This window comes from Marmota flaviventris, chromosome 16, assembly GCF_047511675.1.
Source record: "Marmota flaviventris isolate mMarFla1 chromosome 16, mMarFla1.hap1, whole genome shotgun sequence".
Lineage (NCBI taxonomy): Eukaryota > Metazoa > Chordata > Mammalia > Rodentia > Sciuridae > Marmota > Marmota flaviventris.
The window spans coordinates 70,088,347-70,360,557 of record NC_092513.1 but is presented as its reverse complement, the minus strand read 5'-3'; the positions used below and the strand labels follow the sequence as shown (position 1 = coordinate 70,360,557).

General features: G+C 44.0%; 1 protein-coding gene and 1 non-coding gene across 12 annotated transcripts; one reads left to right on the top strand and one right to left on the bottom strand.

Moving 5' to 3' along the window:
• Positions 1-27,230: 27,230 nt before the first annotated feature.
• LOC114108213 (U6 spliceosomal RNA) lies at positions 27,231-27,336 on the bottom strand. Its single transcript, XR_003585438.1, has one exon. It is a non-coding gene; the product is annotated as a U6 spliceosomal RNA (small nuclear RNA).
• Positions 27,337-85,116: 57,780 nt separating this feature from the next.
• Positions 85,117-264,374, top strand: Fancc (FA complementation group C). Of its 11 annotated transcripts, none has more exons than XM_071602509.1 (19): positions 85,122-85,202; positions 97,630-97,797; positions 98,245-98,453; positions 124,409-124,532; positions 125,172-125,241; positions 151,566-151,801; positions 154,167-154,251; positions 158,491-158,585; positions 205,779-205,892; positions 206,848-206,912; positions 225,692-225,856; positions 237,220-237,376; positions 246,162-246,214; positions 247,501-247,600; positions 252,637-252,712; positions 254,479-254,560; positions 256,090-256,264; positions 259,939-260,142; positions 262,920-264,374. In XM_071602509.1, exons 5-19 carry the CDS (start codon positions 125,235-125,237, stop codon positions 263,061-263,063), a joined length of 1,758 nt encoding a protein of 585 aa, XP_071458610.1. In that variant the 5' UTR covers positions 85,122-85,202; positions 97,630-97,797; positions 98,245-98,453; positions 124,409-124,532; positions 125,172-125,234; the 3' UTR covers positions 263,064-264,374. The 11 variants fall into 11 exon arrangements, with proteins under 11 accessions (XP_071458611.1, XP_071458610.1, XP_071458609.1 ...); XM_071602508.1 differs by having other exon boundaries at positions 124,403-124,532; XM_071602510.1 differs by lacking the exon at positions 97,630-97,797 and having other exon boundaries at positions 85,117-85,202; positions 124,403-124,532.
• The last annotated feature ends 7,837 nt before the right edge of the window (positions 264,375-272,211 follow it).

The following is a 272,211-nucleotide window of genomic DNA, read 5'->3' as shown; positions in this document are numbered from 1 at the left end:
AGTCCGGGGAGGGCGATTCCCTTTTTAGAGCTCTGCCGCAGCTGGGAGGAAAGACCTCAGGAGAGGGCTGCGGGCTCCCCACCTCGCAGGCAGGGCTAGGAGGTCCACCCGGCCAGGCCCTGCTCTGCCCTTCCTGCCAGAGGGCTTCCCGACGTCCAGCTGGCCAGCTCTGACACGGCCAGTCACTTGAAACCGCAGGAGCCTGTGTCCTCGGTAAGGGCATGAATGTCCCTGCTGATGGTGCAGGTGGGGAGCACGAGGCTAAGGGAGGATAGGGGCAGCCTCACCCAGAGATGCCACATGGGTTCCCCTCTGGGCACCTCCTCTGGACCTCTTGGCCCTGATTCCCCATCTCTAAGGTGACAAGGGCCCTCGAACAGAAGCATGAGGGTTGCGGAGGGTAGATTTTATACTTGCACTCCTCTGTGGAAGCATTTGAGGTCATCATAGCAAACCACCCGAGGAATCAGGTTTGGCTGACAAAAGGTCCTTGAAGGACCGTTTACCTGGGGAAAAAATAGCAATAAATTGTTTTGTCTTAGATTCCTCTTCCTACCTCCTGATGTAATTGTCGACCTCTTCTTGAGACCCTGAGGGGTGAATTCACACATAATGCTGACTTGGTTCATCAGAATCACGGGGTCATGTACTCCCAGAATTTGAGTATGGAAAATACCGATTGCATTCATTGGAATTGCATTCATTGAATGGGGAGAAGGTTTCTTTGAGATGTGCTTTATGTCATCAAGATGATCAATCACCTGTCACCATCAGTTTTATATGAATTTTTAAAAAGATATTTTTAAAAAGGTTTTTTAGTTGTATATAGACCCAATGCCTTTACTTTATTTTTTTTTTAATTTATTTATTTTTATGGAGTACTGAGGATTCCTCCCAGTGCCTCCCATGTGCTAGGCAAGCCCTCTACCACTGAGCCACAACCCCAGCCCAGTTTTATATTTTGTATAAGTGACATATAGCTAATTTAGTAAGATAGCTAATTTAGTAATGGAAGAACGAGTCTTTAATCATGTTGGCCTGGGGAAAGTTTTTAATTGGATTTGAGTTCTAAGATCTTCCATATTCAGTCAGGACCTAGGTAAATCAATGCCCCATTTTTCGGGCAAGACAGACATTCGTCCCAACTCTGGGCAAGCTGCCTACAGCCCCGTTCCAGGCTGGTTGATGTGAAGGCAGGTGTTTTGTTTTGGTAACTAGTAACTGACCTCCCAAAAGGAGAAGTGGAAATGGGTCTCTTAATCACCTGAAAAATATATTTGCCAAGTTTTAGTTACTTTTAATGAAGGCTGCACACAATGAGAACATGCCGCACCCACGAACCGGATTCGTTCCCGTTGCCCGGATAGAGGGTGAGTGGGGCCCCATTCTCTGTGTACGTTTCCTGCCAGGAAATTACAACAGTTGCCATCACAGGGACCTTGAAGGAATACTCAGGCCTGTTAGGAATATGGTGGAACTCAAGGAAACAGAGAAGCCAGGCACGGGGGCACACACCTGTCATCCCAGTGGCTTCAGAGGCTGAGACAGGAGGATAGAGAGTTCCAAGCCAGCCTCAGTAAAAGCGAGGCACTAAGCAATTCAGTGAGACCCTGTCTCTAAATAAAATACAAAATAGGGCTGGGGATGTGGCTCAGTGGTCAAGTGCCCCTGAGTCCAATCCCCAGTACCAAAAAATAAAAATAAAAAAATGTGAACAGTACAGATGACCCAAATCATGCTTTCTACCTGGCAGGTTAGTTTTTATTATGATTGATTCTTGCCTTCTCTGTAGGATGCTGTTTCCCAGGGCAAAGGGAACAAGGTCCTTTGGCTGAAATGCCAGGTAGAGATGGTACTCGCCATGAGACTGAGTCAGAGCTCAGCAAGTGGCAACCTCCCCGGGGAGAGGCCACCACCGCCCTGGGCCCCTTCCATTTTCCTGGAGAGCGTTATCTTGATCTATCTGCCTCCTATCCACAGGACTTGTGCTTAAGGGTCCAGGAGTGTGATGTAAGTCACCAACAAGAAAGTCAAATAAGTTGTCCCTAAGAAAGCAAGCACAGGGAATACCTCTATCAGCAGCACCGTCTCCATATACAACTGTTTGGATCCTCGTGGAAAGGGGTGGTGGTGGATAATAACCTGTTTTATTTTTATAAAGGAAAAACACCCATGTGGACGGGGGTGGAGAGGACGAGCGAGTTCTGACTGGCGAGTTATTATATAATAATGAGGATTGCAGCATTAAGCCCGAGTCAAGTTGCCAAAAGCATCATCTTTGTAATTACAGAGTTCAGTCAACAGCAGTGGTAGGTGGACTCGGGTGGGAGCCTCTCGCAGCCGGGGAGGAGCCCGACAGGGCAGGAATGGAGAAAGCAGAGGCCCTCTGCAGTGAAGGAGGAACGACACCCCAGCAGGGTCCCGGTCAGAAGAGAGGCTGGTACCGTGCAGGGGACTGGCTCACCCCCAAACCAAAGAAGGCCACTGGCGGAGGGACAGCCATGGGAAAGAGCAGAATGGTGTCCAGATGGCCGAAGACCTTCTCCTTCACCAAACCCAGGGCTGCGGGAGCCATCGGGCACGCTTCCTCCTTGAACCCTTACCCACGCTCCTGCCTTGACATCAGGGGAGGCCCCCGCCTTGCACGGTCATCAGAAACCATGAAAGTTGGTCATGAGTCGTGGGAAGTGAAAGCTGTGAGAGATCTCTGCTGTCTTGTGACCCAGAGAAGTGACAGGACGTGCTCAGCATCCGTCAACGCCCTCAGCCACCGAGTCAGCCCAGGACCTGGGTCTGGAGCTGGGGATGTTCTTATTCTCTCTTATCATCCTCAACCCCACCCCCACCCCCACCATTTGTTTTATGCGTTAGTTTCCAAGGCAGGGTGGCTGCTCTCTGCACGGCGACGACAGCTTCTCAGCCTGTCACACGCACCCTCGTGTGGGCACCGTGTATGTCGGTGCTGCAGGCCAACGGCAGCCACAGGGGAAGCAATTAGCAAACCTCTGGATTCTCCTTCTGATTACACCTAAATTCCAAGAGCTAATTGGCTGAAATGTTCCTCCTTAATGAGAAGCAATTAATATGTGAAACTAGGTTTGCATTTCACAAGAGAGCTTCCACTTCACGATTGAGATCTCGTCGCTCATGCGCTAATGGTGTCTAATGGTCTGTGATCATAAGGCACACACAACTCAGGTGGGGTTTTCAGAGTGCGAGGAACGAAGGATGTCTGGCTTTAGGAACTCGTCTTGCACTGCGAGAGCAAAGCCAGTACCTTTCTTGGGCTGGGAAAGCACAAGTGCACATCCCAAGCTGCCTGACACACCCACATGCCCAAGAAGTCTTGACCTGTCACCTTTGGCCCCTTCTGCATGTCCTACTCCCTACAATCCTCCCTCCATGTCCCTCAGATACCCAAGTCCCTTCTATAAAATGGCACAGCACCTGCACAAAACCTATGCACATCCTCCCATCCACCGCAATTGTCCCTAGATTATTTATAATGTCCAATGCAATACAAAAGCTATGTAAATCATCGTTATATTGTATTGTTCAGGAAATAATGACAAAAAAAAATTTTCTGTACTTGTTCAGGACACATTCTGTGGATTAAACCCAGGGTTGCTTAACCACTCAGCCACATCCCCAGCCCTTTTTTGTATTTTATTTACAGATAGCATCTCACCGAGGTGCTTAGGGCCTCACTAAGTTGCTGAGGCTGGCTTTGAACTCACGATCCTCCTGCCTCAGCCTCCCAAGCCGCTGGGATGACAGGTGTGCTCCACTGCAACTGGCACATGCAATCTTTTTGCCCAAATATTTTCAACCTGAAGAACCAGGTGTTCCCTCATTCCCTTTCTCCCAAGGCTGGGCCTCTCTCTTCCTCCATCAAGTCACCCCCAACATGATGCAAGCAGAAACCCAGGCATAATAAAATGCGATGGTCAAGCCCCATTCTGGGCAACAGTGGTAACAGTACTGTGGTCCCATTTCTTGCTCAGCATGTGCTGGCCATAGGTCATCTCCCTGAGGGAACCTGATAAACCACACACCTGCAGAGACTCAGGATGAGCAGGAGCCAGCAGGAACAGGCAGGAGGAGACAGCAAAGACCAAGAGTGGCAGAGGCAGGGCCATGAAGAAGAGGAAAAATCAGGTGGGCAAGAAGGGATCTGGGAGGTAAAGTCAGAAGTCTCCTAGGGAAAGGCCGAATTGGAGTGCGAAGAAGGCCTCGGCAGAGGTGAGGCCTTGACAGAAATTCCCCAGCACACGCCGGGGTCCTTTTGGGAAGATGGTGGTGGTCGGAAACTTCAGTGGGGAGAAGAGGATGAAAAAGCAGCACCTTCATTTTCTGTGTTTTGCTTCTGGTTTCGTTTGTGCTTTTATTCACCATCCTGTGCTTCTTATTTTCTAAATTCATAGTGTGAACAATGTATTTAGAGGGTCAGCGAGTTGCAGTCCACAGGCCAAATCCAGACAGACCAGCCCTTGTATTTGTCAACAGGTTGCATGAGTGCAGACACACCTGCTCATCTGGGTGTCCTCTGGGGCTGCTGTTGTGCTACCATGGCAGAGCCGAGAAGCTGTGACAGAAGCCATGTGGCCTACAAAGCCTCCAGCATTTCCCCGAGGTTACTCTACAGAAAGTTTGCAGCCCTGCCTCCAGGCCCAGGAGTGCTCTCCTTCAGGCACTGTGGAGGCATCTCGGTCCTCACACACAAGGCCTGTTCTGCCTCCATCTGCAAAGTGTATCTCCCAGTTAGTCACCTGGGTCGTGCCCTCATTGAACCCAGATCTGCGTTAAATGTCAGCTTCTCAGAGGACCCTGCTGACTTACAGTTTAAAATTGCAAATCCAACTGCTACCTTGACCCACACAGCCTATCTTCCTTTTCTATTTAGTTCTCTCCAAAGCATCTGGTATTACCTATGGTATCACCTAACACCCTCTGCATTTGGCCACCTTCACCGTTTATGGTCTTTCTTACTCTTCTAGAAGGATGTCAATCTTCAAAGGGATGGATTTTTTTTTTCTTTTTACTACCCTATTCTGAAAGTGCTACTGATGGGAAGTGTGTTAGTCAATTTTTTTCACTGAGACCAAAATATCTGACAGAACAACTTAGGGGAGGAAGAGTTTGAGTTTGGTCCATGGTGGGCCGATTCCTTTACTCTGGGCCCAAAGTGAGGCAGAACATCATGGCGGCAAGACCAGAGTGGATACATTCCGAGAGCCCCTGAAAACATTAACAGATGGGCACAGATCCATTCATGAAATCCAGGAAGCAGAGAGAGAGAGGAAAGGGCTGCAAGGGAGATGTACCCCTCCAGAACTCCCCCAGTGACCCACTTCCTCCAGCCACACCCCACCTGCCTTTAGTTAGCACCGGTCAGTCCATTCATACTAGGATGCACTGAGTGGGTCTCAGCTCTCACAATCCAGTCATGTCACCTCTGCATATTTCTACATCAACACAGGCATTCTGGCGGGGAACACCTCACATCCAACCAGTATCAGGAAGACTCCATGACTACTGGTGGCTTCTGTGGTCACTCATGCAGCAGCTGCCCATGCAGCTGAGTGCCCCCTGAGATCCAGGCAGTGTGCTAGTCCCATGTCAGATGAAAAGAGCTACAATGTCCCCAGCAGGAAGAACTGTAAAGCCAACCTCTCTCTGTCTGTATCTATGTTATATATAAATGATAAAAAGTAAGAATGTGTGCATTTGTGTGAGTTTTTTCTTCTTTATTATGAAAAAACCTTTAAGCCCACAAACCTAGAGTAGAATAATGACCACTCAAGTCCTCCTCCGAGTTGTGACCCTTCACGTTTTCCTAATTTCATTTCGTTGGTCCTCCTCTAATTTCTGGTTGTTTGCTGGAATATTTTAATGTCCATCCCAGGCATCATGTCACGTCACCTGCCCACACTCTGGTGCTGTGGGGCCTCCCATGTCATAGGTGGACACGTTCCGAGAGCCCATGAAAATATGAACAGTACTGAACATGATGAAATGGGACAAGTATATAAATAGACTACCAAAAAAGTGATTTAAAAGTTGTGTGATGTTGATTTCTGGGCTTTTCCATGTACTATTTTCTGCTCATGGTTCACCAGGAGTAACAGCAGTAGCAGAAAATGAGACTGTAGGTAAGGGGGCTACCGTCCGTACCTCTGAGAGGGGTTTCTTAAACACCTAGGCACCCTGTTGATAGTACATCAAACAAAATGGCAATTCCTTCCTATCACACGGTATCTAATTCATACTCAGGTCCCCCTCAGTGGTCCCAAAGATGTCTTTGCATGTTTGCTTTTATTTCACTCTATTTTTCAAAGCAAATAGTTCTGTCATGAACATATTTTGCTTCATTTTGAAGCAAAAAAGTAATAAAATCATTTTATATAGATCTTAAAGAATGGGTTAGGTATATTAAGGTAAAGGTTCAATTAACTATTATAGAATACAATGTATCATTTCAAAAAGGGGGGGAAAGTGAAGCAAAATAAGGCTCAAAGGAATAAATCGATCAGACAAATGAAGGAGATGGCATTTGAATTTGGCCTTGAAGGACGGGATCCCAGAAGATGAGATTGTAGGAAGGACACGGTCGGTTGAAGGAAGAGCCTGATCTAAGTCCCAGGGTGAGCCTTGAGGGGCTATTTTGCGGGAGCGGATGCCACCCAGGGGCTGTGGTTCTCAGAGTGGGATCTGGGGCTGGCAGCTTTAGGGTCAACTGAGAAATTGCCAGAAATGCAAACTCGCAGGCCCCGCCCCATCCCCATAGAGCTGGGATCTCCTGGTTTGCAGGCCAGGAACCCGTGCTGTAACGAGCCCTCTGAGAGGGTCCTAAGCTCCCAGAAGTTAAGTAGTGCCACATGTGGGATGCATGGGCACCTTGACTGCCAGGTGAAAGTCAGTGCCCTTTATCTGTCTGCAGAACAGTGAAGCCTCGGGGGACTGTTGAACAGATAGACCCCTGTTGTCCTGTGTTCCCGAGCTCTGAAGGAGGGATCAAAGGTGCAGGAAGAACCCGAACACAGGAGGGTCACAGGAAGCTCTTCAGGAGTTGCAATATGGAGCCAGAGGCGAACTCTTCTTTCCATCAACAGGTTTCCCAACATGCATCACTGTTCAGGTCCCCGAACCTAATTTTCTTCTAGAAAAACCATCCCTTTCCCCATCCTCAGGATATTTGTTTGGGGTAGAGCTACCTTCATCCCAGGGCTGACTCCGGGGTGGCTCATGTTCCTTGGATTGTCCAATAAGAGCATCGAATTCTTCCAACCACAGTGATTGGTTCAAGGGTGGAGCAGGAGCCAATCAGAACCCGTAAGCCTTTGTCTGAAACTTAGCAGAGGTGCAATTTGCCATCATCTTGTACATCTAGGGTAGAAAACTAGGAGCTAACACAGCAGAAAGAAGAAGAGGGAGAAATCAAGCCTGTGTACATCATTTGAGTGCTGGACCAAGCTGGACCTAATGCTCAATCTATTCCTGAAAGTGTCAGTCCTCGGAGCCTTTGTGGTCAGGCCTTTTGAAAATTCATTCAGTTTTTTGTTTCCTTTTCCTTTTGTCTTCATTGGCCTAAGCTCAGCCACAGCAGTGGACCTGATGAGGAGAGTCATAGAATTAGGACCATTGGCAGGCTTTGGACTGTCCCTGAGAAGAGAGGAGATTGGGGAAGTCAAAGGTGTTGGACTTTTGGCTTCTCCCATGAGAAACAGATTCTGGGAAAGAGACTCAGGTGCAGAAGTTTACTGGGGACAGTTGCCAGGGTCAATACCCAGGAGAAAACAAGGGCACTGCCAGGGCATTGAACTGAGAGGCAACAGATCCCATGCGGGAGGGTAAAGACGCCTGGCAGAGTTGGCTCCATCAGGGCAGGGACAGCAGAGCTTCTCTCTCACATGGACTGTCCCTGGATGCAGGTGGCCTCCAGGAGACAAGATACTGGACCAGGTGTCTCTCTTCCATTAAGTACAGCTCCAAAGATGGCTCAAATAAGCCACAGCCGCCAACCCCCACCCCCCGCAGCTGGGGAGAAGGGCCCTGAGTTAGGGTGTGGCTAGAGCAGCACAGCACTCCCACAGCTGGGGTCCCAGCCTGCTGAGCAGCTGGGAGGACCCAGGCCTGCAGTGGAAAGGAGAGAGTAGGGAGAAGGAGACAGAATCAGGGAGAGGACGCATTTGATCTTGAACCTTGGCATTGAAACACTTGAGAAAATACTTAGAGAGTTCCAGAAAGACGGGGATCTGGAAACCACCACAGAGGCCGCAGCTGATGAGCTCCTGCAAGAGAGAGGGTGACAAGGAGCATGGGACAGGGAGCAGCCATGGACACAGTTGAGGGCCGCAGGACCAGGCAGGGTTGCAAAAGATGACAATTTGAATAGCAAGACTGACCCGACTGCTGAAGGTGAACGCTGTTCTGTGTTCTTAACTGAAATAAAATTATTTCTGGAGAGGGGCCTTCAAGTGACAGTCAGGGGGTCTGGTGGGGGTAATCAGTTGATGGGCGGTTCAATTAGGGGAAGAGTCTAGAATCTGGGCATAAGACAGATCCGTTTGAAGAACACATGGATTTGGTGACTAAAACGTAAGCCACCCAACAGTGTGTAACCCCACTCTGTTTCTATTCTTTTAACAGCTTTATTGGAGTATAATTCACATACCGTACCATTCTCCCATTGATGGTATAAAATTTGGTGAGTTTTCTGAATTTTTCCACATATTTTAATTTTTGATCACATCATAGTAATTACACATATTTATGGCACAGTGTGACATTAGGATACTTGTCCACACGGTGATGATCAAATCCTGACTTGATTAGCGTATCTATCACATCAGATGTGCAACATGTCTGTGTTGGGAACATGCAAAATCCACTCAGCCAGCTATTTTGAAAGTTCAACTAATTGTTGCACCCAGAGTTATGGTGCCATGCTATCAAACATTAGAAGTTCTTCCTCTTATTCACCCACATCTCTGTACTCATTAACCATCCTAGGTCTATTTCTCCTCCCCCAAGCCCCACTCTGGTTAACCACTAGGTACCAACTATTCTGTTGTCTACATCTTTGAGATCAGCTTTTTAACTTCCACATTTAAGTGAGAACATGTATATTTTGTCTTTATGTCCCTGATTTATTTCACGTAATTTAACGTCCTCCATTTCCATCCATGTTGCTGCAAATAGCAGAATTTCATTCTTTCAATGATAGAAGAGTATTTTGTTGTGCACATATAGACCACATTTTCTTTATCCATTCATCCATCAGTGGACATATCAGTTGATTCTCTGTCTTGGCTATTGTGGATGATGTTGCAATGAACATGAGCACAGACGTCTCTTTGACATATCAATTTAACTTCCTTTGGATAAATACCCAGTAGTGCAATTCTGGATCATGTGTGGCTCCATTTCTACTTTTTTGAGGAATCTCCATCCTGTTTTCCATAATGGCTGTCCCAATTTACATTCCTATAATGAATGATATGACCTCCAGCGAGAACATACATTGGAGAAAAGCAAGACTTCAATAAATGGCATTGGGTAAACTGGAAATCTATATGTGAAAAAAGAAACTGGACCCCTCTCTCACCATTTCCCAAAATCAACTAGAATGGATCAAAGATTTATGTGTAAGAACTGAAACTTTGAAACTACCAAAAGAAAACATAAGAGATATGCTTCAGGACACTGGCCTATGCAAAGATCCTCACCAGCATTTGATTTTTTTTTTTTTTTTTTTTTTTTTTTGTCTTTTTGATAATACTCATTCTAGCTGAGGTGAAATATCTTATTATGGTTTTGATTTGCCTTTCTCTGATTAGTGATACTGAATATTTTTTCAAATACTCGTTCACCAAAATTTGTATATTCTCTTTCAAATGTTGTCTTCCATTTGGTTCATCTGCCCTTTTAAAATTAGATTATTTCTTTTTTTTTTAGTGTTAAGTTGTGGACTTCTTTATATTTTCTGGAAATTCATCCCTTGGAAGATGAAAAGTTTGCAATAATTTCCTTCAGTTCTGAAGGCTGTCTCTTCATCCTGTTGGATTGTTTTCTTTGCCATATAAAAGCTTTTTAGTTTGATGTGATTTTATTTGTTTTGCTTTTGTTGCCTGTGCAAAATATCTTTGCCCAGGCCAATGTCCTCAAGCATTTTTCCTGTGTTTTCAACACCTCCAGCTTTGTTCTTTTAGCTCATGATTGCTTTAGCTATTCAGGATCTTTTATGCTCCTATACAAATTTTAGGAGTGTTTTTTTTCTATTTCTATAAAGAATGTCATTGATATTTTGATAGGAATTGCATTGAATCTGTACATTGTTGGGTAGTCTGGACATTCTAACAATATTATTTCTTCTAATCCATGAACGTGGAATGTCTTTCTATTGTGTGTGTGTGGGGGGGGTCCTCTTCAATTTCTTTCATCTCTGTTTTGTTTTGTCTGGTTTTTAATTTTAATTGAGGAATCATTCTTCCTTAGTCAAATTTATTTCTAAGTGTTTTGTTTCATTTTGGTTTTGCAGGAATTGAGAATGAGATTATTTTCTTGATTTCTCTCTCAGCAATTTTGTTACTAGTATATAGAAAATTTACCGATTTTTTTTTTTGTTTTCTTTTAATCTTGCAAACTTAACTGAATTCATTTATCAGTTCTAACACTTTTTTTAGGATTTTCTATATATAAAATCATGTCATCTGCAAATAGGGATATGTTTTTTCTTGTATTTAATTTAGAGACAGGGTCTCACTGAGTTGCTTAGCACCTCACTGTTGCTGAGGCTGCCTTTGAATGTGCGACCCTTCTGCCTCAGCCTCCCAAGCCTCTGGTTTAGAGCCATGTGCCACTGTGCCTGGCCAAACAGGGATAATTTGATGCCCTCCTTTCCTATTTGGATGTTCTTTATTTCTCTTTCTTGTCTTATTGCTCTTGTTAAGATTTCTAATACTCTATTGAATAAGAGTAGTGAAAGTAGACATTCTTACACTATTTCAGCTTTTCCCCATTCAGCATGATGAAGGCTGTGCACTTGTCATATATAATCTTTATTGTTTTTAGGTACATTCCTTCTACATCTAATTTTTTGAGTGTTTTGGTGATGAAAGGGTGTTGAATTTTATCAAATGCTTTTTATGCCTCTATTGAGATGATCATGTTTTTCAACCTTCAGTGTGTTGACTCAATGTACTGTATTTATCAGTTTGTGTATGTTGAATCATCCTTGTATCCTGGAATAAATCCCACTTGATCATGATTAATCCCACTTCATCACACTCTTTTGGATGTACTGTTGCATTGAATACACCAGTACTTTTTGCATCTATGTGAATCCAGGATATTGGTTCGCAGTTTTTCTTTTCTTTTTTTTTTTTTAACCTTTTTCTTTGGGGTCGCTATGACGGCTCCTCTGACCTTAAGGGTCCGCAGAAAGAGAGAGAGCGAGAGCACGCACTGACCCCTTTTATTGAGGAGAAGCTATTCAAATGAGGCAAGGGGTCAGGTTTCAGGGGGCTGAGTCAATCTTCTTTTTTTTTTTAATTTTTTTTAGGCAGTTTTTATTTTCTAAATGGCTATATCCTTGTCTTGTTTCGGTGTCAGACAAAGCTGGCCACATAGAATGAATTTGGAAGGATTCCTTCCTTTCAACTCTGGAATTGTTTGAGAAGAATTGATATTGGTTCTTCAAAATTTTCATAAAAATCAGCAGCATAGCCATCAGCCTTGTTCTTTCTATTTTTCGGGGGGAAAATTTCTTATCACTAATTTAATCTCATGACTTATTATTGGTCTATTCAGGTCCTCTACATCCTTGTGGTTGAATTTTGGTGGGTTATATGTGTCCAGAAATTTATCCATTCCTTCTAGCATTTTTGGATTGTTGGCACATAGTTGTTCATAATATTCCCAAATAATGTTTTGTAATGTCTCCTGTTTTATCTTTGATTTTATTTACTTGAGTCTTCTTTTTCTCTTGGTTAGTTTAGATCAAGGTTTGTCAAGTTGGACTGTCTTTTCAAAAAACCAACTCTTTGTATGTTTTGTTGATCTTTCTTTTGCTTTTTTTTTTTTTTGCCTCCATTTCATGTATTTCTATTCTGATCATTGTTGCTTCTTTCCTTCTAATTTTGTGTTTGGTTTGTTCTCACTTTGGTTTATCCCTTAAGTTGCATCATTGGGTTTATTTATTTGAAATCTATTTTTTTTGGGGGGGGGCGGTTACCAGGGATTGAGCTCAGGGGCACTTGACCCTTGAGCCACATCCCCAGCCCTATTTTGTATTTTATTTAGAGACTGGGACTCACTGAGTTGCTTAGCACCTCACTGTTGCTGAGGCTGGCTTTGAACTCACAATCATCCTGTCTCAGCCTCATGAGCCACTGGGATTACAGGCGTGCACCACTGCACCCAGCTCTATTTTTTGATGTAGGCACTTTTTACGAAAACTCCCTCCCCAGTACTCTTTTGCTGTCTCCCATAGATATGGGTATATTATGTTTTCATTTTCATTTGTTTCAAGAATTTTTTAAATTCCCTTTTGATTTATTCATTGATCCAGGTTCATTCAGGAGAATACCATTAATTTCCATGTAATTGTATAATTTCTAAAATTTCTCTTGTTGATTTTTAGTCATATTCCATTGTGATCAAAGAAACTAGGTGCTCTGATTTCAGTTTTTTTAGTTTTTTGAGATTTGGTTTTGACCTAACATATGTTCTGACCTGTATAACGTCCCAGTGACTGATACAAAGATAGTGTTTCCTGTACCTGTTGGATGAATGTCCTGTAAATGTCTGTGGGGTCCATTTGGTCTGTGTTAAAGTTAAACTCTGATGTTTCTTGGTTGAATTTTTACCTGGATGATCTTTCTATTGATGAAAGTGGAGTACTGAAGTCCCCAATTAATTTTGTATTAGGGTCTCTCTCTCTCTTTTTAGCTATAATGTTTGCTTTATATAATTTTACTGCCTTGGGTGCACATATATTTAGAATCCTTATTTACTCTTGTTGGATCGATCCCTTTATCATCATATTGAGATACTTTTTTTTGTCTCTTCTTACAATTTTTTATTTAAAGTCTATTTTATCAGATGTGAGTGGAGCTCCTCCCTCTTGCTTTGGTTTCTGTTTATATTTTTCTGCCTCATCACTTTCAGTCTGTGTGTCTTTCCTGATAGGATGAATTTCTTAAAGGATGCGTATCATTGTTTTGGTTTCTTATCCACTCGCCAGACTGTCTTTTAATTGGGGGAATCTCATCCACTTACATTCAAGGTTACTGTTGAAAAGTAGAGACTACTCCTGTCATTCTGCTCATTTTTCCCCTGGTTGTTTGGATATCCTTTGTTTCTCTCTTTCTTTCTTGTTTTTCTTTGTGGTTTGGTGGTTTTCTGTATTGATATGGTTTGATTCTCTTCTCTTTATCTTTTTCATATCTGCTCTGCTGTTGTGCTTTGTATTTCACATGTTTTTAAAATTCAAACCTATTTTTATGTTTATATAAAAGCACAAAATATGTACATATTTATGAGGCACTATGTGATATTTCAGTTTCATGTGTTTTCTTCTTTAAAAATATTTTTAGATGGACAACACCATACCTTTATTTTATTTACTTATTTTTATGTGGTTCATAGGATTGAACCCAGTGTCTCATGCATGCCAGGCAAGTGCTACAGCCCCTGAGCCACAACCCCAGCCCCTTTCCATGGTGGTAGTTAGCATCCTTCCATTTTTAGTTTGGAACTCCCGTAAGCACTTATTTTCAGGCCAGTATGGTGATGAATTCTCCCAATTTTTTAAAAAAATATTTTTATTTATTTATTTTTATGTGGTTCTGAGGATCGATCCCAGGGCCTCACGCATGCGAGGCAAGCACTCTACCACTGAGCCCCAACCCCCAGCCCCAATTCTGCCAATTTTTACTCAGAAAGTTTTTCTCTAATTCCTGAAGGACAGCTTTGCTGGGTACACTATTCTTTATTGGTAATTTTTTTCATTTAGGATTTTGAATACATCATTCCATCTCTCCTCACCTATAAGTTCCTATTAAGAAGTCTGTTGTTAGTCTAATGGAGACTCTGTGATAGTTGTTTTGATGCTTTCTTTTTTTTGTAGAATTTTCTCTTGTACTTTTGACTATTTGATTATAATAATCTTAGATGATAATCTTTTTGAGTGAATCTATTTGGAGTCCTTTGCACTTCCTGGACTGGAATGTCTGTATCTTTCCCATGATCTGAAGTGTTCAGCATTTTATTCATTGAATAGGTTTTTCTACACCTATTCCCTTTTCTTTTCTTTCTGGAACTGTTGGGAGTCGCCCCAGCTCCAAAGACTAACTTCCTCATCCCCCAAGAAGAGCCGTCCAATGGTGAGCCAGCAGGGCTTACCCACCAATACCCACCAATCAGACTAGCCCTGCTGGCTCACCTGATCCTTACCCACCAATCAGACTAGCTCTGCTGCTCACCTGATCCTTACCCACCAATAAAAAAGCACCCCATGCCAACTGTCAAACCACCCCTGGCTCTATAAATATGCAGAGCTGTTCCTCAATAAACGAGCATTTGCTCCCTCGACAAGCCTTGTTCGTTCTTTCAGGAACACCCATAATGTGAATATTTGCCCACTTAGTGATATTCCATAAGTCTCCAAGCCTTTCTTTTTCTTTTTCTTTCTTTAAAATATTTTTGTAGTTGTAGATGGACAGAATGCCTTTATTTTATTTGTTTACTTTTATGTCGTGCTGAGGATCGAACCCAGTGCCTCACTCATGCTAGGCAAGTTCTCTACCACTGAGCCCCAGCCCCAGATCCTCCTTTTTCTTTTTTATAGTTTCTTTTATTTTTTAAAAAAAATCTCACTGTATTATTTCAAAAGATCTGTTTTCAAGCTCAGGAATTCCTTTTCCTCATCAACTCATCTGTTGAGGTTCTCAATCATATTGTTTTTAATTTAATTTATTGAGTTCTTTAGCGTCAGGAATTCTGATTGGTTCTTTTCTATGATCCCTATCTCTGTGAATTTCTTGTTCTTAATCTCAATAAGTCATCTGTCTGTATTCTTTCATAACTCATTAAGAGTCCTTAAAAAGCATTCTTTTAAATTCTTTGTCAGGCAATTTACCAGTTTACTTTTCTCAGGGGTCTGTTGCCAGAGGCCTGTTATTGTGCTCCTTTGGAGGAATCATGGTACTTTATTTTCTCATGCTTCTTATCCCTATATTGTTATTTGTGGGTCTGATGGAACCGTTGCCCCTACAAATTTTATGCAGTGGCTTTTGCAGTTGAGGATTCTCTGCTCATGCTCCTGGGTAGTTAGTGGGCTATGCTGTGTTGGCCTTGGCTCCAGGTGGGCTCTTTAGCGTGACATCTGCGAAGCTTCTTCAGTTGTACTTACTGTGATGTCGGTGGCAGATGTGGAGGCCTGGGATGCAAGGGCTATGCCATTGCTTGGTGACAAGGACACATCTCCCTTGAGATACAGGTGTGCTGGCAGCTTTGGGCACACTGCAGCTGGCTGTGGGCGTAGGACACCGTCAGTTTCTCCAGTTGTGTGAGGGTAAGGCCACCCAGTGTGCCCAGTAGCAGGGTGGGGTGCCTTCAGTGTCTCAGGTCTCCATGGAGGCTGGGCCACACAGGTGGGTCCAGAAGAGGCACCTCTCAGTGTCTGAGGACTGTGTAGGTGACTTTGCAATGCTTCTGAGCAGGGTGCCAACCTGCTCAAAGAAATCTGCCCAGCTGCTTCCTGGTGCTAAATTGGGTGGGTGATCTGAGCATTTGCTTCTCGTGGCCTCCATGGGCCTACCTTCTGAGAACAGACTGCTCAACTGCTTCTAGGAGCCACAGGAGGATGGACAGGGCCACCTAGTTGCTTCCTGGTGGCCTTGGCAGATGAGCCAATCAGGAAAGGCTACTCCGATGCTTACCAAGGTCCTGGATGAGTGTGTGTTTGGGGGCGAGGGGTGGCGGTGTTTGTCTGCTTCGTTGGCCTCTGTGGGCCCAATCACTAGGGAAGTGTCCTGGATGCTTCCAGGTCTTCTGGACAGTGGGAGGATGGGCAGGGTCACCTGGTTACTTTCTGGGGATGCTCAGGGTGGGCTGCTGCTGGGTGAGTGTGGTCTCAAAATGGCTCTGTACATCAAGAGCCCGGGTGGAGCTCTTTCCTGGCACCATAACCAGGCGGTCACTTGGCAGATACCAACACTGGGCCCAGCCTTGTGAGATCACTGTCCTGTGAGATCAGCCATGTTCTCTAGCAGCAGGTACCCAGGTCTCTGTGATGTACGTGGGGACAGCTGGGCCTCCTGCCCACCTCTTCCCTCCTGAGAAGAACCCCTCTTGGCTCAGGGTGGACTCAGAAAATGGACCACCTCGTGCTGTGTGTTGAGTCTCTCTTCTACATGGCCATCGTATCTCCCTGCTCTACCACAACACTACCTCATCCCCACAGCCTCCCAACGCTCCGCCCTAAGCAGTTCAGACATTTGCTGTTTCCCTCATTCTGGCTGTCAGTCAGGGGAGGCTGCTCCCCAGGCTCCGCTAGTCAACCATCCTGATCTAGAAAGAAAATCTCAAAGGTTTTCACTGTCCACACAGAGTGGTGTGACCATCATCACAGCCAATGTTAGGACAACTCCATCACTTCAAAGAGAAGCCCACACTTTTTCTTGCTCACTCCCATACTCTCCCACCTGTCTACTTTCTGGCCTGTTCTAGATATTTCATATTAATCGGCAGAGCATGTGGTCTTTGGTGTCTGGATTCTTTTACTTAGCCTGTATTTTAAGGTTCTTCCATGGTGTAACACAAATCAGCATTTCATTCCTTTTTATGGCCAAATAATATTCCTTTGCATAGCTCTTCCACATTTTATTTGTCACTCATCTGTTGATAGACAGGGAGATTGCTTTTGCCTTTCAACTATTCTGAATAATTGCACCGTGAAAGTTGGTGCACAAGTCTTTGTTTGACCACTTGTTTTCCATTTTCTTGGATGTGTATTCCTAGGAGTAGAATTGTTGAGTTACCTGGTAATCTGAGGTTGACTTTTTAAGTAACCACCAAACTGTTTTCCAGAGTGGCAGCTCCATTCATTCTGTATGAAGGCTCTCATTTCTCTGTGTCCTGATAGAATGGCCACTGCTTCCCTTCTTCCCTCCAGTTCTTGAACATAAATATTCCTCCCAGCCCACCCTAACCAGCAGCATATGGGAAAGAGAAAGCTGGAGTCTGCAGCTGGCCCCAGCCAAGGCAAAACATCCCAGGCTGTCACAGGGAAGTAAAGTCACCCTCTGGCTGGCCAGGGTGCCATTCCAAGAACAGAACCCACTCTAGCTGGTTTAAGCAAAAAAGATACTTTAGAAGGTAATGAGTGGGTTGCAGGATCATCAAGCAGGCTGGAGGAAACACTGCAGGCTGAGCATTCAGAAGCAAAGCGAGGCCACAAAAGCAGACCCCAGGAGGGTTTCTGCCTCTTTGAAAGACCACCAGTCAAGCTGGAACGTTCCCGACAGTTCCTGAGCCAGGCCATTAAAATGATCCCAGAGAGACCAGAAACAACACCAAAACCAGCCCAGTACTCATCTCCACGTTCCGCTTTCTCTGCACCAATAAGTAGGGTGCAGAGACCCAGCTGCAAGGGAGTCTGGGAAATGGTTTTTGCTCCTCATCTCTGAGGTGCAAAATGAATGGACACTGGGCACCAATCCAACACAGGAAGATGCTCAAGGTCCTTCAGTTGGAAAGAAGAGAGTCAAGAGCCAAACTCGGGTCCTACTCTTGATCTTACAGTAACTGTCTCCTGTGATTCGGAAGGGTCTTCCTTACCTCTCCAGGTTTGGGGCTTGCCTTAGTTTGTTTGAGCTACTATAACAAATACCTTAAGCTGGGTGGCTTGTGAACAACACACATATATTCTTCACAGTTCTGGAGACTGGAGGTCCACAGTCAAGGTGCCAGACTGTTGTGTGGTGAGGACCCTCTGTCTTCCTGGTTCATAGGTACTGTGGTCTCACATGGTGGAAAAAGTAAGGCAGTTTTCTGAGGCCTCTTTTATAAGGGACTCCAATTCATAGGGACTCCGTCCTCATAATCTAAGTACCACTCAAAGGTCAGGCCTCTGCCTACCATCACACTGGTATGAATTTGGTGTGGGGCAGGAGAGACACACACATTCACATCATTCCCTGATCACAACTTAAAAAGAAACATTAGTGGTCTCTACTATCAAAGTTCACATTTACCTATCATAATTGGCCCTCTGTAATGTGGGCTCCATATCTGTCCATTCAACCAACATTGGATCAAAAATATTTGGAAAAAAAAAAAATGTCAGATTGCCACTGACATGTATTATGTAGTTAGGCCTATGATGGCTGCATCTGAACATGTACAGACCTTTTTTATCATTATTTCCTAAACAATGCAGTATAGCAACTCTTTATGTAGCATTTACGTTATATCAGGTCATATAGTCAGCTTCCCATCAGTATAACAGATTATCTGAAATAAATCAACTTATGAAGAGAAAAGGTTTGTTTTGGCTCCCAGTTTGGAGGTCCCAGTCCATGAGTAACTGGCCACATTGCCTTGGCCCGTGGCAAGGCAACACATCATGGCGGGAGCATCTGGTGATATGGGGGAACAAAGCCACTCACCTCGTGGCAGGAGAGTAAAAGGAGAGAAGGGGGAGTTTGTTTCCACTGTCCCCTTCACGGGCACACGGCCAGTGACCCAGACTTCTCACTAGGCTCTGCCTCTGAAAGTCCCCCACCCTCCCAGTAGCACCAAGCTGGGGACAAGCCTCTAACACACAGGCCTTCAGGGGGCACCTGAGACACAGACTATATATAGCACAGGTAATACTGGTGATCTAGAGGCCATATACATGGAAAGATCACATAGATTATACGAAAATACAATGCCATATTGTGTAAGAAACCTGTGCATCCTCAGATACGGGCATCTGTAGGGACCCTTGAAACAATTGCCCAAGGAAACCGAGGAACATTTTTTTCCCCTTTTACAGCACTGGGGATTGAACCCAGGACCTTAGGCATGCTAGGTAAGAACTCTACCACCGAGCCTCATCTCCAGCCCTCACCAGGGGACAATGTTTTATCCACAGTTTCCTTTCTTGTCCCCAATGGTCCATTGTTCTGATACAGTCTGTATCATAATGAGGAACCAGACACAGTCAACTGGGTTTCTAGCCTGCGGATCTCTATCTCCACAGACTTTGGGAAGGCTGCACCTTCTTTCCTGAGCCAATCGTGTCAAAACGCTTCTGTTTATAGGCATTAGCAAAGCAGTTTCTGGGCACTTAAACCCAGTTGTCTAAGGGATGCTTGGAAATGTAAGAAGCATTTGAAAAACAAACAAACTTCTGGCAATAATCCCTGGAATTATTTGCAGTGAGAAACCAGTCTGCCTCCAGTCTTTTCCTTGTGTCCTAGTTACATCAGCCCTACACCCCAAAGTTCCTAAGTAAATCCCAGAGAGCAGACGGCACGGTTGTGCACAGACGCACCGGGTACAGCGGCAGGGCTCTCTGGGGAACCACTGTGGTCACTGAGAGGGCAGCTCACAGGGAGAGACAGAGTCACCCTGGAGTCATCACCACTGGGAACCTGGAAGTAGACACTTTAAAGTCTCTATAGGGAGCCACCCAAGCATTTCCTAGCAAATGTCCCCAACATCAAAGTTCCAGGTAAATGACATGGAATTCCAATATTTATCAAGCCAAGCAAATGGGTTTTTCTGACACAATTGTCAGCTTCTTTCTAGGGAAGAAGCACCCAGGAAACTTTTGTTTAAGAGCACATGTGCATCTAGCTGCATATGTCTAAGGACAGCAGAGCAAAACCTAGCAATATATTTATTTAGAGCAATTTGATTATCTGGAAAATCAGAAAAATCCACTTAGGCTGGCACAGACTATATGTTTACTGGCATTCAAAAATGTTTTATGGAGCCACTAAAAAGCAAATTGCCGAACAAAAAAAGTGGGTACATTGTAATCTTGTTTCTAAAAACATATATAGAGAGAGTAATAAAAAAGCAAAGGCAAGAGTCAGAAAGGTGTACATTTTCATTACATTATGTTATGCACACAGCTGCATTTAACATTAATATTTATTTATTAAATAATAATATTTAGTATTATTTAAGTTAATAAATAATGTATGAATGATTATTCATTTAATGCTGAATAACTATTATCTATTATTAAATGTGGTAAATTATTCGTTATATTATTATATTTTGTTATTATTTGGAGTGGTTTATACTTTGTGCCCGTGAGTGTTTTTGAGTCCCTCTGCCTCAAACAGTCTTGACTCACAAGACGATCTGCAGTCCTCCTGCCCCCTGTCCCCACCAGTCCCTCTGTCCTCTCCTCACCTCAAGCAGCCTTTCTTTAGGACGCCTGCCCTCAGCCTGGAATCCTGGCAGAGGCAAGGTGCCCCTGCCAGCCGGGGACATCCTGCAACCTGCCCAGCCCTTGAGCTCGCCCCCGTGAGAAACCGAGTCGCCAGCAGCCCCACGAGAGGCCTGGGCGAGGCAGGGCCGGGCTGGCGTCGCCCCCATACAAAGGGCCCGCTGCACATGGCAGGCGAGCAGATGCCAACAGACAGCTTTTGTGAGTCCTTCATGTTAATTAACTTTTGTGAGAACCTTCATGTTAATTAACTTTGCTTCAGCTTTCCCTCGACTTGAAAGCTTTGGAGTGGTTTGTTTTTGTAAAATGCTTTGACTCCGGGGAGAGCCGCTTCAAGGGAGGAAAAAGGAGAAACAAAAAGAAAGAAAGGGAAAATTTTTAAGTGGGGCTTTGCTTACCAGGAAACCTCTTCCCTGCTCTCCATCCCTCCCCTCCCTCCCTCCCCAAGTCCTGACTCAACCGGCAGAGAGAATTTTAATGGCCCTTTTCATACTCAAAAAAATAAACCAGAAGCAGACCCCCATGACAATGAGCTGGCTCTGCCTCTCCCAGGGGACACAGGTGGGTGTCTGGGTGTGTGTGTGTGTGTGTGTGTGCGCATGCATTCACACGCACAGGCACATGCCTGTAAGAGGAAGCACATTCACAGTCTGAACAGCCGTGGTCTGATTTCTTCTGATAGAGAGAGAGAGGACAATGTAGCTAGGTTCTGGGGACCCGTTCTCTCTATTAACAAATGTGCTCATCTACAGAGTCTGGGGACCAGGGTGAGATCCAGGAGGGGGTCCTCCCGACCTGATGCACCAGTACTGGTTGTTCAAGTCTAACCAGAAGTGCAGAGAGAAGGCACTGGAAGGTAGAAATTCTCATCAGCTATGTAGTTATTTCTGAAGCCTACACAGCATGGAATCACTCACTGACTTTTTCCTTCCCCAACATAGTACAATGAAAACTTTCAAACATGCAGAAAAAGTTGAGAGAATCATGCAATTAACACCCCATACCCACTGCCTAGATTCCGTAATGAACACTTTGCCATAATTGCTCAAATTGCCAATGCAGTCACCTAGCCATCCCTCGTACCTGTCCATCAAGTCATTTTACTTTGGAAGCATTTTTAAGTTGCTGGCACGAGTGTTTTTCATTCTTAAACACTTCAGCACCCATGCATTTACTATAGTGTAATATTTTTTTATGGCGTATGGATTTTTGAAGGCAAAATTTTCACGTAATGAAGCTGGGCTGAGTGGTGTCCATCTGTAATCCCAGCTACTCAGGAGGTCGGGGCAGGAGGAGCCCAAGTTTGAGGCCAGCAGGGGCAACAGCAAGACCCTGTTTCAAAAAACAAAATAAAATAAAATTATAATACAGTGAAATACTCCAATCTTAAGTAAACCTTTGATGACTTTTTAAAAATCCAGAAAATTTGATTTTTTTTCTTTTTATTTTGAAATGATTTCAAACTTACAAAAAGTTTCAAGAATAATACAAAGATCCCTCATTTGCCTTTAACCCAAATTCATTTCTTTTCTACCAGTTTTAAGTTGCATATATCCTGTACTTTTCTTTGTGAGTAGTTCTGTTTGTATTTCCCAAGAAAAAGGCTAATCTCTTATTCAGGGAATTTGATTTGATATAACACTTTTATTTAAACTCCAGTGTTATCTCAGTTTGGAAAACTGTAGCAATAATTTTTCTTATAGCATTTTCCTCTCCAATACAGCTTCCAGTCCCTTGTGAATTATGGTTTTAGCTTACTAAGTGTCTTCCTTTTTGGTTGAAATCCTACTCTGCCCTATATCATGATAACAGTCCCTAAATTCTTCTTTCCATTTGTCTGATCTGTTTTCATCCATCTTCTTTTTATTCATTTGAATCACTGTGTTTAGATGTATCTTTTGATCATATTATAGATGGGTTTTGTTATGTGAGTCAATTTGAAAATCTTCTCATAAATGAGTTAAACCTATTCACATTTAATAATGTAGTGTGTGCTTGGTCTGGAATCTTATATCATTTTACAATTATACTGTATCTTCTATTGCATTTACTGTGTTTCTTACCAGTACACCATATATTAATTTCTCGTGTTTCTTTGGTATTTAAAAACGTTTCTGTTCTAGCTCTTACCTCTGAATTTATGTGTTTTATACCCCCACCCACAATTGTTTTTTGTGCTTCATCATTTACTATGTATTCCTTCGGTGGTAACTTCTGACTCCCACCACAGGCAGCCATCTTACTCTGCTTTCCCCTTTCTTCTGTCACCTGTCATTTCTAGTTGTAGTCTTTCTACTTTGTCAGAACATACAATATTAATTGGTTAGTTGGTTGAAGTTTCCTCTTTTATCACTTTTTTGGGGGAACTTCCCTATTCTCTAGCAAATCCCCCAGGAAGGGCATTAGTACAGTCTGCCAAGGCCTGGATAGTTTAGGTGGGTATAAAATCCTTGACCAGAGCTTTCTTTCTTGTAGTTTCACTCTTGCCCAACTTTTTGTGTGGCTTACTTTTCATGCAGAGCATGAGAAACCTGAGGCCAGGTCTGGTTTTATTATCTATAAATAGCTGGATCTTTTTGCCTGGAGGCTCTGAGGACTTCTTTCCTTTGCCTTTAAAGTCTAATAGTTAGTTTTAATAGAATGTGCCTTGGAGATGGTGTCTCTTTTGATTTTCCCAGTTGTACACTAGACCTGTTGTATATGTGGAATGACATTTTTTTTATTTCCAGAAATTCTGGAATATAAATTTAAATATTAGTTCCATTCCAATATTTTGTTTGCTTCTTTAGGGAACTCCATTTTTCATATGTTGGACCTTCTCTGTTTGCCTTTCATTTTGGCCACTGTCTCTTTAACCTTTGTAACTTCTTTTTCATTTTGATTCCCTTTTATTTTTTAATCAAACTTGATAAAAATAGTATTTCAAACTCAACTCAAGATACATACCAACAATAGAGGGGCCAATGCCTTTGTGTCTACAACACCATCCGCTTTCTGCACCTGCTCTGTTTTGGCATCTCCACTTTCTGCCGTGTTATTCCCACCCTTGCCAGAGTCAGCATCCCCCTTTTTCCATTGGTACCTCACTCTCTTCTTTTCAGGGCCTTTTTAGGCCTGGGCTCTGACTGTGCAGAGCAGGGTTAGCAGATGATCTTGCAGGTGTTCTCTGTGCCTTGTCCTTCACCTTAGCTTTACCTCCCTCAGCAGCCTCTTCAACCTTCCTCCTGGCAGGGTGGAACCCACAGCAGGACTGATGGGGATGAGTGGTGAGCAGTTTTGGTTGTTCTGGGGTCGTTCTCAGCTCTTCTTCCTAACTCCCTTTTTATTGGCAAATAGTGATTGTTACGAGTTACCGTGTGACATTTCAATATGTTTATACATTTTGTATCGATCAACTCAGAATATTAGTTATCCATCTTCTCAAACATTTATTATGTCTTTATGATAATAAAATCCAAAGTCCTCTCTTTCATCTATCTAGAATTATATAGTATTTAGTTTAATTCTTTTGGTTGTTTTGCCTTATTAGTGTCTCTCTGCCGCAGTCTGGCTGGGCACAAATCACGAGCCACTGAAGCAGGAACAAACTTTATTTCCGAACTCCCCCGAACGCCACCCATGCGGTCCTTCCAGTGACCACACACCAACCGGGACTCCCTCCACCGGAACTCCACCAACCAACGCGAACTCTTCAGGAATCCCTGCGAGAGCTCCACCAGAACTCTACTGGAACTCCACGAGAACTCAAAAGTCATCATCTTAATGGATCGCTGGCGTCACCTCTCAACCACTACTTCTGGCAAAATGCCAGGGGCCATTCCGACTCGGCTCCAGCTCTCAACATCTCTCGTTACATTTTCATTAAACTCTATCCTCCATTGGGGCTATAATGTATTCTTTATCTTTATTGTCTTCCTTGAGTTTAATCAATGCATATTGCATTTGCCTCAGTTTCATGTCCATTTCTATTGTTAATTTCTTAAAAATTGATTCTAGGATTTGAAAAATCTATGCCGCATATTTGTTTTAGGACACTTAATATAGTCTGAGGTGCTGTGCTTTCTTCTGTTTTATTTTTGGGAAGAATTTTCATTAATCAAACATTATGATAACATTTTCATTTTCTTCATATAATTTATTTACAGTCAGTTTAAATTTTTCCCTATCTCAGTATTTTCTTGGGAAGATTCCTAACTAAAGTGCCATGTTTATTGAAGTGCAAGCACTGGCAGTTTGGGTGGTAATGGCGGAGAAGGGAAATTGAATCATTCAATGACATGCTGAGCTCCAGAGGGAAAAGCAGCCTGATTTGTAAAGTTTGTTGATTTCTGTAGGATTTATTCTTCCACCATGGCTTATTTTAAGTTGTGAAAAGATATCCCTGAACCCAGAGTTGGGGAAAGATGCTAGTGCTCAGTCCCACAGGTCATTTTGTGTCCCACACGTCTCTGCTCTTGTCTTTTTGCTTGACCTTCCACTGGCCAACTCATTTCCCTCTTGTCACTCATGGTGCCATCTTCAAGGACACAACCACTTCTCCACCTGACCTCTCCCCAGAGCACTGCTTCTTCAAGGCTGCTGCTTGTCTTAAGTCCTTCTGCTGCAGCCGGTGCTCTGAACTGCTAGGGCCTAGACGTGCACCCAGCATTCTGACAATTCTCGTTGGGCCTTTGCTGGGGTGAGTTGCGTATGTGGCCTTTGTATCCTTCACTCCTCTTTTTAATTTCATAGGTATCTTAAGCTTCTCTCTCTCCAATGATCAGTACCCACAGGCTTGCAGTGGTTGGGGGAACTCCTGGCGTTTGGCATTTATTTCTCTATTTATAGGTGATTTGAGATCAGTGGTATTCTCTGTCCACTAGTTATCCTGAAGGCATGGGTCATTTTATTGGAACTTCTTGGTGATTTTATGGTTTGGCCATGGATGTATGAGAATGTAGAGAGACATTTGGATCCAGACAGCCACCAGTATCATCTAGTCACAAAGATCCTTCTGGCTTTAGTTCTAATTATCAAGTTCATTGATAAATTCAATTTCCTGTTGGCCTAGAATGAGAGCTTTTCACAGAAGCCCACTACAAGTGAGACTTAGCCATGCAGGCTATGCCTGTGTGTCCCCATAAGGAACTGGGGACACACACGCATAACCTACTCCAGTTTGTCTAACCCACATGATGAGGGTAGATATCATGTCTCCAGTTCTGGGTCACATCTCATCCAGAGGTTCAGGTCAGCCTGAGCCCAGTGTATTCTCATCAGGCAGAAATGTTTGACTTTGGTGGCATTGGGGAAAAGACACAGAAAAGACCATGTCAAAACAATAGTAATTTGAAGCTGTTGTTAATTTTGGTGTACAGTAAGGTAGGTCAATTCTCAATGAAGAGCTATTGGGTTTCCACAGCTCTTGATATTCACAAATGCTTTAATGTTTACTTATTAGTTAATCTCATCCCAACATATCCTGCAGATGAGCCTTTACCCATCTGTGTCTTCATGACGACTATCATAGAGTCATGAGTCAAATTGTTCATTTACTGTTTTATTTTGATTTTTATTGCAAAATCTCTCTTTTTTTTTTCCACAAGCGCCAACAGACATAAAATCATTGACTCAGCACAAAAGGTTGGCAAGACACAATCTACAGTACAAGCTGTAAGTCCACATGCTCACACTCATTCATTCAGTCAGTCAACAAACTTTTTTATTTTTAGTTTTAATTTTAGGTGGACACAATATCTTTATTTCATTTTTATGTGTTGCTGAGGATGGAACCCAGTGCCTCACACGTGCTAGGCAAGTGCTCTGCCACTGAGCTACAACCCTAGCCCTCAACAAGCATTTTGAACACAAGCTCCAGGGACTCTCCTGAGGATTCTCGGCTGTGGCATGGTGGTGGAATGCTTGCCTAGCATGTGCAAGGTCCCGAGTTTCATCCTCAGCGCCATAAATAAATAAATAGGAGAGAATTTGTCATAGACCTGCTTTGAGGGTTCCTTGCTGCTTTTCTGCCTCCAATTTCTACTTTAATTCAGGGCACCAACTGTCCTATACAACACCCAAGCAAGTGAGTGAGAGGTGACAATCCAAGTTACAGTCTTCATCTGCATCTTTTGTCTATATCTTTGGATTTTTTTTTTTTTATGGAGACATTGAAGTTACTATTTTTTTTTTTACTTTCAAACATTTTTAATATCAGATTTTCAACACTTTAATGAAAATAAAATGAATTTATGAGGTTGTAAAGAAACATCTTTTTATTTTAATGAATATGATTTACTAAACACAAAATACAACTCTATTCTTTATTGGTTCATTCATCATTCAATACATACTCATTGAATGTCTGGTATATGCCGGGTACCAATCTAGGTGCATGAGGATATAGCTTTGAACAAAAAAGAAAATGTCTCTACCTTCATAGAATGTACAGAGAAGGGGAAGCTAGATAATAAGTAAAATAGCTAACTAGCAAAACAGTATGATATCTTTACTTGATAGATTATTGTCACATTTCAGACAGAATTTTATGCGTGAGAAAGGCTGTTAACAAATGTGTCTGTGAAGTTGTACCTAGACAGAGAAGCCTATGTGTCCTACTCTATTCTTCTTCTGAGTTTTCTTATTCTAATTTGTTATATATGAGAGTAAAATGCATTACAATTCATATTGCACACATAGAGCACAATTTTTCATATCTCTGTATAGAAAGTATATTCACACCATTTGTGTCTTCATACATGTACTTAGGATAATGATGTCCATCTCATTCCACCAAAAAAATATGGAACACTTATGAATTTGCATGTCATCCTGGCTCGGGCTCCATGCCAATCTTCTCTGTATCATTCCAATTTTAGTATATGTGCTGCCAAAGTGAGCACGAAGTTACTATTTTTATGTATCTCTCTCATGATGGTAAAACACTCAGGTTTAATTTAATTTTTACTTTTCATTTCTCTGTTTTGATAAATCATGAACACAACCACAGTTTCATAGACATGGAGAAAAATTCCATCTCCTATGTAACTTAGCCTAGGATATTGTCCATGGAATACCTAAACACAGATAGAATTTTAAATTTCAAAATCTTAAGGATCCTGAATTTTTTTTCAAAATGCTTTTCAAAAATTTGAAAGAATTTGTCATAAACTTTAGTATGTTGTTTCGATGGAATAAGATAAGTATGTCTGCAGACAGACTATAATATTTTTAAAGATTTCAGTCCACAATTGCCTTCTGGTAATGGAAAAAAAAATTAGTCTTCAAATTAACTGGACTTAGGGTCGTTTGGTTTGGTGAGGGAACATTCCAGACGGAAACTCTGAACTACAAGAGGGTAATGCAAATCAGATGTTCAAACCAAGGGGTTTTTAATGTATGTATACATGCAAATATAGCCCTTGGCTTGTCAGCAATCTGATTTTCTCCTAGTGATTCTAACATGCTTTAGACCTGCCTCCTAAGCAACCTGCTCTGAAGCCATCCCTCATGCTTGGCTCCTTAGATCCTGTTACTTTTCTTTGCTCATGATACATTGACCACCATATGTACCCCTTAATTATATATGCACTGCAGACCCGGATTATGTGGCTTTGGCTGCCTTAGTTGACAGGGTGAGGGCGACCCTGTTTGATTTCACAGCTTTACTGCTTCTCTGCTCCTCATCTGAAATGTGCAGCTACAGCTGCCTTGCTCGGGTTAGATAGAAGCTCATAAAAAAGCAAGAAGGATTGGGCACAGTGGTGCACGCCTATAATCCAGCAGCTTGGGAGGCTGAGGCAGGAGGACTGTGAGTTCAAAGCTAGCCTTAGCAATTTAGTGAGGCCCTAAGCAACTAAGCAAGACCCCATCTCTAAATAAAGTATTTTAAAAGGGCTGGGGATGTGGCTCAGTGGTTAAATGCCCCTGGGTTCAATCCCTCGTACCAAAAAAAAAAAAAAAAAAAAAAGGTGAGATGATTAAAGATGGAAGGACCCCCTTGGTTATTGAGATGATAGATGATTTTTTTTTATATTTCTCTATGTTTTACAATTTTGTTCAGGTCCTCTATTTTTCCAAAGCCGCAAGATCAACATTTGTTTTAAAACATACATACACACACACACTCAAAAGCAAATGTACTAAGATGATTCAATTGTGGGAGTTGGAGTGATTTTTATATTCTCACATTTCCATGCATTTCCCAAATACTGCTTTTCTAAAAACAAATTATTCGCAAAAATAACCCATGAACTACCAAAATAAAAGTATTTTTCTTATGGAAATGATTAAGTATTATAAAGCAGGCTTTAAAGTATCTGATCTCTCAGGATCTAGATTCCCATTGCTTTTGAACTCTACTTCAAAAAAATATTTTGGTGGTGGGGCAGGGACAAGGGGTTGAACCCAGGGGCACTTAACCACTGAGCCACAACCCCAGCCCTTTTTTGGTATTCTTTTTAGAGGTAGGATGTCCCTGAGTTGATTAGGGCCTTGCTAAGTTGCTGAGGCTGGCTTTGAACTCTCGATCTTCCTGCCTCAGTCGCCCAAGACACTGGGATTACAGGTATAATAATATTTCTTGATAGAGATTTAACGTTTTAGACTTTTCAGCCTTCTTGTCTATTTTAATATTTTCAACATTCCTGACTATTCACTCCACACTGGTGAGGTTCTGAACAGCAAGGCTCTCCCCTTCTCTCTAAAACACAATAATATTTATTTTCTCTTTTTCTTTTTTCTGTGTGTGCATGTGTGTGCACATATGTGTGCTGGGAACTGAAGCCAGGGCCTCTGCATGCTAGGCACGGGCTCCCGCACTCCACCACCAAACTTCATCCCCAGTCCTTTCTTTTGTTTCATTTGTCTTTGCGGAGCTATGTGTTCTAATTTTCTTCAGGGGACTGTACTGCCTTTGGGATGATGAACTGTTTGTTTTGACAGTAAACTGAACATCTAAATAGCTACTTCCCAGGTTAATAAATAAAAGCCTGTTCAATATTTCTTACCAACAAAAGGTTTTATCAGAAGTCTCCAATTCTGGATGCTGGGTATACAGCACCATCCAGCTGGGTGTTACTTTGAACTTCTTGATTAATGAAATAGCCATTGGTGTTTTTGTCCAGCTCTGCACCAATCTTACACCATTTTAATTATCAAATTTTTAAAAAAGTAATAAATCTAGATATCCAGTACTTCTCTGAACTTTTTCTAAATCCACACCATCCAATGTAGTTATTCCTTGCTAGAAAGGTAAAATGCACACCAGATTTTGAAGACTTAGTACCAACACGAATATAAAATATTTGTTGATGATTTTTATGTTGTTTACATGTTAAATTGATAATGCTTTGAATGTACATATTAAATAAAATATAGTACTAAAATTAATTATACTGGTTAATTATTAATTATACTTTTAATGTAGCTTCTAGAAAATCTTAAATTATGTGTGTAGGTCACACCTTTGGCTTGGGCTGTACTTCTCTCAGATGTTGCTGTACTAGAACTATCTGGTTTTTCAATTTCTTCTTTAGTAAAAAAATTTAAGCTGTATTTTTTCTAAAGCTTTTCCATTTTGTCTAAGTTTTCAAGTGTATTAGCATAATGGGGATCATCATGTTATCTTATGACCATTTCAGTGTTCATAGCATTGGTAGTGATGCCTCCTTTTTAAAACCAAAATTTTTGTCTGAGTTATCTGTGTCTTCTCAAGGCCTACATCAGTGCTTTTTCCTTTTTTTCTTGATCAGTCATGCTAGAGATTTGTCAATTATTAATCTTTTATATTTGGTGGAGGGGTACTGGGGATTGAAAGGTGCTCTATAACTGAGCTGTGTGCCCAGTCCTTTTTATTTTATTTTATTTTGAGAAAGAGTCTCACTATATTACTAAACTTGTGATCCTCCTGCCTCAGCCTCCTAAATCACTGAGATTATAGCTGTGGCCACTCCCCAGCAATTATTCCCCTTTTTAGGAACCAACTTTAACCTTGTTACTCCTTGTTTTATATGTTTGCTATGTATTTCACAAATTTCTCCTGTATTGACTACTTTCCTTTTTCAGTACTCTTTGTGGTTTTAGCCTAGCACAGTGGGGCACACCTGTAATCTCAGAAACTTAGGACACTCAAGCAGGAGGATCACAAGTTTGAGGCCCTCTGTAATTTAGTGAGACTCTGTTTCAAAATAAAATAAAAAGGGGTGGCGACGTAGCTCAGTGTTCAAGCACCCTGGGTTCAATCTCTAGTACCACCAAAGGAAAAAAAAAAAAACTTCCAGTGTTTTCTTTTTCTTTCTTTCTTTCTTTCTTTTTCTTTCTTTCTTTCTTTCTTTCTTCCTTCCTTCCTTCCTTCCTTTCTTTTCCTTTTTCTCCCCACTAATTATTGAATAGTATGCTTGAATTATTGATTTTTAAACATTTTTATCTTCGTACTTTATATTCCACATGTCTAATATATATCATTTTATTTAGTTTAGTCTAAGTATTTTTTAGTTTCCATTGTGATTTCTTATTTGACCCATAATATATTTCAAAATATCTTTCATCATTTCCAACCAAGTAAAAATGTTTTCTTTTAATTATTGGCTCAGTAATTGACTTCTAACAATTTCACTGTGGTCAGAGAAGATTCCTCTGTAAAATTGGTGGAGACTTACTTTTATGGCCCAGAATATTGTGAGTTTCTGTGTGTTCCTTGTTTGTTTGAAAGGACTGTATTCTGCAGGTGTTGGGGGGCAGTGTCTACGCAGCATTTAGTTTAAGTTGTTAATTATGTCATGTCAGCTTTTTGTTGCTATGACCAACATACCTGACAGTAACAACTTAGAGGAGAGAAGATTTGTTTGGGCTCGTGGTTTAAGAGATTCAGTCCATGGTCTGTCTGCTCTGTTGCTCTGGGCCTGAGATAAGGCAGAACATCATGGCGGAAGGCTGTGGCAGAGGAAATCTGCTCAGCCATGGCAGCCAGGAAGCAGAGGGAGAAAGAAGGTGGTGCAGGAAAGGGCCAGAGAGAAGACAATCCCTACCAGGTACACTCCAGTGACCTACATCCTCCAGTTAAGTCTCACCTCCCAATAACCCATTCAGCCATCAGTGGGTCAATCTACTGATTAGGTCAGAGCATCATGATCCAATCACTCACCCACACCCTCACCCCTGAGCACATGAGACTAGGGGCATTTCCGATCCAACCCATTATATTCTTCTCCTAACCCCAAACCCTGACATTAATCATGCTCAAATCTTCTACATCATCAGCTTTTCTTTCAACTACTGAAATGTTTTAGATTTCCTTCCTATGATTATGCGTTTATTTCTTATTTTAGCTGTCAGTTTTTTTATTTAAATATATTGAGGTTATACTCGTAGGTGCATATAGATTTAAAATGATCATTCTTGTGAATTTAGGCTTGGATCATTATGAATACTCTTGAAAAATACATAAGTAATCATGAACAGAATTTTCAGAGCAATATGGAGATAAAGGCCATTCTGTTGGGGCCTCAGAAGGAAATGAGGAGCATGTTTATTTTGCATGATGGAGGAAAGGCGGTCCTCATTATAGGGTGGTAAAGAACTTGGCTGAATCAAGCTCATGTTCTAGTGTTTTGCAGAAGGAACCAGTTGCGAATGATGAAAGTAGATATTTAGCTGAGATTTCTAAGCAGCGTTTTGAGAGAGCATCTTGGTTTCTCCCAAGTCTTACAGTAAATGTGAGAAGAGCCTGACCCCAGCCTAGCTCAACTCCTGGCCTGCAGAGCTGCGGGCACAGGACCTCCAGCCCGGGGACACTGGAAGACAGGGCTCCAAACCACAGGGGTTTATTCTTGAGCCTTAAGAGATCATGGAGTTCTCGTCGTTTGGACTTCCTTGGGAATTGTCGCCCCTTCCTTGTTTCTCTTTCTCTTGGAATGGGGATGCCCACCCTGTGCCTGGCATATTTGCTTGGTTTCACAGGTTCAGAGCTGGAGAAGAATTTTACCCCCGGATGAATCCTACCTCCTATCTCATCTCCCATATCCGGCTGAGGTGATATTTAAATGAGCACTTAGGTTTTAGACTTCAGAGTTGATGCTGGAACTTAGGGGATGGAATGAAGGTATTTGTCATACGAGAAACACATGAATTGGGGGGTGTGGAGGGGTGCATATATGTCCCAAACAGATTCCTTTGTCAAAGCCCCATCTCTCAATGTGACCGGCCACCCAGCCCGGGGTACTATGACAGGCCTTAATAAAATAGAGTTGTTCTGAATAAAAAGGAACAAATTACATGCAACAAGAAGAATTTCAAATCGTAAAAATACTGTGCCAAGTGGAAAAAGCCAGACCCCTCAAAATATATTCTACATTATTCCATTTATATGAAGTCCTGTAATTGGCAAAACAAATCTAATTTCTGTGATTGAAATCAGATCGGTGGTTGCTTTAGGGGTGGGTAGAATGGGATTAACTGAGAAGGGCACAGGGGATGTTTTGGGGACAAAAATATCCTATATCTTTCTGAGAATATTCATTTGTTAAACCCCACTGACTAGTATAAATAGACCTTTGCATTTCAGTGTAATAAATAGTACCTCAGGAAACTGAAAGTAGTTGGGCCTCCTTATCCACAGGTTCCTCATCCACAGATTCAACCAACTGAGGACTGAAAATGTTTTCGTTAAAGATAACAATAACAAACATCAATAAAACAATAAGAATTAAAAATACAGCCAGGCATGGTGGCGCACACCTGTAATCCCAGCAACCCCTGGGGCTGCAGCAGAAGAATCACAAGTTCAAGGCCAACCTGAGCGACTTAGCCAGGCCCTGTCTCAAAATAAAATAAAAAGCACTGGGAATACAACCCAGTAGTAGAGCATCCTGGGTTAAATCTCCAGCACCAACACAGCAAGACTTTAAAACTAAAAATCACCAATTTTAGCTGAGCTCAGTGGTGCATACCTGTCATTTCAGCTACTTGGGAGGCTGAGGCAGGAGGATGACAAGTTTGAGACCAGCCTGGCAACTTAGAGTTGCCCAGTCTTAGAGTTGCTTAGTCTTGCTAGACCCTGTCTCAAAATAAAAATATTTTTAAAAGGACTGGGAGTGTATCTCAGTGGTGGGACACTCCCAAGTTCAATCCCTGGTGCCAAAAATGAAAATTTAAAAAATTTAAAAATCAAAGATTTAGAGAGATAAATAATGCCCCTGACACGCAGGTGCTGATGGTGACAGCTGATTAGGGTGGATGGCACATGCACAGACCATTCACTCAGCCCATAAGTATTCCCAAAGCCTGTCCCTGGAGAGGTGGGTAGGGACTCGCTCCTCTGTCTCCAGAGTGTACATAGTCATAGGCAACCCAAGTGAGCAAACCTTCTCCTTTGCAGAACTCATTTCAGTGATGGGCATGTGGTGTGGCACGTGTGTCCCAGTCCCCATTCTTTGCGCCACCCCTTTCTATTTCCTTCTTGAGAAGATAGAAGATCTAGGAGCTGGGGAATCCATTCCAGTGCTGGGGCTACTGCAATTCCTAGGGTGGCAGAAGAAGCCCAGGGAGAATCAGAGGTCCTCTGGAGACTGGTCTCCACTGTCCTGGGACGGTAGGTGACTCCATGAGAATGCCTGAGGGTTTTCCCTGTGGAATATTATACTACAGGGTTATTTTGAAGGGTGAGAAAGAGCCAGGTGTGGTGGCGCAAGCCTGTAATCCCAGCGGCTCAGGAGGCTGAGGCAGGAGGATCGCACGTTCAAAGCCAGCCTCGGCAATGGCAAGGCGCTAAGCAACTCAGTGAGACCCTGTCTCTAAATAAAATACAAAATAGGGCTGGGGATGTGGCTCAGGGGCTGAGTGCCCCTGAGATCAATCCCTGGTACAAAAAAAAAAAAAAACATTGTGTGAGAAAGAACACCAAGCAGAAGAAGAGCAATCATTAACATCGGGAGCCAAAGGTAAGGAAAGAAGCATGATGGCTCTTCTCTCTGGTGTTGGGATGAGACTATGTACACTCTCCATGCTATTTCATCCTGAAATCCCTAGTACAGTTCATCTGGGGTGACTGTGGAGGCTGAGCGGCCCTCCCTGATTGTAGCATGAAGTCAGAGATAAAGTGATGAATCGAAAGATCAGGGTACCCTGAGGAAAGGGGGATGGAAAGCCAAGAGAAGAGAAGAAGGGGTCACGTAGTTTGGCCGAGCCGTTGAACCCTATTTTAACTTTAAGAATATGTACAGGCTGAACTGGCAAAGCAAAAATCCCTTTAAAATTGCCGTGGGCTCCAAATTCTGTGCACAGGATAATGTTCATTTTTTTCCAACGGTGGATTTGGGCTCTTTAGGGAGATTTCTAGGGTAATTTAAAAAAACCCAAAGTCCCTGAGGTGATCCATCAATTGAAGGTACATACCAGGGGTAGCACAGTATGCTCCACTGTCCCGTGTCTCCATGTTTTCCCAAGTTCATGCTAAAACCAAGTGAACAAAAGCCATTAAAAGCAGCCCAGAAACAAGGAAGCAAGACTGGGGATGGAGGGGAATCCCTCTCTCTAAGCCATTTACAGACCCACAGTCAGTTTACCCCTCAGTCCTAATTGTTAACCCAATTCCCTCAGGTCTGAGGTCTCCATTCTAAACCCACCATCGACTTCCGGCCAGCTCTGGGGCTGTCCTGACTTGCACTGGGAAATGCAGCCCATGGAAAATATTAACAAGATGGGGGACAAAACTCTGTGACTCTCAATGGAGGCTGCATTAAAGACCTGTTTTCTGGACTCGCCTGCACCCCTCCCCCTCCTGGCCTGCAGTCCTAGCCACTCCCCATGGCAGGGCAGGGCAGGCAGAGCTCTGCAGGGCTCAGGCCCCACTTCCTGAGCCGGCTCAGTGCTGGCTGCCAAGACAACTCAACTGAGACCCTCTATGATCTGCCTTCTTGAAAGAGCCACTGTCCCATTCACGCAGCCCTCCTGGGACGGCTTGCATGCCGTGAGAAGCCAGCAGGGCCCTCTGAGGGCTGCTCAGTCCAGAGCTGCCCATGGTGCTGCGGGGCCTTCATGGAGACCGTCTTGCTGCCCAGCTTCTCGCTCTGCCCAACCCTGCTTCCTTCCCTTCCAGAAAGTTCTCCTCAAAGACAGCTTCCAGGGATCCCATTCCCCTCTCCCTTCACGCTGAAGGTATTCGTGGAGCTCAGGCCTGGGGAGACCATGCACTGTCCACCTGGAAATGAAACTATCAAGCCTGGGGCCTCGACATACCTCCGAAGGCCTTAGTAGGTGCACGTCTAGGCCAAGTCCATCCAGAGCCTTTTGCTTAACTCCTGGCGTCACATTTGACCTCCACAAACTGCTTTCTGTCCCTGAGCCTGTTCATCCTCATCTGCCAGATGGGAGGGTTAGGCCAGAGAAGCACTGCAGGTCCTTTGGCACTGGCCTGGCCCTGTCCCCTCCCACACCCTCTCCTGCACCCACTCCTGCTGCATGCCGGTCCTCCACCCTGCCTTCTCCCTGAAGGTCCTGGGTAACAGGGCCCACTGCACTTGGCCCAGAGCACCTCACCTGGGGCCCACAGCGAGAGGAGGAAGCTTCTAGCCCCGTGGGGCTTTCCAAGGTGCAACAGGCCCCTAGGGTTGGGCCCAGGGATACCCTCCCACCCCAGGGAAGAGGCCCAGGCCTGCATTCACTGGACCCAGGGGCCCCGAGGGGAGAGCGCCCAAGCTGCCTCTGGTTCCCTTGGGAACTGGAGGGGGTGTCAGGGTGTGTTCCCTTTCTGCTCTCAGCTGGGAACAGAGCTGGTGGAGAATTTTCCCCTCTGAGCAGAGAGAAGCCTCTCCCCTCCCCCGCCCCGCCCCCATCACTCCCACAGCCCACCAGCTCTCCGGGCTGGGCCAGCAGTTGGGCCTTTCTTTCTGCACACAATTGACTGGAGGGCCGGAGTCTGGTCCATTCAGACACCACATGGAACACTGGGCTCTCAGCTTCTGGACTCATCATCTCTTCCAGCAGATCCCAAATCTAACAGGCCTGAACTCTCCCAGAGACAGACTTGCTGCTCTCTGCAGCTTTAAGATTTAAGATCGCACCTTATTTTTCCTGGGGGTTCCTGTGGACATTGAGTTCTGGCTACTTTCCCCCCCTCTGAAGCTGAAAGGTTCAATTCTTCCATCTATCCATCAACAAATGGCATTGAATGACGGTGCTCAGTGACCCAGGATGCCACAGGAGACAAAACACACTATACATATTTTCTGGTCTCCCTGGAAAATTAGTGCAAACACTTTCATCACTGCAGAGAAGGAAAATATGCGCGGAGCAGTGAAGATCTGCTTTGTTTTTGTTTTGTTTTTCTAAAGGAGGCCCCCCTCCTTCAAACAGTGAGGTTTGTATTGTTCTTTGACTGCAAATTAACCAGTTAAGTAGAATTCCTGTGTGCGTCCCCCTGTCTGCAAGCCTAGGCCCTCACTCCCTCCCTGTGCCTCTGACATGCCCCAGGACTGCTGCCTTGGCCCCTCCGGTGTGGTGGTGGTGGAAATCAGGCCATTTTTGCCCTGGCTTGTTCAAAGTAGCACTTGAAATGTTTTAATTCCAATTCACACCCTACTTGGCCTCCATTTTAAGCTCCATTTTAAAGAATTCTCTCCTCTAGGTGAATCCAATACCAAATATGTGTTGGATTCAGTAGAAAACCGGTCAGGTGGCTCCAGCTTTTTGTCTCTCCTGTTAAATTTTTGCTTTTATGAAGAGATATGATCTCGCCCCCTGGAAATAAAGGCGGAGGAGAACCCGAGGCTCAGGGCCCTCCCTGCAGCCCTCCCGTCCTGCTCTGGGTGAAGTCCCTCCCTCTGCTTGGTGGGGAGGACAGTTAATCTCCTAAGACACAGAAGTGGGGCCTGACCGCTGTAGGATGGACATGCCTGTCGTGCACAGGGTGGTCTGTTTAAAACAGTTCCCATATGATGCAATACAACTTGAAAAGGAAACTCTTTCAGATGACTCATCGTTTAACAATAATAATTAGCATTTGGGAATCTTGCTGAGAACACCCAGCAGAAGAGTATTTTATTGATTTCTTAAGAGTTTCCACACTCTGGCTGGGACCTCAGTCAAGACATTGTATTAAAGACTGACATCCAAATTCATTTGCACAAATTTGGGAGAGGGAAGATTAACTATAACAATGCTTCAAGGGGAAAGGCCTTAAGGACCTTCGAAGACCTTGAATTCAGATAAGCCATCAGTGGAATCTAGCTGTTCAAAAAGCCAATAAAATCTCGGGATGCATCAATAAAAGCCTAAAATCTTGGGCTGGGGCTGGGGCTCAGTGTTAGAGCGCTTACCTAGGATGCGTGAGGCACTGGGTTTAATCCTCAGCACCACATAAAATTAAACAAATAAAATAAAGGCATGCTGTCCATCTACAACTACAAAAAAAAAAAAAGCCTAAGATCTTGAACAAAGGAGGTGATGCCCCCACTGATGGTCTGGCCACATAGAGAATGTGTTTTAGTTATAGGTGGTACAATTTTAAAAACAGATATTAACAAGCCAGGCACAGTGGTGTATGCCTGTAATCCCAGTGACTCATGAGGCTGAGACAGGAGGATGGAGAGTTCAAACCCAGTCTCAGCAACTTAGCAACTCATTAAGTCCTTAAGCAACTCAGTGAGACCCTGTCTCTATTAAAATATAAAAAGGGCTGGGGTGGTGACTTGGTGGTTAAGCACCCCTGGATTCAATCCCTAGTATCAAAAAAAGCAAAAATAGATGTCAACAAATCAGTGACAACCTAAATAATGAAGACTCTGGAAATCCTGCAAAATAATCACAACTAGATTCACTAGAAGAACAGGATTCTCAGTTAGAATCTGGTCACAGTCCCAGCTCTGTAACTTATAAACTGTGATCCTAGTAAATTACTTAATCTTGCCTCCATGTCCTCATCTACAAAAATGGTGATAACAGTACTACCCATATCATGGGTTTATTGAGGATTAAATATATAACACCTATGTAGCTTATGGCAAAGTGTCTGGCACACAGCATGCGTCAATAAATATGAAATACTATTATCAACAATATGAATAGTCATTACAAGGCTATCTTACGTTCGTTTGGCATTTTCAGTTTATTAACTGACTATGTCATTAGGCTAATCATTGTTCTAATGTTCACATTTAATGTGAATTAGTCACTGAGCATCCTAAATCTGAAAATCTGAAATTCACAATCTTCCAGAATATGAAATTTGGAGCCCCAACATGATGCCGCAGTGGAAAATTTAATACCCTGAAACTTTGTTTCATGAACAGAATTATTTTAAAATATTACACTAAATGACCTTCAGGCTGTGCGTTTGAGATACATGCGAAATATAAATGGATTTCATGTTTAGACTTGAGTCCCTTCCCTAAGATACCTCACAATGTATGTACAAATATGCCAAAATCTGAAAAACATTCAAAAGACTGTCATTTTGAATAAGGGATACTCGATCTGTATCATTCTCATTTTGCAGAAGAAAAGAACTTCCAGGTCATCTGCCCAGAGAGGCCTTTGCTTTCTGTTCAGTTGGCCAAGCAACAGTTGCCCCGACCACTGTAAGTCCTGCCACCCAAGCAGCATCTTAGCACCTGGCAGCTGCTGGGTAAGGCACTGGATTTGATCCTCAGCACCACATAAAAATAAATAAAATAAAGGCATGCTGTCCATCTACAACTACATATATATATATATATATATATATATATATATATATAGAGAGAGAGAGAGAGAGAGAGAGAGAGAGAGAGCAGTTGGGCCTTTCTTTCTGCACACAATCTTTTCTCTCAAGTACGCGGAGGTGGTGGGTAGTGAGGCAGGAACCCAGGGCCTTGCACGCACACCCCCAGGCCTGCATTTTCTAATTTTTGTTTTTAATTTACAATGCCTTTATGCTGCCTGCAATAAAGAGCTAAAAAGCCTTACAACAGTCCAGAGCTGCTGTTTCCGGTACACAGCAACCAGCCCTACGACACCTCCAGTTTCCAAAAGGTAAGAGTTGGCAGAACCTTCTCATGTCCACCCACGTCCACTCAACTCTCTCCTTCTTCTCCACCACCAGATTTTGTCTGGGTAGAACCAGGCCCATGAAGACTCACTTTCATTCAGAGTCAGGGGTGGCCAGATGGCCCAGTTCTCATCCAATGAGAAGTCGATGTTATTGATTCATTACTGTTACAGTTTTCTTCTATTAAATGCCTGTGGCAAATAGGAAAAGTTTGTATGATGCATGAATTCCAGCTTTGGTTTTTTCCTACCTAAAAAAATGTCAGCACTGAAGATGGCAAGAGCCAGGTGGGCAAAGCCCACATTCAGCATATGGGAGGATCCTTGGTAAGGTCTAAAACCCTTTGCCTTGTCACAAAAGTCTGGGATTGTGGTTAGACTCCAAACTGGGGGATCTTTTTAATTGCTCTGGACAAAGCCAGGGGAAGGGGGCAGGTGAGGTGTGTCTTTTCCTCTTCTAAGTTTGGCAGTTCCGAATGGCACAAAGGTCCTTTGTTTAAGCATACTGCACGGTGTAAGCAATTCCTGGGATTTTTTAAATGGCTTCCATTTTCCTAGAGGAGAAGCTGGTGATGATGTGCCTGGCTCTCTGCCTCGACAGCCCTCTGCTGAAGTCACTTACCCCCCGGGGTTTGGAGGTTTGGTTCTCCTCCCAACCCAAGGTGACCCCTGTCCCCAGGCAGGGGGAAGAAAAGTGCCACAGTCTCTCCTGCCTTGTCTTCCCTGCTCATCTGGCTCAGCTACAAGGAGGAAGGGACTTTATGTCATTAGGCTAATTATCACTCCTGTCTGAGAGCGATGGACATTTGTACAAGTCGCGGAAGTAAAAACACCAAAGATGTGTTTTGTAAAATCAGCTTGTAAATATAAACCAAGGTGAACTCTTTCAAAGCAAAGTATTCCAAAAACACTTGACCTCCATGGTCCAAGTGTTGAACACAGACCTTCAGCTTCTGAGTGGTCACAAGGAGGCATAAGGGACCCTCTAGGACTTATTCTTATTTTCCAGGAAACACCCCCACTTAAAGGAAAGAGAAGAAAAAAACACTTAAAAATTCCCATGAAGCTTCCACTACACGACCCTTAGCATCGAGCCTCTTCCATGAAAGGCTTGCACATTTCCATACAGCCCCATTATTATTCAGACTGGTCAAAACTCTGCTATTTTTTTTTAACTTAAGGAAAGTAATTTGATGAAATTTAACGGCCCTAATGAATTAAGCAGAGGAAAATGCAGAAGGCTTTAATAACAGCAAACCTATTGAAATGAAAGAGTCTATACATTGTTCTACTGACACTTACGAGCAGAGCAAACCAGATGTAGGTTGCCAAGGAAAGTTCGGCTTGTAAATGGTAAGAAAAGCCTATACTGCCAGGCTCCGCTGGGCTCTGCTTTTTCTTCATTAAAATGCACTGTCAATCAGGTTGAAAAGAAATGTCTAATTAACACCATAGGGCACCAAAAAATTTAGCGTCAGAACTCAGCTGCCATCCCTTTTTACAACTGTATCTCTCTAAGCAACTCCATGCCTCTCTTTCCACCCTTCCCCCACACCACGGCCCCTCCCCCATATTCTTTGCTTATGATCAAAAGCATCTGAGAAATTGCAAAATGCATTGCATTACACAACTCCCTCTTTATAGCTGTGAACCGGCTAGAACTCAAGTTTCCAGCAACTTCCCTCCTTTTCATGCCCTGTATTCATGGGAGGATCCAGATACAATAGAAACTAACAAAAACCAACAGGTTCCATCTTGAAATCTCCCTTTTCAAGATGTTGGAAGAAGAGAGAGAGTTCTAGCCTGGCATCATCTCCTCTGGCTTCACCACTGAGCAACTGTGTCATAGGAAGATGCTCCTTCATGCTGCTGAGTCTTGGCTTCATTGCTCAAAAGTTGGGACTAAGTAAGAAGGTCTTGGCAGACTGTTTCAAGAACCAGTGGAGACCAGGTGGGTGATATAGGAGGGTTCTGTAATACTCAATGCTCTCTCACTGTTACCCACGCATTCTCTCAAGTCTCTTCTTTCAGGACCCCAGGCTGGAATTTCCACTGATCTTTAAGCCACTCTCCCCTCCCTTCCCCTCCTTTCTGCACTTGGCTACCTGATTAGTCCTAGTTGAACCCCATTTAGTCAGTCTCACTGCTGGAGGAGCCCCACAGTTCCAAGACCCATGCTGTTCACTGGGCATTGAAGACCCCACAGTAATGCCACTATCTGCTTTCGGACTGTCTCCCTTGATCTGATTCTGCCTATTAGTTGTGAAGTCTCTTATTTTTTAAGCCAGGTTTTCATAGCCTCTTTTATTTCTTCAACTGCGCTCACTCACATGGTCATGGTACAGCTCGCATGTGATCTCCCTGATGCCACCCTCGCTCGATGGTTCCATGTTGTGGCTTTGCTGATTCTGTCTCTCGTGAGACCTTGTTTTTCATACATTCTCTGGTTGCATTTTTGTATTGTGATTCGTACCCTCTGTAACGTTATCTAAAGGAATTTCTTGAAGCCTCCGTGTAAGGTCCGTTCCCCCAGAAAGAATCCTAGTTTGCCATTCGCCAAATGCATTCTCAGTTTTATTCATTTGGACAAATTCTAAAAATTTCTCAGACCACACAGGTGGTGTGGATTTGGGCCACACTTGTGCATAAAGGTCTGGCCTGTGGCTATTCATTCTCAGGGTTATTTTCCATCTTGAGTAAATGCCAAAGGGGGGCAGATTTTCTTCCAGTGTTTTCCTTTGAAGGAGCAGGCTTATGTCACCCTTTGAAGGTGTGTTTACATAGGTCTCAAGTGTATGTGGGGGTCTCTTGTCCCCCCATTACCATCAGGCAGCCCTTTCAGATCAACACTCCAGGCAACTGGGGGTTGACTGGACCCCAGGGCAGCTGCTGGCTTCAGCACTCGTCACTCCTGAATCCATACTTTTTCATAATTTTGAAATTTGAAGATTTCCTTTACTTTCTAGAAAAAAATAGTTATGAAATGTATAACATGTACACCTATGATCCCAGCGGCTCGGGAGACGGAGGCAGCAGGATCCCAAGTTCAAAGCCATCCTCAGCAACTTAGTGAGGCCCTAAGCAACTCAGTGAGACCCTGTCTGTAAATAAAATATAAAAAAAAGGCTAGGGATATGGCTCAGGGGTTGAGTGCCACTGAGTTCAATTCCCGGGAAAGAAAGGAAGGAAGGAAGGAAGGAAGGAGGGAGGGAGGGAGGGAGGGAGGGAGGGAAGGAAGGAAGGAAGAAAGAAATTTATAACATGCAGCTGTACATTTTTAAAAGACATTTTAAAGAATCAAGCATTTTGGGGCTGGGATTGTGGCTCAGTGGTAGAACTCTTGTCTAGCATGTGTGAGGCCCTGGGTTCAATCCTCAGCACCACATAAAAAAATAAATAAACAAAATAAAGGTATTGTGTCCAACTATTTCTAAAAAAAATAAATATTAAAAAAAAAGAATCAAGCATTTTTAGGGATTTTGTAGGGGAATGGTTTTCAGGACATTTAGTTTACTATTATCACTTCTTTGCAAGACTTCCTAGATCATCCAAATAATCTTTTTGTTTTTCAAGCCTGCTGTGCACATTGCAGACTCCTCACATAACTCATAATATCTTGTCTCTCTGTGTGTGCATGTCTGTCTGTCTCTCTCTCTCTCTCTCTCTCTCTCTCTCTCTTTCTTCTCCTCTTCCTCCTCCTCCTCCTCCTTCTGCTCTTCGTTCTTCTTCTTCTTGAAGGGGGTACTGGAGATTGAACCCAGGGGTACTTTACCACTGAGTCACACTCCTAGCCCTTTTTACTTTTTTAGTTTGAGACAGGTCCTCACTAAGATGCTGAAGCTGGCCTTGAACTTGTGATTTTCCTGCCTCGGCCTCCCAAATGGCTGAAATTACAGGTGTGGACCACTGCACCCATCTGATGTCTTGTCCTTTAATACAGCCATCCTGTGTTAGTCAGCTTTTCAGTGCTATAACAAAATACCTGAAGTAACTAACTTATACAGAGAAAAGATTTTTTGGCTTATGACTCACGACAGCAGCATGACTGAAGGTAGAGAGCCCTGCCTGAACAGAGCCATGGCAACCTCAAGCCCTCTGGCAGGCATCTGGGGAGACCACAGGTGTTATGAGGCTACAGTCCCTGATGGAAACAGAACAGGAAATGAGGCTGAAGGGACAGGCAGCAGCCCTGCGCATTAGGCTATGTTTATACGCAACGGAACAGACCAAGTGACATTGACTCATCAACCTGCTCCAATTGCCTCAAATAAATCACCACAACCATGTTTATGTCATATGTGGTGCTGTTCCGTGCACAGTGGCACATTGGTAGCTTTTGATCAATGTAGTGGCACGGTCCGAACCATGCTTTGGACACGTGATAGTTTAGAGGGAAGAAAACTGGAGTCAGTAAGATCCGCTGTGACAGTGTTTCTGGATGAGGAGGAATCACCTGGGGACCTGGTTGACACAGACTCCCAGGTCCCAGCCCTGGAGATGCCAATTCAGTAGCTCCTGCAGCACTCTGTAAGCACTGCTGCTGCTGCTGCTGCGGGGGCCGCAGGTCTCGGGTGCTCAGGAATCCTGAGGTAGGAGGCCTTGGCATGAGTGCAGCAATCTGCAGCACCTGCCCTTGCAAGCCTCTTGACCATGGGAACAGGAGGGCAGGCTCCATAGAGAACTCTACTCTGCTTTCGTGATTCGGGATGGTTTGTGTGTTTTCTGGTGTCTGTGTATGGAGGTCGGACTATGAGCTCTTGGGGACAGGACCAAGTGTGACTCCCGGTTACCTCTCTGCCTGGTACAGATAGCGTGCTTCACAAAGAGTTGTTGGCTAAACATGTGGCATGACTGAGTGGCTGAGGGCGGGAAGTCACTACAGGTTCCATGTGGACGTCCTCTCCAAAATTCATGTGTTGAAACTTCATTGCCAATGTGACCACATTCAGAGATGGGGCATTTAAGAGGTGACCAAGTCATGAGGATGAAGCTCTGGTGAGTGGGGTTAAGGTCTTTACAAAAAAGGCTTCCACCTTTTTCTGCCTGCCCTTCCGCTTTCTGCCATGTGAGGACACAGCAGTTAAGGCACCATCTTGGAAGCAGAGAGCAGAGAGCAGCCTTTCACTGTATCTGCCCGTGCCTTGATCTTGGACTTGCCAGCCTCCAGAACTCTGAGAAAATTAATTTCTGTTCTTTATAAATTGCCCAGGATATGGTATTTGGTTACAGCAACACAAATGAACCAAGACAGGAGTGAAAGTCACAAGTTGTGTTCTGGTGGTAGAGAATCCATGGTATCAAGGAAAGTAATAGAAATGAAAGAGAAGCTATGGGGATATAGCTCAGTGGTGGCACCCTTGCCTAGCATGCATGAGGCCCTATGTTTGATCCCCTATACTTTAAAAAAAGAATCAAAAACAACAAGAAGCACACAAAGCAAAATATAAGAACTGCAGGATTCTTATTTTCAACGACTAAAATTTACTCCATCCACTTTAGGTGAGGAGCAAGTTCATTGACAAGATATAGGGTGACTGGGGTCACAACCCAGTAGTAGAGCATTTGCCTAGCCCGTGGGAGGCACTGGGTTCAATCCTCAGCACCATGTAAAAATAAATAAAGGTACTGTGTCCATCTACAACTAAAAAATTTCTTAAAAAAAAAAAAAGATATAGGGTGTCTCATGGAGGGAGTCCAGAGGGTTCAAGCCACACCAGGAATCTTCGTGGGTAGGGTTAAGTCATCATTGCCCTACAGAGCTACCCAGGAGGACAAACATGTTGCTGGTGCAAGAGAGACTGGTCCCCTTACTCTGTCTTTACCTTCCCTGGGCACCAGGTGCCATCTTGTCCTGCCCCTGTGGCCCCTGCCATTGATGGCACTCCAGTGTCACTCCCAGGTAACTTCTAATGAACAAGCCTTTGCCAAGTGTGTAAGGAGACTTGGCAAGAAAACTAGTGTACAGAGGTCAGACTCTGAGCTCCTGGGTGCAGGGGTGTGACTCACTTACCTGTCGCCTGATACAATTGGCATGCTCCACAAAGAGCTGTTGGCTAAACATGAGTATCCCCCAAGTGTGGAAAAAGGGCTCAAACAGGCAAGTGTCAGTCATCACGGAATGGTTACGAACACTCAGTTGACTGGCAGAAATGGGGACAATGGCATTAACTTTCAACTAGCGTTCCCAGGGGGTGCCTAAGCCCCCAGAAAGAATCATCCAAGAGCAAGACTGTTGAAGAAGTCAATTTAGCTTAAATGAAGCAGTTGCCAACTATCTAGTAAAATAAATTTGCTGGTACAGAATTAGGGAATTTGAATGGTAACTTCTGAATTGTATTATTTTGTTGATGAAAAATTTTTCCTCACATAATTGGGAAAAATAAATGGGTCAATGCTCTCCTGGGAGATTCAGTGATGCAAAGAGGTTTCTACAATAGTGTATTTATTATAGCAGGATTTTGTCTCTGCCAAGGTGGCAGTGACATGAAAGGAATCTAACCAATCTGTTTTCCCCGAACTCTTCCAACGGGAGGTCTGAGGTTCCAGAACCGTAGTCATCACTTTGAAATGCAGGTTGATCCAAAGATGGGATTAAGATAAGCAAATGAGCTTAATACCCACATTGGAATGTGAGTCCTGCAAACAGTAAATAGTTCAGTGCTTACTGTTATCTCATCATCTCATTTTCTAGAAGGAATTAATCTGCCTACCAAAGAGCCCTGCTGACCACCGGGGTTACTGGAGATAAATTTTTAACCACAAAATCTAATGATACTCCAAAGCCAATTCATGAGACTCCCCTGAGCATAGCCTCATAGCCTCGTTTCTATAAATAAAGGGAATTTTTTCGCTGTGAGGTGTAAAAATCTGCAAATGATTCCATCAACTTTGACAACATCTATCAAGAACAAAAGTCTGAAGCTGGGGAGGGTGCGGAGAGCCACTTCAAACCCACACAAGGCTGAGCTGTGCTTTCCAGCATTGCTCGGTTACTTTGAGCAAGGGTCTCAGTTCACTTGAGATTCTTTTCCCTCTTTCACCACTTTTATTCAACATTGTCCTTTTCATTTATTTTTAGGCCTCAGGTTGAAACTCAGAGTTTCTATCAAAGTCAGTTGGCCCTAGAAAAGTTGAAAGGAGATCCCACTTGTCTCTGTCCTCCATCCCGTCTTCCAACAGTTGGATTTCTTCCTCTCCCTCTTGCTGAGCACCCAGTATTCCTGAGCTGCCTCCAACACCTACCTGTCCACTCCTGTAAGTCTGAGTTTGGCATGTTGCCAGCCAGATGGGGCCAGAGGGTCTGAAATGGAATCAAGTTGTAGATGAGTTTTTCTTTTAAATCAACTTGGAGAAAAGACCAAAAGCAAACTTGAGGATCTGGAGAGATAATGACTTTGGTGGCTATTTGATGATCCATTTGTAGGATGTTTCCCAATTTGTTCAATAGTATGTGGTGAGCTTCGAATACACAGACAATACACATTAAGCACCTTCCACGTGCTACAGGCTGTCCTGGTTACTGGGAGCTACAAGATGAGATATCCCATGGTTCTGGTAGCTCAAGGTCGATGCAGAATGCAGGGATCTACAGAAATAATTGCAACATGCTGATTGGCTATTCCACCTTTGAGTTTCCATTGCATTGGGCATGAACATCTTTTGGCACTTGCCTTAAACCTTGGTTTCCCCAGATCCTGACCCAGGGCCAGGGGTCGAGCAGGCTTTCAAACAAACAATAATGAGCGAATAAACAAATAACATATTGTGGAATTACTAACAAAGTATGTCAGGAAAAATCACCTCTGGCTAGAGGAAAAAGGAAGTCTTACAAGAAATTGTGATTTAAGCTGAGGTTGGAAGCATGTCTAGCACAGTGTGTGACCTTGAATGAGCCTGTAATGAGAGTCAGATGGTTTCGACTGAGTGGAGGCTCAGGTGAGAAGAGGGGGCGCTGGAGGCAAAGGGATTGGAGACAGAAGTAGCTCAGCACCTCACACAGCACCTGGCATATGGTAGGAACACAGAGTACTTCCTGAATGAATGAATAATGAAAGAATAGATGGACAATCAGGGGTAAAACTGGTTAACTGAAGTACTTATAAAAATAAATGCATAGGGGCTCCAGTTGTAGCTCTGTGGTGGAGCGCTTGCCTAGCACGCGTGAGGCACTGGGTCCCATCCTCAGCACCACATAAAAATAAAGAAATAAAATAAATGTGCTGTGTCCATCCACAACTAAAAGAATTCTTAAATAAATAAATAAATGCACAGATGAATGTGACAAATAGCATATACATAGTCACCAGTATTGTGGAAAGGTGGACCCATTTAGAGAGGGGCCTATCTGGAAAATTATATAATGATAACAAAGAAATGAAGGAGACAGAGAACAGAGCGGCTTGGAATCACATCTGGTGGCTGTGAGGATCAAGTGTCACCAGTAGTCGTGGGACTCCTGTTTCGAATGCAGTATGGCAAATTATGGAGGAAAGACAGTGACTCCAAGGACTGTGGTCTCAAAGGAGCTGACCCACAGGAGATCACCTGTAAACTACAGCAAATCTGAGTGAGCTCTTTGCACCAAGTACCTCAAAACAAATTACCCCAAGACTGGGTGGCTTTATACAGCAGGGAGCCTTCATTGCCTCTCAGGGTTTCTGTGAGTCTGGATCCAGGGGCACTCCGTCTGGTGGCGCTGGCTCAGGGTGTCTTGTGAGATGCAGTGAGTCTTTGGCTGGGCCTACAGTCCCTGAGGCTCGATGGGGCTGAAGAGCAGCTGAACACGTGGTGGATGGCTCTGTCCCACCCCACGTGGAACTTTCCATAAGCCACCTGCTGTTGTTATGACAGGCAGCTGGCTTCCCTAGAGATGGATTCCTAGAGATGGCAAAACGGAAGCCACAACATCTTTTACGACTTTGGAAATCACACTCTGCCATCTCTGCAATACCCTATCACCTACACAGATCAGTCCTACTCAAAATTAGAAAATTAGAGGTGGCGGGGGTGGGGGGGGTTCCTCCATGAGGAGTACCTGGTGGCAGGAGTCACTAGGGGGAAATCTTGGGACTATGTTGGAGGCTGTTTATCACAAACTGCATCCCCTAACTACCCAATGTGACGTGCTTCTCTGGATTTCTCTGACGGGTTTGAAAACAGGAGGCAAAGCAGGTTTCCATGGCTCCAGGCTGAGGACATGGAAAACACTGCCTCCTGGTTGTTCCAGCCAGTCTCCCAAAGATGAGGCTTACTGACCTGATGTGGGTCCACTAAGCAACCACGACCCATCATTGCAGCAAGGTGGGTTTTATCCATCTGAAGTGCACGGACTGAGCAGGAGAGATCCACAAGCCATAAGGCAAGAGCAATTAACTCTGGCAGGTCCTGGTACCGGCTTTGTTCCCCAAAAAGAAGAGCTGCAGGGCAAATAACAGAAAAGGTGGCAAATGCTCTCTTTGGCCCCATTGTAAAAAAACTGCCCACTCTGCCCAAATCTAAGCTCTCCCTTGACTTTTATAGCATCACACTTTACATTCACTCATCATTTTTTAATCAATGATTTCTTGAATCATTATTTGAATGTATTGCAAATATGGATACATCACCAGACAAAAGATGTGTAAAACCTGTAGTCTTAAAAGGATGAAATATTGTGGAAAAGAATGAAAGAAAAAAATGAATAAATACAGAGATATACTATGTTCATAGATTGGAACTTCTGTGAAAGATGTCAGTTATCCCCAAATTGATGTATAGATTCAATGCAATCCAAATCAAATCCCAGGTCTCTGTTTTTGTTGTTGTTCAAATTGATGAGGGGAATTATAAAATTCATATGGAAATGCAAAATACCTTGAATAACCAAAACAACATTGAAAAAGAACAAAAGAGAACTTGTATTACCTAACTTCATAAAGCTACAGCAATGAAGACAATGTATTACAAGTATAAAGGTAGACAAATAGATTAATGGGAGAAACAAACAGAAACAAACCCAGATGTGTATGGTCAGTTGACTTTTAATAAAACAGTAAAGTAGTTTCATAAAAGAGGATTGTCTTTTCAAGAAATGGTGCTGAAACAATTAGAAATGTATATGTGGGGAAATAAAAACACAGTCCAGTTCCTGTCTCATCCAATACATAAAGATAAGTTCAAGGGCTAGGGTTGTAGCTCAGTGGTAGAGCACTTGCGTAGCACGTATGAGGGCACTGGATTTGATCCTCAGCACCACATAAAAATAAATAAACAAAATAAAGGTATTGTGTCTATCTATGACTAAAAACAAAATTTAAAGGAAAAAAAGATGAATTCAAAGTGAATTACAGACCTGAATATAAATCCTAATACTATAAATCTTCCTGGAGAAGACATAGAAGAAAATCTTTGAAACTTTGGATTATTCAAATACTTTTAGAACAGCAAAAGCACAATTCTGTTTTTAAAGTTAATACGTTAGACCTCATCAATTTTCTAAATTCTTCTCCTCTTTAAATAACATTGTTAGGGCTGGGGATGTGGCTCAAGCAGTAGCACGCTCGCCTGGCATGCGTGTGGCCCGGGTTCGATCCTCAGCACCACATACAAACAAAGATGTTGTGTCCGCCGAAAACTAAAATAAATAAATAAATAAATATTTAAAGATTCTCTCTCTCTCTCTCTCTCTCTCTCTCTCTCTCTCTCTCTCTCTCTTTAAAATAAATAAATAAATAAACAAATAAATAAATAAATAACATTGTTAAAGAGAATGAAAAAGAGAAAGCCGCAAGCTAGGAGCAGATATTTGTGAATTACATATCTGATAAAAGACTCAAATCCAGAATAGATAAAAAATTCTCTTGAAACCAAATAATAAGAAAACACAGAGCCCATATTTTTTATTTATTTATTTATTTATTTGGGGTTCTTCAGATTTAACCCAGGGGCAATTTTATCACTGAGCCACATCCCTAACCCTTTTGATTTTTTATTTTCAGACAGGGCCTCACTAAGTTGCTGAGTCTGGCCTTGAACTTGGGATTTTCCTGTTTCAGCCTCCCCAGCCACTGAGATTAAAGGCATGTGCCACTGCACTTAGCTCAACCCATATATTTTTACACTAATAAAATTATTAAAATATTTATTAAATTCAATATATAAAATGTAAGAAAACGTAATATATCATTTATCAAATAATAGCATGTATTTAAGAAAATCTTTTTCTACAAAATGTTTTATTTACTATCTCTACTTTTAAGATATTTGTGCACTTCTAAACATTTAGAAAGTCTAGATGTTTCAAATAAGGGCTTAAGCTTGTCCACTATGTCTGGAGTAGTGGAATAAACAACACACAGGGTAACAATGGATTGTATATGAAAATGTCTCCTAGAATCCTTCATTTCTTTCATTTCCTTCTCTCCTGTGTCACATGTGATATAAGCATGTGTCACTCAGAAAGGATGTTATAGTTTCACTTCCAAAAGTCACCTTCAGAAGACTGCCTTTCTATGAACTTCAACACAAAATATACAAAATGTGTTAGTTTACTATTTTTTAATGTTTATTTTTTAGATATAGGTGAATACAATGTCTTTATTTTACTTTATGTGGTGCTGAGGATTGAACCCAGTGCCTCACACATGCTATGCAAGCACTCTACCTCTAAGCCACAACCCCAGACCATTAGTTTACTATTTTTAAAGACACCAAAGATGCAAACACAACAATTAAAATGTTTTTATTTATTTATTTTTATGCGGAGCTGAGGATTGAACCCAGAGCCTCACAAGCACTAGGCAAGTACTCTACCGCTGAGCCACAACCCAGCCCCCAGAACAATTAAAATGTTTAAACAGCAAATAAGTTATGAAAAATTATTCAACATCATTAGTCACTAGGAAAATGCAAATTTAAATCATAATGAGATATGAATGCACATTCATTAGAGTGACTAAGATTAAAAAGAGCCACAATACCAAGTGATGGCGAAGATATGCAAAAGCTGACACTCTCTCCCCTCATGATGGAAATGCAAGAATGACACAACCACTCTGAAAACTAGCAGTTTCTTCACACGTTAAGCACATGCCCCATGTACAGCCAGCCATTTGACTTCGAGGGATCATAGGCCTACATTTCTTGGGACTTACCCAAAAGAAATGAAAACATCTATATATAAAAGGAATTGTATATGAATGTTCACAGCAGCTTTATCTGTAAGAGCCCCACACTGGAAATACCTGTACTTGTCAAAGTTCTCCAAAGAAACAGAACCACTGGGTGTGTGTGTGTGTGTGTGTGTGTGTATGTGTGTGATAGACATATGAAGTATGTTATGTTATCTGTAATATATATTATAACATATCTATCTTAGGTACATAATTGTTTTTTTCCTTGGGAAACAACGGAAAATCCTGTTACATTTGTATTTTTTAATATTTATGTAATTTATTATGGGAATTAGCTCGTGCAATAATGGAGGCCCAAAGTCCCACAATCTGCTGTCTGCCAACTGAAAAGGCATGAACTATTGATATTCCATAACAAAACTGAAGAGCAAAATATTTATGGTGAGTGTTTATGCTCTACGACTCCATTTACACAAAATTCTAGGGAATTCAGACTAATGTACAGCGTCAGAAAGGCCTCAGTGGTTACCTGAGGAGAGGAAGCGTCAATGTGTCCTAATATGTTGAGAGGAAATTTACTCAACCTGAAAGAAGTCTGGGGCTTTGTGAGTGAGAGTCACATGGGAAAAGGCAGAGGCACTAATAAGGGACCCCGTGCAAAACCAGACATTCTGCAAGAAAAGAAATGCAGCGTCTCCTGCATGTCTGCTCTAAATTGTGTTTCCATCAAATCCATCACCACAAAACCATCCACAATGCACATCCATCTGGCTGAAATTACTGTAGGAGGATGGGTGGGTAGGAGGACAGGAGAAACAAAAGACAATTTCTGAAATTGAAGAATTAAAAAAAAAATAACACAGTCAGATATACAGAGAGATAGCTACGGAAAGAACAGTTAAAAGAAATAGAAGTGGTTGTCCCAGGGGAGGCAGGGATGAGAGATGGGGAGTGGAGAGGCTGAGAATTGTTGGTATAGGGAGCGAGTCTTACTGGGACACTTTCCTCAAAAAACCCTGTGTACATATAATTATACACACACACACACACACACACACACACACTAAAAATACCTTATTTAGTATTCTGGTGGTGATTTCATAACAATGTGAATGTACTTGATGGTATTGAATCATATACTCGAAAATGGTAAAAATGGCCAAATCTATACTATGTACATTTACCATGATAAAAAAATACTCATCATAAAAAAGTGTGACATTATCGAAGAATTTTCAATAAACACTGAATGACAAAGGCCACATGGGGCGAAAGGTGAGGGAGTGGAATGGAGAAGAGAGGAGAAGTGAGGAGTGCAGAGGAATGAAGTATAGCAGAGAGGAGGGGAGGGGAGGGGAGGGGAGAGTAGAGAGGAGAAGAGTGGAGGGAAGAGGAGGAGTGGAGAGGAAAGAGGAGGAGAGGAGGAGAGAGGAGAAGAGCAGAGGGGAGAGTAAAGGAGGGGAGAGAGAAGAGGAGACAGGAGGAGAGGAGAGAAGAGGGGAGAGGAAGAGTGGAATGGAGTGGAGAGGAGAGGAGAGGAGGGAGGAGAGAGGAGGAGAGGGGAGAGGGGAGTAGAGTAGAGAGGAGGAGAGAGGAGGAGAGGGGAGGAGGGGAGTAGAGTGGAGAGGAGGGGAGGGGAGGAGAGAGGAGGAGGGGAGGGGAGGAGAGAGGAGGAGAGGGGAGGAGAGAGGAGGAGAGGGGAGGAGGAGAAGGGGGGAGGAGAGTGGAGAGAAGAAGAGGGGAGGGGAGGGGAGAGGAGGAGAGGGGAGGAGAGGGGAGGAGGGGAGTAGAGTGGAGAGGAGGGGAGGGGAGGAGAGAGGAGGAGGGGAGGGGAGGAGAGAGGAGGAGAGGGGAGGAGAGAGGAGGAGAGAGGAGGAGAGGGGAGGAGGAGAAGGGGGGAGGAGAGTGGAGAGAAGAAGAGGGGAGGGGAGGGGAGAGGAGAAATTGGAGAGGAGAGGAGGAGAGGGGAGGAGAGGAGAGAGGGGAGCAAGGAGGAGTCGAGTGGAATGGAGTAGAAGGGAGGGGAGGAGAGGAGAGAGGAGAGGGGAGGAGGGGAGTGGAGGGGTGAGAAGGGGTGGGAAGGGGAGGGGAGGAGAGGAGCAGGGCCAGCTGGTGGAAGAGAGGAGCGCGGGGTGTGGCAGAGCAGGGCCGAGGCCGCAGCCTGGGGATCTGGCGCATGGAGTTGAACTGGTGGAACTGTACCCCTGACAGTTTTCTGGTGAGTGGGAAGACACAGCCCTCCTGGGAGGAAACAGACTGTCCTTTTCCTGATGGGCGAAGTCACACACCCACCGCTGGAGTCTGCTCTCCACAACTCCAGCTCTCAGACCAACCAACACTGGTTCCCCAGATTGTGACCGCCCGGGGTCGTTCAGTCTCTTGTCCCCCACTTTTCATCCTGCCTCCCCTTATTCGTGGGTTGATTCAACTTAAATATCAACAGCAGACCTCCGGGGGAAGGTGGTTCAGACTTTGCTGCCTAGGCAAGTGACCTACAGCTGGCCGGTGAAGCCACCAAGGGTCCCGTCTATTTCCCGTCCCCACAGTGGTCTTCCCCAACCATCCCAGCTTGAAGAGCTCATTCTGTTCCGCTTGGCTCACACTTATTACAATCCAGAACGTTCTCTTGGTTCTTCTGAGGCACGGACATCTTTTGGTTTAATCATTGACATTTGTTCCCAGCCCCTGCCATATTGTGCTATACGAGGGTCTGCAGTGACACCTGCTGTCACCTGCTGTGGGGAGATGCCTGGAGCAAGCATCGGGGTTCAGAGGGACAGTGCTGAGAAGTCCAGGAGAAGGGTGGGGGCCAGAGGAGGGTCAAGACAGGGAGTTTGGAGCTGATTCTTGAAGGGTGAATATGGGTTTATTTTTTTCCCTAAAAATAGTGCAATCTTTTATCTTCAGTTAAATTGTAAGTGACTCAAGATAGGTTCCATACCTTATTCTCCTCAGCTGCCCCCATATCTGATAGCCTGGAGTGAGAATAAATACTGAGCATGCATTTATTAACTGGTTTGTATTAGTCAGCTCTTCATCACTACAACAAATACCTGAAATAATCAACTTATAAAGAGAAAAGGTTTCAATTGGTTCACAGATTGGAGGCTCCAGTCCATAAACAGTTTCTCTTGTTACTTTGTTACTTTGGGCCCATGTCGAGGTAACAGGTCATACCAAGCGTGTGACACAATGAAACAACTCCTCTCATGGTTAGGAAGTGACAGAGAGCTACAGGGGGTTGTGGAACCCCCTGTGTCCTCTTCCAGGACACACTCCCAATGACCTAAAGACCGCTCACTAGGCCCCACCTCTTAAAGGACTCACCAACTCCAAATCGTACCACCCTGAGGAGCAAGCCTTTAACACGGGGCCATTCACGACCCAAATAGCGCTGATTAATACGTTCATTCAGATAAACAGAAGCCTGGACTTCTCACCTCAGGAGTTCCATTTTCACCAAGAAATTCCCACAGATGTCATTCGGCTTTACAAACTTGTGTTCCATGGCTGGCACAGAGGTATAAAATGGGAACATTTTGGGCCCTCTGGAGATTAGCCATTGCCCCTCTGCTGCTCTGTAAAAGTTTGAATCTTGCCTCCTTGAAACATTTTCAATTTGGGGACAGAAAGCTTTCATTGGAATGTGGTCACCTGCCACAGAGATGTGAAATATTTCAGCTTCACCTTTCTAAATTAAAGTCCACAATGACCCTGTGGGGCAGGTCATTCATGTTACAAGTAACTTGTGGGTGTCCGTCACTGCACCCCACAGGCATGGCTCAACTGGGAACCCTGCGAGTTTTATATTACATGCTGGTGAGCCCGTCAGGTATCAAGTCAAAGGAAGAAAGACGTGTCAGCAGGACCGTTGGCAAGTCTCTAAGACACAAGTCGTAAATTCTGCTTCTTTGGGTGGGTGTGTGCCCCACACACCTACCTGCTGTTTTTACCTCTGGGTGTTTCATGAATCAAGGGGGGAAAAAGAAATATAGGGATCCAGGGTGTTTCATGTTGAAATGGTAACACGGCGCCCCTAAGCTGCCCCAGGTGGTGGGCAGGAAAGGTTTCTGGCTTGGGTGTAAAAACCTGGTCGATACTAGTCATTTCACTATGCTTTTAACTGGAACGGTGGTAAATCATGTAAATTATTAGCAGCACTTTGTCCCAGATGAAGTGGGTTCTGGGAAGCTATACCACAGTAAATCCCATCTGAAATATGGGATGGGCCCAGCCCCCTTTGAGGTTATTCAGTAGTTTTAGAATCAATATCACTTTAAGAAATGAAGCAGACACATTTCCTCCTTCCGTGTTTAGGAACTTACTGAATTCAGTTTTAAACTATTAAAATCTGTCTGACTTCTACCTACTCCAGTCAGTTCAAGTAAGGGTTTTTTCCTGCTCCCGCCCTGGCCTGCAAACATATTAAGCACAAAATCATTCTCCCCGCTTGGTCTCCCTGCAGATGTGTTGAGTTCTCCTTCTTTGCTCTAGAGACATACAAGAAGTGAAATAAGCAAAACTGGTGTGACTGTCACAAAGCAGCCCTCCAGGAAGACTCTTGCCAGATGGAGATACACGGTTGTCACTGGGGAGAGACGCTTCCCAGCATTTGCCTGGTAGCCATAAAGAATTTCTTTCTCAGGTTCTCAGCAAAATCCTTTCTTCCCAGGTGATTTCAGTCCTGAAGTGAAACTGCTCCAAGAGTGAGGCCCACAGATTTCGAAGCAGATCTTCCCCGAGCAATGCCGAATTTCCACAATCACTTGAAATCCCAAGTCACATGACTAAATGCATCTTGTTTACATAGGACATGGGTGTGTTACGTAGGACTCTATTAAATGCACAATTGGCCAGCCTGGCTCATTGCCTAGGTGCATCTTCTTGGAATTTTCCAGAGGAATTTGGCGGGGGCTGATGCAGGGTTAGGTATATTCACATGAGTCCAGGTGAGATAGGAAGGATACCAGAAAAGGCCATCAAGCCTTAGAAGTTTGTATTACATGCTAGTGAGCACACAAGGTATCAAGTTCTGGTGGAGACACTAGGGTCTGCAGAAGATGGGGAGAGTAGGTTTTTGTTTGGCAACATGTACTGACTACTGGCTGAGCCAGAAACTAAGCAAGGTATTAGGAACACAAAAATGTTCTTCTTTGGGCAACAGTTAGGTACAAAATGACTCAGGAAACACTAATGGGCATACAAGTGAGTAATATGGATTTTGTATCAGCAAGGATGCTTCTGGCTGGAGATAAGAGAAAGGCTGACTCAAAGAAGCTTACGTGACCCCAGGGCTCTGCTGCCTCCTGAACTGTAGAGTCTAGAAGCAAGCATCTATCAAGACCTGATCTACAAACAACACCTTGTTACCAAGGCCTCAATCTCTTTCCAATCCCCAGAGCTGCTTTCTGCAATACTGGCTTCATTCTGAGATCAGCTCCTCTCCATGCCCAATGATGGCAGCCACCAGATTCCAGGGCTCCAGAGTTTCGTCCACACGCAATGGGAAAGAAAGAGTGGTCTGTTGCCCCATGACCATCAATGTCCTGAGAATAATGCTGACTGAGGCAGGGTGGGCAGCATTCCCCACTTGAAGCCATCAGGTGGTCAGAAGATGGAATGTTCTTTGAATTAACCTCCAGGTTACATGCCAACCAGAAGGATAGTTCAATCTATTAACAAAGGTGTTTAGGGGGCAAAGATGAGGGGTGTTATGGTTTAGGTGTGGTGTCCTCCAAAAGCTCATGGATGAGACAATGCAAAAAGGTTTGGAGGAGAAATGATTGGGCTATAGCCTTAACCTAATCAGCAAATTAATCTCTGATGGGATTAACTGAGTGGGAACTGGAGGCAGGTGGGGTGTGGCTGGAGGAGGCGGGAATTGAGGGTATGGCTTTGGGATATATATTTTGTATCTGGAGGGTGGAGCCTCTGCTTCCCGATCACCATGTGAGCTGTTTTCCTCTGCCACACTCTTCTGCCATGATATTCTGCCTCACCTCAAGCCCCGAAGAGTAGAGCTTCTGTGGATTTCTATGGACTAAGATCTCTGAAACTGTGAGCCCTCAAATAAACTTCTCCTTCTCTATGATTGTTCCGGTGGTTATTTTAGTCACAGCAGTGAGAAAGCTGACTCAAACAAGGGGATACTCTAGAGCTTCTAAGGTAAAGGCACCTTAAAAAAAAAAAGGTTAGAATAGCATTACTAGGTTAGATAGAAGACTAAGTGATGCGATTCAGAGCGATGAAATATGACTTTTGGAGCTGTCTTCTCTGCCTGAGATACATCATTTGCATTTCCACTGGTCATAAATCTATAAGTGGATATTTCATTGCATAGAGTCTAAGTCTTCAATTAATAGTAACAAGCAAAATAAAACAATAGTATGACTTCGCTAGGGTCTGAATGTGATTTGTCCCTCAAAGCCTCATTTGCTGGTGGCTTGATGTGGAGGTGGTAGGTAGGTCCTCCTTCAAGAGGTAGGTAATTGGTCACTGGGGTGCTACCTTCAGAAGGGATTAGTGCTGGCCTCTCAGCATTAGTTACCAGGAGGGTGGGTTATTATAAAATGAGCTCCTTACTCACCTTTAGTCTCTTCTGCAGGCAGCTGTTTCCACTCTCATTTCTGTACCATGTTATAATGTAGCCCAGGGGCCCCGCACCAGAGGCTAAACAAAAGAGGCTGCCCAATCTTGGACTTCGAGCCTCCCAAACCGTGAGCTAAATAAACATCTTTTCTTTATAAGTACCCAGCTTCCAGTCTTGTGCCATAGCAACAGAAAACGACTAAGATGAACTTCCTACACCTAGAGAGAGACCTATTAAACGATGCTTCAGTTTGACATTAAAAAGGTAGTCATCCTCTTGGCTACATTTTTAAGTTTTCAATGATTTTTCTTAACACAGGAGTGATATATTTAAGGCATTTTTAAAAAGCAGACTTAAGAATTGTAGTATTTGCAAAGGAGTGAATACCAATCATTGTAATCAGTTTCAATACCATCATTAAGGGAGGTCCCGAGGAGGTTTACGTGAGGAAAGAGACATTTCAACTGCTTCCTGGAGTCATGGGTAGAGGAAATCCACTGGCTTTTGCCAGGAAGAGGGACCACTGCTACCATCAGATGAGGGAAGAATGGAGCAGGAGAAAGGCTTCAGTGCCCAGAGAGATGACTTCTCCAAGCAAGGATGTAGAAAGGCACTTGGGTGGGAATCAGGGCCGCTTAGCACCATCAGGCAAGAAGACATCAATTCTGAACCCATCCTGGGCTGTGAGAGTCCCATTTCCTGGCCCCTCTCTCAGCCCTGAAGTGTTTTGGTTAAAGGAGGAAGACATTCTATACACTCAGTAACCAGGTACAGCCAAGCTGAGCCCTGTGGAGACCCACATTTTTGGATAGCAGCTTTATTAATGGGTTGGTTGAAAGAATTGAACCATTTGGTGTTTGGGAAAAACTGGAAATGTTTAAAATAAATCCTTGGCATCCTTCCTCCCTGACTGCTGCAGTATGTTCAGTTATTCTTTGGGGCCCGTGTTGAAGATTAATTGAATGGAAATTGCTTAGCAGCTTTTCTCTTAAATGACACTATGGAATATTCAAAGGCTAGGGTCAGTTTTCACTAATGGGAAATTTTTTTATTTCAACCGGACCTCACCAGTCCAAATACAAATCTTTGTTTATTGCTGAAGTCTTGGGTGTAATAGTCATAAGAGAATACGCCCCAGCCACACCTCCTAAAATGAGGCTTGCCAAATTTGGCAAATAAAAATAATGGTGTGCCCAACTAAATTTAAATGTCAGGAAAAACAATGAATGATTTTTCAGCATAACTATGTCTCAGTCAATATGTGGGACATACTTATAGTAGGCAGGAAAAAGACCCAGAAAAATGTCCATCCTGGGGCTGGATAGTTGGCTCAATGGTATTTGCCTAACATGCAGAAAGCCTTGAGTACAATCCTTGGTACCAAGAAAGAAGTCCATGTCCCTGGAAAGAGGTCCAAGGAAGTTGTCCAGGGAGAGGGGACCTCAACTCAGCCCTGGAAGGTTCTTGATTTACTCCACAGACATGAATTCCAGGATGCCTCCAAAGAGGCACAAAGATTTATTTAAGAAGGCAACGAGATTTACTCAGGAAAGCCAATCACAGAGCAGAAAATACCCTCAGAGGGGAACAGAGTGTGGGTTCTGGAGAGTAAGACGGTCTGTGGGGTCTTCTTTATAAAGGAAACTTGGTAAATAGCAATCGGGGGAGTGTGTCGGAGTGATGTCGGCCCTGGTGCTTAGTTCTCACAATCGTGGAGCACAGGGCAGGTCCCGGTGGTCTGGTTCTTTCAGGTTGATGTCATCCAGTCAATAGTAATGTTTGGAGTATGTTCCCGTCATAAGTCTCTAACAGTATTTTCCCTGGGCCTTAAAAGAAACCGTGCTGTGTAAGCTAGCAATGAGTGCAGGCTTCATTCGCCCACCTCCACAGGACTCGGAGACGCAGGGCTTTTATGAATCCAGGCCCGGAGCATTTTGTTTTGTTTTGTTTTGTTTTGTTTTTTTGGTACCTGGATTGAACCCAGGGGCACTTAACCACTGAGCCACATCCCCAGCCCTTTTCATTTTTTATTTTGAGACAGGGTCTTGCTAAATTGCTGAGGCTGGCCTTGAACTTGCAATCCTCCTGCCTCAGCCTCCCGAGCCACTGAGATTAGAGGCATGTGCCCCTGTGCCCCAGTGGAGCTTCTTGAAGTAACAGATTCTTTCCCTTCCCTATTTGTCCCTTTTCTGCCTATCCTGATTTCTTCTGTCCTAACTCACTAACACCTGGAACTTGTGAGTAAATTCCCTTACATGGCAAAAGAGATTTTGCAGATGTGATTACATTAGTTTTTTGAGTAGTTTTTTTTTTTTTTTTTTCTGCATTGGGAGATTATCTTGGTGAGCCCAATATTCCCACCAGCTGGCCAGGCTGACGAGATGAGCTGGATTCAAGGGAGCTGGCTGCAACAACAAACTAAGAAAACAGCGAAGAAACCACACAACACAGGAACATGGGTTTCAAGGGTGGGACTTCTCTGTGACCCCAAGGGTCAGCTCCATGCTGAGCAGCGCTGGAAGGAGCAGAGAGAGAGTGAACCCAGAACCCCTCTATTTATTGGGGTAAAGACATTTGATAGAACATTTCACCCAAATAAGGCAAGGGATAGGGTATCGAAGGGTGGAGTCTTGCTTGGTGATGTCTTGTGGTCAGCAGATTGATTGACATCTTGGCAAGTCACACTCATCTCAGGTGCTGTGTGGGATCACAGGCAGTACGAGAGGAAAGGCACACTTGCGTCCCACAGCCCAATCAGTGCGCAATGCCAGACCAGTCCCCTCATCTGCTCAAATGCGCCTAGCTCACACACACAGCCCATGGATGGCTCGCAACATAATATATTCAAAAAGGTCCTGATAAGAGGGAGGTTAAGAGGGTCAAAGTCAGGGAGAAATTGAAGGGTCCACCAGGCCTTGAATGCAACTGGTTTTTAGAAGCTGGAATATGCAAGGAAGTGAATTCTCTAGAATCTTCAGAAGGAACACCTTCCTGCCACGCACCTTGATCAAAGTGAGACTCAGAGGGGTTCCTGACATTGTAAGGTGAAACAAATTTGTGTTGCCTTAAACCACTGTAATTGGTTGTCGGATCAATGGGAAAGTCAAACAATATTTACACTAGAAAATGATTTATTGTTCATCTGGAAGCTAAATTCAGTTTGGACCTCCTAGATTTTATCTGGCAACCCTTCCTAAAACTTCTAAGCAGGAAGCAGAGTACTATGGTAGAAGACACTCTAAAGCAAGGTCCTGGACATTACTGTTCTCAGCCTTGGGGAAAACACCCTCAGGCCTGAGATTGCTTCAGTGTAATCTGAACAGGACTTCAGGGTGGATAATCACTATGTTCCTGGCAGTCCATGATTCCATCTAAGAAATAAAGTTGCTAGCATCACGACTCTTAAAGTTTGAGGCCATTATTAAGTAAAATAAGGGTTACGTGAACACAATCACTGTGATACCAAGGTAGATAATCTGATAATTGAGACATCAACTAAGTGACTAATGGTTGGGTAGCATATACAACATGGATACTCTGGGGAAAAGGACGATTCATATCCCAAGCAGGGTAGAGTAGGATGTTATGATATCTCATCATGCTACTCAGAATGGCTGGCATATGATTTAAAAGTTATGACTTATTTACCTCTGGAATTTTTCACTTCATATTTCCAGATCGCTGTTGAGAGGTAACTGAAACCACACAAAGTAAAACTGCAGAGAAAGGGAAACTACGATATCTTTCCTTGGCTGAGTGTGTTTGTGTTCTATTTTCTCAGCAGTCCTCCTTCAGCCACTCCTTCTAGGAGGAGGGACTCCACATGCACTACTTTTTCCCTCTGGGTTGTTAGAAATAACAACCAAGGGCAAACCATAGGCAAAACCTTGCTGAAGGGTGTGCTATAGACCTGGTTAGCAAGCACACCTAGGTGGGCTGTCCACCTGCTTATATCTGGAACCTAATGTAGCCCTGCCCTTCAGTGTGGAGGAGTTCTGGGTTACAATCTACAGGATTTTACACTGATCTACAATTAGTGATTGGTTAATTTTAGAATTAGGGTGAGCAAGAAGGAAGTGCTACAAATGGATCCAGTAACGCTAAATACTAGATTTTGAAAACCACCCACCAGACTTTCTACGTCTTACATGGGTGACCCAAAGTGCTACATCATCCTACTTTTTTTCTCCTCCACAATTTTATCGATCCTCCTACTTTCTTCTCTCTCCTCTTTGCTCACCTTATCATATCTCCTCCTAGTTCAAATTTTGTGACGAACAACGCCAGCTGCTGTTTTAGTTTCCTGTTGATGCAGCAACAAATCCACAAACACAGTGGCTTAAACCAGCACCCACTTGAGCTGGGTGCAGTAGTGCACACCCATAATCCCAGCGACTCAGGAGGCTGAGGCAGGAGAATTGTAAGTTCAAAGCCAGCCTCAGCAATTTAGCAAGACCCTGTCTCAAAAAAAAAATAAAAATAAAAAGTGCTGATGATGTGGCTCAGTGGTACAGCACCCCTGGGTTATAATCTTGGTACCAAACAAAACTCAAAATGGCAAAACTTATTTTACAGTTTGGAGGAAGAAGTTCGGTCAGAGTTCAAAGTAGGATTCCACTGGGCTGCGTGTCTTCCATAGGCTCCGGGGAAGGTGCACTCCTTTGCCTTCTGGGGCTCCTACATGCAGTGTTCCTGGCTCCCGTCCCCCTCTGCTTCACCACCTTCCCTGGCTCTGAATTGCCTGTCTCCTAAGGGCTCTTGTGATTTCATGGGCTGCCCAGATAATTCAGGACAATCCTCCCATCTCTAGAGCTTTGGCCTAGGCACATCTGCAAAGGTCCCAGTGATTAGAACATGCACGTCCTTGGGGGGAATTATCCTGCCGACAGCACCTACCTGTCACCTGCTCTCCTCTTCTTCCTAACAGAAACTTTATTTGGCACAGGGTGACAACCGAGATGCTCCCCAATTTATGATGGTGCTGGGTCCCAAGAAACCCATCATAAATTAAAAATATCATGGGTTGAAAATACATTTAATATTCCTAACCTACCAAACACCACAGCTCAGAGTGGCCGACCTTCCATGTGCTCAGAACACTTACGTGAGCCTATGGCTAGGCAAAATCATCCAACACAGGGCTGCTTTATTATAAAGTGATGGAGATCTCATGGACACATATACATGGGTGCTTCACAGACAAGATAGGATGCAGAACACAAGACATAATAATAATAATGATCAGCTGACAGCATAGCGCACCGGAGAGTGCAGGCAGTTCCCAGACGGGGTCTTTCTGAGTTGCTTAAGGTCTTGCTAAGTTGCTGAGGCTGGCTTTGAACTCTCAGTCCTCCTGCCTCAGCCTCCCGAGACACTGGGATTACAGATGTTCCCCACCATGCCCAGCCTTTAAATTTATTTTTAAAATAAATATACCTAAAAGATATAAAAGCATATATGTACAATCAGCCTGGGCTGCAGCTTACCTGGGAGAACACCTCAAGCACAAGTCCCTGGGTTCAACTTCTAGCCACACACACACACACACACACACACACACTCTTCCCCCAGCCACCAGGTTCCCTCCCTCCAGGCAGGCACTGTTCCCAGTTCCTTGGGAATGCCACCTCCTAGGAACTCTGCATGTTGGAAGATGCTAAAAAATGTGGCTGAAAAACAAGAGCATAGATGGCTTTGAGGGCAGGCGTTCAAATTAATCTTTCTCATCATCCAATTGCTTTCGGTTAAGATCTTTCTGCCTGCCTTTAATTTCCCTCTATCATAGATAAAATAGCTGTCAGGTGAAGATCAGAAGCCCTGCCACCCACTCACCCCAGAGGATTAAGGAGATAACATTTTATAAAAGGCTCCCAGAGTCTCCTCGAGGAAGGCTCTGCAGAGGCATTCCTGGCCTGTGCTCTGTAATTTGCATCCTGCAGCTCTGCCCTCACCCCAAAGCCTAACCACTACTTCCTCCTCACCCCCAGCACCATCTGAGGGTGAGAGGTTAATGAGAAGGGGTGATTGATGGAAGGCCAGGCTAAGGAGAGCGCTTTGAGGATTTCTGTTTGCTTTGCCTAAAGCTTCCTAACTCATCTGCTCTGTAAGGAACCTGGAATTGTTGTTGTTGTTGTTTTTCTTAAAAAAAAAAAAAAAGCATCTGATTTCATTGTTTCATAGTTCCATGACTTTATTTAATAACTTTAAGTATTTAAAAAATATTTCCTTTCCCTTTTTTTTTTTAAAAAAAAGTCTATTCTTTAGACTTTCTTCTTTCATTTGCGAATGATACGAGGCATCGCAGTTTTGAATAATTACACTGCCATAACATGATTATTTGAAAATAAAAAGTGCTACTGTGTTTAAAGAGGCCCATAAGGGACTTTTTCCTCATTTACACAATAAGTCAATATAGACATTGGGAGTGCCTACTGTGTGCTAAAAGCAAGTGGATGCCACAGAGAGACACTCAGATGCTGTCCACACAAAGCCTCTAGTGATATGTGTGAAATGGAAGCATTCAGAGGGTCCTTTCTCTGGGGCCTGAGAACGTGGTGGTTGCTTACATTGCATTAGTTGGGGAAGACTTCTTGATTCTCTCCTTGACCATTTTGATTTTTCCAGTGAATTTACACACAATGGATACACTCTCTTAAGAGATGCCTCTTTGCGAAGATTCTAGGAAAAACTAACCATCTGTGGCAAGAGATATAAAAATTATAAATAACTGAAACAGATAGAAATGAATAGACGTCATTTCCTTTTAAAATGTGAGACCTTTAATGATCCTGCAGTTGAGCAGAAGGCTGAACAACGGTCGAAGCCGCCTGATTGGCCAGTCTACAAAGCAATCATCGCCACAAACATTCCAAATTAAAGGGCAATACTTATAAAGGCAAAGTTAAGAGTTTACATTTCCTCCTTAATTGTTTACAAAACCTAGTCTCCTAGACTCAAGACATTTCTAAGCAATTAATGATTAGTTGACATTAACAGTTTTGACAAAGCCCTGGCCATTGATCCTCCTTTTAGCTGGTCATTAACCTCTAGAATCTGGTCATTAACCTCTAGAAATGGCTAAAGAGGATGCAAAAAAAAGCATTTTCAGTGTTATTAAAAGGCCTTATCAAGGTTTCATACATATATTTCAAATGTAAGAACATGTTGCTCTTTATAATGTGCATGTATGTGCAAGGTACTTTAAAGTCTTTAGGTTTTTACTTCCAGAACAGTCTCCTAATACAAAAGAGTAATTTGATGTAAACATGCTATGCTTGAAGGGAAAACTATGACTAAGATATGACACATTAAAATGTTTTTTTTTTTTGGCCCAAAGAAAAGGGGGTGTGAAATTAACTTTAAAATATTAATGTCATGAATTTATTAGAAGTTCAAATGAGAGTGAGAATCAAATTGTAGGTGAGCCTCCCCTGGAAAACCGTAGGGAATGGTTCCCGTGCTCTTGAAAGAACTGACCATAAGTGTAGTCAAGACGTCACAAACACGGGCCGGTTTGTTATTGTAACCACAAATCATATTTTCACAGTAATTTGTTCTGATTTAGGAATTTTCAGAAGGAAAGATATGAAGTCTCAGTGGATCTTTAGGTTACCAGCTCTGTTCAGCGTTTAATAGGCTTTACTCTGATTTTACATCCTGCGTCCGCAAAGCTTATTCAATGACATTTCACAATTTCTCTCGATGGGGGAAGCTTTGGTTAAGTGAAAAGGCCTGTAGGGTTTTCCCCTGTAGTTTCCTAATTGCATCACAAACATTAATCATCGCATTATCCAGTAACAGATCAGACTTACCCTATCTTTCAGATCCTCATTAATCTACTAGTAAAGTTATGAGCTCCACTAATATGGTTACATTTAGAAAGTCTCCCTGAAGCAAAGCACACCCAGTATCCGGGCCCAATAACCGAAAGACATGTGTCTTGTCCAGGCCAAAGATGTTTCTGAAATGTCCACTTTGACAGAAAAGGCTTCACTGAACTCCTGCATAGAATTCCTACAGAATATCTGTTGTATTTACTGCTTTCTGTACTATTTTAGCAGGAGAAAAATTCAGCAAGCAAGATCAAGTTTGCATCTTGCAGAGACAGAGCCATCTGTTCCTGTCCAGAGCTTGGCTGTTTTCCATCTGGAATTTGAGGTCAGTCCTGGTTAGGAAAGAACGTGCGATCTTCCGAGTGTGGTCGCCTGTCAAGCAGGAGTGCTGCAGGGTCCCTGCAATCCTAAACCAGTGAGCGTGTCCTGAGCACCTCCCTGAACACAAGTTCTCCTTGGGGGAAGTGACAGTGAAAACAGCAAAGTACGGGTCACCCTGGCCATGTCTGCATCCCCGAACTTGGCCAGGTCAGGTGCAGAGCCCAATGTGATCCTGCAGGAGCGCTCTTGTGGAGAGTAGAGGAGCTCAGCAGCTCCACTGTGTCTTCCAATCGCTCAGAAAAGCCTATCTCTATGTGCATTTAAGGAGGGTAGAATATTCTTTCAGCACATTTAGAGTGTTTTAGTTTACCTTGGAGTCAAATATAAATGCATTCATGATTGAAATGCAATTCCTTTTCGCCTTCTGTCCTTTATAGAGTAGTATGTAGATTTAAATTTGCCATTTCCTACTAGAGGAAGTAAAATAAATAGTTATGATATATACTATATTTTTGGTTTTTATCATAAGATTTAAAATAATAATAATAATTATTATTATTATTATCATCATCATCATCATCATTATTATTTTGGTGGTTCTAGGGATTGAACCCAGTGCCTAGCACATTCTAGGCAGGTGTTCTATCACTGAGCTACAGCCCCAGCCCTTTTTATTTTATTTTGAGACCCAGTCTTGCTAAGTTGTCCAGGTTTACCTTGAACTGGAGATCTTCCTGCTTCAGCCTCCTGAAGAGCTGGGATTACAGGTATGTGACACCTCAGCAGGTTATAAGACTCATTTAGGAGAACCTAAATATAGTCTTAAGCAATCTTAGAACTTGAGAAAATATTTGCCTGACGAGAGAAAATTGAAGTTAATGAATATTTTGTCCAAAATGATAAACAGATAAGAAAGAATCCAAAGAGATAGAACTGGACAAGGCAGCATATGCTTATAGTTCCAGTTTTGGGGGAGGCTGAAGCGGGAGGATCCCTTAAGTGTAAGAGTTCGAGACTAGCTTGGGCAACATAGTGAGACCATGTCTAAAAACGAAAAAACACAAAAGGTAGACAATGTAGAAGAGTGGAATATTAATAAAGAAGTTCTGTTATATTAGCTCACCAGACAATTTTTTAAAAGACCACGTTCTAAAGATTAGAAATTATTGATTTGTGAGCAGAGTAAAGTGGATATCAATTTTTTTCTGCACAACAGTCCAGTCTGAGCATTTGGTGGTGTTTCATTTTGAAATCAAAGCAACCTTATATTATTTAGCAAGCTGACGTAAAAGCCATGGAAACATGAAATGGGTCTGAAAATAAATGAAGTTTTCTGGTTTCTAATGGGACACTTCTCAGAATCTTCCATGGTATTCCTGTAGAGTGCAGGGAGAACCGACGCCTGCATAATGGGGTAGCTCTGTGGATTTATAGTCAATTGAACCAAAAAGGTCAAAGAGGTAATGCATCAATGTTCTGTGGGAAGGAAGGTCTTAAAGGAGAGTTCTGGAATTCTATATTTGACTTTGCAACAGAGAGATGTGCTTCTCCTCTCCGTATGGTACATAAGACTCAATTCTAAAAGATCCCTAAAGACTGTATACAGATGGACAGAGACCCACAAAATGAAATTTAATGCAAATAAAAATTAAAACCTGCATTGAAGTTCAAAAATTCCACTGACACAGGTTTAGATGAAAAACTAGATACGCACATAAAGACGCCTTAGGTGTTTCAGTTGACTTCAAGGGGGGAAAATGAGTCAAGAGTGTCAGCCAGAGAAGGAGCTAACTAATGAGATCTTAGTTTATATGGTGTCCAGATCAAGGGGAACAGTCCTCCCAGTAGATGCTTCCCTGGTCAGTCCACATCTGGAGTTGCAATTCTGTGCGCCACCCTGGGGAGGCCAGGCTGGGCCGGAGGGTAATAGAGAACAGGCCGGGGTCAGCAATGAGGGAGGTCGGTGGGGGTGGGGATGCCTGGCGGGGATGCCGAGGGAAGCTGGCTAATGAGAATCTAAGTCTTTGAAACCTCACAATTCCCCTAACAAGGGGCTCAGACTCATGTCTTCCAGGCTAAAGGTGGACCGTTAAAGGAGCTAAGAGAACGTTTAAAATAAAAGAAATGCACCATTACAGACTCCTACAACTCCCGGACAAGTCAAACTGGGACCTGCTGTAGCAATTAAGGCTTCCACAAATAAGTGGCACGAGGAAGAGAAGAGGAAACCAGGATGGATTTTAAAAGAAACCCATCAACCAATTCGTTTGGTGGAACTCATCAGTTCTTGATTCCAATAGCTACCTGATAAAACAAACCTCCATGTGAGATAATCGGGCAAATTCTCTTGAAATAATAGCTTTATTTTGAGATATGGAATGCAAATGCTATAAAAATCCACCCTTGAAAAGCGTACAAGGCAGTGGTGGTTTTTATTAGGTATTCATGGTACTGCGCATTGTTCACTGCTACTTAATTCCAGAACATTTTTATTGCCCCCCAAAGATACCCATAGCCACTACCAGCCACTGCCCCTTCGCCTCACTCCAGCCCCTAGTAAGCATTCATCTATTTTCTCACTGTAGTTCCTATTTGCATTTCCCCAATGACTAATGATGTTGAGAATCTTTTCGTGTGCTTATGGCCATTGGTATATCTTTTTTAGTGAAGTCTCTTCAAATAATTTGCTGATTTTGATATTGGACTATTTGTCTTTTTATGATTGAGTGGTAAGAGGTTTTTATACAAATTCCTCATCAGACAGTTTGCAAACATTTTGTCCCATTCTACAGTTTGTCTTTTCGCTTTTAAAAATTTTAATTTAATTTAATTTTGGGACAGAGTCTCACTGATTTGCTTCACTAAGATGCTGAGGCTGGCTTTGAATCTGCGATCCTCCTGATTCAGTTCTCCTTAGCTGCTGGGATTATAGTCGAGAGCCCAACTCTTTTCACTTTTTTGATGGACCATTTCAAACGTAAGAGTTTTTAATTTTGATGAAGCCTAATTTATTCAATTTTTCCTTTTTTTTTGTGCTTTTATCTACATTTCTATAATTGGAGTCTTAAAATAACTTTTCCATCTATCAATTCAACATGGTTAAATATAGATTGTTAAAACTGGAAATAATAACATCTCCCCCACTGCCATATTGTGGCAGTGGAGGAGAAGTTAAGATACAGTACACTTAACTTTACTAAGGCAACTCAGAACCACCTCCTGTGGTAAAGACATCTAACTAGTCAGCTTCAATTTCTAAATACATGTTATACCAGCATTTCAAATCATGATGATTTAGTCAAGTTCAGAAAGGAATGAACCTCTCTGGAAATCACTATGTAAATAATCAAATGGCCCATTTGAAAATTCTTTCCCTTGCCTAAAATTTTATAGAACACAGTTATGCTCCTAAATGGGGGAGGGGGAGCAGGGCTTCTGGATTCTTCCTCATCTCAGTACCAAGGTCCCCAACTCCTCCTGCAGCCCCAGAAGGGTGGCTGATTAGAATTTGGAGAGGTGAGAAAACATGCTTTGAAAAACAAAGTGTAACACTTTATATTTGAAAATAAAAGCAAAGCCTTCTGTTTCTTTATTCTGCTGGGATGCAACCCCCATGCAGGCCAGGGAAGCACTCTACCCTCTAGCACTCAGCTACATCCCTACTCCTAAAACCTTGTTTTTGTAATTCAAGATACAAAAAAATAAAGCTTAACAAATACTTTTGAGGTTTCTAAGAATTTTTGGGGGGTGGGGGGAGAAATGGCAAGGTCTGGGGGAAGTGGTGAGTTTTATGTTTGTGCAGAAGGGACATGAGTTTGAAAGTCTTAAGCAACAGTTTCCCCATGGGACAGGTGGTCAACTGCATAGGGGGTCAAGTCCCAATCCTTTACCCATCATTTAAAAATGTTTAAATGTCTGTAACAACAAATCCCACTAGTATGTAGAATTGTAATGCACCAATAAAAATATGAGAAAAATAAAATAATGTTTAAATGTCTTCAAAGACTAGAAACTTTTAGGTTATACTGTACACATAAGTATTTATGGAATAAACTTGGTCCCATTTGAAAATCAGTGTCCTCATATAAACTCAATTCCATAATCCCTGGGTCATTATATATAACTATTTACTAAAAATTACATAATAATTTAAATACATCCATTACTCTTAATTAAACGAGTGATTCATCTTCATACAAGTAGCTTTTTATAATTACTATAACTAACTACTCTACCTTAACTTTGTTCTGTGGGTGTTTTATTTTTACCAAATTGAAATTCACATGGATCAAAATTTTATGATTATTCATATTTGTGATTTCCAAAACTTTCTCTGTTGTTCTAGAAGTAATGTAAACTCTAAATAGTAATTAGTTTAGAAAAGAGTATGGAAAAATTCAAGAAATGACCTTCAAGAGAAAAATGGAAGTGAAAAAAAATCTTTTATTTTTACATCCATTTTTCTCCTGAGGGTCATTATGGATATAACATAAATCAATCCCTATTCAATATGGCCCTTAGTACGTTTTGATTTTTGTTCCCACTTGAAACCTCACTGAAATAGGATAAAATAAGTTACATGTGAATAAACCCAGAAGGAGGAAAAAGAAAGCCAAAGAAACAGCAGAGGAGTGATCTCAACAAAACTTTGGAAGTTGGCAAGCAAATCAGGGATGGAAGCTGTCTTAGCACGTCAGAAGCAGTGGATTTTGGGTCTGATGGAAAGATCTGGAGAAGGGAGCAGATTTATCCTACTGAGCCCTGCGATGGCTCAGAATGGGAGGTACTGGGTAATTAGAAAGCACAGCTGCAGGGAAGCTGGAGGAAAGATGATGGCATCTGCAATAAATAATCAACCCCTGAGGCTACATCCTCCCCCATCCCCTGAAACCAGAGAAAACTACCCAGCTACTCCTTTGCCTGCAGAAGACAGGAAGAGTTGCACTATATGACTCTGATCTTCAGGATGCCTGGTCCAATTTAGGGCAAGAGAAGTTCTGTGCTGAAAAACTTCAGTTCGATTCAACACACTGAACCAGGCAGCAGCTGGAAGCCCTGCTTCCCCAACCCAACCACGTGTTCTGGTTCCAGCCCATGACATTGGCAGCCAGGTATAGACTTCCAAGCAGGAGCTCAGAGGATTTACTTTGTCTGAGGAACTAACCATTCCCCTCCTGCTGACTCTAGCTACCGATATTTGGGTTCCCCTGCAAAAATGTCAGGAACATCTGTTACCACCCAGACAGGCCCCTCCATTGACAGGTTCCACTTAGGTAGGCAAAGGAGCCTCCTTCCTAGGTATGAATGGACAGTTGTCAGAATCTTGAAATGGAAAACAAAAAAGGAACTTAGAGGAAACAGACAATTCAAGGGAAGAGGCCAATCGTAATGATTTAGAGATAAAAGTAAAATAGTGCATCCACAAAACCAAAGGAGATTCTGAACATAAACACTCAGTAAACAAAAAAGAGCTTTAAGAAATTAGTATGACTGCAGAAATTAAAAACTCAACACTAGGTTCAGAAAGCAAAGATGAAGGAATTTGCAAAACAAAAAGGAAAAAGTCAATGAGACAAAAAATTGGGACACAAATTTTAAGAAAAGTAGAGCTTCATTCATCCATCCATTCATTCATTTGAATGCCTGCTATGTGCCAGACACTCGTGTGGGCATTCAGCAAACCAATAGAAGATTCTGTTCTCAGGGAATTTACATCTGAATTGCAGAAATCAGAAAATAAAGATCAGGCATAATAAATAAGTCGATTATGGGCTGAGGCTGTGGCTCAGTGACAAAGCGCTTGCCTAGCATGTGTGAGGCACTGGGTTCAATCATTAGCACCACATAAAAAATAAATAAATACATTCTGGCCATCAACAAACACAAAAAAATAAATAAATACATTCTTTCCATCTACAACTACAAAAAAGATAAAAATAAGTCAATTACAGAGTTGGCTAGGAGATGATCATGCTTTGTTCAAAAAGAAGAGAAATAATTTCATGCTTCTTTATGGCTGCATATACATACCACAATTTCTTAATCCATTTGTCTATTGATGGACATCTAGGATAGTTTCATAGCTTGGTTATTGTGAATTAGACTGCTATAAACATTGAAAGGCATATATCATTGTAATATGCTGATTTTAGTTCTTTTGGATAAATACCAAGGAGTGGAATACCTGGGTCAAACTGTGGTTCAATTTATAGTCCTTTAAGGACCTCCATACTGCTTTCCAAAGTGGTTGTACCAATTTGCAGCCCCATCAACAATGTTTAAGTATACATTTTCTCTCATATCCTTGACAGCAATTATTTGTTATTTGTATTCTTGATGATTGCTATTCTAACTGGAGTGAGATGAAATCTCAGGGTAGTTTTGATTTGCATTCCTCTGTTGCTAAAGATATTGAACATTTTTTTTTCATGTATGTGTTGTATTTCTCTTTTGAGAAATGTCCATTTATATCTTTTGCCCATTTATTGCTTGGGTTATATATTTTTTCATGTTAAGTTTTTTATATCATTTGCTGGCAAATGAATGGAACTGGAAAACATTAGGCTAAGTCAAGTCAGACTCAGAAAGCCAAAGATCGAATGTTTTCTCTCATATGTGAAAGCTAGAAAGACAGAGGGATAAAAAAAGAAATAACTAAAAACAAAAATGGATCTCACAAAAATAGAAGGGAGGGCTGGGGTTGTAGCTCAGTGGTGGAACACTTGCCTGGCATGTATGAGGCACTGGGTTTGATTCTCAGCACCGCATATAAATAAATAAAATAAAATTCTAATGACAACTAAAAAGATATTTAAAAAATAAAAGGGAGACCAATAGAGTAAAGGAAAGGGATCAAGAGGGAGGGAAGAAGAGAGGGCAAGGAGAGGTACTGAGGTATGAAATCTACCAAATTATGCTATGTCCATAATACAATGAATCCTGATTTTATATATGTGTATGTATGTGTGTGTGTGTGTGTGTATACTAACTAAAATAAATAATAATAATAACTAGAAGGGAGATCAGTGGAGTAGAGCAAGTGGTCAGGGGAGGGAAGAGAGAAGGTAAAGGGAATATTCTGGAGAATGAGACTGACCAGATTGCTCCATACATATGCGATAAGGCATAACAAATCCCACTACTGTGTATAGTTAAAATGCACAAACAAAAAACATTTTTAAAAGGAAGAGAAATCGTGCAAAGGGATGAGTAATACTGGGAGAGGTTGTGATTTTGCCACCCTCATTTTCAATAGAGTAATTAGGGTTTACCTCTTTTCACAAGTAACATTTTAGCAGAGACTTGAAAGAGGTGAGAGGAACAAGAACATTCCAGAAGCACTAGCGAACCTGAAGGCTCTAAGGTGGGAACTTCTGTGGTATGTTTGAGGCAGAGCAAAACAGATACTGAGGCTGGTGCCCAGCGAGCAGAGGGGAGCTTCCGAGGGAAGGATACCAGAGCATTTACAAGAATTCAGACGGGGTGAGTCCTGGGGGTCAAGCTATGACCTTAATTTATAACCTTAATTTCCCCCCGACCCAGGGTGGTGGTGGGGGCCCTGGAGGATGTTCAGCAGGGTGCTCAAACTCTGGCTTTTAAAAGGACTATGTGGCTACAAGGTGGAAGTGAGGGGTCCTGGAGCAAGGCATTGCAGTAATCCAGGTGACTGTGACCCCTGGGACCAAGTAGGAGCCACTGAGTAATGAGAAAGGGTCGACTCTGCATGGGTATGAAACTAGGACCCATTGATTTACTGAAGAACTGGATGAGGAAGGTGAGGGAGCGAGTCCAACATGGCTCCTGAGTTTTTGGGGGAACCAAGCTGCCATCGATGATCTTGGGAAAGACTGGGTTGAGTACATTTTGGTGTGTGGCAAGTGGATCAGGAGACCCATTTTGGAAGTGTCCAGATTGAGATGTCTAGTAGATAGATATTTAAGACAGGAATCTAGCATCTGAGTAAAGTAAGTTCCAGAGGGAGAAAGCTGAGGAACAAGGGAGAGACAGTGGAATCATCCAAGGAAACTTCCCAGATCGGAAGTTCAGGAGTTTTAGAATGCACAAAGCCCTGGGTTTGAACACCACCCACAAAAGAAAAACAGCCCAGGAGTTTTAAGATAGGACTGAAGGTATACTGTGTGGCTCGGCTGTGAATGGTATTTCCAGAGCTACAGAAGTGGAAACCCTGACTTTAACTTAAAAATGTTCTATAACTATACTGGGAGGACATGCTGTTATGGTTTGGATATGAGGTGCCCCCCAAAACTCCTGTGAATGCAGGGACATTCTGAGGTGAAACATCTAGATCATGAGAGCTGTGAATCAGCCCATCCTAGTTTGAATGGACTAACTGGGTGGTAACTGCAGGCAGGTGGGACGTGGGCCACTGTGTCCTAGAAGGGTGCATCTGTCCTGCGGTCCTCCTCCTACCCTCTTGCTCTCTGATTCCTGGCTGCCTTGAGGGGAGCAGCTTCCCTCCACCAAGGTCTTCCCCCATGATGTGCTGACTTAACTTGGTGCAGAGCAATGGGGTCAGCCAAAATAAATGTTTCCTCCTCTAAGTTGTTCTTGCTGAGTACTTGTGTCACAGTGACCAAAAAGCTGACTAAAATTCAGCATAGTTTGATACAGAACAAACAGGTATTGTGTGTGTAAGAGCAAGAGAGAATACAAGCTTGCTTAAGAGGATGTTCGAGTCAGTGGCTAATGTCTTGCATAGAAAAATTAAGAAAGAATATAGCTGGGTGTGGTGGCGCACGCCTGTGATCCCCATGGCTGGGGAGGCTGAGGCAGGAGGATCCAGAGTTCAAAGTCAGCCTCAGCAAATTAGCAAGGCCCTAAGCAGCTCAGCAAGACCCTGTCTCTAAATAAAATACAAAAAAAGGGAAAAAGGGCCAGGGATGTGGCTGAGTGGTTAAGTGCCCCTGGGTTCAATCCACATTACAAAAGGTGGGTGGGGAGGGGAGGAAGAAAGACAGCATAAACCTAATGTTTCTAAATATGGTAAAAATTCCAGAAGAAACAGCTAAAAAGTTTGAATATTTTCGAATATTGAGCAGAAGATAGCTGTTTTAATAGGATTTCTTATGTTGTTTGATGTTTTAAATACTTAGCATACATTACTTCAAACAACCTTAAAATTGTAAGAAATAGGGGCTGGGAGCATGGCTCAGTGGTAGAGCACTTGCCTAATATGCAGCAAGGGCCCGAGTTCAATTCCCAGTACCACTAAATAAATACATTAAAAACCAAATAGGTGGGCTCAGTGGTGGACTGCTTGCCTCAGTACCACATTAAAAATAAATAAGTAAAAATAAGGATATTATGTCCATCTACAGCTAAAAAAATTTAAAAAAACAAATAGGTTTATTTCATAAAATATGGTAAAGAATAAAACCAACAAATTCAGTTTTTCTATTACACATCCCACATACATTTTTTTCTGCTTTCCATTGGATATTTTGAAATTTCTTCTGCTGAGCTAAATTATATGGCACTTTTGATTACATAGTGGTTGTACTCATATTTATCTATACCTACTGATTTCTTAAATTTATCAACATCTGTATCTTTCCCTAAAACACCAGTATTCTATCTGGACCTCTACTCCCTCTGGCCTCCCACATCCCTGCTCCTCATTACGTTGATATCACCCAGATATTTACTTGTGTGTTCTTTGGTCTTATATTTTCCTGAAAGCCACAAGAACCTGAACTGGGCATGGTTCCACACACCTGTAATCTCTTTCTTATTGGATACTGTGATACCTTTTGGGACCCCCTGGGAAGATCCAGGATCATCTCCCACTCTCAAGATCATCAACTTAATCATCTGCAAAGACCATTTTTCCAAATATGGTACACTTCACAGATTCTAGGAACAGGACCTGATGTCTTTACCCCATTCAATAATCTGAAAAACATTTTTCCGAAGTGGAATTTTTGGAGCACAGGGAATATAAAATATAAATATGTTTAATATAAAAATATAAATACGTTTAATAGATAGCACAATTTATTTAAAAAAAAAAGTGAAGCAAGAGCAAGAGAGCATGAAGAAGAATCAAGTAAAATATTGAATAGAAAGTAAAATAGTGACGAAAGAATACAACGTAGAGAATCTATTGCAGAGTGGATGTAGCTGAAGAAAGGCAGGAACATTCCAGAAGAAAGCAAGAAAAGGGAAAGAGAAAAACGTAACAGAAGAATGAACAAATATGGAGGGTAAAATCTAGGTGAGAGCGTCTGAGACAGCAGGAAAGGAGTTCATGAAGAAATAGTATCCATAAATTTCCCAGACTGAAAGGCTTTTGGGACGTCAGAGCTGTAAGACACAAAGTGAATATTAGAATAAAATTTTAAAACATTAAAAAAAACTAGAAGACAATCCTAAAGACATCTTGGGATAATAAATAGAACAATAATCAAAATAGCAATACAGGATGCAACAAAGTCATGGAGTTGCATTTTAAAGTATTATAGGAAAGAACTTTGAATCCAAAATTTCAGACCAGCCAAACTCAAAACTTGAAGGTGTGAAGAAACATTCCCATGCTTACAGAATCTGAAAGATTTTTCACACAAAGGCCCATACTGAAAGTTCTCTTTAAACTGACTTAAGTAAGATGGTAAGGACATCCCAAAAAACACCGCAAAAGAGTTGGAATGAAATGGGGATCAAATATTTTGATACAGGTTCTTGTATTTTCTTTTTCTTTTTTTTTTTTTTTTTGGTACGAGGGATTGAACCCAGGGGTGCTTAACCACTGAGCCACAACCCCAGCCCTTTTCATTTTTTTTTTTTTTTATTTTGAGAGAGGGTCTCACTAAATTGCTGAAGACCTTGCTAAATTGCTGAGGCCAGCTTTGAACGTGGTCCTCGTGCCTCAGCCTCCTGAGCCACTGGGATTACAGGTGAGAGCCACTGCACCAGGCTTGTATACATATTTCAAAACAACATGTTATACAAGATAAATATGTGTAATTTTTTCTCAAAATAAGTAAAAGTCTTTAAAAGGAGACAATATTGAATCATTTTCCATGATTTGGAGAACTAAAACAGTCACTCACCTTAGAGTCACAAGATATGGTTCCAGACCTGATTTAGCCGCAGTGGCTGCGATGGTGTAATGTTTAAGTCACCCCCTGCCCCCTGCAAATTCATATTTTGAAATCTTCAACCCTAAGGAGAGGTGATCAGGTCATGGGGACAGAGCTCTTATGAGAGAGGCCTGAGAAAAACCTCTCACCCCTTCCACCAGGAGATTAGAATGAGAAAATAGCCGTCTATGAGAAAGCCGTTCCTCACCAGGCACATTGAATCTGCCAGTGTCTCAGTCTTGTCCTCACCAGCCTATACAACTGTCACAAATCAATTCTCTTTCTTTTAAGCCAGAAGAAAAAAAAAAAAGTAAATTCAGCGAGGTAGGTTTTCCTATTTCCAACCTGGAGGAATTACCTCATATTTCCCCCTTTGGATATTCTTTTGTATTTTTAATCTCTTCCCACTCATTCAAAAAGGTGCCTTGACTACATTCAGAAAGACCAAAAAGAGAAAGTCATGTTAATAATTTTTAAAGCATTATTTCCATGACACATAAATGATTGAAGCAGGCCTGGTCTTATTGGTGAATGAGTGAGTGTGTGTGTGTGTGTGTGTGTGTGTGTGTGAGAGAGAGAGAGACAGAGAGAGAGAGAGAGAGAGAGAGAGAGAGAGAGAGAGATGAGGGGAGAGGGAAAGAGGGTGTTTTAGTCAGCTTTTTTATTGCTGAGACCAAAAGACCTGACAAGAACAATTACAGGAGGAAACGTTTATTTGGGGGCTCACGGTTTCAGAGGTCTCAGTCCATAGAAGGCCAGCTCTATTTCTCAGGGCTCAAGGTCGGGCAGAACATCATGACTGAAGAGTGAGGCAGAGGGGAGCAGCTGGGATCGCGGCACCAGGAAGCAGAGAGAGGCTCCACTCGCCAGGGATAAAATATATAGACCCCAAAGGCACATCCCCAATGACCCACCTCCTCCAGCCACACTCACCTGCCTTCAGTTACTGCTCAGTTAATCTCCATAGGGGATCAATTCACTGATTGGGTTAAGGCTTTCATCACGTAATCATTTTATGTCTGAACCTCCTGAGGTTTTGAGGATGCCTCATATCTAAACCATAACAGAGGGAGGGAGAGGGAGGTGGGGGTAGAGAGTTAACTGTGAGCTTTGTCCGCAGCAGTCATTTTCAAATTTTAGCATAGTTCCACATCAGCTGGGAATGTTGCTAAAATGCAAATTCTGGCTCAGTAGAGTTTTTATGCTTCTCCCAGTTGATGCCAATGCTGCTGGTCCATGAATTATACTTTCATTAGCAAAGTCCTCGAAGACAATTACACATTAAAAACATTTTATGAAGATGCTTTCAAACGGTTCCTGGATAAAATTTGGGTTTAGCAAGCAGTCACCACCCTTGGAAAATAAAAGATAATATTAGGATGCCACTAAGGATTTCTAGAAGGTGTCTAGCACAGTAATCTTTAGCTCAAATTCTCTTAGGGGCTGATCTAGGGCTGGATGGGCAGCATCAAGCTGGAGGCCCCCTGCCTGCCCAAAGGCAGTCCTCCTACTGCCCTTTGGCTCATGGGTGCCAGACAGAAAGGCTGGCAGAAGTGCCATTAACGTTCAAGTTTTCAAGAGAAGAGAAATGAGAATTTTATGTGAAATTCTCTGTTTTTTAAACGTTTTCAATTAACTTTTTTTCTTCAAAAACTCTTCAAGCTAAACAAAACAAGTCTGTTGACCAGATGCAAACTTCAGGGTGCTTTGTGGTCTAATATTTTTCTAGAGTCTTAAGAGATGTAAGAGAAAAGAACCTGGGTTCAGCTCTTCAGATGGGTGTGCACTTTTTGGGAGCTAAGATAAGTGCACAGGAAAGAGCCAGGGAGCAATGCAAAGATAAGTGACTGCAGGGGCTGCAAATCCAAGCTTTGAGGAGACACATGATTCCACCCCTGAGCTGAATTTTGTGATTTGTAAGAAGTGCCCCATGTGTGGGAAAATCCCCTGTTCACTTTGTCTTGATGAGTTAGTGCTGGTGGGCAAACAGTGGAGTGAGTCACTAATCTCAGTGCCAACCCTGATCCTTAAGCAGGTAATGGTGACTGGAAGCAAATCTGTTTCAAGAAATAGATTAATCAAATATTAGTGGAATCTGTCATTAAACACAAGAAATAGTCCTTGCAAAAGGAAAAGGGTTTTCTGAAATGTATAGGAGATGAAACTGTCTTCAATACTATGGAAACAACATACCAAGGGTATTCTGCAGCATTATCTGAAATTGGAGTCGTGGCAATTCATTAGAATAAAGGGATGGGATGTGGTAAACTGAACAATGGCCCCAGAAAGGTGTCCATGTCCTAATCCCTGGAATTTAGAAATGTTACCATATATGACAAAAGGGACTCTATAGATGTGATTTAAGTTAAAGATTTGAGATGGAGAGATTATTCTGTATTATTTTGGCAGCTGCTATAAGAGGGAAACAGGAGGGTCAGAGTCCAAGAGAAAGAGACTGGGGGTGGGACCACGAGCCAAGGAATGCAGAGAACCTCCAGAAGTTAACAAAGGCAGAAGGCAAGGAAACTGATTCTTTCCCAGGTCTTCCAGGAAAAACAAAATCCTGTCGACATCCTGAGTCAAGTTCATGGGGCCTCATTTGGGCCTACTTACCTATTGAAGTATAAAATAATAAATTTATTTCATTTTAAACCACTAAATTTGTGGTAATTTGTTATAGCAGCAACAGGAAACTAAGACAGAAGGCAAAAAAAAAAAAAAAAAAAAAAAATCACAGAAGGCCAGCATCATGAAAACACTTGTGAAATTTTGATAGTCCCAAACATACACAAAGGGAAGTAGTTTTTCTACCAATGATACCGTGTCACTTGCTGTTCAAAGCTTTTTTATATAGTTAAATTGATTTCTTCTGATAACATTAAATCTTTACTGATATGTATGTAAAATAAGAGTGACACTTTCTGTTAAGTTCTGTAAACAAGTCAAGATGGCTCCTGACATTTTGCCAGCGAGCCATTAAGTGTGGAGATTCCTTATTGGTTGACTGCTGTATCTAGTTTATGTTAATTAAGATAAGCTGTGTGGAATGTATATATACCCCTCCTGTCCTACAATAAATGGCTCCCACTCCTGCTGTATCAATCTACACAAGTTGCTTGTCACCCTCCGGTTATTTTGCTGCAGCCAGACTGCGGCAACTTTCGTTACACTTGTGTTGTGAAATTATGTCTGAGAAACTCAATCAAATGAGATAATAACCATGAAGTGCTTGGCAAATGCCTGACACATGGTAGGTGGTCATTAAATGTTAGTTTCCTCAACATTCCCTTGTAGATCTTGTATATCAAAGAATCAAGGTACAGTACAACACACAAACACACACACACACACATTGGTGTTACATTTTAAATTTGTTCTCTTATGTAGGAGTTGTCTTATTGTATGGAAACCAGTTTAGCACAATAATAAAAAGATGTAATTAACTAGTCTTATTGGGATACATTAGGCAATTAAAGGGTCAATCTGAAACAGACACAAGAAAGGGATGAAGTTTATTTTTGAGTTAATGGTTGCCAGAATTAATCAAGTCACAAATGTGCACCATTTTTTTTTCAATTGGTATTTTTAAATGCTTATTCTTAGCATTCTTTAATATTAATTTCATGCTAAATGAGTCATTATTAAATACTTATGAGGAAAACTATTTTAAAGCCATGTGCTCACTTAAAAATGTTAACTTATTACTTTCTGCAGGCAATAAAAATGTGCTATATTAGTTACAACACACCATGATTGTGGGATATATGCTCTGAGAATGCTTTTTTCACTGAACTAAAGATAATTGGACTAAAACTGGCTTAGTATTCTCTTTTTTTTTTTTAATTTATCTTTTAGTTGTAGTTGGACACAACACTTTTTAGTTTTGCTTATTTATTTTTATTTGGTGCTGAGGATCAAACCCAGGGCCTCACATGTGCTAGGCGAGCACTCTACCGCTGAGCCACAACCCAGCCCTTAGTGTTCTCTTGTATGCATCCTAGCTCGGAGGAAGGACAGATTTTTGTTTTCTGGGAATTCTATGACAGAGATTTTGCAATGATAGGGTTGTTTCTCTTTCTACAACAGTCACAGAATTTTCCTTAAGTAGATAAAAGAGTTTCCTGTCTTGTCTCCTGCTAGGGTTTACATCCCCCCCACACCTATTTTTTTCAATGAAACTTGCTACTCTCTTGAGTTTGTCTCATTTTAACAACTGAGTATGTATTAATCTATGGTGTAGTAAGAGCAGATGTTGATTAATTAAAGGAAGAATCCCTTCATTATACTTAGCTGCAAAAGGACAGAGAACATTTTTTTTTCCCCCACTATAGGAACACCAGATCCTACTATGGTGCCTCAGCTTAGTTCTGTGGTCAACAACTTGAAATAACACAAGTTTAACAGATTTATTTTTCCTTATTGTAAAAGAATTCCAGAGTTAGCTAATCTAGAAAATTCCCAGGATTGTTGGGGACCTGGTGTGCTTCTCATTGGTTTTGCCCTGCCTTCTTCATTCCACCACTACTATTCTTAAGGGTACCTTAGGGTCTAAGAGGGCTGGAGTTCCAGTCAACTGAGTTACATGGCCTCAGGTATTAGTCAGCTGTCTGTTGCCATCACAAAGTACCTGAGAATCAACTTTAAAAGAGGAAAGGCATATTTTGGTGTATAGTTTTGGAGGTTTCAATCTATGGTCAGTTGGCCCATTGCTTTGAGGCAGGTACAGCACAGCAAATCATGGGTCAAGAACATCAGCACTTAACAAAAGAAGCCCTTCACCTCGTGGTCTGGAATTAAAGAGAGTCCTACAATCCCCTTTGAGGGCACATTCCTAATGACCTAAAACCTCCCACTAGGTCTCACCTCTAAAGTTTTCACCATCGCTTAGGTTTCAGTACCATGGCCTTTGGGGGAACATTCAAGATCTGAACTTTAGAATACCCCTCGTTGGAAAGGAGTCTGGGAAAGGATTTGAAGCCAGGTTCCAACACCTAACAGAAGAGATGGCTCTGTGCATCTGGTTCTGTATCTGTGAAACTGAAATGTTACCTACCACAGAGGATCACTATGAGGATTAAAGTAAATAAAGCAGGCAAAAGAATCAGTCCAGTGCCGGACTTAATAAACATGAATTAAATATTCACAGCCAAAGCAACAAAGGCACCTATCAAAGCCACAGACAAGATAATTTTCAGTGTTGGGGTGCCAAAAGGAAGACAGGAAACCAGGTGAGGGGACTCATTCTGGAAGGAGAAGTCTTACTAAAAGGGCTTCCACAATGTGGAATCCAAGACAGGTGATTCTATTTGTTGACTTCAACAGTCTGCAGGAAGGTTTGACAAAAATCAGGGAATTCTGACAACAGTTTTAATAATAACAGTTTTATATTAGCCTACTTAATATAAAGGATATAATAATCTCCCAGATATGCCATTTTTTTAATATCTATTTTTTAGTTGTAGCTGGACACAATACCTTTGCTTTATTTATTTTTATGTGGTGCTGTGGCTCGAACTGGGGCCTTGCACACGCTAGGCGAGCACTCTACCGCTGAGCCACAACCCCAGCCCATATGATATGCCATTTTCATTTCTGCAGTTTTTTTTTTCTTGGTACCAGGGATTGATCCCGGGGCACTTAACCTCTGAGCCACATTTCCAGCCCTTTTTTGTATTTTATTTACAGATAGGGCTTCACTGAGTTCCTTAGGGCTTTGCTAAGTTGCTGAGGCTGGCTTTGAACTCTCCATCCTCCTGCCTCAGCCTTCCAAGCTGCTGGGATTGCAGGAGCCACTGCTCAGCTCTGCTACATTTTTAGGTGTGAGTAGGCAGCTACATTATAACCACAACTGTCTCCAGAGGCACACATTCTCAGATTTATGACCCAATTAAAAATAGATTTATACAAACTGATCATCTCTTTACTGCTTAAAATATTTATAAGGACAGTTCCATACATATGGATGCCAGATAAAATGAATAACTATAAATCCCAGAAATTGAAATTTGGATCTTTATATATTATATATGCTTCCCATTTAGCCCAAATTAGGCCTAAACATGGTGTCATTTCATTAACTGCAAAACTGCATAAGCCTAGCAATTCTTTATTAACCCTTGAACTAAAAAGATAAATCTCTACTACTGTAAGTCCTCAATTATTAGCACTACAAACACTAAAAATGATTTTTTGGCAAATAGGTAAAAGGACCTCATTAATGAAATAGATAGTTAAATTGCTTTCTTTGCTAGTAAAGGAAGGACTGAAACATTGATTTACTGTTTGTCACTACACTGTATGTTTTTGTTTGTTTGTTTGTTTTGTTTTTCTCTGAGGTACTGGGGATTGCTTTACCATTGAGCCACACCACCAGCCCTTTTTTATTTTTATTATGAAATAAGAGTCTAAGTTGCCCAGGCTGACCTTGAACTTAAACATGCTCCTGTTGCAGCTTCCTGAGTTGCTGGGATTACACGTGCACACCTCCTTGCCAGATTCTTAATAGATTCTTCTCTTTTTGGGGTGAGGGAGCCAGTGCTGGGGACACAACACTACTTTATTACAGCCAAGGTGTTAGGTTGAGAGCCATTCAAGTGTGTATGTCCCTACATCGGCTCTGCTTTGGACTCACACACATCGGAAAATGCTTGTATCAAAGAAGCACAGACCCCCTTTAAGGTGGGATTTAAACAGTTTATTCCACTACACAGTCGCAAATCTTGCCCATTTTGTCTCCATTCTTGGATAGGGTTCCTTCTGTGTCCCCTTGTAATTTCTAAAACGTTACTACCACCATCCTACATGCTCATTTTATTACTTACAAGCTTTATGACCTTGGTCAATTACTTAATCTTTCATGGATTTATTCTTTGGCAAAATGAAGATTCCTTCATCATAAGAATAGTTGGAAGTGTTTAAATAAATAAGACCTATTTTTATTACATGCATGATTGCCTTGTAAGCTTTTCGTTTTTTTTTTTAAGCACACGTGTAGTTTTAAGATGCAATTATGAAACACTAATTTAAAAATTCTGAAAAGATTAATAAGACTAGACTTCTCAGGTTATTATATGTACAAATATATTTTACAATTTAAACACCGATGAAAAACGCTCAAGCATTACTAAATTCTGGAATAAAACGTAATCCAGCACAAGCTAAGACCACAGACATGAACGGAACTTTGTAGAAAATACTCTTTCCATTGATTTACACGGACCAGGTCTGGTGTGGCGTGCTTGTAGGGGGGGAGGGGAATCATTAACCTAAGAAAGGTGCCTTTTTGCTGCGGAGGACACAGCTAGGAAGTCTTACTCCAGACCCTGTTTAGAAGTTTCGCTCCCTTGATAAAGTGTCCTAATTTCCATTTTACCTCCTTTGCACTGTGAACAGAATCTTAAAGCAATGGGGCAAATATCGGTGGGAAGCTGCGTGCACCCAAGACTCTCACCCTAGCCCTTCCACAACGGCAGCCCAACCCTGCACTCGCCGCGGGGCCACTTCCGCCCGGCCAGGCCACTTCCGCCAGGCCCTGAGCGCCCGCCCCGCCCCCAGACCCGCCAGTCTTTCCCGCGAGGCCGCGGGCGCACGGGGCGGCTTGCTAGCCCAGAGTGCACCGCGGGCACGTGTGCGCGCGCAGCTCCGCTGCTGAGGCCGCGGGAAAATTCCAAAAAAAGTCAAAACAAAACAAAAAGCCAAGACGAGGCCAAGCCAAGTTTTCAAGCCACAGAACCCGGGCGGTGGCTTCCTTTCCGCCACAGCCCAAACTGCTGAAGCAGCTCTGGCGAGGACCACCCGGTAAGAAAGAGGCCGCAGAATGGAGGGAAGGCAGCTGCTTCCCTCAGGGTCTGGCCGATGCGTCAGCTGGGGCAGGGGGTGAGGAGGAGGGGAAGGGAGGGAAGACTCGCGAGAGCGTCCGCCTCGCCCGCGCTCTGGGTGGGTGAGCGGGTTCCCGCCAGGCTCAGGGTGTGAGGAGGACGGGGGAAGCGTTGCGGGGGCGGTGCCAGCCCGCGGAAAGGCAGGGCCGTGCTGGGGAGGATGGCGAAGCCAGGGGTGGAGCCGGAGGCGGGGCCTGGCCGGCGAGGGCGTGGTCTCGGGCGGTGAAGACGCTGGGGAGGGGCGTGGTCGCAGGCGGGGCGAACTGAGCGGTGGAGCCGCGGGGCGCGGGGGGGGGGGGGGTCACGCGGCAGGGCTCCCCAGAGAGGCGGGAGGGGGAGCCGGTGTTTTGGAACTTTTTTGTTCATTGAATGCAGGGGCCTGGGTCCTCTTCAAAGGAGAGGAACAACGGTGTATTTCTTTGTCTCAGGTCCGTAGGGTCTGTGCAGAGCTCGCGTCCTAGCCTGTCGCCCTCCAGAGCTGGCCAGGTCCTCTAGCCCACCGCGGCAGGGGCGGCCCCCTTGGAGGAAGGGGCGGGCTCTGGTGGGCGCTCGTCTGAAACTCCTGCTTTGAATGCCAGGGCAAATCGCGTTCAAAGCTCTTCTGTGGTTTTTAGGGGTGTAGTTTGTCGGCTTGCTCTTTTTTATCTTTTAGGTGGGTGCATGTACAGCTTGAACCTCGGTGATGCTGTTGTAGGGGCTAGGGCTCCGGATTGGGGGGAATTTGGAGTTTTGAAAACACTGTTAAGTTGGGGACTAGAATCTTAAGGAAAGGGACCAAGGAATTTTCCAGCAAAGATCTGCATGTGCCTGCATCAAAGAAGCACAGACTATCAGATATGTGTTTTGCAAAGAATTTCTCTGTTTTGTTCTAATCTGAAACGGGTTGAAAGCTCCTATGCTTCTGGTTTCCGACTAGCCTGTGCCCCATTGAACACATCTAAACTGTGATGTGATTGACTTGCCAGTTATCAGTGAGCAGAGCACTTTTAGGCCACCCAACTTAAGCTATTTATGATTGTCACTTACCTTTAGTGATAAATAGACCGCACAAAACTCTATCGCACAGCTTCCCTCAAGGGAAGGTTGTTACCGATGATAGAATTCATACCATGTGTGGTGATCATTCATTCATAAGCGTAGATAGAAAACATGTTCACTGTGACTTTATCCATTAAACTGCATCAAAAAAGAATTTGTTTTCCTGCTTATATCAAAGGGCTGTTTCACCTCTCCTCCTAGAGTAAAAGTTGTACCCTACTTAATTAGAATTGTACTTTGGTATAAAAGTATTAATTGTACTTTTATATATTTTGTATATTATACCTTGCAATTCATTTTTTTTTCATTTTGTCATGTTCCTCTTCATTACTTTAAAAATTATTACAGCCTTAAAAAGGAAGATTTCTCATATATATATGGAAAAAAAAAAAAATATATATATATATATATTTTTTTTTTCTTTTTTCCTGTCCTTCAAAAAAAAACACATTGACTTAATTGTTTGGCTGGATGTGGAAGATATGTTGTGGCATGTGTATAAAACTGTGCATGAGCATTTTAAAATAAATGGTATTTTAAACCAGTTCCACATTTCAGCAAGTAGTTCCAGTAACAATTATACAAATTTTGTATTTATGAAAACCAGCTACAGAAGGAGGCCAGCCTGGCCAGTAGACAGTTGGACTGATTGTCTAGGCCACAGAGAGACCCAGAGGAATCTCACTTGAGCTCTAGTTCCAAGCGGAGAGTGGTAGAGCCTCAGGGTAAAGTTCAGTATGAAATGACTTTAAAATTTTATTTTAACCTAATATATGCATATTCTCTGTTCTTGTTTATGGCTCCTGAATGACTGTTTAATATGAAAGAACACCTATAGGAGAGCTATGTTGAATTTTCAATGTTTCATTAAAAATGATCGTATCCAGAGGGATATATTATGGGTAGTGCTGCTGTGATGTGGACAGGTGTTTAGAAATGTTTTTATTTATTTATTTTATTTTATTTTATAAATTTTTTTTTTAGTTGTTGATAGACCTTTATTTATTTGTATGCAGTGCTGAGAATCGAACCCAGTGCCTCACACATACCAGGAAAGTGCGCTACCACTGAGCCACAGCCACAGCCCCTGTTTTTATTTTTCTTGGACAGATACATATGAGTGAAAGTGCTGGGTTGTAAAATAAGATTAACTTTTTAATAATCAAACTGTTTTCTATGTGGCTATATCATTTGCATTCTTACCAGCAATGTGTGAGGATTTTAACTTTGCCACATCTTTACCAATACTTATGTCTTTTTTATAATCATCATCATGGTGGGTTTGAAGTAGTATCTCATTGTTTTTATTTTGAATTTCCCTACTAGCTAATGATGTTGAACACATTTGCATTTGCTTATTAGCTCTTCTGTGTCTTTTTAAACATGTCTTTTTGAATATTTTCTCCATTTTTTTAATTGGGTTCTTGGTTTTATTACTGTAGGAGGTCGTAAACATTTGTGTTAGGGATAAGAGTCCACTATCAGATATGTGTTTTGCAAAGAATTTCTCTCTGTTACTTGTCCTCATTTTCATCATGTTAAAAAAAAGTTTTTAAATTTGAGAAGTCCAATTCATCATTTTTTCTTTTTTTGAATTACAGTTTTAAGGCTGTTATCAAATTTCACTTAAGTTTCATGTATGCCCTGAGGAATGGATTCAAATTCATCTTTTTGCATGTGAATATGCAGTTGTCCCAACACTGTTGGAAAAAAAAACTGTCTTTTCTCCATGTAATTTGCCTTGGCACCATGGTCAAAAATTGGTTGACCATAGCTGGGTGTGGTGGCACAGTTTATTATTGAGTTTCTTTGGAGGCTGAGGCAGGAGGATCTCAACTTCAAAGCCCACATGGGTATCTTAGCTAGACTCTGTTGCAAAACAATAGGAAATGGGCTGGGGTTGTACCTCAGTCAGTAATAGAGCACTTGCTTAGCATGCAAGGATCCCTGGGTTCAATTACCTGTACTGCCAAAAGGAAAAAAAAAATCAATTGGCCATAAGTGTAAGGTTATTTTAGCCTCTCATTTCTGTTTCAGTGATCTGTATGCTTGCTCTTATATTACCACCAGGCTGTCTTCATATGGTAGCTTTTAGTACATTTGAAGTTGGGAAGTTTAAGTCTTCTAATGTGTTTCTCGTTTTTCCAAATCCTTTAGGCTATTCTGGGTTACTTAGACATATAAATTTTAGGATTAACTTGTGATTTTTCTCCAGAACAACCCTGCTGTGATGGATTTTGATTGGAGCTCTATTGAATCTATTGATCTGTTTGGGGGTGAGATTGCCATTTTACCAGGATCATGTAAACTTTTCATTCATTTAGATCTTTTAATTTCTCTCAGCAATATTTAGTAATTTTTAGTTTAAATTTCTTTTGTTAAATTTATCTTGAAGTTTTTGTTTTTGATGCTATTGTGAATATGATCTAAAAATTTTTCATTGTTGGATTGATTGTTGCCAGCAGTATATAAAAATGTAATGGATTTTTGTTGAACGTGTATCTTGCAACCTTGCTGACCTTGATTATTGATTTCAGCAGGGTTTTATTTTCCTTCTTTTTTTGGTGAATCCTATAGAATTTTCTGTTTGTTGAGATGACCAGTGATTTTGTTCTTTTCTTCTATTAATATGATTTATTACATCATAACTGATATACCAGTGTTATAGCATAGAATCCTTATAGAATCCTTTTTTAATATATATTATATATAATATATGTTTTATTTATATATATATATAAATATATGTATGTATACACACACACATATGTTACTGGGTTTGGTTTAGAAATATTTTGTTGAGGATTTTTTGGTTTATTTATTTTTTTTAAGAGAGAGAGAGAGAGAGGAGAGAGAGAGAGAGAGAGTTTTTTAATATTTATTTTTTAGTTTTCGGTGGACACAACATCCTTATTTTATTTGTATGTGGTGCTGAGGATCGAACCCAGCGCCCCGGGCATGCCAGGCGAGCGCGCTGCCGCTTGAGCCACATCCGCAGCCCACCCGTTTATGTTCTTGAGGAGTATCGCCCAGTAGTAGTTTTTCGGGCTCTGACATTTGGTATTTACGGAGTCTTAGGACGCCCTTGGGAAAAGCTTCCCTCCTAGAACGAGCTGGGAAGTGCCTGAGTTTGCCAAGCATTGGTAGTATTTCTTTAAATATCTGATTGAATTCGCCCGTGAAGTCCTCTGTACCCAGATTTCTTTTGGTGGGAATTGGGGATCAACCAGCTGGAGGTCTGCGCCCCAGCGCGGCTGCAGTGGGCAGGTGCACCTGCCAGCGCCTGCTTCCGGGCACGCGCCGTGCCGCGCCATCTCGCGGGCTTGTGCCCTGCTCTGGGTCCCTGGCTTGTGCCCGTGGAATGTGCCGGTGTCACGTGTCCGGCGCCGGGTGTGGGGTTTGCGTGCTTTTGCAGTGCAGGCTGGTGCATGCTTCGGAGCTCAGGCTCCTTAGTGTCCTGCGGTCATCAGAACCCCGCGGCCAGCGGCCAAGGCCAGCAGTTGACTCCAGGGTTCCCGTTAAGTGATTTAATAACAGAATTCCTCTGTGGGACAGCTTTCCACGAATAGCTTTTCCTGGCAAATTACAGAAGGCGGTCTTCCTGCATATGCACTGGGCATATAGCTTGAGCAAAGTTACCAGAGCGCGTTTTAGCTTATTTGATGAGTGTTTCTAATTCTGACCATTAGATTTCTTAGTCATTACTTAAAAAGTTGACATAGTTAATCAAAGTTTTGCTTGATGATAAGTATCTCAATCTATAGGTATTTTTTGTAACTATTCAGCAAGTTTTAAGAATAATACAAAAATAAAAATATTTTATATGAAATACATAACTGATTTTTTAAAAAATTGAGTAGTTATAAGCTAAGAAAGAAATAAAGTATCTTGAATTTTGGTAGTGACATTCCTTTGGAGGAATTAAGAGCTGGGAATATATTTCACTATAACATTTTCTGGTATCTTTATTTAGTTCTACAAGGTATACTTAAAATTGTACTAAGTAATTTTGGTTTTAAAAGAATTTAAGTGTCATTTGATGTAAAAGTAATTTGAATTTTGGAGAATTGTCTGTTTTTGAGACAGAATGGTGAAAACAGGATATCTTAAAAAATATTCTTGCGCTGAATCAGAACCGTCTTTGGTTACATCATATCCTGGCTGCAGTGGCTATAGCTGAAGGGTTACACATTAGTTAATTTTGAAACTGTATATTGAGGTGTTATTGATGTACACTGAGTGGCACCTGTGTCAGAAGCCTCACATTGTGCCCTGTAAATATCAATACACCATGAACCCATCGCCACCGTCCCACAGATTTCCTCGGGTTCTTTTCCCATCTTCCTTCTTATTCCCCTCTCCCAGCCACATCCCTGATGATTGCTAATTTGCTTCCCATCACTATACATTAATTTGGACTTTCTAGAATTTTATACAAAAGGAATCATACATTATGTACTCTTTTTTTGGCCCATCTTCTTTCAGTTATCATAACTGTTTTGAGAATTGTCCATTGTATTAGTAGTTCATTTCTTTTTTATTGCTGAGTAGTATTCCATTGTTTCAATATTTCTTTACCTTTTTATGGAATTTTGGGTAGTTTCCAGTATTTCTCTATACAAATAAATCTTCTATGAATGTTTATGCACAAGTTGTATGGACATATGCCTTCATTTCTCATGGGTAAAAATGTAGGAATACAGGGTAGGTATAGGTTTGACTTTTTACGAAACTTCTAGACTATTTACCAAAGTATTTAAAATTTTAAATTCCTGGTATGCATGAAGATTTCTGATTTTCTCTCCAATATTGGCACAGTTATTTGATCAACCAGTCAATCAGTCTGTTTATTTGATACATAAAATTGTACATATTTATGGGGTGCCTCATGATATTTTGATGCATGTATACTTTACGTAGTGTTCCAGTCAGGGCAGACATGCATATTTCCTGAAACATCTGTCCTTTCTTCATGAGAAAACTTTCAAAATCCTTTCTTCTAGCTTTTTAGAATATACAGTATACTATTGTTATCTGTGGTCATTATACTGTGAAATGGAATGCAGAACTTATTTTTCCTATTTAACCATAACTTAATACCTGCTGATCACCCTTTCCTCATCAGCTGTCCCCTGCTCTTCACTGCTGGTAGCCATCCTTCCACTCTCAACTTCTGTGAGGTCACGCTGTTAGATTCCACAGGAGTGAGATCATGGGTGTTTGTTTTTCTTGTGCTGGCTGATTTCCCTTACATAATGACTTCCAGTTCTGTCCATGTTGTCTCAAATGATAGGATTTCATTCTTTTTATGTCTGACTAGTACTCCATTGTGCATTATGTACCACATTTTGTTTATCCATTCATCAGTTGATGGACACTTAGGTCGCTTCCATTTCTTGGCTATAGTGCTGCAGTAAATTTTATGGGAATGCAGATGTCTCTAGGAGACTGATTTCATTTCCTTTGGATATACATCCAATAGTGGGTTGAATATGGTAGAAGTTCTATTTTTTAATTTTTTTAAGGAACACCTATGCTGTTTTCCATAATGACTGTAGCAATATAAATACCCGCCAACAGTATATAAGGGTTCCAAGAAGTTGTTATTGCTTATCTTTTTTTAAAAAATGTTTTAGTTGCATAATGATACAATGCCTTTACTTATTTTTATGTGTGCTGAGGATTGAACCCAGTGCCTCACACATGCAAGGCAAGTGCTCTACCACTGAGCTACAACTCCATCCCCATCTCTTATCTTTTTGATAGTAGCCTTTCTTAACAGGAGTGAGGTGATATCTCACTGTGGTTTTGATTTGTATTTTCCTGATGATTAGTGATGGTTTATGAAATGCTCTCTGTGAAACCATCAAGATAGAGCTGGTAAAGCAGATACCTTATCACCTTTGCAGATGTGTTTCATGTGACTTGTGCATAATGTTTTAAGGTTTTTTTGAGCCAGTTACTAACATTTAAACATTAAGAGATTTCACCCTAGAAACAATCTACATTTGCAGCTCTTTAAAAATAAAAAGTGGTCTGACAGCACTGTGGAGCTTCTTTTAACAGAAGCAGCTGGCAGGAGCTGATTCCTGGCTGTCTTCTTTGGCTGTGTTTTCTCGTGGCCTTGAGCTCATCTGAATGCTTTATCCATGTGGACATTTGAATTTATGACCTTTGTCCAAAGTAATTTACTAACTTTTACATAATTTTGAAATGCATTTTGTTGTCAAATTAACACTTAGAAAAAAATGGATAGATTAGAACAAATTTATCTTACCTATTGGGAGAATTATTCTCTCTGGTGAGTTAAAAATTTCTTATCTATAGGAGAATTATTTGTTCTGAAAACTAATATGTATTCGTTAGAAATCAGACCTTTTTGTTTTATGGATTCTTAAAAATGCATTGGTTTGGTTTGGGTTTGTAGCTCAGCAGTGGAGTGCTTGCCTAGCATGTATGAGGCACTGGGTTTGATCCTCAGCACCGCATAAAAATAAATAAATCAAATAAAGGTATTGTGTCCTCTACGCTAAAAATAAAAATAAAAAAAAAAATCATTGGTTTTATGAGCAGGCTCCCCCCACCCGTCACACACACACACACTTTCTTTGATTTCTTGGTTCAGTTCTAGCATTAGTCATATGCCATATTAGTACTTTGTACTTTTCAGATTATTTTCATTTAGATTTTATGTGAGTTTCACAATAACCATATGTACTAAGGTAAGATAGGCACTTTTAAAAAAAGAAAATAGAGTTTGTGGGCGCTGCTTAGTGGTAGAGTACCTAGCATGAGTGAGGCCCTGAGTTCATTCCAGTGCGCACATGCATACACAGAGAGAAAGAAAGGGAGGGAGGGAGGGGAGAAAAGAGGGAAGGAAAGAAAAGAAAAGAAAAGTAAAGAAAGAAAACTTGAGTGGGATCTCTTCAAAAAACATTAATTTGACTCAGAATTAGGGAGTTCCCAAGAGATTGCCCAAATGGAACTTCTGAGGAACTTCATTGGTTTCTCACGTTTTCACATCCCTTTAAATGTCTTAATTCTTGTTGCATGATTACCTTTTCAGCAATCAAAAGAGCTGAGCAATTCTGGTTACCCAGACTTCAATAGATTGTAGCTGAAGACATTCATCTTCAATAATGACTTCTCTTTGAAATGTTTACAGAGAAGGAAACTGAGGTTAGTGGCAAGGCTGTTGACTGTGACCCAGGGGAGCTGCTTCCTGTTTGCTTCTCTTTTTGTGGCACCAGTAGGCCCATGTCTGAGGGTGGCCAGAGCTTCCTCTGGAAGCATCTCAAGTAAACCTGTGACAGGCTTTTTGTTGCACCTTTCTACTGTGTAAAGAGAGACATTGGAAGGATTTGAGTACTGCCTAACCAGTTTCTGATTGGTAACATGCCCTGAGATCCTCAGTAAATGCCAGAAAACAAATTAGATCCACGGTGTATTTGATATGCATATCGTTTTCCCAAACAAAATTTGAATTCCACAAACTCAAGTTGAGTCATTTTCTGGATGCTTGTGTATGAATGGAAGCCTTTGTCCTGCCCTTCTGTAACCAATACCATCAACTTCTGAAAGCCCTGATGCATTGGCTGTATACTGTTGATCCAAAACAGAACTTTATTCTGACTAAACTTGTAGCTATAGAAATACTGAACTCATATACCCATTGACCAGTACAGCATGTTCATGCCAACCAGATCTAAGCCTGTCCAGGGTGCCATGCTGTGAAGACCACTCACAGCTGTAAGCATGGGTGCAGCTGTTACAAATCTAGCAAAACCTCAGATTAAACAATTTCACATGACAAACGATGACACCGCAGACCCATTTTTCATAATATAAACACTCTGGGACATGCCTTTGAAATGAGTGAGAATGTCATTAATATTAATGCCCCTGAATTCAAGGTTGAGAAGTCATTTCTTTTTGAGCTGTGTTTTGTACTCCTAAGTTTGGAATAAAATATGGTTTTAGCCTGAAGTACGGCATGTTTATTCACAACCTGAAAAAAATTTGATCCTGTTGCTTTTGAATTGAAGGAATGCAAAAGTACAGCTTAAATACTTTATTCTTTGTGGTCATTTAACTTAAATGAATGTTAGAACTAAATTTGGCAAAAATTAGCTGTTAATGAAATCCAGTTGCATTGGTTTATGAAAAAAATAAAAGGACACTGCCCAGCCCAGTGGTTACACACCTGTCGGGAGGCTGAGGTAGGAGGATGGTGAGTTCAAAGCCAGCCTCAGCCAAAGTGAGGCTCTAGGCAACTCAGTGAGACCCTATCTCTAAATAAAATACAAAATGGGGCTGGGGTGTGGCTCAGTGGTTGAGTGCCCCTGCGTTCAATCCCTGGTATCCCCCCCAAAATAAATAAATAAAAAACTGAAAACAATTGCTAGTCAAGGGTTATACTACTAGTAGGACATTTTAGAATTCTATATTTCAGGAAGGAATTTTATTCTGAATGATTTTGAACATGTTTCTTGCCATCTTGTCTTTCAACTAGATTCCAGCCCTTCAAAGCCACTGGAATTTATTTTGCTTCTTAGTCTCTGCTGATGGGACTGCTAGTGAGATATCAGCTTGGCCATGTAGACTTTTCCAGAGTTACTTTCTGTGCCCTGATTTCCTGTGAATTCTCGTATGAGTTTTTCCGTGTTGCGTTTACAGGGTCCCCTGGAAGCTCCTGAGCTGGGCTTCGCACAGTTCCCTGTGTCTATGGGGAGGTGTTGTTTTTCAGCACTCACTGGGGACTGCATTTTAGAGTCCCCTTTGCCTCTACTGCTCTCCTGGTGGGACTTCTGGGGAAGCCTGAGTTGGTAATGGAGCAGTTAAATGACTGTTGAACTGCCCTTCACACTCTGTCAGAGAGACGCAGCATTTGTCAAAAGAAGACAGTAGAACCTTATTTAAACTTGTTCCTTAAGTTGCTTAAATGTGTTTCTGATCAGGAGACTTATAACCTAAAGCTGGACTTGTGAAAGCAGAACATAGTTAATATGGTATTATTTTATTCGGAGGACTTTGTTTTTCTTTTTCATACACACTGCTAAATATTTTATTTCAAAACAGATTTATTGAGCTTTAATTCATGTATCACACAATTCACCCATTTAAAATGTAGAATCCAGGAATTCTTAGTATGTTCACAGAATTGTGCAACCCTCACCACCATCAAGTTTAGAGCATTTTATCCCATAGGAAAGACATTCCATTACAGTGGTCCCTCCCATTTCTTCTGTCCACATCCACACCTCCCCTCTTCTCTTCCCCACTCCCTGGCCACAGTCACCTGCTTTCTGTTGTATTCACAGGAACTTGGGATATTTTAATCAACACCTGCTGGGCATGCTGGTGCACACCTGTAATCCCGGCTCCTCAGGAGGCTGAGGTAGAAGGGTTGCAAGTTTGAGGCCAGCCTGGGCAACTAACTTGGTGAGACCCTGTCTCAATAAAATGAGGGCTGGGGATGTAGCTCTGCGGCAGAGCACCTGCCTTGTGTGTGCAGGGCCATGGGTTTGTTCCCCATTACCTCAAAAACTAGAGTAAAGCACAGTGACCATGCTGTTGCTGTCCCCTTTCGCTCCTATTTTCTGCCCCCCCCCCCATTTAAGGGATTATGGAATTGTTTTTTAACTCTTTGCACTTATTTTAAATTCCATATCTTGAGGAAATCTGGACAGGTGCAAGCAGCCCCTTTCTTCCCTATTGAAAGCTCGTCTCTGCAGCTGCCGTGGGGTGTGCTGCCTTCTGCCCTCTGCCCTCTCACTAGCCGTTCACTGTGCCCTCTTTCTGGACTTTCACTGTTCACTGTGCCCTCTTTCTGGACTTTCACTTTCCTCTTAGTGGAACACATCCTCTAATTTCTCCTTAAAACAGGAAGTGTGAGAGGTGAGTTATTTCTGGCCCCTGTCTATTGAATGTGTCATTATTCTTGTCATATTTGATTGATAGGTGGTACAGAATCCCAGCTTGGAAATCGTTTTCCTTCAGAATTGGGAGGGCGATGTTCCCTTTCCTCCTACTTTCCTGAGTCTCTCCAATTTCATGATAATTTGCCTTGTGTCGATGTCTTTCCATCCATTATACTGGGAACTTGGACAGTACCTCCAACCTAGAAACTCGTTTTTAGTTCTAAGAAAACGTTTGTTGATTGCATCTTGCCTCTCTTCTCTTGGGCAGCCTGTATTTGGAACTCTGCCTTTAGGATTGATCCTCTAATTTTCTTATTTTCTATCGTCTTTATTTATGCTGTACTTTTTGAGACATATCTCGGCTTTAAATTTCTTCCCTTTTATTGAGTTTTCATTTCTATAATTATATTTTTAATTTTGAGATCATTTCTCTAAATGTTCCTTTTGCTGCTATTTCCTCCTTGTCTCATGAATATGGGTTCTCTCCTCTCCACTGTAAAGATATTTATGTTAGATTTTCTTTTTAAAGCCCCCCCCCCCCATGACTTCCCTATTGATTTTCTGCATATTTTTGTTTCCATCTTTCATGTTAGAGACTTTTTCAGGTGTCTGGTTAGCTGCTGTGAATGGGGACAGGAAACTAAAAGGTGATTGACAGCTTCGAATGCTGACCAATGGCACTTCCTGATTTTTAGATTCCCTTGCAGGTGATTGGCTGGACTGAGTCAGAGAATCCCCTTGTGTCTGTGTCTTTAGATCTTCACCTGCAGGCTCCTTAGACTTGCTTATCATCTGTAACTCAGGTGACCAATGTCCCAGGGCCTGAGTGAGATAGAAGCTTGGGATGGGGAGGGGTGTCTCGGCATTCAGTACTCTAGTTTACATGTTATTTTTTGTGTTTCTAAATGTCTTCATTTCCTGAACTTTGCAGGGTCTGGTGATATAAAATGGGTCAGTTTTATCAGTGTTCCCCTCAGATTTGTTTTTTCTGTTGTATTCAGTTACTATCCACTTTCTAATTTACAAATTCTATAGCTGTTTTCTCTTTTTCTGTTCCTATACTTGTGAATTTATGCCTTAAAAATTAAAATTAGATTCTTTTATTATTGTTAAAAGTAAGAAGGAGTGAAAAACGTTTGATTTGTCATCTTTATAGGGAAATTCCTGAGTAAAAACATCTTTCCCTCCTCTTTCTTCCTTTTGTGATTTAATTTTTAAGGTTAAATTTTTTCATCCATCAAAATTTTCCCCTGCTGGTTGACTGGTTATTCTAAACTATATTTTGGAAAAATTTAATTCTTATATAACTCACAAAATGAGATTGCTCTTGGTGATATTCCCTCACTGCAGCTAGGCTACCCCCTGGTGTTCCGTTCTGTTTTGCTGCAGGTCTGATAGATGGATGATGATATAATTCATTGAGTCGATGTTTATTGAATGACTGCTCTGTCAATAGCATGGCACAGAATTCTACTGTAATACCAAACTACTGAAGAGGGTCAGGATAGGCTGGAACACCAAGAAGAACTGCAGAGAAGTGCATTCAAGTAGTCTTCTGTAAGTTTGGATTGCTGTGACAATAGTAGCTATGGACAGCTCAGCTGAGTTATAAAGCAAACACATCTAGATGATTTTTTTTTTTAACAAAATGTCTAGAAGAGCAATCAATGACTTAAATAGGATGTACTTATATTGGGGGAGGCTTGGGAGTAAAGTTCTAGGGTTTGGGATGAATGAGGAGGCTAAAATTGAAAACAGTCATGGATCACAAGTGGAAAATATAGTTATGGAGTGTTCTAGGGAAAATGGGGTGGAAGGGGTGGCAGACAGAAACTCATGGACTGCCCTTTTAAGGGTGTTTGTAGAGGAGCAACCTGTTAGGTGAGATGAGGGGGTGTTCTACAGTTCCTACTCTTGCAGGAAGGTCAAATAAAATGAGACTAAGCATAGAGGGGCTCGTGGGTACTCATTTACTTATTTTGTTTCTTTCCTTTTTTAAATTAGAAAACTCTTTTATTGAAGAAGAAGAAGAAGAAGAAGAAGCAGCAGCAGCAGCAGCAACAGCAGCAGCAACAGCAGCTGCTCCTGGGCTGAGGATGTGGCTCAGTGGTAGAGTGTTTGCCTAGCATGCCTGAGGCCCTGGCTCAGTCCTCAGCACTACACCCAAAAGAGAAAAGCTTCTCCCTGACTCCAGCTGTGGAAGCGTTGAGGTGGTGAGTTGATGCCATCTCCACCTGGGCTGGTGTGCTGATGGTAGGAAGGAGACTGGAGAAGGGCAGGGCGACAGAGTCGTGGTTAGAGTGGAACCTGGTGAGCTTGAACTATGGGAATATGGAGTTCTTTTTACTAGAGGTAGATGTTCGGGAACGTGAGTCAAGAAAGTGGGTTGATGAATGTGTTGGAGTCCTCAAGACCACCCCCGACTAGGACTCGCAGGACCCACACAGAGCTGTCCTCGTGATAACGTGTTTTTTTTTTTTTTTAAAAAACAGAGAAAGGGTATAAAGAAAAATAAGCAAAGGGAAAAGGTAGAGGGGGTGAACTAGAGGGAACCAGCAACCCTCCCTGCCAGAGCCACATGGGACACACTCATTCTTCCATAATGAGCTGTGACAACGGGTGTGAAATGATGTCTACCCGGGAATCCCACTGGAGATGGGGATTATTTGGAGTTCGGTCACATATGCATCCTCTGCCTAGCAAGTACCAAATTCTAGACTCTAGAAGGAAAGCAGATGCTTGGCACAAGTCACAGTGTACAGATAGTTTAGGAACAGTGACTCCCTCTTAGCAGGTGTGGTGGGGAGCTCTCCCCATATGCCTGCGAGGGACAGCCTTGCCAACATACTGCCCCTGTCTCTGTCTATTGTTTGGTAATACTGAGAATTGAACTGAGGACTCACACATGCTACACAAGCCCTTCACCGCTGAGCTGAATCCCCAGTTCTTGAAAAATATATATATTTTGAGACAGGATCTTACTAAGTTGCCCAAGCTGGCCTTGAATTTGTGATCCTTCTGCCTCAGCCTCCTGAGAAACTGCTATTATAGGCAAGTGGGATTGCAGGCATGTGTCCCTACACCACATACCTGGCACAAGGAGTCCTGTCTGAGGAGAGTGCTCGCAGTCCTGCAAGTTACCTCTTCTCCACAGTCTGTTTAAAAAAATAAGAAGCAATTTTTGAGGATAAGAACCAAGTTATGATCTTGGTCAATTGCAGAGGGGTCACAGTCAGGGTAAAAGTCCGATTGAGATGTACAGACAGAAAGCCGAGCCTCTAGGAGGGTGTGAAGGTGAGAAATGCAGTGCGTGGAGAGTTGGGACTCAGGCTGAGGAAGCTGATGAGCAGCAGGGAGACCTTGCTGTGAGCTGGCGGTGCCCGTCCCCAGGTTGTCATTGTTGAAGCTCTAATCCCTAGGACAACTGTGTTTGGAGATAAGGCCTTTTGGGGACTACTTAAATTAGATAAGGAGGGGTCCTAATCTGATAGGATTGGTGGCTTTATTAGAACAGGTAGATTTGTCTGTCTGTCACACAAACTTGAGCATAAAGAAGAAGTCATGTGAAGACAGGGAAATGGTGGCCACCTACAAGCCAGGAGTAGGTTTCTCAGGAATCAGATCAGCCTCCAAAACCATGGAGGCTTGACTTCCAGCCTCCAGAACCATGAGAAAGTGGTGTCTCACTGTGACAGCCCAAGCTGACAAGACAAGCTGGGTCAGACCAAGACCTCAGCTTTGTGAGGCACACTGTGTGCAGAGCAAGGAGGATTATCAAGTTGCTAGTTTTTAAAATTTTAATTTTTTTCTCTTTTTGAGTGTTTGCTTTGTAAGCTTAGTTAACCTTCCTCCATACCACCTTGTGAATTAGCAAAAGTTATTAACCTGCACTTCTGTGCCATTGTGAATAGCCACATTTGACTATTGAACTGTAAATTAATAAAGGTAAGTAAAAAATTTGTTGTCTTAGTTGTGCAAGCCACACTGTGTGTTCAGAAGCCACCTGTGGTTGGTGCCTGCTGTATTGGATGCAGCAGATCTCAGAACCTCCCCGTCTCTGCAGGAAGTCCAGGCACACACCCCTCTTTCAGATCATTGCCTCGTACTCTCCCTGTCTTTCCTTCCTGACTCAATGGTTCTGACTTTTCTAGGTTCAGGGCGTACTTAGGAATGCTAAAATTTGTGACTGCACCCTCAAGGGTCTTAAAACACTAGCATCAGAAGGTGAACCACAGTGCGTCAGCCTGGCTGACATGTGTCCTGTCAGGCTGCGTCTGGAACTGCAGTCACCGTGACCTTCACCTGGCAATGCTTCTGCCCCTCCTGGGCTCTGTGATGTGGTCATAGGCACAGAAGTTCAGCAGGCACGTTCCACTCTCCGAGCTCCCCTGGACCGTTGCTCCCTCTGGGCTCGGGGGCTGGCTCGGTGCTCTGAGGCAGCCTCAGCATGGGCTGCTCTGGATCCCTAGGCTGGGGAGGTCAGTGAAGGTGGCAAGCTTTCTGGCCTTATTGGGAGTTGACTGCACCATGAGGGAAAAATAGGTATGACATTGGTCAGAAGGGTCCCTGTTAGCCCTGGGACCCACCTGGGTAGGAGTTGTCCTGAGACAGAGCAACCGAGCAACCCTTTTTTTTTTTTTTTTAAATGAAAGGTCTTTCAGCTTCCACACCAGACATGATACACTTTTAAAATATATATATATATATATTTTTTAGTTTTAGGTGGACACAATAGCTTTATTTTTTATTTTTATGTGGAGCTGAGGATCGCACCCAGTGCCTCATGCACGCTAGGTGAGCGCTCTACCACTGAGCCACACTCCAGCCCCTCAGAACAACCCTTTGAAGTAGGTTTTGTTCCACATCTGAAAACAGTGAAGTTGACCTTCGGAAATTTTGCCTGGGGTCTCAGAACCAGCGAATGGCAGTGCTGGGTTCAGACCTTCCTGTTGACCTTCCAAACTTGTGCTCTTCCCATCACAGCGCAGCAGGCTTTTGCCACTGTCCCTTCTGCTTACCAGGAGCAGCTTCCCCTTTTAGTGCTCTGCACTAAAAGGATTGTTTTAAAATTTGTTGAATGAAATACATTAAATTTAAGGTAAAGGCTCAATGACTTGGAAGGAGATCTTTGTTTTCCTTTTGTTTTAAAGGATTTTTATTATTTAAGTGAAGGCCACTCTCGAGACGAGCACTTTTGATAGAAGCATTTAGACTTCCTGTCTTATACAAATAATTGGCTGTGCAAATGTTCCACGTATGTGTCAGCAGCTTCCTTACGGGGTGCGGACTGCGTGACGAGCACCTTTCCCGGTGAGCTGGAGCCTTCCTCGCGCGCTGGCTGCTCCGTTGCCCGTTGCTTGAACAGTGTGCTTGTGATGGTTATGGTCATGCTCACTTTCACTACTGTCCATCATTTTGGCCTTCAGGTCTGCATTTTCTTTGGGTGGTCTTGCTGAGAAGTAATTGTACGAGGAGAACAAAGTTTTAAATTTGGTGGCACTCAGCACCAGCAACCCGAGCTGTGCCTGCACTGTGGTGCGCATCTATAGTTCTCTCCCTCTTGTTAATTTTAGCCTCAAAACCAGACTTGTTTTGTGCCATCCTGTGGTGCTGAGGATTGAACCCAGTACCTCACACATTCTTTGTCCCAGCTTTCTCTTCAGCCCCTGTCCCTGATGTGTCCCTTGGCAGAGCATGGAGATGATGGTAGTCTTTGAATCCTGATTGGGGGCAAAAATACTTGGTGTAACAAGCATTGGGGGGTACAGGGTGACCACATGGCCCTGGATTGTCCATCGTTCTGGAAGCTCTGGTTAGGGATCAATGTGAAGAGATTAAATTTATTTCCCACAGACTTCTCTTGCTTGGTTATCATCTGACATTATTCCTTTATTATTATATATTTCATTCTTCCTTATTATTTTTGGCTGAAGATTCTCTTGTTAGTCATTTTACTTTGATCATTCTTTCTTATTTTCTCCTCCCTCAGAATTTTTCCATCTTAATCAGCCTTATCTTCATCAGATTTTCCTCCCACTTGGATCTAATGGTCTACTTCTTCAGTGGATGGGGATGGGGGACGAGTGAGGGTGGTGGGGTAATATGCCACTTGCTGGTTATTTCCCATGACACAAGATATTAAGGAACCTAATTCCCTTTTCATTCCTTGTGCTTGGACTCTATAGAGTTGGCTGGTTACCAGTATCGGGCTGTGTGTGCTGGGAGGTGACTAAACCAACCCCGTGGTGAGGCAGTGTGTTCCCGCACAAATATGTGAGCTGATGACAGATGACAGTGGACAGGCATCAGATGAGTTTTGAATATAAAGAGATGCACTGTTTTTTTAAAAAATATTTTTAGTTGTAGATGGACACAGTGCCTTCATTTTATTTATTTATTTTTATGTGGTGCTGAGGGTCGAAGCCAGTGCCTCACACATTCTAGACAAGTGCTCTACCACCAAGCTACAACCCCAGCTCTGAGGTGCACTATTCTTGTGATACTGTTAGTAATTTTTATTTGGAGAAATGCTAGCTATTGACTAAAGCATAGAACCTACTATAGGCTAGGTTATGTTCCCAGGAGGCAATTAGAAATGGACAGCAATTTCAGTTTTGAAATTAGCTTTTTGCTAAAATGTGGTTTGAGTGTGGATGTTTTTGATACATAGAGCAACAGACTCACTGTTAAAGAAGCATTGTCCGGTGATACAGATGAACCACATAGAATCTCTTCATCTTTAGGGAAATCCTAGTTGAAACTGGAAAAAAAAATCTTCAGTTTTGTTATTGTTCATCACAAATTATAGGGATTTTGATATTGCCCAGTTAGAAGTTCTGTAGATTTTTGGAAACTACTTATTAATTGACCTCAGTTCTGCACATTTTTGTTGCTTTGCAAGAATACTCTTACGGTTCAAATAAAGTTAAAAACAGGATAATTGGTGTGTGCCTGTAAAGTCAGACTAAAACTGTATTTTTTGCCTGTCAACACTTGAATAAAAAAAAACTATTTTCAGAACAGGATGGCAATTTAGGATCTTGCTCAAAACCACATATACCATAGTATTTTTAAAACTTGGAACCAAATAGCGTAATTATTGTTCTTTATAGCATGTGAAACTACATCTGATGTTAGTGTGTGTCTTGCTGTCCTGATACGGGTTTTTGATGGCGTTAGTGGTGCGAGAGTGAGCCTTGTATTTCACTACTGTACTTTCTTGGCTGCCCAGTTGGTATCTTCTTTGAATCTACTAAATAAAGGAAAACTAGAGCAACAGTGGTTTTGCCAGTCCGGTTTTACTGGGTTTTATTTATTTTGGATGGCGGCTGGCTTTGTGAAGGCGGCAGGCTGACCCTGGAAGCCACTGCCAAGGGGAGGATGGTGGGGCGTTCCCCTCGTCCCCACCTCAGGTCTGCTGGTCTTGCTAGCTCTCCTGCCGTGGGACATGGCTGCCTTGAGATCACTGTAGTCATGAGTAGCCACCCGCCCTCCTCGGTTCCCCCAAGTGTCCACAGTTCAGCCACTCCCTCCGTGCCTCTCACATCCCCCTTGGCCTTGGCCTTGGCCTGGCCCTTTTCCTCATCCACTCTGGGCCATCTTTCCCTTTTCAGTGGCTTTCCCTACCTTTTCTCTGTTGGTGGTTTCCATGTTTGTCTTCACTCAGGGTCTGTTTGCTGAGCTTTGTATGCGTCCAACCCATTGCTTATTGGGGCTCTTCATTGGGGCTCTGTCATCCTTCTGAACAGTGTTCCTACTCCTGTGTCCTTTTTCAGTCCCTGATGGTGCTATGCATACAATTCTCTTGGCAGAAACCTGAGCTTCATCTTTCACTCCTCCCTACTTGTTTTTTTTTTCTTTTTTTTTTTTTTTTACCATGTTCAGTCTGTACACCAAATACTGTGCATTCTACCTCATAAACGTCACTCACATCTAGGTACAGATGCTCCTTGGTTTACAGGGATTAGACCCATGTAAGCCCACTGCAGCGGTCCTAGCCAGGTATCGCAGTGCGGCAGAGCTGCCTGCCCTGGAGCATGGCCGTTGGCCCTGGTGGCAAGCCTGATGGCAGCCGTGGCCCTGCCTGCCTGGCCTCTTGAGGGCAGTGTACCATATATCACCAGCCTGGGACAGTACAGCTTCTACAGAATGCGCTTCACTCCTGCGCCACGGTAAGATGGAAAAATCCTGAATGAAGCCGTCACAAGCTGAGGCACATTTGCACTTATGTCATCTCATTCCGTGGGATGAGGCCTTCACCCCTGTGAGGTGGTCTTCCATCTTACATGGTGGGCCTTCCTGTCACTCCCAAACCATTTCCAGCACTGCTTCTTCATGATATTTTTTTTTTTTTGGGGGGGGGTGGGGGATGGTGTACTGGGGATTGAGCTCAGGGGCACTCAGCCACTAAGCCACATCCCCAGCCCTATTCTGTATTTTATTTGGAGACAAGGTCTCGCTGAGTCGCTTAGCACCTTGCTAAGTTGTTGAGGCTGGCTTGGAACTTGAGTTCCTCCTGCCTCAGCCTCCTGAGCCACTGGATTACAGGTGTACAACACTGTGCCTCGGTGTGCATGATATTTCTGAAAAATAAAAATCCATTTGCATTACTTTCATGCTAAAAATTCCTCAGTAGCTTCCCCTTGTTCTTAGAGCAATGTCCAAAGTCCTTACCTACTCTTAGGATGGCCTTTTAAATCCATCTACTACTTGCCTGAGCAGGGTGGTAGCCTGAAGTCCCCCTGTATTAAAAGATGCTTTCTGTCCTTGTGAGAAACAAGAAATTCTGAGACCTATTGTCCACAATAAACCTCACTTCTGTAGACCCCTTTTCAAAAAAGTACATCATACAGATGAGGGGGGGGGGAAAGAAAGAGAGAGAGAGTGTGAGTGAGAGAGTTGTGTGTGTGTGTGTGTGTGAAATGCAATTGTTGGAAAATTCCTTTGAGAAATCTGTCTAATAGTTATGCTTGATGCTGCTTTAATGTTTTTACAAACTAGAGTAAGCCAGTCTATCCAACCTGACTTCAGCAGTCCAGGACATTAGATGTCATTGCTCATCAGAAGAGGTGCTGAGAGTCAGCATCTGTGCCTTGAAGAAATTGCCCTAATATGGCCCCAGAAATGGTCTGAAGGATGTGGGCATGTGCCTCTCCTTAAGAGAGCAGGACTTCTGAAGTCCTAGGGGTGGGGGTAGGGGCGGGGATGTCAGTGGTCTGGCTCCAGTAGAGGGATAAAGATGTAGAGATCAAAATACAGAAGCTCCAGTGGAGCAGCCTTCAGCTGGGCTTGGATGTGCTGAAATGCTCATCTTTTTTGAGAAGAGAATCACAGCAGGATTCTGGAGCAGTTGCCCTAGGTCCTTGTGATCTGCACTCTGAATGCCCTTGGGCCTTCCTGCCCCAGGCTCCTTCCTGGGGCTCCTCTGCCCACCCTGTGAGCCTCCACAGGTGGTCAGTCTTGGTCTGGGGCTTTTCTGTAGACCTTCCTTGACACCCCAAGTCTGGCCTCTGTGTTCTACCTCGTCACCCATGCTCCATGACACTTCTTGCTCTGCAGTTGTAATCTGTATTTTAAGTTCAGTGATTATGACTACTGTCACCATTTGAAATGAAAGAGATTTAGAGGTTTTTTTTTGAGAGGACTGACTGGAGTCATGAGACATTAATCCACTTCTCCTTACTTGCCTTTGATTCTCATTAAGGTTTTGAGATATTTTAGATACAACATGTCATAAGGTGTCCTGGGGACAAGACCTGCCTGCCCTGGTCCAGTGGTGAGGATCTAGAGTGTGAGTGCCAGTGTTCCGTTGCATGGTTTTGTTTTGGTGTTTTCTCCAGCTGCAAAGCCCACCCAGTCTTGTGCCAGGGCACTACCGTGCTCACAGGGTGGCCGTGCTCATTGCTCATTGGGCTAACTCGACACATCCTACTTCCATTTTCTCCACTTTCTATCTTCACATTCCAAATTCCTATGCTTGAAATATTGTAAGCTACAAAAGATATGTAATTTCCTAATTTATGCTTTGCCCTGTTGCAGAATGCAAATAATGAATTATTCTTGCTTAAGCAAAAAAAAAAAAAAAAAAAAAAAAAGGCAAACGAAGCTACATGGAGAGCAATAAAAAATTACAATTATTTTTAAGTCTAGTGAGTATCTTTACTTACCTTATGAAAGGTTGCTTTGTCGTCCCAAAGATGTGGTTCTGCCTCTTCCCTGTTTTCCAAGTGATGTACATATTTAGTGTATGCATTTGATGAATCTGGGGATCAGTGTATACCTGTGGCACCAGCACCACCCTCAGGGCCATACCCATGTCCATCAACCCCAAAGTGCCCTTCTGTCCTCTTTGTTGTTGTTGTCATTGTTTGTGTGTGATAAAAACACAAAGATCCCCCCTTTGGGTGTGGTCTTAGTGATCCTCCAGGGTTCACTATGATTAAAGGCCTGGTCCTCAGGGTGGTGATGTTAGCCTGTGTTGTGGAACCCTTGCGGGGCGGGGCCTAGGGGGGGCCCTGTTTCCTTGGGGGGGGGGGGCTCTTGGAAGCTAGTGCTCCTGCGAACAGGTTAAAAGGTGAGTTGGGCCCACCCTCCTTCTCTCTTCCTTGCACCTTTTCCTTCCACCGCTGGGCTTGGCCGGGTGAGGCATTCAAGGGGCAGTCCTCATTTGCCCAGGCCACAGCCATTGGGTCTTTGAGCCACCAAAATGGTGAGCTAAACAAAACCCCTTTTTTCATTAGTAGCTTGTCTCAGTAACTTTGCTGCAGTAATGAAAGGCTGACTTATACAGGTCTCTTAACATAGTATAAATATACACTATGGCATTAGATGTATTTTTGTTAACTGAGGTCTTATTTTTTTCTCAGAACTGAAACTTTGTACCATTTTACCACCACCTCTCCATTTTGCATTTCCCCCCAGCTCCTGCAGACAACTTTCTACTCTTTACTTCTATGAGTTAGACTATTTTAGATTCCACATAAAAGCACTATTTAGTGTTTGTCTTTCTGCATTTGGCTTGTTTAGTTAGCATAGGATCCTCATGGCCTGTCCATTTTATTGAACATGGCAGGGTTTCCTTTCTTTTTAAAGGCTGAACAATATTCTGTTGTGTGTGTATGTGTATGTGTACAAATATATCCACAAACTGGAAAACAGATAAAATGTGGAGATACACACAAACACACACACCACGTATATATCCATGCATCGGTTGAAGGTTACCAAATTTCCTTCCATGTCTTTCTTATCTATTGTGAATGATGCTGCGATGAACATGGAGATGTCGATATCTCTTCAAGGTCCTGATTTTAATTCTTTGGATATATACAAAAAAAAAAATGGGCTTGCTGGATCATATGGTAGTTCTGTTTTTAATTTTTTGAGGAACCTCCATACTTCCATGATGGCTGCTTTACATTTTCACCAGCAGTGTACTGGGGTTCCCTTTTCTCCTCACCTAAACTTGTCCTTTGACTTTCTGATAGTTGCTAAGTTAAGGTTCTCATTGTGGTTTTGATTTGCATTTCTTTGCCAACTATTGATGTCTGGTGTCTTTTCAAATACCTCTTGGCCCTTTGTCTTCTTGGGAGAAATGTCAATGTAGATCCTTAGCCCATTTTAAAAATAAAATTTTTTGTTTTTATTACTGGGTTGTATGAGTTCTTTGTATATTTTGAGAATTAACTCCTTAGGGCATATATAGTTTCCACTTTTCTCCCATTCAGTAGGTGCCTTTTTATTTTGTTGATTGTTCCTTTGCTGTTGCAGAAGCCTTTGTAGTTTGGTGTAAACCTGTGTGTATGTTTTTGCTATTGTTACCTGTCCTTTTGGAGTCATATCCAAAACAAGTCATTGCTCAGACCAATATCAAAAAGAAGCCTTTGCCTATGTTTTCTTCTGGGATTTTTATTATTTCAGGTCTACATTTAAATCTTTAATGCATTTTGAGTTGCTTTTTGAGTTGGTGAAAGATAAGAGTCCAGTTTATTCTTTTGACTTTGGATATCCAGTTTTCCCAGCATCATTGAAGGAACTGTTCTTTCCCCATTGTGTGTTTGTGACAACCCAGTTGAAGATTGGTTGACCAAATGTGCACAAGGTTATTTCTGGGCTCTGGTCTATGTGTTTGTTTATATGCTAGTATCATACTCTTTTGATTACTATGTTTTGAAATTAGGTAGTTTGGTATCTGTAGCTTTTTTCCCCCCTTAATATTGCTTTGGTTATTGGGTATTTTTGTGGTTTAATATTTTTGGGTCATTTATTTTTTTAAATTTTTAAGCAAAATGTCGATGGAATTTTTGTAAGGGATTGCATTGAATCTATGGATCTCTGGGTATTCTGGACATTTTAACAGTATTAATTCTTCTAATTTGTGAATACACATTTTTCATTTATTTGTGTCTTCTTTAGTTTCTGTCATTGAGATTTTATAGTTTTCAGTTAGGATTGTTTACCTCCTTGAATTTATTTTGAAGTATTTTTTGTAGCCATTATAAATGAGATTTTTTAAAAACTTCTTTCTCAAATAGATCTTTGTTAGCTTGTATAAACACTACTGATTTTTATATGTTGATCTTGTATCCCGTAACATATATCAGTTCTAAAATTATTTCTTTTTTGGTGGAGTTTAGAGTTTTCTATATATAAAATTATGTCATCTGAATACAGAGACAGTATGCCTTTTATTTCTGTCTCTCGTCCAGTTTTCCTTGTCCAGGACTTCTAGTACTGTGTTGGACAGAGGTGGACATAAGCACGAGTGGGCAGCCTTGTCTTGTACCAGGTGGAGGAAAAGCTTTCCGCCTGTCCCTGTGGGATGTGTTGGCTGCTGTGGCCTTGTCATATACAGCCTTTGTTGTGTTGAGGTACATTCCTTCTGTTTCTGATTTGTGGAGAGTTTTTATTCTGGATGGATGTTGAATTTTATTAAGTTGAATTTGCTGCATCAACTGAGATCATCATGTGGTCCTTGTTTTTCATTCTGTTAATGTGGTGGATCACATTTGTAGATTGCATGTATCTGACCATCCTTGCATCACAGGGGGAATCCCACTGCATCATGGGGTATTGGAATCTGTCTACGAGCACTTTTGAGGATTTTTGTGTCTAAATTCATCCTGGTTATTGATGTATGATTTTCTTAAAGTGTTCTTCTGTCTTTGGTGTTAAGTTAATGCTGTTCTAAAATATGTTTGGAAGTGTTCCCTCTTCTTCAACATTTTGAAAGACTGAGGAGAGTTGGTGTTTATTCTTTAAATATTTGGTAGAATTCTCCAGTGGGCCTCTGGCCCTGGGCTTTTCTTTGTTGGGATGTTTTTGATTACTCTTTCAATCTCCTTACTTGTTGGTTTCTTTAGATTTTCTGTTTTTTGTTTGTTGTTGTTGTTTGTTTTTTAGGATTCTTTTTTCCTTTTTTTTGGTACTAGGCATTGAACCCAGAGGTGCTTTGCCCCTGAGTTACACCCCCAGTTCCTTTCAGATTTTTGTTTTTATTTTGAGATATGTCTCACTAAGTTGATCAAGTCCTTGCTAAGTCGCCTAGACTGGCCTTGAATTTGCAGTCCTCCTGCCACAGCCTCCTGAGTTGCTGGGATTGCAGGCGTGCACCACTGTGCCTGGTTAAGATTCCATCTTATAGATTGTATGTTTCTAGGAATTTATCCATTTCTTCTAGGTTATCTAATTTGTTCGTGTATGATTTCTCATGATAATTTCTTTTGGTCCTTTGTTCTGCGGAATCAGTTGTAATAGTTCCTTTCATTTACAATTTTATTTAAGTCATCTGTATTTTTCTTAACTTAGCTAAAGGTTTGTCAATTTTGTTTATATTTTCAAAAAGCCAATTAAGTTTTATTGATCTTTTGCATTGTTTTTTTAGTCTGTATTTCCTTTATTTATGCTCTGATCTTGGGCTTTGTTATTCTTTTTCTAGTTCCTTGAAGGGTGAAGTGTTGTTTATTTGAGCTCTTTCATGTTTCTTAATGCAGACCTATATCATTGTAAATTTCCCTCCTAGAACTGCTTTTGCTGCATCCCATAAATTTTGGTATATTTCCATTTCTGTTTGTCAAAAGATATTTTAAAATTTCCCTTTTGAGCTGGGTGTGGTGGCACATGCCTTAATCCCAGTGGTTTGGGAAGCTGAGGCAGAAGGTTTGTAATTTCAAAGCCAGCCTCAGCAACTGTGAGGCACTAAGCAACTCAGTGAGACCCTGTCTCTAAGTAAAATGGCTCAGTGGTCTAGTGCCCCTGAATTCAATCCCTGGTACAAAAAAACCAAATTCCCTTTTGACATATTCTTTGTCAATTTCCACATATTTTAGAACTTTCTAATTTTATTCTTGTTATTGGTTTCTGGTTTCGTACCAGTGTGGTCGAAAGAGGTACTTGATGTGATTTCAGTCTTCTTAAGTTTGCTAAGACATGTTTTGTGGTGCAATTTATGATCTATCCTGCAGATTCTTCCATTGAGGAGAATGTCTATTTTATGCTTTGTATGTGTCTGTTAGGTCCGTTGGTTTATAGTTTTGTTCAAGTCAGTGTTTTCCTTATTAATTTCTGTCTGAATGGTTTTGAGTTGGAAGTAGAGTATTAAAGTCCCAGTTATTATTGTATTGTCTGTCCTACAGTTCTGTCAGTGTTTGTTTGACTTGGTTAGATGGTCCAGTGTTGGATCCTTCTTATGAATTTACTCATTTGTCATCATATAAGGACTTTTTTTTTCTCTTGTGATGGTCTCTGGCTTAAGGTCAGTTTTGTCTCTCATAGTATAGGTATTCCTTTTCTCTTTTGGTGACTGTTTGCATGGGTATAACTTTTCTATCTGTTCATCTTTACCTTATGTGTGTCCCCAAAGCTAAAGTGAATCTTGTAGGGGGCATATGCTCTTATTTTGTTAATCCATCCAGTTACTCTGTATTTTGATTTGAGAATTTAATCTGTTGTGGGTCAGGTCACTCAGAAAACACACAAAGTCCCAGTCTTGTTCAAATTGAAGAGTCTTTATTTAGCCAGCTCCTTTATGACTGTTTCCCACAGGACCCATAACTGTCTCAGCCCCAAGCCTGAGCACTTTAGGATATTTAAAGGCAAAAACCACATCCAGGTTGATATAGCTGCAAGCAAGCAGGTACAGAAGCTGAATTGGGCAGTTAGTGAGACAATGAGGCGGGTACACTGATATTTCCCATAGAACTTTCCACGTTGGCATAGTATCAAGCAAGCAGAAGGGAAGGGGGTCAAAATGACTCTAGTTCAGTATACATTAGAGAATGGTTTAATGTCTAGACAGTTGATCTTTGACAAGGTACATTGCCTAGGAAAAATGGAAACCAATGAGAACAATTTTACATTGTCTAAGAATTGCTATTTTGTGCTGCCAAGTATGTTATGCTAGGTAACTATTTTGCTATTAACGGGTACAGAGGCGGGGCTTTCCCATGAGAGAAACATTTCTTACATGATCTGGAGTCTCAGGGTTAAATGGAGTCTGTTTGGTCATTGCCCGTATAGCCTGGCCCATAACAAATCTATTTACATTTAAAATCATTATTAATAGATAAGGACTTACTACTTCTAGTGTGTTTGTTTGTTGACAGTTTTATGTATCTTTTGTTCCTTCTTGCTGTCTTCCTTTATGATTTGATGATTTATTTGTGTAGTGGTATGCTTTGATTCCTTTCTATCTTTTGTATATCTACTATAGGTTTTTTCTTTGGAAATCCCATGAGGATAAATAAAGCATAATTGTCTGTTTTAAGGTGATAACAACATTAATTGCATAAAAAACTCTACTTGTTACTCCCCCACAATTTTTTGTTATTGATGTTATAATTTGCTTATTTTTATATTATGTGTGCATTAACAAATTATTATAGCTACGGTTATCATAATACCTTTGTTTTTCAATTTTATACTAGAGTAAAAGTGCTTTACACATCACCATTACATTATTATTCTGAATTTAACTATATCTTACCTTTACCCCAGTGAGTTTTATACTTTTATATATTTACATCTTGCTAGTGAGCATTTTTTTTCCTTTCAACTTTAAAAACTTCCTTGAATATTTCTTGAAAGCAGATCTTTTAGTGAACTCCCCGAGCTTTGTTTTATCTGGAAAAGTCTTTACCTTTCCTTTTTTTTTTTTTTTGTGGTGCTGGAGTTTGAACCCAGAGCCTTATACATGCGAGGCAAGCACTATACCAACTGAGCTACATCCCCTGCCCCTTTCCTTCATTTTTGAAGGACAGCTTTACTAGGTGTGCTATCCTTAATTGGTAGGCTTTTTGTTTTTTGTTAAGCACATGGAATATAACTTTCTATGTTCCTGACTTGCAAGGTCTGTGCTGGGAAAATATAGGACTCTCATGGGCATTCTCTTGTATCTAATGAGTCTTATGTATTACTTTCAGAATTCTGTTTTTGACTTTTGACAATTTGATTATAATTGTCTTTGAATGTATCTTGGTGAAAACATTTGGTGTTATTTGGGCTTTGTGGATCTGGTTGTTTATTTCCCTCAAATTTAGAGAAGTGTTCTGTCATTTCTATAAATAAACTTTCTGATCTGTTTTCATTTTCTTCGATATCTAGGACTTTCCTAATGTGTATATAGTTTTGGTTGATAGTATGCTTTAAGTCCTGTAGATGTTCTTCATCTTTTTATACCTTTTTCTTATGGTTCCTCTTTCATATGATTTGAAATAATCGCCTTTGAGTTCACTGATTCTTTGCTTGATGAAGTTAGCTCTTGAAGTTCTCTATTGGATTTTTCAGTTCAGACCTTGTACCCTTCAGTTCCAGAATTCATTTGATCCTTTCTTATGATTCTATCTCCTTGTTGACTTTCTTATTTTGTTCATGTATTATTTTCCTGATTTCATATAGTTGTCTATCTGTGTTTCTGTGGAGCTGACTAAGCATATTTAAGTTGATTATTTTGAATTCTTTATCAAGAATTATAAATTGTAAGTCTATATTTCTTTTGGCTTTGATCACTGGACTTTTTATTTTGTTCCTTTGGTGGTGTGTTTTTCCTTGATTCTTCATGTGGCATGATGTAAACTTCATGTAACCTCATATTGCTGCTTCTGCATTTGAAGAAGCAGTCACCATCTCTAGCTTTTACTAACTGGCTTTGGGAGAGAAAGACTTTCCCCACCAGTCAGCAGGCTTCATTCTCTGACCTTTCCCAGGGAGGCACTGACTTCATTTCTCTTGTTCACTCTTGGGGGCATGTCTTATAGGATTGTGTACCTTCTCTCAATTGTGCAAAACCAGGCCAAATGCTGCGAGCCTCCCATTTATTTGGCTCAGGCAGTGTCCTGAAGCGTGCAAGGTTCTGTGTCTTCTCCGAGTCTAGAAGAGTTAAGCCAGGTGTTGTGAGTTGCACTTGCTTCTGGGATCTGTGTGCTGACTGTGGTGATCACGTGTACTGTGGGGGCCACTGATCCCAGAGGGCACACTTGGACTGTTTGGACGTGTGGTCCCTGGGCATGCCTCTGGTGGAACCCACGAGCTGGTTAGCAGGGTCCATGGCCAGCTATTGTAAGCCCCATTCCCTGCTCTCTGCTTTCAGTTGCCCCTAAATAATTCAGCCATATTGGAACCTTCAGGGTTTTGGGTGAGAAAAAATGAAAACAGGCCTCCTAGACAGAGTTCTAAGGAATTCTGTCAGACTTGGAAGCTGGGATCAGGCCTTATGGTGCCTTTTCCTACCACTTGTTTTGTTCCCTCGTATTATTGGTGATGGCCACCATGAGGTCAGAAGGACCTTGCTGAAAGTCTGTAATCTGCTCTCTGGTACATTTCATCTTGGGTGGGACTCATGTGAAACACACCATCAGTCTCTGAATATCACTTTGATGCGTCGGAGTTCAATAAGTAGACGATGCGTTCTTATGTTGTCAGTCGTACTGTGATATGCTATGACGTTGACCATGGCATGGTCTTCTGACTAGGCTTTTAACATTGAGATTAAATTCACTTAAGGGTCACCATTATAGCACATACAATTCAGGGGCATTTAGTGCATTTACACAGTGGTCAAACATCATCGCTGATTCCAGAGCATTTGCATCACTCCCCAAAGAAACCCTGGCCTCTTTAAGCAGCCACTCTCCATTCCTTGTTGCCCTTCCCCCCTCCAGGCCCCTGACACTCACTGATCTGCTCTGTCTCTATGGATTTTTAAGTACTAGTTCGCATTCCGGTTTCTCCACAATGTGCTGACACTCACGCCTATTTTCCATCATATCACTAGTTTCAGGGGTGATTTTGGACAGTGAAACAACTAAGGATTTCACTAAATTCTGCACCATAATGTACTTTAGTGGTATTGACAGAAGGTTTCAGAAGTATAATTCTTACATAAGGTCTTCCATATTTAGAAGTTGATTTTATTTATAATGTAAAAATTCTCAATAGGATTTTAAACTCTCCTCGTACAGTTTCTTTAGTGTAATTTAGTCCTTCTTTTTTGTATTCTTTTTCCTGACTTCTTGAGATGAATACCTAACTCATTTAAAGTATTTTTTTGTGATAAAATATGCATGCATGAGACTTATTGTTTCAACCACTTTTTTAGTGTATGGTTTAGCAGCATTAAGTACACTCCCACTGTGTGTAGCCATCCCCACCGACCAGCTCTGAAGCCTTTCCATCTCTCCCACTGAAAGTCCATGCTCATTAAATCACTTCCTAACCCTCTCCTCGCAGCTCTTGATGGCCATCATCCTACTTTTTGCTTCAGATAAGTGGAATTGTGCAATTTTTGTTCTTTGTGTATGTCTTATTTCACTTAGCATAATATCCTTAAGGTCCACCGTGTTGTGGCAGTGTCAGAATTTCCCTCATCGTAAGGTATGAATAATCTCATTGTATGCATACTCCATGCTGTGTATATCCACTCACCCACTGACGGTCACTTGGGTTGTTTCTACCTTTTGGCTTATCGTGTATGACTAATGGTGGTGTGAATATGAGAGTACCCTTCCAGTTCTCCAGTTCCTGCCTTCAGCTGTTTTGGACATCTACCCTGAAGTAGAATTCCTGGATTCGTGGAGTTCTAGTGTTAGTTTTTTGAGAAACTGCCCTGCTGTTTCCCTTGCGGCCACCCCACCTTACCTCCCCAACAGCAAGGGTTCTAATGATCCACTTGGTGCATCAGTTCATGTCCTTGGCCCACATTTAAATTGGGCTGTTGGTTTTTGTTGAGTAGGACTTCTTTACATGTTCTGTATAGTAACTGTTTATCAGATGTGTGGTTTCTAAAATTTTTCTCCATCTTGAGTTGTGCTTTCACTATCTTTTTAAATTTTTTTTGTTGTAAATGGACACAATACCTTTATGTTGTTTGTTTATTTTTTATGTGGTGCTGAGGATTGAACCCAGTGCCTCACACGTGTAAGGCAAGCGCTCTACTGCTGAGCCCCAGACCCAGCCCTGCTTTCACTATCTTGATAGATTTAATTTATACATATACCCAAACACATATACACACACATATATGTAATTTAAAATATTTTATGAAGTCTAATTTACTTCTTTTCTTTTGTTACCTATACTTTCGGTTCATATCCAAGAAATCATTTCCGAATCTAATCTCCCAAGGTTTCCCCCCTCTTTTCATTTAGGAGTTTTGTGGTTTTACCTCTTATATTAAGGTCTTTGATCCACTTTTAGTTAATATTCTATGTGATGTAAGGTTAGAGTTCATGAATTTTTAATCCTTTTAAAAAGCACACATAAAGACATCAGTGCTTAAATTGTATCTCACTTGTTTTTATTGTAGAACTACTCTCTTCTTTGGAGTTTGTCAACTTTTGTTTTATGTAGCTTAATACTATATTATTTGGTGTATACAAGTTTAAAATTACTACATTTTCTTGGTGTATTGAAAATGTAGTAATTTTCAATTTTCTATTATTATTTCTATAATCTGTTATAGAAATAATATGAATTATTTGAATTATTTCTATAATCTGTTTAGTAATGATTTTTCCTATAAACTGCTTTGCTTAATAGAAATAGTTATCCTAACATAGTTCCTATAATCAACCTTTCTTTCTCCTTCAGTTTTAGTTGTACCTCTGGTACACATTTTATGTTTGGATTTTAGAAATCTGATCTGATCATCTTTCTAATGGTATTCCATGTAGTATGTTCACATTAATTGTGACTTGTGATGTATTTGGATTTAAATCTACCTTTTATTTCCTTCCTTCTTTGAGTTCTACCTGTTCTGTATTCCAGTTTTTTGTTACCTTGTTTTTGACTAATAATTTTAAAAAATCATTCAGTAGCTTTCAAAATTATATACTCTGTATCTGTTTTTCAATGGCTGTACTAGAAATTGCAACATGTGCGTTTAATTTGTAAAGTCTAAAAGTACCTTTCCTCTTCTCACAGACAATCCACGGACTTGGAAAGAATTCACCCGCTTTCCAGTTTGTGAGCTGCCGCTGGCTGTGACTTGCTTTATCTGCAGTTTCCCTTTTCTTTTTCATCCTTCCTTGTTTTCCGCCTTCCTCCAGGGTAGATTTCCTTCCCCCTGAAGGACAGTTCTGAGCGGTTCTTTGGTGATGAGCTCTCCCACTTTGATTTGCCAAATGCTGTTTCTAATACAGTCTCATCCTTGATGCTTTTGCTGGGTACAGGACTCGGGGTTAGAATGCTCACTCTCTTCCCTGTGTGGTGTTAGAAGTAAGCTTCCATTCAGGGCAGTGTCACTTTGAAAGTGCTGTCTTTCTGTCTCTGCTGTGCTTAGGGTTTCCCCTTTGCTTTGAGCTTCTGCAGTGTTGCTACTTGATTTGTTTCTGAGTGTCTTGTTTTTATCATTTCCCAGAGACTCCTAGACTGAGCCTTGGTTACCCCACTCTGGTACTGGGCTTAGCAAAGCTTCCCTTTTTTGGCTCCTTTCTTTCCCCTGAATTGTGTTTCCACTTCCTTAACAGAATTCCCATGGCCACCCAAACAGATGCCTTCCACTCACATCCTTTTCTCAAGTCCTGCTTCTGCTTGCATCCAAAATAAGGCACACATTCTTCTTGAGAATTCTTAGACCTGTGGGTTAATGTTTGTGTTGGTCCCAATGCCATAGTGATATTACTGGGTGAAAGATATTACTGCACATATTTGAACAATCGTGAGCCTTAATGATAAGAAATCTGGAATCTTGGATGAAGATAAAGCATACATGATCTCAGACAGAAGTATTGTCTCCCAGAGTTGTCTAAAGGGTGACTCCCTGATACCTGATTCTACAAGAAGCCCCTATGGTGGTTCTAATATGCTTTTTACATTTTTGGTCAGTAACCCCCTATTTTTAAACATTACTACTGTTCTAGAACCCAGTGATGTGCCTGCCCACTCAGGAAGTGGAATTAGTTGATGCCCAACAGCCCCCATCATTCTTCAGAGTTTCCTGCCACACTGGATGACATGAAGACTAGTTTTCTGGGAGCAGTCTTCAGGAGGAATAAGCCTCCAGCATGCCTGGGCTCTGTTCTAAAACATGCCTAGGACAGTAAGGTTAAAATTGAAAACGTTTTTAATTTGAAAGAATAATTGAGAATTTATTATATAACTCAAATTTGTATGTTCGTAGAGAAAAATGATTTATGAATAAGTACAGGAGGTGATTTTTCCCCTCTGAAGTGCAGGTGTGAAAGATGACTGCCTTTCTTTTGGTGTGTTCTCTTCATGCTATGCTCGTATATTTCCTCAAGATTCAGTTGCACATTTTTTAGATTCTTACTGCAGCCATTGGATATGCAATCAGGGACTGTGTGAAAACCGTGCTGGTTAATTTATATATTTTGTCATTGGCAGGAGACAGTGCTATTTACTAGAATTATTTATGCAAATTAGAAACCACACACTGAAATGACAGTCTTTAGGGGAACAGAAAACAGTGAAGAAAGAGAAGAATTGTTGGAAAGGAGAAAAAGACTGAAATTGCACAGGAGAATCAAATGGAAGCACTGGATGCAAATACAAACCAACATGGATGGAGGAGCATGGGGAGGTGTGTTGGGGAGAGCCAGGCCAGAGTGGAACCGTGGGTCCATGTATTGTGTGCTGAGGCTCAGCGTGCCTGCTGTGAGAGCATGTAAGAACATTCCGGTCAAACAAAACTCTTCACTTGTGTGGCAGTACACTGTGTCCGTGGAGTTCATCTCAGTGAGTGCCCACATGAAGTCGCTGGCTGGAGTTTGCCGGTGGTCTTCAAGTATGGGGGTGGACCAACACAGTGCATTCGCGCTGATCTGGGACTGTTAAGACCTACTGGAGCCAGTCGTTCTCGCACGAGGCGTAGCAAGTTCAATGTCCTTCTGCATGTGGGCTTAGTGAAGGCAGAACATTTCTTATGAAAAAGATACCATTAATGTGGGACAGCAAAATTATGAATTAAACCCTGCTTTCACAAATTATTCTTCTTGATGAAAAACCTGTCTTAGGAAAAGCAAGAATGTTTTTAGATACACAAAAATTTTATCCCATTCATTAATATTAAATGTCAAACAATTTATTTTTATGTTAGAAATCCCTGTTCTAGTTTAGCTTACTGGGAATTGGAAATGTAAATATGTGCTGCTGATAAAGTTTCAGAGCTCTTAAGAGAAATTAGGGGCTGGGTGTGATGGGACATGCCTGTAATTCTAGCTAGTCAGGAGGCGGAGGCAGGAGGATGGCAAGATTAAGGACAGCCTCAGCATCTTAGTGAGATCCTATCTCAAAAGAAAAAAATTAAAAGAGCTGGGGATGTGGCTCAGTGGTAGAGTTTCCCTAGGTTCAATCCCTCCTCCCCCCAAATAGAGAAATTAATTATGAGTTGACCTTAGGAGAATGAGGGAACCTTATCACCTAGAAAATTATTTTTAATACCACCTAGTAATGGTAAGAAAAAAATCCATACTGAATCTGTTATCTTGGATATTTATTGAATTTTTTTATACTTATTTTTTAGTTGTAGTTGGACACAATCCCTTTATTTTATTTATTTTTATGTGGTGCTAAGGATCAAAACCAGGGCCTTGCACTTGCTAGGTGAGTGCTCTACCGCTGAGCCACAACACCAGCCCCATATTTATTGAATTTTTATATGACAAGGAGATTACAAATGCATTTTTTATTCAGGAAAAAAATGCAGAAATATTATTGTAGACCAAGACTCTATAACATGCCTGCTTTTTATTGTGGACAAAAAGGGAATTTTTCTAGGTTAGCACTTTGAAGGGCAATTTGAATGGCTCCATTTTAGAAATTACCCCATTTCCTATTACGTAGTCTGTGGTCAGGCAGCCAGAGGGAGGTGTCCAGGTCCAGCATCCTCACACTGACTGGACCAGGGGATTCTTTTCTTTTTTCTTTTTTTAAAATTTTTTTTAGTTGTAGATGGACACAGTACCTTTATTTTATTTGTTTATTTTTATGTGGTGCCTGGGGATCGAACCCAGGGCCTCGCACGCCAGGCAAGCGCTCCCCCACAGCCACTGCCCTGGCCCCTAGGGGATTCCTTTAACTGTGGAAAGCATTTCGCTTCCTTTGCCCTTTGCAGATGTGGACATTGTCCGTGGTTCCCCACCCAAGTTGGAGTGGTAAACAGAGATGTTGCCTTTGACAGCTGGAAGGACCCGAGAGAGTCGGAGGGCCCTGCTCACACTGATGACGTGCGGCAGGGTGGGTGCTTAGGCTGCCAGAGGAAAGGAGCCTGGTAGGAAAGGAGGAGTGCGATGCTGGGGACGGTGGGTCCCTGCAGAGAAGCCAGATGGCTGGGGTTGAGGCTGCTGAGGACTTCTGCTTTTGATTTAAACAACATAAATCACTTTTCTTATTCAAAATTCCTTTTTCATTTGTGACCTGCACCCAGTGATTGTGGTGTGGAGGAGCCTGTGCTGCCTGTCAGGAGCGGCTCCGTCTCTGACCAGGAGAGTGACTGACAAGGTGCTTCAGCTCTGCTTTGGTTCTCCTGCAGGAGGGCCGCGGGGTGAGGTGAGTCTGCCATGCCCCAGACGGTCTTACAGAAGCAGCTCTGCGGATGTGTCAGCTGCTATGACAATAACTGTTATCATTTCAGTGGACAGAGAAATTTCTTGAGGAAGCTTTTTGCTTCCTCTAATAACCTTGGTATATTCAATATATTGTTAATAGAGTTGAACCAGGAACGAATTGCTTAGTGTTTAAGGTGATTTGTAATGTTATGTCCATGTTGTCTTTGAATAGTTAATTTTTTAAAAATTCCAGTAAGTATGGATAATTTCTATTTTCTTAGCATGGTTCTAGATTAAAACAAGCCAATAATTTCACATAAAAAGCATATGGTCACCTGGGACTATTTGGGTTGGAGCAAATAGTCATGCATACCCCAGTGGTCCCTAAAGGCATCATTATATTACAAAACCAAACAGTAATTCTTAATTCTGGCCAGCCCCAAATCATCTAAATTTTAGAATGCTTGTTTTTTTTAAAAAAGGCAGGGAATTGTGTAATTGCTTTTAAAAAGATTTCTATCATAGATAAGTAAGTTTGGGTATGTAAAATTCCTGTGATTTTAGCAACTTCTGTTAGCTTTTAGATATTTTCTTAGGTGCTTGGAAATATAAGACTCACGTTTTTCTTTCACATCTTAGTTACTGTTAGAGAAAGAGCTCTCTCAGCTCCCTTCCAGACTCCTGCTCCTCCTGTCTTTCCTCCTGGCGTCCATGATGAGGTGCCAAGGAGCAGCCAAGCAGTGCTGGGCGTCAGAAGTATCTCATCGGGTTTTGCTTTGTTTGATCCACGCAGTTGGTTAGGTTTCTTTCTTGTGGTAAATTTGTCTTGCTTTGTTTTCTCCTATGGTGCTACCATTTATCTAACGACTTTTCTTACTTAGGAGAACAAAGTGGATTGATGATTAAGAATTTTGCATTTGATGGTTAAGGTTATTGCTTTAGGACTCCTAGAAATGATAGTAAACATAATCTCCCTGATTAGCAATACCACCAGAACCATGTGGTGACACCACTAGTTTGATAGGGTGTTGGTGTAAGACAGTCTTGTTTGTTTAAAATAGATACCCTAGTGTTTCCCTAGGGTTTATGTGACGTGTTGGATTTTTTTTTTCTTTCTTTCTTATTTTTTTTAAATTTATTTCTTACAAACATGACAATAGGGGAATGTATTATATTCATAATTATCCATTCATAGCACGATTTTTCGTAACTCTGTATATAAAGTATGTTCACACCAACTTATGCCATTATACATGAACTCTTTTTTTTTTTCATTACAATTCTTACTACACCTTTATACCACAATTTGTCATATCTCTGTTTGTATATAAGGTATGTTGACACCAAATTCACATCTTCATACATGTATTTTGTATAATGATGACCATCACTTTCCACCATCCTTGCTATTCCCCTTCCCCCTCCCTTTCCCTCCCACCCCTCTTCCCTATCTAGAGGTAATCTTCCTCCCATGCTCTCCCTCCCTACCCCACTTTGACTCACCCCCCTTATATCAGAGAAAACATTTGGCATTTGTTTTTTTTGGATTGGCTAACTTCACTTAGTGTCGGAGTCCAGCTCCAAAAGGGGGTCTCAGGAAACGAGCGAATGGTGAGGAGTCGGCGAAAGGGGGGTGGAGAAACAACACAGACACCAAAGTGAAGGTGCTGAATCCCAATCTTTACTTGTGAAGCTGATCATATATACTTTTCATTTTGGCAGGCTCACAGTACTTTGTGATTACAAAACAGGAATCATTATTCAAAGAAACAAAGTAGCTACAATTAGAATAGAAGAATGTATCTTGGCTTATGCATAAGCAAGCATTTTTCCTTTTAGTTTGCATTTTGCTTTGAGCTGTTTCTGTTTAGTTAACTTTTAATAATAGTTAGAAATGTCCCAACTATTGGCCTATACCTTGACTATTCTTTCTTGACTTATTGACTGGAACCCGCAGTGCCATGGTTACGGCAAGTGGTTTACTTGTTATTAATTTTAATCAAACAAGAGTAAGAGCACAAACCATTGTGCACAGGAACAAGAACAAGTTGCCCAGTACTAAGCACTAATCTGTCTTCTTAACATTAATTCTTCTTCTCTAGATTTTAATTTAAATTCTCAAAAACTTCCTTGACAGGAATACAGGGAGTTTTTCATTAGAAATTAACAATTTACGCTCCACAGCTGAATCATTGCATTTAGAGCAAACAGATCTATTCTTTAGAAGTAGTTGCATTAATTAGGAAAGTCATGTTTTTTCCTTAATACTTAATGGTCATATGAGAAGTTGCAACGATACTTATTAAAGGAATACAAAAACAAACCAGCCCATTCCCAGAAATATACCGCGCTCCTCCAGAGGATGGACGCCTTGCGCCATCCACCTCAGTAGGGCCTTGCCATTGCCTGAGTCAGGGGAGGGGCGTAGCAACTTAGCATAATCTTTTCTAATGCCATCCATTTCCCTGCAAATGCCAAGATCTTATTCTTTTTAGTGCTGAGTAATATTCCATTGTGTATAAATGCCACATTTTTTTTTATCCATTCCTCCACTGAAGGACATCTAGGTTGGCTCCATAGTTTAGCTATTATGAATTGTGCTGCTATAAACATTGATGTGGCTGTGTCCCTGTAGTATGCTGTTTTTAGGTCCTTTGGGTATAATCCGAGAAGAGGAATAGCTGGGTCAAATGATATGGTTCCATTCCCAGATTTCCAAGGAATCTCCATACTGCTTTCCAAATTGACTGCACCAATTTGCAGTCTCACCAGCAATATATGAGTGTACCTTTGAGCTACATCCCCAGGCTTGTAAAAATTTTATTAAATTTTGAGACAGGGACTCCCTTTGTTACCCAGGCTGATCTCCAACCTGTGATCCTCCTGTCTCAGCCTCCTGTGAAGCCGGAATTACAAGAGGGTGCCACCAGACCCGCTTGAACTAATTGTTGTAGTAAAGAAATTATGATGTGAAAACCAGATTATGCTGAACATAAAGCTTTGCATTGTGGAGTATAAAGTGGACCTATTCCTTCAAGGAAGCTTGGTTTGCCTGTAGAACCAGGCAGAGTGTAGTGGTTTGCCTTGGGCAGAGAGGATATTTCTGTTCTGATAAGCCAGTGTCTGGTACGGGTTTCTTTACTCTGAGCCTTCATGCAGGCCAAGAAGTGTGTTGTGGCCTGGGCCTGGGGTCTGATGATGTCCCTTTTATCTGTGCATGAGCAGTAATGACCCTTCAAGATGTCCCTGGATTTTACTAACTCTCAGTGGGCTCTCAGTGTTCTGTGTATGTACTACCACTTCCACATTTTTCTTGGAATTTTTAGTAGATTTCTGCTATGCCTCTAGATTGTATGTTTCCCAGTTTAACATACTATAAGGTGTGTGTGGGTTTTTTTTAATATATATACTGGGGACTGAATCCAGGGCCTCACACACGGTATTCAAATATGCTGCCACTGAGCTGCATACCCCAACACTTTGTTGATTTCATTTTGAGACAGGGACTCACTAAGTTGCTCAGGCTGGCCTCAAACTCGTGATCCTGTGTCTTGGCCTCCCATCATGCCTGGGATTACAGGTGTGTGCCACCACTCCTAGCATTCTGTATTTTTAAGACAAATATTTATTTTTTTCATGAGCCCTATGGCTGGCCTAGCTTAATGTCTGCTGCATAGTGGGTATATTTAGGTAAATGTGCACAGAATGGTAAACAATGAACTACGTCTGGACATGGCATTGGAACTTTGCTGGAGCCCCCATACCAGCGGTCTCCTTGTTTCTCATTGGCAGGATACAGTCACCGACAGGGGGATGGGATTAACATGGTAGGCTTAAGTGGGAGAGTATTTTGGGCATAAACCCCCAAGAACACTTCTCTGGCTACACAATAATGCATGATCATCAGGAAGTTTGGGAATTAATAACATGTATAAAGAAGAAAAATAATAGCATCACATAAAATAATTGTTAACATTGTGCTTGCATTCCAGTTTTTGGTTGTATATGTGTATGTTTGTATAGAATAAATTACAATCATATTACATATAATGTCTTATATACAACATAAGTAGCTTTCCATATCTTTAAATCATATTCTTCTAAAATGAGACTATGTGCTTTTATTATAAGTTATTTAATTAATTAATTGCTCACTTTTTGAGATTTAGGATGTGTCCTTTAGCATGCAGATGGGACTGCTATGCAGTTGGGGTGTCTGGTGGCCACTGGCGGCCATGTTGGATCCAGCCAGTTGTCAGTCAGCCCATTTGAAGAGGCACCCTGTCTTCATAGGTAGGTAAGGTTAGGGTGGGGTAGAAATGCAGCCAGGTGGGGCTGGGGTTGTGGCTCAGAGGAAGAGCACTTGCCTAGCATGTGTGAGGCACTGGGTTTGATCCTCAGCACCACATAAAAAAATAAAATAAAGTTTTGTGTCTACCTATAACTATAAAGTAAATATTAAAAAAAAAGAAAAGAAATGCAGCCAGGTCACCTGGGCAGTATGAGATTAGCAGGGTAATATTTTGCTATATTTTCCTAATAACACTCCACTCCAGAAAACTTATAATACTAGTTCCATTCCCATCAACCTGTGTGTGAGTGACCACTGTATTGTTTTTCAATTGCTAATTCTAAAGGTTAAAAAGTAGTGTCCTTTTGTTGAACTCTGCTTATTTTAATTGAACTTAAAAATTTTTTTTTTTTTTTGGTACTGGGCATTCAACTGATGGGTGCTCTACCACTGAGCTACATCCCCAAATTGAAAATCGACTGTGTTAATTTTCATTTAGTGAGCATTTAGTAGGTACTTGTCGAATGAAAGAATAATCATGTTTCTTGATGTGTCAGTCTTCTTTACTTACATAGGAATATTGTTGTTTTTTTGTTTTTTTTTAAAAAGAGAGAGAGAGAATTTTAATATTTATTTTTTAGTTTTCAGCGGACACAACATCTTTATTTGTATGTGGTGCTGAGGATCGAACCCGGGCCTCATGCATGCCAGGTGAGCACGCTACCGCTTGAGCCACATCCCCAGCCCTGTTTTTTACTTTTTATAGTGATATACATAAAATAGGAAACATTCAGTATTTTAACATTAGATGTAAACCTTCATAGAATTTATAGCATTCTATTTTCAGTTTGTTATTCTGAATATTAAAGCATATTTACTTTATAATGATATAGTAATTTTAAATAATCATATCCCCAGAGCCCACTTTGGTGGGTGAATTTTATTCCATCACAGTTACATCTTCCTGGAGCTCCTCATTATTTAGACTTTGTCTTTGGTTCTCACTGGGACATAAATTATTTCTTTCTAAATTCCTTTATGTTATTTTGTAAATGTTTATATTTTTTTACAGTCTTCCTTTTGGCAACATATTGTTCTATTTATCCTCCTAGATATTAAAATAATTTTTCCACTCTAAAGAAGGAGTTTTCAATTATTTTATTTTTATGCTTTCTCCCTTACATCTTGGCTAAGATTATTATTTTTTCATTGTGTTTATGTGAGAAAGAGGAGTTTCAAAGCTTAAGTTAATTATATTTTCTTGTGTTATTCATTGACAGTTACAAATACTGCTTATTGTTAGTATTTATCTCATCTAATCTTTTCCATCATGTAAAATTGGTAGGAATCACTGCCCTTTTATTTAGGAGATATACAATATTTTGGGCCACACCGTTGATAGTGCTTGTGGAACGGAGCTGGAATTGGAGCTCAGTTTGTTAGTGATTTGTTTGGATTTGAAATTATAAACTTCATTGTTTAGTCTTGCACATAAAAAGAGGCTGAACTGAATTTTTTAAGTTATGTTAGAAATTTACAGCTTATTTAAATTTGAGTCTTGCTCTCAAATAGATTCTTATCCTATTATTTGCAGCTAGAAAAATAAAAGACCTCAAATATAATTTAATATAACCAATAGGAACCACACCACTTTTCTGGTTGTTTTTGTTGTAAACTAGCATTTATACAACCCACGACTTGACAACTAACCAAACCATCTTGCGTTACCCTCTTTTGAATGGAGCATGAATTGGCTTAGCAAAATTTCAAAGCCTCCATCTCTAATGTTTGTAGCATATTAAGGTAAGTAACTCAGGGACATTCAGACCTGTGTGGCTCACAGCCTGTCCAGTGTGCTTGTGGCTATTCTCACTGTTGACTCTGTACTTTTCCGAGCATTTTTGCTGACAAGCACTTGGGCTTGCTGAGAGAGATCATTTGTATCCAGTGGAGAGATCTGGGAGAAAGGCATCAGTGTCTTTGTATTAGAAATGCAATAACTGTGTTAATCTGTTTTCTGTTGCTGTATCAAAATATAAAGACAAAATGTCAAATAAAAGAGGGTGACCTAGCTCACAGTTCCCGAGGTCCCAGAGCATGGATCCTGCTCCTGCTCAGCTCTGGTGAGGCCCATTTGGCTACATGGCAACATGGTGGGTGGTGTCGCTGTGGGAGTGTGTGTGAGATAGAGAGACCCTATAGTGGGATTCAGGGGCCAGACTCTCTGTGTTATCCTGCTCTTTTGGGAACAGGGATCCTATGAAAACTGCGTCAACCCCTTTCTAGTCACCTTGCAGCAGGCTCCACCTCTTACATTGCTCCTCAGCACTGCCACTCTGAAGACCAGGCTTCCAGCACAGTAACCTGTGGGGAAATACTCACATACCCTAGTCATGGTGCTGATGGTGCTGATACTTGTTGATGCTCACAGTGGCTGGGCCTGGTTCTCAGGGCTTCCTGTGTAGCTCGTGCACTTTATTACTCATAGAAACTCTGCTAGGTTCTTTCTCCTTACAGATGCAAGCAGCTGTGGCCCAGAGAGATTGAGTAGCTTCCCCGGGTCACGTGGTTGGTGTGCAAAGACCAGGGGTTGCAACTCTGGCCGCTCGCCTCCCGAGTCGGCCTCCCTGGGAACTCAGTCCCTCTGATCTGTGTTAGACACATAGAAAAAAGCACCTGTGTCCCATAAGTAGTTGTCCACATTTTTGGAAAAGGTTTGCTTTTATGCCTATTTAAGCTGTTGCCATTTATTAGATTTTTATCTTTTGTAAAGTAAGTTATTTGCTTGCATCTAATATTGTTATTGAAACGTGGTAAGTAGACTTTTTTATATTTATACAAATGTAGGAAAGCCTGTATTTCCAGGAAAAACAACTTGGCAGTGCAACAGTGTTTGACACAGAACTTCAAAGAATGAATTTAGAGGTGACAGCTGTAGAATGACCAAGCAATCTGGGTAATTTTCTACAATAAACAGCATATATTAGGCCTCTTTGTTCCCTTACCCCATCCTCTGACACTGTGTGTTCCAGAACTGGCCGGCTGTGTGTTTGGAGCAGCCCCACTGGCTGTAGGCAGAGTTCACCAGGACGTCTTCTGCTTTCCCCTGTGTCTGGCACCAGGTGCCTGTGTTGTCAGGGTGGCGTGCTGCCTCAGCACCTCTGCTCACTTCAGTAAATCTCTCCTAAGTTGTCATTGTCACGTCCAGCGAGAGGGACATCCTCTTACAGAGGACATTTCCATTTAGGGAATAGTTGTCAAAGACTGAGTTGACTTACGCCTTGAGCCACAGATTTCTCCCTCTCATCTTGTCCCAAGTTGTGGGGCAGTCAGCGTAGAACACATGGTCTGAGTGTGCTCGCATGGTGGGTTCCCTCCATTACCAGTTTCATCTCTGCTGGTTGGCTACTCCTTCTCGAGTCAGTTTAGTCAACTTATCTTCTAGAATGTGCAATTTCATCTAAGGTTTCTGATTTACTGGTGTGTTCTTCATGGTCTTCCTTTTTGATCCCTTTTATTTCCATGAGTACAGTAGTGATGTTTCCTCTTTAATTCCTAATTCCAGTCACCGGAGTTTTGTCTTTTTTCTTGGTCGGTCAGCACAACTAAAAGCTTGTTAATTTTGTTGCAGTTTTCAAGGAACCAACTTATACATTTGTTGATTTTTCTCTTGGTTTTCTCATCTTTTGCATTAATTTCCACTCTGATCTTATTTCTGCTTGTACAGATTCTAGTTGGTCTTTTTCCCTCTGTCGTGGTTTCCCAAGGTGGGAGATTAGGTATTGATTTGATGTCGTTCTTCTTTCTGATGTATGCAATTGTGACTGTATGTTTCCCTCTGAGCTCTGTCAGTCGCATCCCATAAGTTTGAGTGCATTATGTCTTTGTTTTCACTGCCTCAAAGCATTTCTGATTCTTCTCTTTTTCTTTAAGCCGTGGGTTATTTAGCAGTGTGTTGTTTAATTTCTACATATTTGTGACTTTCCCCCAGTTTTTCTGCTGCTGATTTCTAATTTCATTCCTTTGTGATCAGAGCACAGGTCGGATGGATTTCTGTTCTTTTAAGTATATTAAGCCTTGTTTTAGGGCCTCACGCAGACCATCCCAGTGAGGGTGCCTGTGGCCCTGAGGATGATGTCCATTCTGTTGTTCTGGAGAGGCCTGCAGTGTCTGTTGGGTCCAGTCTGTATTCAGGCATACCGTTCTACTGTGTGTCTTCTTTCTAGTTGTTCTCTCAACTATTGAAAGTTTCAAAATCCCAATAGTAATATTAAATTTTCTGTTTCTTCATTTCTGTCATTTTTTGCTTTATATAGTCTGTGCTCTGTTATTGGGAAGGGGTGTATTTAGAATTGTTATTTCTTCTTTGCACATTGACCCTTTTGTCATTAAAAACTGTTGCTTTTATCTCTGGTAGCATCCTTTTGTCTTGAGGTCTACTTTGGCTATCAGTGTACCCACACAAGCTTTCTTATGTTCCTGTGATGTATCTTTTTCCATGCTTTTATTTGCAGTCTTTTTGTAGTTTTGAATCTAGAATGTGTCCTCCACAGGCAGCCTGGGGTTGGAGCTGGTTTTGATCCAGTCCGACTGGATGTTTGTGCATTCCCCTTCAGTGGTATTACATATGTAGTTGGATCTGATTTGATGCTCTTCTCTCCATCTCATCTTTTTTTGTGTGTGTGTGTGTTCCTTTGTCTTAAGTGGATAATGCAAATGTAGCTTTTCAGCTTCTTTAATGTTTTCACTCTCCTTTTGAGTAGGTTTCCAGTGCTTGTTCGCCCTGTGCGTCTTCACAGGCCAGCTCTGGCTCGGGTCTGAAAGTCTGTGAAATGGGCTCCGTGTTTCTCTGGGGTGCTCTTCATTTTTCTTTCTTCCTTTTTAACTCTGTTCTTTGGCTTGATCTGGCTTCAGTTTTGCTTATTTTTTCTTCTGCCACTTTAAATCTATGCTTGAGCCACATAGTGAAGTTTTCTTCTTCTTCTTCCAATTGTTCTTTTCAACTCTGGAATCTTCATTCAGTCCTCTTGTACAATCTCTGGGTGTTTAGTGACCTTATCTACTTGATGCAATGTTGTGGTACCTTCCTTTACCCTTTCATCCTGGGTTTCCTTAGCTCTGGTAACATGTTTGTGATGCCACTTCGAAAGATTTTTCTGATAAATCTAATATCTGTTGTTCTTGTAATGCACTTCTGCTGCCCTGGGGCGGGGGGGAGAGAAAGAGAGAGAGAGAGAGAGAGTGTGTTTGTGTGTGTGTGTGTGTGTGTGACCCCTCCCTGGAGTTTATGTTGTTGTTTGCTTGCTTATTTCATCAGTATCTGGCTGGGCTGTTTCCCTTCCTGTGGTTTTATGCCTCTCATGGTGCTCCTTGGGGAGGTGCAGCTTGACCCCTGGCCCATGGTCACAGCCCTTGTTCATCCTGAATGACAGTGATACTCCTAAGGTTCCCTTCAACTCCTCTGCTGACATGACTATGCCAGGTGTTGAGTTCATCTGTTTGCTGGCTAACTGTTCTGTTGTTCTTTTTGAGGGGAAGAGACTGGGGATTGAACTGGGGAGCACTTTACTGCTGAGCTCCACCCCTGGTCCTTTTAATTTATTTTGAGACAGGGTCTCACAAATTGCCCAGGCTGACCTCAAACTTGCAGTCCTCCTGCTTCAGCCTCCAGAGTTGCTGGGATTACAGGCATGCACCACCATGCCTGACTGGTCTTTTGCTCTGCACATGCCCTGGAACATAAATCATTGCACAAATTAATCAAATTGTGGCTTCTTTGAAGGAATAGTTTCTGAGGTCAGTGTTTGATAGTTGTTCCAAGTCCAGGAAAAAGTCTCCTGACTTACTCCCAGTTCTTTCCTCCACTTAGCTTTCTCCTTGCAAGTGAGCTGACAGGTTTTGTTACATAGCGGGTGAGGTGAGGGCTGACTGCAGCAGATGTGCTTGGGAAGCTTTCTTGCCTTCACCCTCTGTCTTGTTTCTGACCCTTGGCTCAGAGTGTCTCGGGTAGGTTTGACTGTTACTGGGTGACACTTGCACCTGCTCCTGTCACGTAGCCTTTAGTTTTTGTTTATAATAGACTTCCTCCCTCCCTCCCTCTCTCCCTTCCTTCATGTGGTGCTGGGGATGAAACCCAGGGCCTTGCACATGCTAGGCAGGCCCCTTGCCACTGAGCTGTGCCCCAGCCTGTGATTTGATTCTTAGAACAGTTTTAGGGGCAGCTTTCCCTCCACCCACTGCCCTAACATGCACCCCCCATCAGCATGCCCCCCACCCCTGAGTGGTGCATTTGTTGCAGTCGATGAGTGTGCATTACATATCTTTGTCAGGTAAAGTCCCTAGTTCATGTCAGTGCCTACTTTTGGTGTTGTACAGTCTGTGATTTTAGACAAATGCATGATGACATGTGTCTGCAATGTAGTGTTGTGCAGAATAGTTTCACTGCCCTGAAATTCCTCTGTTATCTTCTGATTTCCTTCCTCACCCCATAATCCTGGCTGAATTTTTTTTTCATCTTTTAAAGTGACCTGAAGAACTTATTCTGTTAATGTTCCTCTCCTGTGCTGAACTTTTATCATAAGATAGTTCAGAGAATTCCTCCTTACCTAGGGACTGCTGGTACCCTCCCTCTATTTCTTTCCTCCTTCTCCTTTCCCAAATAATGGCCAGACAATGACTATTCTGAGTATGAGAGACATTCTCATTTCCAGAGCTTTCCTTCATAGCTGGAGATATTGCTGAACAAATGATAATATCTGACAGTGCAGCCCAACATAATAAGGTTTTGCCCTTTAGTTTTGCCACAGAACTAAAATTCAAAATTTTTTTCCCGTTCTGTTTACACATTGTGGTCATTTCTTACAAAGATCTCAAGTATAGAGATGGCATGATCATTTTGGGTAGCCTTAAATAGAAGAGCCACACTGCTCTTGAGGACTTCTCTGCACATGGTGGCATTTCCTCTTGGCGGTGCACTCTGAAGAGTGTTCTCAGACCTGCCAACCACCAGTGTTCCTGTGATGAACTGGTGGCCCAGTAGCACTAACTTGGAAGCTCCCTTGGCTAGGTTGAACAGATTCTGTTCTCTTCCCTGAGAATGGGCACCTTGAGTCACTGAGCTGGTGAGGTGATGAGGTGTCTGAAATTTCTTACAGGAAAAGTGACCAGGTTCTGAACCTGACATGAGAGGTGTGCAGCCTTGTGCAGGCATTGGGGTGGGGGAGCCATGAGGTAGCAGGTAAAACCCATCCACAGATGAAAGCTGCAGGGTGGAGCAGACGGGAGACCCAGGAGGCACGGAGGCAGGAACTTGTAGCCCTTGATCTTGGCACTGTGTCTTATAGGGACTGAAATTTGGCTAATGGGCTTGATTTATATCCATCCTTCCCAGACCTGTTAGAGTGACTACTGCTTCTGCCCTTGAAGTCTTCTCTACCCTGTGGAAAACAGGTAGGTGATGGGTCTAAAAATAGTACTCATGCAGCCAGCCACAGTTGGGCGAGGGATGGAGACTCGTTTTCCTGCAGTGACTGAAGGAAGGTGGAGGAGGGAGAAGGAACACTGCTTATTTTGGTTTCAGAAGTTCTTGGCAAGAACTCCCTCTAATTTTAAATGAAAAAGACGCCTCCAGCTGGTGGAAATGCCGGGAGCCCACCTTCCACAGTCATGTTTTCTGAGCCATTTTTCAATACATAGACCAAATTGTCCCTTGGAACTGTTTCAGTAGGTGGTGCTCTTGTGCCACAGCATAGCATCGCCTGCAGAAAGGTTCTGTGAGCTGAGTGGCCAGTCCCAGGCCTTGTCTTGTGTGTTTCCTGGGTGCCTGTCAGGCCCGCCGCCTAGAAGGCGTCACGTGGTTGGTTTTGGTGAGAAGGTTTTCTGTTTGGAAATGAGCTGGTGAAGTCAGGGCTCTACCTTCTCTGGCATGTCTCAGCTCTACCTTCCAGGGGAACGTAAATGAGAGGTTTGGTGACCTTTTAAAGAAAAATGTGTGACTCTAGTCTTTATTCAAATATCATATATATTGTGTGTTTCCAGTTTTCCAAGATTGTGTTTAAAATTACAATTCACCTGTGGTCTCCATGTCAAGTCCTCTCCCACTTGCTCAGGCTGTCGCCCGTCTCCCTGCGTTTCCCTTCCCTTTGGCTTCAGAGAAGATGCAAGAGAATTGATGTAGCCATGGAGAAGTGGGAAGCCCCGAAGGAACCTGTGTGAAAAACGTTTGAGTTCTAGTATGCAGCTCCTGATGGCAGCAGTCACCAAAGCCCATCTCCATTGGCCTTGTGTCCTACGTCCTTGTTGTGTGATGAGTTCCCTGTGTAAGGCTGGTTTTGACACCATGGTGGGGAACCAGGAATCTGGTGAGGTCCATACTGGGTGGGCAGGGATAACATGCTGATGTCTAGATGAGTCTCTGTTCTAGGAAGGACTGGTCCCCTGTTGTTAGAGGTAGCCAGAGCAGTTAGGGATCTACTTTTTCTTTTTTTTGTGTGTGTGTGTGGTATGGGGATTGAAGCCAGCGCCTTGCCCAGGCTGGACAGGCACTCTCCTACTGAGCTACATCCCCAACCCTTAAAAAAATGATTTTGAGACTGAGTCTCAAAATTTTGTTGCCCAGGCTGATCCTGAACTCCTGGACACGAGACATCTGCCTCAGACTCCAGAGTAGCTAGGACTACAGACCCTTGCCAGTGTACCCCTGGCTTCACACCTTTGTTTATTTGTTGATTCATTCATTCATTCATTCATTCATTCATTCCTGGGGATTGAACCCAGCGGCACTCTACCTCTGAGCTATGTTCCCAGCCCTTTTATATTACTTTTGATACAGGGTCTCACTAGGTTGCCTAGATTGACCTTGAACTTGTGATCTTCCTGCCTCAGCCTCCGGAGTAGGTAGAATTACAGGCGTGCAGCATGATGCCCGCTGGGGGTCTGCTTTTTAAAGAGGTTTCTGTGGGTGTCTAGAGTGAAGGGTGGTTTTGTCACCTGGCACCCACCAGCTGTTCACGGAGAGGCATGGTGCTTGCTGCAGGGACTCTGGATCACAGGGCGTGCTCCTCCTATCTGTTGGGTCACCTGTTGTCTTCAGAGGCCTCCAGCCAGGTCCAAGTCACCTTGGCTGTTCTGGGTGCTGGTCTGTGACCCAGCAGGTCAATGGAGGGACAGTGTGTTTGGCATGCCAGGGTGCTTCCTGGGAGCTTTGAAGATTTTCTTTCTATAATTAATGTTATAGTTGTGTGCATTTGTTTATTGGTTCCACTGCCTTCGTGTTCATTTAAATGATCCTTCTTGGTGTTTAGAATATACTTTTAGTCTGAGGACTCCTTCTTGAACATTCTTAGCTTTCATCTCCTTCCATGTTCTCCTCTATTGTCTTCACTTTCCTGTGCTGTGGTTCCACTAGATGTCTGTGGCTCTGTCCTTCCTCTTTCTTACCTGCTCTTTTGGGTTTTTCTTCTTTTCTTCCTGGGCTGCACTCTGGTTGAATTCCTTAGAATTATCTTCAGATTTACTAGTTCTCTTTTCAGTTTGTTCTGTCTAAAGTATATTGTATACTTTAATGTACTCAGGAATATATTTTAGTTTAATAACTGTTTCTTATGTACACAGTCCCTCATTGATTCTTTTTTTTTTAGCTGTCTCTTGTTTTAACTGTGTCTTTTTGTTTTATAGTTTCTTTTTCTTTTTTAATTACCTTTTAACACTTTAAATACACTTATTTTGTTGGAATGACTAATTTCATCTGAAGTGAATTTTTGTTGTAGTGAATGTGTAAGTTGCCTTTATTGCCATTAGATTTCTTCCATTCGTGAATGGCATGCTTTGAATGAGATTTTTTTTTTTTTTAATTGTTTTCATTCACTTAGTCATTTGGTATCTATCTCCCTCACTGTTTGCCTTCCCTGATTCGAAGTCTTAGCTGTCTGGCTGTATCCCAGGGGACCTGGGTCCAGGACGAGGCTTGGCAGAGGTGGCTCACTTACCTGGCAGCTGTGGGCTGTCTCCTGAGTTCCTGGTCCTGGCTGGCCCGTACTCTCCCCAGAGCAGGTTCTATAAGAGGCAAGGAGGAGAAATGGACAGGACTCCAGTTACCACCTGCCACCCTTCCTTTGAGCAGTGGTGCTGGTCTGACTCTACCTTGTGGCCCTGTTAAGACCCCAAATCTTTTAGAGCTCAGACCTCCAGTTTGGGAGCCTATTTTTGGTTCCTGAGCACAGGCGGCAGAAGCGTTTGCCTTTGGGGGTTGGCCTTTCTGTGTTTCTGTCCCACACCTACTTCGCAGACACGTTTATGTATGTTTTTGAGATGGCTTGCATCTTTTTATAGAGCAGACCTCTGGTTGCTGTGTATCTGGAGCAGAGAGAATCCATCAAAGAGGGAATTTATTGTGCCATCTTAACTGGAAATCATGTGGCCTGAGATTTTATAGGAAATAAAGTTAGACATTTGGTTTTACATAGTACTAAAAGTGAACCACAAGAATGCTTTTTTGTTTGAGTTCAGTGGCCCACAACATACAGTTATTTAAACTCCTTTAGAGGCTTGCAGGCCCCAAAAGATGAGAGGGATTAAGCAGGTGGGATTTATTACAATGCTGTGGTTCTCTACAAGGATTTCACCTTCTATTTTTCCTTTTAAAGGTAATTTTTGTTTTAAAAAAATTATGTTTCAAAATACCTAATTGCCAATTCTAACCCAATAGTGTCTGAAGATTTCACTGCCTGCAGTTGTGTTTGTGTGGTGCCAAGAAGCACTATCTTAGATATAGGGGGTCTTAGGAAAGAGCAGGGCTGAAAATGCACAGAATGTGTCTGAGCTCAGTGGAGACTCCTGGTTCACAGCCGCTCAAGAGGGAGGAGGGCGATGTCTGCGGTAGCCAGGGACCCCACACAGCCTGCCTGCCCTGCAGAGTGAGTTTCGGTGCATCATCGATCACATAGACTCGATTTTGTCAATTTCAATTTTTTATTTTATTTTGTAGATTTGCTGTTAAGTTTTGTTAATTTGATACATTGCTACCAGTTTGCAGTCTCTAAAATTTGTACGGTTTTTATTTTGTAGCTGTATAATGGTTACGAGCATAGAGTTTTACTGTTTTATATTTGTTAATTTTTAACTTATAGAGGGGCTGGGATTGTGGCTCAGCCGTAGAGCACTCGCCTAGCATGGGTAGGACCTGGGTTTGATCCTTAGCACCACATAAAAATAAAGGCATTGTGTTGTGTCCATCTACACCTAAAAAATACATATTAAAAATATATTTAACTTATAGAATAAAAGTGGCTGAAGTGGTGTTAGACTGTGCTGGGAGTGCGTGAGGCTTTTATTTCAGCGTTGGGAAGCACACATCAGATGGTCCGGTGTAGTGCAGGGAGCGTCCTGTTTGATGGGGGTGTTTCTGCCTGGCTCTCCCTGCTCATGTACTGTGCCCCTGCTGAGGTCAGCACCTAGACTTCTGTCTGTGCATCTGGCACTTCCAGGATGCACTGGTGTCCCTTCTCCAGGCTCTCTGCAGCACCTGGTGTTTCTTTCCTCCAGTGCCTTCGCACGCCTCTAATCCCAGCGTCTTGGGAAGTTGAGGCAGGAAGATCACCAGAAGCTTGAGACTAACCTGAGCAACTTAGCAAGACCTTGTCTCAAAATAAGAACAAAGAAAGAACAAATCCCCGCACATGGGTGTGGCTCTGGGCTCCATCCTGTTCCCAGGGGTGGGACCACAAACCCAGGGTGCCTTGACAGATTTTCTTTACAATAATGAAGCAAAGTGACATCCCCTTCAGTGAGTCAGACACCCTGCTGTCAGCTCCCTGCACAGGAGGAAGGACTGTCATGGAGGCTGAGTGTAGTTGAACATAATGTCTTCACTTTACATTCGATCAGGTTTTAGGGTGTGTCAATGTTTTCTTACAAGGCTGTTGTGGCCCTAGTTGATGGTATTGATGGCGAGGTAGGCATTTGATTTGTTCCCTTTTCCTTCTTCCTTGAACATGTTTTTAGCATTTTAGCCACAGATCTCATTTGGTGCTTATTTCATGAGAGAAAGGTCTTTAGTTGTGCCTAAGAAAAATGGAAAAAAAAATAGTGCTCTTTGTGAGGAAGTTCCTTGGAGAAGGTGGTGTCCTTCTGTGGCCTGTGTAGGCCTGCTGTGCAGACTTCTGGCATAGAGGTCTCAGACCACAAGGAACTCACTTGAGCTCTAACGCCATATGCAGCCATTTTCTATGAGCTTTGTTTTAAATGTTGACAGTCTGCGAGCTGCACGGGCTTCTGTCAGCAGGAAGTCAGCCTGAGTCTTGTCCATCTGTATCTGTCCTCCACAACAGCCTTGGTGGATTTGTTTAATTATTATTTTTTTCACATTTTTGTTCAGTGCACATTTAACAAGCTCCTACTATGTGCCAGGTGCTGTGTTTGTGTGCATGGTTTTAAAAATGTGCTCAGAGAACTAAGTTCCAGGGAGACATGTCAGGTAGCATGTGTGTGACGACAAGTAGCAGGAAGCCGATGACAGGTGGCTGCCCAGGAGGGACCCACAGCTGGAGTCATCTCCTAAACTGCCTCATGAGGACACAGGGCCATCTCCCTGTGTGCCATTCACAGGACGCTGGCCAGTCCTCTCAGGCTTCCTTACTCCTGGGTCTTGAGGTGGTGTCTTCCTCTCTTGGTGTCCCACAAAGACTACCATATATAAAATGGGGGAAAATGAGCTTTTTAAGCTGAGGGAAATTCTCTCAGAAACCCCGTAGCTGAAGTTGAGTTCTGGTGGTCTCAAGCTGTGTGACCCCCCATCCCTGCAGGCCATAGGAGGGCAGACGGGAGCTCCTTGACCTGTCTGCACCAACTCTTTCCAAATGGAGGCTGGGGACCTGGTGTCCTGAGACCCTGGCAGGAGGCTTGCTGGGACAGGTGGTTTTCGCACAGCACTGAGGACAGTTTCCCTCTTCCACTCTTGCCCTCACTGCAGTGCTCAGAGCTGCTGGGGGTTGTGTGATACATGTGCCATCACTCTGCCAGCTAATGGGCATGTCCTTGTTTATTCTTGGGTTCTAAAATTTTCTTGGTTTTAATTGAATCTCAATAAGTATAACCCGTATAAACAAAAGCTCTTGAGTCCTCAATAAAGTATAAAAGAACCTGAGAACAACATTTAAAATCTGCATGAGCCAAGAGTCACCACTGACATTGGGAGGGTTCTAGCTTCTCCTAATACCTGTGGCAAGGAGATTCTGGAACCCAATGGATTCTCTTGTCAGAGAAGCAGCATGGGGCTTCAGCTGCTGTTCCAGCATCTGGTAACGTGTACAGTACTGTTCTGAGGGGCCCGAGAGGTGAGCATGGCCAAAGGGAGGGCAGCCCAGACCCTGCCGAGGCAGGGCCATGACCAGAGCCACTCCTCTGTGTGTCTGGTCAAATACAAATGACGCGCAGTTGAGTCATTTTAACCTCTTTAAGGTGAACTCAGAGACATTCATTACGTTCACCTTGTGCCCTGTCACCACCACCCAGCTGTAGAACTTTTCTATCAACACAGACTGAACCTCCAAGCCCTGCGGGCACTGGATCTCCGTCACTCTCTCCCCACGTCGCCTGCCTCACTTGGCCTGTGGCTAGTCCAGGTTCCTCATCTCAGTGGACTCATGCAGTTCCGCCCTCAGTGCCCAGTGAGTTCCCCTGGCCCGATGCTCTCAGGGTTTATTTGTGTGTGTCAGGACAGCGTTCCTTTAGAAGACTGGATGGTATTGCATCGGAGGCAGCATTGGCTTATCCTCTGACCACTGACGGATGCTTGAGTGGTCCCCCTTTCGGCTCTCGTGAGCAGTGTTGCTGTGAGCGCTGGCGTTCAGATCTCTCCTCAGGCTCTTGCTTTCAGTTCTGCCTTGTACACCCGGACTGGCACAGCCGGATCCTGGGTGATTCTGTGAGTTCTTTGAGGAGTTTTCCACAGTGGCCGCGCTGTTCTGCATTCCCACCAGCAGTGGGCGAGGGTCCTGGTTTCCCCCAGCCTCGCCAACACTATTTTTGATAATAGCCATCCCTGGGTGTGCAGTAATATGCCATCAAGGTTTCTGTTTGCATCCCTAGTGATTGCTGGGGTTTTTTCATGTGAGGAGCATCTATTCAAATCCTTTGCCCACTTTTGAAAATATGTTTTGTTTTTGTTGAATTATAGGAGTTCTTTATACTTCTGGATACTAATCTCATATATATATATATACACACACACACACACACACACACACATATATATAGTTTTAAACAAAAAAGCTTAAATGCCTGCTCTTCCTTGTTGCCGTTCCAGTCGCAGTTGCCATCCTAGATATTTACCACTGCAGTGGTCTAGAAGGTGTGGTCATGACGTTGACCCTCAGGATTAGCCTCTGGTAGCTGGGTTAGAAATTCTCCCCCTGATCAGGGTGTTGCCCTGGTCACTCCTCCCTTCATTCCTGTTTGCCATGGAAGAAAACAGTAGTGATCAAGACTAAACAACTTTTAAAAGTATCTTTTTTTAGCATCTCTGTATAGTAGAGATCTTTGACAGGACTTTTAAAGTACTAGGTTTCTCATTTCATCAGTTGAGTAAGGACCATTGGTAGACTTTTCAGAAAGCCTTGAGTTCTAAGAAGTCTCTAGATAAGACAGCCATTGGAGATATGGAAGTGTGTTTCCACAGAGATTCGAGTGGCAGACCTGAAAATTAAATTATAGAATGGATTTTTTCCATGCTGAAAAAAATCATTAATTAAGAGAGGGCAACAATTAATATCCTGTGTGTTAAACGAGGGTTGGGGTGCTGTCTCCCGCCATTCCCCGTCCGTGTGGCAGGGCTGCCCCCTGGCCTAGGGGTCCCCCCTGAAGTCTGGCAGCTGCAGGCTCAGGTGGTCATTCAGACCCTGGCTCCTAGCGAGCCACCTGGCTTTCTGGGGGTAACAGAGAACCCCCGTTAGGGCTGTCCTCTTCCAGCCACTCACACTTCTTGAGTTCTAGGTGTAGGGAAATGGTTTGTTTGCTTTAATTTAAATCCATTTTTAAACAGTACGTAGAGACACTACAGTTGCAAGCTGCTGGTTGGTTAGTGACTGGGTGCCCTGCCCAGCCTCCCGCCCGGCTGTCTTGCTGGCTGGCGGCCTTATCAGCACTGCACCAGTGTCCCCACACTTGATTGCTTCCTCTCCCCAGCGCCCGTGTTTGCCGAAGCCCACATTCCTGTGCCACTTATCCTGCGTGGCCTGTCGGAATACATCCTCCTAAAGGCCAGAAATCCCCACAATCGGGAAGCTTTTTGCCCTGAGAAACTTTGCTCTGCCACCTGCTGTACTTGGAGCCGTGCTTGGCCACCATGTTATCTTGGTGGCCCTGTGGATAATGGTGTATTTTTGCACCATGGGATCCCTGTTTAGAAGATACTACTAACCAGCAGCTAATTCACGTGTGAGGCATTATAAGTGAGTGGAGGAGGGCAAACGGTGATCCTCAGCGGGAGCCTCAGGGAACAAGGCCTCCGCGGGTTCCCGCCACTGTGTCTCCCCCTTGCACCCCCTGCTCCTGCAGGACCCCTTTGACCCTGCAGGAAATAGGAACATGAACAAGCACATGGGGACCCTTCCCTGTCCCCTGTTTCCACTCTGGCATCTGCATCTCTCTACTTACAGGACTTTGCTTTCTGCATAGAAACTTCTGAAGGCTAGAAATACATCCTAGGGACCAAGGACTTCTGTTGTTTTTAGTCTGCATGTGTGGAGAAGGTGAAATCATGGTCTGTTTTGATTCCTTAGGGACTGGGTAAATTGCTAAGAAAGAAACTACTCAAGCAATGGAAAATGTGGATTTCCTCCTGACTTTCCATGCGCTTGCTTTCCCGACAGGAGCATACAGAGTGTGTGTGCAGAAACACGTGTTAAAACCCTAAGTTTTAAGGGAATGTTATTGAACTTCTACCTTTCTTTTATTTCTTAAATGAAAGATACTAAATAATATTTCTCTGGGCGCTCATAATGAAGTTAATTTGGGCATAAACATTAGACAGAATCTGTGAAAGTCAAGGATTTATGTTTGGGGTGCTATAAAAGGATTTTGGTATTGACCAAAAAATGCATGGTTAGCTCTCAATTGTATCATAGACTAGCAGGTTAATTAGGATAAAAATATTAATGCTTTCATGAAAAAGTTGAAATTACTGGAACCCTGAAGACTCAGTCACCTCATTTTACAATGAGGAGCTGCCCGGAAACTGCCTCACTGTTTGGGCTTGAGCAGGAACTGCCTTATTCCTTCCTGCCTCATGAATTCTTGTGGATTTAATATTTTTCGAACAACTCAGGCAAAAAGTAGAATATATGTACTGTTTCAGCAGTTTAAAACTGCCTGTTATATCCATCAAGTGCTTTTTCTCTTGATTATCACTGATAACCTGTAATATTTGTTTCTTTTTTTCCTTACCCTGGGGATGATGTCACTGTGGTAAAAATGCATCTAGGAGACATCTTGAAAAGCACACAACCCAGCTCAGATGCCATTGAGCTTGCCAACGCCCCAGCGCCGCTCCTCCGTCCCCCAAAGGCTCCTTGGTCTTTGCAGAGTAATCACTAGTCCTCTGTGCCTGTTTAGGGCTCGTGTCCATGCCTTAGGGTCTCCAGTGCTTAGGTTGGCATGTCGCGTCTCCTGGTGAACTGGACCTACCATCATGTGAAATGATCCCTTTTTGCCTCTCACGGTTGTTGCTCCAAAGTCTGTTCAGGGCTGTTTATTTATTTAATTCCCTTGGTGTGTGTAAGCGGCATTTCTTCTGTCCTTCTTTTAGCCTCTCTGTGTTCCCACACCTGTATGGTTGAGATGTATCTTTTTTTATCAGTATATAGTTGTTTTTTTTTTAAACCCAAAACTGGTAACATTGGGTTTTGATTTGGAGATTTGGTCTGTTGGTTTAATCCACTGGCATATAGGATAATTACTAATATATTTGAGTTTAAACCCACCGTCTGACCATGTGCTTATTTATTATTTGTCTTCTTGGTGTTGGCACTGAAGCCAGGGCTAGCACATGCTGAGTCTTCCCTTTGCCACTGAGCTGGCCCACACCTGACCACATGCTGTTCATTGTCTTATCTGTTCTACACTTCTTCTTCTCTACTGTCTTGCCCTTTGGGGCGGAAGTTAGTGTTTTTTTTTTTTTTTACAGTTTTTTTTTTTTTTTACTTTGAAAATTTGGATATAATAGGGTGTCTTATGATTCTGTTAATAGATGCCCTAAAAATTACAATAGCATTCTGGAATTATTAAAGCCCAATGTTAACACAATGCAGGGACCTTAGAATTCTTCACTCTACCATTCTGACATAGTGTATTTATATATTTTAATTTCTGCATTTACTTAAAACCCCAAAGTGACATTATTATTTTTTGTACATCTTGAGCATTAATTGGTTTTCCACACTTTACCTACCATCTTTGCTGGTTTGACCTCCTTTTCCTAGCTCCGGACTTGCACCTGGATCATTTCCCATCTGCCTGAAGAGTATCCTTTGTGGCAGGTGCATGATGGAAAATTCTTTCTGTTTCAGTGTTTCAAGAAGGCTGTATTTCACTTTTGTTCTTGAAGAATGTGGCAACGGGGTGTAGAGTTTTAGGCCGACCCTTTTTCCTTTTATTGCTTTGAGGGTAAGTTTTTTGGTCTCAATGTGTTTCTTTTTTTAAAAAAATTAATTAATTATTTTTTTATGCTAATTTGTTGTGTATGACAGCAGAATGCATTATAATTCATATCACACATATAGAGCACAATTTTTAATATCTCTGCTTGTATACAAAGTATATTCACACCATTCATATCTTCATACAAATACTTAGGGTAATGATATCCATCTCATTCCACCATATTTTTTACCCCCATGCCCTCTCCTTTCCCCTCTCACCCCTTTCTCCTATTTAGAGTTAATCTAATCCTCCCATGATCCCCCTCCTAACATGAATTTCTCCTCATTTCCACTATGAATCAGCCTCCTTTTATCAGAGAAAACATTTGGCATTTGGTTTTTTGGGATTGGCTAACTTCACTTAGCATCATATTCTCCAACTCCATCCATTTACCTGCAAATGCCATGATTTTATTGTCTTTTATTGCTGAGTAATATTCCACTGTGTATATATACCACATTTTTAATCCATTCATCTATTAAAGGGCACCTAGGTTGATTCCACAGTTTAGTGATTGTGAACTGTGCTGCTATAAACATTTATGTGACTGTATCCCTGTAGTATGCTGTTTTAAGTCCTTTGGGTATATACAGACAGAGGAGTGCAGTAGCTGGGTCAAATGGTGGTTCCATTCCAAGTTTTCCAAGGAATCTCCATACTACTTTCCAGATTGGCTGTACCATTTTACAGTCCCACGAGCAATGTATGAGTGCACCCCTTTCCCCCACATCCTCGCCAACACTTATTGTTGTTTGTATTCTTAAGCTGCCCTTCTGACTAGAGTGAGATAAAATCTTAGAGTAGTTTTGATTTGCATTTCTCTAATTGCTAGAGATGTTCAACATTTTCTTTATATATATATATATATATATATATATATATATATATATATATATATATATATATAATTTGTTGATTGAAGAAGTATCTGTTCTGGTCCTTGGCCCATTTATTAATTGGGTCTATTTTTTTGGGGGTGTGTGTGTGTGTGTGTGTGTGTGTGTGTGTTCTTTATATACCCTAGAGATTAGTGCTCTATTTGATGTGCGAGTGGTAAAAATTTGCTCCCAAGATGTAGGCTCTCTCTTTGCCTCATTGATTGTTTCTTTTACCAAAAGAAGTTCTTTTGTCTGAATACATCCCTTTTATTGATTCTTGATTTTATTTCTTGTGCTTTAGGAGCCTTGTTAAGGAAGTCGGGGCCTAATCCCACATGATGAAGATTTGGGCCTACTTTTTTCCTCTATAAGCCACAGGGTCTCTGGTCTAATTCCTAGGTCCTTGATCCACTTTAGGTTGAGTTTTATGCATGGTGAGAGATAGAAGTTTAGTTTCATTTTGCTGCATATGGATTTCCAGTTTTCTTAGCACCATTTGTTGAAGAGGCTATCTTTTTTCCAATGTATGTTTTTTGGCACCTGTGTTTATTTACATAACTGTGTTTATGTGGGTTTGTCTCTGTGTCATCTATTCTGTACCATTGGTCTACATGTCTACTCTGGTGCCGATACCATGCTGTTTTTGTTACTATAACTTTGTAGTATAGTTTAAGATCTGGTATTATGAGACCTCCTGTTTCACTCTTCTTACTAAGTATTGCTTTGGCTATTCTGGGTCTCTTATTTTTCCAAATGAATTTCATAATTGCTTTTTCTATTTCTATAAGGAATGATGATGGGATTTTAACTGGAATCTCATTGAATCTGTATAGCACTTTAGGCAGTATGGCTATTTGGATAGTATTCATTCTGCCTGTCCAAGAGCATGGGAGATTTTACCACCTTCTAAGATCTTCTTCAATCCTTTCTTTAGTGCTCTGTAGTTTTCATTGCATAACTCTTTCATCTCTCTTGTTAGATTGATTCCCAAGTATTTTATTTATTTTTTATTTTTTGAGGCTATTGTGAATGGAATAGTTTTTCTAATTTCTCTTTCAGAGGATTCATTACTGATGTATAGAAATGCCTTTGATTTATGTGTGTTGATTTTATATCCTGCTACTTTGCTGAATTCATTTATTAATTCTAGAAGTTTTCTGGTGGAATTTTTTGGATTCTCTAAGTATAGAATCATGTTGTCAGCAAATAATGATGGTTTGAGTTCTTCTTTTCTGATTCGTATCCCTTTAATTTCTTTCGTCTAATTGCTCTGGCTAGAGTTTCAAGGACTATGTTGAATAGAAGTGGTGAAAGAGGGCATCCCTGTCTTGTTCCAGTTTTTAGAGGGAATGCTTCCAGTTTTTCTCCGTTTAGGATGATGTTGGCCTTGGGTTTAGCATAGTTAGCTTTTATAATGTTGAGGTATGTTCCTACTCTCCCTAGTTTTTCTAGTGTTTTGAACATGAAAGGTGTGTTGTATTTTGTCATAGGCTTTCTCTGCATCAATTGATATAATCATATGATTCTTTTTTTTTTTTTAGAGAGAGAGATGAGAGAGAGAGAGAATTTTTTAATATTTATTTTTTAGTTTTCGGCAACATCTTTGTTTGTATGTGGTGCTGAGGATCGAACCTGGGCCGCACGCATGCTGGGCGAGCGCGCTACCGCTTGAGCCACATCCCCAGCCCAATCATATGATTCTTATCTTTAAGTCTGTTGATGTGATGGATTATGTTTATTAATTTCTGTATGTTGAACCAAACTTGCATCCCTGGAATGAAACTCACTTGATCATGGTGCACTATCTTTTTAATATGTTTTTGTATGTGATTTGTCAGGATTTTATTGAGAATTTTTGTGTCTATGTTCATCGGGGATAATGGTCTAATGTTTTTTTCCCTTGATGTGTCTTTGTCTGATTTTGGTATCAGGATAATGCTAGACTCATAGAATGAATTTGGAAAGGTACTTTCCTTTTCTGTTTCATGAAATAATTTGAGGAATATTAGTATTAATTCTTCTTTGTAGGTCTTGTAGAACTCTGCTGAGAAACCGTCTGGTTCTGGGCTTTTCTTGGTTGGTAGGCTTTTGATGGTCTTCTATTTCCTTGCTTGAAATTGATCTATTTAAATTGTGTATGTCCTCCTTCAGTTTGGGTAGATCATAATGTTTCTAGAAATTTGTTGAGGTCATCGAGATTTTCTGTTTTATTGGAGTATAAATTTTCAAAATAATTTTTAATTATCTTCTATATCAGTAGTGTCTGCCGTGATATTTCCTTTTTTATCACAAATTTTAATAATTTGAGTTTTCCATCTCCTCTTCATTAGTGTGGCTAAGGGTGTATCAATTTTATTTATTTTTTCAAAGAACCAACTTTTTGTTTAGTCAGTTGTTTGAATTGTTTCCTTTTGTTTCAATTTCATTGATTTCAGCTCTGACTTTAATTATTTCCTGTCTTCTACTACTTTTGATGTTGATTTGTTCTCTTTCAAGGGCCTTGAGATGAAATGTTAGGTCATTTATTTCTTGACTTTTTGTTCTTTTAATGAATGAGCTCAAAGCAAGGAACTTTTCTCTTAGTACTGCCTTCATAGTGTCCCAGAGATTTTGATATATTGTATCAGTGTTCTCATTTACCTCTAAGAATTTTTTTATCTTCTCCTTGATGTCTTCTGCTACCCATTGCTCATTCAACAGAGTGTTGTTTAGTCTCCAGGTGTTGGAGTAACATCTATTTTTTATTTTATCATTGATTTCTAATTTCATTCCATTATGATCTGATAAAATACAGGGTAGTGTCTCTATTTTTTTGTATTTGCTGAAGTTGCTTTGTGGCATAATATACGGTCTACTTTAGAGAAGGATCCCTGTGCTGCTGAGAAGAAAGTGTATTCGCTTGTTGATGGATAATATACTCAATATACATCTGTTAAGTCTAACTTATTGATTGTTCTGTAGTTTTTATAAAGTTTTTCTTTGTATAATCTATCCAGTGGTGAGAGAAGTGTGTTAAAGTCACCCAGTATTATTGTGTTATGGTCTATTTAATTCTTTAAGTTGATATACATAGATGCCCCATTGTTTGGGGAATAGATATTTATGATTGTTATGTCTTGTTGATGTGTGATTCCCTTAAGCAGTATGAAATGACCTTCTTTATCCCTTTTCACTAACTTTGGTTTCATGTACACTTTATCTGATATGAAGATGGAAACCCCTGCTGTTTACATGGTCCATGTGAGTGAAAAAAAATTTTTTTCCCCCGACCTTTCACCTTCAGTCTGTGGATGTCTTTTCCTGTGAGATGAGTCTCTTGAAGGCCGCATATGGTTAGGTCTTTTTAAAAAATCTAGTCTGTCAGTCTATGTCTTTTAATTGGAGCGTTTACGCCATTGACCTTCTTGGTTATTATTGAGACATGGTTTGTATTCCTGGTCATTTGGTTTATTTTTTCTTTTTTAAATATTGTTTTACTTGTAGATGGACACAATACCTTTATTTATTTATTTTATGTGGTGCTGAGGATCGAACCCAGTGCTTTACAAGTGCTAGGCAGGTGCTCTACCACTCAGCCCCAGCCCCAGCCGTATTTTTGGTTTTTAACTTGACTTGGTTTCTCCTTTGATTAGCCTTTCCTTTAGTGTAGTTCCTCCCTTCGTAGATTTTCGTTGTTGTTTTTCATTTCCTCCTCATGGAATACTTTGCCAAGAATGTTCTGTAGTACAGGCTTTCTTGCTGTAAATCCTTTTGACTTTTGTTTATCATGGAAGGTTTTTATATCTCAAGCTTAATTTTGCTGGATATAAGATTCTTGGTTGGCATCCATTTTCTTTCAGAGCTTGGTGTATGTTTTTCTCGGATCTCCTGCTACTTTGAGGTTCTGGGCTGAAACTGCTGAGATTTGAATTGGTCTCCCCCTATATGTGATCTAGTTCCTCTCTCTTGCAGCTTTTAAGATTCTATCCTTATTCTGTATACTAGGCATTTTCATTATAATGTGTCTGTGTGTGGATCTATTGTAATTTTGTACATTTGGTGTCCTGTAAGTCTCTTGTACTTGATTTTCCAATTCCTTCTTTATGTTTAGGAAATTTCCTGATATTATTTCATTGAAGAGATTGTGCATTCCTATGGTTTGAATCTCTGTGCCTTCTTCTATCCCCATAAATCTTAGATCCGGTCTTTTGATGTTATCCCATCATTCTCGGATGTTCTGTTTATGGTTTCTCACCATCTTCACTGTGTGGTCAACTTTATTTTCAAGATTGTATATTTTGTCTTCATTGCCTGGGGTTCTGTCTTCCAAGTGATCTAATCTGTTGGTGATGCTGCCTATTGAGTTTTTTATTTGGTTTATTGTTTTCTTCATTTTAAGGATTTCTGTTTTTTTTTTTTTTTCTAGAATCTCTTTCTTGAAGTTATCTTTTGTTACCTGTATTTAGTCTCATATCTCTTTGATGGTGTTATCAATGGTTGCCTGTATTTTGCTCTCTTATCTCTTTTTTAGAGTAATCAATTTTTGCCTATATTTGCTCACTTAGGTCATTCTTTAATTTGCAGATCATTTTAATTATGAACCTTCTGAACTCCTTCTCTGACATTTCATCTACTGCACTTTCAATGGATTCTATTGTTGTAATATCTTGATTTGTTGGGGCACTTTCCTCCCTTGTTTTTTCATGTTGTCTATGTGTCTTCCTCTTTTGCAGTGCAGATCTGAGGTATTGAAGCTTCTACCCCATAATCTTATAGTGTTCCTGCAGGTTACCAATATCTCACCGTTAAGAGGGATATCAATGTTTATAGCATCCAATGCAACCAATATGCAGCCATAAGTCAATTAGCTTCTATTTTGACATTTACAGTTTTGTCGTTATAAATAGAAATGATCAGTTGCATAATCTTCTACCATATAGCCAGTAGGTTTGCATAAGGATTTACAGTTTCTACTGGTGACAGAGTGGCAGGGGGTAGAATGTGATGTTTATGAGACAGGATGTAAGAATACAGAGGTGTTAGAATATAGGACTAGTGAAAGGGTAATCAAAAGAATTTGGCTGTTAGCAGGAGAAAAAAGAGAGAGGCAACTCCATGCAAGGCTCCCTGTTGCCTCTGCAACAGGATGGTGACTGTGAGCTCACCTAGAGGAGGTACCTCTGGTGCAACCAGGCCCACCAGGACCTTCGTGATGGTTTTCCAGGTCCTGGCTGTTGTCCCTAGATGGAAGTGGCTGTGTCCTTTGTTAGTGGTGGCGGTAGTGTCAAGCCTGTTTTTGGGCTTGATTTTGGGCTTCCAGGCCCCAGTGCGTGTCCCAAAGTGGAAGCTGCCCCAGATGTAGATGGCAGAGGCAGTAGCAGAGGTAACTCAAGATGGCGGTGGAGGTGTCCCGCGGTGGAGGCAACTGTTTGCAGAGATGGGGCTGGAAGGATGGATCGTAGGGTGGTATGGGTGGCCTGTTTGGTGATATAGCAGTGTGGTATGCAGTGCTGCCTCCTGGCACTGTCAGATGTCCCACTGTGGAGATTATCATGTGGGGAGGGCTGTGGCGGTGGCCGCAGTGTCCCAAGATGGAGGTGGTTTGGGTGGAGCCACACGTTGGTGAATAGGGAACTGCAGTGTAGCTCGGTGTTTCTCTCCTCGTTTTTGTTTGTCGAACAAGTCTCCTGTTGATTCGACTTCTGTTGGGCCTCTGTGACACCCCGCCTTCCAAGGATGCACAGCCTGAGATACAGTCCCACAAGGCCACACAGCAAGGAGGAGGGGCAGTTCTCAGAGCAGAAGTGGGAGCATATGAACCAATCCACTTTAGCCTTCTGTGTGGGAGGAGGGAAGCACTCAGCCTCCACCCACTATTGTCATCCTGCAGCCACACTGTGTGGGGCCAGCTGATTCTGTGAGCCTTGCCACCTGGAAGATGAGGCCACGCCTACCTGCACGCCTCACAGCCACTTCAAGAAAAGGCGTGTTGGCAGCCGCTCCTCTTATCCCGTCTGTCATGTCCAGCTCCCAAGGAAAAAGTGACAAAGCACACAGTTTAGAGAGTTACTGGACATAGGAACCAGAGAGGGTGGGGAGGCTGGATTTGTCAGAGAGGGAAGCGGAAATAGCTATGATCACTGTGCAAGGGCTCTGATGGAGAAGTAGACAGTATATAAGAACAGATGGTCAGGTGGCCACAGAAATGGTGCTTGAAGAAAGAACCAAACGGAAACGCTGAGGGTCAAGATGAAGAAGTCTTCAGTGGGCTCACTAGTGGATGGGACATGACTGAGGACAGAGTCTGTGAGCTGGGTGATATCTCAACAGAAACCGAACTGAAAAGTTAAAAGAACAAAGATAGGTGAAACAGAACTAGAACCACCCACAGCACATCCAAGAACGAGGGACAGCAGCAAAAGACATGGCGCGCATGTGATGGGAGTCCACGGAGGAGGAGAAGTATTTGAAACAGTGATGACTACGAATTTGTCCAATTGAGGTTAGACACCAAACCACAGATCCAGGAAGGTCGTGAATCTGAGCAGGATAAATATCAGGACAGCGACACCTAGGCATATCGTTTTCAAACTCTAGGAAGGCAACCTGTGAGAGAAGGTTTGTTGCCAGCCTGCTGAGCTGTACAGGCCGCTGGTGGAAGGGCCTGCTCGTGGGGAGGCTTGGTGTGCTAGTGAGGGGTGGGGGACTGGTGAGCTGGGGGAGAAGCAAGGGAGGCTGGGGAGTACGGAGCCTCCTTTTGCAGGGCCTTGAGCCTCTGGTAGGGAGTTCGTGCTTTCCTAACATGGAGTTGGACCTCTTTCCATGAAGCTGTGGCAGAGGGGTCATGAGCAGAACAATGTGCCAGTGCAGTAACACACTTGCAAGAATTGTTTTTGCCTGTGTGGAGAATGAATTGGAGAAGGACAAAAGGAAGCTGTGACACTCCAGGAAAGACACAAGGCTGGAATGGTGGTGGCAGTGCCATGTAAGGAAGGGTGCAGTCAAGGCAGAGCACATGGCTTTACTCAGAGGTAGAATTGACAGGTGTCGTGATGGCCTGGAGGAGTGGGACCATGAGAGATGGGAGGAGACGGGGCCAGTGCCTGGATGTTTGCCTGATAAGGGCCATTTTGACAGAAAGCATGTTTCCTCTATTGTTGAAGCACTTTTTGTGTGTTTTCTTTTTTCATCTGGTCCTTCTCAAAAATCATAAACTGTTAAGTACCATTTTCATCTTCTTGGTCTAGTTGTTTTTTTTGTTTTTGTTTTTTTTTTGCACTGAAGCCAAATTGTGCAATCTTCTTAAACTTTGACTCCTTTTCCTGTTTAGTAATGGGAACCTCCTTTGTTGATGTTTTTGGTGTTTGACTAGGAGCATTTTATCTGTTAATTATTGCTGCCAAGGATTTAAACTCAATTGATTTACCACTCCCAGTGAAGTCTCTCTTGAAATGAGATTCCTGAGTGTCACCTCTGCCCCAGGAAGAGCAAGAGTCTGTGAAAGCTGCACCTGTGGAAGAGCCTCCCTTCTGGCCACCCTGCTTCCCATGAGGAGACACTGGCTGGGTGGGGGCCCTGGAGTCCACTGACCCAGCTCCCCTGTAGCATGTGGTCCCTGTAGACCCCCTGTGCTTTCTAACCTGAACTTCAGGGGTAGGAAGGCAGACTCAGGGGAGTCTGAGCTTCCAACACTGGAAGCTGTGGGGGAGGGGTCATGAGCAGAACAGCATGCCACATGGCACTGCCACCACCATTCCAGCCTTGTGTCTTTCCTGGAGTGTCACAGCTTCCATTTGTCCTTCTCCAATTCATTCTCCGCACAGGCAAGTATACCGGCTTACTAAGTGGAATTTATTACATTTTATTAAAATATGGCTCTTTCTTGTGAATGAATTGAGAGCAAGTGTGTGAAACATATTTTAGTTAAGCAGATTGTTTAAATTGATACATGTGGAATGGAGTCTTTTATGTTTTCTAAGAAATAGAGAAACTGGGAAGAAAATCTATTAGTCGGTAATACATAGAGATTTATTTCACACCTAAATGAGAAGCCAGAAATGCATACAAAATATAAGAATTTCAAAAACATTTCTTAGGCACTGACTACTATTAAATACCCATGGATGTTTTTGATTTCCCATTACATTAAAATTCTCAAAGGAACTTCATATTCAGAACATTTAAAAATAGCCCAATCTTAAAAAGAAGATTTAAAGTATTATCAGCTGTGCTTTTTGTACATAATCAGCACGTGCCTATGGGAACTATAATGACTTCTAATCTAATGATACTGTTCATGATAAAAAGTTCAGATGGTAAGAATCAGGGCCACAGCTGGGTGACACATTTCTGAGGGATTCAGAGATGACTCCAGCATTGAAGGCAGGCAGTTTCAGTCTCCGGAGTCCCCTTCACCCATGGGTGGATCATGAAGGCACTCGTGAGAGAGGCTCTCTGAGTGCGTCCTTGCACCCTTTCTTACAGATCCCACGTGTGCTCAGTCCCTTCAGTGCTGGCAGGCTGCTGTGGAGCGACGTCCATTCCCTCTTTCTGACATGGCCCAGGAGTCTGGAGACCTGGCGTCTGACTGTCAGTTCTGGCTGCAGAAGCTCTCTGGGTGGGACCAGGCCTGCACTCTGGAGACCCAGCAGGACACCTGTCTTCACCTTCCTCGGTTCCAGGAATTCCTGAGACAGATATATGAAGCCCTGAAAGAGGCGGTGAGTAGTGGACCAAAATAGTGAAATTGTTTTATGACATCAGGGACTCCACCAGATGCCACCAGGCCACAGTGCTGTCCAGGGTTAGAGACTCTACTGACCTTGTGCACTTAAGGATTAGAAAGATGAGTTTCCTATGGTACAGCAGACAAGAGCCGGTTTCCTTCTCTGATTTATTTTTATGTTCGTCTTTTCTTCTTGGTAGCTGTATTGTCATGAGACTTTCTGACCAAGAAAGTTTTTATTTTTTCGTGTATATGTTTTCTTTTTTACTGTATGCCTGTGTGTGCATAATTTAAATTTTTATTTTTTTTTTGTGTGTGTGATGCTGGGGATAGAACCCAAGTAAACACTGTACCCCTGAGCTACACCCCAAGCCATGCAGGTTACTTTTATTTATTCTCAATAGTTTTACTGGTACACTGTAGTTGTACATATGGTGGGTGTGGTGTTATGTATTTGTCCATGCTCACAGTATAACATGGCCAGTGTCATTCCCCAGCATTTCTCTCCCCTCCTCCGTCTCCCTGGTTGCTTTCTGCTCTACTCATCTCCCTTCGCTTTTCATGAGGCCCCACCTACCACCTTTCTTTTCCTTTTTCCTCTCTAGCTTCCACATATGAGAGAAAATATACAACCCTTGACCTTCTGAGCTTGGCTTATTTCACTTAACATAATGTTCTCAAGTTTCATCCATTTTCCTGCAAATGACATAATTTCATTTTTCTTTATGGTTGAATAAAACTCCATTGTGCATCTCTACCACATTTTCTTTATCCATCCATCTGTTGACAGACACCTAGGCTGGTTCCAGAGTTTGGCTATTGTAAATTGTGCTATTATAAACATGGGGACCCATGTATTGCCAAGAAGGCTATTAAATAAATAAGACTCTGATGCTGTTTTCAAGTAATAAATGGGATTTTTTTCAAAGCCTTTGTGCCCTTCACATCTTGAAGAGTTCGCTAAAGTGCTTACCCTTTCCTCAGCCCTGTTCTCAGGTGGACTGTCCTGAGAGGTACTAAGATCTGTTCTAATACTCAGACCTGACTGTTAAGATAGTAGGGTCTCTTCTAATATTTCAAGTGATCTTTTCTAATAAATATTAGAAAAGATCTTCACTATTGTTAGTAATCGTTTGTGAAATATTAAGTTTTCTTTTTGACAAAATATTGTTTGATTTAATAGATATTTTACGACAGCACGTGTTTTTTTATTATAAATATATCATTTGTTTTGTATGTACTTGTAAATTTCAAAAAGAAAAGGCAAATCATTTGCTAATATATATGTTCTCATGTTATGCTTCCCTGCCATTAATCAAAGAAGCAAGTAGGAAATTTGAAGAATAATTCTGTTGATAATATGAGTTCACGTGTCTTTGGAAATCAGAAGGGCAGATACTCTGTGTAGTCAGATGTATGTAACTTGACCTTAACGTGGTCCCAGAAAGTCTGGGCCAGCCTTGGTGCTGAGACACACGTGAGGAATTTATTGCTGCAGCAGCAGGAAATGCTTATCGTTTCAACTTACCTGCACATTATCTCAGTTGGGTCTTATTTTTGAACTTTCATGAAAGGTAAAGAAGTGGGAAAAGGGCCAATTGTACAACAGCACGTGTATTTTTTAATCTTAGGCTGTTTTCTATTTGGTTTGTCTCAAGGTTTAGGTTGTTTTAGATTAAGTATGATGTCATTTAGCATACAGCAGTCAAAATTGTAATGAGCAGAGATTGGTATCTTTGGGCTCTGGCTGCTTTCTTTCTCTCTCTCTTTTTTTCTTTCTTTCTTTTTTTTTTTTTAATACAAATTCCAGAGTTCTTGTTCCTTTAAACATTCTTTGAAATAGCCTCACTGGAGCTGGATTAATAATGTTCCTTATTTTGCTAGAGTTAAAAAGCAATATGAAGATATAGGATTATAAAGTTATTAATCACCAATAGTTCTTAAAACTCTTACTCAAGCCAGGCATAGTGGCACACGCCTGTAATCCCAGGGACTTGGGAGACTGAGGTAGGAGGATCACAAGTTCAAGGCCAGCCTCAGCCACTTAGCAAGACCCTATCTCAAAATATAAACTAAAAAGGGCTGGGGATGTAGCTCAGCGGTAGAGCACCCCTGGCCTCAAACTCTAGGAAATAAAATAAAATAAAGCTCTTATTCAGCCTAAGTTATTTTCAGATAGACTAGCCTTTCCTGACTACGGTTTAGTAGGATGCTTGACTGCTTGTTAGACTGTTCGTGAATTCTTTCCTGAAGATTTTCTCTTTTTTGTCTGCTTTTCTAAAATACACCAAGTAAGGAGCATCCAGGCCGCTTCCCTTTGTGATGCCCTTTTGCTGACCAAAGCTTACTTTTCTTTTCAGGATCCTACTACGATCATGGAAAGATTCCCCACAATCCGTCAACTGTTAACAAAAACCTGCCAGAATCCTTTTATCTTAGCATATGGTAAGGATCCAAGCTGTGTCTTCTCAAAACACAAACTTGTAATGACAGTTTTAATTTCTGCTTGAACAACATACAGAGACTTAATTATAAATCTTTCTCTGGTTTTCACTTAACAAGTGTATTTATTGCTGTATTGCAGAAAGATGTCCTTTATTGTGTGTGTGTGTGTGTGTGTGTGTGTTTGTGTAGAAGACATGCATGCACATGTGCACACACACCCCCTCCTGCAGATCCATAGAAAACAGGCCTCCTTGAAACAGAGGGCAGAAACTTACAGGTGATTGAAACAATAATTTTTGTCCGTAATCACTTTCATCACTTCATCTTTTTTTAAAAAAATTATTTGTTCTTTTTAGGTATACATGACAGTATTTTGACATATTACGCATACGTGGGGTTTAACTTCCCATTCTTGTGGTTGTACGTGATGTGGAGTTTCACTGGTCGTGTATTCATATATGAACATAGGAGACTCATGACCGATTCATTCCACTGTCTTTCCCGTTCCCATCCCCCTGCACCTCATCTTTAACTCCACGTAAAGTGACTAACAATACCAACTTAATGTCTTTGTTTCTCAAGATAGTCTGTTAACTCCCAAATGGTTTCCCGTGTTGTAAAATCATTCTTCAGAGTCTGAGTCTAGCCATGGCTTTGCTCTTACATAGGGGTGACATTCTGGTTTTATGCAGTTTGAGAAAGTTGAGGACGTGTAGGGCGGGGGGTAATTCCTTCTCTGGCTTCCTGCCTCATCTGCTGTTTCATCTTCCTCAACAAGTCACAGACTTTGTGGTCAGGTCCTGTCACTGACAGTGCCTGGGGCCTTGGGGTCAGGGCCTGCAACTCCTGGGGTAAGTTCCTTGTGCTTCTCTTCTCCCTTGTCTCCTTAGGTCTCCTTTGAAACAGCCTTCCTGGGGTGAGGCAGGGACCTCAGTGTCCCCACAGCCCCCAGCATCTTCCTCTGGTGTCGCACTTTCTCACTGTTGGATGCCCCGGAAGACTGAATGTCTCTGAGAGCAGGAGCTATGGCCTCCTCTTTGTCTTCCTAAGGCCTGGCATGGGGCAGAGCAGGCACCCCGAAGGAGCACTTGCCTTGGGCTGACTGTATTATTAGCTCACGTAATATTTGCTTTTCAGATTTTTGAAATAAAAGATTAATTGAATTATGTAACAATATTAGAACCAAAGATAAAATGAATATTCCCCTTTGATATTTTAAAGAGTTGAAAAATTTCCCATGTCTATCCTGTCATAAGTGCTTAGAAGAGCGAGGCACTAGTGGGAAGGGGACACTTCTACACGTGGCCCTGTGAGCACAACGTGTGGGTCACTGCACACTCTGCCCCTCGGCCTCCCTGACTCCGCCCCACCCTCTTCTGTTCTGCCTCCTCAGGCCTCTTCCTCTCCTTCCTCCCATCACCTCCTCTGGCTCTTGATCCGCCTTGGCAGATGAGTGAGCCAGCGCTGTTTGCCCACAAGGCCATGCTTCCCTGCTCCAAGTCCATGTATTGTAGTGAGGCCAGTGTCTCAAACATCTTCGACCAGAAAGGCATTTGTATACATGTGTATGTACAGTCGTGCACATATGTGCTTCATGCATACATGCTCACTCACGGGATCAGACAATTCATGAAAGAATGCTCATTTTTATGAGGAATCTGTTTTCACTGTGCTGTTTAAAAAATGGTATTCATGACCCAAAACTGATTTTACAACCCCTTGTGTAGCATGACCAGACATTTGAAAAACACTGAGCGAGGCTGATAGCAGGAGAAAGGAAAAGAAGCTGTTGAATGATTTCTAGTTACCAGCACCCGTGAGATGCTTTGTGGGTCTAATAATTGCTTTTTAGAAGAAAATTGGTTTAACTTTCCATATAAAAATAAACTCAGGGGAGGTAAGAGAGGAGGCACAGGAGGCTGGGATAGAAGAGGGAGGGGTGAGGTGGTGAGGTCCAGAGGCTAGGGCTGTGAACAAGGAAGGCAGAGAGAGAGAGAGAGAGAGAGAGAGGGTTTATGGAGCCTAAACCCAAAAGACGGTGTTTCCCATGTGTTGAGCGGTTCTGCACGCTCAGTTCAACAACTGTATAATTTTTAATTTTTCTCTTTCTTAAAAACAAAAACAAGAAGAGCCATGGAAACTCCTGTCCAGCATATGGGCCTGCCTCTCTTTGTCCAGAGTGAATGCACTGAAGTGCACAGCTAACCAGCTCCAAGCTTTCTCCGCTGTGGTGATTCACAGACACAAGCCACTGCTCTCCTTGCTGAAGTTACGAGCACTCGCTCCAGGCAGTGGCGCTCGCTGGGCAGGCTTCTCCCCAGAGGCCCTGAGATGAGGGCTGGAGCACCTTTGGGGCACTTACAAGAGAGGGGAAACTTCCCGAGGCTCATTTCAGGGACTGTAGAGCTTAGTGCAAACTGAGATTCAAAAATTGAGTGGTGGGAAAAGAAATATGCAGCATACATTTACCACCTGATGTTTTATATCTTGAACTGAAATTCCAGATGAAAACCAAATTCTTCATGTTTCATTTCTAGCTGTTAAGACTGTGACGCCAGCTATTTCTGTTGAAACAGTAAGCACCTGTTGTTTAAGCTGCTCAGTTGCAGAGGTTGGGAGGGGGAGGCCGGTGAACAGGGAGGGCCAGGGCTGCTGCTCTGCTTGGACACCAGGGCAGAGCTGGATAGCCACGCAGAACTTGGGAGTTGTGTGCAGAGGACATCACTGAATAAAATGGTTCTCCCTCTCTCCATTATTGTCTTCTCTCTCCTCTTTTGATGTCTTCATTTCCAAATGGCTTGTCTCTGTGTCTTCCTTGTCTTTTTTATTCCCTTTCTCTCTCTTTCTCTCTCTCTCTCTCCCTTTCTCTCTCCTTCTGCTTCTGCCTGGCCTTGGAGATGCTGCTCGTCACGTTGCTTTGCTCTGGTCCTGGCTGCTGCTGAGTCTGCATCTCACTGGACCCGTCTGTCACACTTGCTACACGAAGCTGAAGGAGCCTAGCATCTGCCGAGGTTAAATCACGCGACTCTTGAAGTGAAGGGATCCCAGGCCAGCCAGTGCCTACTAGTGCTTCGTGTGGGCTCCTAAAAGCCAGGGGAAGGATGGACGGCCCTCAGAATAGCCCCTCACCTGTTTGTTCAGAGAACTGGTTACTGGGCAGGCATAGCTATGAATGTTGATGGGGGTGGGTGGTGAATTTACCATTAGCACCCTTTGCTTAGTGGTGAAAATACTGACTGGCGTCCTGCAGTCAGTATTGTGTTCTTTTCTTTATGAAGGAAGCCTTTAGAAGGCTGTTTATTGGACTACAGAAAATGGGAAGGAGAGTGGCAGGGGATCCTGCCCAGAACTGACCCCAGGTGCCCGCGGCCTCTTTGTGAAGTCCGCCATTACTCTTCTCCAGCTCTGGTGCTGATACCTTCAGTTTTTAGGCCTCATTTTTGTTTATTTTTTAAAATTTTTATTTATTTTTATGTGGTGCTGAGGATCGAACCCAGCACCTCGTACATGCTGGGCGAGCACTCTATCGCTGAGCTACAACCCTAGCCCCTCTTTTTTGTTTCTTAATTGAGTTATAGAATCTCTACCTGGAATGGAATCCATCACCACCAACAGAAAAAGAAAGTGGCTCATCAGATAGAGGTTCCTGCCAAGTGTATGATTTCAAGGTTCAGGATTTCCATCACATTTTCAGTGAAGTTTTAAATTTTAAAGAATAAGGAGCATGTAACAAGCTTCTATTTTCTCCAAATCATTTGGTACTAAAATGAATATGTTTTAAAACAATCCTTTATGTTGAATTTGTTTTTAACAAGCAAGGATATTTTGGCAAATTAGAAAATTAAGAGATTAAATTGGAAATGCTGACTGGCTTGCCTATGGCAGTTATGTTGCCTTAAAAAGGCCGAAATTACTAGTGGTTTGAAATATGAAATGAAAAGCCGCTCTCAAGAAAAGCCGACTTCTTCCAGTTCTTTCCATATTTTAAGGCCCTGTTTGGCTTTAAAAATTGCTGCTGTTACAGAAAGGGACTGACCACACAAGAGCTAAGCCCAAGTGAGCCCGAGCCCACAAGAAGAGGAAACCCGCAGGAGAGGCTTCACACAAGCTCTTGGAGGCCTTTTCTGTGAACTAGTTTTGAGATTTTTCTAAATGATGTTTTAAAAGGATTTTTTTTTAACAGTTTGTCTTCTTTCCCCCATTTGATAAAACCATTAATTTTAGTTTTCTTTCCTACAGATGAAAGCCAGAAAATTGTAATATGGTGCTTATGTAGTCTGATTAACAAAGAACCACAGAGTTCTGCAGAATCAAGACTTAACTCCTGGGTTCGGGTAAGAGGAAATCTCATTCTGCACTGTTTTGAAATAAGATTACTTAAAGGAACAGCCTTATTTTTTTTCTTTCTTCTTTGGGGAGGGGTATTCAGTTCTGTGATGTTTTAGACGCTGTTTCAAGCAGGCCCTTCACTGTGGACACTATTTTTGCTCGATTATGAATTCCAGAAGACATTGGCTCTGGGTCAGCATGAACCTCTCCATGCTGACAAGACCTGAGTGGTCTTGAAATGCCACTTTTAGGTAACTAAAAGAACCATTTTTTTCCTAGCAATTACTGTCTTTCAAAAAATGATTTCTCCTACAAACCTAGTTTAAATCCTTATGGATTTCCTCTTCAGCAACTTCTCTGCCTGTCTCAGAACCTATTCTGGAGCAAATCTAAAATTCAGAAGTGCCCAGGGAGCAGCAGTCTCTATTTTGGCTCCCATAGTTGGTACCTGTGCCAGTAAGCTCAGCGACCTGTCCCTGGTACTTCTACCACTGCCGCACACACTGTCAAAGCCGCAGCCTGCACATTGGTCCCTTAGAGCAGCTTCCTGGGCTCCCGGTCTGTGTCTGCTTCCTCTGAGGGGCAGGCACAAGTGGGGATGTGGTAGGGCTGGCCATGGCTGCCCCGCCACCAGTACTGTCCTGCTGCCTTAGCCGAGGACTCCGCTCAGTGTGCATGTGGTTCAGATTAGCTGCTTGGCATCACGAAATCAGCCAGCCGGCCTAATCACCCGGTTTCATCTATCAGCCTGACTGGTGATGTCATTACCTTCAATACTCTTGACGATGCCTTCGTTTCAGACAAAATTGCTACTAGAGATGACAAAAAAAGTATTTGTATTTCTCTATTGGATTCAAAGAAGAATAGAAGGAACACTAGAGGTGAAAGGGATTGGGCAAGAAACAAATACAAAATCTAATTGGAATTTGTGTAAATGGCTGAGGAAAGGAGAACTGATAAATGAAATTAGAGAAAAAGGAAGATGTAAAACAAGGCTATGAAAATAGAACATGTGTTTAGGCTTTACTTTTTAAATTGTTGCTTTTATTGGTGTCTGATGTTTTAGAGACTATTTAATATGTAATTTTGCATGGGCTGACTCCTTAAATTCTAAACCAGGCCATCTAATAAAGAGTTTCCAAGGTGACTCTGTGAACTTTCTTCATTTAGCTCATGACTTTATTAGCCTATTTAAAAATTTCTAACTTCAAGTTTATCCTTGTTTTTTTCCTTGTTTAGTACTTGTCTACTTATTAATAGGCACTCGAATTAAGTGTAGCATAGGGAGAGAAAATTAAAACACTTAATCGCCACCTTAGGGAACTCACTGACTGGTGGCCAGGTCATGCCAGGACAGTGTGGTTGGGTGGTTGGTAAAGCTGTGTATAGGTGTGATGGTGACACAGGGGGCACTTGCCCAGACATGGGGGCTTGGAGACAAAGCCTGTGGTGGGGGTAGGGTGGGGTGGGGTGGGATGGTACGGTACCAGATGCAGGTGCATAGTGCTTCCCCGGGGTGGGGATCTGTGGGGTGCAATGAAGCATGGAGCTGGGGAGATGGACCTCAGTACCACTGTAAGGAGGATTTATTTTATCTTAAGGGTGGTAGGGAAACCATCAGAGTATTTAAACAGAGAAACCATTTGGCCAGATGTGAGGTTTGGGTACTAACAGCTCTTTGGAAGAGCAAGAAGGTAGCACTTTGGGGGCTGTTGCACAGTTAAAGGTGAGAAATCATGAGTGCCTGAGAGAGAGAGAGAGAAGGGAGACAGTATTTATACCCTGTTTTATTAAATAAGGTAAAATCCAAAAGAGATCCTGGCAGCTTAAGAGCGGCTGTCCTGAGGTGTGGGTGGAGATGTGCAGAGGAGAGTTGAGAGTTCCCTTCTCGGAGAGGGAGCTGACTGCTGATGAAGGGCTGGAAGTGAATGGTGAATGGGGAACATGGTGTGGGAGCCTTGGGTGAGGCCAGACCACCCAGTCAGGAAGAGGGGCTCCAGAGAGGAGCCTTGGAGCCCTGAGAACGAGTCCAGGGACAGGAGGGAAGCAGGAGCGCCTGCCTCCAGCAGTTCCCATTCCTGCCCAGTGCTTCGAGCAGGGTCAGCAGAAGTAAAGTATATGCTCCTGTAGATCTTCTATTACATTATAAAATAAAAAAAAAATTCCAGACCAGTTCTTGTTTTTGTTTTTGGTACCAGGGATTGAACCCAGGGGCACTTAACTACAGAGCCACCCCCCCCCCCCCAAAACACACACACACCACCCCGCTTTCTTATTTTATTTAGAGACAGAATCTCACTGAGTTGCTTAGGGCCTCCCTAAGTTGCTGAGGCTGGCTTTGAACTTTCTATCCTTCTGCCTCAGTCTCTTGTGCCATTGGGATTACAGGTGTGTGCCACTGCACCTGCCCTAGATTAATTCTTAAATTTGAAAATGTTATCCTGGGTTATCTTTTTAACACAGAGAAGAAATAAAAATTCTGTTTGAGGCTTGGATATATGTTGCCACATGTTACTCTGGAAACACATTGATAAGGTTTTTGGAGTTTCACTGATACTCAGAATGTGCTATCAAATAACATGATCTGAGTGGCTATTTTTACAGAGACTGGTTAAGGTCACAGGACTCTCTCACACCTTTCAGAATATTTGATTCTTGAACAACTTGATTTTACTGGTGAATGCACTGAACACATACTTTTGAATGTAGACTGTTTGCCAGGCATTGTGATAGAAGCTAAGGACAGAGCATTGAACCTGAAAGAGTCTGCTCTCTTACAGTCAGAGCGGAGTTTCCCAGGCCTGCCAAACTTAGGGGCAGCTTTTCCTCCCTGGGTAAGAGGGTCCCACTGCTGTTTCTCACCTGGATGAGAAGAAACAGTAGGGTGCCATGAGCAGAGGGCCGCAGGGCTGTGCTCTGTCCTCAGTCCTCTCAGCAGGCAGTGCTGAACAGCGTCCAGCTGGCTTCAGTCTTCTGTTTTCTCCTTCTTTTAAAACCTTTAAAATTACAAAATCTAACAAACATGCAGAAAAATGCACAAAGCATAAATGTCAAGCTTAACGAATTGTTGCAGACTAGGAGCTGGGGTACATTTTGCCTGGCTTCTAGATGCTTCCTGCTTCCTGCTGGTATTCCCCTTGTTTTCCCCCAGTAGTGACCACTAACCTGACTTTTATTTGTGTTGCTTTATGTTTCTATCACTGAATTATGCAGTCTGGCTTGTTTTTTGTTTTTTGGTTTTTTTTGATAGAAATGGAGGAATACAGTGTGCATTCTTCTGTGTATGATTTATTTTATTTAATACTGTGTTGCCAAGATTCATCCATGATGTTGGGTACGTGATTTGTACTTTTTATCCACTCTACTTTTGATGGGAATTTGTTTCTAGTTCGGGGGAATTAGGGTCAATCTAGTGTCTGAAGCGTGTATTTCATAGACAGGAGAAATGGCAGGGTGTGGGATGTGTGTATCCTAATTTTACTGGCTCATGCTGATTTTCCCCCTGGTAGTGGCAGCAGCTTCAATTTCTATGGTCCACACATGAGGGTTCCCTGTCACTTGATCCTGTCAGACTTCCAAGCCTCCGGTTACCCTGATGGGCATGTGCTAGTGTCTAGCGTGGTTTTTGTTTGTTTTTCCTGAAGTTGAACTTTGATTTTGTCAAATCCCTGTTCAAGTTTCTTAATTGTTTTCCTTCTAAAATTTCTTTCCTTGTTGGTTTGTAGAAACTCTTTATGTATGTTGGACATAGGTACTTTTGAAGAAACCTCAGTGTGGCAGCTCTTGGTTCCAGCCTGTGACCTGTGTTTATGTTCCTTTACTGTCTTTTAAAGGAGGCATTATTTTTAGCTCTATTCTAGTTAAACTTACGGCTCTTTCCCTTTGAGGTTAGCATTTTACATCTTACCTGGGGAATGCTGTGCTCCCCGGCCGTGTTACTTTCCTTGTGCAGTTCTGGGGTCCCCCTGCAGCTGTGCTTGTGTGAGCAAAGGTCAGAGTTGGCTTTCACACTGTGTCCCTGTGGCCGCCCCATGCCCAGCACCACTGGTGGGAAATCACTTCCCTCTCTCTATATATGTTACCTTTGTCATGAGCCAGGTGTCTTTGCATGTGCAGGTGTGACCCTGAGTCTCTCCCTTGGTCTTGAGGTGGTTAATTGTATGGGTCAACTTGACTGGACCATTAAGTGCCCACGTGTTTGGTCAAACATTATTTCTGGGTGTTTCGATGATAGTGTCTTTGGATGAGAGTAAGCTGGTAGACTGAATAAAGCAGATAGCACCTCCCTCGTGTGGGTGGGCCTCATCCAGCCAGCCCAAGTCAGTCAGTTTGGTGAGACTCTCAATGGTCACTCTACCCTTGGAAAAAATGTATTTTTATCAGCTTTATTTAGAGTCACCTTTGGATGGGATTGAAGTGCAGCCCCCAGGAAGGGGAGAGGTGCCAGCCTTCCCTCCCTGTCTGCTCAGTAGTGTTATTTTTAGTCTCTGACTCCTTTGCAGGGATCTCCTGAGCTGGGGTTTCCCGTGGGTAGCCCCCCCCCCCCCCTCAGGAGCTGTTCCCTGCTGGTCATGTGGAAGTCCCAGTGTGTGAATGAGAGGGAGCAGGGACTCCAGGGAGCCTGGCAGCCCTATGTGGTGGACTCCCTCCTCTTTCCTCGAGATCCACTTGAACTGTTTGTGGCCTGTGGCCGTCTAACATCTGGACTCAGGAGGCAGTGCCCATTAGGCAGACATCTGTCTTGTCTCATGCAGTCTTTCCAGCGTCATCTTTGTGCATCAGTGGGCGATCCCGTGTGCCACCTGGTATCGGGTCCCCCGTTTCTATCCATGTGCCACCTGTGTGTGCAGCTTCTCCTGGCCTTCTTGGAACCTAATGACTTTCCCTTTCCCATTCTGTTACCCGCTCCCCAGGCTCCCCGCCCCAGGGTCTTCTGCGTCCTGGGATCCTATCGCATAGACTGCACCCCTGCCCGGGGTTTGTGCTTTGCACACATTCCCATTCCTGAGCTTGAGGTGCATTCTGACTCCTGCCAGCCTGGTCCAACTGGGATATGATAACCCAGAGAAATAAATACCATCCTTGTCCACGTTTGGATGCAGTGTGAAAAGGAAAGTCTCATCCTTCTGGAGGGTGATGAATAAGAGACCATAGAGGCAGGTGGAATTCAGGGGGCACGTCCTCTCCACAGCTCCACACTGTTCTTACTTTTTAAATAACAAACACAATGCCACTGTCTTTTTCTGCATCAATTGTATTTATTTGACTTTCTACGACCTCTTTTTTTTTTTTTTTTAAATGATTAGTTGGTGGTTGGATTTTCACATTTAGGTTAGGTGGTAGTAGATGTTCATTCATTGCTTTTCCAGTGTCCATCCCCCTCCTCTTCCACCTTCTTAACAGTACTTTCAGCTTCCCAGCTGTCAGTCGTTATCTGGGGTGAGGGTTATTCTTGCCAATGCCTGTGGTTGGTGGTTCTTGGCTTAACCAACACAGACTCTCCATTCCCTGGGAATGGTGATAGGTCAAGATGGGCGTATAGCCCAAATTGGGCCAGTCAAGGGCAGTAAGATCCAATCTTGTCACTTGTTTGCCTAATGGGGGCAATGGAGTGTCTCTTTCCTAATGAATGTGAATTTTAAGTTGCTCATGCTCCAGAAGCTGCTGTCAGTCACTGTAGGGCACGAGATCAGAGCCTCCTGGAGAACTGGAGTCGGTCTTGAGGAAGGAGCAGGGAAAAGAAAAAGACGAAACAGGTCATGAGGATGCTGCCCACATCACTCCTACTGGACTGGGTCTTGCAGTCCATTCCCTTTTCTCTTGGAGCCAGTTTCATTCAGGACTTTGTTCCTTATAACCAAGAGCATCTTGAGACAACAGATTTGTTTTGGGCTTACTAAACTATTATTTGTAAGAGTTTTGAAACTTAAGGTCACATGATGTAATTGTGGGGGATAGTCATATTAATTCAAAGGCCATATGAATAAGTAGTGAGTTAACAAAGTGAAGGTGGTCATGGTTTTGTAAGAATTGCTTTAGTTCAGATTTGATTTGTAGTTCATGGTTGCTTTTTCCACCACAGCTTGTTAGGGAAATTATGTGTATGGGAGAGAAGGCACCTTCTGCCCAGCCTCAGTCTGTTTTATTCTTTCGCACAATCCCAAAGTAAGTTCATAATAAGTTGTTGCCTCACACTCATTTTCACTGCAATAGACTAAAATGGCATAAACCCAGTAAGTGAACGTCACCATAAAATCTTGCCAACAGAGAGCCAGGCCTGCAGGTGACACCTTTGTTCCATGTCATAGCTTACTGAATAATAAAGGACTGGCAGATAATTTTTAAAAAATTTTTTCCTTTGATTTGAATTACGTGAAACCTCTTTTTTTTAGTTATTTCTGAACTCTCTATTCTCCACATTGGGAACGTTCAAATATAGTGTGGCCTTGATATTATTTTAGAAAACTTCTTTGCAGTCACCTTTCAAAAACAAATATGTCTTAGATATCTTGTGGACCTGGTTTTTACTTTTGCAAATATTGCATGGAGGCCATCTCAGAAAAGCAAAGCACCAGGACAAACCAACGTTCTATAAATAGTATTTTATATGCAGCATCCAGAGGTTCAGGCTTTAAATCGAAAGTAATAGAAGGTCAGAGTGTTAAAATGGAGTTATGTTACTCTGATGAGGTTAAATAATTTGTTTTGGTTTTTGGTCCTGGGGATCAAACTCAGGGGCACTTTACCTCCATCCTTGGTACTTTTTATTTTTTATTTTGAGACAGTCTTGCTACATTGTTGAGGCTGGCTTCCAACTTGTGATCCTCCTTCCTCAGCCACCTAAGTTGCTAGGATTACAGGTGTGTAACCTCCTGTAGCTAGGTTAAACAGTTTTACTCCAAAATTTTGTCCTTTGTTCATGCTTGAGCCAGATGCAGTGTAGAAGGTACAAGGTGTTGTTTCCACAGAACCCGCGAAACCAGCCTTGTGACCTGGTGAAACCACTTTCTCATAAGGAAAGCGAGTAGACTCCACACTAGATGACAGCTAGTCTGCTTCAACCAGGGGTCCAAAGCTCACCCAGCATGTGTGACCTACATTCATGTATGAATTGAAAACCTGAAGTAATTAAGGAAGGAACCATCTGTCTCATGTTTGTCACTTACAGGATGTTCAGCTCCACAGAGTGGGTAGACTCTTCGCTTATGGAAGGCACAGCATAGAAAGTTACCGAATTAATTAAATATAATTAATAAGTTAGAATTTTGTTCCTTTACCCCCAAATGTAGACTACCAGAGTTTTACGTTTTATTTTGACGTGACTGTTACCAGGTCACATATGAAAAGAGACAAGAAAGAAGTATAAATCGGTGAGCCAGGGAGTGAGCGTGTGGGTGTGTGTGCACGCAGAGCCCCAAGCCTCCATCTCCAGGACGAGCTCCCCCCTGGGCTCCGCCCACACACAGACCATCCGTCGCCCCCACTTGAATGTCCCTGGGCATCTGAAATTAGACACATCCCAGAAGAACCTCTGAAATTTCCCTGAAACGTGTTCCCTCCATGGCTGTTCCCCTCCTCAAGAGCAGCTCCGTGCTGTGGGTTTCTCAGGGCGGCATCCCGGGCTCCTCCTGGGACACCTCTCCGCCTCTCTCTTCCGGTCTCTCAGTGGCTCTGTTGACTGTGTCCATGACATGTGTCCAGGTTCTGACCACCTTCCCCTACTCCACAGTGTCCCCTTCTTCATCTGCAGCACGCTGCTCTCCCAGGGCCATGGTGGGATCCCTTCTGTCTTCCTCTCTCCCTTGCTCTCCTTTGTCCCAGCCAGGGACCCTTTTAAAAGCGTCTTTGCCCAGACCTCTCTGGTCCTCTTCCATCTCATTCAAACTGCCACGCAGAGTCCATGCCTGGCTCACGAGGCCCTCCCGTCTGACCCCGCTGTCTCACTGGGGGACTTTGCTCCAGCGGCCTGGTGGCCTCCTTGCTGGACTCATGCACTGCCCACATCTTCCTCCCTAGGATGTATCTGCCCTTCAACTCTTCCTTAGAGAGCCACTGGCTCCTTGGGCCCCCTCTCTGGATGCTACTCCGACACCACCTGACCTGTGTGGCCTTCATCTCAGACACTCGCTCTCCTTACTATGACTTAACTTTTTTCTTAGTGCTGATGGCCTGCTGACATACTGGTAGTTTTTTCTGTCTCCCTGCTTCCTCCCAATGGGGCTAGAAGTTTGGTGAGAGTCAAGACTGTTTCTGCAGCCTGAGCCTCTGCCTGGAACGTAGTGAACGCTCAGTTGTTATTTGATGAATCCATCATTCCACGAATAGGGCTTTAGGTAGCAAGGTCGGTGTTGTGCTGGGGAGGGAGGGATGCCTTCCAGGTGGTAGCCAGGGAAGGAGCAGATAGACAGCTTGGATGTGGTGAAGAGGAGGGGCTCGGGCCTGTCAGGCTGGAGAAGACACTGTGGGGAAAAGTCAACTAAGGTGAGAAGAATGGTTTGGTTTGTGGCAGCTTTTGGAGGGCTGTGACTGCCAGCCTGAGTTTGTTTATCAAGTCGTCGTCTAGGGTGGTCAGTGAAGTGAAGCCATGACTCGGCAACGTGGAGGCACAGTGTGGAGGTTTGGGGAAACCAGTCCCTCTGAGTTCTGAGGGAACTGAGTTCTTCTGAGGGAAGAACCAGTTGAGAAATACTGTCCCAGAGACAGTCATCAGAAGTCAAACTGCAATTCTCTTCCTCCCAAAACAGATTTTAAAATGTGGCCTGCGTCTGTGGTCCAGTGGACCCCTCTGGATTCTGTAGGCAGACCTGCTAGGCACAGGGTGCTGCCTGGCCAATGGTGCAGCAGTGGACTAATGGCAGGGGTGCTTTGGGAGGGACAGTTGGGCACGGGAGGGGCAGGAGGTGGGGTGTGCAGAGGCAGGCGTTTAGCATCCCAGGTGCAGGCTCCATGCCAGTCCTCACTCTGCTTCCAGGCCCAGCATCTGTCAGTCATTGGGATGCAACGACTATGGGGCAAGGTGTCACCTTGGGTGGGGCAGAGACAGTGGAGGGTTGATCCGGCTCTCACATCACAATGTCTTTCACCAGTATCACAATGACTCCTTCCCTACTTTTTCCTCTCAGGGAATGAGGTGGACATTCCATCCCTCTAAGAACACCTAAGTGTCCTCACGAGTGGAAGTACCATTCCCTGGGAGTGTCAGGGCAATAGGAGGCAGAATCCCTGGAGGAAGCTCCGAAGGACGTTGGGATCGAGGAGCAGGTTGGGCAGCCAGCAGCTGCCGCTCTCTGCCCCAGGGCACTGGCTGATGGCACAGCACACAGAGCGAGGTCTGATCCTCCTGCACCCTCCCTGCGGGTGCTGTGCCTTCACATCTTGGGACCCTAGTTCAGGGAGTACAGTGCAGGTTGAGTCCCCTGCTCTCCGTTTGTCATTGAATGGAAGTGACCGGGACCAGACAACCAGGAAAGAGAAGCCATGGCCAATTGCTTTATGATTTTGTAAATGTCTCCCTGGGGCTTTGGAAAGCTCGCTGTCATGTTGTGGTCACAGGCTGCTAAACTCGGCAAGTACATTTAGTAAATGGACAAAGTGGCATCTACTACTATTAGGAATTTTTATACCATTGGATAAGAGTTTCTCAGCGTTGTATAATTCGCAATTGAATGTGGTATTTAGCATTTTGTCAGGCTCTGGGGAATGTGAAAATCGCTGCTCTTCTCACTTCCGAGCATTTCAGGTCCATCAATGAGATCCACCTCTCATTCCGCACATGCAACCTGAGAGGGAATGTTTTTATGTATGTGAATGTGCGTGTTTGGGAGAGTGTAACTGTCTGCTGAATCATTAATGTAAACACACTGCACTTCTCATTAAGCTTCCCAAATGAAAATTGCTTCCTTTGCAGGGGTGAAGTAAGATTTTATTTGTGCTCCTGGCTAGGTTTAGTTGCTTGTTTGTTTTTAAATTTGTTTTGGGTTTTGGATCCCCCCCCCCCCCCATTTCATTTAGATGGAGTCCAGCTTATTATGGCTCTGAAGCGTATCAGGTTGTTTTTAGTAAGTTGCCATTCCTTACGTACGCTGGATCAGGACCTTTATTGCCAATTAGGCACAGGATGTTTGAGATGCTTACTGATGGGCTCTGGATGATCTGTTTTATGTTTTCAGTTTGTTTTGTTTTATTTTTGTTTTATGATCATGTTGGCTTTTCCATTAAACTATAACTTTAATTGAGTGGGCTTAGTTAATAGAACACTGACCAGATCCCCTTCTTTGTCCTCCAGCTCTGCCCAGGTTCCCCACCCCACTTCCTGCTGTGTCCCAACCTTAGTCTGAAGTGAAGGGAATTGTTAGGTTTGTGAATTGCAGGTAGATTATACTCTTATAAGGCATGAGCTCTTTGTATTTCAATCTAAGTTGCCTGGGTGGAGCTCCTGGGGACACTTAGGGGTATATCCCAGGGAAAGGTAAGTGTAGACAGTCGTGTCTGCGGCAGGAGAAGGGCCACTGCAAGGATCGTATGGATGTCGGCGCCACACCTGGCCAAGTGATCCATCCTCTGTTCTGAAGTCGGTTCCTTCCCAGACCACATGTGCTTCTCCTTAGGGAGCTGCCTCTCCTCAAGGGCTGGCACTGGAAGACCAGGAGCCAGGCAGTGGAGCTGGTGGCTGTAACTGCTTCACTCTCTGACCTTTAGATCGTTAGGCCTAGTCTAAGTTTGACTCTTGTTCCCAAGATCTGGCCCTGTTTAATATTGACAGCATTGGAGCGTCTATAAATTACAGCATGGCTGAGGAAACAGAAATATCTCAACTCGTAAATCTTGATTTCCAGGCCTTTTAAAAGCTTTGTGGTTTAAATTATCTTTTGCTCTATGGTAGACACAAGGAGTACTCATAAAATTCTGGCTATCAGAAGACTTTGATAGCTCAACAGAAACCACAGCAGAGTAACCTCAGATGTCACTCCTTCAGGAATCAGAAAACCCACCTTGGTCCTGGCTCTCCAGTGAGCTCTTCCATAAATCACACACTCTAATTTGCATGTATCAACAGAAAGATAACAGGTATTGCATGATTCCACTTATATGAGGTATCTAAGTCGTCAAACTTAGAAATAACAACAGACAGGAGGAGGCAAGTCGAGGAACAGTGTAAAGGATAGAGTTTTAGTTTTGTTGAATGAAAAAGTTGTGGAAATCTGTGCACAACATTGTGGATAAATTTAAACTGGTGACACACGCCTATAATAGCAGCAACTCAGGAGGCTGAAGCAGGAGGATCACAAAGTTGAGGTCAGCTTCAACAACTTAGCAAGGCCCTAAGCAACTTAGTGAAACTCTTTCTCAAAAAATAAAAGGGCTGGGGATGTGGCTTGTGGTTAAGCACCCCTGCATTATTTGTTTTTTTAACACAATTACAAAAAACAATTTTTTTTTCAAAATTATAGTGTTACTGTTAATTGAATGCCATTGTGTGCCATACATCATCACTAAATATTCACAACTCATGAAGGGAAGTACTGTTACCCTGTTCATAGATGAGGGAAATTAGAGTCCTTCACTAGCAAGTTAATGGCAGACCAATTTGGGCCTTGGTGTGACTCTAAAGCCACTTGAAAAATACATCATCACCAGCCAACTTACAGCCAGGCTATCTCCAGGGCGTTCCAAGAGTCTGAGATACCAGGAACCTGGATCGTCCCAGCAAGTGAGGAAGTAGCTACTGTCTGGGTGTCAAGAGACTACTGCCCTGTGGTGAGTGAAGGCCTGCAAGCGAGGCTCACCTGTGGACCGCAGCAGCGCCCGCTGCTTGTGGAGAGCCAAGAGCTCCTCAAGCCTCAGGAAAGTCAGGGTGTTTATAGGGATCCTTTCTGTGAAGTGGCTTGATGGAGAAGGAAGGACCGCTACCCTTTCGTTACATTTTTGAGTTTTCATAGCAAGTCAATATTAATGACATTAGAGGTTGAATTCATGTCTTCCCAAAATTTTACTTGCTGAAATCCTGACCTGCAGCACCTCAAAATGTGATCTTATTTATAAACAGGATCATTATACATTTGCTTAGTTAAAATAGGTCATAAAGGGTTAGGGCAGGTCCCCAATTCATTGTGATGGGTGTTCTTATAGGAAGGGGAAGACTGGATATGGAGACGTGAGTCCAGGGAGAACGCACGTGAAGGTCCAAGCAGAAGCGGGGTGTTACTTCTTCAATTCAGGGGACCCCAAGGATTGCCAGAAACCCCCAGAACTTAGGGGAGAAGTACGACTCCCACAGGAACCAGCCCAGATGACACCTCCCAGTTCTGCCTGCATCTCTGTGGTCCATACTACTTACTTGGTGGTACTCTGTTACAGCAGAACTAGAGAACTCATATAATCTCATGTAATATAACATGAAAAGTTAAAAAAAAAATACTCAACCATGGCTCCTGGGAGTTTATTCCAAGCAATAGTCAAATTAAGAAGGGATCTTTATTGGTGAAGATGCTCATTGTGGTAATTTTAATAATTGGGTAAAAAAAGAGAAGTGATCCAAATGTTTAGGCATTGGTGAATGACTAAATTATAGCACATCTACTTGATGAAGCATTGTGTTGTCAGTTTGTGTGGCCCACGAAATCTGGAAATTGTGTATAGCATGAACAAAAAGCTGGGTGCAAAATTATTTCAACAAAATGATAACAGCTGTGCCAAAGACACATTCAGAGTAGAATCAGAAGGGATCCCAGAAAATGAGACAGCTTTATTAGGATAATGAGATCATGTTTTTCCTTTCAGTGTTTGTTTCTTTTAATTTGTTACTTTTAAAACACAGAATTATGCTAATATATATTGTGGTTATAACATTATTTTTTAAAAATCAACTTTACAGAGGAAACTTTACATTATCATAAGATGTACCCCGTTTCAGTGTGCAATTTGGTAATTTTGACAAGTGTATGAATCTTGACATCTGCTACTATAATCAAGAAACAAAGCACCCTTCTCGACCCCAGAGGATCTCTGCTGCCCTTCTATAGTCAGCCATCTCCCAGCTCTGGCCTTAGCTGGCCACTGATCTGCTCACTGTCACCACTGCTTGGCTTTTTCTTTTCTGTAATTTCTATTAACAGATTAATATAGTATATATGCTTTTGTGTCTGGCCTCTTTCATCAGCATAATGTTTTTGAGATTTATCCTCATTGTAACTTATACGAGTAGTTGATTACTCTTTATTATTCAGGAAAATAACATTGATTCAGTATACCAGTTTTTTTAATCCATTCACTTGTTAATAACAATTTGGATTATTGCTAATTTTGGGCTTTTATGAACAAGTTGCTACAAACATTCTTGTAAAAAATAGTTTGGCCATACTTTTCTTTTCTCTTCAATAAGTGCTTAGGATTGGAACTGCTCTGTTATGTGAGAGCATGCTTCATGTTACAAGGCACTGCCAATAGACGACCTTCTCACCAGGAGTGTGCGTGCATAAGAATCCCAGTGGCTCCACGTTTGCCAGCTCTGGGTGTTGCCAGTGTCCTTCAGTCCTTTTCATGAACGCATGGTGGTCTCCCGCTATAGGTTGGTTGGTTGGTTGGTTGGTTGGTTGGTTTTAAATACGTGGTCTTGCTAACTTGCTGAGGCTGGCCTTGGACTTGCAATCCTCCCACCTCCGCCTCCAGAGTCGCTGGGATTACAGGCGTGTGCCACTAGTACTTAAGTTTTTAAATCATGGGTTCATTTCTTTAATAGGTAAATTCTGTTCAGTTTCTCTATTTTTTCTTGAATCAGTTTTAATAATTTTTATCATTTAACAAATCTGCCCATTCCATCCTATTGGGGTTTTTTGGTATACTATTCCCTTGCTATGCTCTTAATATCTGTAGATACATGGTGATGTTTGTTCTTCCTTTCATTTCTAACATTGGAACTGTGTCTTCTATTTTCCCCATGAATTCCACAAGAGTTTGGCCAATTTGTTACATTTTTTTAAACAGCCGCCTTTGGCTTTATTAATTTTATATATTGTGATTGTCTGCTCTTTATTATTTCCTTTCTTATGCTTTGTTTAGGTTGATCTTTTTTTTTTCCCCTAGCACTTAAGGTAGAAGTTTAAATACTTGATCTGAAACCTGTCTTCACTTATAATGTAAGACTTAAAGGTGTAAATTTCCCTCTAATCACTGCTTTAATTACATCCTTTGAAATTTTTATGTATTATGTTTTCATTTAAATTTAGTTCCTAATATTAATTTTCCCTTGTGATTTCTTCTTTGACCCATTGCTTATTTAGAAATGTTTTTTAAATGTCTAAATATTGGAGGATTTCCAGATACTTTTGTTACTGATGTATAATTTAATTTTGTTGTGTCTTAGAATATATGTATTATCTCAGTCATCCTGAATTCGCTGAGACTTGTTTGACGGCCCTGAGTTTGGTCTGTCTTAGAGTCTGCTCTGTGTGAATGTGAGGATGACTTTGGGTGGAGTACTCTCCATTGACAGCTGAGCCCAGGGGAGGGAGGCCTGAGCTTCTCCCCTATGCAGGCCAACAGGCTCCCAGGCTGTTGTTCCCTGAGTGCTGACAGACGGTAGGATTCCTGGATCAGGTGACTATCACAGCACAACAGGCAGCAAGAGTTTGGTGTTAGTGTCTGTTCCCTTTGTCCCCAAGTTCATGGGGGGGATGTGGAGTCCTCGGTAAACACTGTGCCCACCTGACTCTGAGGAACAGCTCAGGAACCTTTAGCTTGCAGTTTTTAAACCTTTTATCTTTTCCTTCATGGTGCTAGGATTGAATCCAGGGGACACTCTACACTGGACTCCACCCCTAGTCCTTTTTATTTTTATTTTGAGACAGGGTCTTGCTAAGTTGCCCAAACAGGTCTCCAATTTGCCGTACTCCTGCCTCAGCCTCCTGAGCCACTGGGATTGCAGGTGGGTGCCACTGTGCCCAGCTCATGCCATCATATATGTTTTAGCCTATATATGTCTTGTATCTGAAGTTGGTTTCTTGTAGGTAGTAAGTGGTTGGCTTTTGGTTTTATCCACTCTGATGATGCTGCCTTTTTGTGGAGAGCTTTGAACATCTCTTCTTTATGTCATTTTATGTGGCTGGTTTAAATCTCTAATACCAGTTGCTATTGAGAGGTAAACAGTCATCCCACAGTTACTGGCATAAAACATAATGACTAAACAAAAACGATCATTTAATGCCCCTTAGGATTCTGCATGTCAGGAGCTCTGCCTTGATGTCACGGGTCTTGGCTAGGCAGACCTGGATGCTGGCAGCCACTCATCACCTGAGCTGGAATGATCTCAAGATTCATTCCTACCTTAGTGGCAGTTGGCACTGGCAGTCCACAGGTACTTCAGACGAGACTGTCAGCTGGAACCTGGCCCCTGCCTGGGGCTTGTTAGCTTCCTCACTGCCTGATGGCTGGCTTCAAGAGAATTACTCCAGAGCCAGGCAGCAGCTCCAGGGCCTTGCCTACCCACACTCAGAAACCACAGAATGCCAGGCACTCTTACTAGGACCAGTCGAAAGTCCCATCAGAATTTAAGAGAAGGGAGAGAAACCCCAAGGCGACGAGTGTCACAGATGTACCACATTTTAAAGCTGCCACATCCAATACCTGGCTGCTTGTTTTCCCATCTGTTCCCCCCACCCCCAAACACTCCATGTTCCTAACTCACTTTTCTCCTCTCTCCCTTCTCTCAGTATCCTTCCTTACCTCCTCAGGAACTGTGTGCACTAGACTGTGACCCTCTAAAAGGGCTTTTGTCTTTAAGGAATTATTATTTTTTAAGACGTTGCTTCCCTTTGTGTAGTTTACTGCAGGAGTAGTGTTCTATAAGCTAGTTGTAGGAGGTGTCCTTGTCTTTCAAATGTTTTGTCCATTTAGTTTTTCAAAATTATTAGTTTGAAATTATTTTTTATAATTGAATTTTTAAAAGTTTAACCTATTTTAAGGTTTCTTTTAAACTCTTTATTATATTTTTTTGGGAGGTGGGGACCAGGAATTGAACTCAGGGACACTAGACCACTGAACCACATCCCCAGCCCGATTTTGTATTTTATTTAGGGTCTCACTGAGTTGCTTAGTGCCTTGCCTTTGCTGAGGCTGGCTTTGAACTTGCGATCCTCCTGTCTCAGCCTCCAGAGCCGCTGGGATTACAGGTGTGCACCACCCTGCCTGGCTATTATACATTTTTAATTTAATTTTTTTTTAAAGTGAAGATTTATGAGTTATGTCTCTTTTTTTTTGAGAGAGAGAATTTTTTAATATTTATTTTTTAGTTCTTGGCGGACACAACATCTTTGTTTTGTATGTGGTGCTGAGGATCGAACCCGGGCCGCACGCATGCCAGGCGAGTGCGCTGCCGCTTGAGCCACATCCCCAGCCCTATTATACATTTTTATTGGAGTAAAATGCATATGACAAATTTATTATCTCAACCCCTTTTAAATATTCAGCTCAATCAGCTCAGTGGTGTTTAGTGCACTTGTACTGTCGGGTCACTATTGCCACCACCCATCTCCAGAGCTCTTTTTATAATATGAAGCTGAAACTTTTTAAAATATACATTTTATTTGTTCTTTTTATTTTTCCATGTTTATTGTTTTACTGACAATAGAATTTTTTTTTGCAAAATAAAAAACTGATAACAAACAATAAATTTGTTACTGTGTCCCATATGATAAATGAGAGAATGAACAATTATAACTAAAGCATTCCAACAATCTTCTCTCTGAACTTGACAGCAGGACTGTTCAACCTGTTTTCCAGAAATATTTCATCATCAAATGTATCATTTACCCAATTTTCCCACTGACCTTCATGTCAGATATATTTTGTTTTTGTTTTTCCAACAATATCAATGATTTAAATATAAATGAACTAGATATTGTAATTAAAAGGTATATATGTTCAATATGTATAAAAATAAGCAATAACTATATGCTTTCTATGTATGTCACACTTTATCAACACACCAATAGGTTAAAAGAAAAAGATGAGGATAGTAAACCTGAGAAATCTGAAGTAGAGCTATTAATATGAAATAAATTTCATGAAAAAATATTTTCAGAGATAGAGAGGAACATTTCATAACCACTATAGGGAAGAAAGTATAATAATCCTAAATGTGTATGTACCTAATAACAAAATTTCAAAATATATGATGTAAAAATTAATAAAACTAGAAAGATCCTCAATTGTATTTGGGATTTTAAGCCCCCTTACTTTGCTGGAAGGAGCAATGATATAGAAGCCTTAATACCATTATCAGACACCTTGACCTTTGGAGAACTATACACAAAGATGACAAGTAGAAAACTAATAAGGATAGATTATATTCTGTCATAAAATATGCTTTGAGAAATTTTTAAAAAATGAAATCATACAGAGTACGTTTCCTGCTTGATTTACTACATTAGAAATCAATCAGCTTCAGAAATATAGAACTCCACCCCCACATCTCAACTGCTTCAAAATTAAATGGCACACTTATAAATACAGGTCAAAGAAGAAAGCACAAGAAAAGTAAATAAAAAGTGCTTTGCACTAAGTTATAATAAAAGCTTAAAATCTCTGGGATGAAACAGTACTCAAATGAACACTTAAAATACTTAGAAAGAAGGTAGATTAACAAATCATTTTCAAATTAGGTAGTAGGAAGGAAAAAATGAGAGTAGGACAGAAATATATGAAAGAGAAAAGAAATACTACAGCTAGAAGTTGATAAAAATCTAACAAGTCTAATAAAGAAAAAAGCAAGAACACAAAAGTTAATATCAATGGAAAGGGAGCTATCAAAATAACCCTACAGGTGCCAAAAATATATTAAGGTAAGTGTACAATTGTATGCCACATATTTGATAGCATGTATAACATGGTCTATATTAGAGAAGAATCAATGGCCATGTGCTCTTAAGAAAGTGTATTCAGTCATTGATGGATGCTATCCTATATCTGTTTGTTAAGTCTAAATTATATATTATATATTTTAGTCCTATAGCTTTTTAATTTAGTTTTTGTTTGGAGAATCTATCCAGTGGTGAGAGAGCTGTGTTAAAGTCACCCAGTATTATTGTGTTGTAGTATATTTGATTCTTGAATTTGAGAAGGGTTTGTTTGATGTACATAAATGCTCCATTGTTTGGGGTATGAGTATTTACAATGTCATGTCTTGTTGATTCCCTTAAGCAGTATGAAATGTCCTTCTTTGTCCTTTCTGATGAACTCTGAATTGAAGTCCACTTTATCTGATATGAGATAGAAACTCCTGCTTATTTACATGATCCATGTGAGTGATATATTTTTTCCCATTCTTTTACCTTCAGTTTGCAATTTTCTTTGCCTATGAGGGTAGTGTCTTGGAGACAGCATATTGTTGGGTCTTGTTTTTTAATCTGATCTGCCAGTCTCTGTCTTTTGATTGATGAGATTAGGACATTTACAATCAGTGTTATTATTGAGAAATTATTTTTTTATTCCCTGTCATTTTGATATATTTCTGGTTTTTACTTTAAATTAATTTCTCCTGTGATTGACTATTCTTCTAGTGTAATTCCTCCTTTTTATTTTTCATTTCTTCTTCATGAAATATTTTGTTGAGAATATTTTGTAGTGCTGGCTTTCTAGTTGTGAATTCTTTTTAACTTTTGTTTAAAATGGAAGGTTTTTTGTTCATTTTCAATTCTGAAGCTTTATTTTGCTGGGTATGGTATTCTTGGCTGGCATCCATTTTCTTTCAGAGCTTGGTATATATTATTTCCAGACCTCCTAGCTTTGAGGGTCTGAGTTGAGAAATCAACTGCAATCTGGATTGGTTTCCCTCTAAATGTTACCTATCATTTTCTTCTGGCAGCTTTTAAAATTCTATCCTTATTATAAATGTTGGACATTTTCATAATAATGTGCCTTGGTGTGGGTCTATTATAATTTTGTACATTTGGGGTCCTATAAGCCTCCAGTATCTTATTTTCCACTTTATTCTTTAGGTTTGGGAAATTTTATGAAATTATTTCATTGAAAAGATTGTGCATTTCTCTGGTTTGTATCTCCGAGCCCTCATTTATCCCAATAAATCTTAAATTTGGTCTTTTAAGGTTATCCCATATTTTTTGGAAGTTCTGTTCATGGTCTCTTAGCATCTTTTCTCCATAGTTAACTTTATTTTCAAGATTGACTTCTTTTCAGAATTTCTCATCTCTTTATTAAAGTGATCTTTCACTTCCTGCATTTTCTGAGTTTATACCTGACATCATCCTTTACCTAGCAGATCAGTTTGACTATGTGCATTCTAAATTTCTTATCTGACATTTCTTCCACTGTAGTGTCTGTTATTCTGTTATTGAAGTATCATGGTTTGTTTGGGGCAGTTTGTTCCCTTGCTTTTTCATGTTGTTTGTATGTCTGCCCATCTAGCAGTATGGATCTGGGGAAGTAGAGTTTTTACCCTATGGGCTTGTAGTGTCCCTGAAGTATTCTGGTACCTCACTGTTTAGGGGGAGACTAATAACAACAACCACCAGGGTAAACAATATACAGCATTAAAAGTAGTTTCTGTTGTGGCATCTACAATGTTAATTGTCACAATAAACAGAAATGGCATGATCAGTTATTGCCCACAGTAAAAACGGCAAGTTTGAAAAAGGGTTTACAATTTCAAATGGTGAACAGGGATAGATAATAGAATATGATGATTGTAAGGGAAGAGGAGAGAAGATAGAAGTAAAAATTAAAGGAAAAGTGAAAGAGAACAATGGAGATTGGATGTTAGCAGAAGAAAAGAGAGAAAGAATCAAAGGAAGCAAAGTGAGAGGAAAGAACGTACGAAATAAAATTTAAAAAAATAAAAGAACACAAGACAAAACTGAAATATATTAGCCAACTATCCAAGTCTTCAAAATACTGATCCATGAAAAATAACTGGTTTCAAATGCTAGAAATGAGAAAAAAAAATTAATAAGTATAAGTGTCCATGAATCATTAAGGTCACAATTAAACAGAGAAAAGAGAAAAAAAAAAGATCTTGATAAAAAGTTAAAGAATTGTATCTGTTGGAGTTCAAAAGCTTCTCAGCTTCCCTTTTCAGCAGTGTCAGGGGGGGTCGCTGGGATGAGAGAGGTAATCCCATAAGCAGAATTCCTGGAGGTGGAGTTTAGGCTTAGGTAGGCTCCAGGTTCTTTGCTGAATGCCAACTGGTCTGGACACTTTAAATCGGCACAATTCCAGGGCCCAGTAATTGCTGGTCTGCACTGGAAGACTGCACCCTAGGGATCTCCCCTGGGTTCCAGTTGGGTGGTTGAGGAGCCAATTCTTATTGCCCTATGTCACCTGTGGACCCCATGTTTCCTGGTCTCTGTTCAGTCTCTAAACTTAATCTCTCCTGCCCCTGCCCTTTTGAATCCTTGCCAGGCACATCTCTCCCAGCCCCTCCTGCAAGCAGCTAAATTGGATGGGGAGGGGGAAAGCCAGGTGAGTTTCCATGACCAGGTGTCCCCTGTATAAACCTCTGTCCATGTTTGACTTTCTCCTGGTCACTTAGGCACACTTCATATCATGCGCTGTTAATCTGTCTTGTGTAGTGTGGACGTCCTTGTCTGACACGTTTCTGATGTTAGAGTATTCCCCATGCAGCATTTTCTTGGCTGTGACTTTGGTCTGTATAGCCTTTGTTATGATAAAGTCTGAATCTGTTGCAGTTTAGATGTTAGTTGTCCCCCAAAAGCTCATGTGTGAGACAATGCAAGGTTTAGAGGTAAAATGATTGGATTATGAGAGTCTTAACCTAATCAGCACATTAATACCCTGATACAGATTAACTGAGAGTGACTGCCTGCAGGTAGGTTGTGGCTGGAAGGGGTAAGTCCCTGGGATTAGAGGTTTTCAGTGGCACATCCACTGTTGGGATTGCAGTGACATTTTGTGGGTGTGTGGCAGCGTGTGCATGTATTCAGCCTGGAGGTTTCTAGTCTGTGTGCCTGCGATGAGGCACATGTCACCCTCAGTGACCCTGGTTGTAGGGAGCAATCATGCCCTGAGTTCTATGCTGGGGTTGGAGGTGTTGTGGGAACCCAGTGATTTGCTAGCTTGGGTTCCTGTGCCCTCAGACCTGGTCCCCAAGCACAACCATCTACACTGGTGTTGTCTCTTCTCACCTGGGGAATCCCTGACAGCCGTGTCCCTCACTTCCCTCTGTGTCAGAGTCCGTGCTCCCTGCTGCATAGCCCCACAGTGTTTGTGTCAGATATTCCCCCACTTTATGACTGTCTCCCATAGTCATCTCCCAGTATGCAGTGGGGTGTCCACAGGGACATTGGGTTGTGGTCATGGTGGGTTTTTCGGATGCCCAGAGCATTTAGTTCCTAACAGTAGAGCCCTTCTCCAAGTGGGTCCTGGGAGTAGCCCTCTGAGCTGCCTTTGCGTCTGTAAGGCAAACCCAGTCCATGGGTTTCTCCCAGTGGACTGCCAGGCCACAGTGTCACCAGGGCTGTCTGTCTCCTTGGAGTACGGCTTCTCCTCTGCTGCCTTCCCTGGCTCTTCTCCTGCTGAATCACATGGAGGTGGCGTGTTTCCCTCTCGCTTCCTTCCCAAATACTCATTCATTCCTTCATTCGTTCTTCCTACTCTTCAGTGCTGGGGATGGAACCCAGGGCCTCGAGAATGCCAGCTCTACCCTGAGCTACATCCTAATCTTTCCCATTATTGACCATCTCTGTGTCTCCTTTGGGGAGGAGTCTGTTGTGGTCTTTAGTCTACTTTTCAGTTGAGTTGTTTGTTTCTTCTTGCTGAATTTTAAGAGTCCTTTATACCTTTGTATATTTGGATAACAGTCCTTTATCTGTTGTCCTTTGTAAGTATTCTCTGCTAGTCTGGCTTTTCTTCTCATTCTCCTGAGAGTATCCTTCACAGAGCAGAAGTTTCTCATTTAATAAAGTCCAGCTGATGAGTTCTTTTTTTCATGTTTTATGCCTTTGGTGTTACATCACCATTCCCACAGTTGTCCGGATTTTTCTCCTACATTATCTTTTAGGAGTTAAGTTTTGTGTTTTACAATTGGGTCTGTTACCCATTTTGAGTTAATTTTTGTGAAGGATGTCAGGCCTGAGTCTGGATTAATTTTTTTGCACATGAATACATGGGCTCTTTAAGTGTTAGCATCTCAGTAGCCGTTGTTCCTATGTCAGTGTGCTTGCCTGTAGAATGTTCTGTTCCTTTTCCAGAACACTGCTTTAGATCTGCTCTTGGAACAGAACTAAATTGTTTTCAGTCATGTGTACTGGCACCAGACAAGGAGCAGGAGCTCCCTTGTGAATGTCCTGAGTTGGACTTCATGTCTTCTGAGGTTCTCAGTTCTGTGCTGAGTTGGTAGAGGTTGCTGGTTAGCCTTGCTTCAGATAGGTAGGATTTGACCTTGTTAAAGTCTTTTGTCCTCATTTAAATAATTTAAATGCAGTGACATTAGAAGGTAAAAGATCACAATTAATATGCCAAGGACAGTGGAAAATGATAATGAGTCTGAAAGTCTGGATTTGAATCTTAGCTCTGCCCCATGAGCATCATTAATTTCCTGTTGTTTTTGTAGAAAATCAGCACCGACTTAGTGGCATAAGTAATACAACATTTGTATGTTGCTGTCTGGGAGTCCGAGGTCCAGCACGGGCCTCACTGGCCAACGTCAGCTGTGGGCAGAGCTGCTTCCCTTCCAGAGGCTCCAGCTTCTTGTGCTTCCCCACCTCTGCAGGGCACCCACGTTCCTGCCTCTGTTCATCACAAGTCCTCAGGCTGCCCCTACTCTGGTTCTCTCTTGCCACCTCCGCCTACCTGTAAGGACCCTTGAGAGTACACAGAGCCCACATGGATGCCTCAGTATCATTCCCCTTTTTAAAAGATTAGCAAAGATCAGTTCACCTGCAACCTTAATTCCCTTTGGCTACGTAAAGCCACCTATTCAGAGGTTCAGGGTTAGGACTGTGGACATCTTCAGGGGTATGATTTGACCTCCTGCAAACAGGGTCCTCACAGCCAGTCACACAGGCAACATGAGTAGCTTTCTTATTTGTGATGCAGTAGTGATAACACCACCTCCATCTACTTTTGGGGGAGATATTTTTTTTTCCTTTTCCTGAAATGAGATCACACTGTGTTTACCCAAGGTGGCTTCAAACTCCAGGGCTCAAGCCGTCCTTTGCCTTAGCCTCCAAGGTGCCTGGGACCTCAGGTGCATGCCACCTTCCCAGCTGTGGAGACTTTTAAAAATGTTTCAGGTGATATCTGCGTTAAAATTTATACCAAATTCTCTAGATGAAGCAAGAAGATAGTTAAAGGCTGGTAATTCACTTTAGTCCTTTATCTGTGTGTCTGTAAGTCAGGCACTGTAGCATTCAGGACATCTGCACACATGTGGTGCCTTCTATATGATGGGTATAAATGAGGTATTTTGAGAATGGATTACATAGACCCTGATCCCCATTTCATTTGTTCAGATTACGAGGCTAGGGACAATAACTTATGGGCACAAGGCCTGTGGCTTTAATGAAAAAAACTCTTTGAACTTGAAATTATGTCAAGTTTTTAAAAGAAGCGCAGTTGACCATCATATGATGTGACGGTAACCGATGTATATGGGCGTCTCTTCTGTTCAAAGGCTATGGATTGCAGAAGTCATTCAGAGACTTAATACTTCTTGTCTCTTAACCCTCCCTTAAAGGTGTCATAGAAGACGGAGATTGAGAGCTGGATTGAAGGGCAGGGGTTGCGGCTCAGTGGTAGTGATCACTAGTGTGCCTGAGGGCCGAGGTTCACTCCCCAGCACTGCACAAAGAGTCACTAGACTGCAGTGCTGCCTCGAGAGGCATCTGTGTCACACTCGTAAGTGTGCTCTATCTGTGCCAGTGATGCTTAACAAAGAACATCAAAAAGAACTCCAAACAACCAGAGGCTTTGGCTAAATGCATAATAACTCAGTAACCTTTTAAAAGTGGCTATAAAGAGTGTTGTCCCTTTGTTCACAAAGTAACATTTGTTAAGTCTCTAAGCCGCTTTGTGGTTGGGAGGCCAGTCCTGCTCGTTTCCACGGAGTTTGCCACAGGTGGAGTGTGTTGGGGTGGGCAGGGTGGGTGGCTAGAAGTGCTGTGAGGCTGGGAGAGAAGCCCTGGGGACTGGTCCTGCCTGCTCTGCTGGCCCCTGGGTGGCTGGGCCTCCGTGGTTAAGGGAGCGTGCATCCTGGAGACAGGTGGGGACAGGGTGCTCCCCTCAGAGGGCAGCACAGTTCAAAGTTGGTTTCCTGAGTCGGGGCCTTTGTAGGGTGTGTTTGGGAAAGAAGGTTCTCATTCCTTGCTTAACCTATGCAAATAATCTTCAAGGACTTTGATGGGGAAGAGGAATAAGGAGACTATCATCTGTCCTCCAGATGAAAGGCTCTCATGAGCAGGAGTGTCACAGAGATGGGTCACAATTTTTTTGGTTGTTTTGATTTTATGCTTCTCAAAGAATCTTTTAAGAATTCTTATGGATCTTTTGTATCCTTCTTTTTGGTTTCTTTCCTTTGTGGTGATTGAACTTGTGACTAGCTGCTCACAGGAGCTCACTCATGCACATGCCATCTAAGGCAGAGGCAGGCCTCTCGTAGACTCAGGTGGAGTGTGGGTCTTCCTGCCTGCCTTTAGGCCAAGCCTTATGAAAACTTGATGTTGTCTTGGTTCTTTCCGGGAAGACTGGTTTCTCCTGTTCATTGAGTTAATGTCCTTTTCCAGTGCCCAGGTGCTCCCTGACATTCGGATACCACCTGGGTTGATGGTGCTTGAAAGGTAGGCCTTCACTGCCGCATTACTCTTGCCGTGAACAGAACTAGACGGAAAGGAAAACATATTTTTGATGGAAGACAAAGTTTGAAGACCTGTAGGATTCTACAGCTGCCACACTCTTTGCGTGCTGTGTTTAATCCCTGGACAGATATAAGGTTGGAGTTTATTGTTCCCTCGATACATGTTTGACCTGCATCTTTGCTGTTTATTAAGGGGTTTAACTTGGACCGTAGGTCTTCCCAAAGAAGGTTGAAAGGGAATTTAGTGTAGCATATCTGTTTTCACTGCAGCATTAATTAGATGTATGGTAAATTAAACCATTTTCTTGGAAGTTGAAAATGTAATATTAAAAATATCCAGTTTTCTAGCCATTTGTGCATGTTAAAAATAACTTGCTATTCATGTTCAGTGGTGTTCTTGTTAGACAATGTAGGGGACTTGCCACAACACATGCAACAGATTATAAAAAGACTGCAAATGTAATAGTTACAGCACGCTCAGACCGCCTGGCAGATCCTGGAATACAGCACGCCCTTTAATCATCAAGCTTCCCAGAGTGTGGGTGGTCACCGTCCGCAGACGTCGCGGGCAGCCTGGCCCCTTGCAAGGAGGGATTGTGAAGCAGAGCACAAGGACACAGCATTCCCTGGGCTTTCAGGGTTTTTATTTTGAGAAAGTATAGCATTTCTTTTAGGTAGCTTTCCTCTCTCCTCCTCCTTTTAAGTTTTTGTTATTTAGACTCTTTGCTTTTATCAGGGAAAACTTCATGGTATATGCTTTTGCTTTCATTGTCCAGCTTTAAAAAAAATTTTATTTACAACAAAATAAAACATACTTAACACTTTTAAAGTCAATTTCAGCACAAAAGCTCCTGTGATCAGTAGGATATTATGGTATTAGAAGTTAGTAACTTCTCATAGTAAGTCCTGGAAACTGAATTTAATCAGGATATTCACTTACTTCACTTTATAAAAAATTTAACTTCTGCCCCTTGTGTCCTTTGGATACTTGTTTGATAGAATAACATTTCCAGAGTTAATTTCTTTCTCATTGAAAAAAATCTCCTTGCTAACCAATTTTGTTCTTCAGTAATCTTTTACTTTTGAAAAGTTATTATTATTCTAGTTCTGATGTTTGTGAATATTAATGAAAAAAGTAAGTGTTGGAAATTTTTAGTTTGTGTCATTCATGAGACCCATGGAATTATTAAACCTCCTGCTCAATTTCTGTAGGGAGGAATTATTTTAATTCTTTTTAAAAAATATTTATTATTTTTTTAGTTGTATTGGACACAATACCTTTCTTTCTTTCTTTTCTTTCTTTAGAATTGAACCTAGGGTCTCACACATGTGAGGCAAGTGCTCCACCACTGAGCCACAACTCCAGTACTATAGGGAGGAATTATTTTAAGTAATATACACAAATGGAAATGTGGCTATCTGCATGTTCACTATTTTCTTTCTTAGTGACTTTTTAAAGAAAGATTTGGAAAAATATAGATATATTAATAAAGAGTAGTTAATATTACCACTGCTGTTCCATTCCTTCCTCCCCATCTCTGTGGATTTTCTTAGAGTGGTACTGCATTATTGTTTAAATTATAGACAGACCACTGTTCTGATCTCACATATAAGATTAAAGAAACTGTTTAGGTTATTGATTTTTTAAAAAATAAAACACAACTCAGTCATTATTATGCATAATTGAGTAAGATAAAAGAACAGTGTAAAAAGATAAAATAGTTTACAAATTTTTCTATCATAAGATATGGTCCTTAACATAGTCACAGTATACTGCACTTATTTTTTACATAATCTGGTAAAAATGAATTGCCTCCAATTGTAATTATTTTTTAATACATATATATTTTTAGTTGTAGATGGACACAATATCTTTATTTTATTTGTTTATTCTTTATGTGGTGCCAGGGATCAAACCGAGTGCCTAATGCATATTAGGCAAGTGCTTTACCACTGAGCCACAACCCCAGCCCCAGTTGTAATTTTTAAAGACATTGAAGAACATGATTACATGTTCTAGAAGGAATAACTTCCTTCTAAAATCATACCTATATAAAATAAAGAGCTACCTGTAAATTTTTGGAGAGTTTTTCTGCTGTTCTTGAAAGCATTTAAAGGATGCTGTAGTCATTTTCATTTATGATAAAGCTAATCTGATTCTCTATTCTGATGCTCCTTGCCAAGCTTTAGATCCCAGCAGCTTAATTTAAGAAAACAGTTGTTGGCTAATCCCCTTCGGTATTCAGAAACTATTTTGGGCTCCCTTTGTTCTATGGTAGGTTGCAGTCTGTTTGTGGGGAGACACGGGTGTTTGATGTGGGACCCTCTGGCCGAGGGAATTGGAATGCTAGCTAGCGTCTGGGTGCCACTGGGACAAGTTAAAGATGCCGAATTTAGCTTTCTTCTGGATTCGCCTTTCATCTATAAATTGAAGGATTACATTTGATTTTAAATGGAGTATGGGTGAGGCGGGTTGGTTTTGGTTTTAGAAATCACCATTTGGAGTTTGGTGACCATATCAAAAGCAAGGATGTTGACACTTCTAATTTTCATATTCTGGTTAACAGACACTTAACGAATGAGTGTTTAGTTCTCCCTTTTCCTGAGCTTCCTGATGGGCCTCTGATTTGCCATAAGACACAAGGTCAGCCCTCCTTCACATAGAATATATCCGGAAGTCTATAGGCCTCATTTCAGGCTCCTGTTGTGGTCCCCAGTGTGAGCTGCCAGAGACCCAATGGAAGTTCAGCAGATTTCTGTTCTTGGCATGCTCTTAGAGCACTTCCTTGCTGCCAGTGTCTAATTAAACCGATGACGTCCCCATGGGGCTGTGTGGAAGTGGCTCCTTGAACTCCTTTCATCAAAAAGATAGCTGGCCATAGAGACACACACTGACACAAGCCTGGGAGACAGAATGTTGTGTTGTTATTTTTTGTGGTCATCTGAATGGAATTAAAGCATGGGTATTTTACCTGAGTGTAGATTCCTCTTCTCCACACTCACTGTTCCTGTCCTTGAGTTCTAGCAAAGCATATTAGCATATACTAACCATGTTTTCTAATCAAACCTGGTGCTTCTGTGCATCTGGGGATGGGATCAGTGCTATGTCCCCCTAAGGGTACTTTTCCATCACAGCTCCCAAATGTGTCCAAGGACTCCAATAGAGTATATAGCCTGAGATAAACCCATGTAAAGAAAAGGCACCTTGGGGTCCACAGATCAGAAAATAAGAACTGCTCTGTGTGTATTGGGCCTCTTGCTGTGGTTCTCAAATCAAACTTCTCTTGTCTTCTCTTGGGGTTTTATGTAAGTGAACTTAGAAAATGTAGAGTGAAATTGGCCCAGAAGTCATGGGGTTTTATGTTTGTCTCTCACATTTTCAGGACATTTTTTTGTGACATGTATTTTATAAACATGTATTTTATCTTGTAAACTTGAGAGGAGTTGTTGGTTTCATAGTTATGATCCCTTTTACAAATTTTAAAAATTTTACTGATCATTCTTTGTAGTTGACATAATCTGGACCCATCTGCATTTTAATAGGTGGGTTTTAACAAACACTGTGGATTGCCATTCTTTATATGTGAGTCTCTACTCTTATAGGTTGCATATAATTTGAGTGTGTCCCTCAAGAGTTCATAGTTTGGAGCTTGGTTCGCAGTGTGCCTATGTTAAGATGTAGTGGATCTTTAAGAGGTGGAGCCTAGTGGGAGGTTCTCAGGTCATTTGGGGCCATGCCCTCCAAAGGGATTAATGTAGTTCTTGTGGGACCCCAGTTAGTACCTAGCCTATCACTCTGGCTTCCTGTCTTGCCTTGTTCTCTCTTTTTCTTGCACTTGTTCCTGACATGATGATGCCAACATGATGATGCAAATAAGGGGACCCTCACCAGAACCGTGCCATGCTGTTTGGACTTTCAGCCTTCCAAACTGTGAAGTAAATAAACCTCTTTGCATTTTAAGTTACCCAGTCTCATGTATTTCCTTATAGCAATACAAACTGAATGAATACACATGCCAATCATAGAATTCAGGCCAATCATGGTATCCCTGGCAGTTTTAGTAAGAATAGAACACATCATTCTTATGTGTATTTGGGATGTTTCTAATCACATTTACTCAGTTAAGTAATATATATTTTTTTGATTTTTCAATTGATTTGTAGGTTTTGGATGAAGAAAAAGAATATAACTGTCACAATAACCATTGTTTTTGCCTTTGTTCTTACGGCCAGATGATTCACCGATCTGTTGTAGGAATCTGTCTCACCTTGGCCTTGCTTGGAGACCCTGTTCTTCCTAGAGACAGGCCTCACGCCTGTGATGTCCAGTTCACTCTGCAGGGTCATCCCCACTTCTGCTGGGGCAGTTCTCATCAGAGCCAGCAGCAGTCCCTGAAGTCTTCCATTCAGCATTCAGGCACATGGAGGGGGAGGAAGTTTTCTTCCTTCCCTGAGATTAATAAAGCAGTTTTATATTTGACATTATAAGTTTACATGATAATGAATTTATGATCCTGTTTGTTAAGGTCTGCCAAATGCCTAATTGATTTTTTTCAGTTTTCTTCCAAGATAATAGTAGTCAAGAACCGTCTGCCTTCTATATTATGTGGGTATAGCTGCATATGCTTATTTAAGTAAGGAAAATATAGGTGTGTATCTTATTATGGAAAGCAATGCAACATCAGTAATCTGAGGTTTGGAGCATATTAAGGGACTTGGTTTCTGGAAATCTTTTTAAACTTGGCAACCATTAAACCTGCTATTACCTATAACTTAAAAATGAATCTCCAGCTATCTAAGTAGGTGGCCTGCCGTGTCTTGGCTAGTATTAGAGTGTGGTATTTGTTTTTTATGTATAAGGGAACAAATTTAAATCACTAGGTGCTAAACCAGCAGGCTTCAGTGTGGATTAGTCAAGGACTATTGTAGGTCTTATTATGTGGTAGCAGACATTTTTTTTCTTCCCCAGTTTATGCAGAAAGTGTCTCCTTTCCTTCATCCTTCTCTCCCCCCGTCCCCCACCCCCCCCCCCTTTTTTTTTGCTGAAAAAAGAAATAGCAATTTTGTTAGTGGATTGCTTTGAAGAAGATGAAGAGGGAAAGAGTGAACCAGGCTGGATTCTAGTTTGCTCTTTGTGATGTGGATAGTACGGGCTTCAAGACCTACCAGGCCAGCAGTTCTTTGGCCGGTTTCTTCCATCACATTTCTAAAGGTTTTGTTAGTGACTTTCAAATGGAACTCCGGCCTTGGAACGGTTCCATGACAAAGTTGTGTGGTCCTTGCCACAGTAGCAGCCTGGTTTATTTTTCCTGTACTAGTTTCACAGAGGTTAACTGAGCTGGAAATGATGAGGGACTAGCAGCAAGGGGGCATCTGTGTGGATGTGTGGGCTCTCCCGCTTGGTTTGTATGTTTTAAAAATGTTCTATCAGAACGAACATCTACTTCAAATGTTGCTTAAAAGGAAGCAAATAGAATTTTGTAAAATGCCTTATACTATATTGTTTAAACTTTTAATAAAGCTCTCTCTCGTTAAGTATATTTTTATATTGCATAGTCCAGACCTCGTTTCTAAAAGCAGCTCGTGGTGCAGATCTGCTGTCTTCCCGAGAGGTGGGCCAGTCTACTGCTCAGCATGGTCTTCACTGACCTATTCTGGGGGCACATGTTGATGGAGCTTAAAAGAAAAACTTGGCTATGTGCATGACTGAGATGGGTGTCTTGGCTCAAATAAGTATCTTGAAGTTAGAATAGATAGATGTCTTTTTTAGGTGGTTATAATTTTTAAGAAAAAAAGCTTGTGTTATTTCTACGTATCTGCCACTGTATGTGTGAGTTACTCAAAGAAAAGTGACTATCTAATGCAAATACTTCTGTGTTAGGTTTTGGTACTGTTTTATAGTTTTCAAAGAAAAGCTACACATGATTTCTGTTTGATTCTCAGCCCCTGCACGTGGTAGATGAGACACGAGGGAAAGGAGTTCCTGCCCTCCCCCAGGTGCTGCAGGCCAAGGGCTCGAGTCCCGGACTCCACTGTAGGCCTGGCTGCTCTTTGGTGACAGTGAGAAGCCCACCTGGCTTCTGGTTAGACCTGCTTGGTGTCCACAGGTGACGTGTGGATGGACCAGAGCCTAGAGTGCTGATGCTCGTAATGACTGAAGTGTCACACGCTGGAGGAAGGTCTGACCTCACCCCTGCAGCAGCTCCGAGTGAGGAGCTTGTGTGCACCCCCATCTTGTAGCTGGGAGGCGGAGGTGCTGGGCCAAGGAGCTGGTGGGGGTGGGCACCAGCCAGCCTGCTCCCCTTAGCCATGCTCCAGACCAGGATCTCTAAGTGCCGCGTACCCTCAGCTCCCAGGAGCGCTTCACATGCTCTGTTCGGAGCCCTGACATTCACTAGTGTTTAAACAGCACCCCCTTGCATTTGTCTGTAATCTTAGAGTTTGACCAAGAGAAGTTAAAAATGAAGTTTATTTTTTTTTAATTCACACTGAAAGAGGAAGAAAAAGACTTTTATTACATGTTAAATACATATTATCATCAGTAGCTGTGCTACATAAAGTGGGTGGATGCTAACTAGTATAAATCATCCTAAAAATAAATGTTTAGGAAGAAAGAAAGGTTTCAGTAGGGTGTCAAAAGTTTGTCTTAATTGATGTCCTTTCTCACATTAAAATGTAAACTCCGAGGGGAGAAAGACGTGTGGAAGAGTCTCACCTCTACACAGAACCTCCGACCAAGGTGAAGGGCACCTCGTGACACTCTGCAAGGCAGGCATTGCCATGCACACTCACCCTTGGGATGGAACGCAGGACCTCTGAGGGTGGCTTTCCCGCTCATCTTCTGCTCCTTCAGTGAACCCATGTCTGTGTGTGCCAGGAACCGCCTGCCTGTACCGACACACAGTGCTGCAGCAGAAGGCCATTAGTCAGCACTTAGAACAAGGTGACCTTGTCCTGGGTGATGGGGGACCCGTAAGACCATGGGAGATGGACATGGTCTCTGATGGCCTGAAAGGAGTTAGAGGTTCAGTTAATGAGAAAGAGGGAAGGAGATACAGGAAGTGGGCGATGCATGGCCGCAGGGGGCATGGCAAGTGGAGAGGCCAGAGGAGGCAGGGAGGCTGCAGTGGCCCGGCTGCAGAGACTGACAAGAGGGAGATTTGTCCTGCCCAAGCAGCAGCAGGAGGGTGCAGAGGGGATGCCATGTGGTATGGCAGGGGCGCTCTGGATGTGGCAGCAGGTTGTCTTAAGAACAGGACAATTGACTGAGCTCTCAGTCCTGTCAGAGCCAACAGCAGATTTGAGAACAGATGTCTTGTAACACCCGTTGGCTGTCCTGCAGCGAAGTTCAGAGATAGGGGTTGAGTGGCCCTTATGTAATGCTTAGAACCAGGAGTGTTTGGGATTTTATTAAGATTTCAAAATCTTATCACATGTGTGATAAGATCCCAGAGCTAGGAACTAGATCAAAACACAAAATGTGTTTAATGTATAAACCTTATAAGGTAATTTTGCATTTTTTTAAAAAATGTTTTTTAGATGTTAGTGAATTTTTATTTTATTCATTTATTTGTATGCGGTGCTGAGGATCGAATCCAGTGCCTCACACATGCTAGGCAAGTGCTCTGCCACTGAGCCACAACCCAGCCCCTACAATATTTTAAAATAATTTTGTGTATGGAGCAAAGTCCATGGTATGGAATTTTCCAGTTGAGGTTTCACACCAGTGCTTGAAAAGTTTCAAGTTTGAGCATTTCAGATTTCAGATTTTCAGATTAGTGATGCTCAACTGGTGCTTTTCCAAGAAAAACAGCAGCATACAGGCTTTATTATGATATAAAGAGAAATCGGAATGAAAATAATTTTAATAAAATGATGTACACTTCAGATATAAGGCCCCAGGACTCTGGGAGACACAGAGAACCAGGGGTGTGGGCTGGTGGGCGCTGGCGCACGTTTGCTTGTCCCTAGGTGCTCTGGGAGGCGGAGGCTGTGGCTGGGAGGCAGGTGCCATGAGTGGGCTCATCTTCCAGGGGGTGTTTCCCCCAAAAGTGGGCAACTCCAGGTAAAGCTGACCACAACACAGTGATCTCCCCCAGTAGACATGGCAGGTGCATCTTTGAGGATTTAGAGGACGTCAGAACATGCAAAAAGTGCTTTGTATTTCTGCGTAAAAACAGATTTGGGCTCTAAGCATAGGTTGCACATTCCTGAAAGTGAGATGGGATATCTGAAAATCGTGTGCGACAGTTTGTCATTGTGGGGTTTATTTCTAGTTTTTCATACCACTAAATACCAGTAAGGACCACAAACTTAAAAAAATAAATAGATAAATAGAGCAGGTTTGGTATTGGCCCTGTGAGCACTAGTGTGACGTTACACAGCCTGTTCTGCCTGGGTTCCAGGCTGATACCCATCAGGCACAGAAATGCCACCTCTCCTGCCAGGTCATGGGGTGTGTCGTCCTCCTGTGAGGGCTGGCTCTGGTGCCTTTACTACCCCTCTAGGCCAGCTAAGCTACCTCATGGCCTCCTGCAGGGACCATGTGTTCATTCTGGGAGGCTGAGCCTCAGGCCTCTGATTATGTTCCCGACTATAGGCCATTTCTCCTGCTGAGGTGGGTCTCTTTCCTGGGGACTCCTGGAGCTCAGCCTCCCTTGCTCACTCGCCGCCTGTGGAAGCCTCTGCTGGTTGTTCCACCCAGAAGGGCTCTTTTGCTGGCCCTATCATTTCATAACGTGCCCAGGTCTGAGACTTTGCCCCTCGGCCCCTTGCCTCGGAACTTCCTGGGGTGGACACTCAGCAGCAGCAGCATTGCTGGCTCTTCTCAGCGAGTAGCCCAGACCTCGATGACCAGCAAGCCACCATTCCTGATGGGAGCATGAGGCTGTGTGTAGACCCCAGCGTGATCTCCAGCCACACTGGCCGCACGGTGCTGGCAGAGGGAGCGCTCAGCATGTGTGGGCTCTGGTCGCCATGCAGTTCCCTTCTCTGCTTACTCTCTCTGTTGGGACTTTTAACTTGAGGCCCTGCTTCCTGGGCTTCAGTGGGCCAGCAACTCTATGAAATTGTGTGAAAATATGGTAGGTACACGGGGTTTTCCAGGAAGAGCACTCAAAAACTTTTACCAAATACTCAGGTTACATCACAGAGACTTCTGTTTTTATAGCAATTGCAAATTCAAAAATTAGATGAACTGACTTTCAGAGGGTGAGTAAATCCAAACAAAATGTGAAAAACATTCTTGAAGGTATGAAAAAGTTCATAATATAGTGACTACAGGTGGGATCCAGGAATGGACAGGGGTAAGGAGGTGAGACTATTGATTAGGACTGGGGAATGTCTCTCATTTCCAAAGGAGATGAGTAAGCAGAAGTGCTGTGGACAGTACTGCCCAGGCCAGGAGTGTAGGAGCAGAGTCTGTGGATGGCAAGTGAGTGTCCTGGTGAGCGTTTTATTTTAGATTGGGAGCTTTTAGGAATGCAACTTAAGAGTAAGTGTGAATTGAAGTAGACAGGCCCTCGCAGGTGTCCAGCTTAGCTTGGGATATCTCAGTGACTACAGTTGGATGAAGACAACCCAAATGAAGGAATTGCTAGTGCTTCTGTCTGGCAGAACCCTCTTTGGAGGAAATACAGTAGTCCCCCAACCATCCGAAGTTTCATTATTGTGGTTTCAGTTACCTTGGTCAACCACAGTCCAGAAGTATTACATGGAAAATTTCAGAAATAAACACATTATACGTTTTAAACTGCACACCATTCTGAGTAGTGTGATGAGATCTCTCACTATCCCTCCTGACATGTGATCATCCTGTTTTAACAGCACATCCACTTTGTATATGCTACTCACCCCTTGGTTACTTAGTAGCCTTTTCTATCATCAGATCTATTGTCTTGGTTTTGTGGTGCTGGTATATGGGATCCAGAATTGTCCACAGTTTCATGAGTCTATTCAGGATTTATATCCCTGTCATGTCCCTAATGGATGATGGGGGACAACTGTGACATCATCTTGGTGCCTCAAATATTTCTGCCAACAGTTTCGCACATGTAGTGTCTGGCACAAATAAAATAACAAGGCACACAAAAAAACTGAACAACAAAACTGAGTCTGTAAAAACAATAGACAATAAAATACACAAGCTATTCACATTATAAGACTCAAACTTTAGCTTTACGGAATCAGTCTGTGATCTACTGTATAAAAGAAAAATCATGATTGTATCATTTAATGCAGAAGAAAGCATATTATAAAATCTAATACCCATTTATGATAACAGTTTCCCAGCAAATTAAGAATAGCGTGGAAATTCCTCAACTTGGTAAAAGGCATTTACCAGATAACCTGTTGTAACCACTACACTTAATGGTGAAAGACTGATCTGAACAAGGTAAGAATGTCCTTAGAGCAGTGGAAGTTCTAACAATTGATAAGGCAAGAAAAAGAAACGAAAGGCCTACATATTACAAAGGAAGAATTAAAACTATCCCTATTTCCAAATATAATTGTTTTCATAGATAATGCCAAAGAATCTACCAAAAGCCAAAAGAAAATAAACAAATTAAGAACCCAGTTCTTGGAACTAATACTTGAATTTAGCAGAACTGCAGGAGACAAGAATGATACATCAAAATCAATGCCATGTCCATATACTAACAGGGAACACCTGGAAACTGAAACCAAACACACAATAGCATTCATAGTAACTCTAAATGAGATGAAGCACTGGGGTATATATCCAACAAAATGGAATTCGAGTACTGCAGATTATAAAATTCTAATGAAATATATAAAACAAGACCTAAGTGAGAACGCTTGTGCCTCAAAAGACCCAGCATAGTACAGTTCTCCTCAGTGTGTACATTTGAAGTATTTGCTGTCGAAGTCCCAGCAAGCAGGAGGAAGGGGTGCTGAGATGTGCCTCTCAAAGGGGAGACTGTTCGTGTGAGTGAAGAATGTGAGCTTCGGTTTGCTTTGGTTTCTGCAGTGCTGGGGATCGAACCCAGGGCCTTGCGCGTGACAGGCCAGAGCTCTCCACTGAGCCGCACCCCCAGCTCAGGATGTGAGTCCTGAGTGGGATGATGTTTTTGATGAAACCGATTTCTTATTAAAAAATGGTCATTGGTAAGTTGAAAGAACCTCACTGCAGAGAGGTCCTGCCCCAAACCTAGAAAACAGCAGTGCCACCCCAGAGGGGCCAAGAGGACCTTGAGCAGACAGGCCTTCCTGGGTGACCCCATCTGTTGCTGGTGAACCGCATCCAGTTGCATTTCTACATTCTCCGCCTTCATTGAACCTAAGCATAAAACAGCCTCAGGGGGCATTTCCTGTCTCTGGCTCTGTGCTTCCCTGGGCCCTGCATTAGATAAACCTGTGATTAGATACGTTTGTTACACTTTTGTTGTTGCTGTTAACCTGCCTTCTAGTGTGGAGGCAGCAGCTCTCATCCCTGTGGTGGGGAGGGAAGGCATTACCCTTGTACCCTTCAAAGACCAGAGTGAAAAGAGGGAACACCAGTGGTGAGGCTGTGACAATGTCCAGGTGAGGGGAACAGGGCTGGGCCCAGTGTGAGACCAGGGCCACAGAGAGAGGCCAGGAGTGTCTGAGCGGCCTGGCAGGACCTATGGTGACTATGGAGGGTGTGAAAGGGACGGCAGATGACCCCAAGTCAGTGTCTAAGATTCTGACTTGAGCAACCATGTGAACAGCAGAGGTATCTCCTTGGGTGGCACAGATGACAGAGTTGCTGAGATACCCATGGCACTTGCAGATGGCTGTGTGCATGCACCTGCGACATGGGCTCGAGGCCAGGGCTGGCGTTCTGGAAGGTGTCACCTCACTGTTCTGCTTTGTATCTGCAGTGTCCCCCTGGAGGTTCGTGTGTTGACAGTTTGGTCTCCAGCTGGTGGGGCTCTGGGAGGTGAGGGACCCAGTAGGAGGCAGGGCCTAGGACAAGGAAGGTAAATCACTGGAATTGCCCTGGAAGGGGATATCTGGACCCTGGCCTCCTCTGTTCCCTTGACCTTCCCCCTCACTTTCCTATGAGGAGCTGCCCAAAAGAAATTTTCTGCTCTACCCTGGTCCAGTAGTAGGTTGGACCTCTGCCCTCTGTTTCCAGGCTGCCCCGAGTTGAGTGAGCTGCTGTGGTCCAAGTTCCCTCTGCTATGAGGCTCTGTGCTGCCACTGTCCCAAAGCAACGGGACCAGGCAACCATGGGCTGAAACCTCTGAGACTGTGGGCCAAAATAACACTGTCCTCCTTTTAAGCTGATTAGCCTAGTTGTTTTCTCACAGTGACAGAAAGCTGGCTATCATACCTGCAGGAATGGGATGGTGGCTGGGGTGAGGCTGTGCCTTAATGGGTTTGAACTCCCAGGATGCCACAGGAGGGAGGCCCAGACCTTCTGGTCATTCTCTCTATAGGCCTCCCAGATGTGGAGCAGAAGGGGAGCTCTTGACCCAAGAGGGGTCAGCACTCGGACATCAACACTGCAGCCTGACTCCTCATTAGAAGATCTCGGCATTAAATAAAGCCGTGGGAGCTAGGGGAGATCTCCTCGGGACCCTGCTGAGCTCAGATCTTTCCAACGTGTGAACACTGGGTTTGAGGGGGGGGGTACCAACAAATAAGACCAGGTAAGAGAGGTGTGAGGTGTCGTGTCTCAGCAGCTAGGACCTGTGGGCACCCTCTGCAGGTGTGCAGTGCCTGTGTGTCCTGGAGACCTGGGGAGTGCGCAGCCCGCAGCCTGCTGTGTGTGACGCTATGGCAGCCAGGGTCCCGTAGTTTGCTGCCAGAGTTCTGACCAGAGAATTGGGAGGGATCGAGGCTAGACTAGAGCAGACTGAAGAGTGAGAGCTGGGAAAGCAGAGAAGGCAAGTGTGTCAGTGAGCTTTTCACTGCTGTGACCAAAATACCTGACAGTAACAACTTGGAGGAAAGGTTTATCTTGTCTCAGTTTCAGAGGTCTCAGTCCATGGTTCCCGACCCCGTAGCTCTGGGCCCAGGGTGAGGCAGTGCATGGTGGAAGGCATGGTGGAGAAAGCAGCTCAGTTCATGACAGCCAGGAGGCAGAGAAGGAGGGATGAGCCAGGGAGACCAGGTAGAATCCCCAGGGACATGCCACCAATGACCCACTTCCTCCAGCCAGCTCCACCTGCCTGCAGTTGCCACCCGAGCAGTAGTTTCTCCAGAGGACGGGCTCCTCAGGTGGGCTCATCCAGCAGTGGGGCTGCAGCTCTCGTGGTCTAACCTCTCACCTCTGAACTTTGCTGCATGGGCTGTCATATGAATTTACTGGGGACCCCTCATATCCAAACCTGAACAGCACGTTTAGACAATTTTCTGAGGACACTGTGCTAAGAGGAGAGCAAAGAAGTGGGCAGCAGCCAGCAGGGAGATGAGCATCCAGGAGGACGTCCTTCAGCAGCAGGGAGCTCCCCCAGCAGGCTGGAGAGATGACAGAGGTGGGCCCTGGTGGTGCGGAGGAGCGTGGGTCCCTGCGCCAAGGGTCCTGATGAGGTGGGAGTCTGGCGGTCAGAGTGAGGTGGACAGCTGTACCTTACGGGGACAGAGGCACTCCTTCCATTGGCCCAGATGGGAAGACAGGACAGTGTGTGTGCAGGTGAGCTCGTGAGAGGTGGTGGTGACATGGGAGTTTTTTCCTCAGGTCCCTCCCTGGAGCTTCAAGGGAAGCATGGAGGGATAATGAGAGAGGGAGACAGCACACAGCTGCTCAGGAAGTGACCAAGGAAGTGCAGCGTGCCACTAGGTGGGGTCTGAGATCAAAGCCAGCACTGTTGACTGGGTCATGTGACGCTTCTCTAGCAGTGCTCAGCCATGCAGAATAGACCATGGGTTGGTGCTTCAAGGCAAGTGCCACAGTGTGTTAGAAAAGGGGACAAGAGGCAGTTGAGGTGTCTGTAGAGATAGGAGCAGTTGCGCTCACAGGGTGTTCATCGAGTACATGTGAGCTGCCCAGAGCTAAGTGTCCCTAGTAGAGCCTGCATTTCTAGGTTTATGAATCTGCCTCTCTGTGGACCTTCTTACAAATGTGTTTTAACGCCATGGTTGGAACCATTCGTACTGCTGCTTTGTTCAGGCTTATTTTCTAAAGCCTTTTGATTTTGGTTTTTGGAAAACCAACTCTATTTTCCCCCTGGAACTAATGAGTGAGCAAGCAAGAGGTTCTGTAAGCAAAAGAAAGAACTGCAGACTTTATTATGATTGGACCTGTGTTTGGAAATTCTGTGAATTGTGTTATGTCAGCATCCTGCTCGCGGAATGGGCTGTGTAAACAGTGGGTGCTGGGGTTCTGTGAATGAGCTGCTTCCTCCTCGCTGGGGCCTCACCACTGCGGCTCTCCAGATTGTGAGTGTTTACTTCACAGTAAAGAAGGCTCTAAAAATACCAGGCCAGTTAGGTTTTTATTGTAGATCATTTCATTTAAACTGCAATGGGACATATAAATTTTAAAAAGAAAAAAAAAGACATTTTGAAAGGCAGGATTTTTTTAGGAAAAGCTGCAGGAATCTGTCTGCAATCATTTGTTTTGGCTATGAATGTAAAACTGCAAAAAGAGAAGGGGATAGATTTGTTCCATCTTTTAACCTGGAGCAATTGTACTTTGAACTGAGGTGCAGAAGGTTTGAATAGCATGCTACTGTGCTAGCATAAGAAAATTCTGTCTACCAAGTTCTAAGATTTTTAAAAAATTCTTTTTGAGTTTGACTTCAAATAGAATTCATAACTTTTATTTGTAATATTGTTTCAGAAAGTATTCCCTTTAAGTTAGGATGTACTTCTTGATTTGGATTATAGATTTTTCTAGTATCACATGTGCTAGTTACATATTGAAATATCTTTCAAATCTTAATTGGGAAATAAGGAATACCATGGAAACTAAAATATTTTCTAGTTACAGAATTCTAAGCTTTTTTATAGTTTTATCAAGAGTGGTGGGCATCATAATTTGAAAACTGATTGTTCCTTAATTTTATCAAAGATTTCAGATTTCATAAGAGTTTGAGTCTAGAGAAATCTCATATCACAGGCGCTGCCAACTACTAGGGACAGCACTGTGACGGTGGGCCATATGTGGTCTTAGCACCTGTGCCCAGTGGTAGCAGGGTGTGTGGCCCTGCCCCTCACCCTGCTTGGCGGGCCTATGCTGAGCTCTATGTGCCGAGGATGTGCTGCCTGTCTCTGTACCTCTCTCCTTTCCATTAGCCTGTGCAGGGCCTGGCCCTGGCTTCTTTGCGTCAATTTTAGAAAAGCTTGTGAAGTGCCATTTAAACCCACATTCAGGATTGTCATTGACCCTGCATGTGTTGATAGGCCAGAAAATTGACGACTTTGTGACATCGAACTTTTCTTGCTGAAACCGTGTACATGTATAACTCCACTTCTGCAGACTGCTAAGATGCATTTTTTAAGATTTTGAAGTTTCTTTAACATTCATCATCTTCGATGCTTTGGGATGTGCCGTGCAGGGCTCTACTGGTCATTGTACTCTATAGAGGAGAATGTTTTTTTTTTTTTCCTGTTCACTGAAATAAATTTGAGTGACACTTATGTGTTGGTGTAATTTCTAGATTGTCTGTGTTGGTGGAGGAAATGATCATTTAAGATTGTGTTATTAAGAAGTTTTCAGTGTGACATCCAGTTTAGAGAACTACAGATCACATGCAGGTGATTTAATTAATTTAGGAATTTTAATATTAGTTAAGTAAACAAACAATTCCAGTATAATAACATAAATGTTTTACTAGATGTTTACACAGAATGCCGTGGGACCGTAAAAAAGGAAGTGACTAATTCAGCATGAGGGCACAGGTATTTTATGTGGCAACAGAACTGCTCGGTATTCAAAATGGCAGCATTTCTGAGGCCATCTCTGCACTGCCAGACAGAAACTCTGTGAGAAAAGAGATTAAACACATGGTGACACACTGCTGGATAAATGTGTATGTGTGTGGGGGGGTAATTAAATAAATGAGAATTAAGAAAAGCTGTTGTTTTACTGATCAGATTTGCAGGAAGAGATTTCCTAAACATGGAGCCTGCATCATGACTTTTGTTTAAATACAGCTGAGCTGCTTTGAAGTTTCTCAAGCCCTTTCCACAGAGCTGACACCTCCAGCTGCTCTGTCTCTCCTGGGTGCTCCAAGACCGTGGCTGCCCACAGGTGACCAGAGCTGCGGGGCTCCAGAGCAGCACATGACCCCATTGGTCATGTGCACTAGCGCAGGCTTCTGGTCAGTGTCATCAGAGCGTCGGTCTCTTTGAAGTAAGACCACAGAACAGTGTGTTGTTGTTGTTGTTGTTGTTTCTTCAGTGCTCAGTGGGCATTTTATGACCTGAGACTTAGGAAAGCAAACTGTGGAAACGAACTCTGTCACGTTCTCCTGTAAGGAGGGCCCAGAGAAACCAGGGCAGTCCCACTTCTCAGGGTTGACAGGAGCAGTGGTCCCTTTGCCTTTGCTCCAGCCAGTGTTTGTGGAAGACTGCTGAGAAGGGCCAAGGGCTAGTGCACAGTCCAGGCAGGAATGCCAGCAGAGTGAGCCAGGCCCCTCCTTCCAGAGCCCGCAGCTCCTCCGCCTGGAGTGAGGCTGCTTCTAACAACACTGCCAGGAGAGACCACGGAGACGTCCGGAGGACCAGGTCTTACCCCCCTGGAAACCGGAGCCCGCTTCTTGGAGAAAGGCAGATTCTGAGAGATTAGTGAGGCTGCTTCTAACAACACTGCACCCAGTGCATTGAGGGTTCAGTGCCACTCATGGTTCCACGCAGCCAGTCTTGGAATGCTCCTATATAGCATTTGATTTTTAAAAATCACTTTTAAAGCTGGTAATCCCAGTGACTGGGGAGGCTGAGGCAGGAGGATAGCAAGTTCAAAGCCCACAGCTAGTCTTCCACACCCCATCCATGCGTGTCCCTGACCCACCCATGAATGTGCTGCCTGTCCCAAGGCAGAGCAGATACAGTGAGTCGGGGACCAACAGGAACACCTGAAAACAGCTGAAGTTGAAAGTTCTCTTATAAAACTTCCCCATGGTGGCGTGAGCATTTCAGTGGTTTTCCAAGCTTCAGACAAGCTCCTTCATGATGAAAACTCCTACCCAATCAACCCTGGGCTTAAAGCCAGGCGCGGCCACCTTGGTTTCCGCACTTCCCACCCTCAAAGGATTTTAGATCACAGGTCCAGGCCTTGGGTCTGCACATTTTAAATGCCAGAACCTGTTCATTATATACATGTACTTTTTGTATCTACCGATTCACATTTGAAAACCCAGTTCCTTATTGGCCAAAATGAGGGCATGGGGTTGAGGACCCCTAAGATTGCCATTCCGGCATTTAAAAAAGAAACTGCTTAAATGACTGCAGGATTTCTCTTTGTCCAAGGCCAGATGCTTGTTTAATGATTGTGTGTTTAGACTGATTGTCACTAGGTGGCAGTAAAAAAGCTAGTCTTAGCTATTAAAATGCTTAATCATTTTTATTTTTATTTATTTGTCAGTTGCTTGCTTATTGGTGCTGGAGCAGGAACCCAGGGCCTCCACATATGCCAGGCAGAAAACACTCTCCAGCCCACCTTCTTTTTTTTCCTCTTCAGTATTGGGAATTGAACCCAGTGGCATTCTACCTCCAGGCCACACTCCCCCAAGCCAGCCACACCCCACCTTCAAGCCACACCCCAGCCTTTTTATTTTTTGTGACAGTGTCTCACTAAGTTGCTTAGGGCCTCACTAAGTTATTGAGGCAGCCGCCAACTTGTGATCCTCCTGCCTCAGCCTCCTGAGTCACTGACTTACTCCTGAGATAACAACATTAATCCATTGATGACCCGCATGACCTAATCACCTCTTAAAGATCCTACCTCTCAACACTGGGGCATCCATGAGGGGACACATTAAAACCATGGCAGCTACATATTATCTAGTGGTTTCCCATAACTTTACAAATTTGTGCTCTCAGCAGCAACAGAATACCCATCCTACTGTCTTCTCACCAATAGTGAGTTTTGTGGTATAGGTTTTATTTATTTTTTTAAATGGGACAAGGAAAAACGAATGAATGAATGAATAGGTTTGGGAACTAGCTCTGTAGTGTGTGTGTGGGTGCTGGGGACTGTGAACCTCTATAGCATTTGATTTTTAAAAATCACTTTTAAAGCTGGTAATCCCAGTGACTGGGGAGGCTAAGGCAGGAGGATAGCAAGTTCAAAGCCAGTGTCGTGAGGCCCTAAGAAGAGATCTGCCAATTAAATGATATTACTTTCCCTATTATCCACAATTTCTCTCTCTACTATCTCTTTTCCCTACAGGCAACTGTGGTCCAAAAATATTAAATGAAAAATTGCGAAGAAATAATAAAACAAATATGAAATGAAAAATTCCAATGAAAAATTGTTTATAAAACAATTCATAAGTTCCAAAGTGCGTGCCATTCTGAGTAGTGTGATAAACTCTGATGTCATCCTGCCTGGGGCCTCGGATTGTCCCTTGTATCCACCACCTGCTGTTGGTGCCCCTGTAGCTACCTTGGTTGTGTCCTGTCCTGGTCCCCATGCTGTGTTCACGCAGCCCCTTTGTGTTCGTCATGGGCACAAAGCACAAGAACAGTGGTGCTAGCAACTCCGTTACAGTAGATTATTCAAATTGTCCTTTCTGTTGCTAGCTGTCGTTGATCTCTTAGTGTGCCATATTGGAAGTTAAACTTCACCCTGGATATGTATTTGTAGGAGAACACCCAGTGCATTGAGGGTTTAGTGCCACTCATGGTTCCACGCAGCCAGTCTTGGAATGTCATTTTTCTAAGACTTTGTGTGTTCAGTTTGTGGAAATGCAGGTGTGGAAATAGTAGCTGGAGACTGTGGCCATTTTAAATGTTACTTAGGAATTGATCACAGGTGCTGATTGCACACTCAGAATCTGGCCAGTGCATTAGACTTCTTTGTGTTTAAACTTTCCTGTGGTACTCAGGTGATGTTGGAAGTCATCTTTCATGTAGGGCAGGAGTGCAGCGGGAGGCACTGGGTTAAGCCTGGGCCTTATTTTGCTTAAGAATTATAGTCTCATAGCTGCTTCTCCCTTGAAACTGGTTTCCTTCTGTTGTATACCTGGGTCTATATTACCTTATGCTTCAATTTTTTTAAGGGTCACTCATATGAAATATTGTAGTCATAGCCACCTGTTTATGAGTGGCTTAATTGAAACTTTGCTTAATGGAATTTGATTAAAAAACCGAAAACTTGGGTGAGATGCCATAGTTAAGGAATTTAGCCCAGGGCCTCACACATGGTAAGCACTCAACAAATTTTAGTTGTCACAATTGTTAGAATTCCTTCAAAAAGTGACATTTAACCAGGTGGAGGAGATAGGAAAGCCCTGCAGGCAGAAGGAGTAGGACAAACGTCCTGAGAGGTTACAGAGGCTGTGGTCCTTTGGGGTGGCAAACCAGCTGGTAGAGGGAGGACAGGCAGGTGGCAGGAAGGGTTGCTGCAGAGCCAGTGGGGCCTGGCCTCTGGATTTGGGATGATACCTGGACTTGTGGTAAGAGAATGGGAGCCCTCAGAGTCTCATTCAGAGACCAGTCAGATTGGCGATGTTGAAATTCCCCCAGCTGCCTTGGAGAGCGCGGGGACCGGCACTTCCTTGTGAGGTTTGGCCAGAGAGTAGGTGCCTAGCTGCCGGCAGGATACTCAAGCTCCTCGTTTCTCATCTGCCAGGCAGACTCTGTGAGGACCAGTCTCAGTGTGTAAAGCTCTTTGAACACTCCTGGCACACAGGAAGTGTTGTGCTTTATTAAAGAGAACACAGGGTCTGGCAGCAGGGGGCTTCCAGCATTACCTTCCCTCTACCGGGTAGGGGACTCCCCTCCTTCAAGAACCTGACTGCACCCGCCTAGTGTCCAGACCGAGCCTGCCTTGACCCCCCACTCCTGCCGTGGGTCTGATGTGCAGCAGGGCTTTCCCTTGCCCATACTGCCTGGCCCCCCTGCTCACTTGCTGAGAACACTGATGTCCCTGTGTGGTTGAGCCCACCCCCCACTGTGAGTGCCTTAGGGGAGTGAGAGCAGCTGCTCTCCCCCTGTGGACCTGAGCCACACACCTCTGTCCCCACCCCACTGCCTGGCAGCTCTTACTTTCTGTACTCAGGACAGATTTGACTGGAAGAAGAAAAGAACATTCTGCACGGGGGCCCATGCAGCTTTTCCTCACTCTCATAAGGAGCCTTAGAATTACACCTTTTAAAATGTTCACCTTCAGGGCTGAGCTGTGGCTCAGTGATAGGATGCCTGCCTGGCATGTGTGAGGCCCTGGGTTCGATTCTTAGCACAATACATACATGCATACAAATCACATAGTAAAAGGGCCATTGACAACCAAAAAAACACAAGTTCACCTTCACCTTGTAAGTTCCCCACCTTTCCCACCCCAGTCAAGTTTTTTAAGGAGCCTGCTGTGTGTGTTGCTGGTCTGTAGTGGCTGCTTAGACACGAATTCCTTTGCTGAGTGCTGGTGTTTCCAAGCTCTTGTTAACCTACTAGATGCTTTTCTAATTGGAAAACATTGTGCTGATCTCGGACAGGGACTCAGGAGTGTCACCTGGAGCTTGGTGTGCAGGATCCCAGGCAGGTCTGGGCTCTTGGCAAGCACCATAGTCTGGTCTACACAGAGACTCACCGGGTTCTGGGCCAGGTCCCCCATGGGACCTGGGGGTTATTTTATTTCATTAAAACTGTCTCCAGAAAACAACAACAAAAAATATAAGGAGTTTATTTCAATAAAACTGTTGTTAAATATTTCCAAATAAAACACTTTTTAATTTTTTTCCTGATTATAAAAGGAATATATATATATATATATATATATATATATATATATATATATATATATTCATACATACATACACATGTACAGGAAGCTGGAAAACACAAGTTGAAGGGGGGCAAGATTATATATGCACAAGTAACCAACTCCCCATCATAGCTCCACCCTGCAGACCGTTACCTTTGGTGATATTTCCTTCTGGGTTTTTTTTTTTTTGTATGTTTGTTTGTTGTTGTTTTTAATTTTTAAGTATGGATTATTTTTCCTTTCTTCATTTAGTTCTATAATGTAAGCATTTAAAATGCTCTCCTACATTCTTCATAAATATTTTAATGGCTTGCAATGAGCCATTGTATAAAGGTGTTACAAATGAACTGTCCCCTGCTGTTAGACGTTTTCCATGATGACAATACCGGTCCAAATGTCTTTGAACATGATTCCCATTGTCATGTTTAGATCTATTTCCTTAGGGGTATCTACGTGCATCAGAGGTGTGGGACGCTCTCAAAGCAGGTGGTGCCTGGTTTCAAGCTGATTGCACAGAGCACTGCCTGTTAGCTACAAGGAGTCCTGTGCAGGTGGCACACTCCGATCAGGCACTGTCCTGAAGTCCAGGTGGCCTGCAGGCTCTGGTGCACCTGCTCGCACTCCAGGGGTACCTTGGCATAAGTAGAAGTCCCCACGTGTGTTCCCCAGTAGCTCCCAGGGCTCCTGTTGTGTAGAACCCAGAAGCTTTACGTGTTCAAATCTGCAGAAAGCTTTAATTCACTAAAGTGGGAACTGGTGTGTGTGTGTTCTAGTTTACTCTTTAAAAAAATCAATTTAAAAGAATATTATTAGTTGTAGATGGACATAATACCTTTATTTTATTATTATTTTTATGTGGTGCTGAGGATCAAACCCAGGGCCTCATACTTGCTAGGCAAGCATTCTACCACTGATCTATAAATCCTGCCCCTAGTTTGCTCCTTTTTACTATGAAAATGAACATTTATCTGTTTGTTTCGCAGACATTTGTAGTTTTTCTTAAAAGTTATCTGTTCATGTTCATCTTTGTTTGTTTTTACTGTTTGTCGTTTCAGGTTTTGTACATTAATTTTATTACTCTTTCGTGTTTTTTTCTAGTTTGTGCTCATATTGTCTTCTGAAAAACAAGTTTTATTTCTATTTAGAACAACTCATCTTTTTACTATATTTCACTGGTACATTATAATTATACATAATATTCATATTCATTTGCCATATTCTTTCATGCCATAACACAAAGTTTTATCAGTCTCATTCCCCAGTACACTCCTTTCCTCCCCCTCTTCCCTCTTCAATCCACTTGCACCTCTGACCTCCTTTATATCAGTGTTATGATTTTAATATCAACATGTTTTCTTTTCTCCTTGAATCAAAGTGAGCTGGGTATTTACACAGAGGGGAATTGCTGGTGTTATCGGGACCATCCCATAAGAAGACTCGGACTCTGGGCATACTTCACAGGCCTTTTGTCTACTTCTAAGAAGTCAACTCTTCCTCTTTCTGTTTGGTTTTTAGGGTTTGTTATTGCATATACTTTCAGCATTCAGATTTGATGTAAAAGAAGTTGGCCCTTTCACTCAGTGTCTTGGGTACGAGCCTGCGGATTACTATCCTGGTTTGCTTAAAAATGTGAGTATGTTAAATTTATTAGTATTGAAATATTAAAAAAAAAGGGGGGGGGGTGGGTAAGTGGAAATACTTCACTCCTCCAGGAGAGTTGTTTAACCTTCCTTTGTTTATATCTTCTTACCTTGGGTGGACTTAAGGCCATGTAAGGAAGAACTGTGAGAAGGAAGCTTATGAGAAGAAGAAGGAAACCAGGAAAGGTTTTAGTAAATCAAGCAATCAGCCTCTCTGGGGGAAGAGCATTCCTTAACCAGTATAAACACAACCGTGTGCTCTTGAACAAATCTTTTATTTAAAATAAACTGATTAGAATTTTATGGTAAAGGAAAGTAGAAAATGCACTAAGTAACCTAGTACACAGTGTTAAATATTACATCTTAGCAACGAAGTAGTGTTTTCTTCTGCCTTTAATTTTAACCATATTCAAGAAATTTAAATATATGGCCTTGACAGAACTCTTCTCAAAATACTTTGAGATATTTAATGTTTGTTAGTCATTTTGCCCTTTTGAAAGTTTAATACATGAAAAGAATGTTTATTTATTTATCTATTTTATATGGTGCTGAAGATCGAACCCAGTTCCTCACATATGTGAGGCAAGCACTCAACCACTGAGCTATAACCCCAGCCCCAAGAATTTTTTTAAATAAAAAAAATTCAGAAAGAAGTGAATGAACTGAAGCATGTTTTTAGTTTTTATTGATTTTGTTTGTAATTTTTAGGAAATTAATAAATTGTTGCTCACTGCTAGGTAGGAATGCAGAATAAGACGTGTTGGACCCACTTATGGGTAAATGTGCCTTAGCACTGCCTCCTTCTCACCCTGCCTGAGGAAAATACAAGGAAAGGAGGGCAGAGGGCAGGGGCTAAGGGACTGCAGTGGAAATGTCACTCATACCAAGACTGATGTGACCCTGTTTGCAGCAGGTGCTCACCTGCAACTGGTTGTGTCTTACAGATGGTGGCATCGTTAGTGTCTGAGCTCAGGGAGGATCATCTTAATGGATTGAACACTCAAAGACGGTAGGTGTTCAGCTAAGTGTTCCTCTTCTCAGATTTCAAAATATATCAGTTCAGTTATAAGAGAAAACGCCTCCAAATCAGAGGACATGCGTGTTCGTAGTTATGGGCATATCCTGTGTGGCCAATTGGTGAGGTTTTTACCTTTTTTTTTTCCATTAGTATTTCCTTAACTCTCATAGGACAGTAAATAAATGTATTATACATGTGGACCCATTAGGTGAAAATCCCTATGTGTATAGTCAGGGACACGAAAAGGAAAAGGAGACTGAGCTCACCCTGGGGTTGTTCATCATGTCAGAGGAGATCCTGTGCAATGCAAGTGTGCGCTCTGCGAGCCTTGCTCGTCCCCTGCCCTGCCACCGTGAGAGTGTGCGTGTGTGCGCGAGCACGCACATGGGGTATTTATAAGGCAACAGATCTTTGATGTGCACATATGACCTATTCTAAGAAACATAATATTCTAAAATCTAGACTAAACAAATCAAATAGATTCAAACAAATTAAAAAGCAATTAATCATCTTTATACATGTTTCTTTGCTTTGTAAAATAATACAAAATTGTTTTCATTGGTGAGCATTTAATTTTTAACAGTCATTAAGAAAATCTAGGGTCTGAGGGACTGTGTGTGTGTCCGTCTGTCTGTCTGTCTATAAAGCTATTGCCAAATGAAACTTTATCAGAAATGGTCTTTGCCTTCAGCCTTTAGGAATTCCTTGCATCTAACCCTTAAAGTAAACTATGAAATTCTTAGAAGGAAAAATTGGAAAAAAATCTCATGACATTGGATTTGGCAATGATTTTTTAAATTTTTTTTTTTAGTTGTAGATGGGCACAATATCTTTATTTTTTTATGTGGTGCTGAGGATTGAACCCAGTACCTCATGCTTGAGAGGCAAGTGCTCTGCCACTGAGCTACAACCCCAGCCCTTGGCAATGATTTTTTAGATATGACACAAAAATATATGCAACAAAGAAAAAATATACAAATAGGACTTTATTAAAATTAACTTTTTGCTGGGAATATATTTTTGCTCAGTACTAGAGTTCTTTCCTGACATGCACAAGGCTCTGGATTTGATCTGCAGCACAATAAATAAACAAACAAATAAATACATAAAACTTACTTCTGTGATTCAAAGAACCCTACCAGGAAGCAAAAGTTAGCCTACCGAACTGAATTGAATGAACACTTTTGCAGATAATCTCTCTAAACAAGGAATTGGTATCTAGAATATGTAATAAACTCTTCAACAGTAACAAAAAATCCAGTTCAAAAATGGGCAGAGGCTGAGGATGTTGTTCAGTAGTGAAGCCTAGGTGCTCTGGCAGCTCTGATTTTGATCCCCAGCACACCACAAACAGCAACAACAACAACAACAACAAAAAAGCAAAGCAAAACAAAAAATACAAACAAGGATAAAGTAGAGGACTTGAATAATGAGCTCATGGAATGACACTCAATGTCACTAACCATTAGGGAAATGCAAGTGAAATACCACTGTACGCCTTGTAGGATGACCATAATAATAATAGAAAAAGAAGTGGAAGACAAGTGTTGGTGAGGATTGAAGAGAAATTGGAGCCCCTGTGCATTACTAGTTGGAATATAAGCGGATGCAGCTACTGTGCAAACAGTTTGGTGCTTCCACAAAATGTTGAACATTGAATCAATACCAGAATCAAAAGCAGGAGCTCTAGCAGACCTCTGTATACAAATGTTCATTAGCCACAGTAGCTGAAAGGTAGATACAATCCAAATGTCCATCATCAGTTGAGTGGAGAAGCAAATGTAGTCTATCCTACACAATGGAATACTGTTCAACTATAAAAAGGAATAGAATTTTTATATGTGCAAGAACATGGGCAGACCTTGAAAACATCTTGCTTAGTGAAAGAAGCCAGACACAGGACAAATAGTGTTTAATTTCACTTACATGAGATCCTAGAATAGGCACATTCATTAGAGACAGAAAGCAGAATAGAGGCTTCCAGGGCTGGAGGAAGGATAGAAAGGGAGTTATTGTTTAATGTGTTAAAAGTTTATGTTACAAATGGGTATAGATAGTAGTGAGGAGAAGACAGTGCTGTATGTTCTATATTTAATGTCAGTGAATTATTACCCCTTATAAATAGCTAAATAGTAACTGTTGTTATATGTTTTACCACAGTAAAAAATTAAACAAGAAAAAAAAATCAGATGAGATGCCACCTCATAGTTCCTCAGATGACTAAAGTGTAAAGCCCTCGCCTGTGTTGCCCAAGATGTGCACCTCCTCTCCACAGCTCACGGGAATGTGAATGGTACACCACTTGTGACAACTGACTAGGGTGAAGCATAACTTGCCGGGCAACTTGGCAGTCCAGTGTTGTGTCTTTTCTCATAACCAGTGAACACACAGACACTCACTAATGCTTGTGTGAGAATGTTCATAGCTGCTTCATTTGAAATAGTTCTGAATCAGAACCAATCCAAAGCACCATCAACAAGTGAATGGATAAACAAATTTTATGGAGCTGGGGATATCACTCAGTGGTAGAGCCCTTATCTACCATGCACAACGCCCTGGGTTCAATCTCCAGCACCACCCGCCCCCAAAAAAATCTGTTTACCATCTTATAAAAACTGAAAAGACAAATCACAGACTAAGAAAATACTTCAAGTCACACATATCTGCTTAGGCCTCCATGTCTAGAATATATGAAGAAGTCAGCAATAAGACAATAACTCAATTTAAAATGGGCAAAATACAAATAGCTGAGAAGCACCCACATGCTCTATATGAATGTTCATAGCATTACTGATAGCAGACAAAAAGTGGGAGCAACCCAGATATCCCTCTACTCATGAAGGGTTAAACAGAGCTGGTATTTCCATACATAGAAGAATTTTCCTCAGCAAGAAGGAACTGACCCAGGCTGCAATGTGGATGAGCCTCAGAAAGATTCTGAGTGAACGAATTCACTCACAAAAGTCCAGAGATATTATGAATCAATTTGTAGGAAATATTCAGAATAGGCAGATATAGACACAGAAAAGAAATTGGTTGTTTGGGCTTGGGGAAGGAACAGAAGGGGAAGGAATTCCTACAAATGAACACTCAGGAGCTTTCTAAGGTGATGGGAATGTTCTAAAGCTAGATGATGCTGATGCTGATGATTTTCTAACTGAGGAAATATATTAACATCATTGAACAGTACACTTAAAATAGATCAATTTTGTAATATTATGATGTATGCTTAAAAAATAAGAATCTCTAGGGAGCAAGAAGAATATTTAGACGCACTTATTTACATGTCAGGTAATGACTTCGATTATGTTGAATAATTTATCTTTTGAATAATATAATTTGAAAAAATTTAAAGGGAACTTAAAAATGGATAAGATCAGTGTGTATACACTCTGTACACCAGACTCCCCAAATGTCATATAGTTAAAAATTTTTTAAAAATCAACTAGGAATAAACAAAATAATAATAACAACAATAATAATAAAACACTGTTAACACCTGGAAATAACCAATCACAGACTTGGAAGCTGTTTGCAACTTATAAAACTGATAAAAAAGTCAAACCAGTTATAAAAGGCAGATACTCTGCTCTGGAAATGGGTAAGGAACATAAGCAGATCATTACCAAAGAGGAAAAACTCAATGGATAGTAAACATTAAAGAAATTATTCAGGAATGACATTAAAAAAATGGCAGAATAGGAAGCCCAGGTCTCATTCTCCCACAGAGATATCAGCTTAAAAATAGTATGTGGTAATGTTTTGAACAACTAATAATAAAATAAATAAATAAAAGCAAAATGTGTACTGGAAAAAAAAAATAGTATGTGGCCAAAACAGCCATCTTGAGAACTTAGAAAGTTAAGAAGTCAACAAGCTGCAGACAAATTCCAAGTCAAGAACATCCACATTGAAATGGGTAAGAAAAACCTTGTCGTATCCACAGTGATAACCACTTCCCCCGCTGGCACACATGATCAGGACTTAAGGAAAAGCCCAGGTTACAACTCCTCTCTGAAAGGAACTAGAGGATTGGAACACGCATCCGACATTTCAGCTCTTCAGGGAACTGTCCACAGAGCTGGTTTCTGTTTCAGCTGACTCAGAGCACCACTGGGGAGCCAGCATGCTGTGGATACCTTGGGGCCACAGCGGACAAAGAAAGCTCAGTGATTTGTTGTAGCACCAAAGAACTAACCATGCTGCTTCTGGAGGCTGGACCAGCTCAGTAAGATGGGCAGAAAGTGACCAGCTATGGCCTCTCCCTTGGGAGAAAAAGAAGAGTGGAATGTGCATCTAACATTCTGGCTCTTCTGGGGGCTGCCCAAAGGACTGTTTTCTTTCTTGTCTGACTTGTAGCATTGACTGGAAACTGGAATACTTTGGATGCTTGGGGATCATGAAAAGCTCAGCTGCTTGTTGCAGTGCCAGTGAAACTGCAGTACTACCTGTGTACACCAGAGGGAGCAAAAGATTATAAGCTCTTGAAAAATAAAAAGTGAAGCTCTATAATTTGTAAATTAAATGCACAAATATAAAGGAGACACCTTCTTGGAAAAGGTTAGAGGGATCCCCTGAAACTCTAGTTGGGCTGATTGGTGGAGGTCTTCCCTTGTGCGAATCCAGTCTGGAAAGACTGAGAGAGGTGGTGGTTATCTTTTTTTTTTTCCCAGAAAACCACAAGCCCATAAAAATAACAAGACACACAAAGAAAAAGGGAATTGCAGCCTAACCAAATGATTAAACCTCCTAAAACAGCCCCAAAGGAATGGAGATCTGTGAATTACCTGACAAAGAATTCAAATAATTATCTTTAAGAGTCTCAAGTGTACTGTAAGAGAACATTGATAGACAACTAAACAAAATCAGGAAAACAGTATGTGAAATAAAATGAGAACATCAACAAAGAGAAATTATAAAAAATAATCAAACAAATCTCAGTACTGAATTTGTATTCTAAACAATAAGATACTTAAACTGAAAAACTCACTAGAAGGATTCAATAGCACGCTTGATTTAGCAGAAGAAAGAAAACACAAAAACAAACCATTTGAAATTATCAAGTCAGAGGAACAAAGAGAAGAATGAAGGATGGTGACTGAAATCCAAGGGACTTAAGCAACAACATCAAGTAGAACAATGTGTAAGTATAGGAGCCCCAGGAGAAGGAGTGGATGGAGCACATACATGAAGAAACACGGCAGAATTTCCCCATCTCAGGAAGGTATCGGACATCCTGATTCAAGAAGCTCAAAGGACTTCAAATGGGATGAATCCAAAGAAACTGACATCAAGATGTCTATAATCAAACTATCAGAAGTTAAATCTTAAAAGCAACATGGAAAACTGACTCCTCTTGTACAGGGGAGCTTCCATAAGGCTACCAGTAGAGTTCTCAGCAGAAATATCACAGCCAGAGAGTGTGGAATAAAGGAGAAATAAGGAATAAATAAAGGAGAAATAAGACCTTCTCAAATAATCAGAACCAAGGGAGTTTATCACCTCCACACCTACCTCGCAAGAATTGCTAAACAGGGTTCTTCATGTTGAAATCAAAGGATATTAAACAGCAAAATAAAAGCATACAAAGATATAAAGCTTTCTGGTACAGGTGAATTGAATATATAGATAAATGCCAAATCCTATAGTACTATAATAATATTGGTACATGAATTGCTTTTAATACTGGCCCAGAACTTAAAGGATAAAGGCATAAAATAACAAAAATTATGTGACTATTAAAACTATTATTTGTGACATTGATAACAACTGGGGAGGAGATGTAAATGAGTAGAATTTTGTATGTGATTAAAGTTATTAATTTGTAATATGTTATTAACACTCTTAAGGTGCTTTTTGTAAACTGCATAGTAACAGCAAAGATAATACCTGCCAAAGGTTCACAGAGGAAAGTGAGAGAGCAGTCAAAGCAGGAGACATAGGTAAAGCAGCAGCAGAACAAAATCATAACTAGACGAGGAAGATAGTCGGCACACTTACTGTAAATGAATATGAACTAAACTCCTTGTTCAAAAGCAAAAGTGTCTCTAAATAGATGGTAAAATTATACCCAACTACATGATGTGTACAAGGGGCTCACTTTAGATATCAGAGCACACACAGACTGAAAGTAAAAGGGTGGAAAAAGGTGTAACATGGAAATAGTAACCCAGAGAGCACTGGAGTAGCCCTACTGACATCAGGCGACTGTCCTAAGAGACAAGGAGGAAGTTGTATGACGATAAAATTGTCAGTTCACCAGGAGGATACAGCAATTATAATTATACGTGAACTTAACAGCAGAGCACCCGAATGTGTGAGGCAAACACTGATAGAAGTGATGGAAGAGCCTGGTGTGGTGGCACACTCCTGTCATCCCAGTGGCTCAGGACGCTGAGACAGGAGGATTGCAAGTTCAAAGCAGCCTCAGCAACTTAGGGAGACCCTAAGCAACCTGACAAGAGCTTGTCTCAATATAAAAAATAAAAAGGGCTGGGGATGTGGCTAAGTGATTAATCCCAAAGACCCCTCCCTCAAAAAGAAAGAAAGAAATTGATGGGAGAAATAGTAACAATTATAGTAGGAGATTTCAGTATCCCACTTCCAATGATAGATCATTAGTCAGGCTGAAGATCAATAAAAAAAAAAAAAAAAACAACAGAATTTAAGCAATGCAGAAGGTCAATTGGAATTAGTGAACATACACAGAACACTCCACCCAGGAATAGCACAACTCAAGGACCTTTGGAACATTCTCCAAGATAGGCCACATGTTAGCCCACAAAACAAGTCATAAATTTAAGAAGATGGATGTTATATTAGGCTTCTTTTCTAATCACCATGAAGCAAATATAGAAATCAATAGCAAAAGGAAAACTGGAAGACTCACACATATATGTGTGTGTTAACCAGTGGGTCAAAGAAATCACAAAGAACTTAGAAAATATCTTTGAGACCACTGTCTCTAAATAAGGAAGTAAGTAAGTAAATAAAAGGCCTAGGTATGTTGTTCAGTGGTAGAGTACCCCATTCAATATCCTGTGATGGAAAAAAAAATCATAAGAGACTACTGTAAGCAATTATTTTCCAACAGATTGGAAAACCCAGAACAAATGGATTATTTTCTAGAAACATACAATCCACAGACTGAGCCATGAAGAAATAAAAAACCTGAATGAAATCTGAATAGCTGGGCCTGCTGGCACCTATAACCCCACCTACTCAGGAAGCTGAGGCAGGAAGATCACAAGTTCCAGGCCAACCTCAGCAATTTAAAGAGACCCTGTCTCAGAATAAAAATGGTCTGGGAATATAGCTCAGTGGTACAGCACCCCTGTATTCAATCTTCAGTGCCCCCCCAAATCTGAACAGACTTATAACCATTTAAAGAGGCAGAATCAGTTATTCAGAATTTCTGAACAAAGAAAATTCAAGACCCGATGGCTTATCCTGATCATTTAAATAAGAATTCTACTAAACATTCAAAGAAGAATTAATAGTTGTCCTTCTCAGACTTTCAACAAACTGAAGAAGAAGGAATACTTTCCAACTAGATTCATGGGCAAGCATTACCCTGACACCAAAATCAAGCTGAGCTGCTTAAAGAAAATAGATTAACGTCCATGGTGAGTCTTGCTACAGAAATTCTTGGCAAAATTCTAAAAACTGAAGTCAACAGCACATGAAAAGGATTATGCATGACTGAGTGGAGTTCACTGCTGGAATGCAGGGTGGCCACCTACAGGGGCCCATCCATGAATCACATCAAGAAGATGGCGGAGAGGAACCACAGGAACATCTCTGTTAATGCAGAAAAAGCGTTTGACAGACTTCAACACCCATTCATGATAAAACACTCGATGAACTGGGAATAGAAAGTAATTATCTCAACATAATGAAGGTATTTTTTACTTCATACTCAGTGGAGAAAAACTGAGTTTTCCCTCTGAGGTCAGGAATAAGGCAGAGTTGTCTCCATCCTTTTTTCCTGTGGTCAGTATAGGTACTAGAAGTACTTAAAAGGCTCCTATAAACTGAGGTAGTATTGGGGCTACCAGACGCAGCAGACCACGGGCAGCCCTCTGTGGATTCAGGATGCGGCCCTCGCAGCTCCTCCTTTGGCCTACAGCTTGCCAGGGCCTGGACACAGTCGCAGGGTGCAGCTTCCTTCAGGCCGGTTGCCCTGGGCATTCCAGCTACCTTGTGGCCAGAGCAGCTCTCCAGCGAGTGCCACACAGAATCCAGGGCACCTGCCTCCCCCAGTGTCATGTCACAGCCTCCATCCTGGCTGCCACAGGCCACAGGAGTACACGGGCCACTGGCAGTGCTCACAGGGACCCTAAGGTCCTCCTCCCAGACAGTTTGTTGCAAAGAACAAGAGAGAATTTAAACATTCTGTCATTAAATTGTTGATTTTACTTGGTGGCAAGTGAAACTCTTATTTAAAATGCAATGACAAGACCATTTATCAGGCCTCTAAAAATAATGCAAAAAAAAAAATTAAATTGACTCCCAGATTTTTTGTTCCTTTGATGGTCTGTGTGTCTGAAGTTATGAGATCAATTTCTATATTTTCTAAAGGCTTTTTGGATCTTTTGAAATGGACTTCAAATATTCAAGTAGCAAAAAGTAAAAAAATAAAATTAAAAAAACATATGTATATACACACATACATATATACATACACCCACCCCTTGAGGAGGGGGGCACAGAAAGACAGCACGGCATTGTTGATAATGTTTAAATTTGGGGGATATTTGGCTGCTTGTACCTTTATGCTAGTGAAAGGAAAAACATGATAACTCTCCACTGCACAAATGGACAGGAATGCCCCAGAGTTAAGCATAGTAGCCTGCCCGCTGGTGGACTCTGACGTAGCCTTTTTGACTTGTAAATATTAAAAATGTACCAATAGCTTCAGATATGTGAGAGAAAGTTATGGAGTATCCTCACCTCTGTCCTAACTAGTAATGAGGACAATCGCAGTGGCTCCCCATGCTTGGCAGCTGTCTTTTAGGTGTCATCACAGTGCCATTTTGCCACCTGATGTCATGAAGTCAGTTTCTCCTGGAGACACAAGAATGAGCTTGGCTGACTTCACAGTTCAATAGAGAACTGTGGACTCGAGGCTGAGTCCGTCACAGACTTTTAGGGGTGCAAGTTCTTTTATGGATGGCAACAGAACTTCCTCGTTTTAGCTCTTAAAAATAAGACTTTAAAAGCTCATCAAAGCACTCACAAAGAATGGGCATCGAGTTGCTTTTAAATTTCAGGCTTTTGATACATGAAAAAGAACTCCAAGAAGACCTTGCATTTCCCTGAAAACTGTGTATAGCCTCAGCACGTTTAGAAAAGTACTTGGAAAAAATGTATCTTGTTGAATTCTAAAATTCTTTGAGATAAAGAAAAAGACATGGAGGAAATCCAAGATAGCAGGCCAGAGGTAGGCAGCATTCAGTGTCGCTCCGTGACCTGGGACCCAAGTAGTGAGAGTACACCATGCCCATACTGGGCTCCAGGCCTCAGTGTCAGAGTAGGACTCCCAATTACTCGCCCACACAGGACTACTAGTTACCCCAACAGGACCATCAGCTTCAGTACTTTCGGCCACCCACCTGAGCAGAAATTACGGACACTGCTCCCGTGCAGGACACCCGGAAGCTTCCCACAAGCAGGTATTCCAGCCGCCACTCCTGTGTAGACCCCCATCTACCAACGTGGGGCTCCCCAGTCGCCTCCATCTTAGGACTCTGCGGCAGTGGAGATAGTTCACTACACACAGTGGCCTTCCTGCACCCGAGAACCTCACACAAGCTCTGAAGTCAGCCAACAGCCACACGCTGCATGCCATAGAGCTCATCTCTGAACTCATTGTCCAACGCCATCTCCCAACTTCCCCCACCCAACCTGACACCCCATGGCTGAAAGCAGGAGCCTCCATCTTGGGTCACCTTCATCACCATCTTCAGTGGGTACATTGCTCAGGTTGGAACTCTGGATGGCCAGGTACCCCATTTCTAACTTCCCCTCTCCCCAGCAGCTGCTACCCCAGCATAGTGACACCCTGGTTATCTTCACCATCCTGACAGCAGAGATACCAGCTAACAACAGATGACCCCACCTATTGGATGAGAAGAGAAGCAGGAAAGATACTGATCTCCAACCAAAACAATCCCTGTTTCTTCCTTCAAGATTTTTTTTTCTCTCTCCCTTTCTATTCTCCCACCCTCATATCCCCAATATATGTGAAACCAACTACTTTGCATGAATTAGAATTTTGAGAACTGGGACGTCTGAATAATATATTACAGCTGTGTTGTATATTCTTTTTTCTTTTTTCCCCCACCAACTTCTATTATTCTAACCTTTTTTCTTTTCTTAATATATATATATGTGTTTTTGTTTTATGAACTCTGTGTATACCAAATAACTTCCTCTCCCTCTCCTTCTCCTAATCTTCCTCTTTAGATATCTCTTTCACACTTCCTAAGATATAATAACTCTATATCCTCACTTCCTGCCTCCTCGGCATATCATTGTGCTCCTCACCCCGGGTCCACTGCCAGAAACTGTAAACCCTTTTACAAACCTACTGAGTATATTGTAGATAATAATTTAATTCACTGTTTCTGTACATTGTGACCACACTGTAAACATCTTAATAGCAAATATTTGTTTTTATGGTGTATATTGTTTATATTGGGATCTGTTAACATTGTCCTTCACCCCAGAGGAGGAGTATTGGATCCCTAGAGGCACTATAACTCTATAAGGTAAAAACGGTAATGCCTAGGATCCACAGTGCTAGAAGGGAAGACACACAAGTACTATGAAAAGACAAGGGAAAAAAGTGCCCCAACCAAATCAGGATACCACATTATCAGAATCCATGGTAAGCACAGGAGAAGAAATGACAGAGAAGGAGTTCAGGATGTATATAATTCAAATGTTCTGTGAATTAAAGGATGATATAAGAGAGAAAATACAGGCAACAAATCATCAATTTGACAAAGAGCTACATAAACAAACACAATAAGCAAAAAATTACTTCAGTAGGGAGATATACGTTGTAAAAAAAAAAAAAAGAAATCCTTTGAATGAAAGAAACAGTAAGCCAAATTAAAAGTTCAATTGAAAACATCCCCAACAGAAGACAGGACCTCAGACAATGAAGACAAATATATAATCTTGAAAAGAATGTAGACCACACAGTGAAAATGGTAAGAAACCATGAGCAGAACAATCACGAAATATGGGATAACATTAAAAGACCAAATTTAAGAGTTATTGGGATAGAGGAAGGCATAGAGTTCTAAACCAAAGGAATGAGCAATCTAGTCAATGAAATAATATCAGAAAATTTTCCAAACATGAAGAATGAATTGGAAAACAAAATTCAGGAGGCTTACAGGATGCCAAATGTACAAAGTCACAGATCCACACCAAGGCACATTATAATGAAAATGCCTAAAATAGAGAATAAGTACAGAATATTAAAATCCACGAGAGAAAGGACTCATTACATATAGGGGGAAACCAATTAGATTATATGCAGATTTTTCAACCCAGACCCTGAAAGCTAGAAGATCCTGGAACAACATATATCAAGCTCGGAAAAAAAAAAAAAATGGCTACCAACCAAGAATCTTATATCCAGCAAAATGAAGCTTTAGACTTGATGATAAAATTAAAATCTTCCATGATAAAGAAAAGTTTAAAAAATTTACAACTCAAAAACCTGCACTATAGAACATCCTCTGCAAAATATTCCATGAAGAGGAATTGAAAAATGACAACGAAAATCAGCAAAGGGAGATATTACACGAAATGAAAAACTAATCAAAAGAGAAACCAAATCAAGTTAAATAACAAAAATTAACAAAAATGGCTGTGAATACAAATCATGTCTCAATAATAAACCTGAATGTTAACAGCCTAAACTCACTAATCAAAAGACATATACTGGAAGATTGAATTAAAAAAAATAAAAAGACCGAACAATATGCTACCTCCAAGAGACTCATCTCATAGGAAAAAACATCCACAGACTCAAGGTGAAAGGTTGGGAAAAGTCATACTACTCACATGAACTGCAGAAGTAAGCAGGGCTCTCCATCCTCATATCAAATAAAGCAGACTTCAAGCCAGAGTTAATCAAAAGGGATAAAGGAGGATATTTCATACTGCTTAAGGGAACCATACATCAACATGAAGTAACACGAATAAATTTATATGCCCCAAACAATGGAGCATATAAGTGTCCATCAAACAAACCTCTCAAGTTCAAGAGTCAAATAGACCACGAAACAATAATGCTGGGTGACTTTAACACATCTCTTTCACTGGATAGATCACCCAAACAAAAGCTGAACAAAGAAACTATAGAACTCAATAATATAATTAATAACTTACACTTACCTGATATATAGAATATTTCATCCTTCAATGAACAAATATACTTTCTTCTCAGCAGCATATAATCCTTCTCTAAAATAGATCATATACTATGCCACAAAGCAACTCTTAGCAAATATAAAAAAGTAGAGACATTACCCTGCATTCTATCAGATCATAATGGAGTGAAATTAGAAATAAATGATAAAATAAGAAATAAAAGGTGCTCCAACACCTGGAGACTAAATAATATGCTACTGAATGAACAATGGGTTGCAAAAGACATCAAGGAGGAGATGAAAAAATTCTTAGAGGTGAATGTGAACATAGATACAGTGTATCAAAATCTCTGGGACACTATGAAGGCCGTACTAAGAGGAAAGTTCATTGCATGGAGTTCATTCCTTAAAAGAAGAAAAAGTCAACAAATAAATGACTTAACACTACATCTCAAAGCTCTAGAAAAAAAAGAACAAATCAACACCAAAAGCAGTAGAAGACAGGAAATAATTAAAATCAGAGCTGAAGTCAATGAAATTGAAACAAAAGAAACAATAGAAAAAATTGACAAAACAAAAAATTGGTTCTTTGAAAACATAAATAAAATGACAAACCCTTAGCCATGCTAATGAAGAGAAGGACAGAGAAAACTCAAGTTACTAACGTATGTGATGAAAAAGGAAATATTACAACAGACACTACAGAAAGGCAGAAGATAATTAGAAATTATTTTGAAAACCTGTACTCCAGTAAAATAGAAAATATTGAAGGCATTGACAAATTTCTAGAGTCATGTGATTTGCCCAAATTGAATCAGGATGATATACACAATTTAAACAGATCAATTTCAAGAGATGAAATGGAAGATGCCATCAAAAGTCTACCAACCAAGTAAAGCCCAAGACCAGATGGATACCCAGCCAAGTTCTACAATACCTTTAAAGAAGAACTAATATCAATACTCTTCAATTTATTTCAGGAAATAGTAAAAGACGGAGAACTTCTAAACTCATTCTATGAGGCCAATATCACCTTGATTCCAAAACCAGGCAAAGACACATCAAAGAAAGAAAACTTCAGACCCATATCTCTAATGAACACAGATGCAAAAATTCTCAATAAAATACTGGCAAATCAAATACAAAAACATATCAAAAAGATAGTGCACCATGATCAAGTGGAGTTCATCCCAGGGTTGCAAATTTGGTTCAACATATGGAAATCAATAAATGCAATTCATCACATCAATAGACTTAAAGATAAGAATCTTATGATCATCTCAATAAATGCAGAAAAAGCATTTGACAAAATACAGCACCCCTTTATGTTCAAAACATTGAAAAACTAGGAATAACAGCAACATATCTCAACATTGTAAAAGCTATCTAGGCTAAGCCCTAGGCCAATATCATTCTAAATGGAGAAAAATTGAAAGCATTCCCTCTAAAAACTAGACCAAGACAGGGATGCCCTCTTTCACCACTTATATTTAATGTAGTTCTTGAAACACTGGCCAGAGCAATTAGACAGATGAAAGAAATTAAAGGGGTACAGATAGGAAAAGAAGAACTCAAATTAGCACTATTTGCCAACCATATGATTCAGTACCTAGAAGACCCAAAAATTTCACCAGAAAACTTCTAGAACTCGTAAATGAATTCAGCAAAATAGCAGGATACAAAATCAACACTCATAAATCAAAGGCATTTCTGTATATCAGTGACAAATCCTCTGAAAAAGAAATGAGGAAAACTACCCCATTTACAGAAGCCCCCCCAAAATTTTTCTAAATACTTGGGAATCAATCTAACAAAAGAGGAGAAAGACCTCTACAACAAAAACTACAGAACCCTAAAGAAAGAAATTAAAGAAGATTTTTAGAAGATGGAAAGATCTCCTTTATTCTTGGATAGGCAGAATTAATATTGTCAAAATGACCGTACTCCCAAAAGCACTATACAGATTTAATGCAATTCCAATCAAAATCCCAATGGCATACCTCATAGAAATAGAAAAAGCAGTCATGAAATTCATCTGCAAAAATAAGAGACCCAGAATAGCTAAAGCAGTCAGCAGGAAGAGTGAAACAGGTGGTATCACTATACCAGATCTTAAACCATACTACAGAGCAATAGTAACAAAAACAGCATGGTTTTGGCACCAAAATAGACAAGTAGACCATTGGTACAGAATAGAGGACACAGAGACTAACCCACATAATAATAGTTATATTAATTAGACAAAGGCACCTAAAGCATAACTTTGAGAAAAGATAGCCTCTTCAACAAATGGTGCTGGGAAAACTGGGAATCCATGTGCAACAAAATGAAATTAAACCCCTATCTCTCACCAGGCACAAATCTCAACTCAAAGTAGATCCAGAACCTATGAATTAAACTAGAGACCTTGGGTCTAATAGAAGTAAAAGTAGGCCCAAATCTCTGTCATATCGAATTAGGCCCCAATTTCCTTAATAAGACTCTTGTAGTGTAAGAATTAAAATCAAGAATTAATAAGTGGGATGGATTCAAACTAAAAGTTTCTTCTCAGCAAAAGAAACAATCAGTAAGGTGAATAGAGAGCCTACATCTTGGTAACAAATCTTTACCACTTGCACATAAGATAGAACACTAATCTCTAGGGTATATAAAGAACTCAAAAAGCTAAGCCCCAAAAAACAAATAACCCAATCAATAAATGGGCCATGGAAATGAACAGACACATCTCAGAAGGTGATGTACCATCAACCAACAAATATATGAAAAAATGTTCAACATCTTTAGCAATTAGAGAAATGCCAATCAAAACTACTCTAAGATTTCATCTCACTCCAGTCAGAATGCAGCTATTAAGAATACAAACAACAATAAGTGTTGGTGGGGATGTGGGGGAAAAGGCATGCTTATACACTGCTGGTTGGACTGCAAATTGGTGCAGCCAATCTGGAAAGCAGTATGGAGATTCCTTGGAAAATTGGGAATGCAACCACCTTTTGACCTAGCTATCCCTCTTCTCAGTCTATACCCAAAGGACTTAAAAACAGCATACTACAGGGACACAGCCACATCAATGTTTATTGCAGCACAATTCACAGTAGCAAAACTGTGGAACCAACCTAAGTGTCCTTCAGTAGATGAATGGATGAAGAAAATGTGGTATATATACCCAACAGAATATTACTCAGCAATAAAAGAGAATAAAATCATGGCATTTGCAGGTAAATGGATGGAGTTGGAGAATACGTGAAGTTAGCTAAATGAAGTTAGCCAATCCCAAAAAAAACAAATGCTGAATGTCTTCTCTGATAAAAGGAGGCTGATTCATAGGGTAAATTCATGTTGGGAGATGTTCTGCTAGCACAGACTCAGCCTGGTCTTAGTAAATCCAGTTAGGAATTCTGATTACATCACAGATTTGCATTCACTGGGAATAACCTAATCACCATTTCCCCCGTGCTGCTGTTGGCTGACAGAGGTGCCAGCACAGACCTCCTTCCCTGGACCTAGCTTCATGCCAAGGAATTTGTCCATGTGCTTCTGAAAAGCAGGCGTCTTCAACAAAGAGATAATTATGAGGCGCAGTCTGGCACCGATGGACACTTTTCAGCCATCACGAACGTATCAGCCAGCAGTGCCTAGCCCACTCTCCTAGTGGTGGTTAGGGGAGTTTGGACCTGGAACAGGTGCTTGCTATTTCCAAAAAACCAATAACTGGTTGGTGGCTGGTATAGAAGCCCACATTTCTCTCTCTGCAGTTTGATCCCCACGACAGGAACCAGTTGTTCAGTTGAGGAACCCATTGAAGAGTTTGGCAGTTGATCCTGTCACCCTGACAGCCTCTCAGAAGTGCATCTGGAGTTGGGTCTGATTCTGGTGTTCACCCAAATCAGGTGAACAAGTTCACAGGCCACAGTTCATGGGCTATGTGTAAGAATACCCAGCCTCCTGGTTCCTGGCATGCTTGGAATAACCGTGACGGTCCCACTTCTGTTTTGTGCCATCTCTTGGTGCACATGTCCCAAATATGGAGCTTTGTGGGAACAAGCTACCGCAGAGTGTAAGACCAGGCAGTTCCTCGTGATTTGTTGGACTCATATTTGGTTAAATTTACGTGGCGCAATTGATTTATCATCGATGCTCTCAGTTTCCTTTTACTGGGTAGATCAGAACAATATCCTGTTAACTAGTAAGATGTTTTGATTTTTTGCCTTTAGTATGTTTACATGCAAGTACTCAGATTCTTCATTTGAACACACCTGAGAAATTGTTCCATTGATTTGACTGATAAAATGAAAAGCACAAATAACTTAACTCTTTAGAGACCAATATAACCAAATAAATAGTGGGAAGAGCTCAGAAAGATATAAATAAAGGGAAAAAGTACTCCAGAGACGGGGGAAATATTAAGCAATCTAAGCCTGATTACAGATGATTAGGTTTTCATACACTGCTTTGCTCTTTTGGGGATAAGAACATGAGGTGGGAATTAGCTCCTTTATTACAAATTGTCTCTTTTCATTTTCATATTTTACCTGGTAACCTTGTATTTTAGTTTTTAAACATTTAATTGTGAGATACTTTGACATACAGAAAATCTGTGTTGTACCCATTGTCCAAATCTTACAATGCGAACATTTTAGTAATAAGTATAATTGATATTTTTAAGAAAATAAAATGTTTCAATTAAAGTCAAAGTGTCTTTGCCCCATCTTCTTTTTTCTTCCCGTTCCCAGGATTAGACATGCCTCAGAAGTGGGTGGAGACTCCTCCGGCCATGTTGGGGACACTTAGATGTGTTGTATGGGGTATCTCAAGGCTTTACAAGAGTAACGTCACCTTGTGCTTATCTTTCTGCAGCTTGCTTTCTTCATTCGTTATTATTTTTTGAGATTTTTGTATTTGAGTCATATAGGTCTGGTTCACCCATTTAACTGCCATGTGGCAGTCTGGTCTACACAGAACCGTCAGCTTTCTGTGTATTCATTTCAGTACAGATACACAGCAAAGTGGAATTGGCCCTGTACAAACAGTTGATGACTGATCAGCAGAGGTGGCAGGCCGGGCCGATTATGCTCCACATTGGCTGTGTGTGTCTGCCTGTGTCCCCAGTGGCAGCATCCTGGGTTCTTTTCTCTGTGTCATCTGGTGGCTGTCCCACTGAGGTGAGCCTTTGCATGGAACACGTGAGGAGTGAGGGTTGGAAGTGTTACCCGGAGATGAGGGAGCGAGATGCCTCTGTTTTCCATAATTTCCAAGAACTGTTTGACAGATGATTTAGTTGCATCTCTAAATTTGATAAGAGTAAAAACTTAGTTATAAAAGAGAACGAAAGTTACAGGGTACAGTGACGCATACCTGTAATCCCAGTGACTCGGGAAGCTGAGGCAGAAGGATAACCAATTTCAAAGACAGCCTGGGCAACTTAGCAAGACCCTGTCTCAAAAACAAAATGGGCTGGGATGTAGCTTAGTGGAGCACCCCTGTGTAGGTGAGAGGGACCTGCAGCTCTGAGGGTCAGCGGTGCTGTCTGCTGTTTCATCTATGCCTGTGAGGTGCACTGTCCAATCCTGGATCCGCTGGCCTCACGTACCCTGCGAGCACTTGAAAGGTGCCAAGTACCTTGGAGGCACTGGATGTTTTGTTTTATTTAATTTCAATTCAGATTGCCACACATGATGGCCAGTGCGTGGAGGGCGTGCCAGGGAAGACTGCCAAGGCCGGGTTGAATCTAGACCTCCCAGCAGCGAGGGCGCTGGCTGTGCTCACAGACAGGCTGAGCAGCGGGCCTTGCTCAGCATTCAGAGCAGCTTTAGACATGGGGAAGAGTGGAAGGAGGTGGAGCCCATGGAACAGAAGGAGGCCCGTCACAGGAAGCAGTGTGGCCCGCAAGAGACTTCACTTGTTCACCAAGGGGACAGGCCGCTGCAAGGCCTGGAGCAGACGGTCACGTGGTCTGAAGTTTTGGAGAGCTGCTGGAACCTTCTAATGATAAGCAGTGGGAGGAAGGGCAGAAGCAGGGAGACAGGAGACAGCTGCATAGCCAGGCACAGGTGGTTATCTGGCCAGGACCAGGATGGAGGGAGGGTTCAGGGCCAGTCCATGGAGGCAGCGTTGGGAAGGACACTTGGAACAGGAACTCAGGGTCCCCCTGGAGCCTGGTGAGCTGGAGGGGACCATAGATGTGGTCCCAGGTAAAGTCTTGGTGACACTGAAACAGGATGGCAGCCCAAGGGCTCCTTCCTGGAGTCCTGATTATGAGGTCTTCCCTGTTAGGCCAGCACAGGGGCCTGCCATCCATCTCTTCACATCAGGATTTTAGACCTTTTTAATATTTGTGGCTCTCAGATTTGGGTATTTCCTATTCTACTTCTTCCACAGGATGGCTCCTGAGCGTTTGATGTCCCTGTCACGCATCTGTGTCCCTCTTGTTACTCTGCCTGATTGTCAACCCCTGGTGGAGGCCCTGCTCACCTACCATGGCCAAGGGCCTCAGGAGGTCCTCTGGCCCGAGCTCTTTGAAGCCATCAACGAGGCCTTTTTGCTGTAAGTAATGTCCATTTAGCCTTCTGTCCATTCCATTTTTCCTTTACTTAGAATGCTTCCATGCATTGGGGATGTTAGACAACAGCATTGTGCAAGCATTTTGATCTCAGAACTCTTTTTACACTCCTAAAAATTATTGATGATCCCATAGAGCCTTTTAAAATATGGGTTCTATCTATGGATCAATCTATCAGTCAATCTATTTATCTATATCATATTTGAAATTAACATTTTAAAAATATTTTCTAGTCTGTAGTAGGTGGTAGAGCACTTGCCTAGCATGCGGGTACAAGGCCCTGCATTTGATCCCAGGTTCCACAAAAGGAACACAAAAACTTAATTAAAAAAAATAATGAATTGACTGTGTTAACATAAATGCCATATTTTTATGAAAAAGCATGATATTTTCCAAATCAAAAGTTGTTTGGCAGAAATGGCAGTCTTCACATTTTTGTAACAACTAGTTTATTACGTCTACATCTGGTGGGACATGTTGTCCTCGGTGAAGTATTTAAAGAAAATTCAGCCTCACACAGGTTTGTGGTGGGAAAGGCGGGAACACTGTAATAGCCATCTCCGGTGGTTTTGTGAATATTTTGCTTTGATGCTTCACCAAAACTTGAAAAATGGTCATTTTTTAAGAGATTGGTGGCCGTGTGGACTCTGAAGTTATACAGTGAGCCTTTCGTGTGCCGTTAAATGAAAACCCACTGGTGTGTTGCACAGGGTTCATTTGGAAAGTCTTGATTCATTGACTGGTTACGCAGATCCTCCAAACAGAAATAATTCATCGTGCAGCATGAAAACTTAAAATCATTACTGCCACCGCCAGTGTCATCAGAAATGCCTTTGCATGTTGGAAAGCTGCCAAGCTCATGTTGGTCTTCACAGATTTTCCAAAATCCTAATTTCTGCTCAAAAGCTCCAACGTATCATGAGCCACAGATTTTTGTCATTTGTTTTCCTTAAGGTGATCCAGTCACTTTGCTAGTTTTTGTGAAAGTATGTGCCAAAGACCCAAGTGTGAGTGGGTCATCGTCTGCTGGTCGTTCTTCTGTATGTTTCCATGAAGGGGGAAAAGCCCGCTGCAGACCGTGTGGGTGCCTCTGCCGTCAGCCATGCCTGGGTCACGAGCAGAAGAGCCTTTGTGAGCTTTCCTTTTGTCAGGACTTTGACAAGTGCTCTCAAGGGTGACAGTCTAAAAGGTCAGCTCTGCCCAGGAGGGTGGGGCGCTGAGGAATGCAGGGGGCACTCCCAGTGTCACCAGTCACCACTGCTGCTTCTGTCCCATCAGAGCAGACCAGTCGCTGTGAGCCATATGGGAGGGCCAGCCAGGTGTGAGGCAGGCCACAGTTCTGTCGGCGGGAAGTTCATGGCTCACATCTAGCACATACTTTGGGATCATTTGGTTTCACCTTTTTTTTTTTTTTTCTTTTTAAATTTCTTGTAGTTGTAGATGGGCAGAACTCCTTTATTTTATTTATTTTTATGTGGTGCTGAGGATCGAACCCAGTGCCTCACACATGCTAGGCAAGCGCTCTGCCACTGAGCCACAGCCCCAGCCCATTTGGTTCCCTTTTATTTAGACTCGGTTGAAATCCATGAAGGCTTCTGTTGCATAAGATCCAGAAAGGTGAATTACAGACTCCACTTCCTCCCGTGTTGGCTTTTATCTATGGTCTAGCCACTTTCTGGAGTAGAGGCCTCCACCCTGGGAATCACAGGACCCTCCCATGTGTTGTGTTCCCTCTTTCTGGTGAAAGAGCTGGGAACAAGAAAGCAAAGATTAACCCTCCTTTCTAAAGCCAGAAATCCATTCTTAAACTTAAGAAGATACAATTTAAATAAGTTTAGTTTTTAAGTAGAATATTGGTGAATTCCAAAATAATCTGAACTATTATGAAGTCTAGAGCTGCAGTTGGGCACAGTGGTGCACACCTCTAAGCTGAGGCAGGAAAAATGCGAGTTCAAGACCAGCCTCTGCAATTTAGCAAGGCCCCAAGCAAGTTAGCGAGACCCTGTCTCAAAAAATGCAAAGGGCTCAGTGTTAAGTGCCCTTGAGTTAGATCCCTAATAGCAAAAAAAAAAAAAAAAAAAAAAAAGTTACTGCTGAAAAAACTAACTAAATAAACTTGTTTTTTGTTATCTTTCCATGTACACACAAAGGAAAATATCAGGTTTTTAAAATAGTGATTTTTTTTTTTTTTTTTTGGCTAATATATCAGGTATAACCAAAGATAGCAAAAGCAAGGAGAGGAAAAGAGAAACCATGTTAATCTCTGAAAATACATGAACTTGGCCCACTGAGTGTTAGAGACCTAGTGCCATCAGGTGTCATGCAGCCTCCGCATGACACGCGGGCACTCTTCTGAGCATGAGAGGAAACAATTAATGCCATGGAACATTTTTAAGAAAATGGTTCGGACCTAACAGAGCCCTGAATGGGTCTCAGTTCCCCCTCTTCCCCACCGGGGTTCTGTGGACTCTACTTTGAGAATCACAGCATGTGGGAAGTTGCTTTCTCTGCAGTGATTTCCAACAGTGTTCCTCTCTTCTCAATTCCATCTTGGTGTAGTAATTTCCAGATTCTATGCAGTCTCAGAAAATGAAATTCAAGTTGTTCATTTTTTAAGAATTCAAGGTGCAGAGCTGTGATTCCTTATTATTCAAAGAAATTTTCTTCACTGTACTTATTTGGGTTACAGTATGTAATTCAATCCTCGTATACAGGAGTATTGATGTAGCTTTAAAATGATATTTGCTACTTATGACGAGCATTAGATTTTGTTAAAAGTATAGTTTTTAAAATACTTTGTTTATATTTTTTATTTATTTTTTGTTATTTAAATACTTTAAAAGAGAAATTGGAGAACTGTTATCTCCATAGACCCTTCCATTCAGTGCATATCTAAAAACATAGTCATTACACCTCAAAATTGACACTAGTTCTTATCATTTCACATATAGTTAGGAATTAAAGTCCCCTAAGTATCTCACAACTTGTCTTAGAGTTTAGGGCTTCAGGGGATCTGGTTGACAGTGCTTTCAACCTGTGGTCTGGCATTGTGATTTGTGTTGTAGGGCCAGCTCCCCACTCTCCAGGACGAAGCGCCATCCTCCTGAGTGGGCTACAGGACACAAGCACCCTCTGCCCCAGGCTCAGGATGCACCTTTGGTCATGTGCTAGGTCTGAATGCAGGGGTTTATCTTGTCTTCCTTTGTGGCTCTTTGTCTGCTGGGTATTCATGCCCCAGTACCATTTTGTTTAAGTGGTAGAGTCTAATGTGTTTACTGTGAATTAAGGCTAGTTCCTTCTTGGCTCTCCTCTGGTTTTAGTTTAGTGAATTTTCAATTTATCTATGTGTATGTGTGTACATATTATTGCTTATTTTATCTTAGTAAACTTTGGGAAGCAGTTTGGCCTCAGGAAAGACCCCTAATGTTATTTAGGAATGAGTCCTGTTAGGAGCACAGATGAATTTTGGGAGACCTGGCATCCCTGTGAGGTTGAGGCTTTCTGTCCCCTAACCAAGAGCATGTGTCTGTCTTCTCGTTGCTGAGTTTTACTTCTGCCATCTTAGAGCGATGGCTGATGTATTTTTCATGCCTGAGTTTTAGACATCTCTTACTCTCTAGGTTTTGTGGAATTTTTGTTTTGAACCGTTTGATGTTATAAGTAGGTCTTCTCCATCTTCAGATGGATTTTTATTGTACCTTTGCATTTAGAAAATGAACAAGTTCAAAACTGTGTTGTTCTTACAGTTAGTTCAGAGGAAGTCATTCCCAGGAGAGGGTTTAAATTTTCACATGTAACTCTTAAAAATTAGAATACACATTTTAATCCCAGCAGCTCAGGAGGCTGTTGCAGAAGGATCACAAGTTCAAAGCCAGCCTCAGCAACTTAGTGAGGCCCTTAGCAACTCAGCAAAACCCTGTCTCTAGATAAAATATAAAAGGGCTGGGGATGTGGCTCAGAGGTTAAGCACCCCTGGGTTCAATCCTCAGTACCAAAAGAAAAAAAGAATGTACATTTTAAATTCATTTCCTATGAAAGGTTATATCCAGGACTTCATTAAAGTAAGATTTAGAAAGGAAATAGATTTTGTCATTTGTTGTTTTAAAATAAACTAACCAGGTGTGCTCGCACACCCCAGCAATCTCAGCTACTTGGGAAGCTGAGTCAGGAGAACTGAGAGGTCCAGCCCAGCCTGGGAAACTTAGTGAGACCCTGGTCAAAATAAAAGGGCTGGAGATATGGTTCACTGGTAGAGAGAGCATCCCCGCATTCAATTTCCAGTATTGTGAAAAAATAAAATAAAATAAAAACTAATTTTCATGGTTAAAGAATGAAACACGTCCTTTTTTCTACCTACTTAGCCCTCTGTCAAAATACACCCAGTCTGAATTTCCCGAGGAGTCTGACCTCTCTATGTTGAGGTGAGAGATTAAGTGACAGTTTATACAGTGCCCCAAATGTCGCCCTCTGCACCACTTAACGGAGTCCACCCCTGGAGCTCTAACGGTCCTCCCCACCCACTTGATTCCTCACCCTCGCAGCAGTTCTGCAGGACATCTGTCTTGACGCACAACCCTGCCTGTCCCTGGCAGCCCCGCTCCTGACTCACAGGCTGCCTCTCTCAGAAGGCCGCGGCCTTCTCAGCCTCAACACACAGTCCTCTTTCTCAGCAAAGTTGGGTTAAGGAGGACAAGAGTGAAATAGCCCTTGGCATCCTCTGTGGAACCCCAGAAAGCTGGTCCAGAAGTGCCCAGCGAGGAGGAGAGCCGGGCAGCGGCTCTGCGCTGCTGTCCTGTGATAGCCCACCCTCCCTCCACAGCTAATAAAATGTATTTGGTTTGGAAAAACATCATGTCTGCTAATCCGCAGGCACAGACTGTCCAGAAATGCTTGCTGGGTGGCCTTCAGCTGTCCAGTTCCTACGGTTTCAGCTCAGTGAGTTCTGTCAGTGTGGTGTAGGGCTGGAGCCTGTCCATGGCCACATTCCCCTGTACAGAGCATCCCCACCACATGTTGACACAGGGAGGCTGAGTCAGCCAGGGGGGCCATTGCCACCCCACCCTGGCCCCTGGACATGTCCCCTCGTGGGCCACCTAGTCATTTCAGAACCACGCAATTCTTTGACCCATTGGCCTTACCAGAACTCGCCAGTGGAATGTCTGTTTTGTGATCAGCTGGGGATCTCTGGCCTTGGCTTCCAAGTACTGCCGTGTTTCCAGAATCAGGCTGCCCATCTTCCCTTCCCTGAGCATGCTTGCCCCCTGCAGATTAGACATTCAGAGGAGCCTCTTCCTTCACACAAGTATCGCCTCTTCACATCTGACCCCAGGGGTCGCTGTCACAGCCACCCGCAGGCTGCAAGTTGCATAGACCTTTCTGGGAGGGCTCTGAGGCTCCTTCATAAATCTTCAGAACATAAGTGGCTTGGCATGACACGTCCTCTGAGGTGAATCCAAACCCATCACCTCAGAAACACAGAGAAGTCTGAGGCTGCACAGAGAAGCTCTTCTCCATGCCTGGGTGAAGGAGCCAGGGAACAAATGGAAAGAAGAATAAACGCACAACTGTGGTATTGTGATGTAGTACAAAATACGCATGTGGCCGTTGTCTCACTTCTAAGATCCTGGAATTTCCTCAGTGGTCAAGGTGAGAAGAATGGGTTTTGTTTCATAAGCCCCACCTGAGTTATGCTCTGGGATGACTCTTGGTGACCCCTGGGAAGCTTCAAGCTGAGGCTGGTGGCCACAGAAACCACAATGAACAAAGGGTTGGAACTTTCAGCCCACCCTCAACCTCTGGGATTGGTCCTGGTCACCAGGCCAATGATGGGTCATTTATGCCTACATATCAAAACCTCCATGAAAACCCCGAAACTTCAGGGCATGAAGAGCTCCCAGAGTGGTGAGCACCGAGGTATGCTGGGATGTGGTACACTTGAGAGGCCCTTCCAAGCCCCTTCCCACACCCTGCCTGTGACCCTCTTCCATTTGGCTGCTCCTGAGTTGTGTCCTTTATAATAAATTGGTAATAAGAGTAAGAGAAATGCCTTCCTGAGTTCTGTAAGCCATTCTAACAAATTATCAAACTGAAGAGGGGATCATGGCAACCTCTGAGTTGTAGTCAGAAAACAAGGAACCCACCACCACCTTGTAATTGGTATCTGCAGAGGGGACAGTTTATAGGGCTGAGCCCTTAACCTATGGTGTCTGCATTATCACTGGGCACCCATCTGGTGTCCAGAGAGATGGAGAACTAGTTGACGCGGGGATGAAAGATTCTGCACAATTAGTGGAGAAATGTTCTGGGAGCATGAAGAGCTCATGGTAGGAGGAGTAATTGACCACCAGCTAACCTCATGGAGTGGCCGTGAGTGGTAAGCAGGGTGACCATGTGACTTATAATCTTGACACAACACTTGGGGCATCAGAGGGGTTCCCTTTTGTAATTATGAACTTGTCCCATGCAAATTGGGATGCTTGTTCACATCTAAATCTAAATAGGGTCAGTGCCTATCATATGCTGAGTACAGTGCCTGGTGCCCAGAGGGAGCGCTCCAGAACTGTTAACACTGTGCTGTTACGATTGTTGACCTTCACAGCAATTATAGTAGGCTTAGTGTCAAGTTTTATTATGTTTATTTATTAATTATATTATGTTTGGTATTTCACATTAAAATTTTTTAATCTCCCCCCCAGTAAAAGGATCTATAAACAAAAGTCAAATATAAACTCAATTCCCATTGCCGAAGGAGCTAATATGGTTTCCAAGATGCTTAGTAGTAAAGAATTCAGTGGCCAATGAGAAGAACCTCATGCACGCTCCTTGAATAATCTGCTCATGGGTAGTTTGCTCCTACAAGTCAAATTACCAAAATAAACAACAACAAAATAAAAAGCTGACTGAAATTAATATGAGGAGCCACAATTTATTTCCAATGCCTTTCCCACATTTATAAAGTAGGGAAATCTGATTCTAAAAATAAAAAATAAGCTACAAAAAAAGGCTCACCTACAGCAAACCTCCTGGTTTTATGTTGTTTCAACTCAGAGAAGAATTGGTCTTCAAGTAATTATCAAATACAATAAATGAATGTTAGAGGAAGAGCAGTCGGTGTGGTGCCAGGGGCGGAAGGACAGCAGAGAATGAGTGGGACCTGCACCGCATTTCTTCTCTTCCATGGTCGGAGGCTTCCCGCCATCCTCCACCCACCTCTCCCGCCAACCTCAGGGACACACAATCAGTCATCGAAAGGTTTTCATGTGAAAATCTGTGATGCGGATTTGTGATCATGAGGAGCTGTGGTGTGTGTGGTGTGGTGCTGCCTCACCTGGCTGCCCGCCGTGCTGGCTGCGGCCCTCTGCACACACAGTGCCCAGGGCAGACTTTCCCTTTGGTGTATCTCTTGGGGGGGTGTTATGGTTGGATACATGGTGTCCCCAAAAGCTCATGTGTGAGACAGTGCAAGAAAGTTTAGCCTTGACCTAATCAGTGCGTTAATCCACTCGAATGGATTAACTGGGTGATGACTGTAGGCAAGGCAGGGTGGAGGAGCTGGGTCACTGGGAGCATGCCTTTGGGGTTTATAGTTTGTTTTGTGGTAGTTTTTTTTTTTTTTTTTTTTTTTGGTACTGAGGATTGAACCTAAGGGTGCTTAACCACGGAGCCACATCCCCAGCCCTTTTTATATTTTATCTAGAGACAGGATCTTGCTAAGTTGCCTAAGGCCTTGCTAAGTTACTGAGGCTGGCTTTGAATTTGCAATCCTCCTGCCTCAGCCTCCTGAGTGACTGGGATCACAGGCGAGTGGTACCACTTCCTGATGGGCTTTACATTTTGTCCTGGTGAGGGAAGCTCTCTCCCTGCTTCCTGGCACCATGTCCCCACGCTTTCCTGCCAGCACACTCTTCCTCCATGATGTGCCACCTCACCTCAGGCCCCAGGAATGGAGTCGGCCGTCTGTGGATGAAGACCTTCCACATTGTGAGCCTTAAATAAACTTTTCCTAAAGGGTCTAAAATTGTTAAAATTGTTCTTATCGGGTCTTTTGAGCACAGAAGTGAATTCGCTGACTTAAGCGTGAGATTATCAAGTAATCCTGTGTTTAGGGTGGCACAGAGTATCCTTCCTGGTTTTTTGGATTAAGCAATTCCCCAGCAGAAACTGGACCCAACTTTCATGGGTCCTCTGGTGGCCTGAACAGCCCTTTGCTGCCTGCTGACTGGAAGAGTGAATGTCACAACTGCCCACCCCCACCCCCACCCCCCCCCGGCACCTTCAGAAGCATCCCTCAGAAGGGCGCCTCCATCAAGAACCTTTCTAGTGGAGGATTTAATTCTACCTTTTTTTATAGCTATTAAAAACAAAAGTACATTTGAAGCAAAATGATTTAATAAGCAGCTAGGCCAATTTCTTCACCTACTCCATCTCTTTGGAGAAGGCGGAGCAATCTCTGCCCGCCACGCTGAGTATTGGGGGGAAACTGAGTGTCGAGGAGCACCTAATCTGGAAGAGTCTACTGGCAGGAGATATTTCCTGTCAGAAATCCAGCACTAAGGGCTGGGGCTGGGGCTTAGCAGCAGAGCACTCGCCTACCATGCATGAGGCACTGGGTTTGATCCTCAGCACCACATAAAAATAAAATAAATGTATGTGTCCACCTACATCTAAAAAAAATAAATGTAAAGAAAAAAAGAAATCCAGAACTAAAAATCAGGTGTTTTGTGTGGCAGCTTCTCTCAGACCCTGCTCCCCACAATTTGGAGAAAAATCATAAAAGTATTGCCCATAAACCCTGCTGCCCCACATTCACCCAAAGCACCGCCCAGCACAGAAAACTCCCCTGGCGGCCAAGTAGGGATTTGAGGGAGCCGATGCTTTATCTTCTCCAGTTCCTTCAATTCATCATTTTTACCGGTGCCTAGAGAGATGGAGCAAGCAGAGTGCAGGGAAAGGGCAACCGTAGAGTTTCCAACTAACACACGTTGAGCAGAATGAAAATGCCCACGTCCCTGAAAACATTTGATTTTGTTTTTTCTTTTTTACTTCATTGACTCTAAAATTTCCCCAGTGGGGCGTGGTGGTGCACGCCTACCATCCCAGTGAATTGGGAGGCTGAAGTAGGAGGACGGCAAGTTCGAGGCGAGCTGAGCAATTTAGTGAGGCCCTGTTTCAAAAAATAAAGGTCTGGGGATGTGGCTTAGTGACAGAGCACCTGGGTTCAACCTCTAATACAAGAAAACAAAATATTCCACAGGATGTATGTTCATTTTATCAGGTTAGACAGCACAATACAGAAATGATCTCCCTTTGTCTCCCCCACCAACTTCTGATAACCATACCTGATATTCCTATTAACACACAGTAGTCTATTTAAAGGAGTCCTCATTCTTCTTAAAGTAGCTTTTAAGTACAGAACAACAACACATCTACTGTCACACTATACGTACCACTCTGGAACCTTTTCTCAACTACCCTACCTTGGACATCCTTCAGGGGATGCAGACCCAGCTCATTTATTATAAAACAAAAAAGGAACATGTGCCACAGTGTCCGTGGGTCTTACTCCACCCCGTTGTTCCTGGGACACACGTCCCAGTGGCTTCTAACTTGGTCTCTGTGATACTGCTGCAGTGGGTGCCTGTCCATCACCAGTCGGCCGCATGGTCCTCAAACACCACTTTCAGGCCACACAGACTCCTCCTGGTGTCCTCCTGTTGCAGCTGTCCCTCTGGAGGCCCAACTCCTGTCCTGCCCTCGCCGCCACCCCCTCCTCCCCTCACCCTCTTCTGCGTCCATCGAGGGCCTGCCTGATGCGGCCTTCTCGCTCGCTTGCCGTCTGCATTTCCTCCTTCTCCACTGACGCCTGAGTGCTCGTGTTCCTGGGCATGGCCTGTGCCCAGGCCCTCCTCCCCCGCTCAGCGCTCCTCCCTTAGCTCCTCATCCATTACCTTCCGTGCAGCCAGCACCTCCCCAAAGCCTGTCACCAGGCAGAGCTCGCCCGGGATCTGGGACACTGCGGGCCTGTTAGTGCCTCTGCTTGCTGCGCCTGAGTCCACACGCCTCCAGCAGAGCCCCTGGCCGATCCTTCACAGCACTGGTCCGCTCTCCCCTTTCCACCTGAGTCGGGCACAGCTGGCATGGAGGGCTGTGGGCCTGCAGCAGCTCTTTGCCAGGTGTGGGAGGCAACGGGATGGAGGAAGGGGCCCTGCTTGGGGTCCCTGCTGAGTCGAAGCTCAGGGTGAGGATGTGAGATCAGAGGAGCCCAGAGGCAGGCCGTGCCCAGGCCCTCCCGCCCTCCACCTGGTCCTCGGTGATCCCCCTGGTGACAAGGTGGGTGCAAGGACAAAGCGGGAAGACAGTGGTCCCTGGGCTTCCCACCAGCTCTGCAGAGAAGTGGCCCAGGAGTCATGGTGAGGGGACAGGGGCTGAAGGGGTCATTGAAGGGGTAATGAGGCCTTTGCCCTCATGTTGACATAAGAAATAGTTTCTCTAAAAAGCCTGCTGTGGAGTCCCTGGCCTCCTCGGATGCTCCGGGCCTACAGGGCACCTGTGGCCGGGACATATTAATAACAGTAAGCCCCTGTGCAGACCTTGAAAGCGCCCTTCTGTATGGGACAGGAGGGTAAGGGCAGGGAGCCCTGGGGGCCAGAGTGCAGAATCAGACACCTACCCCTCAGTCCCTCCCAGGAGGGGAGCTAGAGCCCCAAATCACTGACACCGGAGGACCCTCCAGCAGAAACAGCTGCAAGAAATGGTTTTTATGAAGTTGCCATGTTTAAGGTCTACTTTGTATCAGCTCGGCCATAACCACCATATGTGAATTGTTAATAAAAAGTATTTTTTTAACTTTTCAGCAACAGATTTGTAAACAGAGTTCTTCAGCATTGACAGTGTAGCGCTGTGCTAAGCACTGCGCATGTGTTACTGTGTGGACCCTCCGACCTAGTTCACAGATGAGGAAACGGAGGTGTAAAGGTTACGCAGCTTTCCCAAGGTCATCTGTTATTTTCTGAAGTTTGGGCCTGCGTTTACCTGGACACACGAGACCTGTCTCCCACTCATTTTTCATCCCTCTCTTTTTCTTTCTTCACTGTCAATTTGCTTATCTTTCTTGAATGCAGATTTCTTTTCTGACATTTCTCTGATTCTTACAGTGAGTTAGGTACCAGGGTAGTCGTGTTATTTTCAAAGGAGTACAAAGTGACTGTTCCTGGGTGCCATGAATGTTCCCTCTGGCTCTGGCCACCGAGAGGCCTGCTGCGCTGGGTGGGCATCACACGGTGAGTGTTGCTCATTCTTTTTTCAGGATCCATGTCTACCTAACATTCCTCTTGTTTCTCGCTGAAAGGAAGAAGATCTCTCTCCCCGTGGCGGCTGTCACCAGCCTATGGCTTCGGCACCTTCCCAGCCTTGAAAGAGCAGTGCTATGTCTTTTTGAAAAGCTCGTCTCCAGTGAGAGGCATCGTCTGAGAGAGATCGAGTGCTTTGTCAAAGATTCGTTACTGGTACGTGCGAGGCTTGGTGAGGGGAAAATCCTCAAGGGAGATGCTGGGAATCGTTTCTTGGAGTTGAGGGTGGGGCGGGTGTAAATAGGAGATGGGTGTTTACATTTTATCTAGAAAGCACCCGGTTCGCCAGCTTTTCTATGCACTTGGTGCCTAGGGGGAGAGGTTTGAGAGCCACATGATCCCTGGGCCTCAGATGGTGTATTCACAGGATGGACATTTAGACAGCAAAGGTGCTGGGGGCTCTGCAAAGGAGCACTTTATTGGCCCTTCCCCGTTGCACTTGTCGGAACGCAGTCCGCTCTGTCCGCGGCCCGCCTTCTCCCCACACCACAGGATGGTGGTGCCCGGGAAGGAGGCTGAGCACTGCTCTTCCCCGGCCCCCCTGTCCTTGCCACAGGTGCCCTGCAGGCCTGGGGTGCCCAAGGAGGCCAGGGACTCCACAGCAGGCTTTTTAGAGATACTATTTCTTATTTCAACATGAGGGGGAAGTTTTCTAAAAATGAAGATCTGTGGCCAAGGGAGAAGAGGAATCAGTTAACAGAAACAGTTTAAAAATAAGCCTCTTGCTCTTCACCAGAGGAACAGTAGCAGTCAGGAGACCAAAACAGAAAAACGACCAGAGCAGCGAGAGAGCTGAGGTTCTGGAACTTTCTCTCGGGTGAGGCTCTCAGCCTTGGAACCTCCTTCTGTGATGGCTCCACTGCCTTCGTCCCCAGGCCTGTGAAGTCAGGGACTCAGTGGCCCCAGGGCCACACTGCCTGGCCCAGCGTCAGCCGTCCTGCGGCTCCTTCTGTGGGAGGCAGCTCTGTGCAGTCAGTGTGCAGTTATGTTAAGAAATCAAGATGAAAAAATCGAAAAAGCTACATGTCACAGTGGACCAGCCAGGGTGGCCCCACTCCTTGGTCCTTTTATCTCTCAATCAAGTGACAAGTGAATGAGGCATGGGTAGTTTCCACATGACCTGGTTTGTACCAAGACATACAAGAGCAGAATGAGTATAAATAAGCACAGGAATGTGTGAAAATGTAGACAAAAATAGGCAGAAGAAAGCCGAGCGTGTTGGCGCACCCTCCTGAGTGTTGAGGCCAGCACTCAGGAGGCTGAGACAGGAGGGTGCCCTGAGCCTAGGGGTTCTCATCTCAAAGCAAAGGGGAAAAGTCAAAATAACAGATTGTGTCCACAGAAGAAAGGTCTGGAGACTGTGCTGTCAAACCACACTCGATGGCTATGTGTTGCTGTGAAGGCCGCAGCCCAGGGGGACCTGTTCTCTGGGGCAGAGCATGGACTACGGGGTGTAGTCGCAGCAAGTGTCGTGTCTCCGAGGCCATCTGAGGATGCTGGTGCCCACTCCTAGCAGGCACATGACCAGGCCTCGGGGTCGGGAGAGAAAAGCCCAGGATATCAGCTCCTTTGCATGTTGGTGACAGCTGTCAGCCGCTTGGCTCAAGTCACACCTGTGTGACAAGAGAAAGCCCAAAGTGGAGTTGGTGCTGTCAGAGCATAGCCACATCTGTCACACTTGCACCACCAGCTGGAGAGTCACAGGAGTGATGACGTGGCAAGCTGCCATCGCCGCAGGGCTGTGCCGTGTGCCACAGAGTGTCTCCCAGGACCCTTCGTGGACTGCACTGTTTCCCATCCACTGTCACCTCTGAGGGTTTGGCACAGAGTCGTGAGCTCAGAGAGCTCTGCTGACAGCCCCATCCCAAGTGTGGCCAGGACACGGGTCGGGAGTGTCCACCTGGTCCTGGCTGAGACGCTTGGGGCCAGGGCTGGCTGGGCCCAAGGTCCTGTGCTCACCAGCAGGGCCTCGTTGCCTCCAGGGCCTCCTCTGTGTTTAATTCTGCTGGAACCTCCTGTTTTCTTCTTTCTCTTTCAAGCTGGAGGCTGAGTGTGGGAATCCCGGTGGCACCAGTTGCCGCCTCCTCTGGGGCCTGCCCACCTGTTGTTCCAGGGCCCCTCCTGCTCTTAGTGTCTGGGCTTCCCAGTCAGAGAACCATGTGGGTCCTGCCACTGTCACCTGCCAGTCGGGTGCCCCGACTGAACCCACTCGATCTGAAAGTTTACAGCACTTGGTAAGAAAAAAGAAAGAAAAACACATATTAAGACTGAGAGACCCCAAGAGTTCATTTTTAAGGGCAGTTACTATTTGATCTCCTCATTTTCAAGAGAGTTGCATATTAAAGCAAGAGATAAGAATGCACCTTACTTTAAAATAATCACAACACAATTTAAAATAAACAAAAAATTTTGGAAGCCCTCTGGCAGCCCATTCCAGATTGCTAAAGGCAATAAATCACCTTTATTGCCTCGTAATTTTATTTCTGACTTAAATGCTCATGCTGTAACTTAAGGCACTTTTCTTCTGGTTGCTTCTCAGCGGTAAAATAGAGAAAGTGGACTATGTGCTTCTGAGAGGCTTGACCAGTTTTCTGTGAGCCCCTTTCAGTGGAGAACTTCCCGCCCTGTGGGTTTTTCCGTGACCTTTCATTGCTCCTGTGGCTCTTCTCTGAACCTCCCCTGTGTCCCTTCTACGGGAGTGGCACTTTAGTGAGCACAGCAGAGAGAGAGGCGCCTCTCCCATCGGACATCACATTGCAGAATCTTCAGGCACTGTTTGTAGTGGACCGTAGCCTTGCCCGCTGAACAATGCCAGCGCCCATCGATTCCCCAAGAGTTTATCAGGATCATGTGTTAGAGATTCAGAGCTTTTATTATGGTTCAAAGGAGATTCTAGAGGGTGTTATTTGGTTTAATTTATTGTGGCATTGGCAGGATGTGACCTCTCTGTGCCTCATGGTTCATGGGAGGTAATTACAATACAGACTGGCTAGAAGCCCCTGATTGGCGTGGGCCACTCTCCCCAGGCATCGTGGCCTGCCATGCCCGAGGGCCCCTCGGGCTGGAACAAGCCTGTGACCTACAGGGTGATTACGGGGGTAACCTGAAGAACTGTTTCCTAATTGCATCATCCGACCTGTTTATCGCAGTGCAGTATCTTGGTGCAGTGACAGGACCGAGCCGAGGTATCAGCTGGATCTCCAAGACCCAGCACCAGCCTGCTGTGCTGTGCTGCAGAGGAAACCCGATGCCTATTACATTAGAGTCCGGCTCTGAGAGTAATTAAAGCGTGATGGTCTACGTAACTCGTGTTTTATATGGAACGCCGTTAATTATATTTCCATCTCTGGGGACTCTACACAGCGAGTCCTGGAAATTCTATAGTTACCAAGATATAGCAAAGCACAAGATGAAAGTGCTGTAGAGTGCAGTCACCTCCCAGATGTTCCTTGGCCTCTCAGGACTGCAGAGGCCTGGTGTGCTCCCCTGAGACTCCAAATGATAGGGACTGGTCTGTTGTCACATAAATTTTATACACACACACACACATCTTTGGTTTCTAAAATAAAAATGAGTTTTCCAAACTGTTTATTTTTGGGGCTCATCCTTTGGCTTTCATGGACCAAACTGTCCCCTAGTACATGGCTGCTTGCCACAGATGGTGGCCCCCAGATAAATTGAAGTTTGTACAAGTTTTAACCCCAGTTTTTACTGTACAGGTCTTAGCCAGGAGTGGTGGTGCACACTATAATCCCAGCAACTCAGGAGGCTGAAGCAGGAGGATCATGAGTTCAAGGCCAGCCTCAGCAATTTAGTGAGGCCCTAAGCAACTCAGCAAGACCCTGTCTCGCAGTAAAAAATAAGAAATGGCTGGGGATGTGGAACACTTCTGGCTCAATCCCAGAACCCAAGCAAACCACAGCAACAAGAAAGAAAAGAAAACACAGATGGTGCTTTGCTCCCTGGCAGCACCGTCACAGGAAGGCCACAACCCCTGGCCTCAGACCTGCCCTTAAAGACTGGTGCTGTCACCAAGAGCAGTGGAAGCCACTCGCAAAGCATGCAGCCTCTGGGTTCCCGAGGCTGGCCCCAATCAGAACAAGGCTGTGCTTCCCCTTGGTTCTGTTGGTGGGCCCAGAGAGCTATTGTTTGGAGCCTGCCCTGAGTGAGAAGGCTGGCAGGTGGCAGGGTGGCTGTGCTACGCTGCTGTGTGCCAGGGTGGGGCACCCTGGACCTGCAGTTATGGCTACTGCAGCGGTGTCCTGAGGAGCTGCTTGTCACCTCCCCAGCAGATGGAGAGGCTGGCACTGAGGGGGCAGGGTTGGTTTGGGTCTTGTGCCCAGGTGATGAGTCCACTCCTCCCCGATTCTCCTGCCTAAAAGGCCTCACAGCTCAACCAAAGCACTTCTTAACTCGAAAGAGCTTCAGAACAAAAGCTCCGGCCACCTCAGGGCTCTTGGTGTGAGCTAAGTGTGCGCTCGTCTTCTTTCTCCAGACAGCAGTCGTGACCATCTCAAGAGGAAAAAGGGACTTTGTTTCCACAAGATCGCAGGGCACAGGTTCCCTTTCGCAAAATGCTGTGATGGAAACAGCTCCACAGCCTGCACGATGTGATCCGTTTCTGTGCACAGATAGCTGTCACTGATGCTCTAGAGTTTTCTTTTCCTCCTTTTCCCCTCCACAGTCTTTTAAGTATTTCCTTTTTAATGTGTTGCATGAGTGGAAGACTCTCAGCAGTGGCTGAAGCTGTGGGCTCTGCCTCCAGGCAGCAGCTGCACTTCCCAGTGCTGACCTCTGGGGGGCACCAGATGCCCCTGGACTGTCTGGTAGAGAAAGCCCAGACTGCAGGACAGTGTCCCTGCTGGGGATGTGACCCTGCAGCCAGGCAAAGATGGAGCCTGCGAGGGAAAACACACAGGCGGACAGCAACAAAAGCCAGGGCAGCCGTGCCCCGGGCGTCCTTTACTACTCAGGCTGGCCCCAGAGTGGTGTGGGCACCGAGAAAGCTTCCCCCTGCTCAGGCTCCGCAGGCTGGCTGGATCCAGGCACTGGTCCAGGGACCAGATTTCAGGGATTTTTGTCCAGCGTCCAGAGCTGGGCATCCCCCAGGTGCACCTCCCACTTCAGTGTCTTAGAGAGCGTGTGTAAATTTAAAACGCAAAAGTACATTTGGTACTTGTTAAGTTTTTAAGCCCAGGAATGACAGATTTATCACTAATTAAACAATAATTGCATTATGGAGTACTGAAAAAAATTGCTCGTAGTATAAACAACATCTGGTAAAGATTAAAAAGAAAGAATAATTCCTCTAAACCCAAATTTATTGTAAGAAACTTGAATGTTTTAAAACAAAATAGATCCTAAAACGTAAAAGGAATATTTACAGTTTTATGTTTAGCATTTTGAAAATAGGGGGAAAATGGCATCATGAAAAATACATATTTATAAAGATGCCTAATTTTATATGGTAGATGTGAAGGTTTTTATATAAATAGATTGTTTGAAAACCAAATCATTCTTTAACTCAATAAAGGCGTTTATTGTTGGAATTAATCTTAGGGAGAATCTTTTTTAAGTAGAAAGCTTTCGTGGTGGATATAGTTGCCCTTTGATTTACATGTGTATACCAGCCGGCGACAGAGGCTCCCAACAGTCGGATCCTCGCAGGACCAGGCGGCCTGGCTGGTGGGCCACGTGGAGGGGGAGTCCTTCTGCAGATTGCTCAGATGGAAACTTCCTGAGCATTCAGATGGGCCTTGGAAAGAGAATCCATTGCGAGCTCCCTAAGCTGCAGCTCCTTGCTGCTCATCTGCACCTTCCGTCTCGATGGTGAAGGGGCGTGTGTCCATGAAGAGTGGTGACGGGAAGAGACTGGGGGAGTTCCTGCCCTTGGCCACCTTTGTAGTTTTTTCTAAGAGGCATTTGCTTTTAGCTGTGAATTACCTCAAATCATGATTTGATTTCCCTTTCTGGTTTGTTTTCTGTGCCTCTCTCACATGCACAGAATCAAAAAATAGAAAAAGATGAATATTTCTTCCTGAGACTTGCTCATCTGTGTTCTCAGTTCTCTTCTGTGTGTTTGTAATAGTCATTGCTGGTTTGGGATGAAGACATAAAACACCTGTGGGTGGAGCTGGAGGTCGATGCTGTCCGCAGCTCTCGGGGCTGGCGGCAGGGCCTGTCCCTCTCCTCTCCCAAGCAGCAGCAGCAGCAGCAAGCATGGCTGCTGTGCCCTTCCTCCACAGCGATGGCCCCCCTGCTCTGGGGCAGCTGTGGACCAGCCATTGGAGGCCAGGTGGCTGTGGGCTGGCGGGCAGAACCACCCAGGCCAAGGAAGGCAAGACCAAGCGCCTGCAGCTGCTTGTCGTCCCTGTCTGTCTGTCCTCTGACATTTAGGGGAAGGATTGGAGGAGGGAAGAAGGCAAACTTGTGTTCTTGATAGCCTCCTGACGACAGGGTTTCCTCAGACTTGAAATAATCTGTGCATGAAAATCGTTAGGCCAGATGGAGAAGAGGGAGCTTGAGAAGGAACAGATTTTGGTGGGATGGAGAAAAACAGACGAGCAGATGGACCCAAGAAAGTTTTTCTTTCTTCATTTTCAAGGACAGATAATTGCACAGATCATGGGGTCTCTGAGCTAGGCTCCAGAACCTTGGGTGACAGTGACCTGTGCATGTCACCAGAGCTCCCCCTTGATCAGTACAGCAGGAGACAGAGGGGTTAAATGTTTGCCTCATCACTTGCAAGGATGCTATGAAGGCTTGAGGGGAGATGTGGCTTCCAAAGAAGATTCTCATGGTAAGAAAAACAGCTTCAGTGTGTGCTTTTGTGATTTGATGTCACGGGCACACATGCCAAACCTGAGAGCACTTCAGTCCTCTTGAGGGGTCTCACTGAAAAAAGTTAGAGTCTCATTTTAAAGACTAACAGCAAAGGGTGCCATGAGAAGTAGCTGAGCATCAAGATCCCTGTTGCGGCTATTTGAGCAGAGTTCCCCTACCTCCTGGCCTCCAAGAGCTAACAGTTGGTGGAGAGTAAATGAGGTTCTGAAATATTTGGAAAGAAAGAATTGTAAGTGGACAGTCCACTGCATGGGGGAACAGGCAGATTCCACACAACCTGGGGACACTTGAAGCATTTGATGGAGCTCTCTTGCTGGAAAACACTCCTAAGTTCTTTCTCGCGCTCATTCTTGTTTGACGGTAGAACTTTCTTACTCAATTTCCCCTTGGCTCTCATGGCAGCCCCAATCTACCCCTTGGATCATGCTTTCCTTTGCCATCCAGAGATCCATGTAATCAAACGTGGAGTTTCGCAGCTAGCTCAACCCTCAGGATGGCCCCGGGGTTGTTGGCTATTTAGAATAAAAGGAAATGTTTCTCTTTTGCCGTGTTCCATCCTGGTCTTGTTCTCCCTGTGCACTCTCAGGTACTGTTTGTCCTCCTGTAGGCACGCAGCAGTGCTGTTGGTCCCAAACACTCTAGAGGCAGGTGGTCTACCTGGGAGACTGAGGCCTGGTCTGCAGACCTAGGCAAAGCACGCTTCCTGGGGACTGTGATGCTTGTCCCTTGCTTGGTCTTATCCATTTTGGATACATGGAAACTTGTGATATTTTCCGGGCATATATCCAGTGACCTCTTAATAATTGTTACTTACAGCAAGGCTAAGATTAACTGGCTTGCTAAGATCAAAGCCAGGAAGCAAGCGACCTTTCCTCTGTGAGTTACTTTCTTAAATAACGAGCATTTCACATTGGCTTATTTTAGATAAAAGTGGGAATTGGTGAAGGCTTAGGGACCATGGGTTACTCTGTGTCAGTACTAGAGAATTTTAACTTGCAGATCACAGATCTATCTCCTTTCACCAACAAGTGGCAGTGCCCCTGCCTGTGGCCTTCTGGGGCAGCCTGCAGTAGCGCAGCGTTAACACTAGATGGCGAACGCTCAATGTCGCAAGACACCATCCCAGACCAAGAAGGGGCAAGCTGGCGTGGGCACCATGCTTTCTACAGGGTGGTCCAGAAAACTGCAGAGGCAGAGTGCAGCCTTTTGTTCCTCTTGTGAAAATGCTTCCCAGGGCAGTGCACAGGGCAGTGTGCTTCGAAGAACTTCCCTGTAGAGCCTGACCCACCAACATTGGTTTGCTATGGCAAAATCTCTCTTTTATGAAAACACAAATAAGTGTTTCTGTCAGGCATAAACTCGTTCTTTGAGCTCTGTTCAAAAAAGATATGGAACCTGGGTCAGACCCACAGAGCCCATATCCCTACTGGAGGCCACAGGAGGCCAGCTTCTGCAGATGTCAGTCACTGAAACCAATCATGACAGAGCAAACGAGGTAATCATCGTTTGAGATGAAGCTGCCTTTTTTCCTTCATAACCGTCTTTTCTTCCTAAATAATTAAAGCTGTTAAGTCATAGTGTGTCGAATGAGTGATGTCATTTAGTCTAGCGTGGCAGTTTCCTGCATAGTAATTCTAATTTATTATGTCCCTAAATAAGCAGGAGCCAAAGACAGAAGGCCAGGGCTTGACTTTGAGGCACTTCCAGGCCAGTCGAGGAAGTCAGACAAGGGCACATATAAATAAAACTAGCCACACAGGCGGGCTCTATTTTCACTAGGGCATGCCGGTAGAAGGTATTTTTGAATTGTCCATGACACTTATGCATCTTTCTGGATCATATGGGCTTATTATAGATATGTGGGACACACAGAGGACAAGGAGAAGATGAAGCTTGCCGTAGTCCCTACCCAAAGAGGACCACTACATTTGCTTGTGCCTCTCAACCCACCACACACCAATTGTTATTTCCTCCTAACCCAAAGAAATATGCTCATTTCTCCATACCAGCAGCCCTGGACAAGCCATCTGCCCCATAATAGCATCTTATTATTGATGAAATACCTGTAGTCTCACCTCCTGATCTGTTTGTTTTACAGCCTCAAGCAGCCTGCCACCCGGCTGTGTTCAGAATTGTCGATGAGATGTTCAGGTAAATATTATGCTGTTTCTGCTAGCAGTTGGTCTAAAAATGCTCAGCTTCCAAGCACGAATGAAAAATCTGAGTTGTCAGGCTATACCACGGGAAACGTGAGTTTCTGACTCCATATCTGGCTAGGCTTTTTGGTAATTAAAGGTAAAATCAAAAGTCAATGTATATTTAAAAGCCTATTTCAAAGAATTAAGATAACTTTCTTTTTTGTGATCGTTTTAAATTCTAAAAGCAGAATCAAACTGGATGTTAGGATCATGAAATGTCCATGTGGGCTCTTTCTCAGCTTGAATGAAGAGGTGCAGTTCCCTACCTCACCACACGAGGGCCGCTGTGCTTTGTAAAAGGCTTTCAGCCAGGAGCAGCGGAGAGGCACAAATCAAGCCGTTCTTAACAGAACTCCTCTGAAAGGCAGAGCAAGCCATGCGTGTTATCTTCTAACTAGCTCATGACTTTTTATTTTAAAATGTGAGTCCTCTGGGAGGGGCATTGGATTTAGAGGGCTAGGGGTGAGGGTCGCAGCATACTGGGTTATGGCTTGCAGTCTGGGGGATTAGCCACAGAATCCTGAGACCAGGCCCCCTTTGAGGGACTTGTCACCCAGAGTGTTTCCAGCCTCTGGCAGATGCTGGGCAGCAGGGTGCAGACCCTCCCACGCCCTCACACACAGGGGTGATTCTGGGGAAAGGGAGTTTACAACAAATAACTTGCCACTGAGTCGTCTTGAAACATGCCAACTCTCGGCTAAATGGCCCTGAAGTAAGATGGCAAAGTTCTGTCTTAGCGTAAAGCAAGCCAGGCTGCAGGGTTTTGGTTTGGCTTGGTTTGTTTTTTTTGTTTTTGTTATTTTTTTGCTTAAACAAGCAAAAAGCTAATTGTATGGAAATGCATGGAAACAAATCAGGTATACGGAGATTTTTCCAGCCGCTTTGCTGGGGGACTTGACTGAGCCATTTGGCCCTTTGGGGCAGCTCTGTTGCTGCTTATGAAAGCAAAATGTCTGCTGATGTCGCATGTTGGGCCAGTGGTGCACAGATGTCTGCAGGAACACACAGTCTCCGCGAGCGCCACGCAGTGTTAATAATGCACGAACCAAGAACGAGTTCATGCCTTTGTAAAGAAAGTACTTAGAAAGGGAGCGACAGGTCTCTCCTGCCTCCAAGCAGGGACTGCAGTCTGATGGCGGCTGCTGAGGCTCAGCCCAGCACGGCCCCTGCTTGCCTTGACCGCAGTCGGGGCACAGGTTTGCCATGTTACTCAGGCGTTGATCCTGTCTCGTTGTGCAGGTGTGCACTCCTGGAGACGGATGGAGCCCCGGAAGTCCTGGCTGCTCTTCAGGTGTTTACACGGTGCTTCCTGGAAGCTCGGGACAAGGAAAACAAGCAGGTTCCTTACGCTCTGTGTGTCACTCGCTTCGCCCCAGAGGAAAAGGCTGTTCACCTGAAAAGAACACTTTTATTTTATTTATTTATTTTTTATTATTAGTTGTTCAAAACATTACAAAGCTCTTGACATATCATTTTTCATACATTTGATTCAAGTGGATTATGAACTCCCATTTTTACCCCTTATACATATTGCAGAATCACATCGGTTACACATCCACATTTTACATACTGCCATACTAGTGTCTGTTGTATTCTGCTGCCCTTCCTATCCTCTACTATCCCCCCTCCCCTCCCCTCCCCTCCCCTCCCATCTTCTCTCTCTACCCCATCTACTGTAATTCATTTCTCTCTCTCGTTTATTTTCCCTTTCCCCTCACTTCCTCTTATATGTAATTTTGCATAACGATGAGGGTCTCCTTCCATTTCCATGCAATTCCCCTTCTCTCTCCCTTCCCCCCCCTCTCGTCCCTGTTTAATGTTAATCTTCTTCTCATGCTCTTCCTCCCTGCTCTGTTCTTAGTTGCTCTCCTTATATCAAAGATGACATTTGGCATTTGTTTTTTAGGGATTGTCTAGCTTCACTTAGCATAATCTGCTCTAGTGCCATCCATTTCCCTGCAAATGCCATGATTTTGTCATTTTTTAGTGCTGAGTAGTACTTCATTGTGTATACATGCCACATTTTTTTTTATCCATTCATCTATTGAAGGGCATCTAGGTTGGTTCCACAGTCTAGCTATTGTGAACTGTGCTGCTATGAACATGGTTGTAGCAGTGTCCCTATAGTACTCTCTTTTAAGGTCTTTAGGGAACTTATTTGTTCGTTTGTTGGTTGTGGTGGGGGGGGCCAAACCCCAGCCCCTGTACGTGCTAAACACCTACTGCCACTGAGCTGTTTGCGACAGTTTTTTGGTCAGTGATGGTACTGGGGCCTTTGTCACTGAGCTTTGTCCCCACCCCTTTTTATTTTTATTTTACTTGGACCCAGGGTCTCACTAAGTTACCCTGGGCGGGGCGGGGGGGTGGTGGTGTCTGCCCTAAATTGCCTTGAATTTGATCCTCGTGCCTCAGCCTCCTGAGTCGTGGGAATTACAGGCATGGCCACCACACCTGGCTATTTTTAGTAATTCAAATGGACTTTTGCTCATGAAGAAAGTGTCCAAATAAATGCCCCAGCAAAGGTGAAACCGTTTTAACTGAAAATAAGTCAGGACACTTTCCTGCCTGGTACCTGGTGCTGTGTTAGAGCTGATGCACCAGCAGGTGGACCTCAAGGAAGACCCCAGGCCGGGTTTACACTTTGTCCCTCTGGCTGGATGAACCCTCAGCCAGGGAGAGTCCTCCTGCAGCCCAGCTGGGCAGGGCCAGGTAGGAAGGACCACTTCTCACAGAGCAGCCCTGGACATTGTTCATGCGGGTGTCCATCCTGTCAGAGGCAGGGGTGGGGTGAAGGGGGCAGGCGAAGACGCCAATGACAGTGCAAAGAACGGCAGTGACCAGGAGGTGCTATCTGTTGGCTGGAGGACCCGAGGGCCCCCCAGCAGAGGTGACAGCTACCAAGGTCACTGCCCAGGAGAGAACTGTGTGGAGCGGGGGCTTTTCCCCCAGAGAGCTCTCACTGCGGGCGTTGTGAGGGGCCTGTGTCTCATGGCACAGATTTGGCATGTGTGTGTGGCTCTTTGCTGCTCAGAGTGGCACTGGCTGCCTCCCCAGGAAGGACGGCAGGTCCCCTCTGTGCTGTCTGCAGTTGATCTGTAGGGCACAGCTGGGATGCTCGGCCCTGGGGTCCCCCTACTCCCCTAGCCGAAGAAGCCGCTCAGGTCTTAGCAGATGTCCCTACTTTCTAAGGCAACAATAAGCATTTATGGTTGACTTTCCCCGTCCTCCGTTTCCTTGGGGCCGTCAGCTAGACTGCAGCAAACCGGGATCTCAGTGGTGCTGACCCTGGAATTTGGGAGCAGAGCTCCACGGAGGGCACTGGCTTTCACAGCCGTTCTGAGTTGTCGCCGTAGGGATCATTCCTCGTTCTCCTGCACTCTCTTTATATTCCCAGTTAGGACCTGACCTCCAGCGAGCTGGCCCGTGGCCTCCTGGGACCCCAGGTCGGGGCAGAGGACCCTGCCAGAGCAGTTGTGCTCTTCAGCCATAGCCCCCTCCCCTGTTCCCGGGCCTCTGGCCTTGGGCGCTGTGCCTCTGGACTGGAGTTGTAGTTGCTTTTAATTCAGAACAGTGTCCCCGCCAGGCCACGGGGTCTAGGGGCTTGGGGGCCACTCACTGGGCCCCAGCGTGAGGTGGGCAGAGACAGAGCTGTTAGCCACCAGAAGAAGAAGAAAATAGATGGCACCAAAGATGGACCTAAACCCAAACATTCCAAAAGCACATTAACTTCAAAAAGTAGGGCTGGGTTGTGGCTCAGCGGTAGAGCTCTCACCTAGCATGTGCCAGGCCCTGGGTGCCATCCTAGGCACCACATAAAAATAGACAAATAAATGAATAAAGGACTATGTCCCACTACAGCTAAAAAAATAAATAAATATTTTTTAAAAACTTCAAGAAGTAAATGAATTAACTAAGTATTCTAATACAAAGGCAGATATGTCAGATTAAATTTTAAAAAAAAACAACAACAAATGACCAGCTGTGTGCTGTTTTCCACTTACCCATCCTGAGTATGAAGACCAGGGTGGGCCGTTCGAAGGAAAGGGAGGGAAAGAGATGTGTCATGCAAAGAGGAGGCCACGTCAGCCCAGATGGAGCCCAGACCAGGGGTCCACCAAGAAGGAGGGACATTTCCTGAGGATGGAGCAGTCGGTTCATCATCAGAAATACCAACCATAAATGCCTAGTAACCCGTCCAAAATGCATAAAGCAAAAACTAACCAAAGTAAAGGAAGAAAGAGAGAAACTCATAGTCACACATAAAATCCTTGTGAATGTATTAAACAGAGACGCACGGCCCCCAACCAAGCACTGCTGAGGAAACCAAAGCCGACTCGGACGCCAGGGGAGAGCAGATCAGAGCTGTTGGTGCCCCTTCTCCCTGGGCTGACCGGTGCCTTCAGCGAGTCCCAGTCCACCTCAGCAGCTTGTGAAATGGAAGTGAACAAGCTGAATCCCAAGTCACATGGGAGTGCAAAGGACCTGCAGGGGTCGGGAAGTTTTGCAAAACAAAATCAGAAGATCCACCGGCCAATTTCAAGACTGAAAGCTACAGTCATCGAGACTGCGAGTTACTGGCAAAAGGACAGACAGATTTCAACAGAGCCCAGACAGACCCACACACACCTGTGTGCTTAGTTGATTTGTGACAGGGCCGCTCAGTGGGGAAAGAAACGTTATTAACAATCGGTGTGAATAGCTGGATGCCCACTCGTGGGGTAAGCCAGACTTCTTAGAAGGAATGAAAAACAGAAGCAGTGACCATAGGAGGAGAGTGGCCTGGTCACACTACGTCAGGATCGAAGCACCTGTCCTTTGGGCAGAGAGCACTGAAGAGCATGAACAGCAGGTCCAGCGGGGAGGAGGCGTCCTCTCCGGCAGGACTGGCCAGCAATGTGAGGCGTTCTCTCAGCTTCCTTAGAGGCAGCCCGATTAAAAATGGACCAAAGGCTTAAAGATACATAAATTGGTGGTGAATATATGAAAACTGTTTGGTGGGGCTGGGGATGTGGCTCAAGTGGTAGCGCGCTCGCCTGGCATGCGTGCGGCCCGGGTTCGATCCTCAGCAGCACATACAAACAAAGATGTTGTGTCCACCGAAAACTAAAAAATAAATATATATATTTAAAAAAAAAAAAAAAAGAAAACTGTTTGGTGTCATTGGCCACCGGGAAAAGCATGCACGAGCTGATGTCTTCTGACACTAGAAAGGGCAGAATCAATCAGCATCTAGAACATCCACACGTCCCTGGGGGAGTGAACTGGCACCGCTGGCCCAGTGAGCCTCTCCTGCTGTCCTTGCCCAACAGTGGGAACAGCTGTCCACAAAGACAGGGACACGAATGTCAACTGCAGCTTTGTCCATAATGGCTCCAGTTGGGAACAACCCTGATGACTGTCAGCAGAACAGTGTGGGTGGACTGTGGCATGTCCCCGTGGTGACTGATTCTGAGCAACCAACAAAGAATGAACAACTCATGTGCAATTACATGGGTGGACCTTAAAAAAACACGCTGGGCCCAAACAGCCAGAAGTGAAGGAGTGGATGTGCTGGGGTTCTGTTTATGTGGAACTCGAGAACAAGCAAGGCTAATCCCTTGTTGAAATCCAAACATTAGCCTCCTGGGTGGGGTTCTGGGCACCTAGCGGGGGTGTGTCGGTTGGGTGCTGGTGATATGCTCTCACATGTCTGCCAGACCCCCACGCCGGGCTCACTGCCTGTGCATCTTGGGCTGGCTGGGTTCTGCCTCCGTGGGAAACAGCTGCTGTGCCTTTGGGGTGGGTGCTCCAGCCTTTGGCCTGCAGAGCCTGTGAGCACCGCCATTGTTATTGTTTAAACACCAGGTGGGAATACCAGCTGATCTTACTGCAACGGAAGGTTGTGCAGTTTTTTTGGTAGCAGGAATTGAACCAGGGGTGCTTAACCATTGAGCCACATCGCCAGCCCTTTTTTATATTTATTTAGAAACAGGGTCTCACAGAGTTGCTTTAGGGCCTTGCTAAATTGCTGAAGCTGGCTTTGAACTTGAATCCTCCTGCCTCAGCCTCCTGACCCGCTGGGATTACAGGCGTGAGCCACCAAGCCCGGCTGAAATGGGAGAGCTACATGTGTAATTGGGTTTGTGTCGGGTAAAGAGCCAGATAAGACATGGAGAGCATAACTTCATTTTTCTTAAGTCCCAAAAGGTGAGTTTAAGAGGTTTGTTACTCTGGATAATATTTATAAGGTTATTGGAAGCATATTTCCTTTATCAGAGTTTAAGAGGCTGTCTGCCCATGTCAGTACAGCGGGTCTCGGGGGCAGCGCAGGAGGGCTGTCTTCCTCATGCCCTGAGTCTGACGAGTGTGCTCTTCTTACATGTGATCCCGTTGCAGCTGAGGTTTGCGTTCAAGGCCTACTTTCCTCACGCCCCTGCGTCTCTTGCCACAGTGCTGTCGCAACTTCCCGAAGGTGAGTCCAGACCAGAGTAACTTCTGGGAAGACCTTTGGCCAGCAGTGACCCTTCCCGCTCAATCCCTTATCTGTCCACGGAGATGGCCTTGTGTCCAAGATCCCTTAAGCTCCCCGGGCCTCACCTTCTGAGGATTTTGACATGAGAATCTGCTTTGTTTCCTGGTTATAATCATGGACCAAAAGAAGGGGAAAGGAGAAGGGAGAGTGGCTCTGGCTCTTCTGTGAGGGTCTGGTCCAGTACCAGGCCCCGCGGTGCCAGGCGCAGGCTGAGGCGCGGCTGAGTCAGAGGAAACAGCTCGTGTGTTTTCCATTCTCTCCACCCCGCGGCCTGTTGCTGAGGAGCAGGGAAGGTGGAGGGCGAGGCCGGGAAAACCCAGGGGAATCTCACCTCACCAAGGGGGTGGAGGGTTGGAGCACTGGTGCCACGCTGACATCAGACCACAGCCACCGCCCTTCCTTCTCAGCCACCGCCTCCGTGGGACATGTGAGCTCATGTTCAGGGAGCGCTGCAAACACTGGGGTGCAGGGAGGGTGGCAGCGCTGGGGCCACCACCGGTCCCTCGGCTTCCTTTCTCCCAGACTCTAGTGGGACCTGTGTGGAGGGGCTGGGTCGTGGTCCAGTGCAGGAGGGCTCGCCTGGCCGTCCCGTCCTCAGCACCACAGGGAAGAGGACCCCTGGAGGAAGGCGGAGGTTCCGCTTTAGAGCGTTTTACAAAACCAGAATTCCTCCTCCTTTTTTAGGAGATGAAGGCTCTGGCCCAAGGTGACCCGTCTGGCGCTGTCCTCAGATGCTGGGGGTGGCCCCAGTGGGATCTCTGGGTGATCATAGTCCCTGTCCTAGACGTCTGCCCCACATAGACGAGTGACTTCAAGCCGAAGTCCAGAAGCTCTGTTGCTCTCGGGGACGTGTCCTTTCCCAGCACTGGTGCGCTTGAGCACTGGAGCGGCGTTGGGATGGTCCACTGCGAGGTCCCCGGGGCACAAAAGAGGGTCACTGCTGGGCCCTAGCTAGCAGCCATGAGAGAGGGAAGTAAAATAAGTAACTAAACCACCAAAAAAACCATGGAAATGAAAAACACCCAGAAGCTGTGAGCTGAAGGTCGGGGAGCTCCGCGAGTCGAGGCGGTGCCCTGTGCCCTGGCGCCCTGGAGACGCCCTCAGTACTCCCATAGCTGCCTCACTGTTCTGTCACCCCCGTCACGCGACCTTGATGGGAGCTGTGAGCACACGCATGCTGGCACACCATAGAGCCACAGGAGGCCAGGAGAGCGGGCGGAAACCTTTGTCCGCACGATGCCCACACGGTTTTCCCTCTTTTCTTTAATGTGAACCAAGGTCGTATTCCAGAGTCTTCACGACCCTAGGTCAGGTGAGCGGTCCATTCCTGTTCCTCATCGGTGGCTTTGGTCCAGTCTCCGTGTACATCGGAACCACGAGTTATAGTGACGGAGCCGAGGTCAGGGGGATGGAAAAGAAAGACCCTGGGCGCGGGCTGCGTGGCCCACGTGACAAGGTGGCTGCTTCTGAACCCTTCACCCACTTCCGTGTAACTGCGTCAGGCGCTTTCACGTTTGTCCCCGCGTAACTTGGACAGATGTTTCCTCCCCAGGCTGAGAAGATCCCGGCTGGGAAAAGCAGGGCTTGGTGCCATGAACCAGGAGAGGAGAGGCCTGTCCTCAGACTGCTCCAGGCTCCCCACAGGTCGCTCCTCCTGGGCTCGGCGCTTCCCGGGTCTGCCTCTGACTTCTTTTCTGCACCCATAGGTCTCCCCCAGGGACACTGGCTCCAGCGACTGCAGCTCATCTCCCAGCAGCTCAGAGAGGCCGTGGAAAACCAGCCCCAGGGGTGAGCAGCACTGCCCAGGCCCCCTCCTGGCAGGTCCTTCCCTCAGCCCTTCCCCTTGAGCGGGCTGCAGGTCCTTCCCTGGCCCTCATCACACAGGCCAGCACCTGCCTGGCGAGAGGTGGGGGGAAGCCGCGCGGGTGGGCAGGGCAGGTCAGGCAGATAGACTGAGCGCAGGTCTGTGACAACCCAACCCAGCCAGTGCCTCTGGGACTGGATGGGCTGCTGTCCTCCAGGGACCAGGACTGAGCGGCCCCTCCTCCCGAGGGCTCAGACACAGTGGCTAGGGAGGCAAGGACAGTGCTTAGAGCTTGGGGAACCCCTGGGCGTGAAGGAACCCGGGCCAGGTCCACTGTGAACTGGCTGCAGAGAAGCCTGGAGCACTCTTGTTCCTGTAGCCAGTGCAGAGGGAAGTGCCCCCACCACCCCTGACCTCAGGCCCGCCCGCCCCATTGTCTGTAGGGCAGGCACTCACCTGCCAAGATGTCTAGAGAAAAGCAGCCTTCACCCTCAGCAACCCCGGGCCCTGTGTGATGGGGAAGCTTGCAAGAAGCGTCAGCCTCCTGGCACCGACACCCCCTGACGACAGGAAGGCAGAGAACACACCGCTCTGCAGACATTCCCCGTTGCTGGAACGTTGATCAGAACCTGGGTCTCCCTGGAAAGGAAGCCGCACGGGTTTCTCCCATTTCCTACCTCTGCCCCTGTGTCCCAAAGGCTGACTTCCTTCTGGACCCCAGGACCCACTTCCTCTCCTGCTCTGGCCTGCCCGGGCCAGGTCCACTGTGAACTGGCTGCAGAGAAGCCTCCCCGCTATGGCAGGGAGGCCCACGTCCACAGCAGCCCAGCTGTGCAGGCCAGGCGCAGGCAGGAGGCGCTTTGCAGGGTCTCATCCTCTGTCGCATCTGCTGTTACCAGCCCAGACTTTCCTTCCTCACAGCTGTGCTCATTTAAGGAACCTGGTGGTAACACAATGTCCAATGTCCTCAGAGCACATGGGGCTTGTTTTTGGTTTGGGTGCTGAGGACTGAACCCAGGGGTGCTTAACCACTGAGCCACATCCCCAGCCCTTTTTTATATTTTATTTAGAGACAGGGTCTCCCTGAGTAGCTTAAAGCCCTCACTGAGTTGCTCATGCTGGCCTTGGACTTTTATCCTCCTGCCTCAGCCTCTCACCAAGCCTGGCACACATGGGGTTTTGAGAGGTGTCCCTTTAGATGCTTTCTGCTGGGTTCAGAGTGGCACTCTGACAGGTTTTGAGGGTAGCTGTGTTCTTTGCAGGTCATTCTAGAGTGAACAGGTACAGTTTAAGTCCGATACAGACATTAAAGCTGCCACGCACGGAGGTGCACACCTCTAATCTCCACAACTCAGGAGGCTGAGGCAGGAGGATCACAGGATCCAGGCCAGAAAGGGAAACTTAAGTGAGATCCTGTCTCAAGATAAAAAATAAAAAGTGTGGAACGCCCTGGGTTGAATCCTCAGCCAAAGAGAAAGAAAAAGCAAGACCAGGCCTCCTGGCTCTGTTGCAGATCCCGTGGGGGGCCCCTGCGGAGCTGGTTTCTGCTCGCCCACTTTGGAGGATGGGCTGACGTGGCCGCCGAGCAGTTACTGAGGTCGGACATGGACCCGCCTGCAGCCTTGCTGTGGTTCCTGGCCTTCTACCACGGCCCTCAGGAGGGGGCCCAGCAGAGAGCACGGACCATGGTAGGTGCAGGCCACTCTGCTCAGGCTGGGCTGCAGAGAGGGCTTGCCTTTCCCTGAGTCCCGTCACCCGAGCTCTGGGCTTGTGATGATGTTCCCCTGGGGGACAGGTGAGTGTGGCTGGGCGTGCTGGGGTGCTACAGGGAGGCTGGTCTGCAGCCAGTCCTCTGCCATGGCGGCCTGGCCAGTACTGCTCTCTGGAGTCAGTCAGCGAATTCTCACGTTGCGGCTTTGTTTAGACCTCTTTCTAAAGCATTCGCATGATACGAACCACTTTGCTTCCGAAGGACCGTGGTCATTTCCTGAATGACAGAGCAGCTAAGTCCAGGACTGGCAGCAGTAGTGGACACAGTCGCTGCTCTCTGAAACACAGTGATCGCAGGAAGCCAGGTCTGTGGAAGGTTGGCACCTCCCTGCCAGTGTGTCTGTGGGCTTGCAGACCGCCAGCTGCCAGTGCGTTTTGCTGATTTTAATAATTAAAGGGAAGGGGCTTAATTATGTATGGAACAGTGCTCGTTTGCCCTGTATATTCTGCTGTTTGAAAGAAACAGACCAGTACAGCCGTCTGTACGTTGTATCCGTTTAAAGACTTGCATTTTAAAGAAATCACCATAATCTACATATGTATTTGAGGATAGCTATCTGATTAAAAAGAAAACCTTCTATTTCTTCCCTTTTGAAGATCACATTAAGCCAATTAAGGGAAATCCTAGTTTATGTTTCTCATCATCTTATTTTTTATAGTAATAATTAAGACGTATGAAGCACTCATGATTTCTAAAGCCCTTTAGTATGCATTTCATATTTGGCTCTTTGTGAACTAAGTTGGTAGGTATGTGTGGTTAAATTCCTTAGGGACCATAGATACTGACAAAGAGAGATTCACTTTTCAAGGACAGAGACAGAAGTTTTCCAGTAAGATTTAATTTCTAGAAAGTTCTACATTGGCACGTGTTTCCACTAGTTAACTTGGTTTGGGAGGTTTTGATGTTTCTTTAAATAAAACTTGTACATATTCCTTTTAAAAAAAATTGTACGTATAGATGGACAGCATGCCTTTATTTTTTTGTTTATTTTATGTGGAGCTGAGGATGGAACCCAGTGCCTCACACGTGCTAGGCGGGCACTCTACCCTGTGCCACAGCCCAGCCCTGGGCATACGTGGGTATTGTTAGTCCTCTGGCATAAAAGCAGATTGACTCCTTGAGAATAGGCGGTGCCCACTGCGTCCTGGCTGCTCCATCCTGCTGACACCAGGGCCTCCGTTGGCAGTGCCGGCCCCTGCCTCCCGGGAGCCTGGCCCGAGGCTGGCGTGTGTGACACCCGGGAAGGGGAGGGAGTTTTTCTGGGTGACCCAAAAACACAGACCTCTCGCACCTGGGCTTTGCGAGCTTTGAGCCCCTAATGGTCCACCACGTGCCTGGAGAAGCAAGGCCTAAGTTGCGTGGCCAGGTCAAGCCTGGCAGCACCTGTGCTCTGCGGCTGTCCCCAAGGCGTGGAGCGCAGAGTGGGGCATGGTGCCTGCCTGAGGGCCTGCCCCTCCCTGGCAGGCCACCTTCTCTGCCATTCGGTGTTCATCTCCTCTGCTGATGGAAGCAGATCATGACAACACCCCATGCATGGGGCGTCCAGATGCCCAAGGCTCAGGCCAGTCTCCTCCCAGTGGCCCTGCTGCTCCCGAGGAGTCACCCTAAGGGAATGGTTACATACAGCTCCGTGTACAGGAATGTCCTTCACAGCATCGTCTGTAATCACAAACACCGGGAAGGCTAGGCCTTCAGTAGGATGGCTGCCATCTGAACGAATCCTAATGTGTCCTAACCACGGGTGGCCTCTTAGCAGGAGAAACGGTGCACTCAGACAGCATGTTCTGTGGGCACCGTGAACGGCTGGCTCCCAGGGCCCTATGTCCAGTGGGTGGTGTGTCCCCATGCACAGGCGACATAAACCTACTCAGGAACAGTGACTCTCTGGATGGGAGAGTTATAGGTGATTTTATTTATTTATTTTCCTTTTTTCTTTTCAAATTTTCCATAGCATATAAGTTTTTATAACATAGACTAAGAAATAATATTTTAAGAGGAAAATAAAACTTGTGTCTTTCTCCTGAAAAACTTAGACAGCATTTGAAGTATTAGCAGGTTGTATAGAAGCTTCTGGACACGAACGCATTGAAGGGCCAGTCAGTCTGGGCAGAAGGGGCCGCGGGCACAATGGGCGCCGGCAGAAAGTCAGAGGCAGCCCAAAGAGAGCAGAGCAGGTGTGAGCCGGCCTCCTGAGCCCGCGGCCCCAGGGGGTGGCAGGCAGTCAGGGGCAGGGCGTGCCACCGCCCAGGGTGGGTGCGTGTGGGTCAGTGTGTCCTGTGGGGAGAGGCCTGCGGGGCCTTTCCCACGGCCTGGCTTGTGGTTGGTGGCGCTGACTCAGCACCACAGTGTGCTGCAGCCTGTGGCCAGCGGCATCCTGGCCTGGCTTCCAGGGAGAGCCGCCCGCGCCCTGCCCTAGATCTGGCCCTGCCCTAGAACTGGCCGTGGGAATGCAGGGGACAGGCCCAGCGCTCTTTCAGAAGCCTGGGGCCTGGCTGTTGGGAGTGTACATGGCATTTCCCATCACGACTCTGAGTCCTTGCATTGTTTCCAAGTCACAGCCTGATGTGCCTTCTCTAGCAAGCAGAGTCTCAGCATGAAATGAGCATTTCTTATGCAAAAACAACCCCCAGACTTAGAACAGTTACCATCATTATGTGGCTTGCACAGACTCTGACCTCTGCCCGAGCCTTAAAGGCATACAGACAGCCTGTCCCAGTGTCCTGGACAAGACAGTTGTGCCATGAGAGTGTGTGTGTGTGTGTGTGTGATTGTGCAACTGTATATGAGTATTTTAGTATATTAGTGTGTGCGCGCGTATGTATGTGTGTATGTAGTTTTGTGTATGTGTGTTTGAGTATGAGTGTGTATGTGTGTGTGACTATTGTGTGACTGTGTATGAGTCTATGTATGTGAATAACAGTGTGTGTGGCTATGTGTGTGTAACTGTGTGACTGGATGGCTGTATATAAGTGTGTGTGTGTGACTGTATGACTGTGTGGCTGTGTGTGAGTGTGTAATTGTGTGAGTGTGACTGGATGCCTGTATGTAAGTGTGTGTGTGACTGGATGACTGTGTGTGGCTGTGTGTGTGTGTAACTGTGGGAGTATGTATGGCTGTGTGTGTGGCTGGGTGTGTGACTGACAGTGTGTGTGGCTGTGTGTGTGTAACTGGGAGTGTGTGACTGGATGACTGTGTGTGGCTGTGTGTGTGTGTGGCTATGTGAGTGTGACTGTATGACAGTGCGGATGGGTGTGTGCATGTGTCACCAAGGCAGTGGTGGCAGTACCCGCATTGGGCTCTTGGCGCCCTGGCTGTCCCTGTCCCCACTGTGCGGAGCCCCTTGCTGCATTCTGCTGAGGACTTTTTCCCATTTCCTTTCCTACAACAGAAGGCTGACCCGGGTGGTGCATGGCTGCTCGGTGAACAAGCTGAGGCCCAGCCTTTCCTGTGTGTGTGGCCCTGGCTGCAGGGCTCTGCCTGCCTCCTTTGGACACCGGTGGCTCCTTCCTGGGGCCTGCTGCAGAGCACCCAGTGCACTCTAGAAGCCTGTGGGTGCTGCTGCTCTGACCCGACCCTGCCCTTGCCCTGCAGGTGCAGGCTGAGGCCGTGCTCCGCCGCCTCCGTGAGCTGTCGGGAAGCGCCTGCCTCTCGGCCAGGGATCTGCAGGCTTTGGGGGAGAGCAGCCCGGGGGACCCCAGATCGCCTGCGTGCACCCAGCTCATCAGGCAGCTCCTCCTTACCTTCCTGCTCTGGGCTCCCAGAGGCCACACCGTCGTCCGGGAAGCCATGGCCTTTGTAAGTCCCCGCTTTCCTGAACCTCCAGGTGGAAGGGTCTTCCCGAGGGTCCCAGGCCTTAGAGTGTGGGGATGAAGGGTCAGTGGGGTGGCCGCTGGGAGGGGCCCTGGCCTGCCGGTGCAGCACCCTCCGCCACAGAAGACCGGCTCAGAGGGAGGAGGTGCGTCTCGCAGGCCACACGGCGAGGTCTCCCCACGGGCTGGTCCCATTGAGCCGCTCACGCTGCAGGTCAAAGAGTGTTGCTTACAAAAAAACTGATTAATTGTGAAGAACTCCTTCCCAAAGCCCAGGTGACAGGAGGAGGAGGGGGTGTGGGCCAGACAGGGATTTGGCAGGGATGTCTTCACTGTGACACAAAGACACGGGCACCTACAGGAAGCAGGCCAGTTGGACTCCTGGACATTGAAACTGTTGGGCATCAAAGGATACGACCAAGACACTACAGAGACAGTTCTCAGAATGGGAGAAAATGTTCTAAAGTCCTGTATCTGCCAAGGGTTTGGTATCCAGAATGTGGAAGGAATCCTCAACTCAACAACAACAAAATCAAATTCGAAATCGGGGAAGCACTCGACTAGGCACCGCTGTAAGGATGTGCAGATGGCCAGGACTGGGCAGATGTCAGCAGCACGGCCACGAGGGAAGCACACACCGAATCCACAGTGAGGCCCACCGCCCTCCTCATGACGGCCGGTAAAAGAATAAAGAAAGTAAACGCTGAGGCTGCGGAGACGGGGAGGCTGCAGTGGCCCAGCCCCTGTGGAAAGGCCAAACGGGACTCCCCAGGATGGAGCACTTGTACTCTTACACACATTCCCCCAAGAACGGAAAGCAGGAGCTTGGACAGAGCTGCACAGCACATTCACGAGAGCCGGAAGGCGGCAGCAGACAAAAGGTCGAACCAACTGAGGCTCTTGTATGTGGTGGAATATTATTTGGCCTGAAAAAGGGAGTCCTGGTGCATGGCTGTAACACGGATGGACCTTGAAGGTCTCATGCTAAGGAAATAGGCCAGGCACAGGAGAATGCCGTGGGGCCCCACGGCCTGAGGTGCCCAAGTTCATGGAGACAGAATAGAATAGTGGGTGCCAGGGTCCGGGGAGGGCGTGGTGAAGAGTTTCTGTTTGGATGATGGAAGGTCCTGGAGGCGGCGACTGAGCTGGCTGTGCATTGTGAGCGTGTTCCACACCACAGTCGTCGCAGCCATGCGTATTCACTGTGATTTCATAAAGCACTCAAAGGGGGCGCTGGGGTGCAGCTCAGTGGTGGAGTGCCCGCCCTCGCCGCTGGTGCTGCAGAACACTGTCCAGGGCCCAGCTCTCTCCAGGCAGGCTCTGGTGACGTGGCTGTGAATCCACTGGTGGGTTCCGTGGCCCCTGTTGACAGCCCTGGGAGACCTCCAGGAGACCCTCCTCCCCGCAGGTGGTGCTGTGCAGCAGGCCCAGGGCCAGCCGCCTCTGCGCTCCCGTGTGCCTAAGAGCACAGAGCCCTGGCCCTCGTGGCCACCAAGCACAGGGACACTTGGGAGATTACTCTGTGCTTTCACAGAATGCATCTGCGACGGCACAGAGGCACCTGGACGGCACGGCACCCATGGGGAAGCCAGGCGTGATTTCAGCGACGGGTGGACTCTAAAAGTCACGCTGCAAACAGAGCAGGGGCGGGTCCCAGGAGTGGGTGGGGGCAGGTGCTGCCTGGCGGTGGAGACATGAGCCGGTTCTGACCTGAGAGAGGCTACGCTTGAGAGCGGCTGAGGGAGGGTCTTCCTTGTCCTCGCCACGCACACGTGCACACGCACACACACGCACGGGAACCTCGAGGCTGTGGGCGTGCAGCTAGCACCAGGCTGCAGTGATCACGTGGACACAGCAAGACGCCACAGGTTCTCCTCGAGGGAAACAGCAATGAAAAATAGAACAGGACTCAGAAGAAAAAGAGCTGTTTTCGCCGCTGTGACCCAAAGACCTGACAAGGACAATTAGAGGAGGAAAGGTCTGTCTTAGGGGCTCGTAACCCATCACCTCACCTCTCAGCTGTCTCGCATCGGCTTAGTGCGCTTTCCAGGGACGCCTCACATCCAAACCTCAGCTTCCGAGCCCCCTGGGCTGGGAGACCCCATGCTTGAGAGCTGAGATGTGCACGTCACTGGGTGTCCACAGCCAGCTTCGCCTCCGCCGGGGGTGAGTTGAAGCCGCTGCTTTTCAGCCGTGTGATCCAAGGGCATGTCACACAGGTGCACAGGGGTCAGTCAGGCTGGCGCAGAGCACCTGGATACTCCAGATGGCGCTTGCTCCTACCTGTGACCCAGGTATAATAAGGGAAAGTGTCAGGCAAGCCCCAAGCCCGTCTGGGGGCAGCTGACACAATCCCTCCAGTGCAGCCATCGAGGCCGTCAAAACCAGAAACATCTGGGAGAATGTCACAGCCAAGAAGAGCAAAGGACATGTGACACTAAGAGTGATAGGTATCCCTGGTGGGGCTCTGGGATGGCAGAGGAGAACCATGGGGCCGAGGACTGGCTGTGACAGGCGCCCTTGCAGGATGCTGGCAGGAGGGGACGGTGGAGGACCGGGACTCCACCCCTCTTCGCAGTCACTCATGATTCCTCCTCTCCTGGAGGAGTCCGCAGCCCCGGGTGGAGCGCTGGTCTGCTGGGAGCCAGAGCCCCCCTCTGAGAGGAGACCTGCTTTCCCTTGGCGTGGACGGGACAGCAGGGTTGGAGGACGGGAGGGGAGTCTGCCTGGAGGCCTTTTAACTTTCTTCTCCCCCCGTTGCAGATGGCCCCCACCCATGACGTCACCCAGGAGGTTATTGGCTTTCTGGACCAGACCTTGTACAGATGGGACCAGCTGGGCACGGGAGCCTCTGGGCCAGGAGCACTGGCCAGGGCACTCCTTCAAGAGCTGCGAGCGCAAGTCTAGCGGGGACGCAGGCCCTGAGGCGCCGTGGGCCGGGTGCCATCTGCCGAGGCTGGGCCCCGTCTGTGGAGCGCTCTCTTGAGCTTAGAGACTGAGCCATCGCCATCTCGGGATGGTCGGTAGCACGTAGGACAAAATGAGAAGCCGTGTGCTTGACCATACTTGGCCCCTGTACCCACAAGTGACCCAGAGGCCTGCCCAGCCCAGGACACCATCCAGGGACCTCAGCAGGATGGGCTGTTCCATTTCTGGTCCTTCAAGCGAGATGTGGGACTTTTTTTTTTTTTTTTTAATGATTCAAAGTCTTTAGACGAAAATCCGGTCAACTTGGCCTTGGTCTGAAGCTTGGCCTCTTCTCCAAGGTGCTTCCCAGGGCTCAGGCTGCTGTTCTCGGGGACCTGAGAAAGGTCATGGACTCTGGCTCCCTGGCATTCTTCCTCTAGGAGTGGACCCCTCAGGTTTCCCCCAGGGCCCCCTGACCAGCCCAGGGGAAGCTGCTCACCATGGGGGGTCCCTGGTGCTGAGCAGAGGAGCACATGGCGCAGGGAGCCGGCCTGGCCCAGGGTCTCGGCCCTGGGTCAATACTGCCTGCCACCAAAGGGCTCCTGCTACTACACAAGGGTCCACAGTGGCCCTGGATGCAACAGGAGAGGGTGACACTGCACCAAAACAAGAATTGGGTCCTAACAGAACCAGCGGCCCTGAGTCAGTGTCCCTCAGTTGAGGACGTGGTTCAGCCTCATTGTGCCTTGCACTGCCCTTGGCTCTGCTGTGGAGGTCTGGAGTGACCCGGGGCCCCCTCTCGCCCTCTGGTTTATGTGATGGACGTCTTTGGGTCTTGCTCCTTTGAGGTGTGAGGTTTTGTGGGGTTGGAAGTTCACCTTTAGGGGAATCACGCTGCTGAATGAGCCAGCCCCAGGCCCTGGGGCCTGGGCCTTTCTGCTGGGGAACGTCTTGGTGTGGACATCAGGGTCACTGTGGTGTAAAGGTTCCTCAGAGTGCACAGTGGCCCTGGAAGGAGGGCTCCCTCCTGTGCTGACTCTGAACCAGAGCCTGGGGGCCTGCCCTGGGACCTGGGGTCAGCCCCTGTGGACGTGACGAGAGGCTGGATTTGGTGGCAGCACGTGACCCCAACAGGAGGGGCCCCGGAGGCAGAGCCCCCGTGTGGGTGGGCTCCAGAGGAAAATGCAGAGCGTCCTCCTCACCGCCAAGTCCCCAGTCGCCCTCCCTGCTCCCAAGTTCCCTGCGATCCCACCTGACCCTGTGCCCCGCAGTCTCACAGCAAACAATAAAGCCAGGTGCTTTTCCAGCTCAGGTCCCAGCCACGTTCCTGGAAGGTCTCCTGACTTTTCTGTGCCCTGTTGGTAGACTCTCCATCCTTGACTCGGTGCCCTGGGCACAAGAGCTGGCACCTTCCTCCTGGTGCCGACCAGCTGTGGTCCAGTGAGCCCCGGCCTGGTGGGGACTCCTGCAGGAAGGCAGGGCTGGTCTTGTGACTGATGCTTCCCCTGTGCCCTTTCCCATGCCCATAAAGGTACCCAGGGGGAGGTGTTCCAAGGTGGGAACAGGGCAGCTAAGGCCACAGCCCCAGGGACGCTGTACAGCCTCGCCCAGCAGCTCCCACATCCATAGGGACCCCAGGCTGCCGGCCACCTGCTCTGCTGCAGAGAGGGAGCAGGTGTCCGGGGCAGCCACTGCTGCTGGCGGGCCACCCCCGGCATGGCAGAGAATCAGGCCCCCGAGGGTTGTCTGGCTGACCCTCCGTCCTCTTCCAGCTGCCTTAGGTTCTAGGGAGGCTGGACGTGGGGTTCTTCTAGATTTTTGAAAGTGGGGGTGCAGCTAAAGGTGCACTTGGTGAGAACACGCGTCAGGCAGAGGCCGCAGGCGGGTCCCCGGGCCACATGGCGCCAGCCCCAGCCCTGCTGGCAGTGCAGCCCCCACTCGGCGTCCCACTGAGGTGCCTTCAGCAAGGACGACAATGGGGACCCTAGACACGGGCAGCCCAGGGGCTGGTCCTGGTGTGGAACTCGCTGACCTTCTCCAGCGTTTCTCCTGGGGCTGCGAGGAGGAGGCTGTCCCCACGCCTTCCTGACAGCATCCAGCGCCTGCCCGGCCGCCAGCGCCCAGAGCCCCCTGCCCGGGGCAGAACCTGCCACAAAGAAGTGGCCACGACTGGGCACGTCTTCATCCCAAACAGGCAGCTTGCACTGAACCTTTGATGCATTGAATGTTTTAATTTGTCCCTTAACCACCCCCTTCCCCCTGACTGTGGAAGCTTCATGTTGCAAAACCCAGCTCTGACCCTGAAAAGACTGACCGTGGTCACCCTCGGGCCAGGAGCGGCCACCGAGAGGGTGCTGTCCTCTCTGGAAGCCATGCGTAGCGTGAGTGGGACCGTCTCATTCACCGTCCTCCCCCCTCCCAGGCCGGCAGGGCTATGGGGCCGTGTGCCCTGCTCCTCTCGGTTCAGACTCGTGTCCTTTGCCCTCCTGCTCCTCGGAGTCAGGACGATGGCCTCGGCCGGCTCCATTCAGGCCTCCACGTGGCAGCCCGTGCTGCTCTGGGTTTGCTGCCACCCAGCAGCCTCGCTCAGCCTTCTGGGTGACCGTGTCCTGGCACAGGAGCTGGGGCCTGGGACCACGGCAAGGAAGCGTCCACGGGTGCAGATGGCCGTGGATGGGACCCAGCTCCGGAGGAGCCTCCTGCCTGAGCACTGGCTGCTGCTCTCTGGGCCTGTGTAGCCCTCGCTGCCCGGGTCTGACTAACTGGCGGCCACAGGTGCTTGGCAGCCTGGTAGCTTTTGGTTGCTGGGACCGAGATTCCCGACGAGGGCAGCCTGGAGGAGGAAAGGCCAGGTCGGCCGGCCAGGCTGCTCGGGCCTGGGCTGAGGCAGAACGTCATGGCCAGGGGCGTGGTGGCGGACGGCTGCGCAGCCTGTGGTCGCCAGAAAGCAGAGTGGGCGTGAGGAGCCAGGGTCACCAGGCACCACCCCCAATGGCCTGCCTCCTCAGCCAGGCCCCTGCCCACTGCCGTGCTGTACTGTCCTCCTGTAAAGCAGGCTTCACCCCGAGTTCCCACACTGACCGTCCTGAGCGTGCTGGGGACACTTCATACCCAAACAACGGGCAGAAGTAAGAGCCAGCCAGGGGCAGGGGGAGGCCAACACTGCTGCTGGGGTGGGGTGCCCGCAGGGAGCTGGAGGGTCCCCGGGAGCAGTGGGATCCCTGGGGAGAGCCTGCAGAGGGCAGCCAAGCCCAGGACGGCTGAGATGGCCGCCCTGAGCCCTGGAGGGCAACACTGGGGCTCTGCCCGGGGAGGATGGCGGTGAGGAATGTGCTCCTGATTTGACAAGGAATCCTGCGTCCCAAGGAAGAAGGCACAGATGCCACAGAGCCGCTGTTTGCCTTGCTCTCCTCCCAGCCTGTCACCATCCCCCTCCACCAGGTGCTGGGAGGGCCCCGTCCTCCCCTGGACCCTGGACCCTAACATGGAGTCGGTGGGTCTGCGTTAAGAATTCTAGGTTATCAACCATCATGAACCGTTTCACAACCAAAGAACCCAAGATAAACTGGGTCAGCTTTGTGTCACTGTGACAGAAGTACCCCCAAGAGCAACCTGGAGGAGGAGGGTCAGTGGGGCTCGGGATTCCGAGGTTCAGTCCGAGGTTGGCGAACTCCGCTGCTCTGGGCCCCGGCCAGGCGGAGCGCATGGAGGAAGGGTGTGGCCGGAGCTCTGCAGCCAGAGAGCAAGGGGAAGGGGCCACCGGGAGGAGGCCCCCTGCCAGGGCTCCCCCAGGGACTCGCCTGCCCCAGCTGCCACCCAGTGGGCCACTCAGACGAGGGTGGACGGCCCAGGAGCGCCCCCTGAGCACTCCTGCCGGGCAGCCATCTGCAGGGCCACCTCCTATCGGACGTGGCAGAGCGTGCCAAGTCTTGGCCTCCTAGACTCGGGGCCCAGGTCTGCTTATACCACGGATCCAGGTCACCACCCTCATCAAGAGACTCGCAACGAAGCACCTCACGCGTGGACCCCCTCCCGGGCGGTCACCGTGACCTATGGTACTTCGCGGTTTGGGAAGGAAACAGATCCGTGAATTTTCTCGCCCCACCGCCCAGAACTGGGGTTGGACCCAGGGTCACCCTCCACTGAGCTGCGCCTCTGGCCCAGGATCCTGCTAAATTACCCGGCTGACCCTGAACTTGGGATCTTCCTGCTTCAGCCTCCAGCCTAGCCGGGACTGTAGCCCTGACTTGAAAATGGTCGTCTGGACTTTTCTGTAGCGGTAGGTGGCCTCCTAAACCAGTGCAGGACACTCCCCGGCCTCTGGTGATGGACAGCAGCCAGGACTCTTGGCTGTAAGCAACAGAAACAGGCACTGGATGGGAGAGGGGGCCAAGATGGCTGGCCAGCGCCACAGTGGGCTGGTGGTGACGCCCTGCAGCCTCCACTGGCCGTCCAGGCTCACGGCCCTGGAATGGGCTCTCTTTGCGCCCACTCCTCTCAGAGCACGACTGTGGGACTCCTGGTGGCACTGGGGCCTGCACTGCAGCCGTGAGGGGGGCTGGGCACGCAGGTTTATCCAGCTGCCCCCGTGTCACTCGGTGCCTCTGAAGATGTGGCCCACACTTTGGAAGGCAGATGCCACAGTACCCTTCTAGACTGCCCGTGGCCAGTCCTCAGCCCAGCGGTCCACGACACAAGATCAGGCAGCGGGGCTGGGCAGGAAGCTGCCCGCAGTGTCCATGGCTGTCTCCAGAACATGGCTCCGTTCGCCTCTGAACCCAATGGTCCTGGGCGGCTGTCCTGAGCACTGCAGGACCGTCAACAGGAGCCTGGCCTCCCCTGCCCGGTGCTGGGTGCACCCCTCCCCAACACGGTGACAAGCCAAGCTTTGTCCAGACGTTGCCAAGTCCCCTTCCAGCTGCGGACCACTGCTGTAAGTGGGGGGCTCCTTCCTTTGGAACGACATCCAGGACGTAAACACCAGCTGCTGTGGACAGGACATCAACTCTAACGGATCCTCATGGGAACTGAGCAGTCTGACTCCCAAATGCATGTGAAAAAGCGACCCTCAACATCAGGGCACTGTCCACACACAGCACAGTTCCATGTGGAGGCAGATGACCAGCTCAGAGCCTCGCGGGGACCCCACCACCCTGCGATGGGGACTGGTCTTTGCAGAGGCTTGGCCACGTTCTGTAGTTACCCTTGATTCCCCCCTTCACCCCACATCCAATGGAGGCAGCCCCTGACCCTGACTGTGGCTCACCCACCACTGCGGACCCCCTCGGTCTTGGACGGGACTCCTTCTCGTGCCCAGCAAACACTGAGGAGTGTCACAGGAGTGTGGGAACGTGGCCAGGCACTGCCATCAACAGGGAAAGGATGGTGGACATGACGCTGGGTCTCCACCTCCTAGACCCAGGGCACTGAAGGCACTGGACTTTCTCCACCCAAGGCCTCACTGGAGGCCACTGGGCCTCTGTCTTCTCCAGAGAAGGCTCTTGAGGATCTGCCTGGGGAGAGGAGGGAAGTCCTGGGGTGGCAGCCGTGCTCTGGGCAGGTGGTGTGCTGCCCGGTAAATGCAAACTTGGTTCACAGCTAGGTGGAGCTCCCTGGCCTCTCCCCTAGAGCTCCTGCCACAACCCGCCCTGCTCATTCCTGTCCCAGGCAAGTTCAGCGACTTTCAAAGACTTTCAAGTCCTGCAGGGACGAGCGCTTCTCTGCACCTCACCTGCAGCTCCCTCCCCTGTCTGGGCCCCAAAGGTTGAAGGGCGCGTCCATGCACCCTGCAAAGCCAGAAGCCACAGGAGAGACGGACACGCTAGCCGAATCCCACACACAGAGGACACCCTGGGGGAGACATCCACAAGGCAAGTCCAGCAGCCAGTTCTAACTTGTGGACCTCTTCTACACATCTAAGGAGGCACTAACCAGAGAGAATCGGGAAGGGACACAAACACTGAGGAGGTGGGTCACAGGAGCTGCCCTGGAGAGGTGTGTCTTCCCTGCAACCCCTTCCCCAAACCCTCTGCTCCCTGGCCATCATGCACATGCAACCCCTCACCCTCCCACCATGATGCCCAGAGCAACGGAGCTGGCCCCCGTGGACTGAGTCTCTGCAACTGTGAGCCCAAACACACTCCTCGTCTAGGTTGGTCTAGTTGGTATTTTGGTCAATGCAGAGCTAACACAGCTGTCCACGCAGCGGTCCCTGTGTCAGGCATGGCAAGCTGTCTGGAGAGGCGTTCAGGGGCACAGGCCACATGCAGGGACACCCCTTCACACAAGGACTGGAGCGTCCTGGGATTTGGGTGTCCTGGAACCAGTGCCCCAGGCACCGAGGGCGGCTGCACTGTGCTCCCTTGGGTGTGTTTCCTGGAGGGTGACTGACGGTACCTTGGCTGGGGACACGGGGATCAGTACCCTCACAGTGGTGGGCTTGGGGAAGGGACCAGGAGACAGGGAGGAAACTTCCTTTATGTCTGTATATTGTTTCTATTTCTTTGCATGTTTGATCTGTAAGAAAAAGAGCTGTGACCGGCACACGGAGGTCCCGGTCTGTCCTGGGCTGGCTGCTGTTGGTGCTCTGGGGAGCGGGTCTGTGTCCCTGGTGCTGCTCCTTGAGTCCCTGCTCCGGGAACGCGTGTTCTGGCACTGGACAGAGAACCTTCTAGGAACGACCTGCTCCGTGGCTGGATCCTCGTGCCCTGGGACTGGGGCTTCGTGGAGGAGCGTATGGGGCCCTGACCCACCACCACTGTGTCCGCCCAGCCTCTGGCGCTGGCCCCTTCCCTGCTCTCCACGTGGGCCTCTCTGCCTGCAGGTGTGCTGGACCCACCGTCTCTGCAGTCACTGAAACACAAAATCAGGACATACCATTCTTTCCTGAGACTGTCTTTTCTTTACAACTTGACATGAGTGCAGGTGTCCAGCCCACTGACCAACAGTTAAATGGACTCCCTCCTCACCTCCCTTGGCCCCAACTCCCATCTTCTGAAGCGTCCCCCGCAGACCTAACTGCCCTGAGCGTCCCCAGAGACCTGAGTGCTGCAGTCAAGGTGAGGAGCAGGTGTGCCAGCCACGTCCTCAATGCTGCCTCGAGAGGCCCGGTGTCCAGGGGACCTCGCGGATGCACCCTCCCTCTCCCAGAGGCCTGCTCTGCCAGACCCAGTGTGCGGCGGAGGGCTGCCGGGTGGAAGAGGGCCTCTGGAACCCGGGCTCTGGGCCTGGCCACCTCCCCACAGGCAAGAACACCTGCAGGGCTGGCCACGGCCACAGACCCAGTGCCCCGAGGCCCGGCTGAGGACACTACAGGTGAAGGGCATAGAGCAGCTGAAGAAAGCAGAGGCCTGGCTGGGGTGTCCTGAGGACGCCACAGATGAGCTGCCTGAGGGCGGCTCCGTGTCCCTGTGCCCGGGCTCTTGTCTCCCAGGCAGGCAGCCTGCCAGGGGAAACGGGACGGACAGTCTGCCCGAGGGCACCCAGGACCTGGCAGTGGCCACAGTGTCTGGCCGTGTCTCCAGAGCAGTGGTCCCATCCGAGAGTCCTTGGGTCCGAGGAGCCAAACCCCTGCACTGGCCATGTCAGCTGCTCGGTACTGACCAGACCTGGCCTGTGGGCTGCCTGGAGAGGAGGCCACAGCGCCCCGTCGCCCACGTCACCTGGCCTCGTTGTCTCCCAGCACTAACGTGCCATCGCCAGCTGCAAGGCCACACCTCAGTGACCACGCACCCCAGCCTCTCTCCTGGGCCTAGTACAAAACAAGAGGGGGTTTGAACCGGGGCTCGGCCCCTGCCAGGGTGCCCAGGAGACCCCGTCCTGAAGCCCTCCCAGCTGAATGGCCACTGCTTCCCCCAGGAGGCCCTGGGCCTCGCCTTCCACAGTGTCCTGCTGGTCGGCTGGAACAAACTCCTCGCTGGCCATCAATCTCCCAGACAGCCCCGAGGGTGGGAAAGACCCATAAAGCTCACGCTTGAATAGTGCCCACCAGGCCCTTCCCCTTGTAAACCCCACAACCCAGCTGGAGGGCCATGGTCATTGTGCACAGTGACAGTGACCAGGAGGGGTGGAGGCCCTGCCCCCCACCGAGCTCGGCCTCTGGGAACTGCCCTGGGAGGCCCCCGCAGCCCACCGGGACCCCACCCCCACTCCCAGACGTCTGGCACCTGACCTTGGGCCTGGGCGGCTCTCAGTGCTCTCAGCTTGGTGTCCCCACCTGTGGAGTCCTCCTGTGGGTGGCCCTCGCAGCAGGGCCTGAGATAGTCCACCAGAACATCCCAAGGCTGGCTCCCCACAAAGCCACCGTGCTCTGAAGCCAGAGTTCCTTCTGGGGACCAGTGTGACAGGCCCCGCCCGCCCACAGCCGAGCACCCAGGCTGTGTGGAAGGTGCATGTGGAAGGTGCTGCCGGGTCAGAGGAGCCTTGTTCACAGGCTGACCCCGTCCAGGCAGCACCCGCCTCACGGTGGCTCCCTCCACAGCACCGGGAGGATCTTGGATGTCTCTGCTCCAGGTGAGGGCACCTTGCTTGTGCTGTAGACGACTACTTTGATGTTTTGATTTGAAATTCCAATAAAAACAAGTGTTTTTAAATCCTTTAATTCTACAGTAGAAGCCATCATGGGGCACGGGGACGTTTGCTCTTATTGCTTTTCCTGACCCCAGTCTGCACTTCCTGTCTGGCCGATTCTCTGCATTTCTCCCTGATGTCGCCCAAAGCCTCACAGCCAGGTGGTGGGTACCATGAGGGGGACAGTCCGCAGTCTGGGTGGTCTGGGGTGACCCTGGGACTGGATGCAGTGGGGACCACGGCCGCTGTGCCAGGCCAGGTCGGATGGCTGCAGAGGGATGGCCAGGGTGAGCTGCTGGGGTGCCAGGCCCACAGGCTGCATGGTCACAGCAAGCACAGGCACCGTGGTAGCCCCGTGGGGTTTTTACGTTTATAGGAACAGGAGTTGTGAGATCAGCTCTCCCGCGGGCGCGGCCTGCCATGGGCAGCCTGGCAGAGGCCCTGGTCCTCTCCATGTCCTTCTCTGAGGGCACCGAGAAGCTCGCTCTCCAGCTTGCCCTTTAAACCTGAACCCTGTGGGGACGAGAAAGGACACCACCACAGACCACTGGGTGCCTCGGTGGACCCCAGACACTGCAGG

Coding starts and splice junctions, on each gene's coding strand:
- Fancc (XM_027955830.3), top strand. CDS start 150,796: ATGAGCAGAACAGCATGCCACATGGCACTGCCACCACCATTCCAGCCT. Junction 225,857..237,219: donor ATCAACGAGGCCTTTTTGCT/GTAAGTAATGTC, acceptor TCTCGCTGAAAG/GAAGAAGATCTCTCTCCCCG. Junction 247,601..252,636: donor GGGACAAGGAAAACAAGCAG/GTTCCTTACGCT, acceptor ATCCCGTTGCAG/CTGAGGTTTGCGTTCAAGGC.